We start from the raw sequence: 254310 nt of genomic DNA, 5'->3' as shown, positions 1-254310 counted from the left end.
CCTGGGTTCAAAACTCACTTTTGTATCTAGGTGGTCTGGATTAAGTAGGCTAAACTCCCTTGACCAATTTCCTCATCTGTCAAATGAGGGATTTCATCTAGACTTTTGAGATCCCTTCTTGCTCTAGATCCAGGAGCCCATATAAAATCACAGAATCACAGAAATTTAGAACCTAAGTGATCATCAAGTACAACTCTGAACTGAAAAAAGGCTCCCCTTTACCACTCTACAATGGCCAAGACTAGTGAGCATCCAGTCTCTACTTGAAGCCCATCAACAAGGAAAAACCCATTCTCTTGAGGAGCAGTCCATTACACTTTAGATAGCTCTCATTTTTAAGAAGTTTCTCATGACCTCCTGCTTAAATAATGTCCTTTGAACATTGATTCTTTGCTCCTGATTCCTACCCATAAGGCAGAACATAATAAATCTAATCTTTCTTCTACAAAATAATCCTTCAAATTAAACATGTTTAATCATATTGGATTACTTTCTGTTTAAGGGAGGGGAGAGAGAGGGAGAAAAATTTGGAACACAAGGCTTTGCAAAGATGAGTGTTTAAAACTATCTTTGTGTGTATTTTGAAAAAGAAAAAAGAAAAAGCTAAAAAAATTCTTCAAATCCTTTTTTAAAAAATTTTTCCAATTACGTGTAAAACAATTTTTAACTTTTTTTATTTTGAGTTCCACAATATTCTCCCTTCCTGAGATGTAATGTTCTGGTTAGCTTTCTGGAGGTCCTTCAAATGGGCTTTAGTTTCAGCAGAATAATCACCACAAGAATAGTCAGGGATAAAGTCCAAGTCTTTATTATCTCCTTCACCTGGGGCTGGGCTAGCTTTCTGCGGGAAAACCCTTTGGAACGGGTCTTGATTTCAGTGGAGGAGGCAGGAGAGCCACCAGGATGGTGGTCAAGTCTTCTCTCTTGTGGCTGTTTGTCCCCATTTTATATGCTCTATACAATTAAATAAATTTATCATACTGAGTATAAGCCAATTAATATATCACTAGGGAACCATTATTTGTTGTAAGATTAAATCAATCATACTGAACTAGAGAACTATTAAGTGCCATGTTAAACCATTGTCTTATCATTTCCACTGAGTTAACCCCTTGTTGTAAGAATCCTTGTTTCAAGTACGTTTCTCTAGAGTTCTGCCTATTACACTGAGACAAAAAATAATTTGATATAGGCTATATGTATGAAATCATGCAAAACATATCAAATTCTTTTGAATACAACAATGTTCCTTTGAGTTTCCAGACCAGACATCCCTAAGTACTTCAAAAATTCTCATTGAGCATGAATACAAGGTTCTCCTTCCATCATCCTGGCCACTCTATCTAAATGTTCTTCATCTAACTCTTATCTTTTCCACAATGTGGAGCTTCCTTTCCATAATAAGAAACTCTGAGCCTGAGCTCAGATTTTGTAGCTACTACCATTCATCCACTCATGATAGCTGGTACTCTTATTTATACCTCCACTCTCCATCACTACTCTATTCTTATTTTAGATACTCATAAGTTTCTTCTTAAGCAGCAGGCTGACCATTGCCCTCCTAAGCCACCCCTCTGGCAGTTGGTTCAACACACTTATCTCCTAAATGGAGTTTGATGGTCCATCTAAGTCTGTCTTCTGCCTTCATAATCAAGTTTAGGACCAAAAGATTGACTTGCATTTTGCAGAGTAAATGCTCAACAAGTTTGTTTCTTGCCCTCAGGGCTCAATTCCACCATAGCCAAGGCATCAACGGAAACTATACTGCTCCTGGAGTATTTCTTTTGACTGATAAATACAAACTTGTATAGCTGTGAAAATGGGACCACTTCCCTTGCACCATTAAAACATCTTAGAGAAGGGACAGCTAGATAGTGCAGTGGATAGAGTACCAGCCCTGAAGTCAGAAAGAAGAACCTGAGTTCAAATCTGGCCTCAGACATTTAATAATATCTAGCTTTGTTACCCTGGGTAAGTCACTTAACCTCAATTTCCTCAGCAATAAAAAATAAAAAATTTAAAAACAGCTTAAAGGAGACTTCTAGCAATACCCCAGACTCACCCAAAGAACATCTAGAATCCTAAAATTAGAGAGAATTTTTTAGATTAAAGTCATATTTCCTTTGAAGAGCCCAGTAGCAAAAGGGGGCAATTAATTAACAGGGATTTATTTACTTGAAGTTTTTGCTTGTTTGTTTATCAGTTTATGTCTTTAGATACTGAGTTCCCCAATCTCAACCAGATTGAAAGGACATCAACCACATAGGAATCCAATCCAGGGGACTTCTGGTAAATGTTTAACAAGTGGCTCTCCTCTGGAAAAAAAAATATACATAATATACATAAATATGTATATGTATGAATATATATACATACATACTTACACACACACACACACACACACACACACACACACACACACCACTTTTATGTTTAATCTGGGGAAGCTAGAAGGCACAATGATTAGAGCACTGGCCCTCATGTCAGAAGGACCTAAGTCCAAATCCAGCCCTAGACACACACTAGCTGTGTGACGCTGGGCAAGTCACTTAATCTCAAATGTTTCTTTAAAAAATATTGGCATTACGAACATTTTCTCCATTACTTTCTTAAATCTCAACAAAATAATAAATCAAGCTACAAGTTGTAGCTTGTAATGTTTTCCAATTTCTTAATGTAAAATGTTCATCCTGAAAATATAACAAGTGAGAGCCAGTAAGAAACTAGCTCCAGGATACCCCTGCCCAACTTTCATTTCTGATCAGTTTAGAAGCTTTTGACCTCCACTTTTGACCTGGACCCTTTCAGATACAATCCTTTAACGTTTAGGAAGCTCCATAGTACACAGAGTGCCAGGGAATCAGGAAGATCTGAGTCCAAATTTGAAGTATGAGATTTACTACCTAGGCAAGTCACTTATTTTCCTCATTTTCCTTGACTGTAAAATGGAAATTGTAGTAACACCTGCTTTCCAGACTTGTGGCAAGAATAAAATGTGATCATTGCAAAATGCTATAGTGTCTAGTACATAGTATGCAATATATAGATATTAGTTATTATTATTATTATTATTATTATTATTATTATTATTATTAGGCAGTCTGGTGGTTCCCCACCACTGAGTGCTCATCCTACTGGTTCCAGACAAGGTTCAGAAACCTGATTGGCTTTAGCCCTACAACTTAGAACTTTTGAACTCACTAGCTCTATGGTCATAGCTTCCCAAGTACCATGAGAAATACCCCACTACCCACAGCTAACAAGTATTTATTAAACTTATTCTATATGTCATTCCTTAAAAATCCCAGAGGCCCATTAGTCCCACTTGTGCAGGTAAAACCCCCAGAAGAGGGAGGAAAACAAGATTCCCCATTTTGATTAAATAGCTTGATAAAGGGATTAAAGGATGAGAACAAGAAAGAAATTACCAAAAAAAAAAAAAAAGTTAATTTGGAAAATAAAACCAATAGCAGAAAATAGAAGGTGAATTTTTTTTTACTGAGGCAGTTGAGGTTCATAACTTTCCCAGGATCACACATCCAGGGGGTGTTAAGTGTCTGAGACCAGATTTGAACTCAGGTACTCCTGGCTTCACGGCTGGTCCTTTATCCACTTCACCAACTAGCTAGCCCTTGAATTATTTTCTAAGAATCAATGAACACCCTAAGAAAGGGTTAACTAGCTATGTGATCCTGGGCAAGTCACTTAATCCCAATTGCCTCAGCAAAAAAAAAAAAATAATAATAATAATAATAAATAATAAATAATAATAATAATAATAATATTTCAGGATTCCCAAATATTCTGAAGTATTCCCCTGGAGGATAAAATATGGATCACAGAGTACACAAAACCCCATCAGGAAGGATTCCCTCATTTAACTAATTCAGAAACATAATCACAAAACTCCAGACCTGTAATATGATGAACAAAGATTGTCAGTCACCAGAAGAGATGGTTCACTTACCAAGAAAACACCAGATTGAATTGTCCATTTGATTAAGAAACTGAGACTTAAAGAATCAGAGCTAACCAAGTGACTTAAGTTAGAGCTAGAGGCCAGTTATCCTAACTCAGAATTCAATGATCTTTCTGCTATACTATGATTCACCTTGGCAGATTTTCTCCCACTGTTTATAACTGTTAAATAATTGGTATCTTTTTCTGAGAGTTCCAGAAAAGGCAACATGTGCCATGGGAGTGGGGAGGAAGATGTTGAACTTAGGCAGAAAACCTGAATTTCAATTCCCATTTCCACTCCTTAATAACTGTAAGGAGTGATTTTTGGCAAGTAACTCCATTTCCTAGACTCAGTTTCCTTGCCCATGCATGCAATAATGAAAATAGCTAACATTGGGGACAGTTAGATGGTGCACTGGCCCTGGAGTCAGGAGGTCTTGAGTTCAAATCCAGCCTTAGACACTTAATACTTCCTAGCTGTGTGATTCTGGCAAGTCACTTAAGCCTAATTGCCTTAGCCCTTTTTGTAGTGGCTAGAAACTGGAAAATGAATGGATGCCCATCAATTGGAGAATGGTTGGGTAAATTATGGTATATGAAGGTTATGGAATATTATTGTTCTGTAAGAAATGACCAGCAGGATGAATACAGAGAGGCTTAGAGAGACTTACATGAACTGATGCTGAGTGAAATGAGCAGAACTAGAAGATCATTATACACTTCAACAATGATACTGTATGAGGATGTATTCTGATGGAAGTGGATATCTTCAACATAGAGAAGAGCTAATCCAATTCCAAATGATCAATGATGGACAGAATCAGCTAAACCCAGAAAAGAAACACAGGGAAATGGGCGTAAACTGTTAGCATTTTTTGTTTTTCTCCCCAGGTTATTTTTACCTTCCGAATCCAATTCTTCCTTTGCAACAACAAAAAAAAAAAAAAAAAAAATTCGGTTCTGCACATATATATTGTACCTAGGATATACTATAACATATTTAATATGTATGGGAATGCCTGCCATCTAAAGGAGGGGGTGGAGGGAAGGAGGGGAAAAATTCAGAACAGAAGGGAGTACAAGGGATAATGTTGTAAAAAATTACCTATGCATATGTACTGTCAAAATGTTATAATTATAAAATTAATTTTAAAAAGCCTAATTGCCTTGCAAAAAAAAAAGAAAAGAAAAAAGAGAGAAAATAGCCAACATTTGAAAGGGAAGAGAGAGAGAGAGTGAGAGAAAGAGAGAGAGAGAGAGAGAGAGAGAGAGAGAGAGAGAGAGAGAGAGAGAGAGAGAGAGAGAATAGCCAACATTTATATAGCACCTACTATAGGCCAGGTACTATACTAAGTAAACACTTTACAAATATTATCTGATTTTACCCTCACAACAGTCCTGAAAGGAAGATGCTAACTCCAATTTACAGATGAGAAAAATGATGCAAACATAAGTTAAGCAACTTGCTCAGAATCACATAGCTAGTTTAGTGTCTGAAGCTACCCTAACAGGTAGACGGTGCAATGGGTAGAATCCTGGTCCTGGAATCAGGAAGACCTGAATTCAAATCTAGGCTCAGATACTTGCTAGCTGTGACACTCTGTACAAGCTGCTTAACATCTCTCTACCTTCGTTTCCCATCAGATAAAAAAAAAAAATATATATATATATATACATATACATATATATATATAAATATAGTAATAACCCTAACTTCCAGGTTGTTCTGAGAACAAACTGAGATAATATTTGTAAATTGCTTTGCAAAATTTAAAATGATGTGTAAATGCTGGGTATTATTATTGTGATCCATAAATGGACTTTGGGCTAGATGAGTTAAAATTCCTTCTAGCTCTAAATCCTGTGATTCATGGTTTCATCTTATTATTTGCATCAGCTAATGGAAGCCATCAAGATTCCTTCATCAACCCATTATGGGTTCTCAAACAATCTAAAAGGAAATAATCCCCATTTTTCTATTTTGGGAAAATATAATCATCATGAAATCCAAGACACTCAAGGCTATCACTATGGAAAGCAACTATGTAAGTCCTCCATAAACTCTCAGATTCAGATCCTTTGTCTCATCTTATTTCTCCTCTTAGTAGATAGTTAGATGCTGCCTTTTTCAGTAAGGAAGGGCCATAAAGTAGGGAAAGAGCAAATGCCAGAAGGTTGGGACCAAATCTTATGAAAATACTGTAGGGTTCTAGAATCTTGCACTAATGAGTCTAACCTCAGCACAGAATGGCAAAGGAGGCAGTGAATGAGCTAGAAAATAGTCTTTATATTTAGTTTAAAAAGTAGTTTGTCATCTACACGGAAATGTCCTACTATTGTCCAGAATACCTCCCCTATTTTGTTGCCCGATGCATGAAATTCTACTATGAGAGCTTTGTTCTTTTGAATTCACTTTTTTTAACATCAATTTTATTCTGAACAAGCATCAAGTAAAATGGGAATTTTCATATAAATAGTAGAACAGAAAAAGAGGATTGTACATGACACTTTAGATAGCTATTGCTTAGAGATATTTTTTAAAAGTTTCAACTTGTACCTTTCAGAGTTGTCCTGTTTGCTTTGATTTTAATTCAAAGAAAGGTTAAGTTCTCCGTGAAAATGCAAGTCTTCCAGAGAAAGCAGTTTTTAATAGAGGGGGAAGAAAAGAGAATAATTAGGTATCTCCCAAAGATAGAGATTCTTAGCCCTTTCTGCGTTATGAAATCCTTTGGCAGTTAATGAATCCCTCCAAAGAATAATGGTTTTAAATGCAAATGACTACAAAGGAAACAGAGTGATTACATGATCAATATTTTAGACAAGTTTACAGACTCCAGGTTTAGAACTTCTTTACTAGAAGAAAGATAAAGAAAAGGGAGTCTAAGAACATCAGAGATAATCTTTATTAACTTCCTAGTTTTGTCGTGAGCCAACTCTAGCACTAAGTACTCTTCCAACCAAGGAGTCCTGTTTTCTGGCCTGAAGCCATAGGATGTCTTCATACAACAGTTCTAGAAGAAAAAAAATGGTCCAGCCTACACAATGATGAAAATAAGCAATATCCCTTCTCTCCTAAGACTTTTCCCTTTTCTCCAACTCCAGAGTAAGGTTTTGGAGGGGAGGAATTTCAATTGAGGAAGAAATTTTGCTCCCATCCATTGTTGCAAAATTCTCTATGATCTTTCCATGGATTTTGATTTTGAAGCCAGGCTTAGAGAAAGACTCTCCGGCACAAGATAAGGAAGAGAGAGTTGGAAATTAATCTCTCTTAAGGTGATGGATGACATCAACATCACTAACTCTCATTATCAAGCACCACCTGGATGTTCATGATTTTTTCCAGTGCCCATAATAGTGAAAGGAAGGTAGAAAATAATAGCAGCCCTGCCTGCTAGGTAGAAATATCACTACTACCTTTAGCCTGAAGAATCACTTTTACCATCTGAGGTTCCTACAGGAAAAGACTCTTTTTAAACTTTTGCAAGGACTAGTAGGAAGTGAGAGGTTAATACAAAGCTGGAGAAAGGTAAACAGAAGTCAGTTATTAACTAGCATACTGGTTATTTGATTGTTGTTGTTGTTTTTAATAGCAATAACAGCACAGTAATAATTTCATTTGTGAACATTTGTAAACACATACACATACACACCAGCAGAGCCTTATTTAGGACTTTCTCAATAGGATCCTAGGATTCAGCCCAAGGATCATTTCAGAGTTGGTCAAGTACTTACAAATAACTCATCTAAGGACCCCTGATTGAAAGGGATTCAAAAGTGCTAAAGAATATTCCAAATATCCACAGAAGTTCATGGACTTCTACTCTGGGAAATTTATTTCTTAACCATAAATTAGCCATGATTGCCAAGAATTTCTTAAAACTTAATGCAAATGTGTGTGTGTGTGTGTGTGTGTGTGTGTGTGTGTGTGTGTGTGTGTGTGTGTAATAAAAAAAACTATGGAAACTCAGAAGTGTCATTCTGGCTTAAGATGGTCAGCCACATGACTAAGATGTAGCTTGTGATGTACTTGGACCCTATAACCACTTTCTGTCACTCTTCATCATTTTGGATTGCTGTCTCTGGCTACTTTTTCACAAGTTTGAATCATAGGATCACACATTAAGAGCTGGAAAAGACCTTAGAGTCCATTAAGCCAAATTCCCTTATTTTACATATTAGGAAACTGAGGTCCGGAGAACCTGAGTCACATGGACAGTAAGAATCCCTGGTGAGATTTGAACCCTGTTCTTGCTGGCTCCAACTTCAGTACTCTGTCCATTACACTACACTGTCTTTTGTACTTACTCTAATGGATTTTTTTTTCTGATGTATTTTTTTGGCATAGGAAATTCAGACGTTGGCCTTTGGATCCCCAGATTTACTCAAACAATGGGTCTGTTTCATATGCATGTGCAATTTGCCGGAGATGCTAGTGAATTGGATCCAGAATGTGTTAGCTCAGTGAAGATGGCTGGTGGGAGGAAGTGGGACCAAACAGAAGTGATGTTTTCATTATTTCATGGAAAGAGTCAAAGGAAATGGAGTGTTAGGTGTTAGTGAGCACTTTTTGTTGAAGTCCTCCCAGAATGTACTTGTAAACTCTGTATCCAAATCAATTCATAAATCAGTATTTATTAAGTACCTAATATCTGTAAAGCATAACAACAACTTATTGAACACTTTAAGGGTTGCAAATATTATTACATGAACATGAAATAAGTAAGAGAGGAAATGATACAGTGGGAAAAGTGTGGAACTTGAAACCATAGTATTTAATTCAAATCTTGCCTCAACCATTTATTATCTCTGGTACCTTGGGAAAGTATTTAACCTTTCTGACACTCAGTTTCCTCATCTGCAAAATTAGGAAGGTGGATTAGATAACTGCTAATCAGTCCTATGTTTGTGATTCTATGATAATATTAATTCTGAGTAATTCAGAAAAACATGAGAAGGTCTGTAATGAATTTTTTTAAGTATTTATTAAGTACTTTCCAAGTGCCAACCACTATGCTAAAAGCTAGGGATACAAACCAAAAAATGAGACAACCTCTGCTTTTAAGAAGCTCACTTTTCATAGGGGGAAACAACACCCATAGGAAGAGGCAGCTTCAGGACAGATAGAAAACTCCAGATCTTATTTTATAGCCCCAAGTCACTTGGTAATTATTTTCTCTATTGTCATTGCTATGTATAAAAACCATATCCACTTCTGACATTGAACTATTTAATAATGACAAGGATTTGAGGGGCAAGAATCCTCTTTTGTGAGCCTTTAGGAGCTGTAGTTGCTAAGGAAATGAGAGAGGAAGGCAGCAATTCCTGCATTGTTAGGATTCTTACAAGGTGCTAAGTCACTGGAATGGATAGAGACAATAATTATCTAATTTAGCATGGTTCAGTATGATTGATCTGACCCTACAAGGAGATGTTATGGGCCAGAACTTGAAACAAGGTACTGAGTGGAATTGAGGAGACAATGGTTAAATCTAATTTAGCATTGATTTAATCCTACAACAAATAATGGTTTCCTAGTGATATAATGATTGGTGTGCAGCATATAAGCAAGAAGCTCTCAGCGCCAGAGAGGACTTCCGGGGAGCTTCAGGAGATTCAGAGTCAAAATTCATTCCAACTTCTACCTTTATGCTGGCTGGAGACATTGAAAGGACTTCGGGAGATTCAGAGTCAAGATTCAGTCAAGGAGATTCACAAATTGGGCAGAATGAAGGAAGACAGAGAAGTGGTGGCAGGCTGTCCTGTGGAGAAAACTGAAACCAAGATCGGGAAGGCCTCCAGAAAACTAGCTGAGCCCCAAGTGACGAGATAAGATTTGGAAAGAGACAGTAAAGGATTTGGACTTTTAACTCTTGGCTGCATTTGGGATTTTTGAACTGAACTGAAACCAAGGCTGCCTCTAGAAGCTCCCCAAGAAACCTGCCCCCAAGAGAATGATTACAATTTAGAGAAAAAAACATTACACTGCACATGCATTCTTGAATGTGCATCTCTCTAAGGGTTCCTCTCCTGGATAATGGCTGCAAGGAAGGAGGGAAAAGTGAGGATGGATGGTAGATCAGGATCCTATTCATTCTGGGACCCTTGGCACAAGATCCTAAGCTATCTCCTTGAAGTCTGGGGGAAGGTGATGATCAAAGTGATTGCAATGGATTGTCACAAGCTTCCAGAGTTCTCTATCATTTTGGTGTTGTGAGGAGGACGAAGAGAGGAGGAGGAGGAAAAGAAAGAGGAGGAAGAGAAGGAGGATATTTAGTGTGCTTTGAGGTTTACACATAACATAACCTTGTATGTAATGCTATTACTTTCTCCATTTTAAATATGAGGAAACTGAGGTACCCAGTTGCCCATATTCTCAGAGGCCCACAAACTCTGATCTTCCTGACTCAGGTCCAATATTCCATTCACTACATCATGATAGACATGGGGGCCTGCCAGAAGTGACAGTAGCCCGTGGGTGGAGATGGAGGAGAACCAGAAAAACATTATGGCCACAAAAATGAAAAAAAAATACACTAAAAGGAAGGGAACTGTAATAACTATATGGGTCCTGAAGAACAAATAAAATAAATATACCCTCTTCCTTTCAGCAGAGTTGAGGAGAGGAGACAGTCTATATATGCATAATATAGTATAATTTAAATTACAGTTAATAAAAAGACTTTTGCCTAATTGCTTAGATTTGTTTTTGTTGTTTTGGTACAAGGAAAGGTTTATTGTTAGAGGGTATGAAGGTAGGGAAGCAGAATCTTTTTTTGGAGATGATCATTGTAAAACAAAAGGCATCAACGAAACTTATCTTAAAAGATTTTTTTGTCCCTTATTATATACAATCTGTATGTGAAGCCCTAGAAAATGGACAATATCCTTTAGAGAATGGCAAGCTATCTGTGAGGCAGATGGCTATGGTATAAAATGACAGTTTAAAAAAATATATTCACACGCACACACAAAAATCTATGATAGTTGTAGCATTCCTCCATGACAGTACTGAAATTAGTTATTGTAGCATATGGTACAAGAAGCTGGTTTGAACCTAATCTCTATCATCTTTCCAGTTTTTCTGGCAGTTCTTGCTGAAAAGGGGATCCTTCCCCTTGATAGTCTGTGTTCTTTTTCAAATAGAGAACAATTCTTTCTTTAGTCCAATTATTTAACTAATCACATGACCTGTTCTTGGTGAATACATACTATCTCTTACAAATCACTATTTTCTTTTTTAAAATAGTTAGTCTGGTCCTATTCTCTTGAGAATCAAACCTGTTACATTTTAACCCTCCACCATTCTCCATTCTCCTCTACCTGAGAGAGTTGGGAGTCTAAATTCTCTGCCGTTTCCTCAAAGTCCCATTATTAAGCTTCTTTATCTTAGAGACCCTAACAGCTAAATTCCACTTAATCTCTGACTATCAGATTAATTTTTACAAAGGAAAGGGGTCCTTATTTCAAAGATAAAACAAGACAAACATGCATTTTCCCCAGAACTTTGGGAGCATAATAGGGGTGGGGAGAAGGGAGAAGAGAGGGACAGAAGGAAAAAGGGAGAGTGTATGTAAGGTGAGGATGAGAAAATGAAGGTTGGTTCACAGTTTAGTTTGCTTCCTACCTAGCATTAATCTCACCAAATTCAAATCCAGAACTGGCAGTCAGCTTCTTCTGAGTTCATGCCCCATATGTGAGCATTGTTGCCAACATCAAGCCTGGATTCCAAGACTCCCAGAGGCCTATGGCTCAACCTCCTCAGCTAGATTGGAGATTCCATCCCCTACACTTAGAGCAGACAAGAAGAATGAAATAGCCAAAACCCAGGCCATTTCTGAGGGTAAATGTGGGAAGGGCCCTCTCTATGATTGAAAGTCTTTCACCTTTATATGAAATGCAGAAAAAAGCCACCTATTACTGAATCATGAAGGTTTTATAGATGCCGAGCATCCTGTTGGAGCAGTCTATGTAAAAAGGTTAATCTTGACTATGTAGAGGGTAGAATGTTCAAAAATGCTCCAATCCCTCGGACTCCATATTTTACCTTAATGATGCTGTTTGCTGATCTAGGTATTTGCCAAATTCAAGACCATTATAAGTTTCAAAATTATCCCAAAATCCTTCCCTTAATAATAGTCTAGAATTTTTCCAGAATTCAGTATCATTTTCCCCTTTTCTTGAAAACTTTGATACTTGCCAATTTCCAATCTTGCAACTCCAAAAATTTTCAAAGGCACTTATCCATGGTTAGATAGTCATATCTACCATTTCTTACACACACTTTGTGAAGATCTGATGACTTGAATTCACCAAAGACAATTACATACTCTTATCTCATTTATCTTTGCTTTAGTTTCTTATTATTCATATTTATTCTATGCTTTCCAAACTGAAAACAATTCTTTATAAAAGAGAAAAAGGGGGAAAGGTTGATAGATTCTTTTGAATGCATCCTCTAATTTCTATCTTCTATGTATTTTTTAATAATCTCAATTGTTGAATCCTCTCTCTAAAGATTTCCCTTTTTTCCTCCTTACCAGAAAAATTTCTTTGCATCTTTAGAATTTAATTCATAATGAGAAAAAGGTCCCTTTATAAAACAAAATATTTATATCAGCACTTTTGTGGTAACAAAGGCCTAAAAACAAAATCAATCAATGTCCATTGATTGCAGAATGATGAAATAAATTGTGATAAATGAATGTAATAGAATAATGCTGTACTACAAAAAAAAAAACAGCAAAGCCATGTGAACTGATTTTTAAATATTTATTTAAAACTAAATACAAAATAAGAAAAAACAAAATAGAAAAAAAAGACAGAAAAGGAAAATAAAACAAAACAAAATACTGTCATGTGCCCAGCAAAACATCAGGGAAGATTCAAAATTGTAATGTTCTGATCGTCTCTCAGTTGTAATCCTTCTCTGGGAGGAGGTTTCTTTTCTGTATAATCTTTTCCTCTGTGAGCAGGTTTCTTGGGAGGCTTCTGGAGCCTCCAGCCAGCCTCTTCTTCTTCCTGAATCCTGGCTCTGAATCTCCTCCAGCTCTTGTCCTTCCCCAGTCCAGACTGCTCTCCAGGCTCAATGTTGCCTGTTTTTATCCTCCCAGATAATGGGCATGGGATAATGCAAGGGCTTCTGGGAAGAAGTACTCCAACCAATGAACTTGCTCCTCTTAGAATTCCTAAGGTGTAAACTCCCTTTAAAGGCCCAAACCAAAGGTCTGAACCAGAGAACTGTCAAGTCAACCTGAATTCTCACCTTGTCACTGTCCAGACAACCTGAGTTCTCACCTGGTAATCCTAACACAAAATATGTAACAATGCATTTTCATTTCAAGAAAGCACACATAATAATAGAGACGACTATATATTCATGACTATCCATCTTTTCTTTTCTTCCTTGTAAGTTATTCTTTTGTTCTGTCGCACCGTTTTTACTTTATTCTTTTTTCCCCTTTCATCTCTCTACCTCTCCCAGATAGACTACAGGTTAGCACAGATATATGTGTATGTATGTGTGTGTATGTATATTCACACCCATACCCACACACATACATATGTCTATATACACACATGTATACATATATATACATATGTGTATACATATACACATATGTAGACATGCATCTAAAACAATATTAATATGGCTGACATAAATGTAGATTTCTTTCTTGATTGAATCTTTAATTTTGATTTTGTTTGAGATCAATGATTACTCGCCCTACTTTTTTTCTAATAAATTCTACTCCCAATCTTTGTTATAAAGTTCGTGTATATCTCTTATTTCCTATTCCTGCTAACTCTCATACTTTATTAATTATAATCCCTAACTTGCCTTGCTATTACTTAACTTTCTCCCACCCATGGATCCCTCCCTTAGCTTCTCCCCACTTTTCCCCTCATTCTTTACCCCATTTTCATCAATCTACACGCCTTGCCCTGGTGCCATAAATCTACATATTGTTCTATAACCACTTATTCTATTCCCTCCCCCATTATTTCTTTATAGATTTTGGAAGGTGATATACCCTGGGTGGTATATCTGTGTGTGTGCATGTATATATTGTTCCCTATTTAACCATTCACTGTTTGAGTAGGTTTCAGAATTATCAGCCTTCCTCCCCCTTCTAATGCCTCTATGTCAGTTTTTCCTCTGCACCTCATTCAAATAGCATAATTACTATTTTTACCTTCTCCCATACAGTTTTGCTTTTTTTAGAGTCAGATCATACTCAGCTCTGCCCCAGTCTTTCTTTTGAACTACCCAATTATTGTTGTCAATCTTAAAGATATGGGTAACATGTTTAAATATTTTAAAATATACAAATGTATGTATACATTTTAAGTGTAAAATACAATAAAAATACAAATAATTTGTCCTTGTTGAGAAAGTTTCTGTGATTGTGGCTGAGGCTGCTTCTTGAAATTAATCTTTGAATTTGGCTCTTATAGGTTAAATTTTCTTTTGAGTTCAGGTTTGGTTAAGACAAAGTCCTGAAAATCCACAATTTTGTTGACTGTTCATATTTTTTTCCCCCTGAGGCTGGGGTTAAGTGACTTGCCCAGGGTCACACAGCTAGGAAGTGTTAAGTGTCTGAGACCAGATTTGAACTTGGGTTCAGGGCTGGTGCTCTATCCACTGCGCCACCTAGCTACCCCCGACTGTCCATATTTTTTTTTTTAAATATCATGGTTAGTTTTGCTGGATATAATATTTCTGGCTGTAGACCTATTTCTTTTGATTGTTAATATGTATTATTCTAGGACGTGTGGTCTTTTATTGTAGTTGCAGATAAATCCTATAGCTAACTGTAGCTCTATCATATTTGAATTATTTTTGTATTGTTTTCCTTTTTTGATGTTGTTGTTGTTTCTTGTAGAATTTTCTCTTTAATCTGGGGGTTTTGAAATTTAGCAATACTATCCCCATGTGTTTTCCTTGTAGAGTCCTGAGGTGATAATCAGTGGATTTTTCTATTTTTTTTCTGTTTCTACTTTTACCCTCATGTTCTATCACTCCAGGACAATTTCCTTTCTTTTTTGTATTATTGTATCAAGGTTCTTTTTTTGGTCACAGCTTCAGGTAGTCCAATTATTCCTACATTTTCTCTTCTGTTCTCCAGAACAGAATTTTCAAGGAATTATTGTCTTCTTTAATATTGTATTTCCTTTTCTAGTTGGTTAATTTTTTTTCATAATTTTCTTGCTTTTCTTGAATTTTTTTTTTTAGCTTTTTGTCAACATCTCTCATTTGATTTTTAAAATATTTTTTGAGTTTATCTGTCAATTCTTTTTGGGAAATAATCATTTAAGGCTTTTTTTTTTTTACTTTGCTGTTCTCCTCTGAACATGAAATCTAAGCTTCCCTATTCCCGTAGTAAGTTTCTATGGTTAGATTCTTCCTCTTTTGCCTGTTCATTTTTTTAATGAGAACTATTAGTGTAAGCATCTCTAATCATGGAAGTGGAGAAGATGATACCTCAAGCTTCATTTCAGCTCTCCCCTCTGACATGGAACCCTAAACCAAAAGCTCTATTATCCTGCAAGTGCCCACAGCTAACACTGTCCCAGAATCCTTCTTTTATATGAACTTATATAATGCAAAGTGAAATAAATACAATTAGAAATAGAATAAATATGACTATAACAATGTAGATGAAAATAATAACAAAACAAAATCAAATGCTGTGAAATTATAATGACTACAGTTAGCTCCAAAGAAGATATGAATAGACGCCTTCCCCTCCTTCTTTACAGATGGTGGGGAAGGGAAGACCATGTGTGAAGTACTGCATATAACATCAGGCTTTTTGATACTGTTTAGTTTTACAAAACTTTTGTTTCTTTTTTTCATGCTTTACTATAAGAGATAGCTCTGTGAAGGGGATGGGGTAAAAATAGCATTGGGAAATGTTACTGATATATAAAATCAAGAAAAATTTACAAAAAGAATTTCACTTTTCAGATCTTCTCATCTACAGAGACTTCTCCTTATTTAATTTTAGGGCACATACTATTCTTTGTCTGTACTCTGGAGTCTTTGAAATCTACTCTTTAAAAATCAAGAGTGCATGTCATACCTCAAATCACTTTCTTTTTTCTTTTCTTTCAAAAATTCTAAACTGGAATGTTACTTCTTCTCAAGTTTTCATCATTTCCACTTCCTTTTCCATTACTCAGAATTTGGACCAGAATAGCAGTTCTTTTTGTCACATTTTCATTCAAAAAATGAAACTATCAACAAAACAAGTTAAGGATTTATTAACTACTTTGTTTTTTTGTTAAGACCTGCCTTCCCTTCACAACTTGGATTCTTTGGGGAGAGAATAACAGGATGCTTAACTGACCAAATGCCACTGAATAAACAGACAATTGTGGCTGAATGAAAAGACAAGAGCTATCCAATGAAACCTACTACATATGTAGAATTTAGGAATATTCTAGCTCATCCGAAACAAATTCCATAAGTTGATGATATCATTCCAAACAGAAATCCTAGAATTCACAGTACACAAGCATTCCTACAAAAGGGATAGATTTAGAGCTCTTTCCAGGGTCCAGTTAGGCCTACCACAACACAACGCCACAAGGTTTCTTGGCAGCAAACTAAGATGGGGAAAAGAAGAAACAGGAAAGGAAATTTGTTCTGTATTCTCCAGGTCATCACTGCCCTCTAGGTCTTCACTGGCTGCCAGTTGCTGACACATCCAACAAGAGCTACCCCAAGGGAAAATCAAGAACTGAATTACTAACTGCCACTCTGCCCACCAAGAGAGGAATAAGCAAAAAGAAAGTCTTCAGATGACTTTTACTTGGGTTTTTTTTTAAATCTTTTCATTCCTTTTTGCTCACTCAGGATACTTCTTGTTTGCTATCATTTCTATAGTCTGCTCTTTAACATTTCATAAGGAGTAGAGAGAAAATCATATCTTATGAACTCCAAACTCTATTCCATCTCTAAGGGCTAGATCTAAGATGCCTTTTCAGGGAACAAGTTAGGTTTTATTCAAGGAGATCCAACCCCAAAAAGCTGCCTCCTTAATAGAGTCAGGAGCTTTGTTACTGTTTTGAAGCTGAGGCTGAGTGAGGGAAGTGTATGTTGTTAGATTGCCTCCTCCATTACAAAAGACTAAAAGATAAGGAAACTTCCACTGGTAATTATGATATGCCAAGGATCACTAGTAGAAGCCCTCTAACACTACTATATCGTGCCTTCATGCCAAGTTTGGGATCCATTTTCCAAACTTCTCACTTATTTCTTCCTTTTCCCAAGGGGTCTATCCTACTTCCATGACAATGTCATTTCTATTTCTCCCTCAGTTGACCCTTACCCAAATGCTCTCCATCATCCTGGCTCCTTGTAGTCTGTGGGTTTCTCCACTTGAATGTATCTTCTTAAAATGTAGTTGTATTTCATGAGCCCTTTGATGTATTTTGTTCCTTTGAATGAAGTTTACACTTCTATACCCATGCAATCATGGGCTCTATCGCAGCTTGTCTCCATGCTAACTATGAGATTGTGGCTGATGGGATAAAATTTTAACATTTGTTATGAAAGAGGTATGTCTTAGATATGTCTTAGACAATGGCTGAAAATTCTGATCATTATAGCTAAAGTCTTCCAGTAGACTGACTGACTCCTCCACAGATCCCACTTTTCAGATATGAGGGAGGTACCAAGAACGGTCCGTGGCATTCAAATTTCAAGGGGTAAGGAAAACATAGAAACAAAATAGTGTTCTATTCTCTATCTTTTCATCAGTATACCAGGAGAATCACTCCCATATCAGGCAAGTCTTCAAAGGATCCCAAATAACACAGCCAAATCTTACCCAAAGAGTTACCTGAATCTGAATTATCCTCCATAAATAACCAAATCTATCAAAACATTCCATAAGAGTAGACAGTCTAATAACTATTGGAAGAAAGATCTCCCTGGTGCATATCACACACACACACATGCACACACACTATTCATGACATCCCAGCTGTGCTTTATTAAAGCTTTTCCTGAGCCATGGTGTTGGCTGACTTGGCACACCCCTGGCCATGGTGCTGACACCTTACATTCCAGCCAACCTAGGCTATTTATTCATATTCTACTGATCATATCCCATACCCCATTCTCAGTCCCTTTATTCACACAGATTCATCTCTCTAGAATGCTATCCTTTTATGCCTTCCTTCCCTAAACTACTTATATTTATTTTTCATTTATTCTGCATCTATTTGTACATGCATGTGTTGCCTTACTCAACAGAGTAAGAATTCCATAAAATGTTTTCCTTAGAATCTCCAGTGCCTACCATTGTGTCTGTCACTTAGTGGATGACTAATGAATGCTTATTGATTAGTTGATGTATTGCACATTGAAGTCTCTCCAAACCCCATTCATTTATTAAGTCCTAACTCAAAGGAGCCTCCTTTTAAAACATCATCTTGTATTATAGTCACTTGTGTGAGTTTTATCTCTTCAAATACTCTATCCATTGTTCTAATTAGCTGACCTTTAGAGCACAATGGGGCTGAAGAAAATGGCTTGCATATAAAGGAACGTGCATGTCAAATAATAATATGAAATAAGTTTAGATAGTTGAAGGAGGGTCAGGAGGCCCTTAGCTATTGCGATCTGGGTTTTTTCCCATTGTCCTTTCTGGTGAAGTTGTGATTATGTCTGAAAACTGTACCTTTGGAATGATGATGGTAATCTAGGAGCTTGCACAGCATTTGTTTCTTTAAAAATTTTGTGATTAAGTATCTGTACACTTGAAAGCTAAGAACTCTAGAAATGCTTGTAGAATGAATAAAAGGGCCTAGTTGAAATTTTCATAGAGCTATGCACTAATCTCACTTGTCATACACTTAATTTTACAATGGCAAGAGAAGTCTCCATTGGTTCTGATACAACCTACTTGGGATGAACCCATGGTGCTCATTGGATCAGGACTCCAGGATTACACCAAGTCAATGTTACCACAAATATACATGACATTTTGAGGAAGAACGCACATCACAGGCTCTCCTCCCTACTTTGTATCAGGATCAGAGTACCAATAAAGCACATGGACAATAATTGAATAAACACCCAAGGCCTTCACATCTAGGCTACTTTGTTGCTACAATCAAAGTCTCTGCCTCAGGCCCTCCTTTCCCTCTTATCATCAACAGAATTGGAAAGGATCAACCTCACCTCCCTCTCTATAGGGTTGAAGGATGGAGTGAGGAGATACAATCCTGAGGCCCATGTTCTAACTCCACCTCCAAAATTTTCTATTAGTATACAATTTAATCTAAGGTTTATGTTTCTCATCTGTAAAATGATGGAATAGGGGATAGAGCACTGGGCTGGGAAACAAGAAAAGTCATCTTTGTGAGTTTAAATCGAGTTTCAGAAACTTATTTAGCTGTGTGACCCTGTTTGCCTCAGTCTCCTCATCTGTAAAATAATCTGGAGAAGGAAAAGGCAAACCACTCCAGGATCTTTGCTAAGAAAACCACAAATGAAGTCACAGTAAATCAGAAATAACTGAAAAACAAATTTAACAAAAGAGGGGTAATGCCTCTAGTAACTACCACTCAGAGCTGTTGTCAAGATCAAATGAGATGATTTAAAGAAAACATTTTGCAAATCTCCACTCTGAGCTTCAGTTTTCTTAACTGTAAAATGAAGCAGTTGAACTACAAGATCTCCATGGTCCTTTCCTATTTTAAATCCTGTTACTTAATAAGGATTAATGTGGGACCATTGAGAGCTACTCCTTTTACTCTGGATATATTTTAATGTTTGCATGAAATGTAGGCTTCTTGCTTGTTTTTAATTTCTCCCTTCCTTTTCTTCCCCTGATCTCCATCCCCCTGGCCTATTTTCAAGGTAGTTAATGCAGCAACTTTGCAGCAGCACTAGGTGATCATAATCCATCTTCCTTCCCTTTTGTCTGGGACACAACCACTCAGAGGATTAGCTCCCTGGGCTGGACTCTTAAGATTAAGAATCTCTGTTATTGTAATTCACCTCTCTGCCAACTCCACTGAGAAATGAACTGCCAGGCTCTCTACCAAAGTGACAGGAAGAAAGAGACCCTGAGTCTCAGCATCCCAGTGGGCTTGAGTAAATCACAAATCTCGGGGTTTCAGGCTGTTTGTCACTGGACTGATAGCTTTGTACTCGGCCCCTCCCTGCACACTGGGTTTGTGTCTGACAGGAAGAATCAGAGATTCAGGGAGTACTCAGCAAGCAAAGCTAGAGAATTCTCCCCACCCCAGGCATTCCTCCTTGGAAAATATGACCAGCCTTGCCTGGCAAGTCGAACTGAACTTTGAGAAAAACAGAATGGCTTCATCCATTTGCTCTAAATACATTTTGCAATAATTCATAGATACATTGTAAAAGACTCATATTAAAATTCCCAACATAGAGTTTCTATGCTCCCTCCCAAAATGAGTTAAACTTGCCTTGCATGTGGACTGCAGGCTTCTAAATCCTTCTTTGGGTTTAGGGAAGGAAGGGAGATAAAGATAAGCATACATAGCGTGGGATGCCCTTGATTCAAATCAGATCTGGTTAAAATTAACATCAAAGGAAATTTTAAGCTACCAAATATGAAGGACAACCTATTGAACAATGACAAAGGCTCATTGATCTTGAGCTAGAAGAGACCTAGTTCATCTAGTCCATACTCTTCATATTAAAAATGTGAGCACTGAGATCTCAGGAGGATAAGGGACTTGACTAAGATCACACAGGTAGTGTCAGAAATGAGATAGGAACTCAGGTCTTCTGATTCTTTCTATTCAATTTTTATTCTCTCCTCTCTCTCTCTCTCTTTCTCTCTCTCTCTCTTTATATATATATATATATATATATATATATATATATATATATATATATGTATTTGTGTGTGTGGTAGTTATGGACAATCACATTAAGGCTTGTAAATTGCTTTACATAAATCATCCCATCTGACCTCTGCAACAGTTCTATAAAGTGGTTATTGGATGTATTATGTCCATTTTACATATGAGGAAAATGGGCCCTGTGAGATTAAGTGATATTCATATAGCTAATAGATACCAGATAGTTCATCAGAGATATTTTCTCTTACTGAACCTAAACTTGGTTCCATGATCACAGTACAGTCTTAATGCCAGTGGCTAGAAGGGCTCTATCTACAGATTTAGCTGCTCAAGCCCCATTGGTACCTCTGGGGCCTTAGACAAATAAGGGAGGTTCATCTTGCCCAGAATCAGCCCCAAATCATTTCATCAACCACCTTACCACTTTGTGGCACTAATTTCCCATATGTATTGTCTTTCTCAAAATATAAGCTCCTTGAAGACAAGACCATGGTTTTGTCCTTCTTTGCATCCCCAGAGCTTAGTAAAATGCCTGGCACATAGTAAGCAAATTCATTCACTCATTCAATCAGACCTACCTGGGCAGGACTCATTCTCTTCCCTATGAGATATTTCTAGTGGCCTTATTCTAAAAGCTGCCCTGAAGCAGGGACCCTGAAGTCCCAGGGCTAAGTCCTAGAAGCATCCCTTTGAGACCACTGCCATTCACCCTCTTCTTGCCAGAATGGCAGCTAGGAGTCAAAAAGAACTGAATTCAAATTCAACCCTAGACATTGGCCCTGGGTAAGCCACTTAACCTCTCATCCTCAGTTTCCTCATCTGTGAAATTAGAATAATAATAGAATCTACCTCACAGGATTGTTGGGAGAATAAAATCAGATGATATTGTAAAGTCTCTTAAAAATATTATGGCACTATATAAATGCCAGCTATGGTGATGATGACAATGAAGACAATGACAATGATGATAATGATGAATATTATGACCTGAAGCCCAGCTTGTTTAAGGCTTCTAGAGGATACTCTGGTTGTCCTTTCCCACACATTTCTCATTCCTGTTTTGGAGGTATCAGTCTTAACCTTGGAATAAGACCAATGGACTGCCCTAATACTCCTGTACCTCTGCATAAATCCTATTAAGGCATGTGTCCTTTCTTTCAGGGCCTTCTCCAAATTAAAAGGCCTGTTGCTTTTTAACATTGATTGGTTCCTTTGATTTCCCATAAATCATAGGATCACAGGGTCATAGCTTTCAAGCTGGGAGGAACCTCAGACGTCACCTAGTCCAATTCTGCTTCAGCTTTTCATCCTCGGTGAAGGTAGGAGACATATGTGTCACTTTACTCTAGAAACTTGGTTTCACATCCTACATATGAGCTGTGTGATGGTGAGCATTTCTGAGCATTGGTTTCCTTCATCTACTGCTGTTTCAGGGGAATGAATTTTGGTCTCAAACAGTGAATTTATCACATAGGAAACTCCCTGTGTAAGCAATTACTTCCCCTGATATAGCATACCATCTATAAGTTAAAATGTTTTTTTTAAATTGCCTTTGCTAGTGACTGCCTAAAGCAAGATTTGAACCCATATTTTCCGAGTCCAAGACCAGCTTTCTGATCCATTGCCCCATGATGCTCCTCCTCCTCATCTGTAAAATGGTCATACACTTGTGCTATTTACCTCCTAAAGAATTGCTTTAAAAATCAGGAGGTGTAATCTGGAAAGGTGTAAGATGGTGGCTATAGAATAGATCATAAGCTGTCAGATACAGTCTGCTGATTTCACCTAATGATTTCCTCTTTGTCACAAAGGGACTACTTATCGTGGAAGGGACATTACATCTAGAAATGACTGACACACACAAAAAATGCATCAAAAAAAAATTTTTATTAAGTGAAAATCTATGAAAAGGGAGAATCAGAGACATGGAGAGAAAGACAGACACAAGGACAGAGAAAGACACAGAGAGAGACAGAGACAGATAAAGACACAGAAAGACAGAGAGATTATCTGTAAAGTTCTTCGTGACAGGCAAAGTGTTATAAAAACACCAGCTATCATTATTATTTATGGACTAAAGGAGCATTTCAGACTTAGAAAAACAGCTATGACCTAACCCATCACTTCTCAGTGAATACAAACAAGGTCTATGGTAACTTCGCCCTCTCTCCTGCCATGTCCACTGATGAGGAAAGCAGACAAGCCTGACCTCCAATTTTATAAACATTTATCACAGATTCGGGGGCAATACCTACAGCTCAATCATCCTTTCTTCTCTCACTGTCTGCACAACCTTCCTGGCCCCCTCTTTTTAAACACCTCTACCAATAATACAGTCCCAAAAACCTGTTACTCCATTAGGGAAGGGATCTGGAACAGTTTGAGAAGCCACAATAGAGTCAGCATTTCTGCCTAAACCTATACCTGCTAATCTAGGTGGGGTCTCAGCTGGCACCCAAGGATTGGGCTGCTATCTGAAGCCCTCCCCTGCTTAGTGGTGGCATTGGTCAGCCTCTTCCAAGCCTTTTTTAACCAGAGTACAAATCTATGATCATCCAATAAGTATATATTAAGCCTTGATCGTCTCAGCATCATGCCAGGCACTTTGGGGTGAGTCAGAGATATCTAGGATGTGGCAACTTCTACAAGAATCTTGTAGAATAGCTAGGGAAAAAATTGATAGACACAAGGCACAATTAACAAACCAGATAGTACATAATTAATGAATTGTAGTCTACAGACAACCAAAAAACAGCATACAAAATGTGATCATTGTACTATGCTAAAAGATTAGCTATGCTATAGGGGTTCACATCAGGGAATGATGACTTTGGGGATTTATGGCAGAAAAGGTTTTAAAGAGAATCGTGGATTTAAAATTGAAAAGAATATTAGCAGTCATCTAATCTAACTTCTTTGATATAAAGCTTTCAGAAACTAAGACTCAGAGAATTTATATAACTGATGGCACAAAGTCTCAATCTCTGAATTTACATAGAAAAAAAAGGGACACCATCCCCTAAATCATAATCCGCCCTTTAAGTTATATTGCCTCCACCCAGATATTTACCCAGGGAAATCTCAATACAGATACAATGTAGAATGTATCTTGTTCTCCAGATGTTGTTAACATGCTATGCTCAATATGTCAGCAAATGTGAAAAGCTCAACAGTGGCCACCAGATTGGAAAAGATCAATTTATGTCCCAATTATAAAGAAGGGAAATGTCAAGGAATGTTCAAGTTCCAAACAGTTGTGCTCATTTCAAATTGCTGCAAATGGATGCCTAAGATTCTGCAAGCTAGGCTTCAGCAATATATGAACTAAGAATTACCAAAAGCACAAACTAGTGACCAAATTGCCGATATGTGCTGAATTATGGAGAAAGCAAAGGAATTCCAGAAAGAAAAAAAAAAAAACACCAACATCTATTTCTGCTTCATTGACAAGCCGTTGCTTGGGCCTATTGCAGCGATATGTGACAAGTTCTCACAGATGTGGGAGTACCACATCATCTTACTTGGTTCTTGAAAACCTTGTATGTGGGTCACAAAAGCAACAGTTAGAACTCAACATAGAATAAATAACTGGTTAAACATTGGAAAACAAGTATAACAAAACTGTATGTTGTCACCTCATTTATTTAATATATATGTAGAGTACATCATTCAAAATGCCAGGCTGGATGAATCAAAAGCTAAAATCAAGGTCACCAAGAAAAATATCAATAATCTGAGATATGCAGATGATAGCACTCTGATAACAAAAAGTGAAAAAGAATTAAGACTCATGATGACAGTGAAAAAGGAGAGTGTAAAATCTGGATTGAAATTTAACATAAAAAATAAAACCTAAGACCTTGGCAACTGGTCCCATCACTTCCTGACACATAGAGGAGGAAGAAATTGAAGCAGCATCAGATTTTATATTCTTGGGTTCAAAGATCACTTCAGACAATGACTATAGTCATAAAATTAAAAGTTGCTTACTCCTTGAAAGGAGACTTATGGAAAATCTGGACAGCATTCTAAAAGGCAGAGACATCACTTTGCCACCAAAGATACATATGGTCAAAGCTATGATTTTTTCCAGTAACAGCTTATGGCTGTGAGAATTGGACTATAAGGACTATAAGCCACAGAATCAATTGTGATACTAGAGAAGACTTTGAAAGTCCCTTGGATAGCAGAGATCATATCAGTAAATACTTGAAGAAATTAATTCAGACTATTCACTGGAAGGTTAAATACTGAAAATAAAGCTTAAATATTTCACACAATGAAAAAACAAGGAACATTGGAAAAGACTCTGATGTTGGGAAAGATTGAAGGCAAAAGAAAAGGGGGATGATAGAGGATAAGATGGATAGGTAATATTGTGGAAAGAATGAAAATGAACTTGTATAGGTTTGGATATAGTGGAGAATAGAAAAGCCTGGGGCGCATGGGGTTACAAAGAGTCAAACAGTATTAAATGACTGAACAACAACTTATTCTCCACATATGTGAATAAAGGAATGACCCATTTTTCTTAATGATTTATAACAATTCCCCCAGACTCAAAATGCTACCCTGTAAATTAGACTTTCTTTTACCATGAAACATGTTTGGAAAGGCTAGACAAACAACTGCCTGCTGAAGAAGCCATAGCTATCCAAATTACTCAATAATATTGGTTTATAAAAGTTCATGTCTTTTGCTCTTCCATATTGTGGCTTTAGTTCCTTGCCACTCTTCCAAATTCAAAGTCATCAAAAAGGGTTTTCCTTCCTTAAGAGGAATCCAGGAGATTCCAGGAATCTCCCCTTCTCTTAATAGACAGAAGTATTCTTGAAGTCTAAAACTTGAAGTTGCTAGAGAAGCTATCTTTAAGGTAGGTACTATCCAAAACATCTTCCCTCTCTGGCTAGAAGACCAGCTTCCAGTATAAGATTTGCCCCAGAACACTCCGTTTGGTAAGTGCTTAACAAATGTTTTTCACTCATTCATTCACTCTAATCAAGCTATAAGATTATAGTCAGAATCCAAAAAAATCTCAATGGACTAAATCAGGGGCCCAAATCAAATTAAAGGCAAATTAGGTTCAAATATTTAGAACTAGAAGGGATCTTAGTCAACTCTTTCATTTTACTGATGAAAAAACTGAGGTTCACAGAAATTAAGCCATTTGCTGAGGTCACATAAATAATACATGGCCAAGCCAAGATTACAACTCAGATCTCTCTCCAAATCTGATATATTGTATCAGCCTAATTAACAAAGATGGTCATTGATTCCCTTATCTGAGATAAATGTAAAGTTTCCATATGGACTCTAAAAATCAATTTCACAAATAGAAGATACTAATAATAATTCTCAATTTATATAGCATTTTAGGGTTTGTAAAACACTTTCCATATATTATCTTATTTAATCCTAACAACCTCAGAAGATAAGTGCCATTATCCCTATGTTACAGATGAGAAAACTGAAGCAGACGGAAGTTATGACTTGTTCAGCACAGCTAACATCTGAGGTAGGATTCAAACTCAAATGTTCCTGACTTCAAGTTCAGAGCTATGTACTTCACCCTCTACCTTCCAGATAAAAGATAATTTTCACACTGCTCTTTGGGCTTGGTTCCCAACAGGGATTTTGTCCTGCCCACTTGGGCTCCATTGCTCCCTTAAAAATTTTCCATGAAACTAATGAGGACTAAGTTTAGATCATCTTCGTGGCATAGAGTTAGAGTGAGAGCAGGAAAATCTCCATGATGGCAAACCCAGTATGATGGAGAAAATACAGTTAAACATAGTTCATATAAAAAAATTGAACATTTTTGTGGACTGGAAGGAAACTTAATAAGTTAAATTCATGAATTCACAGAGCAATTAAAAAAAGAAAACATTGAGATGCAGTGTTCAGAACCCAAGAGGCAAGAGTACTCCTGTGCTCTGTCCTGGTCAGACTATGTCTAGAATAGTATGTTAGCTCTGGTCATCATATTGTAGAAGTTATTTTAACAAGCTGGAACCAATCTTGAGGACAATGATCAGAATGATCAAGAGCATCAATTTCACTCCATGTAAAGCTCAGCTGAAAGAACTAGAAATATCTAGCCAAATATAGAAGAGAAGAATGATTCTTTTCAGACACTTAAAGCACGGTCATGTGAAAAGATTACTATTATATACTTGAGTCCAAAGATCAGAACTAGAAGAAATGAAGCAAAAATTACCAAGGGTTTACTATGTGCCAAGTATTATAGAAAAAGAAAACAGGAAGTTGACACTTTAAATGGGGAAAACAATTTATGTAAGAGAATTCTGCCATAGAACAGATGGAAAGGCCCAGACTTCTCAAGAATACAACCAAAGGACAGATGGAAAGTGTCTATTGTATGAAATGGATGGAAGCTACAGAAAGGCACGTTTAGGCTTAATATTAGGGAAAATATTCTAAATACAGGGTTCCAAAAGAATGTAATAGGCTGCCTTAGGAGGAGTATGATTTCTTGACTCAAAGTCTATTCGCAAAGGTTAGATGATCACTTATTGTGAAGTATCGTCTATAAAAGCAAGAGAGAAACTGTGAAGAAATAGACATTTGACTTCCTCTAACTGTTCCATAAGGCAAAAGGTAGTGAAGGAAACACAGCCTATAATGGCTGCCAAGCAACATGGCTTGGCACATCACCCACATCTGAACAACTCTGTGGCGGTATGAGGAATTGTTATCCCTTCTCAAAATTAGGAACACAGTGTTCAGTTGGCCAAAGAACATGTGTTTATTATCAGGCAAATGAACACTGATATCACTTAAATGACATTCAAAAAATATCTTTTAAATTGTAGCAGGCTACAATTTAGTTCAGTAACTGAATGTTATCCCACTTTCTAAATGAGCCTCTGAAAATCAACTTATATTCAACTATTTCAGATTTGTATTAAAGTCTTCTATTTAAAAGTTAACATTTTTCCTTAACTTTTCTCCTTATATTCTGCAATCCAATCAAACCAGCCTTCTTACTGTTTATCATATACATTGCTCAGTCAACAAACACTTATTAAATACCACTCCAGCTATTGCCCTCTTCCCCTCTCCAAAAATGTTTACCTTATATCTATTTCACATATTCTTATATATGATATATTGTCTTTCCCAACAGAACATAAGCTCCTTGAGAGCAAGCACTATTTCTTTTTGTCTTTGTATTCCCAGAATCTAGCATAGTATCTGGCACATGGCAAGTACTTATTAAATTCTTAATGGTTTATTGGTTGATGTTATTGGACAAATTTTTGGTCAAGTATGAGGTGGACTAGATCAGGGCTTCTTAAACTTTTTTTACTCAAAATCCCAGAGATTTAAATATATAAAATAGATATACAAATCAAACATTTACTGATGATAAATCACAAAGAAATGAATTTTAAAGCAATCTTTGTTATACATATAATATTACCATTATTAAAGAGGAAAGCAAATTTTCATACTAATGAGATGGATGTGCTTATTCATTTTGACATAAAGAATTAAATCTTGGAGCAGCTAAGTAGCACAGGGGCAGTAAGGTGACACAGTGGATAGAGCAACAGCCCTGAAGTCAGGGGACCTGAGTTCAAATATGACCTCAAAACACTTATTACTTCCTAGATGTGTGACCCTAGGCAAGTCACTTAACCCCAATTGCCTCAGCAAAAAAAAATAAAATAAAAAATAGGAAAAATGCAAATTGCCTTGAAGTCAGGAGGACCTGAGTTTAAATCAGACCTCAGACACTTATCACTTCCTGGTTGTGTGACCCTGGGCAAGTCACTTGACCCCAATTGCCTCAGCAAAAAGCAAAAAAAAAAAAAAAAAAAAAAAAGAAGAAGAAAAAGAACTAAATCTTGTAATAATAAATATTGGAAGGAATATGGAAAATTAGGACACTAATGCATTATTGGTGGAGTTGTGAAATGATCCAACCGTTCTGGAGAGCAATTTGGAACTATGTTTAAAAGTCTTTGAAACTGTGCATATCCTTTGATCCAGCATTGTCTCTACTGGATCTGTATCCCAAGGAAATCATAAAGGAGGGAAAAGGACCCACATGTGCAAAAATGTTCGTAGCAGCTCTTTTTGCGTAGCAAAGAATTAGAAAATGAGTAGATGCCATCAATTGGGGAATGACTGAATAAGTTGTGACATATGAAGATAATGGAATATTATTGTTCAATAAAAAAAAATGATGAACAAAGTGATTTTAGAAAGGCCTGAAAAGATTTACAAGAATTGATGCTGAGTGAAGTGAGCAGAATCAAGAGAATGTTATACACAACAACAGCAAGATTATGTGATGATCAACTGTGATGGACATGGCTCTTTTCAACAATGAGGTGATTTAAGACAATTCTAATAGACTTATAATGGAAAATGCCATCCACATCCAGAAATATATTTATTACCAAGATGCTGTTTATCTCTTTTTTCCCATATGAGTAAAAGAAGTTCAGAAAAGAGAGAGAGAGAGAGAGAGACAGAGAGAGAGACAGAGAGAGACAGAGACAGACAGACAGACAGACAGACATAGAGAAGAAAGGATCATTGAACTTTTGTTTTGTTTTGTTTTGTTTTGTTTTTTGCTGAGACAATTGGAATTAAGTGATTTGCCCAGGGTCACACAGGCAGGAAGTGTTAAGTGTCAGAATCCAGATTTGAACTGGGGTCCTCCTGACTTTGGGGCTGGTGCTCTATCCACTGTGCCACCTAGCTACCCCTGAAGTATTTTTTATGAATGAAAGAAAATGAAAGAAATATCAAAAAGAATCACAAACAGGACATCTTTTGTAATTACATATTGAATTTATTACATATTTTTACAAAAGAAAAGCAAGCTATACATCATAGATATTTGCAGTTTCATGTAAAGTCATCTTTTTCTGTTCTACTCTGTATATGGAAATGCTCATCTTGGTTGGAGTTTATTGAATTAAAAATAAATAAATATATGTATATGTACATATTTGCATATGTATGTATGCATAGATTTATACTTAAATATATTTAATTTAATAATAATTTATATTTACATGTAAATATATGTTAATTTATTAATAATTTAAACATATGTATCTATTTAAAAGCAATTCTTGAACTCCAGAAAAATGAAACTCAAGTCCCCTGAAAGTGTAGTGCCAGAGAAACTGAGGCAAGATAAAGATTAGAGAGTATTTAATATTTAATATTTGAAAGGGAGAGATTTACTGGGACCAAATAGATCCATGGTTTAGTCCCAGGGCTGAATGAGACTATCATCTCCAAGAATCTAGCAAACAATGTGAGCTCTCAATGACATATTTACTCGTGGCTCAGACATAGGAGGTAGACAGAGGCAGGGGTGGAGTCAAAGCACTGAAATCGGGGAAGGAATTATCAATCTGGTTCTGACAGGATGGGAAGAGACATGGGGGAAATCTGATAATTTGGGATTACAGAATGGGGAGAAGCACCCAACATTCTGATGATGCCTAAGATAGAAGGTCTTTCTCCTTATCTGGATCATTATGATTAGGAGAGAGAGGTGGGTGTTGCAAGATTGACCAGAACAATTAGGAACTGAGACAGAACAATTCAGGAAAACCGAGGTAGGACAATTTAGGGAAACTGAGTCAGGACAATTAAGGAGAGCTGTGATTCAACAAAACATTGACTATATGACTTTGGGCAATTCACAGCAATTATCTAATGCTCAAAGTTGCAAAGCAGGTATCCATCTTCATAGAGGGAGTTTCCTTACCCAGACTTCCTTATGCCAGGGAAGTCACAGGTCTGACTCCCCCAAGAGAGGCTAATTTGCATTGATCTTTTCTTCCAAGAGAAGCAGTAGATTGTGAGAGCAAACCTCAGAGCCAGGACCAGGTTTATATTCCTTAGGGGGTCCAGTCATCTCCATTCACCAAACTCTTGTTACTTCCAACAGCATCGCTCAGCACTAATATCTGCCAATTACACACTGTCCTTGTTTCTTTAGTCTTCCTCCACTTCTACTACCTCTTTTGGATAAGACCAAGGAATGGGATGCTCAGAAAGGGGGCAAAAAGACAGACAATGAAGCAAGGGAAGAAGAAAAGGTCTAGGGAAACAAGGAAAAGGGAGTGATGGGGGACGATGGGGGGAACCAAATTAAGGATATTTCTTAGAGTCACAGAAAGGCTGGTTTGGTTTGATGGAGATGGGGAAAAAAACAGAATTTAGAAGGATTAAAGGAGACAGAGGAGTAAAAAAGAGAAACAAAGAAAATAATGGGAGAGGCAGACACATACTGAAAAACTGAGAGATATTAACGGATGCAGACTCAAAGAGAGGCAGTGAGAGATGGAGACAAAGACATAAAGAGAAAAGCAGAGAGAAAAAAGAGAGAAAGCCAGTAACAAAGAAAAATAAAAATATACAAAAATAAACAGTGAGATACACAGAAGCAGGAAGTACCTCTCCCTATTCTCTCCCAAACTAATATAGTTCTCTCTAAATTCAGCCACTCTGCTCCTGAATGAGCCAGAAATTCCCACAAGAATAGGCTATGCATGGGGTGTGTAGACAGCTGACACAGGAGGCTTTTGATCATTTCCTGCCAAAGACTCATGGAAGCCACACAGACATAGTGAGAGGGACATATTTTCTCATTCTTTCTCTCCCTCCCCCTCCCTCCTTCCCTCTGTCTCTCTTTGTCTCTCTGTCTTTCTCTATCTCTCTGTTTCTCTCTGTCTCTCTCTCCTTCCTATCTGTCTCTGTCTCTCTGTCTCTGTTTCTTTCCCTCTGTCTCTCTCTCTTTCCCTCTTTCTCTCTCTCCCTCTCTCTCTCCTTCCTCCCTCTTTCTTTCCCTCCGTCTAGCTCTGTTTCTCTCTTTTTCTCCTTCCTTCTCTCTCTCTCTCTCCTCCTTCCTCCCTCTTTCTTTCCCTCCTTCTAGCTCTGTTTCTCTCTTTTTCTCCTTCCTTCTCTCTCTCCCTCCCTTTGTCTCTCTCTCTCTCTCTCCCCCTCCCTCTGTCTCTGTCTTTGTCTCTCTCTGTGTGTATTTTTCTCTCTCTCTTCCTCTCTCTCTGTCTGTTTCTCTGTCTGTCTCTATCACTCTCTGTGAGTGTCTCTTTGTGTCTCCCTCCTTTTCCCCCTCCAAATGCAAATGCAAATCCCTCCTCTCTGGAAGGAAGCATGAATAAACTAATAAAATGGTACTTCCAGAAATACAATCTCCACAACAACAGAGAGACCCCCTAGCCCACAAGCCCCTCTTGATTATCCTCCCTTGTCCATCCTTCTCCCCAAACATAGACCTTACAGTCTAGGTTTTCCAGGAAAGCTGGTGAGGTTAGCTCAGGAACCCTCCCCACATCCCCATTAGCTTAGGAAAACATTAGTCTGTGGTCAGGCAGCCGCCTGCCCATTTCATCACTACTGCATCTGGCCCAAATTACCATGATGAGGACTTATTTGTAAAACTGTTCACAACCCAGCAGCAAGCTGTTCTGTCCAAACCTTCCCATCACCAATGTCTATTGCTCATGAATTTTAATTCAGCCACCAGATGATACATGGGGATAAAATGAGCAAAGGATACAAGAGAGTTGGTGGTTTGTTTTTTTAAGAGTTAGGGAACTGGAGCTCAGAATGGTTAAGTGACTGTCCTAAAGTCACATAGTTATTCATGTTAATCTCATCCTCAGTGGCACATTACCATTTCCAATCTTCCCTTGCTCCTTTGGTAGCTCTACTGCAAGAAAGGCTACAAGCTGTTCTAATGATGAGACCGCAGTTTGGGAACATTCAGCATGCATCTCTCCCCAAAAAGAGACTTGATTTCATGGTAATGTGGAACAAACACTGTGAAATGAAGGGATTTGACCAGAAGGTTTCAAAGATTCCTTTCCAGCTCTGAACTGATAGTCTTGTGATGTTAATAACTCAAAGACAGAAGACCAGATCTCACTCTTTACTCCATCACTAAAGTACTGTTGTGATCTTGACCTTTCTGGGTCTCACTTTGCACATTTGTAAAATAAGAAGGTTGGATTTCCATGGAGTTATTTCACTTCTCAATCTATTTATCATCTAGCATTCTGTCTCTCAGGACAAGTTCACTGTGTTGCTCAAATGAGATCTAAGTCATTGTTATCTTTGAGAGTCACTTGACATAATGGAAAGGATGCTGGATACCAAGTTAATGATTCATGACTGAACCTAACTTTTGACAAATATCTCTGTGACTTTAGATGTAATTTAGACCTCCATTTTCTCATCTGCAAAATGAAGGGGTTGGGCCTCCCAAGGTCCTTTCAACTTTTAATTTTATTGCACTATAATACAAAGATCTCGGTTCAATTCCAGATCAGGAGGCTCACTAGTCAAAAACAAGTTAGACTATGTGGTCTCTGAGATACTTTCTAATTCTGAGATCCTGTGAGTCTGCTTGACCTCCAGCATATTCCAGAGGTCGAGCACTAGTTTAGAGAAGAGCACGTAGTATACATTAAGGCAGTTATTTATGTTTCTATTCTAGAACCAAAGCATAAGGGGAAAGTTCCTATTTATTACATGCCAAAAAGGGAGGCAGGCTCCAGACATTTTTGGCCCCTATGCCTTGAACATTCCTCCTCCTTCACTCCAACTGTGGACTTCCCCGGCTTCCTTTAAGTTCCAACTAGAATCTCATCTTTTACTGGAAGCCTTTTCCATCCCTCTTAATTTTAGTGCCTTCCTTCTGTTAATCATTTCCTGTTTATGCTACATATAATTTATTTTGTATTTATTTATTTACATGTTGCCTCTCCCATTGAAAGCAGGAACTGTCTTTGGCCTCTTTTTGTTGTATCTCCAGTGCTCAGAAAAGTGCCTGGCACATAATTGCTGTTTAGTTTTTTCAGTTGTATACAATCCTTCATGTCCCCATTTGAGGGGCTTGTGGCAAAGGTATTGGAGTGATTTGCCATTTGCTTCTCCAGCTCATTTTACAGATGAGAAAACCGAGGCCAACAGGATGAAGTAACTTGCTGGGGATCACAGAGCTGTCTGAGGCCAGATTTGAACTCATAAAGATGAGTCTTCCTAAATACAAATCCAGTGTTTTATCCACTACACTACCTAGCTGCCAACTTAGGTATTCAATAAATGTTTATTGATTGATAGTATGACCCAATATTGCAACAACAAATTACAAAAAGAAATGAAATGACCACTTTTAAATGTTGTAGACAGCATTCAATCAATCCACTGGTCAGTCTGTCATCCAGACATCATTGGCGATAGCCACTCTATATGCCCTGTGACAAGTCCCATAATCTGAAAGAAAAGAACTTGAGGAGATAACCTTCATTGCTTCTTCATTTCAGATTAAGAAGGAAATAAGTTTCTTGTGAGCACAAATTCTTGTGTCTTATCCTTGAATCCTAAATGTAATCCATTAATAATTTGATTAAAAAGAAAAGCAATATGGCATGGTGGCTAGAAGCAGCCTCAAGTGCTGCCTCTGACATACACTGGCTTTGTGACCTTGGACAAGTCACAGTTCAGTGTTCCAGAGAATTCTCAAAGAAGATGCTGAATTTCCTTATTGGAAATTTCTCATATCATTAAAATCACACCCCATTCTTTTGGGTAAAGATGCTTCTGAAAATAAAACTCACAGACGTGTTTGATGAGAGGTAGCTTTGCATACTGGATGGGACCATGGACTTCAATCAGAAAAATCAAGGTTCAAATTCTACCTCAAACACTTAATAGCTGTGTAATAGCTTTGCATCTGTAAAATTCCTGAATTGGCTTTAATGGTTTACTTCAGTTCTAAATCTCTGATCAGTGCTAGTCACTGACTATGAGATCTTGGCTAAGTCCCTTAATCTCTAAGTCTATTTTCTTATCTCTGAAATAGAGTTAATATTATTTCTAAGATCAACACCATAGAATTATCAGCAGGATCAAATGAGATTATATATCTGTAATGCTTTGTAACCATAATGTGATATAAATAAAAGTTATTTTATTAAGTCAACAAGCATTTATTAAATTCTGGGAGCCACAAATACATGCAAAAATAAACATACATGTTTATAATGGCTTCTATTTTTCTTGCCTTCCCAGTGGATGGGGAAGAAGAGATGAAGAGAATTTAGAATTGAAAATAAAATAAAATTGTACTTTTCAAAAATAGATGGAAAAAAGTTGAATTAAAAAATGAAATTTCATTTTTTAATAAATGTAAAAATAAAGTATCTCTGCCCTCAAGAAGTTTATATTCTAATGGAAGAAGATGACACAGAAAAGGAATGTGAAAAGAGAGAGGGTAGGCAAGCATCTTCCTGGGATCCACGTTCCCAAACAAACCATGACCATTTCTATCTCAACCAAGACCCAGGACCAAAGGACAGGGTGCAGACTGTGGGCATGTGGACATGATGAGTGGCTAAGTAGACCATTCTTGCCCCCTGTCTCAAGCAGAGTAAGCGCTACAGCCTGCTTAGTGCACTGATATTCAACATGAAGCTATGAGGGGAGTGACAGTAAGGCATCTGGGAGCCCATATGGTCACTGCCAAGATCAGTTATTTTTATCTTTATTTAGTTCCAACAAAATATGCATCATGACTCAGTACAACAAATAAGCAAACATACCTTCTGTAGACAGAATAAACAATGTGTTTCACAGATACATGCTTTGCTGTTTTTCAAATTTACTTGGATGCTGCTATGATTAACAAGAAAATCATAGTTATCATTATGGTGCGTTAAGGTTTGTGGAGCATTTTATAAATGTTATCTAGCTTGATCTTTGCAACTATCTTAGTAAGATTGGTGTTATTTTTAATGCTATTTTATAAATGGGAAAACTGAGGAACAAAGCAATAAGTAACTTGCCTAGGACCTGTCTGGGGCAAAATTCAAACTCAGGCTTTCCTGAGTCCAAATCTAGCACTCTATCTGCTATACTATCTGGCTGCTTATAGAAGTGAATTCATAGGAACTTAAACTGTCATCATCTTAAACTGTCTCTTCTCAATTGCTGGATTATGAACAATTATTCTTGCTTTCGTAAATCCAAAATATATTTCTATATTAAAAGAACATCTTTATACTCAAAAAGCTCAGGAACCAATGATGTCACTCTGTAGCTCTGCCATTTACCTTCCCTGAGATCTGAGACTTCAGTTTTTTCACCTATGAAATGAGCAGGTTAAGACTGGATAACTCTAAAATGACTTTCTATTTTCTTATTCTATAATTCTAGGAGAGATCAATGATATCATCACTGGGAGACTTCCCAGTGAGAATCCCTACAAGATTATAATCCAGGGGATAAATCCTAAAGAGTTTCTTAATTCACAAAAAGGTTAAGTCACTCATCCTGATCTTTGTCAGAAGTAAAGTTTGAACCCTTTCAGCTCTTTTATGTGTTTTGCAGGTATCATCATTTTTCCCATTTGTGTTTGTATCTCCGACACTTAACATTGTGCCTGGCATATAACAAATGGTTAATATTTGTTGACTTATTGAGTTGATTTAATGCTGTCTCTATAATTTTAGAATAGCCTCCCCTAAATGCAGAAAATAGAGGTTCTCAGTGTCTTTTCTTTGGGTCAAGGATTAATTTTTTTCTTTTAACTTTGTGTCCCCAGTGCCTATCATAATGTTATATATTTTGTTATCATTGTTGATCTAAACCTTCAATTTCATCAGTGTGTAGAGTGCCCTGTGAAGAAATTTTTTGTACCAATGCAGGTTGGCAACTGTTTTACAACCTATAATTTTAATTGTTTGTGTAATGAGAGGCTGTGACTTGCCTAAGGTTTTACAAGCCACCATGGATGGTCCTTCCATCCACCTATTCCAAGATACTTTATAGTAGTATTCTCAACAAATACTTCTCAGATTGGTTTGAGTTGGTTAACTCCAAACAATGATTAATTCTGAATCAGGAGAAGATAGAACAATCAAAATGAGGAGGGGAAAGGAAGAATACATCCTCTTAGTCAATCCCACAGACTTCGTGTATATGGAAAACTTCTGGGGAATTTGCTCCGTCTTTCATTCTGTAATTGATATAATTTAAGAATACATCTGGGGAAGCTTTTGTGCCTGTAATGAGTAAGGCTAAAGGGAACATATTTCAGGGTTGCCTTGGCAACCAGAATAGTGGGGAACTATGATGAAAAGCTGTTGTTTTTAAACTCTGAATGCTAAGGGGCCTCACGGAGCTAATTTACAGGTATGTAAATCCCAGATAACCACTGGCACTAAAGTGATACTATCATCAGGAAGCCAGTTGCAGGCTCAGTTGCAGTGAGAGGAAATACTCCTGATTAATCAATCTAGCTAATGGGTATTTAACCTTAAAAGAGAGATACTAAGATACTGGAATGGAGCTCTGACTTCATTGTTTTGGGAGCTCCCTCCAAAGAAAAAGATTATTCATCCCTGCCCCGAAAACCCATGTTATCTTTGTTCATGTTCTAAAAGTCCCATATCTTGAATGAACAAGAGGGGAAAAACACCAGAAGCCTTTCTATTTTGCCTTCTTCTGCTGTAACCAGGAACACTCTGGCTAGCTCCCCCTTTCCCTCATGACATGACCAGCCCATCTTCTCTTTCTAACATACCTTTCTTGAATGACTTTTTACTCCTGTTCATTTTTAAAGTTTCTCATTAGTTCCTACCATAGACTTTTCTATTACCCTTGATGTGATAATCATTTTTAATTCTCTGGAGACACTGATATTCTATGTTTCAGTGCCATAAAGTAACAGTAACAGAATTCTAACTGTAAAAATACAGATGTTTGTTTTCATGAGAAGCATAACATCATTTCAGAAGCATTGCAGTTTTCCAAAAGTAAAGGTAAAGCTGCCTCTTGGGCAGTTTCAAGTCCAATTTGTTGCATAATTATGTTACAGTTGGATAACATAAGATGGATAGAGATATAATGATTAATAGCCTTTATAGTTCCACATCTATGCCATAATCACAGTCAAGTGTTCTTTATTCACTTTTCCTTTAAATGGTTAGAGATCTCTTTAAGGAAGTCCTCTCATGTTATGTGGCTTGATACAACCAACACAATGCTATCCACAAAGAGAATATTCCCCTTCATTGATTTCTATTCCTCCTACAAGATGAAACCCCACATTTGAACTCACAGTGTTTTTACTGGCTATCTCCATGCATGGAATTCTATCCCTGCATGGAATTCTCTCCTCTCTTATTTCCATTTTCTGGCTTCCTTTAAGTCCCAGCTAAAGTTACGCCTTCTATGGAAAGACTATTGATTCCTTTTAATGTTCGTGCTCTGCTTTATCCTGTACAAAGTTTGCACATGGGGGTTTGCCTGTTAATGAGCTCCTTGAGAGAAGATCCTGTTTTTACCTCTCTTTGTATCCCCAGCACTAAGTACAGTGGCTGGTAGATAATAGACACTTAACAAATGCTTGTCGACTAATTGCCCTGGCTAATATCTGTCAATTTTTTTTTCAAAATGCCATTTCCCATCAGCTTCTCTTGCTTGGTTTCCTAATATGCCTCCCCCTTCCCATAAGCTTATCACTTGAAATTTCATTATTATGGAGATTGATTCAGTTTTGATCCTCAAAACCTCCTCAGCACCCTCAATTCTTTCTTCTCTCTAATTGGAAGGGTGGAGGGTAGAGCAATATATCCCTCTTCTTATAGAGAGAAGCATCATGCATCTAAGCTGAGTGGACCCTCTGGCACCTCCTCCCTGGGCAGCTTCCTTTTTCTACAGTCATCTTCTATTGGATTGTAAGCTCATTGGGGACAGCTAAGTAGTGGTACAATAAATTGAACACACGGTCTGGAATATATAAGCTCTGAGTTCAAATTCAGCCTCAGACAGTTGACACTGACTTACCCCAATTGCAGAGAGAGAAAAAGGAGTTCCTGGCTATTTTCCTTTTTTCCTTAAAAAAAAAAAATAGCAGTAAAGTAGTAATAGCAGCAGCAGGAGTAGCATTTGTAGTAGCAGTAGATGTAGCAACAGTAGCAGCAATAGTAAGTAATAGTAGAAGTAGCAACAGTAATAGTAAAGTAGCAGCAACAGTAGTAGTAAAGTGATAATATATATTGTATCTAGGTCATATTGTAACACATTTAATATGTATGGGATTGCCTTCATCTAGGGGAGGCAGTGGAGGGGGGGAATTTAGAAAAATGAATACAAGGGATAATGTAAAAAAAATTACTCATGCATATGTACTGTCAAAAAAATTATAATTATTGTAAAATGATAATAATAGCAGCAGCAGTAATGATAAAGTAGTAGTAGTAATGATGAGGAGTAATTTGTGGCTCTAAACTGAGATAGATCAGCTCTTCTGCTCCTGGTCTGATTTACCTCTCTCTCTCCTTCCCCAAAGTAACCCAAGGACAGGTCCCATAGTGAATGAATTCGCTACTCAATGCTTTATTGATAGTAAAGGGATAGACAGGCATTTGGCCTCCAGAAAGGCCAAACTGCCTGGCAAGGGGACGCCAGTCAGCGGGCACAAGGCAGGTATAAACCGAGTGCGAGGAAAACAATTTTAGAACTTCATTTTATACATAACCAAAGTCATAAAACAACGTTTGTACAGAGATGTTATCCAAAAGGTTCCGGAGATATTTGTAAATAAGACAGGAATTTCTCAATCATTTGTATCTCAAATTATCTCCTTTAATCTCTCCCAAGACAAGAATTTTCCTGTTAATTATTTTTATTTTGGGCTATCTCTTTTTTTTTTTGACCTTATCAGTAATGGAAGTAGAATTACTAGTAGTAGAAGCAGCAACAGCAGCAGTAGTAGCAGTAATAAGGAATAAAATATGGGAGGGAAAAGGGAAATAAGTCTGGAGATATTTAGGGAATGTAAAAAAATTCAACAAAAAAGGTTTGTTGGGTTTTTAAATATATATTAAATTCCACTCATTACTTTCAAAACTGCCTTGTCTATGTAGTCTTCTAAACTCTCTTCTGTTCTCCTCTGTGAAATTAAAAAAAAATATATATTCACTAGCCCTCTTTTTCTGGCATCATTATTTCTATTTCTTTCCCTTCCTGACCTATCTGCCAATGAAAAAGCCAAAAGGAAAAAAAATCTAACAAATATACAGTCAAGCAAAATGAATCCACACAATGGCCATGTCCAACAAAGTCTATCTCAACATCTCGGGTCCATTACTTCTTCGTTAAGAGATAGATAAGATACTTCATTGTTGGTTTTCTAAATACATGGCTAGTCATTTCATTGATCAGAGTTCTAAAGTCTTTCAAAGTTGTTTTTCTTTACCATGTAGCTGTCTTTGTATAAATGGCTTTCTTAAGTCTGCTTATTTTACTTTTCTTCAGTTCATACAACCCAGATTCTCTGAAATCATCTCTTTCATAATTTCTTTTAGAGTAAAATCATTCCATCACATTCATTTAGCATAATTTATTCAGCCATTGTGCAATTGATGAGCACTTTGGGTTCTACTTCTTTACTTTCTCTTAAAACCCCACTCCTGCCTATTTGCAAAGCCCAGGTAAGTACTAAATTTAAAATTCAGAGATTCAAATGTCAACCTTTGCAATTTACAAACTGCATGACCTTGGACAGAGAGCTAGAATTGTCCCAGAGTAGAATTCGACCCCTCAGGCCTTCAAACAAAATCAGGATGATTGCTTGAGTTGAAGTCAGATGAGACCATATAAAGTTGCTTAATTTTTTAATTGTGGATCTTAGTTTCCCCTTGTATAAAATAAAAGGATGGTGATGTGCCCTTTCCAGTCCTAAAGCCCACAACTCTCTTCACTCATCTGAATGACTTGGTTTTATTGCCTAATTTTGCAAGGACAGCTAAGGGCTTCTGGGACTGAAGACTCAGCATTTCAATGAATGAAGGATTAACCATAGACTTTAAGCAATTACACACACACACACACACACACACACACTCCTCTCCATCCTTGGCCTCTAAATTCACTTTTTCCTTCCAGATAAGGCATCTGTAGATCCTTCCTAGGACTTCTTACAACTAGGAGAACCAGACCAACCAAGAGGAAATTGTATTCTGACAGTTGACTACAGGTCAAAATCCCTTTGAGATTAAAAACTATTTTCTCCATTCCTGAATGGTCAGAATGTCCTTGTGTATTTCTTCCTTGTGATATTTTGTGCCTTTTAAGGATTAGTTTTTCCGGGTCTACTACTATTTCATTGATATACAAAACTCCCAAGTGGAAAAAAAAAAAACTCCCTCCCCAATCCAGTCACCACCTGCTCAACCATTTCTCTCAGGCAATGGATCTGCCCCACTATTAACTGCATAACGTCCTAGGAGGGCTCTCTCCCTGTAAGGCTTCATGCCACCCATTTCTAACTCACTTAAAATGATTTTGACTTAAAAACATTTTTTAACTTATTCCCTAAGCACATTTTGTGAAGCTTTTCCTGTGATCCTAATCAAAGATGACCTTCAATAAGGGTTACTCTCCCCAGCCCTTTGGGCCAATTATCAGCAGGATTGTGACAATCTGTTGTGCCATAGAAATATACAAGTGTCAAGAAGTATCTGAAAATCAGGAAGAGCAGTAGTGGGAGGTCTTTGGGATGTTGGAGTGGAAAGTTTAATTAGCCCTGCTAATTTCTATCACTTTAAAGGGAAGCAAGATATGCTTTTGTACTGAGCCAGCAGAATTGGGGGTGAGGGTGGGGGTGGAGGGAGATATGGATGGGGAAGTAAAAAGAGTAAAATAAAGTCAATTAATTTTACCTCATTAACTCCTCATGTTCAATTACAAACTTTTTTCAACTCAGAGCATCCAGCCTCCATGGTCTGGTACTGAAAGTAGTCCAGAGGGAGTGGGGAAAGAATTCATGTGGCAGGATAGGCTTCCCAGAAGGCTCCATTGAGATGTTAATTTCATCCCCATTCAATCCATTAAGCCTCAGGAAGTGCAAGACGAGACTGCAGGTGTCTGGTTGTGATGTCACAAGGTAGGATGACTAAGCCCAGACTACCTGAGAAGGAGGCCACAGGTGGGGAATCACCTGAAACTCTGCCCAGAAAGTAGAAATAATAAGGAATCAATCATTCACTCAGTCAAATCAGCTCATTCATTGAGCACTCACCATGTATCTAGCATCTGCTAGTATGGCAAAGATGCAAAATTGAGTAAGATGTCAGCTCCTTCTAACTCCAAGTCTGTGTCCTTTGCACTGTTACACTACTTTCCTGTTTAAAACTTGAAGAGCAATTGAAATATGGAGGAGAAGGAGAGAGGGTATGGGGGGAGGGACGAAAGACTGATCTGGACTTCTATTAATGCACATGATTAACTGCTCTATCACCTGTAGACTCCAAAAGGGACCTGAGAGATTAGATATTTCCCCAAGATCAAAAAGTCACCATATATCAAAGGTAAGAATTGAACTTCGAACCTACAAACTCAGAGGTCAACACTCCATTCAGTATGTATTGCTGCCTCTAATATGAGACAAATAACAATGGTACAAAGGGAAAGGTTCAGTGAGTGCTTTTGAGAACAAGTACTATGGTGTTTCAGAGAAAGGAGGGACCACTCTGTAGGATGTGCTCATCAGTCAAGCTTCTTGAGGAACTTAGAAACATTACAGTGATGATTCACTAAACACCTATCATGTGCAAAGCACTGCGCTAAAGTGGGGGGAGTGGAGGGAAGGAGAGGGAGTATAAAATTAAACAAAATGAGACCCTGCCCTGAAGGAACTTACAAATTAAGTACAGGATAAATACCTCAAATGATTGCTATTATACACTAATATTCAATGATAAATAGAGAGGTATTTTTTAAAAAGGACTTGAGGGGGAAAGGGATGGCTTAGGAAACAAAGTCCTGGAGGAGGTAAAATCTGGAATAAAAAATATTAACATGGGTTAAAGGATTATTTTAGTGAATAGCAGGGCTATCACCTCAGAAGCTCAGTTTCTTCATCTATTAAGTGGGAAAATTAGACTAGATAGCATCTAAAGAAACTTCCAGCTCTAAATCTTTATCTTAGACTTGAAAGTACCATAGGAAGCTAGGTGATTGTGAATAAAGGGAGTTGAAGGGTATTATTGGTGATAAAAGCAGAAAAGGAAAGGTTTGCAATAATCACTGCGGAGAATGACAAATGGAGTAAAGCAAGGAGGCTGCAACAATTAGGGCCCAACTGAAGTTAAAAATGATAAATTTATAGTAGGTGAAATCAGCTCCATTTCTTGATCTTCTCCAGGGACACTCAGCAGCCCTGGAGCAGGAGTAACTTGGAGGAAGGAAGCTTCACAGAAGAATTAAACTAGCCAATAAATGCTTAAGGCAATAGGTCTCTGATTACATCATGTTTTAACTCCTACCAGGGAAGGTTTAAGATAACAGGCTGGGGATAGAGACACTGGAACAGAAACAAAAAGGAAAGGAAAATTACAACCAGGCAGCCAATGATACTCCCCCATCAAGGCCAGGGAAGGGATGAAACAGAATCTCTTAATGATGCCAGAGAGAGCCATGGGTTTGGTACAATAGGTGGAAGGACCTTGTTTTTATGGGTTTGATTTTTTTTTCCTACCTTCCATGTCATCAGAAGAGAAATCAGAGATTAGCTTTGAGGAAACCTCCAAATTTAAACACGGACCCTGGAAACTTCCAATATGGTAGATTCTAGCAAAAGATAGCACTGAGGGAGGAGGGGAAGGATATCTGAAGCAGTGCAAAATTACTATATATAAGAATCTAGAGGCCTCCAAAGCCTGGAGAGTTTTTTAGACTTTCACATTTAGGAATGAGGATTCATAAATTAGAGAGAGAAGATCAGGAGCCAAGGAATTCCAGCAATGGGACCAATAAAAAAAATCATAAGAAATGAATAAGTAGGGAAACAAAGCCAGCAGTTGGGGGATGGGGAGCAGGGGATTTGTGTTTCCCACCCTCATGGTTGTCACTTACTGACTCATGTGAAAGTCATTCTCCCAACCTGTTCACTGAAGTTAACCCTTGAGTCACCATCATTTTCTTTGCCCTTTGCTTTGCCATTGTGTGCCATCAATATTCATATTTTATAATCCTCTCATAATTTGGCCACATAATTTCATTGACCTCGAAGAAAGAATGGTGTTAGGCAGAAAGAATGGTATTAGGTTGTTCTCTTAATGAGGGGTTGTGATCTCAAAAAGTGACCATCACTGGAGAAGGTCACAAGGGATGTGGTGCCCTCAGAAGAAATTCCATTAAGGAAAGAAAGTAGAAGGAAATTGGTTTGAAAAGTTCAAGAACCTCAAGGAAATTGTTGAAAATAGAGTGATGGTTCCAAAGTAGACTGGGTGAGGTGATGGATGAACTGAGGTATAGTGGGACTGGAAGAGGACTGGGCTGACTATAATAGAGGTGAAGGTTCAGGGAAAAAAAGAATCGGTTTTTTCTTTGCATTTAAAAGGGCAAGACTAAATGAATCAGCAGATTGCTGTGTCATGATCTTTCAATCAATGAAAAAAACATTTATTAAGTGCTTACTATAAACAAAACTGTGTTAATTGCTGGAGGTACAAATAGAAGATAAGTCCCCTTGTGAAGGGCTTATAAAATTAATCTATCCCAGAAATGAAAATAGAATTCAGATATTGGTGTTTGGTTTCTTGCCTGGTCATGGTCAGATTCTGGGTGTTCTTTGTTCCTCAAATGTCCTTGTTTATATCTTGAAGAATGGGTAGTACTTGGGTAAGTGATTTGAAGATAGGAAAGTATTATAGGCAGAGGGAAATTCATAAGATTATAATGAAGACAGAGAAGCGCAAAATGTGTTTTAGAAGTATTTTCATCTTTTGAAATTTTGAAAATTTTTATTAATCCCTGGTGATTATGCTATGTCCTGAATATGTCCTATGAATTGCTATGCCCTAAATAAAATTATTATGGCATCCCCCCCCCATTCCTTGCCATTAAGACTGGGAGAATTGAGTCAGCAAAACCTTAACATATCACTGAGTCATAAACTCCAGTTGCCTTATATCCTTGTTGGGATAATACCCCCTCTTTTTGAGTATTGCCCCTCACCTCACTGTCTCCTGCCCTCGACCTTCATATCTTGACCCTTATTCTGTCAAGATTAAGTTATGATCCTTTCCTGGAATTATGGCTTGTCTGCCCAGCCAGTGTCCTCATCTCTCTTATGTTTCTTGTTTAGCAAAAACCCTATAAAAGTCCCCTGATTTCAGTTCCTCAATATGGAATGATGTTTGAATATCAGTTCCTTTCGATCAGCAAGCTAAAACTCTCCACATTAAAAGATTAAAAACCAATCTCTGTCTTGCCTCAGTTTCTCTGGCATTACAATTAGAAGGAATAAGTTATTTAGAAAACTCCTAGGGGGAAACCCTTTAGACAACTAAGATCTTTCTCATTCACCCAACTAACAGCATTAATTCTTTAAAAAAAAAAAAACTGAGTTGGGGAATCTGTAAGGGAAAATAAATAAATTAATAATAATAATAACAATAATAATAATAGCAATAATAATATCTAGCACCTACTATGTGTTAGACACTTTACTAAGCCCTTTAAAATATTAAGGAGGGCAGTTACATTTCATGGAACCATGCTTACTGACATGGAGTAAACATGACTGTGGAAAGCCATTGGAAAAAGAATTTAAATCACAGAGACTTAAAAGTGCTTGCCCTGATCATTCTAGGCTGATTTGTGTGTTAGAGAACTGACTAAGTGATATTATAATAGGATCTTGAGGGTGAATTATAATCTATTAATGTATTATGGTAAAACTATGTAGGTTGGTATGTCATTATGCATAGTTGTTTCCATGTCTATAGGCCAACTTCCCTAAATATGGAGTAAAGTTACTTCCTAACTATTAGCAGCAATAAACTATCAAGAATTGATAGATCCATTTTCCAAGAGATGTGAAAGAATTGGAAACTGAGGCAATCAGCCTGGCTCCTTGCTAGCAGCTCAGCAAGAAGTTAAGAAAAATGAGGGAAAAGTCAAGTCAATAAGAATTTATCAATTGCCCACTGTATTCTAGTCACTGAAATAAGCATAGGGAATACTGAAAAAAAAAAGAAGAAGAAGAAGAAGAAGAAGAAGGTGTTTCATGCTTATCTGTAGGTCCTTCAAGTGTCTGTTTTCTGTTTTCCATTCCACATTTCAAACTGGCTTGGGCATGAAGTGGTGAAGTCACTCAATAAGCTGGAGGAGCTACCAAAGGACTTCATAAGCTGGCTTCTAAATATTGCCCCCCTCATTAAGGGAATCCCAGAAAAGCTTCTTGTCTCAAGCTTAACCATGTGTAATGACATCTGCTAAACCAGTACACTGGGAAAAATAGAAAAGCACCTCCATTACTTTTTTCACCCAAATGGAAAAAGCTAGTATTATTGTAAATGCACTGTATCCTTATTCTGATCCATTTTTATACTAGTAAACTGGTAAATCCATGCCATAATGACATGAAAATCCAGCAGTCTGCTTTTCTAATAAGCATTTCTTTCTCTGAGCACTGGGGGCTGGGAGGTGGGAGATGGGGGAGAGGTTACGTTTTATCTTGTTTTGCTTAGAGAACACGACTGCCTCTCTCCATTCTGGGACTCCAACAAGTATCCCAGCATTTTTCTGTGAAGAGATAAAGGGCAAGACTGAAGTTTTAGCAGCCCTTTGTGATGCCACAGTCACAAGGAGGTGTTCCAAATCCTAAGTCAGGTCCTTCCTCAGTACCTTTATGAAATGCAGTGGAGAAAGTGGGGAAGACTTATAGGTAATGATTTTCATGTTCTGATCGGTTGGTTTCAGGTTAAGTTTAGCCTGGGCTATGGATCATGTCATAGAATCTTAGCATGAGATGGGACCTCAGTGGTGACCCAGGACGATTGCCTTGACCCTCCACTTCAATCCCTCAATACAGGAATACCTTCTATAGTAACTTTTCAATTTATCAGCAGGCTGTGGTGGGAGAAGAGGTCAATATGGTCAAAGAATATAAACAATTTCCAGATGAAGAAATTAAAACTATTTCTACTCATATGAAAAGGTACTTCAAAGCACTATTGATCAGAGAAATGCAGATTAAGACAACTCTGAGATACCACTACATTCCTGTCAGATCGGCTAAGATGACAGGAAAAGATAATGAGGAATGTTGGAGGGGACATGGGAAAACTGGGTCACTGACACATTTTTGGTGGAGTTGTGAAAGAATCCAACCATTCTGGAGATCAATTTGGAACTATGCCCAAAGAGCTATCAAACTGTGCATACCCTTTGATCCATCAGTGTTTCTACTGGGCTTATATCCCAAAGAGATATTAAAGGAGGGAAAGGGACCTGTATGTGCCAAAATGTTTGTGGCAGCCCTCTTTGTAGTGGCCAGAAACTGGAAACTGAGTGAATGCCCATCAGTTGAGAATGGCTGAATAAATTATAGTATATGAATATAATGGAATATTATTGTTATATAAGAAACTATCAACAGGATGATTTCAGAGAGGCCTGGAGAGACTTACATGAAGTGATGCTGAGTGAAGTGAGGAGAACCAGGAGATCTTTATATATGGCAATAGCAAAATTATACAATGATCAATTCTGATGGATGTAACAAGATGATTCAAACCAATTCCAATTGTTCTGTCATGAAGAGAGCCATCGACATCCAGAGAGAAGATTGGAAACTGAGTGTAGATCACAATATAGCATTTTAATTCTTTTTGTTGTTGTTTTCTTGCATTGTGATTTCTTTCTCATTTTTTTCCTTTTTAATCTGATTTTTCTTGTGCAACATAATAATTGCGGAAATATGTATAGAAGAATTGCACATATTTAACATGTGTTTTATTACAAAAGAAGGGAAATTTTTAGAACACAAGATTTTGACTTGGAATAGTGAATGTTGAAAATTATCCAAGTATCTATTTTGGAAATAAAGTTTTAATTTAAAAATAAAAAAATAAAAAAATAAAAAAAACAAATGAGGTCAAAAGTCCCAAGTGCCCTTAGCTCTATCACTTACTAGTTGTGTGATCTCATAAAAGGTCATACCATTTCTTTAAACCTGGGGTTCTTTTATCTATAAAATGATGAGATTGGACTTGGTGATTTAAGTTCTAGCATCCTATAATTGCAAATGATTGCCTAGCCTTTTTTTAAAATTTAATACCCAATAATAGTGAGATATTACTTTCAAAAGCAGCCAAAGGTTGGATATTTCTAATTGTTAAAATAATAATAGTAATAAATAATATAAATATGTAAGAAAAATAATTGTTATATTGAACGAAAAAACTCCTCCAGTCTTGCTCAGAATAAATCTATTCTCTCAAGTCAAGTCAACCCTTTCAAAACTTGAAAACCATTATCACATCCTAAGTCCTTTTTTCCCCTAGGCTAAGCATTATCTGTAGCCCTCAATGGACCATAAAAAACAAATCATTTTGATGATTGTAAGGTCTCCGTGGAACTCTTCCATGAAGTTGCCATAAGTAATTATAACTAAAATCTAGATAGCATCAGTTCTTCCATCTTTTCTCAAAGGACACTACATCCTTAAGTAAATTCGCGCTGAAAACCATCCCTGGTGTTGAGTTCTTCCTATCCTGGAAGAACATCAGAATATCAGGAACTTGCTATTTCTCCTTTGAATCTGGCATAAGACTATCATTAGAAAAGAGTGACTTCCAGGCTCTTCTACCTGCTAATTGTATGAGTGTATCCCAGGATCCCAAATACCCTTTTTTCCAATTGTCAAATATTGAGGATTCAGATTAGCTTTTGATCAACCATAATTACCAGATTTTATTCTCTTTTCCTTATATCTATTCAGTCCAGCCCATCTAAGAATTTATGTTGATAGTTTCTGGTCTATAAATGTATTGCTTTGCACATACTCTTTTTTTTTTTGGGGGGGGGAAGGTTGGGGGGTAAGGCAATCAGTATTAAGTGATCTGCCCAGAGCACACAGCTAATGAGTGTCAAGTGTCTGAGGACAGATTAGAATTCCTATAGCAGTTGAAATCATAAATCCAATTCCCTTCCTTGTCCTGTGGGTCAGTAGAAAAATTAAGAGGTGAGAAATAGAATATGAGTTCAAGAATATCTGCCACTCAATTATGGGTTATTGGGTTGCAACAAGTCCAAGTTTACCAAACACAACTCATGTCCATTTTTCCTCATTTTGTTCTCTGAAGCTAGCAGTATAAATAGAACAACTCTTCTGCAGGACAGTCATTCAAAAACTCAAAAATAGTTGACATAGTACACCTAACATTTCCTTCTCTAGGTCAGACTTTCCAATTCTTTCCATTAATCCTCATGATTTTGAGGTTCATCAGACAAGAGCCAAGTGCAGAAAGTGCATCACTGGTACTGGTCACCATGGTACTGGTCACTATGTCTTCCTTAATATAGGCTATAGCCTAATATTAAATTTATACAATGTAATATAATTATTTTTCCTACATATTTATATTATTTATTACTATTACAATTTTAATAATTAGAGATATCCAAACTTTGGCTGCTTTTAAAAGTATATCTCATCATTGTTGGGTATTAAATTAATTTTTAAAAAAAGTGAGGAAATCGTTTGCAATTACAGGATGTTAGAACTTACATCATCAAATCTGACTCCATCATTTTGTAGATTTATAAATTTAAGATTAAATTAAATTATAATATAATACTGATTAACTTCTGTTGGGCTGGCAATCCACTAGATTTTCAAATAAACTGCTAACTATACCTTCCTCATTTTGTAATTGTGAAGATGAATTTTTGAACCCAAGTGTAATTCTTTACATTTAGTTACATTAAATTAGTTCTAATTACATCTGAGAAAGGTAGCATTGTATAATTCTTGCTGTAGTTATATATAAATGTCTCCTGGTTCTCCTCACTTCACTCGGCATCAGTTCATGTTAAGTCTCTTCAGGCTTCTCTGAAATCATCCTGCTGATAGTTATTATACAACAATAATAGATAATTCTCTCTTCAGAAGTTCCAGTGTCCCTGCCTGCCCCCCTATTTATGTCTGGAACTATATTAAAATCTATAACTATATATAAAATCTATACTGCCACTATTACTGGAAAGGTATATCATTCTCCTCCCCCTGGCTTTACTTCATATCTTCATGATTTACCAAACAAAATAACTCTCCAAAAATAACCTTCTGAAAATAGTGCCTCCTTCCCTCCCTTTTAGAATGTTAAGTTCTTTGTGAGGGTAAGAACTAACTTCCCTTTAGTTTTTGTATCTCAGAGCTTAGCCCAACACTTAGGACCTAGCAAGCACTCATCAAATGTTTTTTTCATTCAAGGATTCTTGATCCCAAATCCAGAGTCTTTTCTGAAGGGAGACCATTTTGTATCTGCACATAGAGGAAGAGCTTCTGGAGAAGGTATCTGAACTTTGTTCCCTAATAGCAGTGTCAGATCTCTGCTCCATCTATTCAACCAAAGCAATAGTGACCAAGCTACAGAAATCCTTCTGGGAAGACAAGAGCTAAAATTTTGGGAATACGCATTTCTTTATGTAAGCCTGCAAGAAGATAAGGATAGAACAGTGCCTGTAACACAGTAGGCACTTAAATGTTTATTGATTGATTGACTGGAGGAGGAAGTCTATCAGAGAGCTTCTGCCTTCCCTATCACAGTAGAGTGCTGATCCTGGAGGACCCCAAGCTACTGAAGATTAGGAGATGTAAAAAGTCCACACTCTTCTGAGAGTGCTCAGTGTATATGGTTGCTTCTATGGCAAAAGATTTCACAAAGAAGCCTTGGAAGGGCTGAAACAGCAAGCTGTTCTCCCTGGCAACACAGCTTGGGGAAAAAGAACCCTGTACTAGTTTCATATGCTAACAAGCTTTTTGGGCAAACCTCTGCCTCTCTGGGACTCAGCTGCTCTTTTGTAACATGTGGGTAAGATGCTTGTCATCCCTGTTTTCTGGGAATATCCTAAGGAAAAGTTTTTGTAAGCTGTGAAGTTTTATAGAAATTTGAGTCTTCATTATTTGGAGAAATCAGAGGGCAAAACAGGGAAGAATATATGTGTATCCTACTAAATGATGAAAATGCCCTGAGATGATTTGAGGGAATAAACAAAATCAAAAGTGTATTTTGTAGCACTCTTCCTGAATGGCTATTGTGTTGGTAGTAGATAGAAATTGAGGTAAAGACTTAGGAAATGCATTCAGTGTCAAGTCAACAAGCATTTATGAAGACCCTAGTATGTGTAAGTCATTGGGCTAAGTACTGGGGATACAAAGAAAAGCAAAAACAAACATTACAAACTCTGCCCCAAGCCCATCCACAGCTCTTACACTAGGGATATTCCCATCCCCATTAGATAGTCTTACAAAGATAGCCATCTCTTAAATATCCACACATGATAACATGGCTCATCTCAACATATTTTCCATACCAAGCTGGTCTCCCTTCTGGGTTTCCCCTTCCTGCCCATCAGCTGATGTGATTCCTAAGGCAAAAAATAAATTAGGAATCTCGTAAGCCAAATATACCCAAGAAGGTGGAGAATAAGTCCTTCTAAAAGCGGCTGACTTCAAGATTATAGATATGGTTTCTCTAAACTATTGTTCTCCACTGTTGACTAAAAGTTCAGGATTAGAGAGCCAATCTGATCTTATGGACAAGAGTCAGCTTTAAAGTCAGGTCTTCAGTCATGTCCAACTCTTCAAGATTCCATTTAGAGATTGTCTTAATAGATACATTTCCTTCTCCAGCTCATTTTACAGATGAGAAAACTGAGGACAATAGGGTAAAATGAAGGATGCCTAATTAGTAAGTGTCTGAGGCTGGATTATTAATATCAAACCCAGTATTCTATTCCACTGTGCTAACTAACTACCCCAAATATTGCCCAAAAATGTGTTTAAAGAAGACATAAGAAAATAAGGCATCCTTCATGGATGTAAATAATAAAATAAATGCTATTTACTACATATTTACGAATATTTATTACTCTGACTACATGGCAGATAATGTTAAATGTTTGCAATTATTATCTAAATTTGGTCCTTATAACAACTCTGGAAAGTAAGCACTATTATTATCCCCATTTCACAGATGAGGGAATAGATAGGGGTTAAGTAACTTACATAAAGGTATTAAAAATTTAAAAAAAAAAATAAGGCTGCAAAAAAAAGTATACTGGTCACTGGCATAGATCTGATTTGCCAAAAGAGAGATAGCTCATAGGCAAATACAGAAAGCCTTTTGCGAAGGGGAAATGTTTTAAAGGGGAATAAGGCTCAGAAGCATCCAATTTTCTGGGAAGACACAATTGGCTGGCATCCCCAGGTGTTTACTTGGATTTCAGGCCTCACAGCCACAAGAAGCTCATCCCTTCCACTTGTAGAATGATGTCTGCTTCTGCTTCTAAAAGAGCGATTCTTTAAGAGTCTTTTTTTCTCTTTACTGAAAGCAACTAGCCAGTCTCTCCTTTTTAAGTCATACCTTTGCACAGAGAGCTTGAAACCCTGCCAGGAAGGATGGGCTGGCTCCCAGGCTGAATCCCAGCTCAGTGGGTGGGGGTGATGTTCCCGCCCAGGCTCAAGTTGGAGCCCCTTAGCCAAATAAGGATAAACTGGTCATAAGCCAGTGGCTTGGTCAACAAGAGAGACTTCTGCTCCACAGCCCGTACTTGGCACAGTCCAGAGCCCTGGAGCCCAACCCAGCAGACTCAGGGAAAAAATGTCTACTTTCAAGCATACCTTCATGACATTAGCTGAGGAGTCTCCTCTTTGCCCACTTAGAGCTGAAGAAAAGGCAGGAAATCACCCCCCACTCAGGTTTGAGCACTTTGGAGTTTATTTTGCTGGGTTGCTGGCTAAGTCTACAAACTCCCAAATCCTCATCTCTTCATGGCTACCTCACCTTTGTATGATCAATCACAAAGTCCTGGGACCAAAACAATGCTTTCTTTCATTTTCTTAAAACTAGAACAAGTCTTAAATATAGGTCTGTGATGTCTGACCTTGGGAGTAGATGACCTTTTCTGCTTCAGTCCTTAATCCCTCCAGAACCACCACCCACAGAGGTGTAAAGCCCCAGAGGGTCAGAGGTACAACCCAGACTGAGGAAGCCTGGCATCTGCCTTCTTGGACTAGGGCCTTTCTCATTAGGAAAACTTCTTGGAAATGTGTGTTTACTAGTTATTCTGAGCCCCTCATTCTTCAGGGATGGTAGCATCTAAGCCTACCACGTGATGCCCACTGAGCTACAAGGCAGAGCTGTGGGGTAGCAGGGAACAGTCTGCTAATACTCCAAGCTCTGAGTAGGTCATGCTTAATGACCTCCATCTCTCAGCAGTTCTTCTTACCAGTAACATTCTTCATTTGTATTGAAACCACAGCAACTATACCAGAAATACACACACACGAAAGGGGGAGTAGTGTGCAGAGCACAGGAAACCAAATTCAAGGTTGTGATAACATGAAAAAAGGGGACAACTAAGTGATACAGCAGATCAGAGAGAAAAGTTCAAATCTGGCCTGAGACACTTTTACACAAGTTACTTAACCTCTCTCAGTCTATCTCTTCATTTGTGAAATGGGGTTAATAATAATTCTTCCCTTCCAGGGTTGTTGTGAAGATCAAATGAGATAACTGCAAATATTTACCAGAATATTTGCCACATAGAGTAGTAAATATTAGTAAATATGTAGTAAATAGCATTTAATAATATGTAATTTTATAATATGTAGTAAATATTAATAAAGCAGTAAATAAAAGTGATGATGATGATGATTATGATGATAGAAGATCTGTATTCAAATCCTGGCTTTCCCATTTACTGCCTTCTAATCTTAGGCAAATTATTTCCTCTCACTGAGTCTTGGTTTCTTCATGTGTCAAATGAGGGGGTTAGAGCAAATGACCTTAGAAGTCATTTTCTGATCCAAATCTCTGATCCAAATATCATTATATCAACTTCTGAAACAAAGTATACTTATTTATTCATTGATAAAATAAATTTTAAAAATATATAAGCTGTATCTGGCTCATATAGGTAGATATAAGATATCAGTTAAGGGCACTATCACCTAATTGGAGAGACAGAAGGATTCCACTAGGAAACAATTAAGAAACCACAGCAATAGCAGAAGGTGTAGAAAGTACAGAAAAAAAGTCAGAGATGGAAAAAATCATTCCAGGGAATGAGAGGAGAGCTCATGATGAGTCAGTTCTTTCAAAACAAAGTGCAGCTTGATCTGGATCCTGAGACACAGGTAGAAGCTGGAGAGGCAAGCTAAGCCGAGAAAGCATTCCAGTAGGATTCATCACAGACTTTTAGAGTGGAAAAACTTCTGTCATTTTCTACAGCTGAAAAAAGAAACCCTCTCCACCACAGCCACTGCAAGGGTCCGTTCTTCAGTGTCTGCAGAAAGACCTCCAATCAGGAGGAATCTACCACTATTCCACTTTGGAATTTTACTAAGTTTTCTCCTACTTATTTGCCTTTGCAACATCCTACTACCTGAGATCAAACTAACAAATATAAAACAAATCTAACTCTTCTCTATTTGACAACATGACTTTAAACATTTTCTCCTTGAGATGTTGTCTTCAGCATCTCATCTCCCCAATTCCTTCTACTTTTCCTCATGCAGCATGGACCTTTCCCATCTTGGTTGGGTAATAAATGCTTCTAAGGAAAGGAGATAGACAGCTGACGTTGGGGAACAATGAGAGATGAATAAAGGATCAAAGCAATCTTGCTCTCATAACCTTTATTCTGCTCACTTCAATACTAGAACCATGATCAACTATATTCTGGTCCTAGAAAGGGGACAGCTCTTTGGTCCTACTCAACATCTTTCATTCATTCTAACTAACCAAGACTTAATTAGCCACTCTGCCTCAGTTTCCCCAGCTGTAGTTTAAGGGACAATTGTCCTTCTTCACGGGGAGTTCTACGTCTCTCTTCTCAAAAATAAGTTGCCTGAGAAATTCATGAAGCTGAAAAATAACAGACCAGGAATCAGGACTAAGATTTTATTCCCAGATTTTTTCATGAAATAGCTTTGTGGGCTTACCCATGTCACATGACCCCTATTTCAGGTTACCATTTCCTCTTCTATAAAATGACAGGGTCAAATATGATGACTTCCATGGTTCTTTCCAATGTGAACATTCTATGAAATCTGAAGCTTAGATGTTTTATTTAAAACCTGCCTCTGGGTAAGCTGGCTTCCTAAAAGAACAGAATATACTCTAGGTCTGACTGGGGAAAAACAGCTATAAGGAGCAGACTCTGTTAGAATCCACCCTTCAGCCCTTTCCCAGTTTGTCCTTTGGAAGCCCTGCAGCTGCTCAGCTTGGGCTGAGGAATTGCCGCCCACTTTCTCTGTGGTCAAGGCCAGGCCAGCAGCCCTGGGAATCAGCAGATTCCCGAGATTCTGGGTCCCAGAAATGAAGACCCAGCAACTTGAAAGTTCGGCTCCTGCCAATAACATCCTGCCCAGGGCGAGGGAAACTTTAAATAAACTTGAAAATCTATCTCTGAGCTTCAGCATCATGAGGCTAGGAAGATGGGGGTCAATCTTTAAAGCTCAGAGATAAATTTTCCAAAAGCCAAGAAGAAAAAATATCCATATGGTTTTGTTTCATACTATATTTATGAAATTGTATATGTAATTTATCTATATATGTGTGTATATACACATGAAATTCTATATGTGAAATATGTGCAGACATACATATTTGTAAAGTGACATAAAAAATATACCGTATACATGAAATAAAATGCATGTGTATATATTTGCATGTATACATATGAAATTATATATTGATGCATTGTTATCCTAGGAAATTAAATGTATCCATGTATTTGTGTGTGCATATGGTATGTGCATGTATTCATATGCATGCTATACATGATATGTAAAATCACATGTATATATGTACATATACATGACATGTGTGTAAACAGCAAACATATTTATATGCATATGAAATGTGCATGTCTGTATAATAAATTAGATATTTGTATAAATGTTTATACATGTGTATGTTTATACATGAAGTTATACATTTGTATATACACATGAACTTATATTGTAAAGATGTCTGTGTATACATTTTTCTGAGCTTAAAACTCCATCATCACTTCAGTTAACTTTCCCTTACTGGGTCCAAAGCACTTACCACATTCAATCATTCATCACAGGAAGCTTGGCGTCATCAGGGTGAGCTACAACTCCACAGGCCGAGGTCATTTCTAGCAGTCTATTTTTTTTTTTTAAACAAAATACAGTATAACAAAGCAATCTGGATGGAAAGTTCGCATGTTCCTGACTTAGTGATGCAATCACAGATTCATTACCAGCTTCCTTGTGGCCAAAAGTTGGGGAGAGGAACTCAGGACTTCCAGGACCTCAGAAGTTGACATATTTCAAGAAAAAAAACAACTCCAACCTCTGGTCTCTACTGAGATAAGAATACTGGACCACTAAATTGGACAATCCTAGAATGTTGGTGCCAGAAGAAACCCTTAGGAAGCTGCTGGTCCAAGAGTTCTTAACTTAGCAGTCATGGACTTTTTCTTTTAATGCTGTTTCTGTGTCTGTTTCTCTGTGTCTCTCCCTTCCTCCTCTCTCTTTCTCCCTTTTTCCTCTTTTTCTCTCCTTCTTTCTATCCCTCTCTCCTCCTCCTCTTTCTCTGTTTTCTTGATGTGGGACAGTTTTTGAGAAGGATATATAATAATAATCCCAATTTGGCCTTGGGAGTGATGTAGTTAGAAATGATATATGTCTTCCCTTGGTTTATCCTGCTCCAGTTTACTCCATCTGATCAGGATCTTGAACCCACAAATATTGCTGTCAGATAACAGCCTGTTGATCGGTGATAGGATGATTTCTGAGACTAATGAGCAACAGTTAATGCAGGTGCAGAACAAAATTAGATGCCTGACACTTGACCTAGAGACTTTTCAGATCTAAAACCACACCTCCAGAAAGTTTTCTTCCCAGCCCCCACCATGAGCTCTGTCCTGAGAACTCCGGGTATTTCACCTGTGCTCAAAGTCAGAACTAGACCATTCTTCAACTTTAAGCCATAAAATTAGTATTATCAGTGACATGAACTACCTGGTTCCTCTAATTTTTCCTTAAAAATTTACCTTCCAGATCCTATTTCTTTGCTAACATTTTGGAATTTAGCACACTTTAATTGGAGTTGCAATTATAATAAACTTTGCCCCTAGACTTGGAAAAAGTTCCAAGCCTAATAAATTCTTTGGAGATACCTCGACACCAGTCTGGAACCCCATTTTGGGGTTCCCCTTGATCCCCAACAGGCTCTCTTTTCTTTCTCACATCAAGTCACTACTACTCCTTGATTAGTTCATGTTTTGGCAGAAACTCTGAGGGTTTTCCTCTCTGATTGGTTTGGGTTTTTTAAGACTTAATAAAAGAGGCCATTCTCTGCTTCAGTTATTACCTATTTTTAATCACTAAATGGGCACTACCTCAGTTAAACACACTAAATGGCAAAATTAAAATTCAAATGCAGATCTTTTGGCTAGAAATGCTGCCCTTTGCCCTCTTAGCACATAGTTAAAAAGTTCCTGCAAAATGAGGTCCAGGTATGGTCTGACAAGGGACTGAACCAAGTCAGTGGCAGTGGGCCTATACAAGAGATCAAAAGAAAGAGCAGGGTTATAACAAGAGACTGTTACAAGCAGTTAGGAGAAAGGTAAAGAGGAACTTTTAATTAAGGTGGTAGCTGCTTGAGTAGTGAGGACAAATGCTAAAGGTGAAGGTAGAAATGACAACTAATTGACTGTGTGGAAAGAGGCAGAGAGAAGAGTCAAGAAATGTGAAACAAGGGAGAGAACAAAGTCAATGATACCTCTAAGATTTTAGCAAGAGCATAGAATCTTAAAAGGAGCCCTTAATTAAAGTCCAGGCCACATAGCGCCTTACCTGTGTGCCTTTGGGTAAAAGATGTAACTTCTCAACAGCTTAAAGCACCATCTTCTGTATGAAGTCATTCTTGATTCCCTCAAAAATCAGTGCCATCCTCCCAAATAAGCTGGTATTTAACTGCTTAGAACATATTTGCATCTATTCATGTTATATTTAGGCTGTATATTTTTATATGTATGCTAGTTCTCTCACCCATTTGACTAAATCCTTTGTGCGGGAAATTTTTTTATTCTTTGTGCTTTGAGATTACCAATCAATCAATAAGTTCAGAGACTACTATGTGTCAGGCACTGTGCTAAATGTTGGGAGTCAAAATGCAAAAAAAAAAAAAAAAAAAATTAATCCCTACATATTAGAAGCTTATATTCCTGGGGATATAACACAGACCTATGGAAGTATGCACAGAATATTTTTTAAAAAAATAAATGTAACTAAAACAAGATAATCTCATGAGAAGAACATTAGCATTTGGAAGGATCGGGAAAATTTTCATATAGAAGGTAGGACATATAGAAAAAGGGATTCCATGTACAAATGATGAGGAAAACATTCTAGATATCAGAGACATCCCATACAAAGGCACAGGGGTGAGAGATGGTACTGTGTATTATGAGGAAGAGATTGACATCCAGTTTGATGACAGGCAGTTTTAAACTAATCAATAATCATGAAAAATGCTCTAAATCCCTAAGAATTGGAGAAATAAATGTGTTTAGATTTTGCTTCTCCTTCCCAGAACCTGTTTCACCATCTGCAAAACAGTATTGGATTAAATGATGAATGTCTTCAAAGTTCCTCTATGAAGGCTTTCTGGATCCACTTCATACCCATCAGATTGGCAAAGATAGCAAATGTTGGCAAAGTTTCCCTGAAAACAGGCACACTAGTGCCTGATCCAGCCATTCTGAAAAGTTACTTGGAACTATACTCAGAAAATAACCAAACTGTGCATCTGTGCATGTCCTTTGACATCCAGTTTGAGACAGCCAATGTGCACTTGGAGATGTGAGAATGGAGGTCAGAAGGGTGAGGGCTACGGAGATCTAAAAATCAACAGCAGGGAAGAAAACTGAATCCAAAGGAGCTGATGAGATCACCAATTGAAACAGCATAGAAAGAAAAGGGCCCAGGACAGAACCTGGGCTGATACCATAGTACGTGTGACTCGGATTCAGATTAAGGAAACTAAAGGAGCAGTCAGGACTTATAAGACAAGAATCAGGAGAGGGGGAAGTATCAAGAAAACCTAGAGAAAAAAGAATACCAAATAAAGTATGATGATTTATTGGTTTTGTGGGAAGGGAAGTGGATGAATTTTTATTTTGTTTTTTAAAATTTTTTACTTAAATAATAAAATAACCTAAAACAAAAAACAAAAAATACATTCAGTTTGTATGTAACAAAAAATACAAGATGGAGAGTCTAGAAAACTTGAGGATTGGAACTTTTAAGTGTAAACATTTAATCCTATAAGAAACAGGAAGCCACTAGGCTAAGTGAGCAGGAAAGTGATATGGCCACCTAGGGCTTAATCAAAATTACCTTGGCCGCAGTGTGTGGGATGGACTGGTGTGTTGAGAGGAAACTTGTTACAAGCAGTTAGGAGAAAGGTGAAAAGGAACTTTTAATTAAGGTGGTAATTGCTTGAGTAGTGAGGTCAGATGCTAAAGGGGAAGGTAGAAATGACAACTAATTGACTGTGTGGAATGAGGCAGAGTAAAAGCTAATGCCAGAGCTGGAAGACTCAAAGAATGATTACGCCCATGACAGAATAAAGAAAATTAGAAAAAGGTTTTTAAGAGTTTTCTTTTTTCTTTTTTTTTTTTAATTCTGGGAGAAGGTGGAAATAATGACTTTAGCTTTGCATCTATCATGTTTGAGATTTTAAGACATTTAGTTTGAAATATCTAGTAAGCAACTGCTGATTGAGGGCTGAAATTCAAAGGAGAAATATTGAAGCTATTCATGTGAGCCATATGTGAGTGTTGGCTACAGAGATGAGAGTTAAACCCATGCAAATGAAGAGGTTACTGAAAGAATGAAGAGAGCTCAGTTGGGGTATATCCACTGTGGTAAAGGTGCTGACATGGATGATGAGCCAGGAAAGGAGCCTGAGAAGGAACGATCAGATAATTAAGAGAACTAGGCGAGATCAGTGACATAAAAATCATCCAAGAAAGAATGTATAGAAGGGCTGGTCCACAGTATCAAATGCAGCAGAGAAATTGAGAAGGATGAAGACTAAGAAAACACTTATGAGATTTTGACAACTTTGAAGAGAGCAGTTTTAGTTAACTGAGAAGTCTAAAGTCAGTCTGTCATCAGTCAATAGGTATTCATCAAGAGCCAACTATATACTAGGCAATGGGCTATGCACTGGAATTAAAAAGAAAGGGGGGAAAAGAAGCCTTTTTTTTTGTTCCCTAAGGAGATCATATTCTAATGGCAGACACTGCAAAGAGTTGAGGCATAAGAAAGGCATATGAAGACCGCTTTTTCCCAGAAGTTTCTCTGAGAAAGGGAGGAGAGATAAAAGACAGCAGCGAGGGGATGATTGGGTCAAGTGAAGATTTTCTGGTTTGGTTTGGTTTGATTTTAAATGAAGGAGATTTAGATATTTGAAAGTAATAAGAAAAGAACCAGCAGGTAGGGGACAATTGATTTGGGAGAAAAACGATGATTAAGATTACAATCTATTGAAGACAAGATGAGAACAAGCACAAGTATAGACAAATTGATCTTAGCAAGGAGAAATGCTACCTTGATGTCAGAGATAGGGAAAAGGAGGAGAGAGGGATAATGTCAATGAGTTTTGAGATGAGAACAGAAGGACCTTACATTGAATGGCCTCTCTATTTTTAAGAGTTAAGTTTCTCAGCTCAAAGAGGAGAGCAAGGGGGGAGGTGTGGGAGGTTTGAAGGAGAAAACAAATGAGTAATGTCTGTTAAAAAAAAAAAAATGATATATGGAATCAATCAAGGAGAAATAAAACAGCTGCCTTGATACAGTGCAGAGCCAGTGTGATCTTTCCACTGGACTACTTCCCCATTTTACAGAATGCAACAATTTGATTCAGAAGCAAGGAGAAAGATGGGGGAAGGAGGAGGGAAAAAGCTAATAAAAGATACTGAAACTCAAATTACAGAAATTGACCTTTATTTATCATACTAATCAGTTTCTTTAACTTTTTTGGTTTTTTTGTTTTTTTTTTTATACAAAGTGACAATTTTTTTTTTTTTTTTAGTACAGAAAATTCTGGTCAGAACAGTACCTGTCTGTTTTAATCGTACCAAAGTCCAACTCTATCCTCAAACTCAGGGGAAGAAAAAACAAAACACCAAAAAAACAAACAAACAAACAAAAACCCTGCTACCCCTCAATATGATAGCTATCTCATTTAGGTTATGCATCAATACATAATCTACAGTTGTGGTTTCTTTTTTTTATTTTTATTTTTAAAAATATTTTTATATTTTTGTTTAACATAGTTTGAGCTAGAAAATGTGTACCTGTAAAACAAGGAACAAAATTCAGGCCTGATATAGTTCTTTCTTCTGAGGAATTGTGCAAGGAAAAAAAAAATCCCTTTTATTTTTTTTTTAAATGCAAATAAGCACAAAACTACAACCTGTAGTCTAGAACTAAAAAAAAAAAAAAAAAAAAAAAAAAAATTAAGACCTCTTGCTAGAAAAATGAAATGTTAGGAACAGTCCATAAAGCCTTCTCAAATTAAAATGGGATAAATCAAAGAGAGTACAGTACCTACAAAGATAATGAATGGTTGATGGAGAAGGGAGAGGCAATCTTCTTCCAGGACCCACTCAAGCTTTCGAAGTGCACAAGCAAATTCAAGATGTTGCTTTATCACAGAGCTGAGTACACAGCGTGACTGAATGTTGCAAACAATATGAAAAATCCCATGATTTTATTCTGATTCCAGACAGTGTGAACACTACCAAAGGCTTTTGATCTAAAGCCCAAAACTGTGACCATTTTCATATCAAAATTTTAAAACAAAACAAAACAAAACACAATTATGTGACTGCTACACACACTGAAGGACAAAGCAGAAGAATTATTCTGCAAAATTGCACCAGTAAAAGCTATTGATATTTACAGACTTTTAAAAATGACCAAACAGCATGCATTGGACCAAGTTTACTGCCTGGCCTTCCCCCTCCTCCCCTACCACCAGACCCCAAAACCAAATTGATTATTTTATTACTTTACAAATTAAGTACAGAATGATCAGATCATATTAAGGTCTTTAAATATAAAATCTATGCAGGTAGAGTAAGGGAGAGGAGGAAGGAAGAAGCAATTTCAACCAGAGGAATTAAAAATAACTCCAAAGTGCAGGAGAGGCCTTTCCCCTGGCAAATACATGTCCTAAAAGGGCACTGATTCTGCTATCCCAACTAGGCAAAAGAATCACTCTGAAAACTTAGGAGACATGATCCTAGAGTCCCAGAAGAATTTCCAAAGGTTTCTAAATCACCCCGGATTTCCCCCTTTCCCTGGCCCCATCCCCACTGATTCCAGCACAAACCCACAGTCCTCCTCCCCCCACCTCATATTGTCCTCTCCCTTCTATTCCACTGAGAACAGGCACAAAAAAGTCAGACTTAACAGGAGAAACACAAGAGTAAGTGATGAGGACAATGGCAGAGAGGAAGACAACAGGCCACAATACAAGGACATTCAAGTAAACATAAACAACCAAATACTTAGAAAAGGTTTGTAAACTTGTGGATCTAGAAGATTCTTTCTGCAGCATTGATAATCTGCGGCTAAAAAAAAAAATATATATATATATATATAGGCTGGTCTACCTTGTACCCTCATCATATTAGAAGTCAGTCAGTCAGTATCTCTCTCTCTCTCTCTCTAGGAAAATAAATGCACAAGTGAGAGAGAAATGAATTCCGCCAGCCAAGGCTTCAGTCTTATTCAGCCACTTAAGCAGGTGCTTTTGGTTATCCATGTTAGTGTCTCAATCCCCTTCATGAAGAACTGTGAATATATATACGTATATGCATATATATATATATATATAAAATATTTAATGTCTGGCCATCTATTTACATTGGAAGAATATGTTCTGCATTTCACAGCAAAATGTCTGTCTATAGTGGGCAAGCTGGTATCCACAGGACTTTATTTTGTTCTTCATCGACGGTCGTCAAGATCTGAGTGCAAATGTTAGCAAGGGCTCCACCCTGGACAATACCTGTAGAACATAAGAGATGTAGCAGAGAAAAGGTCAATTCTCAGTTATTGTAAAAATCAACTGTCTAGGTCGTGGATGGGAAGCTTCAGAAGCAAAATGAGAGCAGCCACAGCAGCTCAGTTGGGAGGTGAGAACATGGATTTTGAAGGAAAAAAAAAGACCCCAAAAGAGAAGGAAGGAATTAAAAGGTACTTATTATTTTAAGTACTTATTAAGTGTCAATCTTTGAGCACTGGAGTTACAAATAAAAATGCCAAACAGCCCCTGTTCTCAAGACCACATTCTAAGTAGGAGAGAACACACAGAAGTGATCAGCTTTAAGGAAAATGGAAATATTCAATAGCCCTTTGATTGAGTAATAAAATAAAAGTAAAGTCTCATGGTTCTCCATCATATTGGGAGGACTGTAAGTGGTTAACTCCCTGATCTCATATAAGGTAAAGAGCACTTAAGGTTTGGAGTACAGTGGGGGCTTTGGGTAATCTCCTGAGGTTGGGGATGGAGTCAACTCAGAGAATCCTAAATCCTGAGATATGTCAAAGTTCTTACAGAGCAAAGAGCAGGATGGGATAGGCTGATTCTTCCCAGAGTTTAATGCATATTAAATTGGGGAGGAGGGGGCAATAAGTAGGCCAAGAAGTAACTGTCTGTTTTATCTAATTATTTTTTGCTAATGAGGCACTAAAAACTCAATTGTTTCTATATGCCATGGAGGTGCTATCAGCTCTTCCACCCCTTGGTACAAAGCCCTGGTCATCTACACCTAGTTAAAAAGCTCTGCTTAACAGGCTCTTTTTTTTTTCCCCCCTTCATTTTTAGTTATTTCTGATCCCTGTTCCTGAGACTGTTAGGAAAGTGGAGCTGAGTTAGAAAAATAGATCAAATATTATTATAAACTTTATATTTATGTTATATCAAATATTTATATTTTAGTTAATAAAACAAAAATATATAAAATAAAACTACCATAGAATATACTTTGCTCCTTATTTAAAATGGTTTCACATGATAGGATGCTAAAATGAATATATCAAACCTAACTGAAATATAAAATACCTTTTGTTTCTTATTTTAAATGCTTTCATGAGAGGATCCTGAAAGGATTGATAAGCATAGGATTTAAAGTTTCTGTCAGGCTTTCAAAGACAGGTATTCTGTTGACCCAATAACCGGGGGAAAAAAAATATCAAGTTTTTTAACTTAAAAAAAAACTACTCCTCAGGAAAATACCATCTAAGAAAGCTAGATTTGCCCAACTTCACAATCAATGGAATCTTGACTTTTCAGACAACAGCTCTGGAGTGTTGTCGTGATTGTCAATTACTAATCAGAATCCTGGAGAAAGTGAAAAGAAATGTAAATCCAAGTGGCTATGTATGTTTTTTTCCTTTTTTGAAAATTTTTTTTTTTTTTTACTAATGTGTTTTGTTTTTCCAACTCAAACATTTACAGATTACTCCCACTTGGTGAGCAGTTTCCTGTAACAAAACAATTAAGTAGAACTAATAATACAGTGACTTCATCTTCAAGTGTGTCTAACATTATACATCTGTAATAGCTAATCTCTATAGCTAGGGCTTAAAATGGAGCAAATACTTTGTTGGAAGTGAGATGCTAAAGAAAGGAAGATAAAATTAATCTTTATCAAACAATCCCCACTCCTAACAGACACCGTCACTAGAACTTTTAGGGAGCTGATTAAAACTGATCCCTATTCCCAGACTACAATTCTTGTCTTCTCCTGGCAGTTTTGCTTTAAAATTTCAAAATGATTTGGAAGCCACAGGGTATATCACGGGCTTTTAACAAGGTGAATGAAAAATATCTGACTTAGATCTTCCTCAAAAATACACATGGGACAACAACCAACTTTTCTGTCCTCTGATACTGAAAGGATAAGTTATCTGTTATTACAGATTTTACAGCTATCTGTAAAAGTACACAGTCTATTCGTGAGCACTGAATACAACCATCATCACGTAGGGCATTTTCTCCATGTTTAATGGGTAAGTAGACATGTTAAAAATGAAGGCCATCTCAATCATCCCACCATCAGTACACTAGTATAACAGAACACTGGGGAAGAATAGGTAGACAGAAGCAAAGCAAGTCCTTTAAAAAAAATTTCATTTTTCTTCTGACCAAATTCTTTCCTTCTATTTTAAGGAATTTTTTAATGTTTTCAACCAACTTCACAGAAATCTCCCTTATTCTACTAAGTATCTCATGGTCATTAACAAAGCACAGTATGGCTTCAATGAGCAATAAATTACAAACTTTGAGAACTAGATCTAAGACAAAATCTGTATCACGGTGTCACCAGCTGTTTGACCTCAGGGAGGTGAGATCCAAGTGGCCCGAATTTACCCTATGTACCTATGAATTCACAGATACTGAGTGTTACCTGGAAAATTTCCATCTCCTTGGGAGATGGACACAGAAGCACAGTAAAAAAATTCGCCTTTTAAAAATCCAAACTCGAGTGCCCACAATAGAATGTAACTTCCTTGAAGGCAACGAAAGTTAGTTTTAGTTGTTTTGTTATTTGTAGCCCAGGTTCTTGCTTAATAAATGTTTAATGAAACTGAAAAGAATATGTACTGTGATAATATGTTTTGCTTGAGCATACATATTTGTTCCAAGGACTGTTTTTCTTTTCTTTTTTGGGGGAGGGGGGAAAGGGAAAAAATAAATGCTTGTTCATTGGAAAAAATCAGAAAGAAAAAAGTGATTTGGTGGGATTCTCCCCAACCTCTATCCACACACACACACAAAAGCAAGGGTGACAAACCCTTAATTTTCCAAAACTGTTGCTTGTATCCCACCCCAACCCCTCACTCCCACTTTTGAAAAAAAAAAAAGCCAGCTTACTGGTCCAGCCCATTCATGCCAAATGCTCACCTGTGAAATACTTGCTGTACTCCTGTTCTATCTTCTGAGCTGTCTCAAATTGTTCTTTGGAATATCTCTGTGTGACTTTGTCCCTCAGGAAGATGGGGTCTCTCTGTTCTCTGTTGGAACATTCGAAGAAGAATTAGGCTAAAAGACCTTACTTTCTCTATCACCACAGGAAGCATCCATGGGAAAGGATAACCATGGTGAAGGGGGCCCCCTGGTGTGCATCCTTGTAAAGGAGCAACCTGATCCTATTGGGAAGGAGGATCTGGGAAGAATGCACCAGAAAGCATCTTTACAATGAAAAAAATTTAAAATATGTACATAGCTAGAATGACACCAGTGCCTTTCCTGGAATCATGAGGGCAAGGAAGATAAGGCAGGGGAATGTTAGAGCGGAAAGGTTCCTAAGATATCATCAACAACTAATCCCATCAGATAAAAAGACTAAGGGGAAGAGAAGAGATGTAGCTAAAACAAAGCCCTGGGAAGTTACTAATCGAATTTAGAGCAGAACTCAGACCTCTTGCCCCTGGTCCAATGCTCCAATGTGCCAGTCTTGTCTCTTAACAAGAGAGGGAAACAATGGCTTCAGTATGTCTCAGCTCTGGAGGTCACTTACTTGATCTGTTTAGCATTCTTGTAGCGGATGAAGATGACAATAGGGTAGATGTGGATGCTATGGAGCCGCTCAATGGCGTGCGGACCAATGTCCAGGAGACAGTGACAGTCCTAAGGGAACAAGCAGCACACCATCAGAACACTGGGGAAGAATAGGTGGACAGAAGCAGAGCAAGTCCTTTAAATAAACATTTCATTTTTCTAAGGAGATCAATATGTAAGTAATCTTCTGACCAAATTCTTTCCTTCTCTTGTAAGGAATTCTTCTTAATTTTCATTATATTACGGCCATATTTCAGCCAGCTTCACAGAAATCTCTCTTATTCTACATAAGTACCTCAGAGTCATTAACAAAGCACAAATATGGCTTCAATGAGCAATAAATTACAAACTTTGAGAAACAGATCTAAGGCAAAGCCTGTATATCAAGGTGCCACCAGCCATCTGACCTTGAGGAGGCTAGATCCAAGTGGCCTGAATTTACCCTTTGTAACTATGAATTCACAGATCCTGAGTGTTACCTGGAAAATTCCTAACTCCTTGAGAGATGGACACAGAAGCACAGCAAAAACTCTTATTTCTGTCAAAGCAGGGAATGGTATAATCCATCTGCTATTTTAACAGAAGAAGAAACTGAGATCCAGGAATGCTACATGCTTTGGTGAGATAAGTTAAAAGGCTGACCTGAGACTAAAACTCAGATTCTTTGAACTGCCAATGCAGTACAAAATTCAGCAGCATGATATATATGCTACTAAGAAGAAAACAATAAATCCAACTAACTAGAAGCAAAGTATCATCAACTAGGGAATTCTGTGGCACATGAATGTCCTGCAATATTACTGTGCTGTAAGTAATGATGGCTGATTAAACAGAGGAATGTGGGAAAACCTAAATGAATTGATGCAAATTAAAATTAATATAATCAGGGAAACTCTGTGTGTGTGAATTGCCTCTCTCTTCTCTTTGGAATACCCACAGTAGAATTAGGTTCAGAAGCTTCATTTTCCTCTCCTACCATGGTTTTCCTTCTTTGCCCAAGGCCATAAAGTATTAACAAATATTGTCAATGACAGCATATACACACATACATAATGAGAACAATATAAATAGAAAGCACAAATGTAAAACAAATAAAACTAAATGCTGCAAAATTATATTTAAGATCAGCTCCATTTTTTTTAATGATGTAAAATGATTATTTATTTTTTTCAGCTTTTAAAACACAGAAGTTAATGAGGATAGTGGGCAGGCAACCTGGGAACCTGCTCTCCAATGCAACATTTCCAGAGGCCCTAATATAATATAATATAATATAATATAATATAATATAATATAATATAATATAATATAATATAATATAATATAATATAATATAATATAATATAATATAATATAATGTCTTATAGTGAGAAGATTATAGCAGATATTTGTGTTAAAATATGTATTGATGTATTGGTTAGTTTTTATGGATTGTTTTTTTCCCCTTTTTTAATCTTTATCATAAGTGATGGTAAATGTTGATTAACTGATAGGGAGAAGGGGAGGCTATTGAGAAACACAGGTGTTATAAACACCAAACTTAAAAATTTTAAGTAATAACTATTTGTTGACTGATGGTTGATGCAGATGAAATAAAACATGTATGGAACAAATACATCAAGCTAAAGGAAAATTCAGATCTAACATTGAAGTCTTATCAACTCTCAAGCTTGAATTGTGCCAAACAAACCACCCTATGGATAATTGTTTCAGAGATGATTCTTGATGGAAAGAGAAGAAATAACAGGTTTAGAATTCCAGGTAGAGTAAAAAGAAAGTCCAATTGGTGGCAGGAGAATAACAAACAAAACAAAAAATAAAAATATAGCTAACTGCTAAGGAAAGGAAGAGAATGAGAAATACTGCTGAGCATAAAGGGCTGACCACTCGACTCCTTAACATTTACAAACTAAAGCAGGGACATTCTATTAAGCATCAGTACCTTGTCCGTTATCTCCTTTATTGATGCTACAGTGGTCACATCAAAATGGCCGCTCCTCCTTTTATAATCAATGAACAGGCAATCTTTGACCCCTCGCTCAATGGCCTGTTGGGAGGCCTTCATTACCTCTGAAAGACACAACAAAAACATGAATGGCTCGCTTTCCTCAGAGTTGCCCTAAATTCCTTTCACTGCTATTTAGAATAATGATAATGTCTTGCTTTGGTAACCTGGCTCTGGGTCACAACTCTTTCTATACTTTAAGATGCCATCTTTTCACAAATCTTTCCTCAAAATCTTGTAGCAATCTTATAGATTCTCCTGAGAAAATTTAATTGTTGCTACTCATGCTAACTTGCTATCCCAAACAATGAGGTACAGTAGGAAAAAGAGAGGAACAAAATGAATAGTCTTATAGATATCTCTGTGGTTGTCAACATTGGCTAAATGAGGTGTTCTGTTCCCAAAAAAGGCCTCCTTACCCAGAGGACATCTACAAAACTTCCCAGGAGCCTCCTTCACCAACATGTCCTTCACAGCATCAAGTAAAGGCCCTAGGATCAAAACAGGCCTTGGAGAAGTGCAGTCCACCTTCTGTACCCGCTGATAAGCCAAGCTGACTGAATCTGAAAAGAAAAAAGCAAAAGGTGAGCAGATGGCTCAGAGAACAAGGAATGACTCTACCCTTAATTTTGACCAGAACTAATCTCTAGCTGAAAGACATGTTAAGTATCATCTATATCACAGCCTTAATTTTATAGCTAAATAAACTGAGGCCCAGAGAAATGGAGTGACTATTAGTTGTTGCAGGTAGTGGCAGGGAGTCCCTCAAGAAAATGTCAGAGGCAAGTTTCTAACCCGGGTCTCCTAATTCAAAATCCACTATTCTTTCTAATACCTCTCACAGAAGCAGAGAAAAGATTTGTAGAATGATGAGTAATTTAGCCTGGCAAGGGAAGACAATGCTGTGTGAAGTAGAAATTAAGTACCACTAGAAAGTCTGATTGGGACCAGACTAGAAAGCATATAGTCTCATACCTCCCTTGTAACTCTCAGGACTAGACATTTAAAAATTAAGTCAAGCAAACATTTTATTAGCTATAAGTATAAGCAAAGCTCAATTCCTACTTCTTGAATGGAATAGACTAGAAAAAAATTTTAAATCTCCCTCCATAATTAACCATTGCTAGTCACCAATGGATGTCAACACATATGGTTCTCTGAATTAATATATATCAAGGAAAGAGCAATAATTCATTTTACAGAAATTCTTTTGTGGAGAGTGGGATGAAGGTGTCACAATCCCAACTTTTCCTTTTATTACTTGCTTATAAAAATACTTTAATCATTCATACTTTCTATCCCTGTGCTCCTAAGTCTGACTATCATACTCCACATAAAATACAGAGGATGAGGAGTATAGCAGATAAAGAACCAAGAAAGTACTTGATACAGCTTAAAGTGAGGAAGGAAAGGGAAACTCAACCAAAGTTTGGGAAGGAAAGCAGGAAGTCACCTTTTTGAAGTGAGAATTAAGAACCAAGTCTGTGGAAGGGCCTTGGAATTTTTCACCAAAAGTGGTGTTGAATCAGTGTCTCTTGGGTCAAATGGGGATGACCCAGTACTGATCATCACCTAAACCACTCCCACAAATCTTCAACTCTATGACTTAGCCTAGAAAGGGACCAAAGTCACTTGCCTTCCAGGAAAGGAATGGAGTCCGTGCTGATGGTGTCCAGAGCCAGCAAATCTTTGCTATCCTTAGAGCCATTCCGTTTGTGCTTTTGTTTTCTTCGGAAGAAGGATCTCCGTGCGGCAGCTGACAAAGTCTTTGATGAATTATTTTCATCTTTGACTTCAGACATGCTGTGCCTCCTGGAGACTTCCTGGTCCATGCTACAGTAAGAAAGGGTATGACTAAATGTTTGTGTGGGCAGGAAATTCAAGGATCATCTAACCTAGTGTCATCCAAAGTGAGCACGAAATCCAGGACTTCCATCAACAACAGGTGTCTTAGAGACAGATGTGTGCACCTGAAGCTATCCTGTTCCATTATCGAAAGGTGCCATTTCTTTTAGGTGCCCTGGTATCAGGAGTCAAATACATGTCTTAGAAGTAAACTGTTTGATAGCAATTAAAGTTTCAAGATATGTGGTTATGTTTTTGGAAGGGCATTAATCCATAAGTATTATGGCCAGATACATGTCTAAACAAGTCATGCTATAATGATAATAAGGCTATTTAAACAATTTGTGATTCTTCGGTGTGAATACTAGCTGCATGTGGATTGCAACTTCTTTGTGCCCTAAGAGAGATCTTCACGAATTGATATAATGGAAAAAATAATTTCAAAATCACTTGGTGACTAATCCCCTGGGGAAAAGAGTAATTAATTTACACAGCTCTTGAAAGTTTACAAAGTACTTCATAGCTCATTTCAACATCACAAGAAAATCCTATGGGTGCAAGTACTTCACCAATTTTAGGAAACTGAGTCTTATAGAGGCAGTGAGGCAGAGAAATGGATAACTCCCATTGGACTTGTCAAGAAGATCTGAGATATCTGCCTCAGATATTTACAATATAGTCAAATCACTGAACCTCTCAGCCTCAGTTTCCTGCAAACCAGGAATATCATCCTGCGGTTGTTATGGGCATCAAATGAAATCACATAGGTATAGCTCTCTGCAAATCTTAAAACAGCATACAAATGGTCTTTATTAAAGAGATTCATTTAAAGAAAGTCATTTGACTTTTCCAAGAACTCACAATTAGAAGGACTTGGTCCCAAATTCTAAGTACTATAGTTTTATTAGTCTTCTACCACATTATGTAGAATTTTGGTGAGATTTGAAATCCCTGTAAGCTGCTGAGCACTCCTCAGCATATAAAAGGAACAGGGTCTATTCAGTCATGGACAGTCCAGGAATGGGGCAAAAGTAGTGAATTCATTATTAGTTATTAAAACCAAATTAGGTAATAGTTCACTAAATGAAAATCCAATAGAACCTAGCTAATGTTGATATATGCTTTTCAAAGTCAATATGCAGCCTCTAGTGATCCTTATATTTAGTTTAGGGGCCCCTTTTTTCTAAGCAAGTTTAATCCCATTGCTCCAGAGTCTTGTTTCCCTAGTCCAAGTTCTATTTTGCCTCCTGATGCTAATTCTCTGGAGGCCTAATTTTGTAAAAGAATGGACAAAGGTTGAGCTTGCTTTGGACACAGGCTAGTTATTTGACACTCATTTAAGCTCTCAGGGCTTAACTAAACTAAAAGGTACATATCCATACTAAGTAGAATATATCCTATGCAAATAAAATCACTGGTCCAGTTTAAAAAAAAAAACAACAAAACTGGTAAAGATCCTCATTATGTCAAACCTCCCAGAAGCATGAGATCCAAGAACTCTTTCATCTCTCACAATAACCACAAAGCCCATTTTCTTCCATCTCTATACCCCATTCTCCCTCTTCTCTGCCCCTGGGGGGCTATGGGTCCAAACACCTCTCACATGTATTTGCTGGGGATCTGGCCTCTTTCCAGTTTCTGGGCATTCTCATCTAGTTGCCAGGCCATCCAACAGCCAAAGCTTCCCTGGGGGAGGGTGTCGTCAATATAGAGAATATCGTCCTTCTTGAAGCTCAGCTCCTGGTCCATCTCTGCCAGTCGGTCATACAGAGCCCTGGCCCAGAAGGAGAGAAGGGTCAATATTTACTGTCCAAAACAGGCAACGAATGTTCTTTCATATCCAATCCCCCAAAACTATTTTATCTCACTCCTCCTTCCATCAAGTCCATAGAGGTACTTCAGAACAGTACTGTGCTTCCTAATGGGCCAGAGACCTCCTCCAAAGAAGGACCGGCTTTTCCTTATGAGGTAGGAGCTCCCCAAGGGTACAAACTGTCTCTGCTGACCAGGTCAAGGGCAGTCAAGCAGGGAATGTGCCTCCCCCCATCTGACGGCATCTCCCTGGGTTATAACTGTATGTTCTGTAGCCCTTGTTTCATGATGTTCCCCTGTATAGGAAATCATCCAAACTCAGTGTGAGGGGCTGATAAAGAAAGACTTGCAGCTCCCAAGGAGAATTAAAGCCATTATCTCCTAAGCCTCTTGGCCTTTAAGTCCAAATCTGGTGTTCAGCCTTTTCCCTTAAATACCTGAGAAGTTTTGTCTAAAAAGCCTAGAAATGAATTATCCATCCTTCTGCCAACCCCTAGGAACAAGACATGGGGAGATCCTGAGCCGAGACAGGCTGTACTCCAGCATCTAGCCAAAATTTTGACAACTCGGATTTTGTGAGAGAGATGGGGCAGGTCCAGCCCCTGAATACCTAATGTAGAAGCCATCGCCTGGAATGTCTTTGACCTTGCTGAAATCCTCCAGACGATACTGCACCTTCACACGGATATTTTCCCCAGGTTTCAGCATCTCCAGGTAGGCTTCCTCAGCTGTTTTATTCCTCATGTCCACAGAACCGTACTGCCGGGGGAAAAGAGAGGAAGACTGAGGATGAGAAGGGTCAGAGTGCTGAGGGATAGGAAGGCAAGGTCAAGGGAGAGTGAGAGAGATAGAGGCAGAGGAGAGATACAAAGGCAGAGAGAGAGGGAGAAAGAGGGGGAAAAGAAAGAGAGAGGGAGGAAGAGAAAGACAAAGAGAGAGAAGGAAGGAGAGGGAGAAAGAAGATAGAAAGAGGGAAAGAAAGAAGGAGGAAGGGAAGGAGAAAGAGGAAGAGAGAAAGAGAGAGGGAGAAAGAGAGAAAAGGAAGAAGGGAGGGAATGGAAGAGAGAGATAAGGGAGTATAAAGGGAAAAGAAATGAGAAAGGGAAAGAAGGGGAGAGAGATATAGAGGGGAGAGAGAGACAGAGATAGAGAATGTGCCCACCCTGTCCTTCCATTTTAACTTCCTGGAACTTCTCTTGTTTCTTACTTGGAGTAGCTTTGAATGGCACTCTCCATCCTCCCCCACCCACGACTTATTCCAGAGAAGCAGATTTCCTGAAGCAGAAAAGAATCTCATGGAGAGCAAGGATGTTCTCATCTGTGTCTCTGTACTCCCAGTTCCTAGCACAGTGCTTAGCACACAGCTGGTACTTAAACACTTATGAACTGCACAGAATCTGCCCCCTGTCTAGATCCCACATGGCCTCTCAGAACTGGTTGGGGCCTCCACCTTCTCATGTTTCTTGTGTTCACTTTTTTGTCATTAATGTTTTCCCCACCCTTACTTACCCACCCATGATTATCAGGCTATGGGCTCCTCAATACAGGAAGAATATTCTTCCCATAGATTGGGGATCCCTGAGGACAAGGACTATGGGTGACCTGATGAAGCAATCAATAAATTATTTTTTATGCCCCTTGTGCCAGGCATGATGCTAGGTCCCGGGGATAATGAGATAAAACTCAGACAGAGCCTGCCCCAAGGTAGCTACACTTTACTAGGGAACACTACATGGACAAAATAATCACAAAAGCACATACAATGCAATTTTGGGGAGCCCATGCTAACAGCATGGAGGCTACATCAGCCTCCCAGAGGAGGCGACATTTGAACTGACAATGACAGTGTTTTCCTCATGCTCCCTAAAAGCACCAAATGTTTCCCATAAGGGAGAAATTCTTCACTTTCTTAGCTCAAATCCTCACCTCAAGTATAAGGTCTCCTGGCACCAGCCCCTCAGGACCACTGGCAGGACTTCCATCCTCCACGTCTGCCACGAACACCCCATGCAGGTTCCCACCACATATCTGCACACCGAGTTCCACCTGGGACTTTTTAATAATGACAACTCGGGGTTCTGGGGGTCTCTTGTTGGGATCCAAGACCCTTTGGAAGAAGAACATAAGTTAGTTAGCCCTCCGTCACTCACACAGACCCTTAGTCGGAGAAGTGAATCCCAAGGCATGGCACAGGAGCAGCCGTTAGCTTCCTCTTCCAGAAAACTCTCACCTATCTGAAACAAGGGGCTGGAGCAGATTAGCTGTGCAGGTTCCTTCCAGCTCAAAGACTTAATTTAAGGCTGTGACGCCAGGACTTTGATTCTGAAAGCTACCTTGGCTGTAGCCATGAATTTAAAATATCGCTAAAAGAGAAATCAGTCAGGAGATAATCTAAAAAAAAAATTGGCCTTGAAGTATGTCTCATATTTTCTTTTTTATCACACATTTACATTCCTAATGATATTCTATTTAAGTAATAATTAAAAATCATCTTACTTCCTAACCACATCAAAAGAACTCAGTTCAGAGGGATGATGTAACAAAAAAAAAAAAAAAAAAAAAGGAGACCATCTCCACTTTTAAAATATTTGCCACACTCTTTTTTTTTTTTTTAGAGTAGCAAAGGAATGAACAGAAAATAGATGTTCATCCATGGGCAACTGCTTAACAAATTCTGCTCTATTAATACAATGGAATATAACAGCACCATAAAAACCAACAGAGAAGCTTGGGATGACTGGTATGCAGTGAAGGGAGTGAGCAGGGCCAGAAACACAAGGACCACACTAACACAAAGAGGACGACCTCAAAGACATCCGACCTCTGCTCAATGCGTTATCTAATCATGTTGCCAGTGAGCTGCAGGTGAAGTGGAGGGATGGTTCAGCAGAGGACAGGGGAGCGAGCAGGAAGTAAATTTTAAAAAAATAACAATAACATCAACAAAGTCTTTAATTTGAAAAATGAAATAAAGGTTTTAAAATAGAATTCAGACACCTGAGTTCTAGTCTAGTTCTCTCTTGGCAACAAACTAGTCACTTGACCTTTCAGAAACAAAGTTAGATGATCCCTAAGGGGTCCCTTCACGACAAATTTTCTTGGAGTGCAAGACAATCTAAAACGAGTGAAGATAACCTTCCCAGAGTTCACCTTGCCTTTCTTCTCACTTAGCCTTTTCCCCTCTATATCAGGATCCCGTCCCAACAAATTATGGTTAATGACTCCACCAGGTGTAACAGAATAGATATTACTGAGCAATAGTCTGGGCTCTCCATTGGGAGGCAGTGTTGTTACATCCTAGTTTTTCTGGCTCATGTAACCCACACTTGGACTAGCTCAACATTTCCATTTGGCTTGGAAATCAGTGAATTTGGGGGAAGGTCAACAAAGGGGTTCAAAGACCAAGACCAATAATCCAAAAAAACAAACAAACAAATAAAAAAAAAAAAAAAACCCAAAAAACCAGACAGACAAGTGAGAACTGACTGAGCTCTAAATCTGAGTGAAAAACTAAAACAGGGACCTAAATAATGGCCAGGCTTGCAGTTCATACCAGATTCATTTCACCTAAGTCTTGGTCTACACTGTGATGCTAGTTATCTGGGGTACACTGCTTCCTTTTTTATTTCTGTGTCAGCCAAAAATGGCCCGATTATCTAGAGCCTCCCGGAAGGCAGAGGGAGAGTCTGTGAAAATGGAATTTCACAGGAACCAACCTGATGGAATTCCGAGGGCTGGTGGTAGGTGTGGTCTGCTTGGATGTTGGCGTTATGGTCCCCTCATCCTGCTCACTCACAGTGTCGATGATGGAATGGCTGTCTGGCGTGGCAGACCCACTGCCCTGTGGGTTGGAATGAGAGCTCACAGGGTCCAGTCGAGAGCTACGGAGAGAAAAAAACAGCATGAGGGTGGAATACCTACCCACCATCCCTACCCAACATCCAAGTGCCACAGCCAAGAATTCTACCATCGGCCTGGTCACAAATCAACATTATGATACGGCAAACCCAACTCCTCCACCCCCCAAAACCAACATTGTCAGCCTTTTGCCTAAACAGAAGCAGAGTTTTCAGAAGAAGGGACATATCAGTGACATTGTATTCTGGCTGAGTCAGGCCAGATCTTGGGCACTGTTTTCGCTTCTGGGCACTACAGTTTAAGAAAGACAAGTTGGAATATGGTGGAGGACCTAGAAAATGTGTCACGTAAAGACTAGTGGATCTATTTAGCCTGGAGAAGAAAAGACTTAAGAACATGATATCTGTCTTTAAGCATTTTGGAGACTGTCACAAAGAAAAAGGATTAGACATGGTTGGCTTGGTCCCAAAGAGATAAAGTAGACACCACCCATGAATAGAAGTGTCGGAGAGGAAGATCTGGGGACATACAGAAATTTTTATTAATCATCACAGCTGCCCCAAGGTGGAATGGGCAACTTTGGAAAGTAGGGAGCTCCTCATCTTCTCAGGATTTCAAACAGAGGGTCACTTGGCTCTGTGTTTGTTATAAAGGTTAGTGTTGGATATAAATTGTACAGGATGATCTCTGAGGTCTCTTCCAGTCCTTAGTTTTTAATTTTTCTACCATGTGTTTTTTTTTCTTAAAAGAAAAAAAATTAAATTGTGACTGGGAATTAAGACAACAATTTTTTCTGCCCTTAATGCAAAATCTTGTACAAAGAATATCAATAGTTTGTAAGGCTGAACAAAGCTCTGGTTTACACCCTTCTTTCTTTCATCCTCTTTTAACTTGTACTCCTGCTCTCAAAGATATCAAGTTCCACATTCTACTGGGGCCATATTGAATCTATCCTAGGTACAGAATTTCACATAGAAAATTTATTCAATAAACTGTTCAATAACAAATCCATATATGATCACTACATATAGTCTGAAAATTCAAGCAGGATCCACAGCTGCATTCCCTAGAAACTGTGCTCCAAAAATGGGATCTTTGAGGCAACCATGTTCTCTCAAAGTTACAATGCAGGAGAAATCTTGGGGTAGCTAGGTGGCTCAGTGGTCAGAGCACCAGCCCTGAAGTCAGGAGGACTGAGTTCAAATCTGGTCCCAGACACTTAACACTTCCCAGCTGTGTGACCCTGGGCAAGTCACTTAACCTCAATTGCCTCAGAAAAAAAGAAAAAAATGAGGGAGAAACTCCTTGCTGTAAATGGAGTCAGGAAGACTAGCTTCAAATCTAATCTCTGATACTTGTTCCTGTTGTGATCCCACTTAACCTAAGCCTCAGTTTTCCACATTTATAAAATGAGAAAGTTAGATAAGGTGACCTCTGAGGTTCCTTCCACTATAAATCCGTAAAGCTGTGATTGTTTTCCTTCTCCTTCCAACCAAAAGATTTTAGCCCACGGGTAGAATCACTAAGTCAAGTGACAAGAGGCACACTGGATCCATTCAATGCCCAAGTGGCACCAAATCATAAGATCAAAAAGATTTAGAGCTAGAAAGAATCTAGAATCACAGGATCCAACCCTCTCAATTTATAGATAATGAAACTTGAGTCAAAAAGAAATTACTCAGTATCCAACAGTTATTAAGTATCTAAGGCAAGATTCTGATCTTAGAGTTTCCTACCTACAAGATTAATGTCTCTAAGTGGCCAAGGAAAAGAACACTGAGCTTGGAATTAGGAAGATCTGAGTTCAAATCCAGTCTCAGGAACTTATTAGCTCTATGATGGTGGACATAACCTCTTTTTGCCTCAGTTCTCTCAAAAGTAAAATAAGGTAATGATAGCCAGGATTGTTGTGATGTGAGATATCAGTACTCAGCACAGTGCCTGACATAGAGGAGGTACTTTATCAATGCTTGCTCCTCCCATTCTCTTCTATCACCTCATCATGCTATCTCCTTCTACTTTTTTCATGTCTTCCCACTGACACTTCCTTGGTCTCAGGCTCATTGCCTTACCTGGACCTGGAGTGATTGCCAAGCTGATACATGTGTGGGTTATACTGAGCCAGGATAGTAATGGTGTCACACTGCTGACCGATGATCAGCCGTGCCTGTTGCTCTGTCGCATTTCTCAAGTTGATGCCATTGAACTAGAAGAGAAAACAGATGGGTCACAAAAGAGGACAATCGACTCCTGGACAGCTCTTGGTGCAAGAAAGATTCTACAGACATCAGGCTTAAATTAGCCCCCTAAAATCTTCGATCACATTACTCTAGACTCCAAAGGGATTTTAAAACTTAGATCAGTAGAACACAACCTCTGGCACATCCTGCCAAGCCCAATGATGGATTAGACCTAAGCACAGAACCAGGGACAGCAAGGAGGCACTGAAGTCCAATGGAAAGCTACAAAAGACCTGCATTCAAATCTTGCCTCTTGTTTCCTATATGAAAAAGACACTTCACCCACCCATTTTCTTCAGCTGAGATTGGAATAGAAAGCCTCTAAGTTTGTTTCTAACTCATATCCTATGAATATAAGCCACAGGGAAGAATCCATCCAAGGACAGCCCTACATTGCCCCTTTGGAGGCTCTAGACATGCAAGGGCTTTGATCTTTACTGTGACAAAGGGTGCTTTCATTTCCAGGTCATTGGGAGAAAAGATAGCAAAAGGAAAAGATTCTCCTCAAGAAGAGACCATTTCTTACCTCCAGTAACTGATCTCCATACTCTAGGCCAGCTTGGTGAGCAATGCTTCCTCCGGTTACTTTCGAAACAAAGATCCCACCATTTTCACCACTCACTATGGAAATTCCCAGTGGCTCTGAACCCTTTTGCACTTTGACATGGCGAGGCTCCTCCATGTAAGGCCTTTTCAAAGGAAGAAACAACTCTAAGTAGGTTCACATGCAATGACACATTTTGGACAGAATGGTGCTTACTGACAGATCAAAGACAGATACAAGAGAGACATGCAATGGGCTACAAAGAAAAGATTAGACATCATGGCATCCTCTTTCAAAAAAGATCAAATAAATATTTACGAAATGGGCGACAACCATAGTAAATGGAAAATGTGATGACTATCTCTTTCATAACAGAGTGTACACATTCCTGAAACTTCATGCAAGAAAAAAAAATTGGTACCACCCCACAGAAACCAAGGTACATGGTCTTAAAGATGTGAATTAGCTGAGAACACAACAAAAAGTATGATCAACACAAGAGGAAAAGAAAAGAAAATGACAGTCCATATTATATATATAAGTCATTGCCTTATATAATATGTAATTTACAAACCATAATTTGGAAGCGTTTTTGATCCATACAGTTTATAAATGTTTGGGGAGCTAGGATGGAGGGAAGGAATATAAGACTCTAGAAAAACAGGATAATTTTCAGGACGAGATCAATCCAGGGGAGGCAATCCAGGGGAATTTATTTTTATATTTGCAACTATGCAAGGTGATGCAAATCAACCATAGGAATTAAGCCATTGCAAACCCAAGCCATTAAAAATAATTTAAAAAAAAAATACCAGAGCAGTTTTGCATGGTAGCATTGCAATGACCATGCAAACGCTCCTTGGGGAAATTATCCAAACGTGTCAAACAGGCACAAGGAGAAGTGCACAAGACTGCTGGAGAAGGACCTTATGTCAGTCAGGCCAACCTCAAACTCCTTAGGGAGGAGAATCTAGGCCTGGGAGCCACAGGAAGTCTCAGAAAAGATCTATTACGGTACAGATATCTGGAAGGGGCAGAAGATTTGGGAGAGAAGGAAAAGAAAAGCTCAGACATAGAACAACAGACACCGAGAAATGTAAAAGGAGGAAGAGGAAGAGCAGGTGAAACAGAGAACCAAGATGTTCTGTTTTCCACATCATGACATTTACTTTATGCTGTCTCCCATTTCTGTTCTAACCACCAAGCAACATTTCACCTTGAGACTGAGATCACCTGAGGTCTGAAACCATGATTTCTAACATCTAACTCTACAATACAGCTCTTACATACCATGCTCACTGACTTCAGGCACTCCTTTGATTGGTTCAGTTGGATGGCAAATCCCTCTCCTCCTTTCTCCTTCCCAAGGCTAAGTTTATCATTTATAGGTGACTTTTAGAGGTTAGTGCTATTCTTTTCCATTGGACTGTATGGCTCTTACATGTAGAGATTTGTTCCATTCTTTAAAATATATCCTCCAGTTCCCAGCCTATTGCCCAGGCAGACAGTAGTAATATGCCTACTGATTACTACTTATTGACTGATTACTCATCATAAAGTCTTTACATTAAGATTCTGCCCACAGTCTTCTCCATTCCATATTTATTAATCTCTAGTTTTAAAAGGCAATTCCTCAAAGAAACTTTTCCCAAATATTTCATCCTATATTAATCTCTCCTTATCTAAATTTCTTTATGATTGTTCTTTAGTGCTATCTTGAGGACTCTTTGTGACCCTATCTGGGTTTTTTGTTTGTTTGTTTGGTTGGTTGTTGTTGTTGTTTTTTTTTTTAGCAAAGATACTGAAGTAGTTTACCATTTCCTTCTCCAGCTCTTTTTACAGATGGGGAAACTGAGGCAAACAAGAATTTAAATAGCTTGTCCAGAGTCACCCAGCTAGGAAGTATCTGAGGCCATTGTTGAACTCATTAAAATGAGTCTTTCTAACACCAGCCTGGAACTATATCCATTGCATCTCCTTCTGAATTTCCATTGTACTTTAAATCAATATTACATATTTTAGCATATAATGAAAGAATCTTAGAAATTTTAAAGTTGGAGAAAATCTGATCTAGTTCCTCTTTATCCACCTCCTCGCCCATCCCTTATTTGTATACCCCGGAAAACTGAACTCAGATAAGGCAAGTAATATGCCCAAATTTTTTGCTATTTAGTGACAAAACTTAAGTCTCTAAACTCCCAGTCAGTCCAGAATTCTTTCAATTTTACCAAGCCTTTTGAATGGATCAATAAGCAATCAACATTTATTAAGAGCCTACTATGGAGCCAGGAACCAATGCTAAAAGTTGGAAACATAAAAAGAGACAAAAGAGTCTCTATTCCTTTGGGGCAGAGTTCACAATCGCATCTGATCATTTCTAACATCCTACTCCTGATCCAAAATTCTTTGGGTAAAAAAGGGAAAATAGAGAAGGTACCAGCACCGATAGGGATGGGTGGGTACAGACCAAAACATCTGAATTAGAATTAAAATGGCCTTAAAGTTAACCTGAGTTTTCTGAGAATAATTTAACAATCCACGGCAGCCAACAACAGTTCTGCTATGGGAGAGGCTGAGGCCAATAGATCTTTTAGGATCAAGAGCTCAGAGCTCCATCTGGTGCCTGCATTAAGGTCAACCTGAAAAGGATGACATTAATATGAAATAGGGTGGGACTGGAGGGAGGCAGAGCAGCCCACGTCAGAAAAAAAACAGGGCAAAGATGCAGATTAGTGGGGCTGGATTGATGGGGCTGCAGCAAGAGATAGGGAGACCCAGTTCCCACAAAAGATACTTTTTAACTGTCCAGTGGTAGGAAAGACCATAAAGGTCAGCAAGGAAGAGAATGAGTTAAACTCCAAGAGAGACTTCTAACCTCCAATCAGATTCCCATCCAAAAGGTTTGTGTTATAGTAGGAACTGAAATAACTCATTTGAAAGTCCCTACAAACTCTGATTCCTAATAGTCTAGAGTGGTTTTAGGATTGAGCATGGAAATCAGTGATGCAGAGAAGATCCAGCTAGTATCAGAGAGTTTAGAGAAGACAAAAACATATCACTATGGACCGTCCTTATGCTGGACATGCTTAGCATGTTTCTCCTCCCTATCCCTCTCATTTTTCACAAGAAGAATGCTGAACTTGGGAATCTCAGGATCTGGGTTCAAATCCCACATTTAATTTCTTTGGGCTTCAGGTTCCTCGTTTATAAAATGAACAGACTGGACCAAATGAATCTACACTCTCCTAGTTCTAAAACTGTGAAGCTTTAAATATGCAGTTTGTTGATTTTAAAATTCAGCAAGGTCCCTCTAGAATGCTCCCTAAACCTTTCTTCTAGCTCACCTCCCACAACATGTACAAACAGTACTTACATGCATAACGAGTGCTTAATTGATATTTGCTGAGTGACTGAGTGACCAGCCTTGAGTAGAATAATAGAAGACAAGACTGTTCCCAGGTTTTCTTGACAAGTAGATCATGTTCTTCCACTTCAAACCAAAAGAAACAGCAATAGCCACACTTACCTGTCCTTCCTTCGCTCCCCTATCGATGCTGGGCTGATAGCAATCCTAGGTAATGTGGAGAGTGAGCTCTGGGACTGGCTACTGGCGAAGGACGAGGTCTCCAGGTTCAGAGGTGACTGGGGAGGAGTGATCAGGCTAGGGCTGCTACATTCAGAGTGAGACAAGGAACCTGCAAAGAAAGAGAAAGACAGAACATTGTTCTCAGTGGAATTTGTAGCGGAGGGTTAATTCTCTCAGTCAAGACACACAGGCTTTAAAAAGCCTTCCCCATCTACATTGTATTCAGTGGTGTCTTTTTCTCAATGGGTTCCTAGTTACCATATAATATATACCATGAAGGGTAGTTTTTTCTCATATACTGGCTGTTATTATTATTTCAAACAATAGCCTCAGAGTATGTTGCCCCTGCAATTAGACAGTAAGCTCTTTGAGAATAAGAAAAGATTGTACACAGCAACAACAAGATTATACAATCATCAATTCTGATGGAAGTGACTCCTTTCAACAAGTGATTCAGGACAGTTCCAATGATCTTGTGTCAGAGAGAGCCATCTACACCCAGAAAGAAGACTGTGGAGACTGAGTGTAGCTGACAACATAGTATTTTCATTTTTTTATTGTTGTTTGCCTGCTTTTAGTTTTCCTTCTCATTTTTTTTCCCTTTTTGATCTGATTTTTCTTGTGCAGCATGATAATTGTGGAAATACATATAGGAGAATTGTACATGTTTAACATATATTGAATTACTTGCCATCTAAGGGAGGGGGTGGGAGAAAGGAAAGGAGAAAAAAATTTGGACAGAAGATTTTGCAAGGTGAATGTTGAAATCTATCTATGCAAATATTTTGAAAATAAAGTTTTAAAAAAGAGAGAGAATAAGAGCTGTGTCTCCTCTTTTCTGTATTTCCTCCCTATCCCAACCCAAGTCCCAACAGCTGTCCAACAATTAATTAATTAAGATAAAAAAAATTAGGAAACCCATCCAGAAGATGAAAAGCAGGAAATAACAAGAAGAGAGAAGAAAGGAGATCCTCATCTTACCTCTGTCAGAGCCCATGACAGATCGAGGGTATCTTGGTGTTAATGGGATTTTGATACGTTCTGTCCGAAACTGCAAGTTACTTGAAGATCCTGTTTTTTAAATCACAAAAAGGTTTCACAATTCAACTTAACAAGTATTTGTTGAGCAGCTGTCACATAAGGTGCTTGACTAAGGTACAAAGATAAATTTAAATTCCACAAGGAAACATACTCTTTCCCTGAAAGAAAAACAGCCCAAGATTTGTAGCTTACATAAAAATCACATTTGACTAGGTCTGATCCTGTTATCTTCTCAAAAATGATCAGATTATTAAAAAAATAAATAAATAAAAGCATGAGATGGACATCAAGAGTAATGAAAATTTAACCTACTGTTCTTGTACAAATTATCCTAGCACCAAAAGCTCTATGAGAAAGAACATTCAAGTCAAATCTCAAGCCTAAGGGAAAACAATTTTCCATATTATCAGGAAAACTAATTCTGACTTTTGGAAGGTCAGAGTAGTTCAAGTCTTAGCAAAGTAGTCTGTTAAGACAATGATACCTACCATCCATCACTTGTTACAAAGAACAAACCCCCCGATTCTTCCCATGTTCTCTCTTTGGGCTACAACTAACTTTTTTTTACTGTCACCCATTTCCCTAAAACCTAGAAGAATAGCCCTAAACACACTCTATTGTTCACTGTCCAACAATAAGTGACAATGCATTGAGTTGTTCTCTTTCTCTTACTAATCCTCAAATGTGTTTCGTCCTCTTCTCTAATCTTTCTTTGTTCAGCAGCAGGGTGGTCTCTATGAATAACACCATCTCAGCTTTTGGTTAGATTAATGGCCATATTTTCACCTTGAATCAGGTAAATTATAGTTGTCTCGTAATAAAAAAAAAAAGTTATAATATCCATATTTCTTTAGTTATTTACCTCTGTGTCAGGCTATGTCCCAAACAAGTGAACTCTCATTAGGCACACTTAATCCAGCAAATGCTTTATTCAGAAGCAGACATGCCTCTTGTCAACCTCCATCTTAAACAAATTTCTCCTGGGGTTTAAAGACCCCAGATATATCTAAAATCTTGGAAGAGAGACCCATGAGATATCACTCATACGAATACTCTACTGATCCTCAGACTGGCTTCATGAGTGCAGACAATTACAAAAGGAAATAAATCTGAATGTGTGTGATTTAAGTACATTCTGCTGCTACATTGGCACATGGCCCTGAAAAGAATCCCTCATCTCCTCAGCTCAGGAAAGACAAAAACACATCACTGAGGTCAGTTAGTTTTAATCCACAAAGATGGAAAAAAAAAAAAAAAAACCACAGAAAAGACAAAAATCCTACACTAAATTTAAACAAACTAATAAACAAATAAATAATAAATACAATCATAAATAAATAATGACCAATGAATAATGATAAATAATACATAATACATCCTATACTAAATACTAAATTTGGTACATTTATTTACAAGGATTCCTACAAAGGATTATAGAAGTTTATTTGCTTAAATCTTAAGGGACAAAAATTAAAAACTCTATTTGGAGACATGCTTACCGAGGCGGGCACTAGATGGTAATGAGTTGGACCCATGTGAGGTCCTTGTCCTTGAGGTCTCCGAGTAGTCGCTGGAGTGTTTGTGACTTAGGTCCAGGCTCAGGCGACCCTGGTGTTGTGCACTACGGGAGAAGCAAAGCAGTTAGGTACTTGAGGATGGCAGTCAAGGCTTGTTATTGTTCAGTCGTGACTGATTCTTTGTGACCCCATTTCGGGTTTTCTTGGCAAAGATAACAAAGCCACTTCCTTCTCCAACTAATTTTACAGATGAAGAAACGGAGGAAACAGGATGAAGTGATTTGCCCAGTTGAGGCTGGACTTGAACACAAGAAGATGAGTCTTCCTGACTCCAGACCTGACATTCTAACCAATGTCCCACTGAGCTGCCCCTCTGGCTACACATAATGGTTATGGGCCCCTAACAGTCTTCCCTAAGACAGCAAAAAAGTTCCTGTTATATGGTTCAAAGGAAAGGAATATTGGACTTATAACTCACTTTTGCACCAATAACTTGTGACATTCCCAACCACAAAACCCCTTCCCTGAGCTTGAGTTTCCTCATCAGACAAATCAGAATGATAATATTGCCCACTTATCTAAGGACCAGAATGCCAGGACAGGTAAAAATGCTTGCATAAATATTAAAGTCTGTTTAAATCTAATGTTATTACTATATAATACTGACTTTGAGATTATCTAGTGAAGAACTATATTTGACCCAATCAGTCCAGATTTTCCCCAGAGTGATCTATTTTCCCTGATTGTTAGGCTTTGTTCCTCAACCTTCCAAACACAGAGATGTCCAAAACTGTCCCTACTGACTGTTCTCCTTTCTGATCTTTTTAGTCTGCCTAGTCCACTCTGCTGGAATAGCAGCTGCCAATAAGAAATAATAACAGCAGCAGATGGCATGCTATAGTGCTTTCAGGTGCACAAAGCACAGTATTTAAATACTGTCTCCTCTGAGCTTCAAAACAACGCTGAAAGGTAGGAGCCTCAAGCATTGTTATTCCCATTTTAAATATAGTGAAATGGCGCAGAATTGTCAATTGACTTAAGAAATTCACAAAGCTAACAAGTCAAGAGGCAGGATCCAAAGCCAGCTTGCTTCCCATCCAAGGCCAGCTTTCCACCTTACTTGGAAATGGTAGCAAAGCAAAGCAACTCTTCTCGCCTAAGCACCTCTTGAATGGAGGAAATAGAGTACATTTGTGACTACAGGAAAAAGCAGATAACTAGGAAGCAAAAGGCTTGCACTCACATGTTTGCCCATGGAATACTAGTCAATAGCCAGTAAACATTTATTAAGCACCTACTACAAGCCAAGAGCTGTGCTCAGTGTGGAAACAAGTCTCAACATCTCTGATCCTTAAATCTGCATCTATCAAGGGCCCTTTCCGTGATTTCTTAAATGCATACCTGGGATGCAAGTGCTGATGGTGCATCTGACTGGCAGCAGACTGGCAGCTATTGGGGTGAACTCTATGGCTCCAAGCTGTGTAGATAGGGTTCCTCATGATGGCAGTCACTGCAGGGCATGGAGCTAAATTCCGTGGGACAGTACCTGAAAAATGGGCCAGAAGAAAAACTATCACACCACAGTTTCCCTCTTCATTTACATTCACTTGGACTCTAGGTAGTGATGATAGCAGTAATAATAACAGCAATAGCTGACATTTGTATAATGTTTAAAAATAATTTAGAGACATTATCTAATGGTTATTCATATTAATGTAACTCCTGAGTAAAGGGGCAAGCTCCAGCAGTGAGCCTCTCCAGCATCTCTCCATCTTTTACTCTACTAAAAGAAAACTTCCAAAACAAAATTCAGACTCTCAGGGGATCATCAGGCTTGAGACTCTATTTTAAATTCATCACGATTCTGACAGTCTGGGAGCAGAACGTTTCCTCTTTCTTCTTTTAGAACCAAGATATATCATTGCTTAAAATTTTAAAATCTTTCAAAGCTGTTTTCCTCTATATCATTGTTGCCATTATATAAATTGCATAAATATAAATTCATCTTGTTCTGATTATTTCTCTTGGATCATCTCATAAAGGTCTTCTAAGTGTTCTTTCAGAAGACTTCTTCTTAGGATACAATGATATTCCACTATATTCAGATAATTTGTTTAGTCATTCCCCAATCGAAAGATACTTTGTTAGTTTCCAATTCTGGGTTCCCACAAAAAGAGTTAGTATAATCACTTTTCTACAAAATTTTATATAATTCAATTCTCTTGGGATAGAGGCCTAGACGTGGTATTGACATGGTATAGCTGGGTTAAAGGATATGTACTACTTAGGAACTTTCTGGGCGTAATTCCAAATTGTTTTCCATAATGGCCAGACTAAAAAGCTTCATCAACAGTGCACTAATGAACCTGTTTTCCCAATAATTGTCATTGCCAGTCTGACAGATTTGAGGTAGGACTTCAGAGTTACTTTAATTTTCATTATTAATTATCAGGGATTTAGGGCATCTTTTCATGATTTGTTAATAACTTAGTTGTCATTCTTTTTCAAGACAGGTTAAGATCCTAAGGTGCAATTTCCACAATACAATAAAATGTCCCTTTTCCTTGTTGGCCTTAATAGGCAAAAGAAGCCATGCAGAGGATACCTAATTAAGAGTGTGATTATCTCAAATAACACAAGGAATCAGCGACTTTCAATTTGAATGGGATTTAAGAGGGCATCTTCTCCAACTTATCCCACCAGCTAAGTTTACACAAGGTTGGAAGCTCTGGATATTAGGACTGACCTAAAACCACATAGAATTATATTAGCCAAAGGGAGAAAGGGGGACCACTTATATCAAAATCTGTGACTAAAGTATCAAGTGCTCACTATATAACTTGTGCCTGATAAGAAAGCCATGTTGCCTCCAGCCCTTGGACCTAGTGACGCCAGGGCTTCTGGAAATTTTTTTTCATGTTAATATTATTTTTTTCAATTAAATAATTTTTTTTAAAATTGCCTCTCAATATTCTTTGAAGAAGAGAATGGCTCTTATAAATTCAATACAGTTTGATTTATCAGTAAAATCTGCTGCAAAGATCCCCTCCCCATTTCCTGCTCCTCTTATAATTTTAGCCACATTTCTTTGTGCAAAAACTTTTAAATTTTATGTAATAAAAATTGTCCATTTTACTTCCTGTGAATCTCTCTATCTCTGTTTACCCTAGCTATGGATCTGACAGGTAATGTTTTCAGTTTTTGTTTATGATGATTCTTTTATGTTTAAAGTGCATGTGCACTTATATACTGTAAAATTTTGATCTACACCCAGGTTACTGCCAGGCTTCTGTCTACTTTTACTACAATTTTTCTAAACAGTGAGTTCTTGCCCCCAAAGCTGGGATCTTTTAGTTTATCCGACACTAAACCCTGGTACTTTTCTGCTTCTGTATTTCAGATGAAGTAAATATGAAGAAACAAGAGAGAACTATCTTTCCGGACATTTCTCAAAGAGGCTGCTGACTACAAAAGGATAACTTCCTCTTTTCATCCATGCCTGGAACACAGTATCCTTTCTTACCAAACTCCAGGGTACTATAAGCCCTCACCTGCAGATACTCCACCAGAGTAAATAGGGACAAAGCCATCACTGTGCCTGGAGGAACGTTTCGGAGAGTAGGGGATCCACTCCTGGAGCTCTGGAGTGAAATGTTCATCAGTAGCTGGAGTGTATTTCTGTGCCTGGAAACCAGAGAGAAGAGATTTCCAATGGAGCCAGGAAACAGTGAAGTGGAGTTGTACAAAAGTAGTCCTTTTCCCTTTACAGACACAATTCTTTCTACCTTGAAGTCTGATTTAAGTCATGATTATTTATAAGCATTTCCTATCTGAATGGGTTACTCAAGTTTTACTCCTAGGATGTCAAAGACCTGGTGTCTTTGTGTGGTTTTAGAACTGGAGATTAATTTCAGAAAATAAGATTCTAAGCCAGGGAACAATTAATGAAAAAAATGTACTAAAATGACTCAATTTTATTCTTGCTTGACTGGTCCTCTCTGGGTCTGAAGGTCTATGAAAAAGTATTTTTTAATACAAGATTATTAGCCCCCCCCCATGGGCCCCATGCCAACTTCTCAAACTGGAAGAAGTAACAACTGACTCTTCAAAAACTAAAGAAAATGGAATAGGAAAGAGACTTTTTAAAAATCCACTGACTGCATGTGAGAGAAAAGGAAAAAAGGAAGAGGGAAAGAGAAGAGAGGAAGGTCAAAGGGAGGAGGAGAAGGAGAAGGGAGAGTAGAAGGGAAGAGGAAAAAGAGAGTGGAAAAGGAGAGGAGAGAGAGGAAGGAAGAGAAAGATCATCCTCCATACAACTACCAAAGAGATATTCCTAAATACATGTTATTCCTCTACCAGAGACATCAAGTGCTTCCTTAGGGTCAGATATAAATTCCTCAGTTAAGTCTATAACAATATGGTTTCAGTCTACCTTTCTAAGCTTATTATATTTTGTTCTCCTTCCTGAACACTATCTGCTTTCCAGCTAAATTCCATCTTCAAAGAAGCTAGCCCCACCATATCTGGAATATATCAAATCAGATCTTCTACAGGAAAATAATCTCGATTCCTCTCATTCACCTCTCCACAATGGCTTCTTTTCTCTCCAGAAATCTATTCTTGTATATTTTGTACTTGGTTTTCTATATAAAATGTCCTCCCTCAATAGCATGTAAGCTCCCAAAGGACAGGGGCAGTTTCATTTTTTTTCTTTGTATCCTCAGTGTCTGGCACATTCTAAGTGGTTAATAAGTTCTTCTTAAATTGATAGGGAAGGAGTAGAAGGAAAGCAAGAAAAAGAAAGGGGAAGAAGAATGATGCAAATACATGCAGGTCAGTCACTAGCATAGTCAAGAACCATTAGCTAACTACTATGTGCCTGGCACTGTGTTAAGTCTAAATGAGAACATGATATGATTAGTTGCAGATTTTTCATCTGGCTAACAAGACAATTTTGGCTCAAAAAAATGTTCTTTTTCTTACCTCTCCAGTCTCTAAACCTTGGCCCTCGTCTCTGCTCTTTTTGGCACACTGGTATACAGCAGCATATTATTACCTTTTTTATATATGTACATTTAAACTTCCCAACAAGACTATAAACTGCTTGAGAACAAGAATTATGTCTCTTTTCTATTTGGCCCATCTTAGGATCTAGCCCCAATTTCTAATTATGTGTCATATACAATTAATCACTTCCTTCCATTAAAACACAGGATGTCCCAAAAGGCATAAAAAGGCTTTAAAATGGCACTAAGGCTTTTTTGGACTGCAATTATGATTTTCGTGGCTCCTCTTTGAAATTTAAGATCTAGAGGCAGGTAATCTGCCATTCATCTTGGTCTTTACTCTTAGTGCCTCATACAACTCAGTTATATACATCAATGGCTACAGAACTACAATACTCACTAAAATTTTCTGAGCCATCAGAACAATTGTCCATTAAATAGTTGTATCTTTGTTGAGAGCTTCAGTCATTATGCCCTCATAATACTTTTCCTGGCACTAATCAAACTAAATGACTGACCACATACACTCAAGCCACTTGCCAGCTCTTTTGGAAGGATGACACCAGGGCAAAGGACCATTTTTCTAAGGTTATTTCTTAATATGTCAACACTACACTGAGTCCCTTCTATTTACAAGGGAACTGGAGGCACATCTGAATGGCAGTCAGGGATGATCTCAACCATGGGGTGGGTTGGTTGATGGCCACACCTGAAGATCATGTCCCTCCTCTGTCCCCCATCCTCCAATTAGAATCCCACCATTGGATTCCACATCATTTAAAGGGTCTGCTTGTTCATTGGTGCCCACCCTCCAAATGAAGTCAAACAATTATTAACAACCCAGAATCCCCAGCACAGCCCCACTGAGTATACCAGGACTCCTTCCCTGACACCATCCACTTAACGGTCAGACCTTACCTGAAGTGACTGGTTGGGAATGGTTACTGGGGTGAGTTTATGCCGAAGAATCGGCGCTGATTTGGGCCGGGGTCGCTTCAGATCCGAATCGTCCCCTCTCTGGAAATTGCCATCTTCTTCACAGGCCTTCCTCCCTGGCAAGAGGGCACAGTCCCCCTCCTCTTCCCGGTAGTAGTGCCCAGGAGGAATCCGCCCCCTGCCCTTGTGAGGTGGGGAGTCTTGTTTGAGCCCCAGAGGGGCTGGTGCAGAGGGATGGCTGGCTGGTGGGCTGGTGGAAGGAGAGCTGGGGACCAGCGTGGTCTCTGAACCAGAGCTATCCTGTGGTCTGTGTTTGAACTTAATGGAGTCACTCCTCTTGGGAGGGGTGGGAGGAGTTGGGGGCCCTTCTGCCTTGGAGGGCTGGGGAGAGTGAGCAGGGGCAGGGCCAGGGGAGAGGTAATCTACTTTTGGAGGGGTCTGGGGGCGCTTGAAGGTGTCTGGGTCAAAGATTGACTTCCTCTGCTTTGGTTTCTTATAGACGGAGAATTTCTCTGTCTCTGCTGAAGAGGCATTGACCATTACTTTGGGCCAGGTCCCACCACTGTGTTTCATCCCTGCCCCTGCCTCTTCCAATGTGGAGCCCACCAAGACACAGTCCCCGATGACAGTGTCAAAGGGAGGCAGCATCCTCCGACTGCCCAAGTTCACCAGTCCATAGCCACGCTCCCCATAGGGGTCGGAGCTGAAGGAGCTAAGGCTGTGCTCCGAGGCGCTGTGGCAACTCCGATGAGGGTCAACAACTTGTAAGGGCCCTCGGGGAAAGGGTTTGTGTTCACAGAAGGAGCCCCCTCCACTCCCGGGGGTGCTCGGATCCTTCTTGTCCTCTAAGTTCTCCAAATGGAAAATGTCCGTTTGCGTGGAACTGTTGTGCTGTGTTAGGTTCCGCTTATTCTGAGCCTGGACCTCGGATCCATGGAGCCTGCAGTTCAACACTTTGTCCGAGTCCTTGAGATTCTCAAAAATATTCTGACCACTCCATGAAGAGCTCTGAGGGAACACCTAAGAGGCCCCAAAAGTACGGGAGAATGAGAACATTCAGATCACAAGATGGAAGGACCAAGGACTCGAACTATTTAGGCAAAAAAACCTGCTGCAATGACCATCTCTGGAATTGCTATAGCACATGGAGACTTAAAAAGCACTTTACCAACATTATCACAGGAATTGGACTTTCTTAACTCTTAAAGGCAAATTAGCAATCACTGATTTGCATAATTTATGAGATAGCAACAGGAAAAAAAAATCCTTTCCTAATTAAAAAAAAACAATTTTTATCATAGAATATTACTGTGCTGCAAGAAATGGCAAATGTGATGCCCACAGAGAAGCATGAGAGAATATACAAGAGCAAAATGAAATCAGAGGAACCAAGAAAACAAAGATACACAACCAACTGCAACAATGTAAACATAAAGAACTACAAAGCAATCAAACCTGAAGGCTATGAAATTACAATGCCCAAGCCCAGACTTGCTATGCTGCTTCAAAGAGTGCTATAAGAAGACAAAGCTGGACAGAATAACAGGATTTTTTTCCCCAATATTCTTTTTTAACTTTTTTTCCCCTTTTCCTTTTATTCCTTCTGAGGATTATAGATCTGAGTAATTATTACAAGGGATGAGAGAGAAGTAGGACATGGAGACAGTTTAAAAAAAAAAAAATTGGTCATTTGAAAAAAATAAAAAACATAGGATTTAGAAAGTCCTAACCAATACATCAGTCATATCAGATAGTATATGCAATTATTTACATCTATAGTCCCCCATGTCTGCAAGGAAGGGAGGGTAGTGCATTTTCTCTTCAATTCAATTTACCAAGAGTTATTAAATATCAAGGTAATGGGCTAGGCATTTGGAAAACAAAGATATAAAATGGCATAGTCCCTACTCCTAAACAGCTTACAGATTGGGGAGGGGGAGGTAGGGAGGAGAGGAAGAGTACAAAAGAGATATAGGCAAATATACCAGGCAGAGTAAAGTAGAGCAAAAATGGAGATCAAGACAAGGTTTCACTTTATTGTGAGGAGATCAATGAAGGCCCCACAGAGGAAGTGATTCCTAAGAGGAACCAGAATGATGGAGGTGAGGGGAGGCAGGATTGGGGGAGACAGTAAGGAAGACAGGATATGCATTCCAGGCAAATGGTACAACCTGTGCAAATGCATGCATGAAGACTCAGGAGATAACAAAGAAAGTTGGCTAAAATGTATGATGCTAGAAAGAAAGGCTGAATGCAGACTGGCAAGATAAGGAGTAATAGGGAGTAGCTAAAGGGTTTTGAGAAGGAGGACTGATGTCATCAGATCTCTGCATTAGAAAGATAACTGGGAAAGGATTAAAATATTCCAAATAAGAAGTAACAAGGTTCCAAACTAGGAAGGTAACAATAGAGATACCCAAGAAATGTTTGTTGAATGGAGAATATTGAAATGTTTTACATGATTGCACATATATAACCTGTATCAAATAGCTTACCATCTTAGAAAGAGAGGAGGTAAGAAAAAGGAGAAATTTAGAACTTAACATTTTTTAAAATGAAGGTTAAAAAGTGTCTTTATATGTAATTGAAAACATATTCCTTATATGCCTTATATATAAGGCAATCCTCATAACAAAGAATAAAAAAGAACATTGTGACAGTGAATGAATAAGCAAGAGAAGAAACATTAAAGAGATTTTTAAAGGTAGCAGTGCTAGCAGATATATGCAAAGTTCAATTCCTGTTTTGATCTCAAAGTAGCCTTTTGTCTCTGCCCCTACACCCAGAAGAGAAGCCTGCATTTATAGGATTTTTACCTTCATTAGTGAGAGGGTCAGGGAATCCCGGCAGTTCCGGAGTAGGGATTCACATTCAGTCAGAGATTTGTTATCTAGTGCAATGCCATTAATCTGAGGGAGAAGGAGAAATGAGACAGGACTGGCCACAAAAAAATCCTTTGAAACCCCCAACACTAAACTGGAGAAAGAACAGAGCTAATGAGTTACTTAGTTAAACCAGCTGATGTGAAGGCATCCTCTATTATGTTTTAGGCTGAAAGTTGCCCATGGGTACTCTCTTGGTCCAGCACCATGGACAGTGCCCAAGGGACATTAAGACATAGAAACCAAGAACTGTATCCATGCTGGGGGTGACTCAGATCTAAATCTCATGTCCTAGTGGCTTATTCTCACAGGGATAAGAGGCTTAAATCCTTATTTCTTTAAATATGAGGGTTAAGTGAAGAACAGTTTGCATGAGTTCCCCATGATTGGATTGCTTTTCATGTCCTAGATGTAATAATATTGTCCCATTTCTGGTAGACACTCCTTCAGTCTTTCTGTATTTGACTTACAGCAATAATCCTGTCTCCCACTGTAAGGGATCCTTCTTTAGCAGCAGGACTTCCAGGAACCACAGCAGCAGCAAACACACCATTCTCTAGACTGATGCCACTCTCTGGAATACAAAGAACAAAACTAGAATACACAAATTTCCCTCAAGTTTATAGCTTATTTCCAATCCCTGCCTTTTCCTTGTTTGATTTTTTAAACGGTAAAAGGGATATTCAAAAGAGAAAATAAGCAGGATTCAAGAACACACTTGCTAAATCTCAGTTTAGTCAAGTTAAATACAATAACATCAAGGCCTGAGGTGTTCCAGTTAAGTGAAAATTTCAGGTAACTCAAGTTCCTAACTTTAGGCAGTGGTCTTTTTTGAATTATTTTAAGATTATAAAATACAATGGCTAGTAGGGACAAGGAGAGGGACAGAGACTAAGCCTGTTGTTCAACTGATACTGCAAAGTCCTAGATGGGAAAACTCCCTCCACTTATACAGATTGCCACCTTCACTGTGACTCAGTCTTAAGAGTACCTAAGACATTGAGAAAGTTGAGTCACTTGCTCAAGGTTAATAAAACCCCTAAAACCTTGTCTCCCCAACTCCTAGACTAGCTCTCTATCCACTCAAGTCTCTCAGCCAACATCCTGAATTGAAAAACTTTGACCAAAGGATATGAACAGACAATTCTCAGAGGAAGAAATTGAAACTATATCCACTCACATGAAAGAGTGTTCCAAATCACTACTGATCAGAGAAATGCAAATTAAGACCACTCTGAGATACCACTACACACCTGTCAGATTGGCTAAGATGACAGGAACAAATAATGACAAATGTTGGAGGGGATGTGGGGAAATTGGGACACTAATACATTGCTGGTGGAGTTGTGAAAGAATCCAGCCATTCTGGAGAGCAATCTGGAATTATGCCCAAAAAGTTATCAAACTGTGCATACCCTTTGACCCAGCAGCGCTACTACTGGGATTATATCCCAAAGAAATACTAAAGAGCGGAAAGAAACATATATGTGCCAAAATGTTTGTGGCAGCTCTTTTTGTTGTAGCTAGAAACTGGAAGATGAATGGATGTCCATCAGTTGGAGAATGGTTGGGTAAATTGTGGTATATGAAGGTTATGGAATATTATTGCTCTGTAAGAAATGACCAGCAGGAGGAATACAGAGAGGGTTGGAGAGACTTAAATCAACTGATGCTGAGTGAAATGAGCAGAACCAGAAGATCACTGTACACTTCAACAACAATACTGTATGGGGATGTATTCTGATGGAAGTGGAAATCTTCAACATAAAGAAGATCCAACTCACTTCCAGTTGATCAATGATGGACAGAGGTAGATACACCCAGAGAAGAAACACTGGGAGGGGAATGTAAATTGTTAGCACTAATATCTGTCTGCCCAGGTTGCATGTACCTTCGGATTCTAATGTTTATTGTGCAACAAGAAAATGATATTCGCACACATGTATTGTACCTAGACTATATTGTAACACATGTAAAATGTATGGTATTGCCTGTCGTCGGGGGGAGGGAATAAGGGAGGGGGGGTAATTTGGAAAAATGAATACAAGGGATAATATTATAAAATATATATATATATATATAATAAAAAAAATTTAAAAAAAAAAAAAAAAAGAAAAACTTTGACCATCCTATGTCCTATCCCCTTCACTTGACCCTCCCCACACCCCCACTTTGTTCTGTCTGTGCCTGTTCACTTTTTCCCCCTTGATCTCCAGGTCTTTGATCACAACCCTAAGCCCTCATTCCTTCATTTTATCTCTTCTATTGCAGTTTTACTTTTCTCACTCCACTGCCTTAAGCTTAAGGTAATTCAACCCACGTCTCTATCCTTAAACATTTCACTTTTTGGTACCACAATCATTAATGTCACTGCTTCTACACTGTAAATCCCCAATCCTATGTAACCTTACCATATCCATCTAGCTTTTCTGTTCCTACTCCAAGTGCTAAGGGCAGCTGAATGAAGGAAATCATGCAAATGTGCTGACTAGGTCTACTACAAATTAATGCTAACTTCAATTCGGTGTTCATGAATGAATAGCTCTCCTTTTAGCTCAATTCTGTCCTAAGTCTCTCTCAATCAATTAACAAGCTTAAACTAAATGTTTACTGTGTGCCAGGTACTGAGTAAGGCTCTGGGAATACTAAGCTTCATTCCCTTTTCAGCTGTGCTTCTGCCCAATGCAGGTACCTTCACCCTGCTGCACACCTCTAATCCTACTTTTCAACACCCTTATATATCATCTTTCCCCATTAGGACATAAGCTCTTTAATGACAGATTGTCTTTTTTGTTATTTGTATCTCCAGCACTTAGCACTCCAGCACATGCCATATAATAAAGCATTCAAGAAATAATTGCTCTCTACCTTGCTCTTGAATTAAATTGCCAGATGTTTCAGTTTACTCAAGTCTAAACCCCCAAAGCCTGCCTACAAAAAAGTAAAGGGGTTACTAGACAACCCCCCCCAAAAAAATTAAAAATACTATTCCTTAATTGGAAGCATGAGAAATAATGTACCAACTGTGTTTACTGGTTTATAAATGAATGTTAGAAATTCACGAGGTGAAACAACTCTCCTAAGTACATTACCTTCAACAAGTCACTTAAAAATAAAATGACAGATTGGTTCTTAAGCTTTTTTTGAATTAGCAGTATGAGCAAGTCAATGGACCTTTTCTCAGAAAAATGTTTTATATGCAAAAAAGAAAATACATCAAATTATAAAGGAGACCAATTATACTGAAAACAATTAAAATATGTTAATTAAAAAGCTGAAAACAAACAGGATCACAGATCCCAGGTTAAGATGAACCCCTGGACTAAACAGTCTCTTATGCCATGTTCTAGTTCTGACAGCCAATGGTTCTATGCTCTCAGTAAATCAACTGGGTCACCCTCTCATGTCTCCAACAAAACATATCAATCCCAGTATGCTGAAAAGGTATCTCCTGAAGCCCCTGGTCTGTTACCTTTGTGTCCAGCCAGGTTAATGTGGAGTGGTGTTATCACTTTCCCTCCCAGGGATTTCCTTCTCCGGACCACCATGTTAATGACCCCTCCACCACTGAGAACAGCCTTCACCACCTGCTTCTTATCCTTGTTGGTAAGGTCCACATCATTGATTCTCAGCAGCCAATCATTCACCCTGGCAAGGGGCAACATCAAGTCATCACCAACTGAGACCTGTGAAGCAAATTTCCTCCCCCACCCCCATTGGAAGGACTTATTTTAAGATTTCCCTCACTCCTCCCACTCTGATTCAGGCAGATTTTAATCTCTATGAAAGAGGTACCCATCTCCAAAATAGTTTAATGTGAACAATGCCGTCCTGTTCCCTATTGGACAAGAATCAGCCAGACACTTGGCCCACATGTTGTCTGCTAGAAAAATGAACTGGAAAAGCAGAAAGAAGGCAGAAGCAACATTTGATAGGAAGGTAATGGAGACCACATATCTCCGTAAGGAAAAAAAAAAAGTTTTGCACCTTTGCTAAGAAAGGAGAAGAGAACAGAAAGAGGAAGAAATAGACTTTTAGAAATCACCGAGGTTCTGAGATTTATTTTTGCACAGCTTCACTGGCTCAGTACAGATTCAAATTGAAGAAAGGAATCTTGAGTTTGGCCCTAACCTTCTCCCCATGCCCTGTTTTCCCCCAATTCATCATTCTTACTTTCCCTGAAAAAACCACAAAACAACCCCTCTCTATTACCTTAATCGACCATCTGCAATGCTTCCCTTGTCTACTTTAGTGACAAAAATGCCACAGTCCCCAGGGAGATAGGGTTCATTCACACCTTCTGCCACATCAAATCCAAGTGCCTTCAAATCCATGTCCTCCTATGGGAAACAGCAAAAAAGCACAATAAATGGAGCAGCCAAGAGAAACCAGTTTAAGAAAGTATTAAGTTTGTACCAACACAAACTCAAACACATATCAGCCACTCCTCCTTCCTCTCTGGCCCTGCCCGACTTTGCAAAGTCATCCCAAGTACCTGCCACTCAACAAGGCTCCTTTAGTCTTTCTAGACCATTACCTGGAAGAAAGGAAGGGAGCACCAGACAGTAGAAAGAGCTGTGGATTCGAAATCACTTCTGATTGCAAAGTAAGTTCTGCTACTTATTATTTGTCTGAACTTGAAAGTCATTTAACAGCGCTAGATAGGTATCAACTGCCTCTCTTTAAAAATGCACTATATAATCTTAGGTCTCTTCCAGCTTTAAATCTATGAGTGTATCACTCTAATTCATTTGCCCACATGGTATAAGAAACATATGAAACATAAGAAAGCAAGCTATTTGTACAAAAAGTTATCTAAAAGAACTCATTTATTTATTCAAGGACCATGACTTGAATAGAGAAGGCAGGATCTAGTAGACTATCAAATCTTACTTGGCTGGACAACTTTTGATGGCTTGACCAAGTTTTTAATCTTTTTTTTTTTTAAACTTGGGAAAAGTTCTGTCTCTCTTTTATATTCCATTCACATGTTCTTATATTATAATCATTTCATTTATTAATTAGTTCCATAATGTCATCTTTTGTAATAGCTTCAACAATATATGTCCTCAGTAGTGAAAGACTCAAGAAGATAGCAGAGACTTTTGTTACAAACCAAAATAAAGAAGCATTTACAATATGGTAGATGGAGAACCAGCCTCAAAACCAAGAAAACCAGAATTCAAACAATGTAAAAACAAAAGGTATCAATAAAATTGTATTTTTTAAAAGTATCCTTTGATATATGGGATAGCTCTTTGGGAAAGGGGAGGACAGAAATATAGGAGAGAATCAATGACATACACTGGTTATCCAACTTTGGGCAAGTCACTGAACCACTTAGTGCCTTAAGCTAGAGTGGGCATCAAATTAAAATGTAATAACAGAATTGTTTAACAAAATAAGTAAAAATACAATATAATTTATTTATATGTTATATGTTTCATATATGTTACATATAACATATATATAGCTACATATAATGATTGTTAATTTATGGTTTTCTAAGATGCAGGTAGCAGGGTTACTTATTTTAAGTACTTTCTACAACCACAAGTGGCAGAGAAGGGGCTCACCTATATTGGGAGAAGGAATTTTCTCAAGTGGGAGTTCCCTAGTGAAATCACAGGTACAATCCATTATCTTTATCTCTAATAATAAAGAAAACCAGAATTTACTTCCCTATCAAGGGAAGATAACAATTATAAGAAGGAAAACAGAATGTCTAATCTACATGAATGCCAAAGGCTTAGATACAGCTCTTTAAGAGGATGCTTCTAGATCTCCTAAAGGGAACAAGCATTTTTATATTGCACTTACTATGTGTGACTCATTTTACAAACATTATCTCACTTGATCCTCCCAACAACCCCAGAAGGTAGGTGCTGTCATTATTTCCATTACACTGTTGAAGAAACTGAAGTCGACATTGGCTACCTGACCAGGATCTCACAACAAGTTCAAATGCCTGAGGCTGGATTTGAATGCAAGCTTTCCAGCCCTCAGCAAAGCACTTTATGCACTACCCAGGGCTTCTTAGGCTTAAGGTCACAACCCTTTTCACCTGGGAAAGTTTTAAGTGTATGTGGGTATATAAATAAGTATACAAATCAAATACGTCCTAATGATAAGTCATAATTTTTCAACCTTCTATGAAGATGTGAACCACAATTTAAGAATGAGAAGCTTTGAACTATATCATCTATGTGCCTCTTTCTGGAAAGAAAGAAAATTAAAGGCAACTTACTCTGTCCTTTTCAAATTCTACTACTTCAGTTTCCCACTCCATAGAATCTGTGTCAATGGCTGAATCATGGGAACTATGAGCCATCAGCTGCCGGAAACGGGCCTCCTTTTCCAGCTGGTTTTCCATCTTTTCCCTATGGCAAGAGAGTTTTAGAGTTGAATTTCTTGAAATCAGTGTAATTTTCTTGCCTCCTATACTGCCAAAGCATGGCAAGATTTTTCCATGGCATCTCAAAAGCCTAAAATCATGCATTAAAACTAAAGGACAAAAAGGAATCCCCCGTATACAGCCAAATATTGATATCAGCATTTTTTAATGGTAACAAAGAACTGGAAACAAGACACCCATCAAGGGGGAAATGGATAAACAAATTACAGTCCTTGAATGTAATGGATTTATTACTGTGCTCCAAGAAAAGACAGATCTGACTATAGAGAAGCATGAGAAGACTTACCAAGTGATAGAGTAAAGGAAGCAGAACTAATAAAACAATACACACGACTACAACAAGGTAAATGAGAAAACTATTTCAAAATTATAAAGATTAAGTACAAGAAAAAAATGTGAGAAGACATGTGCCTCTCCCTCTTTGCAGAAGTAGAATGTTCCCAATTATGGAATACTGTACATAGTTTCATATATTTTAGTTATATTAGTTTTCCTGGGGGGTTTTTTCTCCTCTTCCTCTTTTTCTTTAAAAAATATTCTTCATTATAAGGAATAGGTATCTGGTAGAGAGAAGGAAGAGGGATATTGGGGCTTGTAAAAACAAAAGGTATCAATAAATTGTATTTTTAAAAATATTCTTGTTGGGACAGCTGTGGATAGAGCACCAGCCCTGAAGTCAGGAGGACCTGAGTTCAAATTTGCTCTCAAACACTTAACACTTCCTAACTAGGTGACTTTGGGCAAATCATTTAACTCCAATTGCCTCAGCAAAAAAAAAAAAAAAAAAAAAGAACTGGGGCACTTTTTATTATTTCATTTTGACCTTTCCAACAATCCTGTGATACAGGCAGTTTTATTAACCAGTTTTATAGTTAAGAAAACAAGACCAAGAGATTAAGTGGCTTAATTTAACTCAGTTGGACTTTTCAAGCCCCAAGACAGTACTCTAAGCTGCATCTCAAATTGACCCCTGATATCAAAAGCAGAAAGAGTGGAAATCCAGCGTTTCTACATGCCCCATGGTTTAGGGAAAAAGGCAAAGTGAAAGAGACAATCATGCCAGGCTTGATTAAATACAGTAAGCACCAGGCTTTAATAAGGCCTTGGGGCCTGAGGGATATGTGAAAGCACATCCACATACTTCAGCTCCTTAAGCTCTCTGCCAGCATCATTCTTCTGTTTCCTCATATCATCCAAGTTGCGCAAGGCTTCGGCAAGGTCACTCACTGCCCTGTCCCTCTCACGCCGTAGGTTGTCACACAAAGTCCTGGGGAAAAAAGAGTAGAGAATTGAATGAAAGAATTTGAACTCCTGGGACAAAAATCTCCTTCCCCATCCCATTCACTGCTGGTTACAATTGCATTTCAAAAGTCTATCACAAAAAGAACATGAGTGCATGTGGATCAAACCAATATAATAGAATTATATACTTCTGAACAAGATCTTGGTATATTCTAACAAAGTAACTAAATTAATATCTACTTTCTCTTCCTCCTTTTAAGGTTAAAAAAAAAAAAAAGACAATACAAAATACTTTTAACAAATACAAGTAGTCAAATTAAACAAAAATTCCTAGGTTGGCCATGTCTAAAAGCATCTCTCATTCTGCATCAAGAGTCCATCACCATCATCAGTCTAAATGGATACAAGGTTAGACATATAGATAAGATACATCATAAACAAATTTTGAGGAGCAAAGGAAATTACCTTTCAAGTCTATGGATAGGGGAAGAGGTTCGTGACCAAACACAGGATAAAGAGAATCACAGAAGATAAAAAAAGACAATTTTGATTACATAAAACAAAGTTTTTGAAAAATCTTTGCAAAAACAAAAGAAATATAGTTTAAAGTACAAAGGAAATCTAACTGGGGGGGGGGGAACATTTGTAGGTAGTTTCTCTGATAAAAGTCTCATTTCTAAGCTCTATATAGAACTAATTTCAATTTAAAGAAAAAGAGACATTCCCCATTTCATAAATGGTAAAAAGATATTCACTGGCAGTTTTCAAGTTAAAAAAAAACAAAACTAAGTTATCAATAGCCACATGAAAAAATATTCCATGTCACTAACTAGAAACGAAAATTTAAGTAATTCTAAGGATGAATCTTACCCATCATTACATGGGATTTAAATCCAGGTTTTTCAACAAAATTCAACACTCCATCTATTAGATCACACTGCCATTCACCTCCAAAATTATTACCCTCCCCAAATTATTTGTCTGCAGAAGGCCTTTGTAATGATGCATCTATGGTCTAGGAATGGTGAGAGAGTTATCAAAGATACTTTCTCATTAACTCAAAGACTTTGTAGTAAGAGTATATATTTCTTTGTAAGTTGGAGATGGGTTAAGACAGGATCACATAGTGGAAAGAAGAGAGAATCATGGACTTAAAAACATGTGAAACTGCTAAATGAAGCTAAGGGATAAGAGGAGAGAACTCCCTGCCAGGAACCACCAGTGTCTCTATACTTTGGGCAGGGCAAAGCCCAGAAAAGAAAAAACACAAATACACTATGTTGTCATCTACATTAGCCAGCAATCATTAAAAGTTATCATCAGCTTGTTAGTCAGCAACACAAATACAGACCCAGTCCTTCATTCTGGCTAAAAGATGAAAAGATGATAACACAAAGAAGATTCTTGTAACTCTCCAGCTATAAGTTGCCCCTTTCAAGGAGTAATATTTATATATTTATATACAAGTAGCTTGTGAATAAAATATTTTCTGCATATCATATTGTTAAACAATTAACAACTACCTTGTGAAGAAGGAAGCATAAACTTATTTTCCTAATTTTCAAGATGTAGAATAATGATAATAATTAATTGGCATCTATTTTAGCATTGTAATATGTGTAATTATTTCATATGAGTTATTTCATTCAAACCTCTTAAGAATCTTTCAAGGTACCAGCCAGACAGAAAAGTGATGGACTCAAGATACAAAATGAGATAGTCAATGTGGAAATTTGTTTTGCTTAATTATACATATTTATTACAAGGTTTTTTTTTTCTTTTCCTTTCTTTTTCAACTGGGGAAAGCAAAAGGGGAAAAGGTAAATGAGAGAATAAAAAGAAAACTATTTTTGTTAATAAAAAAGTTCCAAAAAAATGTTAAATTCTATAAGTACATTCCATTCTCCCATTTTACAGAAAAGAAACATGAAGTGGGAAAGAGTTTTGATGTTAGTTGTACAACTAACATATACTTGAAACAAGATTCAAACCCCAGGTCCTTCCTTATTGCAAGTCCAGCAAGCATCCTACCCCTATTCCATATTGCCTCATAGAAAAATCAGAGAAGGAACTTCTCCCGAGGATTATCGGGCACAGATATAACAAATACAAAATAGAGTGCTTAAGACTTTTCCAAGTGTATTAACATTTGTTATCTTGTTAGATGCTCATAACATTCCTAGGAAATAGATGGGCAAGTTGGTACAGCTATTACTGTTTCCATTTTGCAGATGAAGGTGAGGACTGTCTGAAGTTGCAGAGCAGCTAAGTAACATTACTGGAACTACAATCCTAAGTGATAAGTTATGTGTTCACATCTGGCTTACTCCAGCAGACTAAGAATCCAAACACTTGAGTTCCTATCCAACAACTTACTGTATGACCTGAATGCCCTTCTTGTCTCAAGATCACAGGTTCCTCCAGGTCAAAGGACTGAGTTACTTAGCCTATAGCAGAGTTGTCAAACTCATGGTTCAATCAGGCTCCAAGCCCTAAAACTCCCAAGTGAACCAAGTGAAAATGCAATTGGAAAATGTAAATGAAAATACAAAACAACATAGATTATGTTAGAAAAACACTCAGTAAATAGGATTTGATGCATTCAGTAGGGCAGCTACCTGAGTACCTTATACAAATTTTTACTTATTGATTAAAATGCATATGAGATGAGTTGTATGGGAAATTTTAGGGAGCTGTCAAATGCCCAAGAGAGAGCCCTTCACCACCTGAACCCCAGAGCGTCAAGTTACCGTATGCTCTCCCTCTCTGCCACAATCTTGTCCCGCTCCTGGAAGGCCCAATCGCGCCTACATTTTGCCACTTCTGCCTCTTGGATGGCTTCCTTGAGCTCCTGGGACATGGCCTCGTACTGTTTCCGGAGCATTTCAATTTCTTTGTTGGCTCTCTCAATGTCCAGGGTTGCCGAATCCTGTATCTATGAGGTCAGACAGAGTGAACAGTTTTATGGACACACCTCAACATGCTAGGTTTAAGTTCTCCTTTCTTGCATCTTATGCATGCAACTAAGGCTCTTAAATATCCTCAAAGGACAGAACACCAGGGGCTATGACCAATCCAAACCACATCCCACCCTGACCCAGCCTGCCCCTTTCAATCCATTTATCATAGTTCAAACTATGACAGAATGACATCTGAGAATGCTTCTACTCCCAACCTAAGCAGAACTCCAGATGTTTATAAGGATACTACTTAAGCCTTAAAGTCTGTTAGCTCCCCAAATATTCTATCTTGTATCTAATTCTACCACAGAATCACAAAACTGGAAGAGAACTCCTAAGCCAATTCCTGTTCCCATTCTAACATACAAGTCAGATAGGTGGGCAATCTCCATGCATTCTAAGAAGAAAAGGGAACCCATTTCCTTCCCGAGGCATTCCACATGACTCTTCAACCCCGACAATGATAAATTAGGTTTTTTCCTAATATTGAAATTTCTACCCCTAGCCCTAGTTCTGGTTTCTAGAGCCAAAGAATATAAATTCATTCTTTTCCACCCTTTTAAAGTCCCCCAACTCCTGCTCTTGAAATATATGAACAAAGAAAGTACATCTTCACTGAACCTTCTCTTCTATAATCTAATTTCTTCACTTCCTTCAGCCAGCCCTTATATAACATGGACTCAAGATTATTCAGCAGCAGCAACAACAACACTTATTAGGTGCTTACTATGTGCCAAGATACTATGCATTCTCTTCTGAGTTTTGTCCAGATTAATCAATGTCCTTTTAAAATTGTAGTCCCCAGAACTAAACATAACATTCTAGGTGTAGACTGAAAAGAGCAGAGTACAACGGGAATATTACTGCCTTATTCCTGGAAACAAAGCCTCTTTTAATTCTGAATAAAATTACAACAGGATACAGCTGAATTATATACTAAAACTGTTCCATCTTTTTGACACAGACTGCTATCTAATCTATGCCTTCTACATACTGAGCTTGAAAAGTTGATTTTTTTGAAATACTTTACATTTGTCAGTAATGAATTTTATCCAATTGAAATTGGCCCAGTGTTCTAGCTTGTTAAGATCTTTTTCATTCCTGCCTCTAATATTCAAGTTATTAGCTAGCTCCCTCATCTGTGGTTAACTTTATTAGCATTTTACCAGGTATACGGCACTGGCCACATACATAAATAGCCAGCCCACAAGGGAGGGGGAAACCAATATAGTAAAGTGGAATGTGTTTCAGCACATAATATCCTTAACCAGGGATCTGGTTAAAGCTTGCCAAAGGACACATGGGGGGAAATGCCCAATCCAAATAAGTTCACTAACCTCTGGAAACTGGAATATCTGACATTATCTCCATCACTTCCATAAACCGGGAGGCATGTCAAAAGTACTCATCTCCCATATTATCTGGCTTATCTTAGAAGATAGCCTGGAGTTCTCTAAAAGGGGGATGAAAACCAGACCCCAAGAATGAAGATCATACCCTATAACCAGGAACACTATAGGCACTGAACCTCCTCAAAGAGTCAAACAACAGGGTAAAATGACATCTATTTCTGCTTCCAACTCCTCCCCATTGCCCAGTTACCCAGAGAACGGAGGGCACTTCTGAAAGACCTGCAGGAGATTTTCCCAAACAATAAATATTTATTCAAACATCTGACTGACAGAAAAAGCAATTTCCTCTAGAAGTGAAATGGGTTAGCATACTTTTTCTCCCCTCCTTATTCCCTGATGCTCTTTCTGGTAACTGAGAATCAGAAATTGGAAATATGAATTAAATTCATTCTCCAAGGGCAAGATTCAACATATACAGAGTTTCCTCTTTCACCCCAAATCTCCTTTTTCTCCCAGGAGCAGCAAAGCAGACACCAAAAGACAAGTCTTGACAGCCCACACAGAATTCCACCAAAGGCCCAGGGACAGAGACCCTGGCCCTGAAGCACAAAAAGCACATGGCATAACGTGGAACGAGACCACATTCAACAGAGGCAGAGCCTTGGAGCTTTAAGGAAAATGTGGGGAACAAAGGAGGAGGCTTCCTACCTTAACAACCTCAGCAGCCTCGGGTGCTAATCCAACCCAAGGGGGAGCTTCTGAAGCTCAGCTTTTCACTGGAGAATACCTTATCTTCCTTCTCGTACTTTTTCCCCCTCTCTCTTTCTCTCCTCCCTGACACACTCAAACACAGAATAAGATAGCACAAATTACACTAGCGTCAGCCCAGTGGCTGTAGACTAAGCCCTTTCTAATAACATGGTGACTGCCATTTTGGGGGAGAGGGATAGAAAGAAGTGAAATTAATTGGTCCCACCCCCAAAAGGCCTATATATTTTTAAAAGATGCCCCAATTACTATAACTGACTTTATTGGGAAGAGGAGAAACTGGGGAACTGGAAAAGGAATTGTGGAATTTCAAAGCTAGGAAGAACCTCAATTCAATCTCTTCCATCTACAACTGAGAAAACAGATTTAGAAGTAAAACATCCAAAGTACCATTAATTAGTCAGTGGCAAAGTGAACACCAGGACCCTGATCTCTTACTCCCAATCCAGGTGTACTTTGTATAGTAGCACAGTCTAGTCATAATTGGATCAGATTTTAAAAATACTGTTTAATGCTCTAGTTGGTCTCTCCATCTTATCTCTCCCTTCTGCAAACTACCCTCTACTCAGCTATCAAAATGGTTTTCCTAAAGTTCAGAACTGACTGTGTCACTCTTACACTTAAAACTCTAGTGACTCTCTATTATCTCCAAGATCAAATATAAAGTCTTCTATTGGTTTTAAAAGTCCTTCCTAACCCAGCCCCTTCCTACCTTTCCCATCACTTCCCACCTTCCTCTTCAGCCACTCAATGACCCACTTACTGAACTCACACTCTATCCCCTGTGTCTCCCATGCCATAATCTTCATTCCCATCTATACTTACTGACTTCCTTGACCTCCACTCAAAGGCTATTTTCTGCAGGAGGCTTTTGTCAGCCCCTCTTACTGCTAGCATCTTCCCCTCTGAGATGCCTTCCATTTATGCTGAGTGTGCACATAATGTCCTCATTCACATAAGTATAACAGTCTCCATGTTGTCCCTTGGGGATCCTGTGATTCTGGCTTCCTACCCTCCAGCAATGAACACAATATCCATCCTACAGTAAGCACTTTATAAATGTTTGTTTGACTGTTCTAGTCTAGAAAAGCCAATTATTAATGGTTAACAATTGCCCACTGATTATCCATCTATCCCCTTTGCCTCCATCACTGGACTACTGTGGGTGGTCCCTGTGACACAGGGGTGGAGAGCTGAGCAGGCTTTCACAGGAACCTCTCCCCCACCAACTCAACGCCAAATTCCCCAGCATGTTTCTGGCTCCCAGTAGGAGCTCCAAAAGGGGAGGTGGGGATTGGGGAGGAACCCCCCACCGGGAGGTGGTCAGTACCTGGCGAGCTTGGTAATATTCCCTGAGTAGATGGTCTCTCTGGATGATAGCTTCTGTCCTCTCTTTCCTGGCCACATCTCTTTCTTCCTTCACTGCCTCTATATCTTTGCAAGCTTGATCAAGCTCTTTCTGGGCTTCCGCCTTGTCCTTCACCTCGAAGCAGTATTTTTCCAGTAACTCATTCCTCTCACAGACTGCCCGATCTCTTTCCACCAGAGCTGAGTTCAGCTCCTAAAACAAGAGCCCATCATTGGCACACATATCACATGGAAGAGAGAGAACAAAAAGCAAAGTTGTCACCCTCCCTCTAGCCAAGGACACATGAAAGGTAGTTTCTATGGGGGGAGTTCCCATTCTACCAACAGGGCCTTCACAAGCCCCAGGGCTTGGCTCAGGTACCGAGGCAGAAAGCAGGATTTGGGTTAGCTGGTGCAGTGGAACAAAGGTGAGGTCCAGCCTTCGGCATCGACTCAGGGTCCAGGTACCAGACAAAGGCCAAAGAGGAGACCCAGGGCAAGTGCTAAAATGTCCTATTTTGTGGACAGGGGTGGGAAAAATCATCTTTATTGGTCCTTGGAGTCATACAACTCTCTTTTTCAGAGCTGATACTTAAGGGCATGTGTGCCCTTAAGAAGGTATGTGCTAACACTGTTCTGGAATTAATTTTGCAGCTAAGTGTGTGTGTGTGTTTGTGTGGGGGTGGAGGGCCAGACACCTGAGGTGGTTATTTCCAATAAGTTCAGGCAGATGCTGGCATGGTGCCATTCCATGCCCTCAGAAAGGCATCATTTAGCAGCCTTACTCTCCTAGTAAGTGCAGTGAGCCAGCACAAGACCCAGTCAGCTAATAAATGGGTCAGACCCATACTGTGACCTTCATCTGTGGAGAACTCCATAACCCATGGCTGGAAGTCATCACCTTGACCCTAATACCCAATTTCAGAGAAAGAAGATATTTCCTAAGCTCCAGATATGGAAGCAGGATGCCTAGGATTGGGGAGAATTCCACATAAAATTCTCAGCTGGCTGGAAAACTATGCAATTCAGATGGGCCAAGCCCTGCCAGGTGCTTGTCCAGGAGAAGGAATAAAGGGGGAATAGGGTAAAAATGAAGTGTAAACAAGGGGACAGAAAGAGAAAAGTAGATTGTTCTTTGCCTTCTCACAGACCAGCATTTGCAGCTTGGAGGACTGAGGTAGATGGGAGAATATGTTTTATTTTCATCAGAAATAAAAGATTCTTACACAAAAGCTCTTACGATGTCAGTCCCCAGAGAACCCCATCCCCTTGGGATGAGGGGAGAGAAAGAAGAAGGGAGGACACAACTTCCAGCCTAACAGGTGAGGTGTCCATTTAGAGCCATTCAGTACGCTTTCTCAGCAAAGTGCCAACCAAGTGTTTGTCTAGGGAAGGAAGATGAAAAGAATCCTTCCCCAAGGCCATGAAACCCTTCTACATGGTTCGAGACAACGGGCAGGCAGGCAGCCTTGGGACCAAGGCTGGAGAGAATCACATTCATCCGCTGCCTAGTAGACCAGCCCCCTGATGATGGGAAAGACAAGCTTCCAAGAGGCATAAATTAAGGTTAGGAAAAGGAGCTGCTGATTGCTCCAAAAGCCTCCGAGGGCATTTTGGGAAGTCCAGCTGTGACTTTGGCAAAACTCTCTTAATAGAGATGAAACTGAGAAGGAAAGGGAAAAGAGAGGGGGAGAGGAAAAGATCTTATTCCTTCCCAAAGTGGTGGGTTTGGGGAGGGAGAAAAATTAGATTCAAGAAAGAATTGTTTCTCACCCTGACAAGACTAAGGGAGCTATTAACCTGGAATCCAAGATGCCACAGCTAAGCACAAAAATAGTTTAATTGTGAGAAAGGTCAAATTGCATAAACTTATAATCTCAGTGCCCCTTGTGCCCTAAGAACAAGGTCAAAGATGACCAAAGGCAGAGATCGAGCTGTGCAAAGCTTCCAGAAATCACACTGAGATACCACCTGCTCTGCACATGTCATCCAAAGCTGGGAGGATCTGCCCTCACCTTAAATGCTAATGTAGAGTTATTCCTTAATGGGCAAATCCAAAATTATTCCTCAATGGGCACCTTTTGGAGACTATAAAGGAAATCTAACTATTGGAACATCCCCATTGGGTCACATATGTGTCATGGGATGGACACTTGGTTTAATGTTGATTTCACCTCATGGGATTCACAACATGAAAGCCTGAATTCCGTACCACTCAGCCTCCCTACCCACTCTCCACCACCAGATACACATACACACACAAGCAGAAAAATAGAGACACATGGGTACAGAACAGTTCAGACAAGGAAAAAAATAAATAAACAAACACCAGCCACTCACTGGAGAATGCCAGAAGACCACAGAAAGGGCAAGCATTTAAGGCAATGTGGCACGCAACAGATCTATGCATGGCAGGTCAAAGGCACTTCTGCACATCGTGGTGGACAGACAAACTCATGAAATAGTGGGAGACTAATAGTAATCTCTAAGGGCAAAGATGTACCTGCCCTATAACCATTCTTCCATCCCCTTTCCTCCTATTTGGATGGTACAGTCTGTGTTAGAAAAAGCCAAACCCTATTTCTAGAAATGGAGAAAGAATCCATGTCCAGAGACCTGATGCTGGAGATGGCAATTTCCTTGGGCAATTATGGTGTACCCTTTTGTTACCCTGACCCTCAAGGGTCTATACTTCAGGGGCAAGAGTTTAACTTCAGAGTTTAGTGGTTCTTGGCCTCCTCCTTTGCCAGGGGGGGTTAGTAGAACTTAGAAGGAGGTTGAGGTTGGATAAGCAGAATATTAGTCTCCAGAGATATCTCCCAGTAGGGGCTATGGTATCAGTTTCAACTGTGACTTAGCTATTAAAGGAAAATTTAGTCCAAAAGGCTTATTCTTTAAGGACATGTGTATTCTTGGAGTATGGACTTTAATATTAGCTGAATTCATCCTTGTATAAACTCTTCGTAACCATCCCCTGACCTCCCCAAATATACTCTATATTGTGAGGCTCTTGAGGATGAAAATAATAATGGCATCTGACACATAATGGAGCATTCAAGTGTACGGAAAATTGTATCATCTCTTTTTTACATTTCCAAAAATCTGGTCAGATAAATGCTCCAAAGATTACCATGCCCTTTTTAAATATGAGAAAATTGATATACAAAAGTGAAGGAGCTTGCTTGTGGTTATATAATTAACTACATCTAAGGAAGAATTTGGACCAGGTTTTCTTCACTTCCAGTCCAACCCTCTTTCCACTGTTGTGTCTTTGAGCCTCTGAACTCATTCTTTTCTCCTATTTCCTAACCTCTTTCCTCCCCCAAATCCCACTTCTTCCACAGCAAAAGTAAAATCCAACCTCAGTCACTTAGTAGTTGTGTAATCCCAGCCAAGTCATTTAAACTCTGGATGCCCTCAGTTTCTTCCATCTATAATATGGGTATAATGGTAGCATCTATGTCCCCGGGTTATTGTGAAGACCTAATGAGATATTTATATATTGCTTTGCAAACTTTAAGTGTTATTTAAAGTGTTATTTATATATACTCTTGCTATCATCATTATCACTTGATAGAACTGAACAAACTAGATAGAACCGTGATGAGCATCTGCTGAAGCAGCTCAAAAAATTTAAACGCTGAGTTACTTTCACTAAAAAAGCCTGGAAGATTACTTCCCAAGCACATCTCCACTTGGTTTGGCCTTTTGTACCAGCTTCCCCCCTCCTCTTCTAGCAGGCAGCCCACACCATACCCTTGGGGGGAGCTCCCGTCTACCTGTCTCAGGGCCTCCATCTCTTCACTGGCCACCCTTTTCTCAGAAGTGGTGTTCTTCAGTTTGGACTCTGCCAGCTCCAGTTCTGTCTGAAGTTTGTCCAGCTCCTTGATGACCTGGTCCCTTTCACTCATGATGAGCTGATACTCATTAAAGACAGAGTCCCGCTCCTCCTTGTACTTCTCCGCATCCTTCAGGGCTTTCAGCTGCATGGCTCTCAAGCGGGTCACCTCCGACTGTAGGCGCTCCATTTCCCGCTGAAGCTCCTTGTTCTGGAGCGTTGCCTTGTTCAAATCCTGCTGCATGGACTCAAAGCTATAGAAAAAAAAGAAGCAAGGCAATGAATGGGGTTAAGCCCAGGGAGAAAGGACCCTTATCCCCCTTGCTTTTATTTTTTAATGCCACTGAATAACCAAGCATGTAGTAACAAGTGAAATCCCCCTATTTCCCAATCAGAAAGCCACAGAGTATCAATTCCCTGGCAACAGAAAGTTTTCTGTATCCTTTGTCAACTTTAGGAGCCAGCTGAAAGCTACACCATCTCTTCTACACTAGAGCTGAGCTTCAGAGCTTTTCTTTTCCTACCCACCCATCCAGATGACAGAATTTTGGAGCAGGAAGGGAATTCAGTGTCATCTAATCCACATCTTCCAAACAAGAGAAATGAAGCCTGTAAAGTGACTTGAGCAGGTTCACACCAATACTCAACTTCCCCTGAGCTCCTAGACAGCTCCATCTGTTCCTCCCCCAGACAGATCAGCCCAGAAGTCACTAAAAGTGATGAAGACTTGAATATTTAAACAACATCCTCAGTTCTACAAAGCATTTTTATCACAACTGTTCGGGATGGCAGAGAGCACGAGAATCATTACTCTCATTTGACAGAGGGAAGAGTGGCTCAGAAAAGTTATGTTTATTGTTCAAGGTCATGCAATAAGTAAGTGACCAATCTGGGTCTTGAACCCAAACTTTTTAAACTCCAAGTTCAGGGCTCTTTCCTTTAATTCATACTCTCTTACCACCCTGAAATATCTAAATACATATCTGGCAGGTGCTAAACCAGTGACATAGACACAGAGTCATAATATAGTAACCCTTCAATCGCAAGGTTAGCACTTTGGTTTTAAAATAGAAACTTCTAGAGAAAAAGGGCCAGTGGGGACATGACTCAACATAGTACCTTGGGAGAAATTAATAGATATTTGTAAAAATAATAATGTGGTGAATACATAATTAACTTTTTAGAGAAAGTTATTCTTAAAACAAGGAATTCACTCATTTTCGTTATCATGACGGATAAGTAGCTTTATTGAAGAGGCCATATCTGTATAGGAAACTCCCAGTGTGGAACTCCCTCTCTCTACCAATGAAAATTAATGTTTTGGGGCAGCTAGGTGGCGCAGTGGATAGAGCACCAGCCCTGAATTCAGGAGGACCCGAGTTCAAATCTGGTCTCAGACACGTAACACTTCCTAGCTGTGTGACCCTGGGCAAGTCACTTAACTCCAGCCTCCAAAAAAAAAAAAAAAAAAAAAAAAGAAAATTAATGTTTTTCTGCCAACTGAAATCTTAGCAAATTGCCTGAGGGCAATAGAAAGTTAAGTGACTTGTCCAGAATCCCACTGCTAGCAAATGTCTACATCTGAACTCAGTTCTCTCTGACTCCAGGTCCAGAACTCTATCCACCAATCTACCTTGAAACCTCTTTTTTTTTTTTGCACACCTCTTCCCCTAATCTCATAATCCGTGAAACAAACATTTGAGATGATCATGCTGGTTCATTAGAGATTGCTCCTATGTCCCCATATAACAAACTCATAACAACCATTATAAATTTCTCAAAGGCCGTGTTACTACTTCTTAATCACAGTATGAATAGGATTCTCCCTGGATGCATTTTTCCCCCTCAGCTTCATTTAAAGGGCTACAAAAGGAATGTGTCCACATGGTACTTGGCTGTGGATTTGTCATTCCTTCAACAGAACCTGAGCAGGCAGTACGGTACTGTGGATAGAACAGTAAGTCCAGTAGCCCTGTGTTCAAATCCTGCCTCAGACTCTTACTAGTTGTACGAAACTGAACATGACACAACCTCTAAGGGCCTCAGTTTATTCAATTGTAAAAAAAAGGGCACTGGACTCAATGACCTTTGAGATGTCTTTCTGATCTATGAGATCAAGAAAGATCTCAAACTGATCTGGGCACTTCCCAATTGCTTCCATTGGCTTTCAGGTCAACCAGAAAGAGTTCTTGGTAGGAATAAGAACTGTTGTAGTTCCCACTCCTCTACCCATCAGCTATGTCATGCTGAGAAAGACTCTTCAAGTCTCTAAGTTTTATTCTCCCAGTTTATGAAAATGGAAACAAAGCCCCTTCCCTGCCCTTCTTCTTAAAGATGGCATGAGGATGAAATGGGATCACATTCCTACTGACTTCAGGGGGATATGGGGTGGGAGCCAGGATCAGCCTTGCAAATCAATAATCCCATGCTGTCACCCAGCCGAATCATCTCGACTGTACTCTTCCAGAGATTGTACTCTCTGGCCCCCTTTTCCCTAGATCCCTTCTCCCCAGCCCTCCCCTGGCTCCTACCGCCTTAGGGATAAGGAGTATTGTTGCTGGAAGTGGATGGATGTGTCTCTCTGTTTCACCAGTGTGTCTGTCTGTTTCTGCAGGCGCCTGTTCTCCTCTTCCATCTGCTCCAGCCGGCTCAGGTCAGTGTTGTGGTTAGCGACCTTTTCGTTGTACCGCTTTCTCAATCCATCATAGTCCTTCTTTAGTCCCTCCAGCTTCCCCATGGCTGTGTCATACAGCGTGTTTAGGATCTCTGATGAACCGTTCTCCTTCAAAACCTAAAAATATAAGTGACTTGTTTATCAAGGGCTCTGGGGTGAAAAGGGAAAGGCTTACTATCTCTCTCCCATGTAAAACACAGAAGTAGTTGCAAGATGGAGATTCACCTGCCCTCAAAAAGGCTTACAGTCTTTTTCAACAGAAACCTCAATCTGATATTACATGAAGAAGGAAATTTGTGCATATGGTAGGTAGAAAAACAAAGGATTTGAGATCAGATCTCTAGTCACCAGCGTTCAGCTAATTTAGAGGACCTTGAGCTCTCTATACATTTTTACATCTCATGAAATTATCACAATGATTATGGTGACTCATTGAGATCTCCTTGAAGAATACTTTAACCTCACTAAACTAAAAAGCACGAATTTTTTAAAAGTATAAATTATTGAATTTTTAAGCCCTATTATTACTTCAAGTAGACAAGATATGAAATGATTAAAGTATCCAGAATTATCAAAGAATAAGGTTGGGAAGCAGCATGGTACAGCAGCAGAAATTCAAGTGAACACCTAGATTCAAATTGTACCTTCCTGGTTTTTTGCATGTATTGGGATGTATTGCCTCCTCCATCATCTCGAGAGTTCCCTTCCTTCAAGTTAAAAATCAGGCACCACCTTGTATTCCAAGCCTTTTCCTGATTCCCCCAAAGGCTGATGCCTTTCCTCCCCAGCTACCTAACCTACCAAACAACTATATTTCACTATTTTCCATTTACTTGCATTCATTTAGACTAACAAATACACTTTTCTCTCCTATTAGAATAGAAGCTTCTTATGAATAGGGATAATTTCATTTTTTTTTTTGCATTTGTATCTCCAAGATTGACATAGTTTTTGGCACACAGGACATATTTAATAAAGGCTTGCTGTTTGATTTCTAGTTCCATATATACATACACACACATATGTATGTGTATATACATATCTATATTATGTGGGTATATATATAATTATGTATATGTGTAAGTTTATGTATTTTTATATTACATATATATTTTTATACACACACACACCTCTGAATAGCTGATATCCTCACAGAACAATCTAATGAAGAAAGTATAATTATTATCCTCATTACAAGATGGACACTGAAGCAGACAGGTTAAGTGGGTCACACAACTAGGAAACATCTTAGGCAAAATTTGAACTCAAGCCTTCCTGCTTCCAAGTCCAGTCCTCTAATCATTATACTTGCCTCAACTTATCTCAGAATTTTTGGAGGCTCAAATAAATATATGTAAAATACTATGCAAACCCGAAAGCCCTGTATAAATATCTAAATTATCATACACGGGTGAATTCCCCAAATAATTAAAGCTTACAACTCTTAAGTCCCAAAGCACTTTAACAAATTTGGACAGAATCTACCTAAAATGTATCACAGAACTGCCTGCCTTCTCAGGCAAGAATGGAGAATATGATTTTAATCGTTTCTGAAGGAATCTACTATAAACAACAGAATTACTGAAGGGCTGAGTATTCCAGCCCCTTAATTCCTCATTGCTCTCGTGCTATGGGACTTTTCTCCTCACGATAAATGACACGACCCTCTGCTGCTGAGGCTTTTGAGTCCGATCTGATTTTTATAGGGTTCTGCTCCTCCACCACTATCAGGCTGCCAGCTGTTAATTCTCAATCCTGTCAGTGCACCTACTCCATCAGATCCTCTCCTTACTCCTAATCTGCCTAGGACTGGAAAAACAGATAACTAAGCTAATTCTACGTATAAACCAAGAATTACTTGGGCTGTTAGCCATGCCATAAACTGCTCTATGATTCAAATGCTTGGATTTAATGCAATACTTTAATGCAATGTAATACTTCAACTATGCAAGAGACTTTTGCCTTCCCCTTAAAAGCGGCTAGGTAGAGTCACGGTGCTCAAAGCTGGGGATCTATAGTCAGAAGTTCAAATTCAGTCTCAGACACTAACCGGCTATATTCAAATATCAGCTCAGCAGATACATGAGGGATCTTAGAGATCTCATTTGTGAAACTAAATGGTTAGAGCTTTAAAGTTACTTCCTGGCCATTTTCACGGCATACCCCCTCCATTCCAGCCTCTTCCAATTCCCTCTCCTTGTCCCACCAGAATTCAGATCCTGACCCCCAACCTGGGTTCTTATTGACCTTTCACCTTATTGTCCTTGGTCTGAGGTCCATCCTACGACTGACTCACCAAGCAATGCTCCTCTGCCACGGCCTCTCTTCCAACTCTTGCTCCCCTACATGTTGTCTTTCCCTATTAGAACACAAGCTCTTTAAAGGCAAAGACTGTCTTGCTTTTATGTATATCCTCAATGCCTGACACAAAGCAAGATGTTTCATTTCATTCCATCTCTAAAGCTATGAAAATTCACAGAGGAAGAAATTTTTTATAGTTTATTAAATGAGAATTCCTTATACCATGTTTGAATTAATCCTGCAAATCCCAAGTCCTTACAGTTTTAATCAAAGATGTTTTATTATACCAGAGAGAAAAGCAGCTATTGTCATTCTGGTAGTGCCCACGAGGTGGCAGTTGTGGGAAGGACCATGTGAGAATCCTCTAGTATTCAATGGTAATTGTTTTCATTTTTTTAAGAAATGATTATTTTAAAAAACTTATCCAGCAATTATAACATAATAGAATTGACACTGCAAAGACCACAGAGCTGCCAACTTCTTCATTTTCTGATAAGGAAATTGAAGCCATGACACACTGGAACTGCCATACCCTATAAAAACAGAAAATGTGGAGTCCAAGTCCCTAAGCTTTAAGTCTGGTTATGTTTACTTACTTGTGGGCAAGTCTCTTCACATCCTTGAATCTCAAGGCCTTCTCTGAAAAAATGAGAATGTTGGACTAAATCCAAGTTTCCATTTATCTCTATATGTATGTGATCCTAAGTGATTTGCCCAATTTTTCAAGGGTATTAAATAGCAGAAACAAGATTCAAACCCAAATCCTCTTTGAGACCAAGAGTTCTTTCCATTTCACAAGTTAAAAAAAAAAAAAAAAGGAAAGCTTTATATAGATAACTTCAGCCCCCAGAGTTCAGTTCTCCAAAGCAAATGACACATTCTCAGAGTAGAAAAGTAGACCCCTGAGGCCAGGGACTGAATTGTCCTCAAGGAATCTTAATGCCAAAAGAGACTGTGATTTTATTTTCCCTTAATATGGAAAGAAACATACAACATCCACCAACAACACTCACTTGTTGATAAACCTGGATGCTACCCTGAGGTGTTGAGACCAGGTCAGAATGAAACAAATAGTCCAGAAGTTTTTGTGACAAAGAACAGTTAGACTGAAAAGGAACAATTGAATAAACTCCCAGAAGTGCCCTCTGGTTCAATGTGATTACCTAGTCTTGCTTTATCAGCAAACACGCCAAGAAATAAATGTATAATAAGCTACTGGGGTTAATTTAAGGCAGCATCTAAAAAGGAATTTTAATTTGGCCTGCTTCCATGGTCCAAAGGGAATAGTCATCCTAAGAGATGAGTACCACAGCTCTCAGAAGAAATGAGATTCTCCCAGTACTTAGTTGCCACAAACTCTGCAACCTCTCAGAGGCAAGGTGAAAGCCAAGAACAGGTATTTTGCCCCAAGCTAAGAAAAGGACTCAGCCTATTCAGCTTTCCCTTTCGCCTAAATGGGATGAAAAAGAAATGAGAGAAAGTTTGCCCTTCTTTTTCCCAACTCCCAGGGAATTCAATTCAACAAGCATCAATTAGACACCTACTATTTGTCAAGTGTTCAAGATGCAAAAACAAGAACAAAACAGTTCTCACCCTTAAAAAACTTAAATTCTGGTAGAATGGTTCCCAGGGAAATAAACAGAAACATCAGTTCTGAAATCAGAAGAACTGGTTTCAAGTCCCACCTTTGACATTTAACATCCGTGTGACCCCGAACTTCACATCTCTGCCTTGATCTGTGAAATCAAGGAACTGGACCAAAGAGCACTGGAAGATCCCTTTCTGCTCAAGATCTATGATCTAAGGAATTTTCTTCATTTTTAGGCAACTCAAGGACAGGGTAAAACTAAGGATAATGACATTGTTTAGAGATTTGTCAGTGTTCTCACTCTAATGTCCAAGTCCCTAGAGGAATTCTCCTGTGTGTATCACTGGGAATCCAAGGCTAGTCCCAGCTCTCACAAGAATGACACAAGCAAAATCCCTAAGAAGGAGACGGAAATAACCCTTGACATCCCCATAAGATGGAACAGCTTAACTGAAAATCTGGGAAGCCGGAGGGACCACCGGTTTGGCTTTTCAGACATGAAACCAAATCCCTTCAGCCGTCACACCCAGAGCATCGACATTTCCTCTAAACCATAAATCATCCAGCCAGCAGGAGAGATGGGTAAATCCCTCTCGCAAACACACAAGGCAAACAGCCCCCTTTAGTCAGCCAGGGCCTCTTGGAGTTTACAAGCCGTGAGAGGATCCAGGCAACAAAACCAGCCTTGTGGAACCAGGCTGACCTTTCCCCTGTGGGCTTTGTTGGGGAACCGGCCTGGCCAAGGTCCTTGGAGAAGGGAGCCCTAACACCTAGCACAGTTAGGGAAGTAGGGCCAGACACCTGCTCCACTACAAAGCAGGAACCTTGCTATACCTCCTTTCCCCCTCCCCAGGGACCAGGTTGGAGAAGAGAAAACCGTCTGGTGAGAAAGCAGTTTGTTCTGTACAGTTCACAAATGTCTATTCTTCCACTCCAGCTAAGCTCTCCTTTTCTTGTAAATTTTAAGGGCATTAATCACCACATGGCTTTGTTCTATCTGAATAGACTCTGGGAACCTAAATAGCCAAAGTTTATTCAAACACCAACCTTTCTTCTCCTCCCCACCCCCATCACCTTTAAGTGTCTCTTATTAGAAGAATAGGGACAAGGAACTGGGTAGGGCAGTCAGGTGGTAGAAGAGGCCTCAGCTTTCTGTGAAGGAAGCAGGAGAAAGGTGGTAAACTGGGCAGGTAAACTTTGCTGCTTGTAAAACAACCCGAATTTGCCAACCACTTCCCCACCCCCACCCCCCAAAAGTTCTCTCAATCTCCACTGAGAGGTTGCAAAGATCTACCTTTCGAAGGGCAGTTTTTAAAGGAGATTTAATGTAAACATAATGGCAAAGCTTCGGAGAATCTATCTATCTCATTTGAAGAAGAAAAAGAGATGGAGGGTGATTTAAATGAAGAAAAAGTCATGTTACAGGCTCAGAGCAGAATAAGGAAAATATTACTTAGAAAAATGATCAAGGTAGACATGGTTGGGAAGAATGAGTAAGGTAGGATGTGAGGAAACAAAGAATGGGAAAAGGTTAGACACCACAAATAAGCTTAGGAGAAGGGGTGGATGAAAAGAATTCCTTTTCCTTTCTGGGCCTCAGTTTCTTCATCTATAAAATGAGAGCACTAAATCTTAAAGGTATCTTTCAATTGCAAATCAAGTGAAAGGGGTATCAACATTTTAACTAACAGTGCTAAGTTAAGGAAACTTCAAGAAATATTCTAGAAGAAAAATTAGATTGACTCAGAAGTCCAGGGGATTTACTCTTTCATTGTCAATCTGGATGAAAATCCTATATCCACAAGGTATTCTGCAAGGTCTATACAATCATTCCCTTAGAATACAGCAGTCTATATTTTCTGATGAGCTTTTTCATATTCATTCAATCCAAAGAAATAGACTGGAAAAGTGAAAAGAATATTGGCTCCGGGAGTCCACAGATGAAGGACGAACAACAATCTGGAATGAAACCCCACCTTTGTTACTTTCTGTGTAACAGACAATAAGGCATGGTATATCCCTTAGCTCTCCTGGGCTTTTACCTCATCTGTAAAATGAAGTGGAGGCAGCTAGGGAGCACCATAGGGGCTTAGAATCAGGAAGACTCATCTTCATGAGTTCAAATCCAGCCTCAGACACTTAACTAGTAGTGGAAAAATTATTTAATCCTGTGGGTCTGTTTCCTCATCTGTAAAATGAGCTGGAGGAATGGAGTAAGGAAGGAAGAAAGTGAGGGAGGGAGGGAGGAAGGAAGGAAGAAAGAAAGTGAGGGAGGGAGGGAGGGAAGGAAAGGAAGAAAGGGAAGAAAGGGAAGAAAGGGAAGGAAGGGAAGGAAGGGAAAGAGTGAGGGAGGAAGGAAGTGAATGAGGGAAGGAGGGAGGAAGGAGGGAATTGAGATTTTCCCCCCATCAAGTTGGCTTAAATCAGGACCCACCGGCACCATGAAGGCTAACTCACTGTATGAATTTGCTCATGAGAATGTCTGCAAAGAGAAACAAGTTGGGCTGCTAGTCCCTGCCCCTTTGCACCTCCAAGGAATTGATCCCATTTCAAGCATGATATCTTCATCAATACATAGTGTCTCCTCCACATCATGGTGAAATCTGAACAGTATGGCAGCCCCATTTTAACAAACAGAGAAAGTAAGGTAGAGGGAGTTTCCCTGCACAGACTAAGACACAGAATTCAGAGATCATCAAGATTAGGGATTCTTAACTGGGCCAAGTGAATTATTACGTGTGGATGTATTTGACAGAAATGATTATCAATTACCAACAATTTGGGGAAATCCAGAGTTCTAAAGTCCTGATTTTTAAAGGTTCAGTCTCTCGAAAGACATTTCTGATAATGAGACTGACCTAACCTTCTGGTTCAAGACGCCACTCTAATGGAATGGCCATTGTGTTCGGTTCAGGCTTGGGTGGGGCATGCATTCTTTGAATAGATTGCCCAAGCCTGGGGGTGGTCTGGAAATAGAGATAAGTCTCCCAGTCCAAGGGTGACATGATGTCACTCCCAGCCTCTCATTGAACACCTACTCTTCAAAGGGTAAATAAAGTGTGAGCTCACCACCATGAAGGTCTTTGAGCTAAGAGAGATGGCCATAACATACTGCCATTATTATAAAAATAATTAAATTACCCAAAAACTTATGTCTCTCAACCTTTTTAATCTTCACAGATTCAGGAGGGGAAGGGATCTGTGAATTTACTTAGCAAAAGAATTATCTCTTTGCTTCAATGTGACTGGTTGCCATCATAACCTAAAAAAGCGTTTAAAAATACTGATCTGAGAAGACTTCCCTAGACAGCTACAGGAATCTAAGATACAAAGAGGTTAAGACAGAGCCCCTCTTTTGTCAGGAGGCACTTGTCCCACTGAAGATCACTGGGGGAACCTGTGACAGGGCTAGCAGGGGAGCTTTGGACTCTCAGGCCGCCTCCACTATTTCATGTGACCAGGCTTCAAAACCAGACTCCAAGGATTTCACATTTGCTACTCTTCCCTTTAAATCACCATGACCCCCGCTACTGAGATCTAAGTCAGAACCAGCCACAGAGTTGACCCTCAAGGATAATCCTACTGTACAGAGCATATGCTTTGAATTTTCTCAAAGCATTTTGACAGCTCACCATTTGATCCACGGAATGGCAGAGCAGGGGCCCCCAAAATGTGTCCACCCAGCTAGTACATCCCAGGCCCTCCGTAAGCTCCCCCCGGCCACCCACAGGGCTACCTGCTGCTGCTGGGCCCGAAGGTCAGTGATCTCCTTCTGGTCTTCCTCTCGAAGCCGCTTCATGTCTTCACAGGACTGCTGCAGGTGGTTCCGCTCCCGGAGCAGCTGTCCATTCTCCCGCCTCAAAGTGTCCACATCCTCTTTCAGTTGAGCCTGATCGCTCAGGAGTCGGTTGTGGAGAGTGCTGAAAAATAGCCCTCCCGCTGAGCCACAGTCCACCTTGTCCCCTCCCAGACCCGATCCCCTTAAAAAGTCCCATGACAATCCCTGCCTGGATGGGACCAAGGACAGACTAAGTACTGATGAAATAATATACAATATACTATATACATAGGGTGCTACTGCTCAAAGAGGAAGGGGAAACCCTTCTCCAAAAAGGGACAGCAGCTGAGGCAACTAGGTGGCGCAGTGGATGGAGCACCAGCCTTGAATTCAGGAGGACCCGAGTTCAAATGTGGTCTCAGACACTTAACACTTTCTCCTAGCTGTGTGACTCTGGGCAAGTCACTTAACCCCAGCCTCAGGGGAAAAAAAAAGAAAAAGAGGGACAGCAGCAATGGGCTAAGGTACATCTGAGTGCTCAGATAAATACCCCAACAGTATAGTACAGTGGAGAAAGTTTTAAGTGTCATGGGAGCTGACTTCAAATCTTTATTCTGCTGGTTGTTACCATTTGATCTTAGGCAAATCTTAGACCTCAACTCTGTCATTTGACAAATAAGAATTGTTCTAGGTGGTTCACTCCAGCTTTAGAATTAGAACCACTGAATTAATTCAAACTTGAATTAAAGTATGTCTCTATTATTTTATTTGACTATCCAAACAAGGTTAGGAGAAATCTAAGCAGTATGAGTCCCCATTTGAGAAATAAAGAAGCCCAGAAAAATATGCAGAAATAGCTAGTGGATAAGCCAGGATCAGAACTGAATCTTGGACTTCTGGTTTCAAAAGTACATGAAAAAAAAGATGGGAGGTTTTAGCAGTGAGTGTACGTGTTCTTTCATTCAGGGATATCACCAAAAGATCTATACTTCAAAAAGATCAAAGAAAGTAGAAAGAGACCCATAAGTACAAAAATATTTACAGCAGCTCTTTTTATGGGAGCAAGGGATTGGAAACTAAGGAGGTAGTCATCAGTTGGGCAATAGCCAAACAGATTATGGGATATGAATGTAATGGAATATTGTGCACTTTAAGAAATAAATGGATTGGTTTCAGACACCTGGGAAGGCTTGAACTGAAGTAACAACAATATTGTACAGAAAGTCAACTTTCAAAGATAACTTTTCAATGTAGGGATGAAGTGTGATTGCTAAAAACAGATAAAACATGTTACACAGCTCTGGAAAGAGATGCTTGCAAAGTTAGGAATAAGATGCAAATTCCAATAGATTTATGATGGAAAATACTGTCCATATCCAGAGAGAAAACTATAGAAACTGAAAGTGAATCAAAGGATGATATTTTCACGTTTTTGTTGTTGTTGTTGCTTGTTTGCTAGCTTTTTATTTTTCTTTCTCTTGTTTTTTTTCCTTTTGATCTAATTTTTCTTGCACAGCATAACAAATATAGAAATACATTTAGAAGAACTTACATGTTTAACCTATATTAGATTGCTTGCTGTCTTGGGGAGAGGGTTGGGAGAGGAGAAAGGGAGAAAAATTTGGAACACAAGGTTTTGTAAAGGTGAATGTTGAAAACTACTTTTGCATGTATTTGGAAAAAGCAAAATACTGTTGAAAAATAAAAAATAAATAAAAAGAATATGATGCAAATTTGGGGACATGGTCAATGTGGGAATTTGTTTCACTTTTGTATAGGGGTTAATGTTTTTATTTTTATTTTTTCTTTGAGGGGGACTGAGAAGGAGAAAAAAATTAATGCTTGTTGAATTTTTAATTCTTTTTTTTTTTTTTAATTTTAAAAGGTAAAAACAAAAGGAGGCCACAAAGTACTGATGTAACTGGACAACACTTACTGGTAAAAGTCAGCCTCTTTGGCGACCTCCTCACATCTCTTCAGGGTCTTGGTATGCTGGTTCTGGAGGGACTGCAGATCTGACATAGCCCTCATGCACTGAATCTTGAGTCTCTCATAGTCAGGGTTCAGCTTGTGGTATGGCCTGGCAAAAAGGAAAAAAATAAACCAAATTAACAAAACCACAACAAAGCAACAAGCACACAACCTCCCTTGCACCAAAAATGAGAAATAGAACTGATCATCTGAGGTCCAATCTTTTCCATGACCTCCTTCCCCTAACTTCTCCATCTAGACCAACCTTCTCATATTACATATATGAAAACCAAAAAACTGAAAGCCTAGAGAGATGAAACCAAAGCCAAGAGCTGAAATTTAAACTGAAATCCCAAAATTCTCCTAATTAGGGAAAAATCTCCACTTTGGGATAATTCAAGCACTTTGTCCCAAAAGTCTTATTGAAATTTTAAATTTTAATACATTATATAAACTATTAAATAAGTATTGATAATTTTGATAGCATAAAACTACACTAAAAGTTTTTCTATATCCTACATATATTCAAAAATGTATGTTGTTTTCCCCTTTAGAAAGTGAGCTCCTTGAGGGCAAGAATAATTTTTATTTTCATATTCCCTGTCCTATCATAGAGCAGATACTTACAAACATGTACTTAGCTTTTTACTTGCTACCTACTTCATTAGAATGCAAGCTCCTTGAGGGCAGGCACTATTTTTTCCTTTCTTTGTATTAGGAGCACATAGAATATGATGAATAAATGCCAGCTCATCGACTGATCTACTTGCTGTATATATGCTTTGCACAGAAATAAACTACTCATTTAAGATTTTAAAAGCCTCTATGCTTTACACAGCAGCCAATTCGGTATAAGTAACCTATTGGTACCGTAAAATTTAAGTTTCTAGAGGGGAGGGAGGGTTTCAGACTTATTTTGGGGTCTCTAGCACCTAGCACACTGCAGACATTTCAAAGGCACTTGATGAATGAATAAAAGAATGAAATAACAAGAGCAAAGCCGGCAGAAGAATTCACCTGCAATCATCGAAAGTAGAACCAGGAGATGAGAGGGCCAGGCGCTTCCTCAGCTCATCCCTCTCTCGGGTGATCAGCCTCAACTGAATCAGGAGAGTCTCCACTTTCTCGTTTGCCTGCCTGCTCTCCGTGCTGGGAGGTGGAGGAGAAGATGCCTTTCCAGTCGTACCTGGAGAAAAAGCAGACGAGAGTCTCAGCTACAGAGTGAAGGGAGCCCTTGAAAGCAACAGAGTCTTACATACATTATCTCATGTAAGCTTCACAAGAAGCCTACGAGGTAAGCACTGGGGCTATTTATTATCCTGGTTTTCAAAAAGGGCTGAGCCTGAGAGAGGGGAGATTTTGTCCAGAGGCGCGCAGCCTCAGGAGGAATTTGAACTCGCCTTTCTGTCTCCAAATCCAGCTTACAATCCTCTCTGACATGTGGTTCACCAGCCTAGACTGCCCTCCTTTTCCATTACCCAATCATGTTTTTGTCACTGGCAAAGGAGGGCCCTCGTCCCTTTCCTCTAGCCAGGGTACTCAGATCCCCAGAGTCAGAGGAGACCTTAGAGTCCACCTAGTTCTTCTTAAGTGACCAAAGGGCCTTTTTATGGTCCTGTGAACAAGTGGTCATTCAGACCTCCTCATTTATATATGTCTATGGTCCCATAAAGCTTACTCTCCAAATTATCCTGTCTATAGCTTTAGACAAAGATGTCTGTACTGTATTTCATAAAAATTTTCAATGTACCATATGTAAACATACAATATATATAAAACATATATATAACTACGCTCCATAACTAGGATATATAACTTTTTAACATCACTCTATATGAAACACATACTTATATAATAAAACACAAGCATACAGGGTGGTTTTGTCTCCCCATTGGCCTGGGACTCCTTGAGAGAAGGACTTCCTCCTTTTTTTGTGTTCTCAATGCTTAGCACAATTCCTGGCACAGAATGGATGCTTAATGTTCCTCTTTTGTGTTTGAAGAGGACAAATGACATCATGGGGTGGTGTCTTGACTTGCATGTGAGTTGGATTTAAGGGAGATAGAGCAGCACAAAGGGGCACAGAGTCCTCAGGCTCACTCTTTTCCAGAGGTCATCACAGCCCAGTGGCAAGACAAAAAAAGCAGGATCGCCAGCAATGGCCCAGGATGCAGTAGAAACTCTTAAGGATCCACAGCCCTGGAACCACATGGGCACTGGAACAATTGTCCTCATCAGACTGTTCCACCAGGGAAAGTTTTCACATGTTTGGGGTACACAGGCCTCTGAGGTCAGCTGGTTACCCTCAACTTGGTTTAACCCATCTGCTGGGACACTTTTACCAGGGTATGGCGCTGTACACGCTACAGCTTCTGAGAGTTGGGGAGAGGTAGGGAGTCCTCATACCAGAGATATGTCCTCCTGAAGACCCTGTACACCTCAGGTGCTTAATAAATGCTTATCAGCTTATTTAACAGCCACAAAATTATATTGACTAAATGCTCTCCTAAGATCCAGTCAAATAATACCAAATAAACATTTTGAACCGATGGCCCATAGGCATCTGAAACTCAACATACCTAAAGCAAAACTTGTCTTTTAAGGGCAAGATCATTCTTTCAGTGATACCCAAATTATCATCACCTAATTCACCCTTACCAATTGCCCAATCTTGCCACTCCAAAACACTTCTTCCCATCCATTTTCTACTCTCACAAAGCTTCCATCCTGCTTAGGGATCTCATCACCTTTCTCTTGGATGATTGTCTTCTAGATATGGCTCCCTCAAATTTCTCCTACCTCAAATCCATCCTCTACTGCCAAAGTCTGATCACATCTCTCTTTCTCCATGAACGATTAAAGTCACTTCTTTTCTTTTCTTTTTTTTTTTCCCTTTTTTTTTTTTTTAGGCTGGGGTTAAGTGACTTGCCCAGGGTCACACAGCTAGGAAGTGTTAAGTGTCTGAGACCAGATTTGAACTCGGGGCCTCCTGAATTCAGGGCTGGTGCTCTATCCACTGCCCCACCAATAACTTCAATGATCAAACACAAATTCTTCCATCTGGCAATTCATCTAGTCTTTTAAGCACTCAATGACTGTCTTGTTCTCTGTTTCTTGAATCCTGAGTTCCTTAAGATTTCTATCCCCAACTGTGACGGAAAGCTTTCTTAGATCAGGGATCAAATAGTTCATATTGCTTTGTGCAGTGAGCAATCAACACACACTTGTGTCAGGCACTATACTAGGCACTGGGAATACTTATAAAAATAGAAATGAAGCCAATTCTACTGGGACAGATGACATGAACACAAATAAGAACATACAAAAGTGATGGAAATACAAAGTCATTACTCAAGGTTAAATAGGAATCTTTAAAGGGACCAGGAAAAGCTTCCAGTAGAAGGTAGCACTTGGATTATGTCTAGAATTGAGGGTTTCTATCACACCAAGATGAGGAGAGAATATCTTCTAGGCACGAGAGAGGAAAAAGAAATACAAGACATAGAGACAGAAGGTGGTATGATGATGTATGAGGAACAGAGAGAAGCCCAGTTTTATATCAACCAGTACAGAACTAGGCAAATACTAAGCACAGTCAGAAGGTGCAATGGATAAAGTTACAGGCTCAGGATCAAGAAGACATCCTGAGACCAAATCCAGTCAGACACTAGCTGTGTGACCCTGAGCAAGACACTTCACCCTGTTTGCCTCCGTTTCCTCATCTGTAAAATGGGCTAAAGAAGGAAAGGGTCAAAATCCCAAATGATGTGATGGAGGGATGGACATAACTAAAAGGACTGAACAAAACTGATCATCTAGGTATTAAATGGAAAAGCCAAGAATTGAACACTGGACCTCTGGCTCCATATGCATGACTCTTTGCCACCATCCCCTTATCCTCCTGGAAAAAAGCAGTACATGACTGAAAAATGATTCAACTACAGCAATAAACCCATTCAGCAGCATGATGCAGTGAAGAGGGAGGGGATCAGAGCCAGTATCCCTGAAACCATCCTACGTCATATTTACACATTGTTGTAAACCTTGCAAGACATTTTCCTCCCAACAACCCCATAAAAGGAGATAGTATCATTACTATTATTCCCACTTTACGGCTAAAGAAACTGAAGTTTGGAGACTGGTCAAATGACTTGCTCATGACTCTCCTAAGTAGTAGAGCTGAGATTGAAGCCCCGCTCTCCTGGATCCCAGTCCTTCCCTCCTCCCCATGAGAGCATAATTGAGCTAAAAAGAAGCTTGGCCATCACCCAGACCAACCCCCTCACTTTACAAATGAAGAAGCCGTGCCCAAAGAGAGGAGTCATTTACCACTGAAGGCTGTGAGGCAAGTGCATTCCCTTTGGCTCTTCCAACAATTTAATCTGTTTCAGCATGCTGCAGCTCAAAGCTTCAGTTCTATTCCCCAAATCACCCAACCTTCCTTACAGTAACTTGCCTACTCTTCTCGAACTAGATTTTGTCAGAAGCCGTTGTGGCTGCCAGAGTCCCACGGAATCTCACCTTACTCAGAAGCCGCAGGGTACCTACCTATCAAGGGCTAGGTCACAGCCAAAAACTACCTTCGCCCTGGCTACTAAATTCAGCTTCAATCTTCCCCCAAATCCCTTCAATTTTCCTAAAATTAAATGAAACCTGCTCCAGCAGAAGAACAGGTGCTGAACACATGAGGATATAGCAAACAGGAGAGTCCTGGTTTCTGATCCAACACTCCATGTTCAGCCTTCCCCATTATTGTTCTTTTGTTCATACCCTGCCAGAAAGTGATCCCAGCTACCAATTTCTCCTGCCAATCCTTCTGATCTTCTCCTAATCTCTGTGTCACAATGATAGCTTGGCTCCACGAGATCAAGTTCAACAAAGGGCATCTTTTTACTTCTAGGAGACGAAAAATACCTTCCTAACCAAAAAATAGGTTGTAGGCTATTGACATAATCTAACCCTATCATTATAAGGATGAGAAGACAGAGCATTGCAATAAAGAACCCAAAGCTATTAAGAAAAGATGTGACCAAAAACAAAAACAAAAAAAAACAAAAAAAGGCTGATGGGAGCATTTATTTCACCTTTCAGTAGATAAAGGCTCTCAACCAACCAGATAAAGGTTCCCATTCCCTACCTGAATGAGGCCTTTGTCCACTATCTTGGGATCTCTTAAATAAACAAATCTACAAGGAAGGGCTAACAAGCCCCAAAAATCAACCATGAGGGAATAATCTGCCTAGAATAATCAAGGAGAATGGGGAGGGATGCACAGAACCAATGTTCCACTCATCAGCCCTTGGACCTCCAGAAACAAAATACCCTACCCTGGCCTCTCCACCTGTGCTGTCTCCTCCTTAACCCATCTTTCTAGCCTCAATGGCTAGCATTATTCTCTCCCTCTCTCTCTGCAATCTAGCCAAACGAGATTTCTCTGGGTTCCTCACACATGACATTCCATCACCCACCTCCTTCTCTTCAGTGGCTGTCCCACATGCTTGGAATGCAAACTCTTCTTATCAGGATTTTCCTCTTCAATAGGCCCAGCCTTCATTAAGGCAGAAGCCAAGGACAATCATCTTATCATTTCTTACCTGGCTGAACTCTTCCAGATGAGCCCTGTAGAATCTCATGATCCTGAAAGCTCATATCAAGACTGAAACTCTTAACTCATACCTGTCAATACCCCTTCCCTGAAAGCCACTCCCTCCTCTGACTAGCGCAGATGGAGAATCAGCTCCTCCCAAATCCTCCTTTTAGGGAGGATACCCAGAGCAGCCAGCTTATCAGTCTTACTCTTTCCCCCTACCTAGTCAGCCTCCTAGCCAACTACTTCCTTTTTTGTATGATGATCTACCCCTTAGATCATAAGGTCCTTGAGGGTAAGCACTGACTTTTTTTGCCTTGCTGGATTTTGTATGATTTTCCCTCTTTAGAGCATAAGCTCCTTGAGGGTAAGCACTGCCTTTTGCCTTGCTGGGGATCTCAGCTGTTATTCAATTGTTTTGTGTCTGGCTTTTCATGACCCTATTCGGAATTTTTTGGGCAAAAATTATGGGGTGTTTTGCCATTTCCTTCTCAAGCTGATTCTGTAGATTAGGATACTGAGTCAAATAGGCTTAAGTGACTTGCCCAGCATCACACAGCTAGTAATTAAAGCTCTGAAGTCAAATTTTAACTCAGGTCTTCCTGACTCAGGCCTGATGTTCTACTCACAATACCACCTAGCTGCCCTTTTCTATCTCCTGTACTTTGTATAATTTCAAGCATATAGTAGTAGTAAGAAACTATTGACCGTATGATCTCATGCTTAAAGCTTTTTCCGTATTTCCTCTAATCTATTATTGTTCCTCTCAAACTACCTTCTTTTAACTACTTTGTACATATTTATATTTATTTATTTTAAACTTATGCTGTATATATACGTATTCATATTTGCTGTCTCCTCCATCAGAATAGGAATGTAATAAATACTTGCTACCTTGAAGATGGGGACTATCTAGTCTTAATTATCCCCAACATAGTACAGGCATATAGTAAGTACTTAATAAATGCATTTTTATTTATTGCTTCAAAATCATCAAATCATCATAGAATCATGAAACTGAGTCAAACTTTTCACAGATCTTCAGTCAGTACAGGGGGATGCCTACCTCAATTCCTCAAAGTATTAAAGGATGTTACCTGATCCAATTAACACAAACTAGACTGGACATTATTCAACCTTTTCTACTAACGAAAGTTCAGCATTACAAATATTATATTGGGTTATAATTAATATGATAGTGCCCTCAGTTAACTCAGTTAACACCTCAGTGCCAGTCATTATTCCTGAATGGATCTTTTAAATGTATTAAAACAAAAAACAAAACCAAAAAAAAAAAAAAAAAACAAAAAAACCCTCTGTTCCTAAAACAATTAGTCCGAGACTTCTATGCTTCTCTAGATTTTTAAGAAGGAAAGAATTTTTTTTGGTTTTGTGGAGAGGGTGAGGAAGAGTAGTTGGGTTTGTACATATTTTATTTTGTCTTTCTGCAATCCCCCCTTTTATGGTCAACTGTAAATTTCCTTTACCATCATGTTGTCTACTGCTCACAGATCTCCCTTACAGCTGCACTTTTATCTACTGTCTACTATAATCCATCAAGAACAGAAGGTTGCCAAGGGAAACCAGTTAATCCAACTTGCTAAAATAAAAAAGAACTTTAATACTTAAATTAGAAGGCTCTAACTTCATCTTCTTACTTCCTCTTCCCTTTATATTGCTCCTATTGGTGAGTAGAACATAAGCTCCTTGACAGCAGGGTCTGATTTAATTTTTCATATTTCTTATTCTCTGTACATAAAACACAATCTTGCACATAAGTACTTTTATAAAATCATCCTGGACTGGATTAAAGTTATATATCATGATGGGATGATGAGACATCACTCTATTGTCACCATTAGTGACCCCGGCTTGATTTGCTTTACTTATGGTAACAGCAAATACCATTTAGATGGTTAGGTATATCTTGAGACCACAGTGACAACTCAGAGTGGGAGTAAGAGATTGGAAATCTTTCCTGATGAGTAAAATAGACATTCTTAGAGATGTTAGCGATAATAAAGATATCAATGATCAAGGTGGCAGCTAACATGTATACAAATAACATTTTAACATTTAAAAAGAATTTTACATATAACATCTCATTTAATCCTCACAACTTTAGTAATCATCTCTATTTACAATTCTTACCCTCCCCTTTTACAGATAAGAAAACTGAGCCTCCTACATAGACTCAGAAGGCATTAATTTATAACTGTCCAAAAGACACAGGGCACAGTGAATAAAGAGCTGATGGCCTCCAAGTTAGGAAGGTCATATCTCAATCACTTAGCCTTCCAGTGCCCTGGAACACTCTGTAAAACTCTTAAATTTCAGAAAAAGTGCCAATCTGTATTGGCAAAGGGATTTCCTTCCTGGGAGCTCCTCATACCAATGAAATTACAACTGAGATTAGAAAACATTACAGACTGGTTGGTAATAATGATGCAAACATAAGCTCGCAGATTTATTTTTTTTTTAAATCATTTTTTGGTCATTAATTTTATCTTCCCAGATTCCTTTTCTGCCTGTTTTCTTCTTGGAATTAACTCCCCTGGGAGGAAGAGGAAGGAACACTTTATCCACATATCTGAGAGTGACAATAGTCGACATCAGGTGAGCATGGCTGAAGGTATTCACCCTGGAAACCAGTTCTTCTCCTTTTCATCCCCAGGAGACAACTCCTTGGCGAGGATTAGCTGCAATAAAAGCAAGCCCAATTGTTCCAAGAAGGATACAACCTTTGGGGAAGAGCTAGAACAAGGGCCAAGGAGCAAGATGATCTCTGGGCAGCAGCAACAGCAGCAGCCTGAGGTTGTCCAAAGGCATCAAGGTACATGGCTAGTTTCCTTTCTAAATCTGCTTTCCAAAGGAGAAAATACTGTGCTTAGCACAGTGCTTGGTGCACAGCAGGTACCATGTCCACGTTTATTCGTTCCTTCCCCCTCCCCCTACTCTCAATCTGCCCAGAGAAACTTCATTAAGAAAGTCTTGACAATTGAACACAACACTTAGGAGAGAATGTGGACCTAGTGCTAATGATGACTGCAAGTCTGGAAGGAGGAACTTTGTAGACTGAGCATCTATTTTCATTATAATAAATAGAAGGAGTTAAATGAGCCCCATTCTAAACTGAAGACACAAGTGGGTACCCAACAGTAATAGACAAGTGCCTAGAATACTCAATTTGACATCCCGTCCCAATTGTGTGTGAAATTCTGTACCAAGTTGTTTAAAACTGTTGATAAAGAAAGCTCTCTTTCTTCTCCCCCTGCTCAGATAGATTTCCTTTCACAAAGATGTAGTGAGTTCACTGTTATTTTTAAGGACCCATGATTTCACTGGCACAGGGATTTTCTCATGGAGGAAACTCTCTGTACCTCCAAAGCAGGTCAGTAGCTTTTGGGTGACTTTGCCCAGAGCCATACAGACATAACCTGCCCCCTAAATGCTTCTCATTTTCATCCCCTCCGTCTAAAGATTCAGCTACACAGGTCTACTCCCAAAGTGCTCAGAGCAATGTGATCTCCCATTTCTGGGACTTTGTACTGGCTCTTTCCTGGGACTGGATGCTCTGCCCCCTTTAAAACTGAGCTCAAATCCCATGTTCTGGAAGAAGCTTCTCCCAGTTCCCCTGCTGCTAATGGAGCTCCCTCCCTTTCAGACCACTGTCAACCGCTCTGTATAGATCTTACATATGCCTCATTATTTCCACAGTACTGTCCCATGAGTAAACTCCCTGAGGGCTGGGTCTTTGCCTTTATTAACTCCGTCCTCATAATAATTTAATAAATACTTGTTGCTTGACTGATAAAGTTTGCTGCCCAATTGGTGATAGGAGGGGATGGATACACAGTATGATGTACGATCTCAAGCCATGGTCAAAGTGGAAAGTGCTTTTGTTGTTCTGTTGTGTCTAACCCTGCTTTACCCCATTTGGGGTTTTCTTGGCAAAGATATTGGAATGGTTTGCCATTTTCTTCTCCAGCCCATTTTACAGATCAGGAAACTAGTAAAGTGACTTGTCCAGTCAGTCAGAGGGCAGAAACTATATATGTCCTCAATGTCTAAAGAGGTACCATGATGCTTTGAAAATACAGGAACCTGGTGGTCTTAGGGAAAGAAAAATTTGGATTGAAGTCCCACCTCTGAAATAAACTGTCTATACTTCTTGATACTGGGAGAATGACATTCTTAAATAGATCTGAAACAGTGACAGTTGGAAAGAAATTTAGAAGTTATGTAGTGTAGTCTTACCCTTCTGTTTTACACATGAAAAAAATGGTGGCCCAGAAAAGTTCTTGGATTTGTTGAAGGCCATCCAGGTAGGAAGTGGTCATGCTTGGTCAGTCTCTCTGTCTACTTGCTAAATGTTGACACTGTGGACATTCCCACTCTCCAAATAGTGAAAATCTAATTTATTTCTTTCGATTTGTTCCTGGTTCTTGGGAAAGGGTTGGGTATGAAAGAAAAGTATTTCTGGGCAGCTCTTGCCATGGAGGATTCAGGTGGTATCAGAGCATCAAGCCTCGAGTCAGGAAGATTTTTCTACCTCAGTTCAAATCTGACCTCAGATAGCTGCTAGCTGTGTGATCCTGGGCAAGTCACTTCACTCTGCCTCAATTTCCTCATCTGCAAAATGAGCTGGAAAAAGAAATGGCAAACTGCTGTGCCAGGAAAATCCCAAAATGGCTTAGAAAGATGCAGATATGATTGAAGGACTGCTCAACAAAAGGACTTTCCACATTGACTATTACTGAGATTATATGTTTTATTTTGCATAAAGAGGGATAAAGACATGTCACAAATAAGTACGACACAATTCAAAATCTGTTAAAATGCTTGGTAAGTGCCTAATACTTATAAGGTAATGTGCTGATAGAAGGTGCTTCCTAAGTACTTAATACCTGTAAGATAATAGCTGATAGGTGATACTGGCAAAGGAAGGATCCAGGCAAAACCCTAAAAACAAGAGTGAGGAAAGAAAGGTTTCATGGAAAAGATGATGCTTGATCTGGGCATGGAAGGAAAAGGGGATTTCCACCAAGTCATACCATTGCAGAGGGAGTCGGGGAAAGCCTCTAAGGCTATCCAAAGGCAAGACAGGAGAAGACAAAGTCAGAAATCATTACTAATACAGTTAGCAGGGAAATGCAGAGGGCATGAAAGCATATAGATGCAAGGGCAACAGTGATAGTCAAATGATGAGAAATTATATAACAGCAGATCTAAAATGCTTGTTTACATTCTATTTTATAGGCAATAGGAATAGGGAAGGATTTGGAAAAAGGCAGGAACACAGTAAAATTTGTTAGGAAGATTATTTGAACATGCATGTGAAAACTGAAGGCAGGAAAATAATCCTAAAACGTAGGTAAAGAGTAATGAAACCTAACTTAACCATATCCATTTGTTTGTATAACCAAAGTCTCACTAGATCCAAGAACTCACCTAATATCTCTTTATCTTAATCGACCTACACCCTGATATTCTCAACAAAAGGTAACCTAATGAGAAAGAAAATATTAATTTTAGTTGCTGAGACATCTCTCGTGCTTCAATTTAAAAACTCCCTTTTGGTTTAGTTATAAAGAGCTTGCTATAAGAATTATGAAAAACTCTATTTCTAAAAAAACTGAGAAAATCTCTATAAATGGAGGTAGAGCAAAAGAAATGGGACCAGGAGAACAATTTTAAAATTAACAACAAAACTGCAAAAAACAAACAGGTTTGAAAGATTTAAGAACTCTGATCAACAAAATGATCAGTTATGATTCCAGAAGACTGGGGATAAAATACACACAAACACACACACACATACACATTTCCCCCACCCCCAACATGGGATGGAAATGGAAGAGAGAAAAAATATTTTCATTAATTGAAAAAAAAAAATTTTTTTAAAGACAGAAGGAACTAAATTCTACCTTGGCCTACCCATGGCCACAGTTCATTCAGCCAAAATGAACTACAAGCTGTCCTCTAAATTCTTTATGACCTGTCCTACATTTACACAAGCTGTCCCCATGCCTGAAAGGCATTCTACTCCCTTCTTCATCTATGCCTTAGAATCCTTTTCTGCCCTTAAGTTTCATCTTAAGGGAAAATGACCCATGTGTGCAAAAATGTTGGCAGCAGCTCTTTTTGTGGCAGCAAAGAATTAGAAAATGAATAAATGCCCATTAATTGGAGAATGGCTGAAAAAAGTGTCATATGAAGGAAATGGAATATTACTGTTCTATAAAAAATGAAGAACAAGCTGATTTCAGAAAGACTTAAACAGATTTATACCAAGTGATGCTGAGTAAAACAAACCGAACCAGTAATCCACTGTATACAATGACAGCCATAATGTGCAATGATCAACAATGAAAGACTTGGTTCTTCTCAGCAGTTCAATGATTTAAAGCAATCCCAATAGACTTTGGGCAAAAAAACGCCATCTGCACCCAGAAAAAGAACTAAGGAAACAATGTAATCACCACACACTATGTTTAATCACTCCCATGGTTTTTCCCTTTTGCTCTGATTTTTCTCTCCCAATATGAATCATAAAGCAATGTATATTAAAAATAAACAAATTTATTAGAGAAAAAAAAAAAAAAAGAATGTGCGATTATCAACAATGAAAGACGTGGTTCTTCTCAGGGGATCAGTGATCCAAAGCAATTCCAACAGACTTTGGATAAAAAATGCCATCTGAATCCAGAAAAAAAAAAAAAAAAAAACTACAGAGATTGAATATAAATCAACACATACTTTAAAGAAATAAAAAGATTCTTCTTAGGTATCACTGCTTCCAGGAAGTCTTCCAGGATCCCTCAACTTATAAGTGTTCTGTCTTTTCTCAATTTCCCTTGTACTATTACATATTTGCTAACATGTCACATCCCCACTAGTCGAATATAAGCTTCATGACAGCATGAACTATTTGCTGTTTTTTATTTTCGACACCAGCACAATCATCTAGCACAGAGGAAGGAAGGCCTTCAAAAATGCTTTTCTAGTTTTATTCTTTGTTATAAAGAGCATATAATTTCTATTTAATTAAATATTATAAAAATAAATAATATTAAGATTATTATGAATAATATATAAAGAATGGGAAAGGGAGAAGGGAAAGAAATACAGGGAAATGTAGGTGATGTTTAAAAAAAACAAGATATTTGATTTTGGGGGTTCCTGAGGCAATTGGGGTTAAGTGACTTGCCCAGGATCACACAGCCAGGAAGTGTTAAGTATCTGAGACAAGATTTGAACTCAGGTTCTCCTGACTTCAGGGCTGGTGCTCTATACACTGTGCTACCTAATTACCCCAAGATATTTGTTTTTAAAAAATTATTTTTTAAAAGAAGCAAGAAAAAAGTATTTAATTGAATTTAGTGTTAAAGCATAGTTACTCAATAGAAATTAGAAGAGGATAGAGTTTGGCTGTTCAGTAAAAAAGGAATGTAGGTACATACACAAATATATGAATGAACACACACACACACACACATATCATTTAAAACAATCATTTTGCTGAAATGCCCTATTTAGCAATAGGTACATTAAGTAATCCTATTGTTCCCCAAAGGCATAAAAATAGTTACATATAAAATTTTTAAAAACCAGAGATCTACAACCAAGACCAGTCTCTGAATGAATACAGGATAATAGGAGAGGCTTAATGTGTGTGTGTGTGTGTGTTGTGCATGAGCTCACACACCCTCTTCCAAGCCTCTCAGCATCAAAATCTGGTCACGTAGCAGAGAAAGCTCATGCTGCTCCTCGAACCAAAAGTGAGCTCTGCTTCCCATCTGCCCGTGACAGCAGAAAAGGAGCCTTGAGGGATGAGTCTTGGCTCTCCTTCATGTTCCTGATGTAAGTGGAAAAGTCAGTGACAGACTGAAAAGGAAGGGGCACTAGAAAAGCCCCCTACTCCGAAAAACTCATTACCAGCTGAGATCTGACACTTTAAAACTAATGATTATTTTCTTTTGGTTTCAACATCACCCTCTGCCCTTTTAAAATTTAAATGTTCTTTGGTTAGGGGGGAAGTATTAAGTCCCTAGCCCTTTAGTAAGAATGAGCTCACTTTTTCTACGCCTCTGAGGAGAGACCAGGGTAATATTCTGAGCCCTGGGTCCTGCTGGGAAGCAGTGAACAGGAATTAAGAGCCATCTTTGAATCCTTATAGAATCCTTCTTTGTTCAAGATGCAGCTGAGTACCACCTTTTCCAAGAAGCTTGCCCTGGTTCCCTACCCCCACAGTACCTTCCAATTAGCTACGTTGTGTTTATTTGTATTGATTCTCTTTGAGTTTATTCTGTACATACTTATTGTAATTCTGTATATACTTGTTTCCTCCCCAGGTACTACTCCCCAAAAGGGAAAAAAAACAGCATTCAAACCCAATTCTCTTGAATCCAAATCTAGAATTCTTTCTATCATACCATATGGTGCTATCTGTGTTTAAATGCTAGCCCTGACCTTCACAGGGTTTTGAACAAATCATTTAATCTCTACTATTCAGTTTGCTTGCCTAAAAAGTAAGCCAGATGACCTCTGGGATCCCTTATAACACAGAATCTATGACCTTATATTCATTGTCCCATTCACAATTTTGCCACTGACCAACCCTATTCCTGTGTCCTCTTTCTATACAATTCCTGTACAAATAAACCCAAGAAAAACAATGAATGTAGAGAGCCTATGTACAACTCACAGCCCCCAAGTCTAGAGAGGTCCAAGGCACAACATAAGAAAAGATTTCTCTTTTATCCACAGATCTTCAAAGAAGCACCCATCAACACTAACCATCACTGTTCTTACAGTATATCAGAAAAAGTGGAAAGATTGGCTTTACCTCCAAAGACAATCTGAAATCACCCCTTTTCCCCCCAAACACAAGCATTCCAACCTGGAATATTAGATTCTTGAGCATGGCCTGGTGGGCCAGTTCTAATACCAAATCCAGGTTTTAGAAAGGGGGTCCTTACCTGAGAGCAGCCACCAAAATAACTTGCACCTCAACAATGCAACCCCTCTTTAATGACTTTGATTTCCTCATCTACAAATGAGGAGGTTGAACTCCTTTCCAATTTTAAATGTCTCATACTATTACTGTTCTAGATTTTAGAGGTAAAGGCCTTAAATCTGATTTCATTTCTTTTATTTTGCTGCAATTGTTGAGCTTAAAAAAAGAAAAAGATTCAAAGGGAGATGTTGGATATTTTCAAGAATTCTTATTTTTAAGATTGCACCTCTCTATTTAATTCACTCATGGGCCCTATCCCATTCTAATGGACATGGACAAGATCCATCTCCAAACTGGGATGACTTGCCTCTGCCTGATGGTTCCAGCTTTTGGGAAGCTCACTATATTCATGCCAAGCTCATCACAGTGCAGAACTCCAGAGCCCAAGACATCCTTCAGCCTCAGTTTTCCCCAGTAGCATTATTATAGGTTTTTAGGTACATGTCACCATATCCACTTCTTGAAGATTTTAAAGGATTGTCCTTAAGAAGGGGAGATTAGTCTTGTTCAGCTTGATCCCAGAGGGAAAAATGAGGAGTAATAAGAAGTTGCAAAGAAGCAAATTTCAGCTTGATGTTAAGAAATAACTTCCTAATAATTGGAGCTGTCCAAAAATGGAATGAGCCATTTCTGAATATACTTAATTTCCTTCTCGTTGAAGATGTTCAAGCAAAAGAATGATGACAGTCTGCTTATGTTGGAAAAGGGTTTGCTTCCCAGACTAGACAGCCATTCAAGATACATGCAACTCTGAAATTCTGTGTTTCCAAGAAAAGGACTTTGGTTTGTGCAGACAGGCTTACAGAGAAGAATTACAGGCTCTACAAGGCACTGATATGGAAAAGCATCCATTGTCCCCAACAATCACCTTCCATTTTAAGATTATAGCCAGGTTTCTCCTCCTCCTCTAAGAAGATTCCCTAATTGCTTATTAGAGCAAACTCCATTGAATGAGAAAACGCTGGTAGAATCTGAACAGTCCAGGTCAATTCTGAACTACACCCTGGGTAATGGCATCAGTCCCTGTGGTTCCATACAAACACACCAGGCACCTCAACCAACAGGGAGGCTGGCAGAGTCAGACCTTTGAGCTCTGGCTCCCCTGGCACTTCCTGAAGGGCTGACACACTGGCAGAGTGCTACTCACCCACACTGCTGAGAGAACTGCTGCTTTCTGAGTCCGAGGGCATGATGGACAAGACACTGTAAGTGGATCCTGGGAATGAAAGGGGAGACAAATTATTAGAACCCTAATTTGTCCCTCCTCCGACTGACTTTTTGCCTCCCTTATCAGTTGACCAGAGTACAACCAATCAAATTAGGCAGCCACTGCTTCCACCTGCTTCCCATCTCCTTAATCTTTAACCCCTCACAATCTGGCTTCTGCTCCCACTATTCCTCTAGAACTGCTCTTTCTCCAAGGTCACCAAATAAATCTCCTAATCATCATCACCAAATCTTGACTCTTCCCCTTCTTGACTCTCCAGTATTTAACAGTCTCCTCCTTCTGCCCTTTTCTGCCTTACCAGACAAAGAATTAACTTGATTATTCCTAACCCTTTGTCCACTTCTAGCTACCTCTTGGATCTATTTCCTTTTTTTCATCCCTTGGATATTGAAGAATCTATCCTGGCTCCTCTTCTCTCCCTATACTTTCTCCCGTGGAGATCTTATCCAGTCCCAAAGCTTCAAGGGTAAATTCTAAGTCATCTAGCTTCTTCCTTCCATCGAGCTACCAATCTATGGGAAAGCTCTGCCTGAATGTAAAACAGGCAGGAGGGAGTATGATGGAAGACAATGAAAGTAACAGATCCAGGTTCCACGACCAGCTCTGTCCATAATTGGGTTGTACCACCTCAAACAGAGCAGAGGTTCCAAATCTTTTTTTATGCCATGGATTCCTTTGGGCAGTGTCAGACTCCTCAGAATAATGCATGTAAATTAAAATGTAAAATAAAGTACAAAGGATTACAACCAATCATATAAATATGGCTATCCAAATATTAATAAAACAAGCTGATAGATCTCAGGAAAAGAAGCTCTTTTTTAGTGCCTGTTTTCTCACCTGTACAGAGGGAGCTAAAAAGTGCAGTGGATGGAACGCCTAATAAAATGCCAGTACACTGCTTTCTACCACTTTTAGCAACTAAGCAGCACAATGGAGGGAACACTAGGCCTAGAATTAGGAGGACTTGAATTCCAATCCTGCCCCAGACATTTCCCAGCTGTATGATCCTGGGCAAGTCACTATACCAACTGTACATCTATTTCCTGATCTACAAAATGGAGATAATAACCTTCCCTCACAAGATTATTGGAAGAATCAAATGAGATAATACTTATAGCACATAGTGGGCATTTAATAAGTGTTTGTTTCACCCTAAAATGAGTATATTGTCCTAGATGATCTCTTAAGGTCCTTTCCCATCCACAAACACTATAAATGCACATTCAAAATGAAATTTACCCCACCTCCTGAAGAAATCAAACTACCTTCTTCTGAAAGTATAAGAATCATATGATCTAGGTCAACACATAAAAACTAAGGTACTTTAATTCACTTCTCTGTCCTTTTACACCACAGATTATATTTACATATAAACTAATCCAATCCACACAAAAGGGTTCCTACCATTATGAGATTTTTTTTTTTCCCCTTTAAGGTAAGACTGTGCCCGCCATTCCATGAAACATTCAGATTATGCAGGTTCAAATAATTCTGAGTTCACTGTTTCCTAAATTTTAACCCTAAAAGAGTTAAAGCACTGTGGTAATAACAGGAAACATTCTGATATAGCACAGTAGCATTCATGTTTTCAAAGCCCAAGCCTCATCTAAGGTGATAAGTTCCAGGTGTATTATTTTACAGATGACAAAATTGAAAGACAGTTGGGACAGCCAACATGTTAGCATTGAGATCTGAACCTAGGGCTTTCTGACTGCAAAAATATGGCAGGCTACAAATTAGATGGAGGCAGTTCATTAACTGGCTTATTTCCAAAATCAGAAAAATGGAAAGAAATATCACACAAAAACACACTCTCTAGTGAACAAAATTTTGTTTATACAAATTGGAATGGATGATAGAAACCTGGCTGTGAACTTCGCTTGGCAAATAACGTGGTCCTTTTTCTCATTATTCACACACACAAAGCACCCGTCTTTCAGTTTCAAGCTTTCCAAAGCGCTTCTTCCCCCCCTTTCTACACCAAGTTTTAGTTCATTAAACTTGGGAAGTACCTCCCTTTCACCTTCTACCTTCTACCGCCCTTCCTCACTCCTCTCTGGAGATAACTGAATCAATTTGCAACCGATGTCTTTTTTCCCTTCTCAGACTTTCACAGGGTCAAGGAACAGAGTGACCATTCCTTGTCCTTCTGAATTTCTGTGAGCCAGTCAAAGCCAGTCTTCTGGCTGGGGTCCCATTGACTAAGGGGAGAGAAGGGAATAGAGAATGATGAAAACTGGAAAGGATCCAGTTTTTCTGCAATGTTCCCAGTGCCTTAGATGTCAAGAGAACAACAGCCTAGGGAGGCCATGAATGTGTTCTATCTGTCATGCTGTCTCTCTGTGGTCAGGTCTGTCAGGAAGAGAAAGAGTCACTCCTTCTCCTAAGTCACATGGCTTCCCAAAACCATGGAGGAGGAGGGGAATAAGAAAAAAGGGAGAGGGGGGGAAATGTAAATGCCTCAGGTTGCCTTCAGATTTTCTCCATCTCAGATGTTTTCCAATACACTTCCAAAACCAATAGGAACCCCACATGAACGTGTTAACACAGAATATAAGCTCCCATTGTGGAAGAACAAGCACATTGATTCACTGGTGTTGGGGCTGTGACCTAACCATTCTAGTAAGCAATTTGGAACTGTGTCCCAAAATTCAATCAACTAAACATAACCTTGACCCAGCAATACCACGACTAGATAGATCAAGAATCAAGGACAAAGGGAAACATCCCATATGTATAAAAATATAGCCACTTTTTTTTTTTTTTTTTTTTTTTTTTTTGCTAAAGAACTGAAGCAAAGTAGCTTGCCATCAATTAAATGCATACATTCTAATGTTTTACAGAATTAAAAGATTATATTTCAGGCTAAAATGGACTTTAGAGGGCACTCTTTCCAAGTTCCTAAATAAACCTGAAAATGCTGACAAAACAGCAATAATAATGGATTATATTTCTATAGTTTAGTTAGGGTAACTATAAATAAGTTATGCTATCACATAACATTTTTTACATGATCCTCCCATCATCTCAGGAGGAATTACTATCCTTATATTACAGATGAAAAAAGAAATTAAGTAATAGTCAGCCATTATCACAGAAGACTCAGTGAGTTCTGTAAGCCCAACTCTAGCATTCTTTCCAGCGGAGTATACTTTATCACCCCAAATTTCCCCACAGCACTGGGACATGGAAAGGCAGGACATGCCTGTGATAAGTTTCCAGTAAAGAAAAGTCCATAAAAAATAAAGGGGACAAGAAAATGAGAAACTCTCCAGGCTTGAACTAAGGTAAAGGATTCCTCCAAGACCAATACGGCAGAAGGCTTAGAATCATGAAACATTAGAGACCACAAAACTGTCAAAGTCTTAGTTTCACACCTTTATCTTGCAAATAAAGAAACTGAAACCTAAAGAGTCAAGTGAACATGCATTCATTTTAGAAGATAGAACAATTGGCCCAAAATTATGCAGTAATAAATGTTTATTGATTGACTGATCAACTGATCCTGGGTGCCCCAACTTTCAGTCCAATACTGTGTATTCTATGACCCCTTGTAAACTAGCAGAGTGAACTCTGGAGTTAATGAATCTTGGCTCTGCATCCAATTAAACTGCAATGGAGACGTGTGATACTGAACAATGCACTTAAACGCTCTTGGACTTAGTCTTTTCATGTAAAATGGGAAAACTATACTATGTCAAAGGTTCATAACCTGGGATCTCTAAAGCTTAGGGTTGTTTTTTTAATATTTTGATAATTATATTTCAATATGATAGGTTTCCTTTGTAATCTTATATATTATCTTGTGCATTTAAAAATATGATTCTGAGAAAAGGGATCAAAGATTCCACCAGCCACTGCCAAAGGGAACATGGCCTATCCACACAAAGAGCTCCTGAATTAAATGGTCTCTAAGGTCGCTTATGTCTATCCCTGCCATCTGTACAATTCTTGTCACATCATAGATCTTTAATAAAGGATTGTTGTTCAATTTAGCCTTTGCTCCTACTACCTACATAAAATAAGAATTTATCTATTTATTAGGAAGCCAGTATGGCATTGGCACAGGATTTGATCTCAGGACTTCTTTATATTCCTAAAAATTACTAAAAGTTTTGATCCAGTAGTGTCTACTGGGTATGTATCCCAAAAAGATCTTAAAAAAGGAAAAAGAGCCCATATGTGCAAAATGTTTTTAGCAGCCCTTTTTGTAGTGGCAAGGAACTAGAAACTAAGTGAATGCCTGTCAGTGGGAAAAGCTGAATAAGTTATGGTATATGAATGTTATGAAATACTATTATTCTATAAGAAATGATGAGCAGGCTGATTTCAGAAAGGCCTGGAGAGACTTACATGAACTGATGTGAAGTCTATAGCACCAAAAGAACATTGAATACAGCAATAAGATTATGTGATGATCAATTCTGAAAGACACGGCTCTTTTCAACAACTAGATGATTCCAGCCAATTCCAATTCACTTGTGATAGAGAGAGCCATCTGTGTCCAGAAATAAAGCTGTGAAGACTAAATATGGATCAAATAATAACCATTTTCACTGTTGTTATTGTTTGTTTGCTTGTTTTTTCTTTCTCAGTTTTCCCCCTTTTCATCAGATTTTTCTTGTGCAGCATGATATATGTGGAAATATATTTAGAAGAATCGCATATGCTTAACACATTAGATTACTTACTGTCTAGGGAAAGGGGGAGGGTAAGGAGAGAGGGAGAAAAATTTGAAACACAAGGTTTTGTAAGAGGGGACTTTAAAAACTATCTTTGCATGTATTTTAAAAAATAAAAAAGCTATTATTATTAAAAAAAAAAAAACTAAGATTCCCCAAAAGCTTTGTTTATGTGGGATCTCAATCTTAGATAAATAGATATATATACACAAAAAAACCTCTTGGTATTGTTGTTCAGTCATTTCAGTCGTGTCCAACTCTCTATAACCCCATTTGGGATTTTCTTGGCAAAGATATTAAGAGTAATTTGCCATTTCCTTCTCCAGCTCATTTTACAGATGAGAGGCAAATAGGGTTAAGTTACTTACCAAAAGTCATACAGCTAGTGTCTGAGGCCAAATTTGAACTCATGAACATTAGTCTTTCTGATTCCAAGTCCAGTGCTCTATCTACTGAGCAACCTAGTTGCCCTTATCATTTTCTTTTTTACCAAATTAAAAAATAAAATTGCTAATTTTAAAAAACTTATTAATCCATTTTAAAATAGTAATAATATATAAGAACATTTTTATAAAAAATGATTCTCTAAAACAAGAAAAAGTTATTGAAAAATAACACTATTTTTACAAGTTTTTTGCAAATTTCCTTAATGTCTAGTTTAATAGAAAACAGCCCAATTCTGTTACCTGTTGCAGTATTTAGTCTGTTGGGATTATGTTGTTTTGGTTCAAATAGATGAAGAAAATCGGGGCTCACACAGAGAAATAGTTGGAAAAAAGGAAATTTTTTTCTTAAAAGGAAAATAACATTTTAATATCATTATGAAAATAGCTTTAACCTCATATAAAAGTATAAGAGTATAAAAAAAGGCCTCAGGAGTCCAAGAATCATACACTGGAGAAACTGGTATAATGGTATAAACTGATATAATGAATGGAGGCTCAGCTTCCATCATTAAGACCTTTCAGTGTTCAAGTTTTACCTCTGAAACATGCCAGCTGCTTGACAGTAGTCACTTAACCTCACCATGCTCCAGGCAATTCTTGAAGATTATTATTATTGCAGAAAAGTTGCCAATCTCTTTGATAGAGTTTTCTTGCACTGATGCAGTTTTTTTCACGTTGACAGAGAGTTTTTTCACCTGGGAATTCTCCATGCTAATAAAATTAGACGTCCAGTCTCTATTCCCTTTATTAATCACAATAGAATCTACATACGTTTGGAAAATAGTATTACATATGTTGAGACACTAGTTCATCTGCAGGCAATAAGGTGGTATAGTAGATAAAGCACTGGGCTTGGAATCAGGAAGACTTGTCTTTATAAATTCAAATTTGGCCTCAGACATTGACTGGTCGTGTGATCCTGGGAAAGTTGCTTAACCCTGGTTGCCTCAGTTTCCTCATCTGTAAAATGAGATGGATAAGAAAATGGCAAACCACTCCAGTATCTTTGCCAAGAAAACCCCAAATGAGCTCAGAGTCTGATATGACTGAACAACAATAACATTTGATATAAGGAAAAAATCATAACATGAATTCCTGAACATCCTGAAATAATAGCACTGTTCTCCACAAGGTCCACCCTCTGTGTGTTATGAAAACATTATAAATTAAGCACTAAAAAGTGTCAGGAGACCTAGCTCTGATACCAAGTTGCTTGTGTGATGTTGGGTAAATCATTTCATTTCCACTGACCCTTATTTTCCTCATCTTTGAAAGGAAGCAGCTATACTCAATGTCCAAGGATTCGCCTTCCATCTCTGAAGTGATCTCTAAATTAAAGTATGAAATAATGATGATTTGAACAGCCAGAGCAATGTTAAGATTTAAATTGAATATCAGTGAAAGTATACTCCAAATGTGATGCAGAGTGGGTAGGCAGCACTGTAATTTGAGCTAAACAAAATAAAAGGAATTGTAACAAAATTACAGGAATCTGTAAAATGAAAATCAGTGAAAAGGGACTTTTATTAGAGGCTAACCTTTTTTTGCTTAAGTAATTTACATGACAATGCATGTATTTATTCAATAAAAAATTCATATGGTTAAAAAAAAAAAAAAAAAAAAAAAAGATTTTTACTGAAGCCAGATAATAAAATATACTATTCCAACTTTGGGGAATCATTCATCTCTCTCCAACTTAACCTAGGTTGCATAGAAACTTTTTTTATCCATTTTGATAATTATGTTTCAACATAATTGGCTTCTTTTGTAACTCTTTATATCTTATTTTTATGCATTTAAAAACAGTACTCTAAGAAGCAATCAATAAGCTTCCAAAGAGTTCCATGACATTCAAAAAATGAAAACTTCAGCAATGAATGTAGAATCCTTCCACTAGACCCAACTCAACTTAACTCTATATTTTCACCACTGCATTTCTCCAGAATCTGTTTTGATCTCTCCAAACTGAGCCTTTAGATATCTCCTCCCTGCCCTCATCTCCATTTATAGGTACATGCAATAAATTCCTTGTGTATTCTGGGTTTGGAAAGTGATCCTTCCAGCCATGACAAAGAAGGTAGAAATCTTTAAACCCATTTTCCAGAAAGAAAATGAATGATTCAAGGAGAATATTAGACTTGGCAGAGAGGTGTTTAAGTCAGGATTTGGAACCCTTTCCACTACATTTTTGCTGAGTCCCAGAAAAAAAAAACCTGTCACATTGAAAGAAGTTAATTTTCTATCCAAATAACAAGTTTCACTTGATCCAATGGGATTAGAAGGGACATTATTCCATATTCCAAAAGGACATAATACCCATCGGGTAACTAATAGAGAATCAAACTAGGAACTCCTCAAAGCCCACATCAGCCATTATTGTGTACCCTCCTTCAAGTGAGTGGATATCTTGTGAATTTCTGAATCTGAAAGAAGAAAGATTAGAATCAAGGGGGAAATGATTTTCTAGGGCTTAAAGTCCTAGCTCTGCAAATGCCTCACCCTTAAATCTTCCATAAGCCTCTCTATCTCCCGGAGGCTCAGTTTCCTCACCAGTAAATTGAGTGGATAGGATTAGGAAATTTCTACAGTTGCTTCCCAGCCCATTCTGTGACTGACAGGCTTTGGAAGGGCAAATACAGGAGCAACAAATGAGCTCAGGGAAAAGCCCAGCCGAATCCAACCATACCTCGGTTACACCCTAAATTTACATTTTCAGAATCTTTTATTTAAAAAAAAAAAAAAATCACCTGGGGCTATAAAAATCTAGAACTAAATGAAAAATCCTTGAGGATTAAACGTTGAGACAACAGCTTTAAGGAAAAGAGGCTCACAGCAATCTCCAAAACATGGAAGGTAATCAGGTTCACATTCAAGTCACAACCATTCATTCCCTGAAAAGCTATATGAATACTGAAGTGTTACAAATCAAATTCATTTGAAATAAAGTAGGGCTGGGTAAACTAGAATTCTTTTACTTGTAGTGCTAATAATCGCTCACTAGGGTGCTCTTCACAATTTTAGGCTTTTCTTAATATGAGGTTTTCTTAAAATGTATGTATACCTTGTATTAAATTCACAAAAATATCCATCACTCAGCACAGTAGCTGGAACACAGTAAACACTTAGTAAATGTTCATTGATTGATGTTTCCCATAAAAGTCAAAGTCATAGAAAGAGACGGGAAAAACAAATTTCTTGTAATAGATATGCACAGTAAAGCAAAACAAATTCCCTCACTGGCTACATACCAAAAAAAAAAAAAAAAAAAAATCAATGTCTTCCTCTATACTCTAATGCTGTTCCCTGTCAGAAGGCAGACAGTATATTTTATCATTAAACCTTTGGATCACGGATGGTTAGATCATAGTTGTTGTTGTTGGTTTTTCCCCAAAGTTGTTTATCTTTGCAGTGCTGTTTTATTATATAAATTGATCTCCTGATTCTGTTCATTTAATTCTTCATGCTTTTAATAGACTTTCTACAACTCTAAAGCTGTCTATTTCCTCAATTCTTAGAGCACAATAGAATTCCATCATCCCTAAACACAACTTATGCAGCCAAATGATGAACATCCCTTTAGTTTCAGTTTTTTGTTACCACAAAAAAAAAGTTTTCCCCATCTAGGGACCTTTTCTCCTTCTCTCATTTGGAACATAGCTAGTCAAGGTACTGCAGGAGCTTGTGGAAGACTTCAGTTCCATTTGATGCTTTTTAAAATGGTCCAAATCAACGAATATTAGTAACTAGCTCAATCAACTAACTATCACCAGGAGATTGAGAAAGCTAGCCATTTCACTGTCATTCTTAGCCCTTCCTTAGCTTTATCTCCATTACAGGGAAGGGCTTCCTCAGCCCAGTGCCTGGCACACAGTAGGTGCTTAATAAATGCTTGATGACTCATAAACACACACTTATAAGTGTGTGTTTATGAGTCATCAAGCATCTCAAAGGATAAGGACTATTTCCTTTTGCTTTTGTTTGCACCAGGCACTAAAGTTATAGATCATCTTGTTAACTGACCTATAAGTAGAAAGGCACTGTGTTAGGCTCCCAGACACAAAACAGTCCATGCCCTAAAGGAGGTAGTATTCTCCTGAGGGGATATACAGCATATACTAAGATAATCTATATAGAGATAGGGACTGGCCCAGGGATTTTATTGGTATAGAGAACTCCCAGATGAAGAAACTGTCCCAGTTTGTCTACAACTTTTAGAGTTTCTTGGGAATGTGGAGTCACAGAGCCAGTATGTGTCTGAAGAGGGACTTGAATCAGGGTCTCCCTGACTTAGGGTCGGATCACAATCACAATGTAGCCTCACATTTTGTATGATACTGGATACTATTTTGTACAGTACCAGGTGGCACAGTGACCAGAATATTATCCTGTGCCCATCAGTTGGGGAATGGTTGAATAAGTTATGGTCTCTGAATGTTATGGAATATTATTGCTTTGTAAGAAATGACCAGCAGGATGATTTCAGAAAGGCCTGGAGAGACTTACATGAACTGATGTTGAGTGAAATGAGCAGAACCAGGAGATCATTGTACACAACAGCAAGATTTTACTGTGATGTTCTTTTTAACCATGAGATGTCAGGCCACTTCCAATGGACTTATAATGCAGAGAGCCATCTGCTTCCAGAGAGAGGACTATGGGAACTGAGTGTGGATCACAACATAGTATTTTCACTTCTTTTGTTGTTGGCTTGCTTTGTTTTCTTTCTCATTGTTTTTCTTTTTGATCTGATTTTTCTTGTGCAGCATGATTGCAGAAGTGTGTATAGAACTGTAAATATTTAATATATATTGGATTACTTGCCATCTAAGGGAGGAGGTAGGAGTATAATGCCGCAGTAACTGAGGCAAGATAGAGATTAGAGTTTTTTAATAATTTATTTAAAAGGGAAAGATTTACTGGGACCAAATGGATCCATGGTTTGGTCCCAAGGCTGAATGAGACTACAGGCTCCAAGAATCCAGCATCCAGCAGCCAATGTGAGTTCTCAGTGACATATTTATACACAGTAGCTAAACAAAGGTGGAGTTCAAACTCTGGTGAGCAGGAATCTCCAGGTAGGAACCATAAATCTGGTTCCAACAGGTTGGGTGGCAGGACCATAAATTCTAACAAACTGGGAGTTAAGAAAGTGTCTGGCAAGAGACAGAATGTCTGGATTCCCCCTTTCTGAGTTTACATATTGACAATTTATAACCTCTGAGTTATACCAATCTTAATGAACCAGAGGACAGGTTTGCAACTAAGGGGATTGAGGCAGAACAATTAGAGAAACTGAGTGAAGACAATTAGGGAAACTGAGTCAGGACAATAAAAGAACTATGGCACAACAGGAGGAAGAGGGAGAAAAAAATTGGAACATGAGGTTTTGCGAAGGGGGAATGTTAAAAACTATCTGCTGATATTTTGAAAATAAAAAGCTATTATTTTTTAAATAAATAATAAAAAGAACATCAACTTAGAATCAGGAACACATCTTTCTGAATTCAAATTTGGTCTCAGATACTTACAAGCTGTGTGACTCTGGGTAAATCACTTCACCCTGTTTGCCCCAATTTTCTCATCTGTAAAATGAGCCGGAGAAGGAAATAGCAAACTTCTCTGTCAAGAAAACCCCAAAGGAGATCCTGCAGAGTTAGACATGACTGAAACAACTAAATTTAAGGAGAAAAGAGAAAGCACCTACAGTTATCTGGAGAGACTTCCCCTAGGTGATGTACCATGGGCTGAACCTGGAAGAATGATAAGGATTCTAAAAGGCAGGGCTTAGAAGGGAGTGAATACATTCCAGGCCTGAGGGACAACCAGCAGGGGACCAAACATCAAATTCAGGGAACAAAAAGGAGCTTCATTTTTAGGGAGTACAAAGTGGATAAAAGGAAATAATGTACAATGCATTTTTATTTTTTAAAATGAAGCTACTTAAGCAAGATAAATAAAATTAGGATAGATAGATTAAAAAAAAAAAAATAGGGTCAGAAAATGTCAGGGACAACAGGCTTATCTTATATAACACTGCCCCAACCATAATCTTTTGAATTAATGCCATTAATACATTTTCAAACCCCTCTACCCAAATTTTTGAGATGTAAATTGGCTTGCACAATCCTGCCAACCTAGGCCATACTGTTTATTACACACACATGCAAACACTTCCTTAGGAACCAACCTGGCTATCCCATTTTCCTGAAACAGAAATATTAGATGGGGTGTACCTATTAATTTTTTTCCTTTGAAACATCCCCAACTGATTTCAAAAGAAGCACACCCTCTCCAAAACCCAACAAAAAACAAAAGGTCAATTAATAATATCATGGCATTAAAATAAAGAGTTTGGATAAACTCCTCAAACTGTATGGTAAAAAGGTGAAAGTCTATGTGACTCCTTAATAACAATAAAAACATCAGATTGTGTAGCAAATACAGAAACTCATCCTTGAGTTCAGGAGTGCAAGGCCAAAAGTCATCTAGGTATTTGACAGAAGTCAACATGACTCCCAGAGAACTTAAGAGCTAGATTTAGAAATGGAACAGTCTGCTAGAACCAATATGGTTCCCTTCTGTTCCGGATGAAGGAACTAAAGCTAAAAAGAGTGACCTGCAAGAATTTTAATGGAATTTATGAAAAAAAAAAAAAAAATCAAATGAAGTGGTCTAGCTGTACCAGACCTAAAACTATATTATAAAGTAGCAGTCATCAAAACCATTTGGTACTGGCCAAGAAACAGAGTAGTTGATCAGTGGAATAGGTTAGTTAGGTTTGCCACAGCAGCCCTTTTTTTAGTGGCAAGGAACTGGAAACTGAGTGGATGCCCATCAGTAGGAGAATGGCTGAATAAGTTATGGTATATGAATATAATGGAATATTATTGTTCTGTAAGAAATGATGAACAGACCGATTTCATAAAGGTCTGGAGAGACTTTCATATTAAGTGAAGTGAGTAGAACCAAGAGAATATTGTACACAGCAATAACAAGATTATGTGATGATCAATTCTGACAGATGTGGCTCTTTTCAACAATGAAGTGATTCAGGTCAATTCAAATAGACTTGTGATGGAGAGAGCCATCTGCATCCAGAGAGAGGACTATGGGGTTTGAATGTGGATCACCATATAGCATTTTCACTTTTTTTGTTGTTGGCTTGCATTTTGTTTTCTTCCTCATTTCTTTTTCCTTTCTGATTTGATTTTTTTCTGGTGCAGCACAATAAATGTGGAAATATGAATATAAGAATATATTGGATTACTTGCTGTCTAGAGGAGGGGGGTGGAAGAAAGAGAAGAAATTTGGAATAAGATTTTGCAAGGGTGAACACTGAAAACTATTTTTGTATATATTTTGAAAATAAAAAGCTATTATTTAAAAAAAAAAAAAAATCAGAGTGACCTGTCAAGAGTCACACAGAGAAGAATACTATAATATACTTAGCTTCACCTACATTACAAATACTTTTTCAGAGAAAGGCATTAAATTCTGGGACCTTAAACAGCCACATCTCATCCATGCAGGCAATCACTTCATTCTGGTATTTATAGTTATACTTAATAACAACTCACATTTATAAAACACTTCATAAGTTTATTATTCCCTCAGGATAGCCCCTGTGAAATAAATCTTGAAGCGAATATTATCGGCCCAATTTTAAAGATGAAAACTCTAAAGATATATATGTGGGGGATGAAATACCTCCCTAAAGCCTCCAAGCAAATAACTAAACTAGGGAGATTTAAACCATCACCATAAAAGCAGGAAAGGAAGGAGGGAAGGAAGGGAGGGAATGGGAAAGAGGAAAAAGGAGAGGAGATAGAAGAAAAAGAGAGGGAATGGGGAAAAAGGAAAGGAGATAAATGAAAAAGAGACAAGAGGTAAGAGAGGAAGGGAGGGAGGAATTTTTAAGCACCTACTATGTGTCAAGCACTATTTTAAGCATTTTACAAATATTTCCTACTATGTGTCAAGCACGATTCTAAGTGCTTTACAAACATCTCATTTGATCCTCACAACAACCCTGGAAGATAAATGTTGTTATTAATATTATTTCTGCTTTATAGGGGAAGAACTTGACAAACAAAAATTAAATGTCACACTTCTAGTAAGTATCTGAGCACTACTAATATCTGAGACCATATTCAAAGTCCAATCTTCCTGACTCTAGGAATGCGCTCTGATTCTTGTCTTCTCTAACTCTTATTCAAGGCTCATCTGAAGCCATTCCTGATCTCCATGCTCTCTATTGGTTAGTGTACTAACTCCACTGCAAAAATTATGTTGATTATACTTTGCGTATTTTTTTGTATTAACTTACCTGTGTACATGACTAAATGACTAAAACTTTGCTAAGAGCAGAGACTTCTTGATTTTTTTATCTTTATATAAATGTGGTGCCCGCTATATAAGAGGCACCTAATACATGCTTATATAATTGAACTGATATATGAACTTTTTAAGACATTCAAGAAAATCCCTATCCAAAAGATTAGGAGGAGGGAGGAAGGTATGATAGCTGAATTCAATTATTTAAAGGACTGATACAGAAGAGAAAATGAATCAAAGACACCATCCCTTGGGCAGCCTAATGAAGCCCATAGATTCATTTCATAAAGTCTTGTTGCCCACATTTATAACTGATGAAAATGATCGATTGCAGTTGAAGGTTACTGAAAAATAAAGATTTAATAATTAAATAATTAAGATTTAATTAATTAATTTTCAATGGGTTGGATATTAATGAAATTAATAAGTTCTATTTCCATCCAAGTTCATGAATCTCCCAAATCTATCCACAGATCCACTGGAAATCCATGGACTCAGGTCAAGAACCCCTAGATCAGATTACTCTTTGCTCCAAGTGGCAGAATCAGGAACAATGTGGGGAAGACACAGAGAGGCAAAATTTAGACTAGGAGGCAGGGGAATGGGCTGCCTCAGCTCTTGGAATCACTTGACAGGCAAGTGATCACAGTGTTCCTTTTGTAACAGGTTAGATAAGCTGGCCACTAAGTCCCTCCCCATTATGAAATTCTATGATTTCCATCATCTAGCTGTGTTGGATGGCAAGCCTGGTGCCTAGAAAACAAAAGGCCTAAAGCTAGGATCAGCACCATGCAGAGGCAACTTGCCAAGCCTTCACTGACAGTAATGAAGATCACACGAATAACAGATGTCACTGTGTCTCGCAAAGAGTAGGTGTTCCAAAATGTTTGTTGATTCAGAATGTGAATAATTTCACTCATTACAGAAGGGAGGGAAGGAATCATGGAGAATTTTTCAAAATGCAAATATGGCTCAGAGGGGTCACTTCAGCTAACACAATAATTAACATTTTGGCAAGGATTAGCTAACATCCATTTTAGGACAAGAAGGAAACATAGGATGGAGCTGTGCACATGTGTGGATGAGGAAGGAGAAAAGGAGCCCCAACAAAGAGAGTTTTGTGTTTTGTTTTCCTGCTTTACAATTCTGTCCAAAAATTTGGGTCATTCACAATTACTTCATATACCTTTGCCTCATGTATCACACAAGCTGCCAACCCCCTCAACTAACAAACCATGGGAAAGCAGAGGCACATCAGAGAGCTGGAATAAAGCAGCACCAACCTGGCTGGGAAAGATGAGAAAAAGCAGCCATCTCCCCAGTTCCCTGGATGACAGTTATTTCAGGGGATTAATGATTCTAGGAAAAATGAAGTACAATAAAAGACTCCCCCTGACAGCAAAACAGCCCAACTGATTCCATAACTGGGGCTTTAGCTAAGTCACTACCCCTCTGGAATTCAGTATATGGCACCTATAAAATGGGTGTACTGCTCCCAAGCAAGCAAGTACTTAGTGCATACTATGTATTAAGTAATGAGCTAGACACTGCGATACAAAATGAAACATTCCCTGCCCTTGGATAGATGGAGATGGAAGAATGACTATCAATCTGTCTAAACAGAATAAAAATGTATACAAAGTAAATGAACATTAATGGCGTAGGAGGAAAGCACTAGTAAGTAGCTAGTCAGGAAGGTCCTCTGCAGAAGGTGGCACATGAAGGGAAAAGGCTAAGGGAAAGGGACATTTTTAGAGACATACATAAAGGAGGCTGGATATTCTGGACTCAAGTGAAAAGGAAAGAGAATGGACTATTAGGAGAGAGAATAAAAAGATCAGTTTGGCTTTTCTACAAATATTGCTTAACGTGCTATGAAGTAGTTCTGTATCTATTAATACAGGCAGCAGAGTAGTATCTAAGGAGTAGACTGGAAAGTAGAGTGCTACTTCACTTACTCACTGGCTACAAAATGTAGGTGGTGACGACTCTTTCATCATCTGCCAAAAGAGGAAATTCCACCTCCCAGGGCCAAGGGGAGGGCTCAACAAGACAGCAACACTGTAAGTCTTTTGAATAACTCAGTGGAAAAGGTAACCTGTACTCCCACCTTATTGAGAGAATCAGAGAATCCTACAACCTAAGAATTCATCTCATCTGATAAGGAAGGCAATGGGAAGTGGACTTATTCCACAAGGAGGTGAGGTTCAAATCCCACTTGCCAATTGTATTATCCCAGGCAACTCACTAAACCTCTTAGAGTCTTTCCTCAGCCAAAAAAAAAAAAAAAAGTTTCCAAGAAAATGGGTTAAGTATATAACCTTAAAAGATTAAAGATAGAGGGAAAGCTTTGCCTCCTGTGCATCAAAATATTCATGGTGGCCTTTTTTTAAGTTGTTAAAAAGTAAAAATAATGCAGGTCGATTGATTAGAGAATGATTCACTGAATAAATCATGGCACATCAATGAAATGACTATTACTAGATTATTGGAAATGAAAACTATAAAGAATCCAAGGATGCTGGGGAAATCTATGAAGTGAGAGATGTGACAGTATCAACATACGCAATGATTACCATAATGTCAATGGAAAGAGCCACAAAACAACTGGGAATGAGCACTGTAATTACAAAGATCAACCATGGCCCTGAAGAAAGTAGAAAATCTCCTCCCTATTTTGGGGGGGAGGAGGATGACTAAAGGTAGGAAAGGTTACATGTATTGGCAGAGTTGGTTGCTGCATGCTGGTTTTTCCAAACTAATTTTTGTTCTTCTACTTTTCTGTTTGTTATAGAAGGACAAGACAATCGACACAGGCAAAAATGTTATAATTTTACTTTGAAACAAAAATATTTATTTTACTTTCTATTTTCTTTGCCTTATGAGGGGGAAAAAGACACTGCATTTTTTTGACCAAGTTGTATTTTAAGTATTTTTAAGTTTCAGTTTTTCTGCTATTAAAAAGAATAACCCTCTGGATAGAAGCATATATTTGAAATAAAGGTGACAGAAAAACAAAAAACAGGAATAATTTTATTTTACAAAGGAAAAAAAAGTATTCTCTTTGTACAACCTTCCAACTCAGAACAGGGATCTCCCTGCCTGACCCCTCTGAAAGATGGTCCTCTAGCTAGCCTGAAACCTTCCTGTGCCAAAGAGCTTACCAAAAAAAAAAAAAAAAAAAAAAAAGGAAAAAAAACATTTCATTTTTGGAAACTCTTTAATCTCCCTTTGAGCTTGCTGCTCTTCCTGCACCAGAGTTTTCCCCAGTAACCTGGGGGCTAGTTAGTCCCTTGTCCATCCATGAAGAGAAGTTTTCACAGACTGACTTATGTTCTCCAATGTCATATGGTCCAGGACTTTTTCTTCAGAGCCACTGAGGGTACTCCTTTTCTTTTTTTTTCCTTTTGTTTTTTTTTTTTTGTTGTTTTTTTTTTTTGTTACTTCCTTTTGAACACAAGATCCACTTTTCCCATAAGTTAGTGTTCTAGTTCAGCCTTGGAAATCAAGGCTAACTCAAGCTGAAATTGAGCTCTCCTTGGTAGGATCCCTTAATTCCCAAATGTCTTCTTCCTCTATTCAGTAAATAGCCTCTGACCTCAGTAGAAGTTAACTATACCAATATAAAATAGAAAGACTGCCCCTTTGCATTTAAAAAAAGCTTCCTGGGACTCCTGATGAACTGAGAGATGGGAGAAGAGGCAGATGGACAAGATAGCAGCAAAAGCTATTCATAAAAACAAGAAAAATACTGTATATTATGTAGTATTTCAAAGAACAACAGACAAGAAGACTTGGGTTTGAATTCTGATTTGTATTCATTATTAGCTACTTCACCCTAAGCAAGAGCGTCCAAGAAATTATAACTAGATAAGATGCCAACATACTGAACAATTTACTTTCCAGAACTTGCAGATCTAAGAAACATTACACTACATAAGTGGAGGTAATCAGATGCCTCTAACCACAAGGACAGGGATTCCTTTTACAAGAAATGTTGTTTGTCCTTCGTTCTCAAAAAGGCCCATGACATCAGGGAGGGGATGTCATGACATGCAAGTGAGTTGGATTTAAGTGAGGGAGGACTGGGCAAGGTCACCTGCTTTACTTTCCCCTCTAGAGCCATCTGGGTCCAGGAGCTAGATAGAGATCAGGGAACTGGAAATGGCTCTGGATGCAATGGGAGACCTAGACCTTTTTAAGCTTAAGTCTTTAACAGATCTGTTTGAGGCAACACCCAATGATTAAGGCTAGGTAGCAACTGAGGCAAAGAATCTCCTCTTTAGCCTAGCGCCGCCGCTGCTGCCCCCCCCCAGTAAATAAATAAATAAATCTGGGAGGGGAAGATGCTCAGAGTTTTTGGTCTAAACAGAAATAATTGCTATTTATATTTTATCTGAAACTGAATGGAAGGACAGAGAAGGCAGCAAGACACAGCAGAGTTTTGAACCTGGAGTTAGAAAGATCCCAATCTGACGCAAGCAATGTAGGAATGGGCAAGATATATAACTTCAAAGCTTCAGGCATCTCATCAATATCAATTTAAATCACAGAGATCAACTGTGACTTCTATTAATATAGGAAATAATAGATCAATAAATATAAAGTCAGGTACTGTGCTAAATACAAATTTAAAAAAGCAGAAAAAGAATTCCTGCTCTCTCACAGTTTATGGGAGAGAAAATGCAGAATTCACAATCTAATAGAGGCAAAAACAAGCTAACAAGTACACACACACATATCAAGCTATCTACAGGATAAATAGGAAATAATTAGCAGAGGGAAGGCATTAGAATCAAGAGAGGCTAGGGAAAGCTTCTACTAATAGATGGGATTTTTATTAGGGGAGCAATATTTTTTATTAAATGTTTTGTTAAAGAAAGCAAAAGGGGGAAAGTAGGCCAGGAATGATGGTATTTTATTTTTCTTTTAGACTTCCTATCTCACCTAGGTTGAAGTATTCAAAGATGGGTAGAGACTTGATCCCATTACTGGCACAGCAGAGAAGCTTTAATCAGTTGCCCAAACGTAATCTAGTTCACTCTTTCTTAGGTCTAGTGCTTCCCTTCCACCCCCATCTCAGGGGTTCATCATATTAAGGCTAGGTTTTATGTAGACACCCCATCAGCTAACCCTATATAGACAATCCAGTACACTCCCCAACCAGCTTGAACATTCCCAGCAGCAGAGATTACAAGTGTGCTCTCCTACTCCTGGCCACCTCAAACATATATTAAGAATGCAACATGGGGCCCAAAGTCTAACAAGATTAACAGCTGAACATCCTTCCCTCCTTTACTTTCTCATCATCATTTCAGACACTTATGGAAAGGGAGACCCTGAAAATACTTGCAACAAAAATCCAATTGAGTTAAAAAGCAATAAGTTCAAAAATGGTTTTACAGGACTTCAGCTCATCAGCTTGGGAAACTGTCCAAGATTACAAAATTCTGAATGCATGGGGAGGGGATGGCAAAATGTGATCCATATCTTTCCCAAGACACATCACAAAAATAAATAAATAAATAAACACAACCTGGATTTAATCATTTGCAAACATCAATTTCCCAATAATCTCAATTTCATGAAGGCTACAGAGTTCATCAGAGGAACAGTTAACTGAACCAAAGAAAGGCTCATGATGACTCTTAGGTTCAGTTTGTCAATGGTTAACTAGGAAAATGAAAATCCAAAAAGTAACTATTTTAGTAAAAGAACCCAAAGGGTGTAGAGATGAGCTCATCCTAAAGAAAATTAAGCCATCAAGTAACTTTACATAATTTTTAATTGTTCTTTAGCATTATAGAAGCTAATATGGATCCAACTTGTCTATACTATTGGACAACATCCTCAACAAAAAATTGACAAGTCTTTGGGACTCAGTTTCCTATACTCCAACACCCTTCAACCAGTAAATGGTTGTAGTCAAAGCTTGTCAGTAATAAATAGGTATTAAAAAAAAAAAGATTTCCACATACCAACACGCTTAACCTCGCAAAAAAGCATCACCTTCGGCATCAGTGTATGTGCAAAACAGAAAAGACCTTGTCACCTTTAAGGACACTTACAAAAGCAAAATCAGATAACCAGATTCAGCCAGTTCATAGACACCCAATAGCACACCAAGGCTTAACAGAAATTTGCTGGCATTTGCTTGCCCCAGGGTGCAGAGCAATAAAACCTAAGCAGGCAGCCAAAAGGTGTCTTCCACCTTCACAGGTTTTACCCTTTTCATCAACCCTTAAGAAGCCATCAAAAACTGAGGAAAGGTCACCCAAAAAAAAGTTCAATGCCTTCAATTGCTAAGTCTTTTCAATTCTCAAATTATGTCCAGTTCTATCTACTTATATGGTCACTGCTCTGAGATAAAAGGATTATGAAATTCAAACTAAAAGTGGCATAAGAAACCATCTGGTCCAAGAAAATCCAAGCTCTGAGGGAAGACATTATTACATTTTATCTTTATTCCCAGATTAGTCAAGTGACTGGTACATACATATTATGTAATTAATAAGTCATGGTTGATCAACTGACTAATAGCCCAATCCCATCATAAGACAAATAGAAAAAGTGGAGTTCTGAGATGTTACGTGATTTGTCTAAGGTCAGGAAAGTTGTGACAGAGTCAAGCTTTAAATGCAAATTTTGATCCCAAATTTAGTACTCATCTGTTGGGCCATGGTCTCCCTCATGGTTCCTGCCCAATCACCCTTCACCAAGAATATCACAAGAGCTTCCAAACTAGTTTACCTGATTCTAATCTTTCTCCCCTCCAATCTACTTCCTATACTTCCAAATTAACTTTTTTTTTTACTTTTAAATTTTATTAACTTTCAACATTTACTTTTATAATATTTTGATTTCCATTCCTTTTTTCTCTTCATCCTCCTCCTTTCCCCATTCCTACAATACATCTGTGACTATTTCATTTCTTTGCTAAAAAGAAAATAAGCAAGTCTTTAGTAGCACTTTTCTGCCTTTTGGATAAAATACAAACTCATCATTTGAAGTCCTTTACAATCTGGCTCCAGCTTTGGGAGGCAAAAGAGGAGAGGAATAACAGAAATAAGAATAACATACTATGAGGTTTACAGTGTTCTTTACAAATATCTCAACTCTCTCTTCATAACCCTGGAATTTAGATGATATTATCCCCATTTTATAGATAAAGAAACTGGCAGAAAATAGTTAAGTAATTTACCCAGGATCACACAGAAACTGCAGATATATATTTAGGATTGGAAATATAAGGGGGAACTTCCTTACAATTTGTTGCCATTCTCAGCTTTGGAGGCTTCATTGAATGTACACTCATATGCAAAAAAAAAAAAAAAAAAAAAAAAAAAAATCATGCACCAAACTTCCTCCACTTTAATTTTGGCTTTTTCAAGTTGAGAATTTAGCTTCAGTGCTGTAGCCGACCTTAATGCCATGATCTTGATCTGTTCTCATTGAAGATATTTGACAATATGGCAGAAAGTATCATGCTAAAAAAAAGCATGGTGCCCAAACACACATGGTGGTCCCATTGGTGACTGGGAAAGCGTGAGAGCATGCTCCATTATCCAGAACCTGGGCAAGCATGCCATCATGATACTGATGTACAATACAGATGAACTTTAATGGGCAACCAAATTTTGACTAATTTTCCACAAGCCCTCACGATTAACAATGTCAAAGGGGAGCTTAACAACAATAGCAACCATCACAATTCTTTGTGACCCCATTTGGGATTTTCTTGGTAAAGATACTAGAATGGTTTGCCATTTCCTTTTAAAGCTCTTTTTACAGATAAGGGAACTGGCCAAAGTCTCCCACAGCTAGTAAGTGTCTGAGGTCAGATTTGAACTCATGAAGGTGAGTCTTCCTGACTCCAAGTGCAGTGTGCTATCCTCTGAGCCACTAGGTGCCAACAATTAGAACCACCCCAAAGTAGGGATAATGGGTTCCCTCACCTCAAAATATGTTGGTAAAGCAAAGAGGGGGTTAACCATTCACCAGATCTGATGCGGACTGAATTCAACTGGCATGTATATGTTGCTTTAATAAACAAAGCCCTTTATGCACAATATCTCATTTGGTCTCACAAATGGCCTCTAGGATTCCCTCCAATTCTCCAATTCTGTGATCATATGAGGAAATACTGTAATATGGCAGGAGGCTCATCTCTAACATTTACTTACTTACTTCCTACCTGAAAGACCTTGAGAAAATTATTCTATCTTGTTGGGACTTCCCACCAAGATGACTATAGGAGGAGACAAGCCCATCCACCTCCTTTACCAGCAAACTGAGAAGTTTGGCACAAGATCAAAAAAAAGACGAAGAAATCCAAAAATAAACTACAAACAAGAAATAACAGACATTTTACCCCAGATCTGCACAAGTCCAGGGAAGCAATCCTTTGAAGTGACTGGTAGAAATATAATTATCCCCATTCTACGGATGAGCAGAGTCACAAAAGTTATCAGCACAGACAGGACTTGAAGTCTATCTACCATACCTGGAATGCACTCCCTCCTCCTTGCATTTTTAAATACTTCTCCTTTTTCAAGACTCACCTTAAGTCACAATCCTCTTCAAGAAAGAAGGACAAACAACCTTAAACATCACCTTCTGCATCAGGAATCCTTCACCAAAGGTCATTGAACTTTTAAAAAACATTCTGATCATTGTATTTCAATATAATTGGTTTTATTATTCTATAGTATGCATCTAAAAATAATATTCTAAGGAGTCCATAGGCATCCCCACACTACCAAAACGGATTAAGACACAACATCTTTTCAGGGAAGCTTTACAAATTGTTAGTGCCTTTCCTCCCAAACTGCCCTGTATTTATATATTTTGCATTAATTCATACTTATCCATTCATCCATTAGTTATAACATTACACAAAACTCTTAACCTCTAGGCTGTAGTAGACCTAAGTCATATTTAAGGTTCCCCCTCATTCTTAATTTACCATTTCAGTATTTCCCATAATTCACTCTTTTATACCAAAGCAGTAGTCTTTGATTTTTCCTTCATGTCCTTTAAATAACTCATACAAAAAGGGCCCTAAAGAAACAGAAATAAAAAAGAATTATATATTCTCCATTTACCCTGTTATTTGGAATTTAAGAAACACAGAACAAGGAATGAAGTTCAATAGGTAAGGATGACTTGGTACTAAAACAGATAATTTCATCTGGGAAAACACTGCTACAATAAAACACTAATCCCCACCACATTCCCCCTAACTTATGGAATTGCCATCTAGGAAGATTTTATACTTTGACTGGAACGCCTCGGATTTCAAGAAATCATTTTAGAAGCAAGCTGGGAAAGGCCTCACTCCACAATTCCAAAGAGAGAGAGGGAAAGGTGGGGCAGCTAGGTGGCACAGTGGATAGAGCACCAGCCCTGAGTTCAGGAGCACCCGAGTTCAAATCTGGTCTCAGACATTTAATACGTCCTAGCTGTGTGACCCTGGGCAAGTCATTTAACCCCAGCCTCAAAAAAAAAAAAGAAAGAAAGAAAAAGAGAGGGAAAGTATCTAATCAAAGTTGACCCCAAAGGAAAAAAAAGAAAATATGTCTTTCCTTTTTTTCAGAGATAGAAAACTAGAGGTGCAAGCAGAACATCCTCAAAATTGGCAGATTGTACCAAGTAACAAAAATGTATTTGTTTTGTAGAACAAAGTCCCCCCCACCCCTTCTTTAATTCTTATTTATAAGGGACAGATTTGGTTTGTACAGAATTATTTGCATGTGAATTATTCCATGAGAATGTGAGCTCCCTGAGGGCAAGTAATGCTAAGTACACCATCAGGCATATAGTAAACATCTGACAATTACCAAGTAATTGTCAACAAATAAAGGCTCTCTTTGAAAGGGGATGGGGAGAGTATAAATTTGGAAATGAAAGTGATATATAAAAAAAAAAGATACAAATTTTTAAAACTGTAAATATAGCATCGAGTTAGTTCTTCATCTTAAATAAAAAACATTTGCATGTACATATAATCTTTTAAAAGATAGAACTGAGATAGAATGAAAATAAGTAAAATGAGGAAAACAAAATATATGACTACAATCACATAAACAAAAGAAAAAAACAAAGTCCAGCATTATATAAACAAAGCTCCCCCCATCCTTGAAGAGATAAGAGAGTTGAGGTGCAAAGTGTTCCATGAGCTACATCAGAAGTGGTCTCAGTCAAGTGGCTTTGCTTAAATGCTTTTTTTTCCTTGTTGCAAAAGAAGACTCACTGGATTATTATTTTGTTTTTGAAAAGAAGAAATTACACCCATAAATGACTGTGATGTAAAAACAGAAATCATCACAAAATAATTTGGGAGCACTTCAAACCAGTGTATTAACCAGTCTTGTGCATTATCACACAGAAGACAAAGAAAGTTTCAGAAGGGAGTGTTCTGTCATGTAGCCACAGAAATATTATCATCTATGATTAAGGCCAGTTCCAGAGATCTTGTGATGAAGAGAACTACCTACACCCAGAGAGGACTATGGGGACTGTGGATCACAACATAGCATTTATACTCTTCTTGTTGTTTGCTTGCATTTTGTTGTCTTTCTCACTTTTTTTTTCCTTTTGATCTGATTTTTCTTGTGCAGCATGATAACTATATAAATATGTATACATATATTGGATTTAACATATATTGGATTACTTGCCATCTAGGGAAGGGGTTAGGGGGAAGAAGGGGAAAATTTGGAACATAAGGTTTTGCAAGAATCAATGTTAAAAAGTTATCCATGAATATATTTTGAAAATAAAAAAACGGGGCAGCTAGATGGCGCAGTGGATAGAGCACCAGCCTTGAATTCAGGAGGACCCGAGTTCAAACCTGGTCTCAGACACTTAACATTTCCTAGCTGTGTGACCCTGGGAAGGGGAAAAAAAAAAAAGAAAAGAAAAGAAAAAGCAAGCTTTAATTTAAAAAGAAAAGAAAAAGGAAAAAACATAATTCCCACCCTTTTTTCCATACATCTTTTTGTGGATATAATCATGATGCATTCAGTAGCACATAGTCTCCAAGCTATTTGCCATCTCAAAAGAATATTGAAAACCCTCCAATTCCTCTTTACTGAAACCAATGAGGAAGGCTTCAAGGCATGACTTTCTGATAGTCTGTCATGTAACCGTGGTTCCCAGTCATCCAAAGCTTGTATTTGCATTCATTTCTAGATTAAAAACAATTCCACAGGCTGATGTAGAGAAAGTAGGTCCTCATTTCCATTTTCCCTTAGCAACAAAAAGATACCCATTATAAGGCAAAAAAAAAGAGAGAAGAAACTGGTCACATGCATAGCTTCCACAAATCCTTTCCAGTCAACCACAAGAAGTGTGATTAGGCTATCAGGGAAGCATCTTATCAGGCACAAAGAAAGTGAGTTATCTTTCAAAAACAAGCACCCACAAAAGAAAGCTCCCCCTAACCACAAAGGAAGCAAAACAGAGATTTCATTGCTCTCTATATCTTTAAAAATAATCTAACTCCCTTCAATTTACAGCCACAAAGCATACCAAACCAGGCTTGGAAAGGGGGGAAGGGGAATCACTGAGCTGTCAGTGTTGTGGTCTTTTCTGAACAAGCACAGAAAACACTTAGTGAATAAGTCCTTAAGAAATGTCTTCTTTTGTCTAATCTGTCTGTATGTTATATGTGTGTGTGTGTGTGTGTAAGCCTGTATTTATTTGTATATGTGTCTGCCCATTGAATCTTGTAGATAGCACGTATTCTACAAATGTTTAAAAAGCCTCTTGCCTGGATCCCCCTGCTTCTGATCTCCTCCCACCCCAATAAATCATCTGTGCCCATTATCAATATAAACTAAAGGCATGCATTTGATCATGCTACAGTTGCTCAAAAACCTTCAGTGGCTCCCTTCTATCTCTAGACAAAGCACAAACTTTTTACTCTGACATTTTAGGCCTCCTTCCAATCAGTTAAGCACCAATCTCCATTTCTAATTTTTTTTTGTTTTGTTTTTTTGAAAAAACCTTACTCTCCTACAGTCCCTCAAACTGACAACTAGCTATTCAACTCTCCTTTCTCTGGGCTTGGACAAACCTAGGCTATCCCTTGCCTCTGGAATTCACTCCTTCCTCATCTACCCATCTCAGAATTCTTACCTTCCTTCAGTGTTTGGTTCAGATGTTGGCCCCTCCCCTGGTACACAGTGGAAAGGTAATGGCTCCGGAGCCAAAAAACCTGGGTTCAAACCCTGGGTCTTATGTTGTGGAACCTGCAAAGTCATAGAATCTTTCTGGGCTTCAGTTTCCCCATCTGTATAAAGAGGGGTTTGAACTAGATAGCCTTTAAGATCTTCTTCAGGACTAGATCTAAGATCCCAGAATCCTTCAACCTCAGCTGTTGGTAATTCCCACCACAATCCAAGTTAACACTGTGTACAAGGCATTCTGGACCTTCCCAATAGAATATAACCTCTCTGGAGGCAAGAATTAATTCTGCCTAGCTTTCTCCAGCATATCTAGCAAATTATATTGTTTATTCTCTAACTATTTTGCAAAATTGCCATTTTCTTAATTAGAATATGTAAAGTCAACACAAAGACATATGGAAAAAAGGAGTGAGATAATTTTTCATGGATAAAAGACAGAATTTCATCTTTAGATATACTACCCCAGTGTCCCCTTAAGTCAAAGGTTCTTCACCTCTCTTATAAATGAGCTCCTAGCTCAGTATCTTGAGAAACTTGTGGATCCTTTCTAAAATAAAACACATTAGATTACAACAGTAACTTATATTGAAATACTATCAAAACATTAAAGAGCGCAAGTTCAGGAATTAAGGAATTAAGAACCTATGGAGCAGATGCTAAATCGGTATCTGTAGATCATTTAAGTGGTACGGAGCCCAATACCATGTGCAAATGGACCATTATCAAAAGTTCTTTTGGCAACAAAACAAAAAACAAACAAAAAAATGCAGCCAACAAGAACCAGAGCTAGTCAGATAAGACATAGATAAGACACAGGAATCACAGGGGCAGAAATAAGACCAAAGGAGCCCGAATACAACATCTCCAGAAAATATCTATTTGTCAAAGTTCATTCCATGTCATCACATTTCAGATAAACAGGGAGGGGACTTTGGGGAGCAGGCAAGCAGATTCTTGAAGCAGGACACGTATTCACAAGTTTTCCTCTGAAAAGGCCTGTAGCCAATAAGCAAGCTATTTTAATCCCCCAAATTAAGATTTCCAACAGGGCCCCAGGTTGGAAAGCAGATGTTCAGTTATGCTTTTAGATACAGTTACACCGCTAGCCCAGCAGAACTCATATATATGTGGAGATATATATATATATATATATATATATATATATATATATATATATATATATATAAAATCTTATGCACATATATAAAATTTCCTAGAGCCCATCAAGTCTTTTTGTCCTTTCAGCTACAGTAGAAATGTCAAGGGAGATTTTGTGCAAATACTTTTATGGTTTTGTTTTTGACTCGGGGCAACCCTTGTAAGTCCCATCCTTTTTTTCTTTACTTTCAGACTATGGAGTCTGGATCAAAAAAGAAGGGAGACAAGGGAACCAAAAATAACAAACTGAAAATAAAGGAAATAAGACGTGTTCACATGAAGGAAGAAATGGGCTAGAAGGTCAGCCAATGAGAGATTCTCTTTGCCGAATCTATTTGAAAATAGACTTTTACATTCTGGGTTCTTTTCATTTTCACCCTGTCCCTTCAAATTTGAATTCTCTACTGGAGAAGTTCTCTTCAAAAGGATGCCTGGGGCAGCACAATTTTACAAGGTGAGGGATATAGTAGCATAATGAATATAGCATACACACTGGGTCAGATCATCTTTGTTCCTTCTACTGATATATTGCTTCTGGCTCTCCAACGATGGGCAGGAAAGAAAATGTTGACAAAGAGAATCAGATGAACCTTATACACGAGGATTAGCAGTGGCTTTCATAAGGATGAAGGAGGAGAATGGAGGTGGAGAGAGACTTTGGAAAAAGATGCAGAAATGACAAGAAAATAAACAGTCTTAAAATAAACTGCCTGGAGTTTAAGAGAGGGTGGTTTAGGAATCTGGTGAAAGATTGCATTTGTATAGCATTTTTAAAGTTTGCAAAGTACTTTAAAATTATCTGATTTAATTCTCAACAACAACTTTGAAAGATAGAGGCAATTTTCTGCAAATGAGGAAACTGAGCTAGGGAATGATGATGGATTTGTCCAGGGTCACATAAGCAGGCAAAGTCTAAAGATGCTTTTGAGCTTAGTTAGGTCTCTCTCCCATATCACTTTCTCCTACCCTGAGAAGTTTTTTAAGGCAGTTTATCTTCCTATCACTTTTCTGTCTCTTCTTTCAAAGTTTCTCTTCCTCTACCCTCATCAAACCACAGCTAATTCAGTGTTCCATTCAACCAGCCAAACAATCTACCAAAGTCCTTCCCCCAACAGAGAGTGCAACGGGGAAGAACTAACCAAGTTCCCAATGGAGGAATCTAGAAAGGGAAGCAGACATCAGTCAGTGCAATCTCCACTTTCTGTGTACTCAATCAAATCCTTAAGGATGGCATTGTGGGAAGCAGGAAAAGAGTTCAAACTTCAACCCTGAAAACACAAGAATGGCCTGTTTCCCCCAACATGAGGGAACTTTCTGGATCAGCAAACCTGAAAGGTGACCCGGGGGCAGTGAGTTCTACCTAGATTTACAACCTCCCTCACCTGGGAACAGGAGTCTGCTCCAGCCTGAGGTCCTCACAGGCAAACCCGGAAGTTTTCTGGGAATGGATGGGTTCGCTTCGGCTTTTCCCAGTGCTATAAAAATGGGCATTTTCATGAAAAGATCGAGCTTTCAAAAAACAAACAGTTAGCCTTCAGGAAAAAAGTAAAAGTAATTCTCTTGGCTTAGGCCCCTACCTACGAGTAAATGCCGGGTTTATTCAGTATTAGCTTCCCAAGGTACACCCCTACCCCTCCCCACAGTCAGTCAGGTTAGGCTGCCAGGCCCAAGACAAGGCAGAACGGGTGCTGGCCCGCTGCCCACCAGGTCCCACAGTCCCGAGAAGCTCGGGCCCCCTGCTGACGGTGCACTTTGGCCAGCAACGTACACAACAAAAGCTTGTTGTTCCCCATCAGCGCCCGCCCCGCACAGTGGCTCAACCAGTTGGCCCGGTAGCCCGGCTCCGTCCCTGCAGTGACAAAGGCTCCCCAAGGCCTCCGCAGGTGGTGTAGAGTTACAGAACCCCAGCGGGTCATCCGCCAGACCAATGGCAAGCGGAGCACGGGGGGGACACAGGCAGACCACAGCTAAATAAATGGGTCCGACCACCGGCAACACTTCCCCGCTCGTTCCTATTTGGTTTCCACTACTCCCCAAGTCACAGGGAGGATTCAGACTGCATCAGTTACACGACTGATTTTTTTTTTTTTAATTTCTTAAAAAAATTGGCAAACAATGAAAAGAAAAAGTGCTCAGAAGAATTCTAGTCCCTACTGGAACTAGATTTCACAGCTTGGAACAAGAGATATCCAGTCCAAAAAAAAAAAAAAAATCAATAAACAACATTACATCTCCATACATTGTATATCTATTTCTATGTATACATATAGTTTCTTTTTTTCTTTTCTTTTTTTGAAATTATAAACCCCTTGAGGGCAAGGGATGGTTCACCTTGTCTTTGAGTCGTCAGGGCCTGGAAAAGCGCCTGGAAAACAACAGGGGCTTAATAATTGTCCATTGAATTCTGACTTCCAATAGAACACGATGATTCCAATTTTGAACCGATCCGTAAAGTGAGAAAACATCGCAAGACTGAGACCCCACTTACCTCCAGAAAAACAAATAAACAAACAAACAAACCCGCAGTAAGACCCCCGGATCTTTCTCCCCTTTTTACTACAACTTAAGCCATGGGGCAGCCACAGAGGTCTTATTTTTCCTTTTTATGAGGAAGCATTCTGACGTTTCAAAGAAGTTATAAAAACATTTCTCTAGCATGAAAAGTGCAGCAAAGCAAACAGCTATGCAATGAAGACTACCTCACCCGACATACAAGACTGGAAGCTCCATGAGGGTAGGACTCCGTCTACGTCAGCTCTCCTCCATAATGGCAACAAGAAATCAACTCTGAAATTCGAAGTCCGCAGTAACTCCGGCCCCTCGGGCCCCTCCCTCCCTTTCTCTGATTGGAGAGGGTGGAAGGTAGCCAAGGAGAGCCCCTCCCAGATCCTCAACCGGACCCAAAGCAGGCATTACATCATTTCCCACCGAGCCCCAGAACTTCAGGTGCTTTTTCCATCCATTCCTTTCTCGGTTTTTTACGTGTTGTACCCCTAACCTCATACTAGAGCTCCTAGAAGGCAGGGGCGTTCTCTGCACCTCCAGTGCGAGATGGGATGCTTGGCACATAATAGGAACTTAATAAATGCTTATTAACGACTCTGGATGAATAAATAACCTATTGTCGCACAATGGCATTGTAGAGCGGAAGGATGTCCTCTCCCTGGCCAAATCATACCCGTCCTTCAAGTCTCAGCTTGAAACATCTCTAAAAGCCTTTCCCAACTACTTTTGCTCTCAGTGCTCTTTGGTGTCTCTGATCTGTACCACACAATTTAGTACTTAATTATAGACTATCTTTTGTCATTCATTGTTCCCCCAACATGTATATTGAATTTCCCCAAAAAGATTATAAACTCTTTTAAGCCGAGAACCATTCCTTATTCAACTCTATTTTTATAATGATCAGACACAGAACAGCATCCAATAACATCTCATGGTTGACAGCAAGGATTAAGTCCAGCAGAGTGCCATCTTCCAAGTCAATCCCTTCCCAATTCAAAAGTATAAACCCAAAATTCAGAAATAGGCAGCATAATCCATGTATTAACAAATAACATGTTATTACATATTAGTTATGTAATAATACATAAACACTCATTTTGGACTCTAGAACCTCCCTCACTCCTGATTCCTGGAATATCTATCCTTCCCTGAGGCCTTCAAGGAGGCAGAAGAGAAGCTTCTCTCATTGATTTGTTCTTCCTTTGCCCCCATTTTAGGGGAGCTATCTAAGTCTGCCAACCTTCATTCCTTTCCCAGTAGTCCTTCTGACTTCTTGGATTTCAGGACCATGTCCCTTTCCCGGCAGCTTCCAATCTTCCCACTACCTTATTAACTCCTTTTTGTGTAAAGTTTTCCTCAATTAGAATGTAAGCTCCATGAGGGCAGGAACTATTTTTCCTTAATGCTTAGCATTAAATAATAGGCATTAAATAAATGCTTGTAGCATTCCCAGCCTCCCTCCCAACCAAAAACAAACCAAAAAATCAGTCCTGGATGCTTCCAAAATGAACTACAACATACTCCTTCATTCTTAACAACAGACAGCAGTGCTCTTCGGACCTAAATTGTGGAGACTTTCAAGTGAATTGACATTCAGTCTGTCAGCTCTCAGTACTTCCAATCACACTAGACTTATGCTAATGAAAAATTATACCCTGAATCCTCCTGTAAAGTGAATAATCACTCTCTAATTTTTCCTTTGTTGTAAATCAATGTTGACTGTACACAGGAAGCTTCCAATAAATAAAATTTATTTCAAGGGGAAAAAAACCAACTTTAGAACTAAGTCATAACCACAAGGATCAGGAAAAATCAGGCATCTGGTCAAAAAAAAAAAAATAGTAAAATAAAAATGTCACCATCCCCTTAGCCAAATCATGTCTTGCCTCAGGATATCAACAACTGTGTATTTTATCACTAGAATGTTCATTCATTCACATTACAGAGTTATATTAAGCATTTAAGAGGTCAAATGAGAAGCAAGGAATTAAAAAAATTAATTAAGCACCTATTATGTGTTGGAAAATAGTCTCTGTCCTCAAGGAGCTTAGAATTTGATGGAGGACAAATATATACAAAACAAACTGAAGATAGGAAATAATTAACAAAGAGAAAATAATTGGAACTAAGAGGAGCTGGGAAAGGTTCCAAGTAGGTAGGATTTTAAGTTGGAATTTAAAGAAAGCCAGGGTGACCAGCAGTCAGAGAAGAGTAGGGAGGGAAGAGGAGAAAGCCAGAAAAAATGGATACAGACCTGGTTTGAGTCAGAAAAAAACCCTTTACCACATATTTGATCCTAGGCAAGTGATTTAACTAGGGAACTCTTTAGGTCTATAGATGGCCAAGAAATACTGGTAGATAGCCCTACCCACAATGAAATTATAAGTCTGGGAAATGAAGGGTACTATGTGTTGAAAGAGATAAATAGGACAGGGCTTTTGCCCACAAAAAGCATATAATCTAGCAGGCATATTAAAACAAGCATACAATGAAAGACTATACAAATGTGAACATAATTTCATAAGACTCCCCTTCTTGCACTCATCATTTCAACCAATCAAGACTACTAGTTTTTCTTTAGAATATTTCATTTCCATTCTCTGCTTTTGCACAAGACATTGTCCTTCACACAGGGAATGCCCTTGTCTTTCCCTCTGGACCTGCTAAAATCCCTGGCTTCCATAAAGTTCTGCTTGGGGTTCATTTCCTATTAAAACCTAAAAAGAGACTTATCCTAATCCGGTCTAGTAGCTAGCACCTTCCCCTTTTTTGAAATCACTTTTAATCAGCACCTACAACATAAATGAAAATAACAACCTGGAAAAAGAAAAGGAAAAAAAAAATCCAAACCTGAATGTTGAGTAATTATAATGACCAAACTTGTCCCAGAAGAGAAGAAAATGTACCTCCTTCCCTACTTTACAGAGGTATGGAACGATGGGTGTGTCACTCTAAAGATACCAGCAGCCTCAGTAGATGCCTTGATTAGATCAGTTTTGCTCAACTGCTTTTTTTTTTTTTTTTTTTTTTTTTTTTTTTTGGAGGGGGGGAATACAGGAAAGGAGGAGGAAGGGAGGAGGAAGGGACTACTCTCTGGAAAAAGGTAATTCTGAAATGAAGGTGATAGAAAAATAAAATATATGAATGAAAAAGAAGAAATTATATTGTTTTGTGTGTGTGTATATATATATATTTAAATATCTATATTAAATATAGGATCAAAAATTTAGACTTAAAAGGAACTGAGATCAGCCTCTTCATTTGACAGACAAGAAACTGAGGCTTAGAAGTTAAATGCATTGCCCAAGATTATACAGTGTAGCTGAGATATGAAATCAAGTCTACCTGGAAGTCTGGATGCCTCCCAAATTCTCTATTGCTATTGAGGACACCACCTTCTACCAGGTCACCCACGCTCAAAACCCAAGAGCCCTCTTCCATTCCTCACTCTCCCCACCCCACATCTAATCATTTGCCAATTCCAGTCCTTTTATCGATTTAACACCTCCCATACCTGTCTCCTTCTGTCCCCTAATTCTGGCACCACCCTGGAGCAGACCCTCTTTACCTCGAGCCTGGATTATTGCAAGAGCCAATGGTGGATTTTCATGACTGAAGTCTCTCCACACTCCAATCTATTCTCAAAATGTCAAATGATCTTCCCAAAGTGCAGGTCTGATGACTTCATCCCTCTATTCAAGAAACTCCAGTGGCTCCCTATTACCAGGGTCAAACATAAAATCTGGCTTTCAAAGTCCATCACAGCTTGACTCCTGACTTCTCTGGTCTCCTTACACCGTATGCTCTGGAATCCAAGAACACCAGGCTCCTGCCGACTCCATCTCCATAATCTAAGCACTTTTGGAAGACCTCCCCATCTCCTTCCCTAAGGTATTTCTTGAATACCTTCAACTCTCAGACAAAGTCCGACCTTCTTCGATCAAAAGAGCTCATGTTTGCAAAGAACTTAGCACAGTACTTAGAAGGCACTTAATTAATGCTTATTCCCTTTCCCTTTCCCTCCCCCTCTCCTGAAGCTGCCTTTCCCAGTGTTTTCTCAACCCAGAGATAATTTTCAATTTATCCCCAGTCCTTATCTGGTTCGTTGTATGCATGTTGGTCTCCTACAATAGAATACTAGCTCCAGGAGAACAGACTAGTGATCTGCCTTTCAGCACAGCCCTAGAGCTAAGCCCAGTGCCAGTAGCACTTAATAAATGCTGGCTAACTCCAAGTCCCGCCCTCGGCACAGGGCTGAGTAGCCTGGGGTTTTAAGTTTCCTCCAGTAAAAATGAATCTCCTCAAAGGCATGACTTATTCTGGCTTTTGACTTGGTAGCCCCAGCTGGTCACATAATGTTTTTACACACAGGAGACAATCGACAGACACTACTAAAGATCAGAGGTGATGGAAGTGGGTAGAGATCAAGGCAGGATGGTAAAGTTGATGGGACAGTAAATGCTCAGATGGCAGGTTGTCAGCTATGTCATTCTTCTAGGAGGGATGAATTCTCCCCCATTACATTGTCTTGGCCTAGCACCTAACACGGTGACTGGTATGTAGTAAGTGTTTAATATCAACTGACTTTTTATTGACTGAATCTATACTAAGTCACCTGCACTCTCATCCTCTAGAAGACAGTTGGCCAGGCTAAAGATTCAAGTTGTTGTTGTTGTTGTTTTTTAATATTTGATTCTTGTTTGACTTATTATATTTTGATTTATTTTGAATTATTACATCTGATTCTTTTTTATATTTGTGAAAGTTTTTCATACTTGCAAAAATCTTTCAGACCAACTGCATCTATCATTAAAGTGTGGTACTAATATTGCGGCAGGCTCCCAATTTTAGGGATGGGCACACAAACACAGAGCTTACCCAATTGCCCAGTGGGGAGACTTCCAGACTCTTTCCATGAAAGCATCCTATTGACCAATACAAGGAGGGAACTCAAAGCCTTGGTCCCACCAGTTTTAAGAGCCTCATCTGGGGAAATGAGGAAAAACTATGGTGATGACTTTATTCAGGACCATGTATGTGACAACCAACTAATCAAATTACATCCACCATTGGTTCAGAGACTTGCTATGTCTCTCTAACTAGGCTATGACCCATAGGAAACTCTGTCACTGGAATGACTTTACACATGCCCCATTTCCAGAGGCAATCTACAAATGAGACAAACAAGTCCTGGTCAGATCCTACCCTTATTCTCCCCACCTTCTATCCCAAAAAAGCATGCACTAGGCTCATACCAGAAGGAACAATACTCTTAAGAGTTAGGTATTATAGAACATAAGCAGTCCCCTTTTCATTTAAATTAACATTTTAAATTTACAATTCAGTGGACACTAAATCCAATCTGAACTTTCAGAAATGATGGTTATTTTTTTCCCTTAACATGGTTCCTCCTCCCCAGTCCATCAACACCCAATTTAATTCTGTCTACCCAAATCTCATCTGTAAAAGAAATTAAGCAAATTGCCAACCTCTCTAACACCTGCATCTTTCAATCACCCCTTTCTTTTTAGTCTTTTTTGTTTCTACTCAATTACCCACAAACAAGCCAAGTAGGTCTTCTACATTCTTTTAAAAAATAAACTAACAAGAAAACTAAACAAAAAGAAAATAAATTTTTGCTAGATCTCATCATCCCTCTTGGCTCTGTCAGGATCATCAGAAAAACTGGATTTGATTACTTATGCTCCTACATTTCTCCTATCTCCTTCTAATTTATAAAGGCCTGGTAGACAAGGATGTCATCTAGCCTCTGGCAGAGAAGGGATGCAAGTATATATCAGATAAGAAAAAGACAAGGTCTCAAAAGGGCACTCCAAAGGGGCTCAAATGACATAAAGCATTTAATGCTTTTGCAAACTTTTTTCAAAATAAATTTTGATGCAGAGTGAAGTAATCCAAGTTAGGAGAATAATTTATACCATATCATCAACACTATAAAGAAATGCTGAAAAAATGAAAATATTTTAAAGCTCTGATCAATACAATGATAAAACACAACTCCAGGGCAATGAATGTGTCACCCACCTCTTAACAGAGATGGAATTAAAATATCAAATGACACATGACTTTCTTAATATAGTTAACCTGGAAATGTGTGCCTTTTTCTTTTAATTAAACAACAAGGTAAATTTAATTGAGGTAAGGGTGAAGTAATTGAGAGAGAAAATAAATGACTTAACTGGTAAAATAATATTTTTTTGTTTTACTAGCTCCCACCTCTTTCCCATTGTTTTCCTCCCTGCTTCCTCCTCCCATCCATGAAAATAAAGTACTAAGAAAGAAAGAAAAAAGGTGTTACAAAACTAAACAAGCAGAGAGAGAATGTGGAACACAAGGTTTTACGAAATGAATGCTGGACACTATCTTTGCATATATTTGAAAAAATAAAATACTCTTAAAAATAAAATAAAAAAAGAATAGGTGGATCAAAAAGCAAATTGTAGAAACAATAAGTAATTTCAGAACTTTCAACTTCTATTTTTATGCTACTGTCCTCACATTATTGCAATCATTATATATTATTTGCTTAGCCCTGCTTCAATTAGCAGAGGTTGATATAGCCTCTATAAGTCTTCCCATGCTCATGTGCATTCATCATATTTATATTTCTTATGGCAAAATAATATTTCATTACATTCACATATCACAATTTGTTTAGCTAATCTATGGAAATCTACTTTGTTTTAATTCTTTGTTATCACAAAAAGTGCTCCTATAAATAGTTTTATATAGGACCTTTCTTTTTGGCATTGACTTCCTTTGAGGTATACGCTTAGCAGTACAATTTCTGGTTCATAAGGCTTAGATATTTAAGTCCTTTTCTTCTGGTAATTCTAAATTGCTTTCCAGAACAGAATTGCATCAATTCACAACTCTACCAACGATACATGGGATCTGTCTTCCCACTATTTCTGACTTTTGTCGCTGCCAATATGCTGGGTATGAGACAAAACTACAGGGTTGTTTTGATTTTCATTTCTCTTATTAGAGATTGAAAATTGTTTCAGGTAGTCAGTTAATAGTTTCTTTCAAGAAATATTTATTCCATATTTTGACCACTTCTCTTTGAGGAACAGGGTTTGTTGTTGTTGTTGTTGTTGTTTGTTTGTTTGTTATTTATTTCCTTTTTTTGTAAGTTTTTATTTTTATTTTATTTTATTTTTAATACACATTGCTTTATGAATCATGTTGGGAGAGAAAAATCAGAATAAAAGGGAAAAACCAAAGGAGAGTTTAAAAAACAGAAAAAAAGAAGTGAACATAGATTATCTACCTGACAGTCAGCAATGAACTGAGGAGTGGTCTATTCACTATTGTGTCAGGAATTTGATCTGTGGGACTATCCCATGGTCAGAAGCTCTCTGACTGAGGAATGGTCAGAATCAGACAGATTTGAGCATGGGAGTTTCCTGAGGCAGACTCCAAAGCCAGAAGATTTAGGACTATTGACTTATTGTTAGAACAGAAGCCCCCTGCCCCCCCCAAAAAAAACAGGGGCCCTCAAATGCTATATTAACCAATAACATATGTTGACTTACATTCAGTCTCCTCAGATTTTTTCCTGGATACAGATGGCATTTTCTGTCCAAAGTCTATTGGGATTGCTTTGGATCACTGAACTACTGAGAACAAGCAAGTCTTTCACAGTTGATCATCACACATTCTTGTGTACAATGTATTCCTGGTTCTGCTTGTTTCACTGAGTATCAGTTCATGTAAATCTTTCCAGGCCTTTCTATAATCAGCTTGTTCATCATTTTTTATAGAACAATAAAATTCCATTACCTCCATGTACCACAGCTTGTCCAACCATTCCCCAACTAATGGGCGTCTACTCCTTTTCCAGTTGTTATCATGAAAAGAGCTGCTACAAATATTTCTGCATGTGTGGTTCCTTTTCCCTCCTTTATGACTTCCTTGGGGTACAGACCCAGTAAGCGCACTTCTGGGCCAAAGCATATGCCCAGTTTGATAGCAATTTGGACATAGTTCCAGATTGCGCTCCAGAACGGTTGGATCATTTCGCAACTCTACCAACAATGTATTAGTGGGGAATAGGTTTTGATTTTATGTAATTCTGTTAGTTGCTTAGAAATCTTGGCTATCAAGATTTTCAAAGATATGTGAAAACAGCCCTGAATTTGGAGGTCAAGTTCTAAGCCTGGGTGAGTCCTGGCTATGGCATTTATTATATGACCCTGACCAGTTCCCTTCTCCTATAGGAGCCTATTTCTCATCTGTAAAATAAGAATAACATTTATATGACCATCCCTTAAAGAACTATTGTGAGGAAAATGCTTTGGACACCTTAAAGCATTATGCAATTGCAAGCTATTATTAGTTACCAACCATCCATTATCATCACCATCATCACCATCATCATCAATGCTCCACTCACATCTCACTCCAAAGCTTTGTAACGAGATGCACAAAGCTGACCTTGGGTTCTCCAGGGCTGATTACAGACTGCAAGATCTGGGGGATATTACCTGGAAAAAGAAGCCTCCATGGGCTGCTTTTTTCTTGCCTAAAGCTAAGTTAAAAGAGGTTTGCCAAGTGGGGTCATGTACTTATGAATTTTTTCAGGCATGGCAACTCTCAAAAAACCACCAAGCTACCCACAGTATAATGGCAGGTGTGAAAGCAGGAAACTTGGCTTTAAATTCCCACCCTGGTTCCTGTGTGATCCTGGAAAAATCTTCAGTTTCTTCATCTGTAAAATATGGGAGTTGGAATTAATGACCTTTAAGTTCTTTCCAGATCCACATCACTGACCCTATGATCCACTTAGTGACAGAGAACTGCCATCTCAATCAGCAGCCAGAGCATCCACAGTGATAAAATCCCAGGTCTCCAAAGCAGCAAGCATTAATAACAATTAATGACTTCTATTTATAAGGCCATAATGGTTCACATTGGCAGAGTAGTGTCCAAAAGCTTAAAAAGTGCCTTCATTACCTTCCTCTGCTCCTACTTCTTCATATGCAACAGTCCATGTTGATGGGACTACTACATATTTATGTTAATCTCATCTTCTAACCCCCACCCCCAATTGATTTTCTATCCCATTTCTCACTTTGACCTTCTCCAAACTTCAACCCATCCCCTTCTCCTCATTCTCTCAGCTGAGATTTGCTGTTGCTCAATCATTTCAAATGTGTCCTACTATGTGACTGCATCGACACAACCTAGCTCAAGCCCAACCTTTCTCTCTAGATTATCATGTTTCTCCCTCCCCATAGACATCCACCAGAGGTCTGCCAAAATGAGTTTCCTTAAATGCATCTTTGACCACGCCACATCCCCACTCAATGAGCTCCACCTTCTGTCTATTGTCCCTAGAGTCACAAATACATTTCTCTGGCATTTAAAACCCTTTATACCACGTCCCAACCGGTCTTTCCAGACTCATTCTACATTCTACAGTCCAGCTGGACTGGCTTTCTTGCTGATCCTTCACTGGCTACCTAGTGAGTGCAAGGAAGCCCCTCCTTACCTCTACCACTTCCTTCTAAGCTCAGCGTAAGCTTCCTTTTCTAGGGGGATAACAGGTTTGTAGATCTGGTAGGACCTCAGATACATCCATTCCTATTCCTCAATCTTAAATATGAGAAAGCACAGACCAAAGGTTGACTTGTCTACATGAAATGCCCCTTTTCAAATAGCCCTTCCTGTACTATTCACACCTTTTCCCCAACATTTCCTTCTTTCTATTTTGTATTTGGTTATCTATTTATATACGTACACCTGGTCTCAGGCAGCTAGGCTAAAGCTAATTTGGGGGTTTTCATCTCTCAGTCTAGCACAACACTTGGAGCATAGCTCACGCTTAAAAAATAAATGCTTGCTGACTCAATTTGTATTTCTAGTACTAGCGCATAGGAAGTGCTTAATAAGCACTTTATAAATGAACGAAGAGTACTGACATGTGGCAGAGAGACTCGACTGGTCCAGCTTGTTCCCAGAGGGCAGTACTAAGAATAATGGGGAGAGGACCTCTTATGTGGCATTTCAGTCCCACCTACCTTCTTATTTTTGTACAATGTTTGTAATATCCGCCCCCTCACCCCTCCATTCTCCTCTCAAATTCTTAAGAACATCAAATTTGATTCAAGCCTTTCTAGTTCATACTAGATTATAAGCTCCTCCAGGGTAAAAAGCCTGCCCGTTTCTTATTTGTATCCCCAGGGCTTACATAATGCCTGGCATATAGAAGAACTTAATAAATGTATACTGAATTGAATTAGTATCTTTTCCCTCTATAAACTCCTCTGTTTATGTGCTATATCCCTATATCCACTACTCCTCTATTTACTCATGGCACTAAAACATAGGCTTTTTGAGGGAAGAAATTTCATTTTTCTCTTGCCTGTTGTATTGCAGTTTCAATAATTGTTATTTAAAAATATAATAAATGTTTATTAGTCTAGCTCAGATTTCCTGTTCATAAATATTTGTTCGTTCTCTCTCTCTCTCTTTCTCTCTCTTTCTCTCTCTCTCTCTCTCTCTCTCTCTCTCTCTCTCTCTCTCTCTCTCTCTCTCTCTCTCTCACACACACACACACACACACACACACACACACACACACACACACACACATTCTCCCCCACTGTCTGTGCAGGGGTGGGGACAGAGGGGTTGTCAAACAACTATTCTGAGTACTCCTGGGAAAGGGCCAAATGGATCATGAAGTCAGTACCCTGCAGACTGTCAATTCTCATCACTCCCCGTACTTGTCTGTGCTTCCCAAGGAAAGCTTAAGCACAGTCTCTTCCCTTGATAAACTGGGGTAGCCTCAAAGGTCCACATAGGCTATTCTTGATATTCTGGAGGTTCTTGGGAGTTGGGAAGTGTAGTAGTTAACATGCTGAACTTCAAGTCATTAAGATCTGAGTTCAAATCTTGCCTTGGAAATTTTTTAGTTGTGTGGCCCCTATTGACCTTAATAGCATATACTACTAAAATGGAGGTAATAATAGCACCTACCTCATCAGGTTATTAAGAGAATCAAATGCAGAAATATATATAAAGTGTTCTGCAAGCCTTAAAAGTGATATATGGATGTTAGTTATTATCGTTGTTGTTATTTTTAGGTCAGGGACCTCAGGAAGTTTTCAATTTGCCAACATTTAGTAAGAAAGAGTCTCCCTTCAAGTGAGGTTTCCAAAGCAGCAAATGGAGGATTATCTATAACTCTAACGGGCATCAAGACTAATCCCACCTCAAGACCTTAGTTCACATTCTCTTTGATCAAACCTCTTCACAAAGTGAGTTTCCTGAAACACAGGGCTATCTCTGTCACTTCCGTACTCAATAAAGTTTGAGGCCGACAAAGTTCTTTTTTCAATACTTTGATATCTATATTTCAATTTAATTAGTCTCCTTTGTGATTTTCTATAATGTTCTTAAAAACATTATTTTTTTAATAAAAGCTTTTATTTTCAAAACATATACATAGTTTTCAACATTCACCCTTGCAAATTATGATCCAAATTTTCCCTTTCTTCCCTCCATTAGATTACAAGTAATCCAATATATGTTAAACATGTGCAATTCTTCTAGACATATTTCCACAATTATCATACTACACAAGAGAAAAACAGATCAAAAAAGAAAAAAAGGAAAAGAAAACTACAATGCAAGCAAACAACAGCAAAAAGAGTAAAAATAGTATGAAAAACATTATTCTGAGAAGCGGTGGGTCCCTAGCTTCACAAGGCTGCCACACACATAGGTTTTCTAACTCTGTACCCAATGTTTTTCCTATGATACCTTGCAGGAAGGCAACCTCCTAAGACAAGCTGAATCCCACACATCATGCTTTCTGTGTCCTAGAAGACAAGAGAGAAGTCTGCAGCTCCTTGAGGATGCCCAGAGCCAAACAGATGCCCGCACATCCTGGGAGAGCAACACCTAACAGAGAGTTACCATGGAAGCATTCTTGACGTAAAAACCTGACAGCGTTCCCTACCCTTTATCAAGCAGCACTCTGGCTCCTCAACCCAAACACTGCCAACTCTGGGTTATTTTCAATGATACGGTTCAGCAGCCTTCTGAAGCAATGCCAAAGAACAAAAATAGTTTTGAAAAGGAGAGCAAAAGAAAGACAACAAAGAAAATTCAGAGGCTAGGCTTTGCATGCCCTTTCCTGAAGTGCTAGGGCTTAAAGCACTCCGGGGAACAGAACCAGAAAAAGAAGGCACTCCCTGCAAGAGACCTAACCGAACTTCTGAGTCAGTCTGCATTTCCTCCACAAGTGACTTCTCCCCAAAGGCTGGTTCTAAATCCTGCCTAGGATTTAGTACAGGAGCATCTGAATGGGACATTCCCACAGGATCCCAGAAGCATCCTCAGGGATCAGCTATGAAGATTTTCCTGATCTCTGCCCTGGTAACTACCCCTGTACTCCCAAAATTTAACTTGTACTTAGCTTGCATATACTTATTTATGCAAATATTACCTGCCCTATTAAAATTGAAGTTCCCTGAGACCAGAGACTAATTTATTTTTGTCTATATATGCAGCACCTGGTATACAGTGAGAAGGCATTTGATAAATTAATAGCTTTTAATAAATGCTTTTTGGCTGGTCCAGTTCATAGCAAATATCAATCAAGTTTCACATCTAAATCTCCAGATTCCAAGATCAGGTATCAGGCAATGAAGCAAAAGCCTTATTACAGGATATTCCCAAATTCAAAAAAGAGAAATAAATGAAGAATATCAACCACTCTTTTCAAACTCAGTTACTCATTTGCCTAGCTTATATGTGAGGTGGGCAAGACAATCTAAGGTGAAAATGAATTAATGGAATTAATGAAAGGTTCTACCAGTAAGGCTGGAGACAGTGATACCTCTCCATTCATTTGTTTACTTTGTTTTTAGTCAAAAAGAGCAAAAACTGAGAGACTACTTTCTATAAAGGACAAGGAAAGGGACCCACATTAAGTGTTCTCCCATATATTGTCCTCAGTGTCCAGAATTTCACTCAAGCTATGTGGGATAGCCAGGTGGATAAAATGCCAAGGAACCCTGGAAGTAACCTTCTTCCATAGAGGAAAACTCCTCTTCAGGAAATCAGCTTTCCAACATAAGAGCTGTTCTAACAGTGACCTGCTTTCTGGTCCCACTTTAGCCACTAATTAATTCACTGAGTAAATTCAGGCAGGTCATTTCAGTCTCTCAGGGCCTCAGCTTCTTCATCTAGCAAATGAAGAGAATCATCCCCACTCTCCCAATTTTACTGGTTTGCCAAGGATCAAATGGACCTGAAAACATATGACAGAACATATATACCGATAAACACAAGTTAAATATTATTATTAAACTACTTCCCTTCCTAGAAAATAAAACAAACAAAAAAGCACAGAGTATCTATCTCAATGATCTGATTGGCAATTAGCATAAAAGAAATTTTAAATAATTTTTTTTTCCCTCCAGAGAAATAGCTTTCTAATTTACCTTAGAACTCAAGAAAGGCTTCTTTACACTGGTAGGGGGGAATAGATGTGGAACAATGTGTAAATTGTCAGATAAAGTTGATGTGTTTTGTTGAACAGATTTCTTAATCTGATTCTTTGTTACAAGGGATGGCTTGCTCCATAAAGGAGAAGGCATGTATTTGGGGATGAATGCAGTTTGAGAACAAAGATGTAAATAATTACTTTTCAAAGAAAAAATTCAAAGAAGAATTATTAACACCCCATGGGGATGCTGACAAGGCAAATTTACATGTTCTGAAAAAAAAATGCAGGAAGATTACTTGTGCAAATATCAAAATGAAAGAACCTCCCTGGTTTCCTTCATATTCCATTCTTCTACAAGAAACCCTTTTCTGTCCCCTTTGATCTTAGTGCCTTCTTTTTGTACATAATTGTTTGTGTGTTCTCTTCCCCACTGGACTGAGAGCTCTTTGAGAATGATTGTCTTTTGTCTTTCTCTGTATGCATAGTGTCTAGCACAATGTCTTGTACATGTGCTTAATAAATGCCTGTTGTCTGACAAATCTGTTTTCATCTGGTCATCATCTTCCCATTATAGGGCTTTTAAAGTTCATAGCCGTCCTATATCAGGGGTTCTTACATTGAAGTACTTGGAAAGATGTCAGAAGATCTGTTAAATTGCATGGGGAAAAAAATTTTATATATGTTCATTAACCTCTAACTAAAATTTTGCATTTCCTTCCATTATGAATGTAGGCAACAACACAGATTAGCAACAATCACAAAGATATTTTCATATCACATAACAGATGTTGCCAATATCTCAAAATATCATTCATATTTATCACTACTTTGAAATTACTTTAATAAACCCACTCTTAGATTTGTTTTCTTGTCAATTGCCTCTATTCAATATAAATGGTTCCTTTATATTCCTAGATATTTTGTTTTATGCATTTTCTGAGAAAAGGTTTCTAAAGGCTTCAACAAGCTGTCAGAGAAGTCCATGACATACACACACAAAAGTTTAAGAACTCCTAGTCTATATTAATAATTCCTTCCCCATTCATAAATACTTTAATGTCTGCAAAACACTTTCAAAGTCATCATCTCCCTTGATTTTCAGAGTCCCCATTTTACAGATAAGTAATAATTTCAAAGAAGTGAAGTGACTTATTGAAGATTATAGGGGGAGTTTGAAGCAAAATCAGCAGTCAAGTTTCTTCAAGGCTCTTCTAAGATAAGGAGAAGAGGAAGGGAGAAGGGAGAAGGGTTAGGGAGAAGGAGGAGAAGGAAAGAGAAGAATCATTTATTATATACCTACTAAGTGTCAGGAACTCTGCTACAAATCTTACTTCATGTGATCCAAAAAAATGTCTAGGCTCAGGGAGGTGGAAATTATGCTTACACAAAGAAGTATTCAGTTCTGGACTCCATATTTTAAGACAGATACCTATTAAATTGGAGAGAATCCACAAGTGGACAATGATGATAACAAATCTTGAGTTCATGACTACGGGTAGTTCAGTTAAAGAAATAAGGGATGTTTGGCCTAGCGAAAAGAAAGCCAGAAAAAGAAGATGGAGTCATGACTTGCCAGTTACTTTCAAATATCTGGAAGGGATTAGACTTACTCTGTTTAAATTTAGAGGTCAGAGCAAAAAGCAACAAGATAGAAGTCACAAACAGACTGAGGCTTGAGATAAGAAAAACTTGCTTACAATGAATGCTGTCCCCAAATGATAGCTACTGGTTTATTTGGCAGAGGGCTCCTTTTTATTTAAGGATGTCAAGCAAAGGTTGAATGATGATCACTTGGCTATTAATGGTAGTAGGAGGAGATTCTTAGGCATTTATTGATTGAACTAGTTGGCTGATGAGTCCCTTCAAATACAAATTCTGTATGATTCTATGTATCATACACATAAAAAACCACTACGGATATACACATAGACATACACATAAAATAAATATGGGTGCTTAATAGATGTTTATTGCTTGACAAAAGTAGAGACAAAGAACTCTGAAAAGAGAAGAGAATAAACATTAAGCACCTAGTAGGTTCCAGGCACCCAATTTTTTATAAATATCTCATTTGATCCTCTCAACACTGAGAGGGAGGTGCAGTTTTATCCCCATTTTACAACTGAGGAAAATGAGCCAAAGTTTAAATGATTTGCCCAGGATCATATTGCCAATAAACAGTCTGAAACTAGATTTGAATTCAGGTCCTTCCTGCTGTCTAGAAAGCTCTCTCTAGAAAGACTTGGGAACCCTGACCTATACAATGAACAAACACAATTCTAGAGGGACTCAATCACACATGCCATCCAGCACCTGACAGACAGGTATTGGGTTCAGAGTACCGGATGAGACTTTTTTTTTTCTTTTTGGACATGGCCAATTTGAGAATTTGTTTTGCTGACTATACATATTTTTAATAAAGAATTTTTTTCTTGCTTTCTCATTGAGAGGAGACAGGAGAAAGGGAGTGAAGGAAGATAGTTATTTAAAATAAGAAAAGAAATAAGTGTTGAAATAGGTGATCTTCATCTGCTCTGATATAAACTTCTATAAAACTTTAAAAAACATTGTTTCCCTATCAAGTCACTGTTTCCTTTAACCAAAGGCTGTTCCTCTTTGCACGGGGAATATAAAAGGGTCCTCAACAGTGAAAACTACAACGATCTCACTATTTGTATGTGTGTGAACAACCTGCCTGAACTGAACCACCTCGGCTCAGACAGAGTAGCACATTGTACAGCGTCATCTCAGTAGAAAAGGACAAGAAGAGCTGAGTTATCAGTGGTTCGTTCTAATAAAGATGACAGCGTCCCTGCTGCCCGTATGAATGTGCGGGAGGGGAACAGTAGGCAGTTTACTACTCAAGATGTGATTTCTCTTTGAGCCTACTAGGACATGAAGTGCTACAACTACAGAATCATTTCTGCCCCATTAAATACCAATGATTTTGAACTTGAGACACAATTGCAATCTCATAAACAAGCATCTTTTTTTTTTTTAAATAAATAAATCAAGAATGTGCAAAAATTTTGCTCCAGCCTAAGAAATCCACATTGGCCCCAAACAAAATTAATGATCCAGTCACCGCTCCTCCCACCATCTCCACCTCCCGCTACTGTTTCCTGTACCCCTAGGCTCAGGGACCAGCATAAGCCTAGACACACAGACTCAGAGTTCTGGTCAGCCCCCCCCAGCTGTGCGTCAGGCAGGCTCGGGGAAGGGCCAACCACAAAGGGAACGATTGAAAGCAGAGGCCCAGCCTGTTCAGTCTCTCCTTGGGGCTGCTGCCTGATTCTCATTAGGTCTAAGCTTATTTTTCTGGACTTGTAATATAAGTGTTTCAAAAACATCTCAGCAGGGACAAAACGACCCTATAAACTCCTGATCTTCACAGAACGTACTGTTTCCCCGGCTCCCCAACATAAACTCCAGCTAGACTGATGCATCTTGTTGTCCTCCGTGCACTAACCATTATGCTTTTCCACTTCCACACCAACTCTCTCCTTCCAAGCCCACCAGATCGTTCAGAGGACTCAGGTTCAAACTCTCCCTCTGCTTCCATTTCCTCACCTATAAAAGGAGAAGTCAGACTAAATCATCCCTGAGCCCCTTCCGGCTTCTATGAGCCCAAATGCTCCAAAGTCAGTCAGTCAGTCAGTCAAAAGTCAGTCAGCTAGTCAATAGCATTTGTTAAACACCTACTCTATGCCAGGCATTGTGCTGAGTGCGAGATACAGAAAAAGGGGCAAAAGACAGGGAATTTATAATCTAATAGTGGAGACATCAAGCAAACAAATATGTACAAATAAGCCCTGGAGAGAATAAATTATAAATAATTAACATAGGGAATCTCTTTTAATTCTAGTGCCTGAGCTCTTTTTGTAGTGGCTAGAAACTGGAAAATGAATGGATGTCCATCAATTGGAGAATAGTTGGGTAAATTGTGGTATATGAAGGTTATGGAATATTACTGCTCTGTAAGAAATGACCAACAGGAGGAATACAGAGAGGCTTGGAGAGACTTAAATCAACTGTTGCTGAGTGAAATGAGCAGAACCAGAAGATCACTGTACACTTCAACAACAATACTGTATGAGGATGTATTCTGATGGAAGTGGATATCTTCAACATAAAGAAGATCCAACTCACTTCCAGTTGACCAATGATGGACAGAAACAACTACACCCAGAGAAGGAACACTGGGAAGTGAATGTAAATTGTTAGCACTACTGTCTTTCTATCCAGGTTACTTATACCTTCGGAATCCAATTCTTAACGTGCAACAAGAAAATTGATTTTACACACACATATTGTATCTAGGATATACTGTAACACATGTAATATGTATGGGATTGCCTGTCATCTAGGGGAGGTAGTAGAGGGAGGGAGGGGAAAATTTGGAAAAGTGAATCCAAGGGATAATGTTGTAAAAAAAAATTACCCATACATATGTGCTGTCAAAAAAATTATAATTATAAAATTAATAAATTATATTTTAAAAAATAAATAAAAATTCAAACAGGAAAAAAAAAATTCTAGTGCCTGTTGTTCTCTATTTTCTGTACATATTTGCTTGTGCTCCCCCCCATTAGATTGTGAATTCCTTGAGAAAGGGAAAATCCTTTGCCACTTTCTGTATCCCCAGCATTTAGCATAGTGCCTGGCACTCAGTAGGTGCTTAATAATAGGAAAAGCCTCCTATAGAAAATAGGATAGAGATATTTTCACCTCTGAATTTAACTGCGCATAAAACTTATTTAAGTACTGACCAAATGCTACCTTATAGCTAGTTAGCCTTTTCTGTGAGGAATCCCTGTCTCCATCCCTAGAACATAATCAACTATCAATAACAATATAACACTTTCTATAAGCTCTTAAAAGAGAAGAAATGAAACTTTCTCTTCACAAGAAGTCACACAATAAATCTGTTGATTGATTAATAAATTAAGTATCATTAGAGACTTGAAGGAATTATTTCTTTTGGAAAGTCACCAAATGTTCAATAAAACTGAGAACACAGAAGGGCTTCCTAATCAATAAAAATTCTTGGGAAACCTGGGGAAGTAGTTTAGCAAAACACAGATTTATACCAGACTTATACAATACAGCCTATCAACCTACAAATGGATGAGTGAACTACATAGAAAATGTAATCTAATCAAAAGAACAGAAAAGCAGACAAGGGTTCCCCCTTTCACAACTATGGCTAGAGGAAAGCATTCTTAGCCAATGGCAAAGAAAAATTCCAAGAGACAAAAACATATGGAATTTAAAAACTTTTCGCAGAAATATAATCAATGCTTCTTAAGTAAGAGGAGATAAGGATGCAAAGTGAGGAAGGGGAGTCTTTGATGAAAGCCTGATGTATGTATGTATGTATATATATATATATATATATAGTATAAGGAACTAATAAAACCTATGACCAAAAGCCATTTATCTATCAACAAATGTCAAAGGACATGAAAAGTTAAAAAACAAAAAAAAAAAAAAAAAAAAACACAGGCTATCAACAGCCATGTAATATGTGGTGACACATGACTATAATTTCCTACTACAGGGAAGGCTAAGTCTGATGGAACTCAAGTTCAAGACTTAGCTACACTTGAGTAAAAGCTAATCAGTCTCCAGACTAAAGCCAGAGAGTAAACTAGCCCACATTAGAAAAAGCTCAGGTCAAATCCTCTATATCAATCAGTAATTGAATCAGGTATAGTCATAGAAGCCATTGCACTTCCAACCTAGAACAGATAGGGAGGTCCAGTCATGTGTGTCTGTATTTAAGATGTGTGTGTGTTTATACACAGACACACACACACACACACACACACAGCACACATACATACATACATACATATATATATACACATATATACTCTTATATAGTTATATATAGTATATGTATGTATATGTTGTATATAAAAAATGCTATCATTAATTATAAGACAAATGTAAATTTAAACTTCTGGGGTATCATCCTGATACCTCTCAAATTAGCAAAGATGATAAACGTTAGAGGGATAACAGGAGGTCCAGAACTATTAATTAATATAACATTGTCAGAGATGTGACATGTAATCCAAACTATTAAGAAAACAACCAGGAATTTTAAAAGTGACAAAAATGCCAATCTGATCTAACTGTGCCAATAGTGGGCATATATCCCAAGGAAGCCAAAGACAGAAACAAAGAACGACCTTCCTTATATATCAAAATATTCTCTTCTCTCTAGGTTTTTTGGCACACTTCTGGTTTTCCTCCTATCTCTCGGGCTGTTCCTTCTTCCTTTTTTGCTGGCTACTCCTCCAGATCATGCCTTTTAACCATAAGTCTCCCTCAGGAGTTTGTCCTGGGCCCTCTTTTCCTTCTATATTATGTCACTTAGTGATTGATCACTTCCCAGGGATTTAATTACCATCTCTATGCTGACGGTTCTCAAATCTAACTTTTCTATCTCAGTCTCTGCTGATTTCTAATCTTCCTGTCTATCAGATGTCTTGAATATGTCCAAAAGACAAATTAAATACAACATGTCCAAAAGAGAACTATCTTTGCTCTTAACCTCGCCATCTCTTCCAGGACACCATCTTGCAGAGTCACCCAGGCTCACAATTTAGGAGTCATTCTATATTCCTCATCTCTCTCACCTCCCATTTCCAAGCTGCTGTCAAGATTTCACCTCTGCAAACATCTCCCCTACATCCCCTGCTTTCCCCTTCTGACACTGCTACCGCCCTAATTCGAGGCCCTCATCACCTCATACCTCCACTACTGCAACAGCTTATTGATGGGCTTGTCTGCCTCAAGTGTCTCCTCAGTTCAATTCAACCTCCATTCAGCTACTAAAATGATTTTCCTAAAACAAAGGTCCAATAATCAAATAAGTATAATATAAAAGAGAAAAAAAGTATATATCAACTGAAAGAAGGTACTTAAAGAAAAGCTAGGAAGAAAAGAATATTTTCCGTTTGAAAAGAGCATTGCTATTTTGCAGAGTAATGGGAACCAAGACAAGACTGGATAAATGGAATCCAGGAATGATCCATAACAAAGTCATTTTTGTCCAATGACTTCATCCTTTCCCACAAATTCACCCTTATTCTGCCCCCAGAAAGAAACAAATCAAGGTGGAGGAGCTCTCCTGGACCTAAGACAAAGTTACCTGCTGGGGTCATCCCCTGGTGTTCATCTATTACTAGCACATTTATGTTCACCATTTAAAGAGACAAAACAATGGAAAGAACCCTAGACTGAGAGTTAAACTCCAGGTGCAACCATGGACAAATCCCTTAACTTCTGAGGCTGTTTCCTCATCTATAAAATAGGAACAATCCTACTTTTACTACGTGTTTCACAGTGTTGCCATCAGCTCTGTCAAGTGCCTCCTTTAAAATAGCCCATAAATCACAACATAGAATTTTCACTCTTTTTTGCTGTTGTTTGCTTTTATTTTGTTTTCTTTGCTTTTATTTTGTTTTCTTTCTCATTTTTTTTCTTTTTGATCTGATTTTTCTTGTGTAGCAAGATAATTGTATAAATATATATATATATAAATATATATATATATATATATATATATATATATATATATATATATATATATTGGATTTAACCTCTATTTTTAACATGTTTAACATATGGGGGCAGCTAAGTGGCGCAGTAGATAGAGCACCAGGCCTGAAATCAGGACAACAGGGGTTCAAATCTAGTCGCAGACACTTAACACTTTCTAGCTGTGTGACCCTGGCCAAGTCATTTAACTCCAATTGCCTCAGCAAAAAAAAAAAACAAACAAACAAACAAACAAAAAAAAAAAGCAACATATATTGGATTACTTGCCATCTATGGGAGAGGAGGAAATTGGAACACAAAATTTTGCAAGGGAAAAATTATCCATGCATGTGTATTAAAAATAAATAGCTTTAATAAAAATAAGTAAATAAATAAAATAGCCCATAAATGCACTCTGGTATGACGACTCATTTCTAACTGGACTGAATAAATCTACAAAGGGCCCCTGATCTCTAATCTACCACCAGACTGTATTTGTTGCATTCCCTGCTTTTTATTTTTAAAGAAAATCAATTGAGTCAAGGTTGCCATGTCATTGCCCAAGATAGATCACAATCATTATCCCAACTGGTTTTCCTTATCATTATTGTAAAAGTCTTTCCCCCCCAACATTTTTAACAAATAAACAAGAGACACGAGAGATGGGAAGAAGAAGGAAGAAAGGGAAAAAGAAAGAAGAGAAAGAAGAGAGATGAGGGAAAAAGAAGGGAGGGAGAGAAACAGAGAAAGGGGGAAAAGGAAAGAAGGGGGAAGGAAGGAGAGAGAAAGGGAAAGGGAGAGAGAACAGGAAGGAATGAAGGAAAATTGAGGGAAGAAGGAAAGAAAAAGGAGAGGGGGAGGAATGAGGAAATAGGAGGAAGGGAAGGAGATAAGGAGGGAGAAAGAGAGAGAAAGAGGGGGTAAAGGAGAGAAAGAAAGGGAGAGGAGGAGAGAAAAGAAGTAGGAGAGGGAGACACATGATAGAGACAGACACATGAAGAGACAACCAAAGAGACAGACTGAGTCTTTGAAACTCAATCTACCTCTACTTTGTGCTGTGTCTAAGCAACCACTGGTCAGAACAGTTAAACCTGGGTGGCTTTAGCTTTGTCACAAGAAAAAAAAGGCATCCCCTAACCACTTAGTTGCCATCCATGCCATGATGCCCCACACAATATTTAATTCAAAGTATGAACCGATCTCCTTGCGTGATCATAACTTCTGGGTATGTTCAATGTGTTGAACTGAGCCAGGGGAAAGGGATCTATGAGAAAGCATCTCACTCATCCTATTCCTCATCCCAGAATCTAGTCTTGCAAAAGATTGAGTCAGGCTAGGATGAACAACTGAAGGACCTTGAAACTAAGTGTCAGGTGCTAACTTCATCTGACAGAGCCTTTACTAAACATTCTTTAACATTCTAAGTCACTGAAGGAATTAAACAGGAAATAAAATTATATTCAGCATATGAGAAGAAAGAAATATGGCCTTAAGTTAAGGAATACTTAATATCGAGGGTACAGACCTCTCAGGAGCAGAAAGATGGGCTGGCCTGATACCTTCCACCCTTTGGTAACTGTTTTTTATTAGTCAAGCACACTCATCTGACTTATTCCTTAGTAATTTTTAAAGAGCACCTTCCATCCTGAAAGGAAATCTAGAGCTTATAAGCTAAGGCAGAAGCCAAAGGAGAAATTGTCCTGGAAATAAAGGCTCCACCTTCCTCCTTTCCTTGCATAAGTAGGGCACTATGGGTTTGTCTAACTCAGTATATGTGATATCAGCTTTGGTTGATGTGTTAATAGGTTTTAATTAATTCTTTTCTTTTTTGTTCTTTGCTATAAGGGGTGGTTCTTTGGGAAAGGAAGATGATATTTCCAATGAAATCAATTTTAAAAAGGATGTTTAAAAGAAGAGAAATAGCCACACTACTAATTTCTTTACCTCAACTTATTTCTGTTACCTCAGCTCCAGATCTGTTCCAGTTTTGAGACAAAAGACTAGCATTTTCTGATTGAAATAACAGAATCTCAGAACAAGAAGGGAGCTTAGAAATCCATTGGAATCTCTTTGATTATAACCAAGAAAGAAAGGCACCTAGTCTTTGAATGGTAATAGAAACCTCATTACTTCATGTTTCCAAAACTCACTGAATTATTACAAAGTTTATCTTTTCGTCAAATGAAAAATTTGCTTCTCTGTGTCTTCTACGCAATGATCCCAATTCTTCCCTATGGAACTACAAAGAATATGCCCACCCTCTCTCCCAAACAAAGAATCTTTCAAACAAGTGACGGAAGCAATCTCATTTCCTCCCAACCCCTTGGTCTTCTCTTTGCCCCCAGTTACTTCATCTCACAATCCAGTCTCTGGCTCTCTCACCATGCTTATTCCTTAACTCAGTCTAATTTGATAATCTTCAAAAAGGCGACCCAGATGTGGATACATCATTTCAGACATAGTTTGACCAATACAAGAAACAGTAGAATGAGTGGCTCCTCAAATCTGGACACTACAAACTTTTCCATGTCTAACTGTCCCTTTCTTGGACTTCAGGTAGTAGGGGCTGCTAGCTTCAGACTTACTAGCAGTGTTATCCTGAGCAAATCATTTATCCTGTGTCTGCTTTACTTTTCTCAACTCTAAGATGGAGATAATAACAGCTCATACCTCCTTAAGACTGTTATGAGGATCAAATGAGATAATATATATAACATCATAATGCTTGGTACATAGGAGATGCTTAATAAATTCTTCCTTCTTTCTTTAGCATACTGACTGTAACTAAGTACAAATCCCACTTTTACACTTGTGTGTCTATGGACAAGCACATACCCTCTTCAATTATAAAACATAAATTACAATTATAATTATGAAATCAATTATAAATCATAAAATGAAGGGGTACCACTTAAAGGCCTCTAAGGTACCATCTAATTTTAACTCTTTATGAGAGTTACTTTAGCTAAGACCCCAAGGAAACAAGTCAAGCTACGGATCTCTCTAATGCCCCATCCACAACTGTCTGCAGCCCAGTAACTAAGTCAAATAGCTAGGGAAGCTGCCACTTGAGTAATCCCCTAAACTCTCTGTACCCTGCAGATTTCACCTTTATGTTAGCTATCTTTTGCCTGTCCTGACAAAGTTTCTTCCAGACAGGATCAAGCCCAGTATTCCTTTCCCTGTTTTAGATTCAGGGAGACCAAAATTCTGAGAAGTTTAGATAATTTTCCCAAGGTCAAGGGCAGAGCTGATGACAGAACCAAAGCAAAAACCCAAGATTCCCAATTGCTATGCCATTGGAAAGGCAATGTGCTGCCTCCACATGAATCCTGGAATCCAGCCCCAGTAGATTTGACCTTACTAGACTCAGTCCTTGCCAGGCAAGTGACTGATAACTTTCCACCTGCTTTCATCAGGATCGTGCTGAAAGAATTGAAGAGGTTAGGGTATGTCCATGAGAGATGAGCAAGTCTTCCCCATCCCCCATTCCCAACTTCCCACAACTCTCAGCTAAGTATTAATTTACCCCATACTGGCTCTGTGCAGATTATTTTCCTGGATGACGTGAAGAGGACTTTGGCTTGCTAAGGGTCACACCATTCATTCAGTACAATCAGTCTGCCCTAATAGTAAGCGGGGGAGGGATCAGTGTGGATAAATGCAATCCAGACGTCATTCAGAGACCTCATGTTGGCCATTCATTTTCCACTTCTGCCTAAATCTTTCTTGTTAAACCAGACCATAAAGCTGAAAGAAAAAAGCAGCTGAATAGAGGTCTGTCCTCTTCCCCTTTACTTCCTCAGACTTCAGGCACTATTTTGTTATTAATGCTATCACTGCATTTTATTATACATTAGTTACTGGTATGTGATAATCTACCACTAAAATGAAAGATTCAAAAGGGCAGAGACCCTGTCATCTAAACTCTTTCTCTCCCCAGGAGAACCTAATACAAGAAAAGGCATTTAACAAATACTTGGAGAATTAAATTCTCCCAAACATTCATTGTCCAAAAGCAGGGAAAATGTCTGGATAGAAGCAGGGGAGGGGGAGAGGTGGGTGGTAAGAAACAAACAGAAAGACAGAAGGTCCTGGATAACAAGGAAACTGAAAAAAAAGAAAGAAAAAGAAAAAATAGCAACTCAGAAATTAAATTAATAGTCCTATGCCAAAAATGTTTAGCATAATTACATGCAAAAATAGATGACTTTATGATGTATAAGTATGTATATACACACATGTCAAGATTATTCCATCTTAGCATGTTTCAGGGAAACCTGGAAAGACATGTATGAACTGATGTAAAATGAAGTGAGTAGAGCCAGGATTGTAAAAACAATTTTGGAAGACTTAAAAACTCTGATCAATGCAACCACTGACCATGCTTTTGATGATGATTAATCACCTTCTAGCCCCCCCCCCCAAAAAAAGGTATGGGGGAGGATCACTGAATCATTTTTTAAATACATGAGTACAAACAAGAGAAAGACAGTAAGGAAATACTTACAAGTAAGACAGCTTTGAAAGTGACATATTGAATTTCTTATACACTTAAAAAGAAAAGCAAGCTATACTTAATCAGCATTGCAATTTCATGTACAATTCTCTTTTTATATTCTACTTTGCATATGAAAATGCTCATTTATATTTTGTGTTTTTAAGTTCAGAATTTGTATTAAATATTTTTCTCTGTAGTTAATCATTCTAGTAAAGTCTAGAGGTCTCAGCATTGAAGCTTCTCTGCAATTGAAGAGCATCTTTCCAATCTTCCTTCCCAGCACTCCCAAAAACTGACACTTCTCCCGGGCTGGACAGGTCTATCCAGTGTCACTCACTCAACAAGCATTTCTCAAGGGTTTGCTTTGGGCCACGCACAGTGGGGCACAATGGAAAAAGCATCAGATTTGGAGGCAAAGGATTTGCAATCAAATCCTACCTCAAATAACCTCATTCTCCTGAGCCTATTTTTCCTCACTTGGAAGATGGTCCCTTCTAGTCCAGAAGACAGTCTCTTGAGGTCCCTTCCAAGATCTAAATTTATAATTATAAATATAGAAAACTAGATAAACCCTGAGCTTCAATTAAGCTTTTGTGGACTGAATCCCTACAATATATCATAAATACATCCCCTCTCATTTTCACTGTCCCTGCTCTATTATAGGCTCTCATTAGCGTTCTCTTGGTCTACTTCAATAATCTCCTCCAGTCTTTTTTACCTCTACTTTCTTCCTTCTAATAATTCATTATTAATATCACTGCCAAATTAATCTTCTTTATGAATTCATGCTACATCACTCAAAAGCCTCCAAAGGATCTTTTCCCTATCACACAAAATTAAAGGCATTCAAAGCTCTTCACAATCTGGTGCATCTATAGCTTCCTAGACTTATTTCACACTATTCCATCACACTTGGATGACATACTCTAGTCTAATTGGATTTATTGCCATTCCTAGTCCATCCCTCCAATATACCTTCATCTACATTGTTTTTTACCTAATTGCTTCTTACATCCCATTTCTGTCTATTAAATCTTATCTGTCCTTTTACAACTTCAGTACCACATCCTCAATGAAAGTTTCCCTGATCCTATAGGATCTTATTGTTCATTTCTAACTTGCTTATCCCAATAAATAACCTTCACATAGCATTTGGATTGTTATCTTATTTAAGAATAATTTTGAATTATGGTCCATGTCATAACTACCTGTCCAGTTGTTGAGATATTTCAGTCTGACCCTTTGCTACTCTATTTGAGGTTTTCTTAACAAAGATACTGGAATGGTTTGCCACTTTCCTTTCGAGCTCACTTTACAGATGACCAAACTGAGACAAATAGGTTTAATGACTTGCCCAGAATCACACAACTAATAAGTATCTGAGGCCAGGTTTGAAATCAAGAAGAGTTTTTCTGATTCCAAGCCCAGTACTCTTATCTGCTTGGCCACTTGGCTGACCTGGCTTCTACTCGTTATTGAATTGATGAGGACAGGGAATACTGTGGTGCTCCTCTTTGAAGCTTACCTAGTACCTAGGACAGTGCAGTAAAAGGCTCTTCTCAAATGTCTGAAGGTGAAGTACTTAACAATGAAGGACAATCTGCTAACCAGCCCAGATCTAATAGCCTCTGAAGACACACAAAGAAGAAAAAATATGGCCAGGAGAATAATTTTATTTCACCAATCTGATCCTGTGGGAAAAAGCATTGATTTTGAATTTAAAGGACCTGAGTGGGAATTCTTAGCTCTATCACTCACTTACCTGTGTGCCTTTAGTCAGGCCACAAATCCTTTACTTCATCTGTAACATGAAGGAAGCTCTAAATCCATGATCCTAATAGCCAATTATCCATGAATGGCCAGGAGTATCCATGAAATATTCAATATTCTTCCTCAGGCTTTTCCAAAAGGAAATGCTTTCTGTGGTTTTATTTATAATGTATATCCCCTCTCTTCCAAAATACTATGTATATCACTTAATTTTTTTTTTAAATCTTGTCATTTGGGGGAAAAAATGGAAAGCTTCAGCACATCACCTTCAATACCTGGAGTTACACATCACTCTAATTTGTATAGATCACAATCATCTAGTTTGGCTCTCTCAATTTACAAATAAGGAAATTGAAACAGACTTGTTCAAGGTCACACAGGAAATGAATAGATGAGTCAGGATTAAGATTTTGGTCTCCTGAATGCCCGACCAGCATGTTTTTCCAGTGCTCCACACTCACTCTGTAATGTTACAAAACATGGTCTGGGAATCACTGTTCTAGAGCAGGGATCCTTAGTCTGGGGTACATGGATAGATTTCAAGGGGTCTATGAACTCCAATGAAACAAAAAAATTACCTTTTTTTCCCCATTAACCTTTGTTTTCCTTTTTAATCCTATGAATTTCATTTTATGCATTTAAAAATATTGTTCTAAGACAGACTTCCAAATGCTAAGGAGATCCTTACACAAAAAATGGGAAGAACTCTTTCAAAGAATAAATATTCCATCTCTGGATCAGCTTCTGTCCCCTAAAGGCATCCTTAACCAAGACACAGAAAACAAACAAAACATTTATCTATGGAAAACAACATATGTATTTCAGGTTTCCCATGGAACCCTTGCCTAGTGACTGTGAAGACAGCCCTGGATCCTCCTATGCCAGAGGAACATGAACTCTGTCCAGTTCAAGACTGGAAAGGCTTTGAACTCAATTTAATTACACACAGTCTGCTATCAGAAGACCATCCTCTGAATACAAAGAGACTTGGAAAGGCTTACATGAACTGATGCTAAGTAAAATGAGCAGAACGAAAAGATAATTACATACTTCAACAACAATACTATATGATGGTCAATTCTGATGGACGTAGCCCTCTCCAACAGTGAGAGGATCCAAATCAAGTCCAAGTGATCAATAATGAACAGAACCAGTTACACTCAGCAAAAGAACACTGGGAAATGAGGGTGGACCACAACATAGCATTATCGTTTGCTTACATTTTTGTTTTTCTTCTCAGGTTATTTTTACCTTCTTTTTAAATTTTATTTTTCTTATGCAGCAAGATAACTGTATAAATATCTATACATATATTGTATTTAATATATACTTTAACATATTTAACATGTATGGGACTACTGCCATTCTAGGGGAGGGGGTGGGGGGAAGGAGGGGAAAAGTTGGAACAGAAGTTTTTGCAAGGGTCAGTGTTGAAAAATTACCCATGCATATGCTTTGTCAATAAAAAGTTATTTAAAAAAAAGAGAGAGAGAGAGAGACCATCCTCACCAAGTTTTGGGAAGTTTATTAGCAAAATGTTATCTTCTAAAGAATGGATTATTTGTCCATACCAACTCTTAAAACTCATAAAAATGAAGCATTTTTTAAAAATTATTTTAAATTAGGCACAATTTGTGATTGCTATTAAGACTAATAATAAAAATAACATGCTTACAAACCACTTTAGGGTATACAATGGCGAACATTTATAGGGCATCTAATAGACCATCCCAAGTCTATTAGAATTGTCTTGGATCAAGGTGTTGCTGAGAAGAGCTAAGTCTACCACAGTTAATCATCACACAATCTTACTGTTGCTGTGTACAATGTTTTCTCCGTGCTGCTTGCTTAACTCAGCGTCAGTTCCCTTCAAATGAGAGGATTTGTAGATGAGATGACCTCAAATGGTCTGCTAACTTTCCAAATCTAAGAACTTCTGACTTGTCCAAGGTCACAGAGCCCAGCATCAGACCCCAGTCTTGAACCTAGGGGTTCCAAACCCAATACTTTTTTCACTACATCCTATCATTGAGCTTTAAAAAAACAAGATTACAGTCTTAACTAAAGGTCAGTATAGCCTGCTGGAAAGAGTGGTGAATCTGGAGTCAGTAGAGACCTGGTTTTCAAGCCTTCCTCTGACACTTATTAGATGCCCCCCACTTTCTCAACTGGAAAATGGGGGAAGGGAAAGAATACCGTACCTACCTACCTTCAACAACAATCAGTCCAAACCTGTGATTTCACTCAGTGTGGAAAGGTGATGCAGGTAAGCAACTATCTGTAAATATAGCATGAAAGAGTTTGTCTAGCTTACCAAGAAGTCAGCCGACTTATCCAGAGTCACACAGTTACTAGATTTTAGAGTCAGTTGGTGAACCAAGACATCTAGGTGACATAAAACAGATAAAGCATTGGGCCTGGATTCAGGAAAACCTGAGTTCAAATCTGACCTCAGATACTCACTAGCTATGTGATCTAGATAATTCATTTAATCTTTCTGTCTCAGTTCTCCCATAAAACAGGCATAATAATGACATCTACCTCCAAGGGTTGTTGTGAGTATAAAATAGTATTTATAAATCACTTAGCACAGTGCCTGGAAAATAATCAGTGCTATATAAATGTCAACTATTAGTAGCTAGCTGCGTGGCTGTGTAGACATTTAATTTGTTTCTCTCAGTTTCTTCAACTGTAAAATAATAATACCTACCTCCATGAGTTGTGGGCAAGATCAAATGAGATTAGTATTTATCAAAAAAAAAAAAAAAAAAAAAAAAAAAAAGCTTAATTCAGTGCCCAATATATAATAAATGCTTGCTTCCTTTTTTCCTAACTCCACGGCTGGTCCTCTCTTCCATGCCCCATCCACCCACTCAGAATAGAACCCCATATATAAGCATCAGCTAGTTTGATCATTAACGTCAAAGTCTTTAAAAACATGAATCTATCCTCTGAAAAAAAGTAGGTAAGTTTAAAAAATAATTTCCTCCTAAGTTTAACTTTGATCAATCCAATGAGTCAAGCCAATTCCTCACCCACCACCAGACCCACAAATTGGTCTGCTGAAATTGCCACATAATTAGGACAAATTATGGTACTTCTTGCATCCTCAAAAGACCTCCACTCATCTCCCAATTTTTTCTTAACCAGACCTCAGATATCATGAATATAGAGAACTCCCAGAAAGAGAACTTATTCCAACAATGCAGATCAACAACTGGAATGAAATTAACTGTAATTATCATTCTAGAGAGCAGCCAGAGGAACTGAACAGTAAAAACAATGTGCTCAGGGCTAGAATCAGAATCGAACATGAGAGCTTCCTGATTTCAAGACCAACCTCCCATCTCCTTCATCATCCACCACATTGCTTCTCAAGCTCATTTGCAAAAGCACTTTATAAAACACGAACATAATATTTAGAGTAAGGCAAAAAAAAAAAAAAAAAAAAACCAAGGGCATTATAATAGACACGTGACAGGGCGTTACAATGTAGCTTTAAGGGGACCGATAGAGCCAGGGAGAACCGTCAGGGCCCCATACCTAGAACAAACTCCCTAAATAACTAAGGCATTAGGAGCCACAGTTTCTTCCCGATGAGGAGCCCAAGGTGCACACCTCACCAGCTTGTTATGGAGAGCACCTAATAAAAATGATTGTCTTAATAAGCAAGGCTTTTAATGGCCAAATGAACAGGTCTGGATCTGTTTCCCCACAACCACTGAGGGCATATTTCTCAGGCCTTTCTCTCGACTCTCCTAAAAAGAGGGTCTGGCTCTTTAAAAAGGTAGCATCCATTCCTCCCCTGCCATTCTCCAAGAGCTAAAGAGTAACAGGTGCTATTTAACTCAAAGGAAGCAGGCAGGGATTTTTTTTTTTTTAATCACTTTTTTGATCCCTCTGGGCAAGTGCCTCCTCCCAATAGCTTCCCCTTATTTAAAAAAATGTTTTAACATCCAACCATCTCCCAAAACAAGCCTCTAGCCAGGTGGACCCCTGCTCAGATATTCCTAGATGTCCCTCACCCAAGTACACTCGACAAAGGAACCAGCAGCAGCAGAAGAGAAGCAAAGAAATGCTTGGACTCCGCATCCATCCTCTCCCCTAAGAAGCACATCCAGGGTCAGGGCTAGACCCCAGCACCACTTTTCCCACTCAGCCCCTTGCCTGGAAGATGGCCTGAGCCCATGAATTCATTGTGAGTCTGCATTCTACATTTCTTGAGCTTCATTGCATCCTCATCTCATTCCATCCTTTCCCAGAGTCCCCAACAGGCCTCTCTCATCATCACCCACTCAGCTAGAGTGGGGTGATTCCTCCTTGGGGCTTAATCTCTGGGGCAGGATCTTGGGAGGCCAGGAGAGAGCTGGGGAGAGAAATAACAGTGAGGAGCATATGTTGCTGGGCTTCCAGCCGGGGCCTAGGAATACTTAGTTGCTTCTACTATCCAAATGAAAAGTACAGAAACAGTCTCCCATGGGAACTCCCTAAAGAGCTTTAAAAATAGGCTAAACCAGCATCCACTGTGAGTAGTGAAAGCAGGAAGCAGGACCAGATGGCCTCCTGAGGTTTCCCCCAGTTCAGAAGGATTCTAAATGGGGATTCTAGGAGGTCAGTGGCAGCCCCACTACATAGAAGCTTCCCAAGGAAAACGCAGGAGGGTTTTAACTCTTCATACACAAGACCAAAGGTTCAGGTGTCTCATCAACCCCAGGCAAGGCCTCATATAGACTGAGGGGGAGTGGGAGGGAGGGCATCTGCCCACTATAGGCTGTCAGGCCTCCAGAATCAAACTTGGAAAGGGACAGGAGGTTGGTTCTGGTTACAAAGGAGGTGTTCCCTCTCTTGACCCGCCCTTACCTGCACCCTCCGAGGGCTGAGGGGCCCCTGCCACTCCGTTCAGGTAAAGGATGGGGAGCAGGTGAGGCTGGGTCTTCTCCAGCGCCACCCGCAGGTCCTGGAAGTGGTCTCGCTCCTTGGAGAGCAGGAGCTTAAGCAGCAGCTCCGCCTTGGCCCCGGGGCCCCCGGCCCCCCCGGCAGCGGCCGTCTCCTCTTCCAGCTGCCTGCGATCCCCGGCACTCAGGGCTCCGGCCGCCTCCAGTAACCCCAGGACGGCTTCCACTTCAGTCATGGCCTGAGCCAGGCTCTGCTGACAATGAGCAAGCAGCTCCCGGTGCTTGGGCTCCATGGCTCGGAGGAGCTTCCCCCGTGGGCTTCCCCACGCGCCCCCCCTCCCTCGGCGGCCTCCTTCGGCCAGGAGAGCGTTATAGGAGGGGGGCTTCAAGAGCTCCCCTTATCCGGAGACTGATGCACCCGGAGTCGGCAAAAAAAAGCCCGCTTGCCCGGGGCTGGGCGAAGGACCGCTTGGCGGCGACGGTGGCAGCGGCTGCTGCTGCTGCTGCTGCTGCTCGGGGCGCCCCCCCGGCTGACGGGCGAGCGGGCAGGCGGGCGGGCGGGCGGCTTAGCTGCAGCCCTAGTGTGGCGGGAGCCGGGGCTCCCAGAGGGCCATAGACTGGAGTCGGGGGCCGCGGACAGGGGCGCAGGGCTCAGCGGCGGCCGCCTCCCGGGCTCAAAAGCGCAGCCATGTTGGCTGCTGCAGCGGGGCTGGAGGAGGAGGTGGTGGAGGAAGAGGAGGAGGAGGAGGAGGAGAAGGAGAAGGAGGAGGTGCGGGCGGCGGCCGTGGCCGGGGCGCGCCCCGAGGCCGGGCTCCAGCCGGGCATGCCCCCCACCCACCCACCCAGCTCCCCTCCGCCTTCTCCGACCGTGCCCGCCAAGAAACACAAAAGCCAAAACCAAAACCCCAGTCTGGGATGAAGAACCCCAAGAGTGCGCGGCGAGGTCCGCGAGCCCCTCGACAGCCGCTCAGCCCCGGGCCCGGCTGCAGCAGCCTCGGCGCTGCCCCCGGGGCATGATTCCCCAGGCCCGACCTCCCCGAGCCTCGCGGCGCTCACTGAGGCCCCGCGGCCACCGCGGGCCCGGCTCCGGCCCCGGCTCCGGCCCCGGCCCCGGCCGCCGCCGCCGCCTCCCGCTCCGCCATGGCCGGCCTGGTCCCCGTCGCCGCCTCCCGCTAGGTCCGTCCCTCCCCTCTCCTCTCCTCGCTCTCCTCCACTCCTCTCCTCCTTTGCGCTCTCCTCCCGCCGACCGTCACTCACTCCACGCCTGGAGCGCCGGGGCGGCCGACTCCCGAGAGGGGGAGGGGGAGCAGCCGAAGGAGGAGGGGGACGGGGGAGAAAGGAGGGGTCCCCCGCTCCCCGCCTCCGGCCCGCCCCCAAAGGCGGAGCGCCGCACTCGCTGTCCCGCCGGGATTCAGCCCGGGATTAGGGCTGTGGGGGAGGGCGGGCGGGCTGAAGGAGTCCGGGAGCTTTAGACCACCCCTTCTTCGTTACTTCTCACCCCCCATCCTAAAGCCCAGCCCTCCCATCCCTGAGATCCAAAACTCACCCTTCCCACCCTTTCACCCAGGATTCCTACACTCCCATCCCCACCTAATCAAACTTTTCCCAAACTGGGCTTGGGAAGGGGCAGGGAAGAAGCATTTATATAACCCCTACTACGTGCCAGACTCGCCGCTAAGCGTTTTTTAACCCAGAAATTCCTCAACTGACAAACCCTTCTTTAAAAAAAAAAAAAAAAAAAAAAAAGCCGAGGAAGAGCGTTTCTGTTTCTCAGCGCAAGACCCCTTGTATCTGAAATCCAGAAGTAGGTCTGGTCAGCCCAGCCTAAATTCTTCCCTCAGCTTCAACTCTAAGCAGCAAGTCTTCCTCTGATCCCCATTCCTTCCGCCCCGTCGAGATCTTGCCCCTCCAGTAAGATTGGAAAGGGAGAAACTGACTTCTGAATACTGTTGAATGGGGAAGAGCTGGGACCCAGGCTGGCCTACAGTCTCAAGGTATATTGGATCCTGATGCAGTGGGACCGGGAAGGGATTTTGAGGAAAACCATAGACTTCAAAACGGCAAGGAACCTTAAATGTTCTCTTTCTCCACCCCCCTCATTTTATGAGAGGCGACAAGGTATACCTAAAGTTGCACAGGTAGTAAGAACTAGTCGCAGGTTTCAAATCCAGAGCCTTTCATTTCAAATCCAATGCCTTAACACTTCCAAGGGGATGAGTCTCCTCCATTTCTACAACATACGCTTGTTTCCCCCAGCGACGTGATAATTTTATAGGGAAAAATTGGGGAGAAGTTCCAATGATCTCGTGATAAAGAGAGCAGCCTACACCCAGAGAGGACTATGGGAACTGAGTGTGGATCACAACACATTTTCACTCTTTTTGTTGTTCTTTTCTTGCTTTTTGTTTTCTATCTTATTTTTTTTCCTTTTTGATCTGATTTTTCTTGTGCAGCACGATAATTGTGTAAATATGTATACATATATTAGATTTAATATATATTTTAACATGTTTAACATATATTGGATTACTTGCCCTTTAGGGGAGGAGAGGCAGGGAAGGGAGAGAAAAATTTGGAACACAAGGCTTTTCGAGAGTCGTTGTTGAAAAATTATCCACATATATGTTTTGAAAATAAAAAGCTTTAATTAAAAATAAAATAAAATAAAAAAAGAAACTGGGCAGAGAATTTATGTAACTAAATCGGAAGGCTTGACTCTATTGTGGGAAAGGTAGAATGGAAAAGGGCTGTTTTGCATAGTGGCTCCAATGCATCTGGATCTTTTTTTCAAGCTGATGCCTTTCCCTGTCCTCCTCCCCACCCTACCCCACCCCTATGTCTCATTTCTGGCCTTTGATGGATGGCACATCTGTTTTTCCCTTGCCTAGGAATTAGGGTGCCCCTTCTGGTAACTGCCCCCCTCCAAATGGCCCTGCAGCACAATTCTGCATTCAGACAATAGCCTAGATTTAATTTGGGCTAGAATCTACCTTCCCCTCTTTTTTGACCCAGGGTTAATACACTGTGATTGTTGGGGAACTTTAGGGGTGGGGAGATGGGGTAGGGGTGGGGGAGATGTGGGATTTGGAGGACTTTAGCTTTATAAACAGAATCAACAAGTGAGCTAGATTTCACAGGTGTCATTGTGACAGAAGGTAGCAGAAGAAAGGCAGCATGCTCTCTATCAAAAACTGACATTCATTCCCTTGGCAGACAGAACCCACCTGCAAACGTGGAAAAAGCTCTCTTCAGCATGTGTCTGTTTTCTTCCCACTCCCCCCCCCCATCATCCTCCCCCCTACTGTGTGTTCTGGCATTCCCTACTTTAATCAAACCTGACTAGCCTTGTGGGATGCATGAAGGAGGGGGGAGCATGTGGGAAGGAGGTGGAGAGAATAAGAGTATAGTTAAAAGAAACTGGAATCATAGCTTTGTTAGGATCTATGTGTCATTGCCCAAGTAGTTCACCCCTCAGGGCCTCAATTTTCTGATCTATAAAATGGGGTAAGGGAGGGGGGTAGGCTACAGTGTCTCTGGAGTTTCTGTATAAACTTAAAGAAAAAAAAATCATTATGCAAAGATAAACTAAGGGGTGGCTAGCTAGTCACTTTTTTGAAGGATTTACCACAGATAAGGAAGCTGTGTGTACACTTGCTTTAATTTTTAAAGCCCCACATAATATAACCTCAACCTCCTATACATTTTTCTCTCTCCCACACTTTTTGACTCAGCCAAATTAACCTTCTAAATGTTCCTCACACAGAGCACTTTATCCCCAGCCTCCAAGCAAAATTTGTACTGGCTATCCCACATGCCTGAAATACATTTCCTCCTCACCTCCACCTCATAGAATGCACTTTTCACTTAATAAATATTTATTAAGCATCTCCTCTGTTCCAGGCACTGTGCAAAGTTCTGGGGATCCAAAAAGAGGTAAAAGATGGCCCATGTCCTTAAGGAGCACCACTTTCAGTTTGAAACCTTTCTTTATTTCCTCGACTACTAATGCCCTTCCTTCTCAAACTTCCTATGTTTATTTGCATTTATTCTCTTTATATTAATTCTACATACAAAATAACTTGTCTCTTCTATTAGAATGTTAGCTCCTTAAGAGCAAATATTATTTCATTGGTATCTTTGTGGCCTCAGTTACTGATATATAAGAGATATAATAAATACTGATTGAGTGACTGATTGGTTACCCACAACTGGGGCACAAGTCCAGCGCCCAGGGCTTTATAAAGAGAACTTAGACTCCAATTCCAGCTTTGCCAAGGTCCAGGTGACCTTGGACAAATCAGTTAACCCGTGTAGGCTTCAATTTCTCCATTTTTTTAAATAAAAAAAATTGGACTCTAAAGCTCTTCCCACTATATCACATTGCTACTCCATGCACAAATAAAATATCCAGGCTTTTTAAAACTATATATTTATTTTGAATATTAAATAAGTTTTAAAATTATAAGCAATTTATTGAATCACACTATGCATAATCAATATACAGTAGAAATCTTACAACTTAAAAAGATACACAATTTAAAGACAATTTGATCTGAAATTTCACTAACTATATTTCCACAAACCTCATATACCTGTATAGAATTATAATATGAAAACCCTCATACCAATGATTTTATTACATAATTCCTCATTTACAAAAATAATTCGACATTATATATACATCAGTATTATTATCAAGTTACACCTAGGCCTGTACAAATCTGAACAACTTGTTAAACAAAATCAAATTATAAAATATCCAGTCTTGAAATAGCATTAAAATCTTTGAGAGCAAAGATGCATATATGTATCCTGAACAGAGGGAAGCAGATGAAGTGCCAGAAGAGTCAAGAAAATCTTAGTTCAAATGCAATTCATTGACTAGCTGTGTATCTCCAAACAACTCACTTCCAGTCCCAGGGCCCCCTAAGACTTCTCAAAAATAAAGGATTGTAATCTGAGCTGCTTTGGTGTAAGGAGTTCTCACACTGACAGTGAAACCACAGACCACTGACTTATGGCATCCTACCCAGCAGCTCCCCCCCTAAACCTTGCAAAAAGCAGACAACCAGATGTTTGTTGACTTGAGGAATGATGATTTTTAAAAAAGAAAATAGAATATGGGTAAACTGACACACATAACATAAACTGACCCATCTAAAGATGTACAGTAAGTCTATAGCCAATTTGAACTCAGGTGAGAGGATCATCTAGGGAAGGAAATGGCCTTTTTTTTTTTTTGCCAAGAAAACCCCAAATGGGTTCCAGGTCAGAGGGGAGAGTTGAAATGAAGCTTGAAGCACCATTCCCTTCCCTCCCACTTCAAAATTAAAGGTACTTACACTAATACCTCTTATTAAAAAAAAAAAAAAAAGAAAGAAAGAAAGAAAGAAAGAAAGAAAGAAAGAAAGAAAGAAAGAAAGAAAGAAAGAAAGAAAGAAAGAAAGAAAGAAAGAAAGAAAGAAAGAAAGGAAGAAAGAAAGAAAGAAAGAAAGAAAGAAAGAAAGAAAGAAAGAAAGAAAGAAAGAAAGAAAGAAAGAAAGAAAGAAAGAAAGAAAGAAAGAAAGAAAGAAAGAAAGAAAGAAAGAAAGAAAGAAAAGGAAGAAAGAAAGAAAAAAGAAAAAAAAAAAGACCTAGCAAAGAAGAAAGAACTACTATATGGGAATAGGGAAGAGTAGGATTCATCTTCATAGAAGAACACTGAGGTTAAAAAAAAACTTCTTCCCCACAGAGTAATGTGCCTGTCCAGAAACAATTTCTAAAACTCAAAAAAGAATTTAAAAATCAAAGGAGAGCCATTGAGGAAAAACTAAAAAAATAAATAAATAAATAACCCTAAATGGCGTCATGAAGAGTATCACAGAAGATCATAGATTTAACTTTGGAAGCATGCTGGATAGATGGCTCTTGAGTCCAGCCAGCTGACTTTAAACATGAAGAAATTAGAGATTAGGCGATTTATTCAAAGTCACATAGCTAGTTAAGTGTAAGAGACAAGATTTGTTTTTCCCAATAGTATTTCATTTTTCTAAATACGTGTAATGATAGTTTTCAACATTCATTGCTGTAACACCTTGTGGTCCAAATTTTTCTCCTTCCTTCCTTTACCTCCCCCTTCCCCAAGGCAGCAAAAAACCTGAAATAGATTAAATATGTGCAGTCCTTTTAAACATATTTCCATATTTGTTATATTGTGCAAGAAAAATCAGATCCCCCAAAAAAATCTTGTGCAAGAGAAAGAAAACTGACAAACAAACAAACAAACAAAAGATGAAAATACTATGCTTCCATCTCCATAGTTCTCTCTCTGGAAGCAGATCACCTTTTCCATCTCAAATCTATTGGAATTACCTTGAATCACTGCATTGTTAAGAAGAGCTAAGTCTATCACAGTTGATCCTCACACAATGTTGCTGTTACTGTGTAAAATGTTCCTGGTTCTATTGACTTCACTCAGCATCAGTTCATGTAAATCTGGGTTGTTCTGAAATCAGCAAGAGGCAAGACTTTTAACCCAGCTCTCCCTGACTAACTGACCCTGACTCCCTGAACAAGCCCAGCACTCTATCTACATAGTAGAGTACTTAAAGCTTCATGCAATTAAAAAAAAAAAAATTAAATCACCACTTTACTGGTGCTTGGGGGTAACAGTGACAGCAACTAGAAAGATTGTGACAGTGTAGATCGCCAAAATAGGTCACTGCATCACAAATGTGGCTGTGGAAGGGACTCCGGAGGTAATCTACTCTTTCATTTCTCAGATGAGACATTGTGACCCACTGAAGTTAAGTGGCCTCCCCAAATGGGTCTTAAGTGGCAGAGTGAGACTTTGAACTTAATCCTCTGATTTCAGAGCTTTCCACTGTGCAAGTCACAATAGAGGAACTCTCCAACAGCATCAGAGAAATGAACTCTTCCTGCCTACCATTTGAGCAGTGGTACTCTTCACTGATGGTCCCTGAATGCCTCCAGGTCATCATAGCACTTATTCCACCTAGTGATGACTTCAGGGAGTGGGCACTAAGTATTCTGTATAAGATAAATATTGGGGTATATACATCAATTAAACCCTGTGACCCTCTTCAGCTAAATGCCCAGACTGTCTTGTTCAGTTTATCCTCAGTTAAAGCATAACTAGGCAAATGATGTAAATAACAATCTGTTCCAAAAATTTTCACATGGCTGCCCCTTGCCCTAGCCCATCTGTGCCCGGGCCCCAGGCAACTTCAAAAAGAGGGCTCTGGGTCTGGTTCACAGTCAGACATCCTGGCTCAATTTGCTTTTCTCAAGCTGACTGTGACAGAACTGTACTTCACAGAAGCAAGAAGTGCACATTTTCAGGCATGAGGCGGGAAACACAGTTGGGAAACACCCTTAGAGATAGAATCCATCCTTGAACCCAGATTTCCCTTTTTTATTCCATACTTTAAAAAAAAAAGTTCAGCTAGCATTTATATCACACTTTAAAGTGGCAAGTATATATACATTATCTCAGATGACCCTCCCAACAATGCCAAGAAATAGATGATAGTATTGTTCCCATTTTATAAGTGAGGAAACTGAGCCTTTTCCAGGGCCAAACCACTGGGATTTAAAGTCCAGTATTCCTGTCTAAATCTAGTGCTCCAACCACCTAGCTGCTGTCTCTGAAGAATTAAAGATGAGAATCCCTGAAAGGCAGTGTGGAAAGGTATTTGATGGACAAGAAGAGGAAAGGATTTGAAAGAGAATCAACATGGAGGGCACCATCAATTCAGTTCAATCCAAAAAGCATAAAATAACAACAAACATTTATACAACAAACATTTATATAGCACTTGGACACATAATAGGAGCAACTAAGTAGCACCATAGTGCAGAGGATGTTTGGCATTCCAGAGTTTAAATCTGGCCTCAGACACTTACTAGCTGTTTGCCTGCATTTCTTCATCTGTAAAATCAGCTGGCACACCACTCCAGTATCTTTGCCAAGAAACCCCCAAATAGGGTCAAGGAAAGTTGGGCAGGACTATGCTAAGGATTTTACAATGATTGCTTCCCCTGGGAATTGGGGGATATTAGAATGCCCATTTTACAGATGAGGAAACTGAGGCACAGATAAGTTAAGTGACTTGCCTAGGATCACACAACAAATAAGAATCTGAGGCCAGAATTGAATTCAGATCTTCCTGATTCTAGATCAGATGTTCTACCCATTGCACCACCTAACTGCTCCCAATATATACTTAGCTATTAAGGTACCATGTTAAGCATACATCAGAAAATGTATAACCAGAAAAAAAAAGAAAATAAAAGGTGAGTTGGACATGTGTCAAAAATTAAGAATGGCCATTGGATGGTCCCCCTGCTCCTCTGATATTGGCATAATGTCAAATCTAGAGGTTATTAACTAAAAGTCTATATCTGTGGTTCATAAACTTGGATGGGAAAAAATTATATCTTTAATTTCATCATTTTCTTAGAAATTTAGCATTCACTTCCATTATAAATGCAGGCAACAGCTCACAGCAGTGTTAGCAGTACCTGTGACTTTGTCACCAATGGAAATAACACATTTTTATATCACATGAAAGTTGTTTTTATTCATTCATTTATCTTTTAACATTCATTTTAAAAACATTTTGAGTTCCAAATTCTCTCCCTTCTACCTAACCCTTCTCCACTCAACGAAAAGGCAAGGAATATTATATCAATTATGTATCACATTATAGTTGTTGCAAATATCTAGCAATAAATTCAATTAAAGTATTGATTAAGCACTTATTGCGATAAGTGAAGGAATATCTTCCTAGATAGGATTTTTTTTTCTTGTGATTAGGTAAAAGAGGTGATTCTTTGCCTCAATTCTTACCTAGTCTTAGTCATGGAATGGGGAATTGCCTCAGTCAAACTGAGATCCATTAAAAATCTTAGATTAAAAAGATCTAAGTCTCCTACTATATCCAGGACCATCTCTAGTCATCCTAATCTATTTTTGGCCACTGGACCCAGATGGCTCTGGAGGGGAACGTGAGACTGATGACTTTGTTTCTCACTTAAATCCAACTCACTTGCATGTCATGGCATCACATCCCTGATGTCATGGTCCTCTCCAGAAGGAAGGAAAAGAACAACAACAATTTTACTAAGTGTGGGGAATATAAAACACAGGAAATATAGTTTATGCGCTACCGAAAATTACTATTATTATTAGAATGTATGTATTACTATATCACAATCTTTTTTCTTCTTTTTTTCTCTTTTCTTTCTTCCTTCTTTTTGAGTTTCCTTTCTTTCTTCCTCTCTTTTAACTATTTTGATAACTGAATTCCCTTTATCAAAACTGGATTTTAAAAAATAATCCTATATATTGCACATGAATTATATAGGCAGCTAGGTGGCATTGTGGGTAGAGCACTGGACCTGAAATTCGATCAGAAAAACTTGAGTTCATGATGCCAAGTGAAATGAGCAGAACTAGCATAATATTATACACTTCAACAACAATACTACATGAGGCTATGTTCTGATGGAAGTGGATATCTTCAACCATGAGAAGATCCAGTTCAGTTCCAATTGATCAATGATGGACAGAATCAGCTACACCCAGAGAAAGAACACTGGGAAATGAATGTGGGCTACTTGCATTTTTGTTTTTCTTCCCAGGTTATTTTAACTTTTTTGAATCCGATTTTTCTTGTGCAACAAGAGAACTGTATGGATCTGTACACATATATTGTATTTAAGATATACTTTAACATGTTTAACATGTATGAGACTGTCTGCCATCTAAGGGAAGGGGTAGAGGAAAAGAAGGGAAACATTGGAACAGAAGTGAGTGCAAGAGATAATGTTGAAAAATTACCCATACATATGTTCTGCCAATAAAAAGCTATAATAAAAAAATTAAATTAAATTTTAAAAAATTTAAAAATCCATAATGCTATAAATCCAAAAAAAAAAAAAAAAAAAAAAAAGGAAAGAAAAATTTGAGTTCAAATTCAGTATTAGACATTTGAAACTGTGTGACTCTGGGCAAATCATTTAACTGCCTCAGTTTCCTAATATGTAAAATGAGGACAATAATAGCACCTACTCCCCAAGGTTGTTATGAGGATTTGTAAAGAGCTTTGCAACCTTAAAGTATTATATAAATGCTAATTATTATGAATCTTGCCTTATGCATTTAAAAACATCATTCTTAGAATAGATCCATAGGCCTCATCAAACTGTTAAAAGTTTCCATAACATAAAAAAAAAATAAAGGACTTAATCTAGAGAAAGCCTGTTGGCTGGACTCCTTACTGTAGATTTATGGGACAAGAAAGAGTCATTGTATGAAGGAACGAACAGGTTTCATTTCTCATCTTTGAAGGGGATGTCCAAATCAATGAGATTATCAACTGAACAACCCCAAAATACTTAAACACAGAACAATATTACGTGTTTAAAAGCACACAGTTGGTTATTTAACTAGGACCAAAAACCCTTATTAGCCAATGTACTGAAACTCCATATAGACAGGTAGTGTAGGCTTCTGGGGACTCATGGCCTAGGACTGGTTCCAAAAAATAATTTGATATCCTGCAGTTCCTCTGAAGAAACTGATCTGTCTGAGGTTTCTGCCTCATGTACCTAATTCCCATGCATGTAGAGGAAGGAATCTGCATAGTGCTTGAAGTATGTTTGTCTCTGGGTTTGTATGTGTGTGTGTGTGTTACAAGTAGATGTGTGACTGAAAGTGCATAAAAATATGTGCCTATGAATGTTTCAATACATGTGTAAATGGAGAAAAATAGGATTTAGAAATGAAAGTAACCTTAAAGCTTTACTGAAAAATATGAGAGGCTACTTTCAAAGTCAGGAAATTCTGGTTCAGATTTTGCCTCTGACACAAATTGGCTGTGTAACCTTGGATAAGTCATTTAATTTCTCAATTCAAGAGAAAGAAGGAAAGAAAGAAATTAAGAATTAAGAAATTAAAATTAGGATACTGTGGGGCAGCAAGGTGACATAGTAAATAGAGCACTGGGCCAGGGATCAGGAAGAATCATCTTCATGGGTTCAAATCACCTCAGACACTTACTAGCTGTGGGACCCTGATGAAGTCCCTTAACCTTGTTTGCCTCAGTTTCCTCATCTCTTAAATCAACTGGAGAAGGAAATGGTAAACCACTCCAGTATTTTTGCCCAAAAAACTCCAAATGGTGTCACAAAGAGTCAGACACAACTGAACAAAAATCCCTTCAAGAAGTCCCTTTTATTGAAGAGAACGTTATCATTCTCATGCTACTTGAATATGGACTCACATATCTAGAAAGTACCTCCTCTAGTTCCACATCTCCCCATTCCTACCTGTGGAAACTGAAACTCAGAAAATGATTGGCCTGAATTTACATAGTTTGACAGTATCAAAGTTGGCATTTGAACTTCAGTACTCTGCTACCAGGATCAGAGCTATTTCTACCATGCCAGGGGGCTTCCAAGTTTATCAGCACATTTCTTCAAAGTCAGCTCTAAAAGGGTTTTGAGAAGAGAAGAGAAGAAGAGAGATCCACTTGGATAAATGACAAAAACAGATTTTTTTTTTTTGCCTCATTTTTGTCAGCCTTGGGAAACTGATTTGGTAATCTAGCATCAAAGGACAATTTTTTTGCAAAGGTCTTACTTAGGAGGAGGTCCTTAGAAGAACTTCCCTCCCTGAAATACTCTTCCCACTCCTTCCTGTGTGACTTCTGAAATTATTTAAATAGGAAACAGTGTGAGATCAAGCTTAAAATGTAAAGTCCCTTGGGAAAAGGAGCAAGGAAACTATGACGTGTAAGTGGAAATATGAGAGCTATAAATCATTAGAACCAAAGAGATCTTAGAAATCTAGTCTAGCACCTCCATCTTACAGAAGTTAAGTAACATAAGACCATAAATTTCATGAGTTCAAAAACATGTTTTTTATCTTTATAAAGTTCTGTAAGATGATTGGCCTTGGAGTGAGGAAAATGAGTTTAAATCCTATGATCAGTTATTATGATTTGGCACTCAGTTTCATCATCTATAAAATGTAGAGGCTGGATTCAATAATTCCATCCATAAACCTATTATAAATGTGTGACATTATCGTTATTAAAACTTATTTAACATTCTCTTACCTAGTACCTTTTACAGCTCTCTATATATTTGACAAATTGAATTGGAACTTAAAGTGAAAATTCATATTTAAAAAGAGATATATTAAAAAGGTGATGATTTATTATTGACCAGAGAAATGAAAATTAAGACAACCCTGAGATGCCACTACTACCTTTCAGATTAGCTAAAATGACAGGAAAAGATAATGACGAATGTTGGAGGGGATGTGGGAAAACTGGGACACTGATGCATTGTTGGTAGAACTGTGAAGGGATCCAGCCATTCTCGAGAATAATTTGGAACTGTGCTTAGAAAGTTATCAAACTGTGCATACCCTTTGATCCAGCAGTGTTACTACTAGGATTATATCCCAAAGAGATCTTAAAAGAGGGAAAGGGACCCACAGGTGCAAAAATGTTTGTGGCAGCCCTTTTTGTAATGGCAAGAAACTGGAAACTGAGTGAATGCCCATCAGTTGGGGAATGGCTGAATAAATTGTGTTGTATGAATATTATTGTTTTGTAAGAAATGACCAGCAGGATGAATACAGAGAGGCCTTGAGAGACTTACATGAACTGATGCTGAGTGAAATGAGCAGAGCTAGGAGACCATCTTACACAGCAACAAGAAGACTATACAAAGATCAATTCTGATGGACCTGGCTCTCTTCAGCAATGAGATGATTCAAACCAGTTCCAATTGTTCAATTCTACATGTAGAGAGAGAGATCTGTGGGAAATGAGTGTGGACCAAAACATAGCATTCCCACTCTTTTTGTTGTTGCTTGCTTGCATTTTTTTTTCTTCTTCTTCTTCTTCTTCTTCTTCTTCTTCTTCTTCTTCTTCTTCTTCTTCTTCTTCTTCTTCTTCTTCTTCTTCTTCTTCTTCTTCTTCTTTTTCTTCTTCTTCCTCTTCCTCCTTTTTCTCCTCCTCCTCCTCCTTCTTCTTCTTCAATTTGATTTTTCTTGTGCAGCACAATAATTGTATAAATGTATGCATATATTAAATGTAACATATTTCTACTATGTTTAACATATATGAACTATTTACAATTTAAGGGAGGGAGAAAGGAGGGAAAATTAGAACATAAGATTTTGTAATAGCTGTTAAAAATTGTCTGTGTATATTCTTTGAAAAATAAAAAATAAAGTTTTAATAAATTTTTTAAAAAGATGATGATTTATATAACAAAAGTCGTTATCAAAAAGGTTCCTGAAAATTGTGAGATTTTCCCATTCCCTCTTTCCTCTTCCCCCCAGACCAATGAATACAGATTTCAATGTATTAATATAGTTTACACATAACTTTTTAAAATGCATTTAGACTCAGAAAATTCAACCCTACAGTAGTGAACTTCCAGTTTAATCTTGGCCAATGGCAGTTTCCCTCCTATCTCTGATCCTTAGATCCTTTCACTTCATATATCAAGAGTTCTAGGATTCATCAGTGGGGCCAATTATCTCATAAACTAAAATGCTAGATTACAACCTCTGAACAACATATTGTCTTTCTGAATTTCTGTGACCCAAACCAACATTTATCCCCTTCTTCTCTACCTTTTTTGGTCTTCAGATGACACAAATATAGTTATGTCACTGGGCTCCCACTGAAAACTTGGTAGGATCTGCTAGAGTTGGCACTCTACCAGCATAACCATTGAGGATTCCATATTCATTTTCATGACACAAAACAAACAAACAAAAACCAGAGGACTTAAGTTGAAAAACTCAGTCGGTGAAGAGTTTTTGTTTGTTTGTTTTTGTTTTTAGGACTAAGTGTATCTTTAACCAGGCTGGAAATACAGGGACCACTTATAGGCTGAGTTTACTTAGATAAACACAGGAGCTGGGTTCACCCCACCTTAGGCAACCCTTCTTCCCCTTCTTCTGTGTTGAACTAAATATGGATCCTGATTAGTTTAACCCATGCAGCTCAGAACTTCAGATATCAAGAGATCCCCTTAGATTCCTGATTGTAAAGTGTATAAGTGTATTGCAGCCATATTTTTCCCCTAGCCTTTTTTGTTTGATTGTTTTTTGTTGAAGGGCAGTAGACAGACAATTTGGGAAGCTTTTAAATAATGGCTTAGGAAAAAGCCAAAAACAAATCACTTCGGATCAATTGATTAATTTCTCTAAGAATCCAGTCGACTGGGCTAAATGCAGGCTACATTCTGATATTGTGAAATCCCAGAATGACTTGGAAGTGGAAGAGGTCTTAATGATCATTTGCTGATATATATAATATGGGAACATAAGACTCCTCAAGCTCTGGGATCACATAGGCCAGTCCCATTCTTAGGAATAGTGCTAAAAGAGTTGTGCTGCTTTTAGCTCACTGCCTACCCACCACCCCTAGAGGAAAAAATAATCTGTAAGCATAGTTTATGCATAGCTTCTTGTTAAAGGAAAGGTCGATTCTCAGAGAGCCTCCACAGCTGTGGTCATAGCATCTGAAGGAGTTGCAAGGCAGCCTTTGCTGACACAGATGTTGTGGACTAGGAATGAGATAAATTGGAGGCAGAGGGAAGAGGAGGGAGGTCAGACAATGCAAGGGCCTCTCAGTCAGAGATGTCAGAGAACAGCAACTGTCTCTCAGTCTCCTTGTATTATCCTCTCACAAGAGGAGATCCATTTTGGGTTGGATCTCCAGCAGCGAGTGTCAGGTGCTCCCATGTATTCCAACAGCTTATGTCTAAGTTTCTATAAATGTAAATAATGAGATCTTAAGCTTTCATCAAGCACTCAAGGTAACAAATCATATTGAATATAGGAGAGCCTTTATTAAATCTCAAAGAAAATTCAGAAAAAGAAAGGCCTAACAGCACATAAAGAAATGTAGAAAACACATGAAAAATTCACCATAGTCCATATCTGGAACTATAAGAGGAAAAAGAATCCAGTGGAAGTTTCAGGAATCAACAACAGACTAATAGATGAAACATTTTAGGGTTTAGGGAGGCCTTCAGAGAGTTTCTCAAATTATACCATTTAGACAGTCAGCCTCCTACTCCTGTGTTTCATGCATATCCTTGCCAAGTTAAAATTTCTCAAGTATCCCTTTCACCATATCATTCCCATTTTCAAGATAATATAATAACTGCCCTCAATGAGCCTAAAATATACTTTTTGCTTTCTTGTTTGTACTTTCATTCATACCATTTCCCCCTATGAAATGTTCCTCTGTTCTCCACTTCTTAGGCCAAATATCTTCCCCCTTTAAGGATCACCTCCTGAGCTACCTAGCCCACATTGATCTCAGACCACTAAACTCTTTCAGCACCTAATATAACAGCTGCTATTGTTAGTAATCTTTCCATAGGGATCCCAACTAGAACATAAGCTCATTGAAAGCCCTGATGATGTGCTACAAACTTTCTGTATTTCCCTGTTTTTATTTAAAAGCTCCCAGCATCCTTCACTGGTTCTGAGACTTCAGAGATCTATAGTCATTTCCCCAGCACTTCTCTTGGAGACCTTGTCTTTGACCACAGGACACTTGTACTCAGTACAACTTCTCCAATCTTTAACATTCTATTGAAGATCTCCAGCCTCCTTATCTATTTACTGATATTTTACCTAAAATTCTTTGAGCTTTCCAGCTTCAGTATTTGAAATCAAAAATCCCTAATTAGCTGGGAATGCTATAACCACCTCCTGGTACCCATTCCTAGCTTATTCATTATCATCCACTCTTCCCCTATTCAGCCTTTGTACATTCCAAATCAGGAGAGAGTACTTTCCCAGGATTGATTTACAAAAGAAGAAAAAAACCACAAATTCAGAAAAATATATATGCTCTAGGGCTCAAAACTTCATTTTTTAATCAATAAGGATACTCCATGACTGACAATCAAATTTTCTATTGAAGACATCAAAATTTCTATTGGAAATATCTATTCATGCTTCCTTGTGAGCTACATCTGGACAAGCCCATGTGACACAAATAATCAGCACAGGCAATATTCAAACACCTATGGGAGCCTATCTGCAGAAATATAGCCATAACATGTTTGCTTATTATTGCAATTTTTAAGACTTGATGGTGAGTTTTTGTTAGTTTATTGTTTGGTGTTGTCCTCCTGAGATTCTGCAGAGATTTGCCTCAGGAGCAGCCCTTTATTTTTTAAAGATCATAACAGTGTGCTCAAAACCTTGACTTCATAAATAATAGGTTAAAATCATTAAAAGTATATGTAAGATTGTACACAATTACAAGATCAGCTTCGATGGACTTAGCTCCTCTCAACAATGTGGTTATTCAAGGCAATTCCAATAAGACTTGAGATGGAAAATGTCAATCTAGAGAGAGAATGATGGTGAGTGAATGTGGATCAAAGTATAGCATTTTCACCTTTTTGATTGTTTGCTTTTTTTCTTTCTTTCTTGTGTTTTTTTTTTCTTTTGGTCTGATTTTTCTTTCATAACATAACAAAAATGGAAATGCTTTTTAAAAGAATTGCATATATTTATCCTATATAGATTGTTTACAGTCTTGGAGAGTGGGAGAAATAAGGGAAAGAGAGAGAGAAATTTAGAATATAACATTTTACAAAAATGTATGTTGAAAACTATTTAACATGTATTTGGAAAAAATAAAATGCTGTTGAAAGTCACTTAAAAAGTATATGTAAGAGATGAAAAATAGGGACATTAATGCATTATTAGTAGAGTAATGAACTGATCCAAACATTCTGAAGGGCAATTTGGAATTATGCCCAAAAGATTACAAAATTGTGTATATCCGTTGCTCTAGCAATACTATTAATAGGTCTCTATCCCAAAGGGATCAAAGAACAAAGAAAAAGACTTTTATGTACAAAAATATTACAGCAGTTGTTTTTGTGGTGGCAAGAAATTGGAAATCCAGGGAATGCCCATCAATCAGGAAATGATTGAACAAATTATCATACATAATTGTGATGAAATAAGATTTCATTATAAGAAATAATGTGCAGGATGCTTTCAGAAAAGCCTGGGAAGACTTATGTGAACTAATGCAAAGTGAAGTGAGCAGAACCAGAAGAGCATTATTATACAGTAAAACCAATATTATATAATGCTCACCTGTGAATGATTTAGCTATTGTCAGCTGTAGAACAATTGAAGATAATTCTGAGGGACTTATGAAAAAATGTAATTATGTCCAGAGAAAGAACTGATGGAATCTGAAGACAGGTTGAAGCATACTTAAAAAAAACAAACAAACAAACAAACAAACAAACAAACAAAACTATTATTCTTGGGTTTTGTTTTTGTCTTGTTTTTGGCTGTGTTTTCTTTTGCAACATTGGCTAATATAGAAATATGTTTCATGATTGCACTTGTAAGCTTATATTGAATTACTTGCTTTCTCAATGAGCAGGACAGAATTTGAAACTCAATTTTTTTTTAATTAAAATTTTTTGTTTACAAGTAATTGAGAAAAAATAAAATAAAAATTAGATGTTAAAAAAAAGAAAACATATGTAGATGAAATATTCTCAGTCTAACTCTCAATCTAAACCTTTCTCATCTGCTTTGAGATCACTAGAATGCAGCTAGAATAAGGCGAGGGCTGTAGCTACATGTTACCTGACACTAAAAGCCTCAGCCCCAGAAACTGCCTGGGTATTTTATTTAATTTAATTTATATTTTATACTTTATGATAATATATAATATGATATGTAATATATGTAATTATGTTATATAATAAATAGTAATTTAATTAATATTCAATAGAATATTAACTTATTAAGGGCAATTCTAATGGTTTCATTTTGGACTTTGTAACTCTAGTGTCTTGCACTCTCTTCCACACAAGAAATGCCTAATAAATGTATGTTGATTTGGCTAAACAGACTTTAGCATTCTAAAGTTTCTGATTCCCCCAGAGTTCTTTGATCTTTCTCATATTCCCACTGCAGCTAAAACAATAGCAATCCTCCCTGCTTAGTGTTATCTTTACTATTCACTACAATCCACAAAGATACAGTTACATTTATCCTTTTATCTATCCTTTTTTTTTGTTTCTTTTACATGTCATTTTGAAATCTGTAACTTCCCATTGGATGGGATATTTTGTTTTTTCCTTCTGCCTTTTCCTGACTTCTCTTGGCACCAGATAAAAGCAGGAAGAACAAAAAGAATTGCCTTGGGCATTTAACATAAACACAGTAGCCTGAGGTTGTTAGAATATTGCACTATTTGGGGGATATTTGAAAAAAAAAAAAGCTGAGATGTGCTTTCCAGGAAGACAATGGAAGATACCAAAGGAAAACATAAGAGCAATATGGCAGATACTAACTAGGATATTTAAGCCTCTTCTGAGATACTTGAAGTTTCCTGTGGCAGACCTGTTTCCCTAGGCAGTGGTTAGGTATTGAGAGCAATCAGAAGTTGCCAGCTTTCACTTGCCTTACCAGCTAGAAAGCTGTGAGACAGGGCTGATGATACTCATCTACAAATAGATTTTGGGTGTGTCTGTTCCTGTTGTGAAAGTAGGGAAACAGAATATAGATCATAGGATACAGGAAAATGAGATTAGTTTAGTAAACTCAACGTGTATTTATTTATTAAGCACTTACCAAGTATCAGGTACTATGCTAAGTATTAAAGGAAATGAAAAAACAATACCTGTCCCTAAGAACCTTGCAATCTAATGGAAAACAGCAAAATATCCCAGTTCAGGATTTTCTTTTTTCTTTTTTTCTTTCTTTTTTTTTTTAAATAGTTTTTATTTACCAGATATATGCATGGGTAATTTTATAACACTGATGATTGCCAAACCTTTTGTTCTAATTTTTCCCCTCCTTTCCACCCCCCCCCCCATGGCAGGTTGACCAATACATGTTCAATATGTTAAAGTATAAGTTAAATACAATATATGTATACATGTCCAAACAGTTGTTTTGCTGTACAAAAAGAATCAGACTTTGAAATAGTGTACAATTAGCCTGTGAAGGAAATACAAAATGCAGGCGGATAAAATTAGAGGGATTGGGAATTCTATGTTCATAGTCATCTCCCAGAGTTCTTTCACTGGGTGTAGCTGGTTCAGTTCATTACTGCTCTATTGGAACTGATTTGGTTCATCTCATTGTTGAAAATGGCCACATCCATCAAAATTGATCATCGTATAGTATTGTTGTTGAAGTATACAACGATCTCCTGGTCCTGCTCAGTTCAGGATTTTCAAAGCCAACATTATTCAGTTTCTTTTTCACCTTAGTAAAGAATCCTGGACAGTTGAGGTTAGAGTCCAGAAGTCGCCCTGTTTTTCAGTATTTTTAACCATATATTTCGTTCATTCAGATTCTTCTTCAAGGAAAAAAATTCTATATATGAGGAAAGGAGATTAGGGTCTCGATGGGACAGAAATGCATGTAAGCAAGTGTGTTATTATTTATCATTGGAAATGCATTCATATCCCTTAAACTAGACTAGGATGAACCTGAGCTAGGATACTAGCAGGAAAAGATGGGAAGCAGAGGGAGACAGGCAAGTCTCAACTGTGCACCTACAGAGGCACTAAAATGACACTCAAGAAAAAGAAGATAGGTCTTGCAAGCACCTACACAGACTTTAGAACAGCTTGAGCTCAGAGTACCATCTGTTGGCTTATATGGATTACACCCTGGTTGTTCCATTCCTGCCTGGGATGGAAGCATTCCCCCAACTCTTTTACCAATCTAAGTGGACCAATGTGTTTCCTATGAATATACATCAGGCTCTTTATACCATTCCTTCTTTTTTCCTTTCTAATTTTTTTTTATTGATACATCATTTTCCCCCATTGTAATTGCTTGTATCATAAGAGTTTCATCTTTGAGAGTTTTCCATCCCTCTTGGACCAATGACATCATGGCATTTTAGGCCATGGGAAGGATCCTACCAATCTTTTTCTGAACGCTTTCAATTTTTTCTCACTACATTTAAGGGACACATTGAACTATATTTTTATTTTTCTTCTATCACTTTTCCTAAGATGAAACAATCACTTTTCCAAGGTCAAAAGATCATAGATTTAGAGCTTATCCCAGTTTCTCATCATTTATTCTCTAACAATTAGTTTTGCCTCAATGACATGGGAAGAATACTAGAAGGCTAATAATTTCCAGAGAACAAAATTAGTCAATGAAAATTCATTAAATGCCTATCATGCTAAACTCTATTCAAGAAGACAATATCCAAGGACAGAAATAAAACTTTGGCCTCAGATGTCTGCATAGAGAATTAGTAGTAGGCTATTTGTGATGGTTATATTCTTATGGAAGATTATAATAGAATAGATAAAATTAGTAATGAAGCAAAATTGTATATATATTAAGAAAAAATAAAATGTGTGTGATGAAATTCAAGGAGCAAAGGGTAAAAACATCAAATAGTGCATGTTAGCAAGGATTTATTGAGATAGAAAAAATAATAATATTTTCATAGTTATGCTATTTGAGTGGTCTAGATTCCTGATGGTTCAAAGGTTAGTGGCTATAAGAGTGTTAATAAGAATCCCCTTTAAATTGGCCACAAGTTTTAGGAGTGAAAGAATTCACTCATTCCCAAATATTAGTTGCAAAATGAAAGTTTATTGTTAGATAGAAATCAGTTTACCAAGAGACTGACTTCTATAGTGGCAGATCTATGGGAAAATGGAGTTTTGCACTGAGCATGCAGTTTTCAGTGGACAGAAAGTCCTGGCAGCTGAGTGAGCTACCAAGGTCCATCTGCAAAGACTTTAGTTGATGGAAGCTATTATATTGGGTGTCTTGGTAGGGACTGGGACAACTGGAGTAGATTAGAACCAGTGGGGGCTGGGCAGCCCAAGCAAGTCAGAATGGGGACTAGAACAAGGGATGTTTTTTGACCAGGATTTGCAACTGAATCAAAAACTCTGGCATCCTGGAAAGATAACTTGTCTGGGGAGGATATGCCTCAGCCAAGAGGGGCTGGGAATCTGAAAAGAATCACAGATCAATAGGAAATACAGTTTCTTAAGGGGACCACAACCCACTTCAATAGGAGTATACAACAGAATAATTGAAAGGGTGGGCAAGTTTAGAAAAGAAATCCTAAATCTAGCATGGAAAAATAATAAAATGCAACTATTCCTGTCTTACTGCTAAAAGCAAAGCAATGGCTTATTCTTTAATTTCTAGCTCTCATATGTGCTTCATATCTTTCTCTTAGACCTTACCATTATTATGTCTTATACATGGTCTAAAAATTCAAATCATATTCTCAGACACCATCTTCTAATCAAGTTATTTTTGAAATTTACCTTCAATTGAGCAACATTAATTTAAAAAATATAACTTTTCCTTTTAGTCCTTCCATTTCTTGCCTATTCCATGGGAATCCTCAAAAAGTATGAAGTGGTTTACAACTTTGACAATTCTGATTATATCCCAAAAATTTTATTTAGACTATAAACTTACACCAAATAATGCAATAAGCTTAAAATGGATATATGACTGGACAGTGAAGGTTTCACCATAAAGAAGGAGGAGGAGGAGGAAGTGGAGGAAGAGAATGAGAAGAAGAAAGGAAGAAGAAGAGAGCTAGAATCAAGTACTTTTCAAATCTATGGCAAGAAGCAGAATTTTTAACCCAACAAGGAAGAAGGAAGATTTAAAAAACTGACACATGCAATTTCACACATACACATACATTAACTTTTACATAAGCAAATGAACTAGAAAAAGAAGAGAAGTTAAAGAAAGATTAGGAAAAAAAAATTTACCCCAAATATCTCTGATAAAGTTTTGGTATTAAAAGATATTAAGGAAACTGACAAATCCAGGGAGTCTCTGTCTTATTCTAGAATTTTACCTCAGGAAGACAAAATATTTTTCTATTGTTTATGGCAAATCAACAAATGTCATCTCACTGCTGCTCAGTAGTCAGAAATCAAATATCAATCATCTCTCCTTCTTTGACCAATATGGGATGATATCTGTCCTCACAGCTTCTATGACCCTTCATCATAATTCCTTTTAACTGGAGAAGCTGCTTTATCTTCAAGAATTGTATCTCTATTATATACTTCTTAACTATCTGTGTTTTTTTTTTCTTTCATTCTTTTTCTCTTCTAACTTTATTGCACAAATTAGGTCTCTGTCTCTTCAAATTGTTTTCCTTTTTTAGGCACTTTTTAAAAAGTGATGTTTCATCTTTTAAATATTTCTTTCAAGGAATATTTTCTTCTTGATAACCTGGAATATAGAAAAGTTTTTTAGTTCTATCAAATGAGATAACATTTGAAAAGCACTTAACAGAGTGCTGTGCATGTAGTAGATGTTTATAAATCCTTATTCCCCTCCTCCCCTCATAGTGTGGTGTTTTTCCCTTATCATTATATAAACTTCTAGAGAGCAAAAACTGTCTTCTTTTTGCATCTGTATCATTGTGCTTGGCAAATAGTGATTTGATTAATATCTATATTCTTACATTCATAACTTCATTCATAATTCATTTTCACATGCATATTTATTCATTCTTTCACATATTCATTCATTCTAACCCCTTTAGTATTCTTTGGGCTCCTGAGTAATGCTATTAGATATAGTAGGCCTTCTTGAACACCCCATTTTTCTGGCAATTTCTCTACCTTTTCAAAACATAATATACCATGACTCTGGAGTCAATGGGGAATCACTGGAATTTATTGTGCCTTTACAGCAGTGACATCAAATTCAAATAGAAACAGGGCCACTAAACCATACACAAGAATCCCAAGAGGCCACATATTGATTTAGAAAGCCACACTTCTTTACATATTTTTATTTATTCATTTATTTTTACTTTTTTCATTCATTTATTCATTCACTTGTTTTTAATATATCATCACATTAAAATCAGATAGGAATTGTATTTAAATCTGGTTTGTACCTCACTTAAGAATGTTGTGGGCTTTATGTGATCCTTCACTGTGTTTGAAACCTCTGCTCTAGAAAATTGATATGATTAGGACTATGCTTCAGGAATATCCCTTTGGCTGCTAGAGTAATGGTAGATTGGAAGTGAGAGAGACTGGTAAGCATTCAATCAGTATTTGTTAAAAGTGCTGAGTGAGTAAAGAAAGGGTCAAAGATGGTAATGGGAAGGAAAGAAGGGAAGGAAGAAATGGGAAAGAGATGTTCTCTCCAAGTGCCTCAGCAGTCATTGTAAATGTATTATCAAAACAGACAAAATTGCAAACCTTAAAGTGCTATGTAAATGTGAGCTATTAATAATATTTATTTTGTTTTTTTTTTTATCATAGTTTTTTATTGACAGAACATATGCATAGGAAATTTTTACAACATTGTCCCTTGCACTCACTTCTGTTTCAACTTTTCCTGTTCCTCCCTCCCCTAGACGGCAGGCAGTCTCATACATGTTAAACATGTTAAAGTATATCTTAGATACAATATATGTGTGCAAAGCTGTACAATTCTTTTGTTGCACAAGAAAAATTGGATTCAGAAGGTAAAAATAACTTGGGAAGAAAAACAAAAATGCAAGTAGTCCACATTCATTTCCCAGTGTTCCTTCTCTGGGTGTAGTTGGTTCTGTCCATCATTGATCAATTGGAACTGAATTGGATCTTCTCTATGTCGAAGATATCCACTTCCATCAGAATACATCCTCATACAGTATTGTTGTTGAAGTGTATAATGATCTCCTGGTTCTGCTCATTTCACTCAGCATCAGTTGATGTAAGTCTCTCCAAGCCTCTCTGTATTCATCCTGTTGGTCATTTTTTACAGAACAATAATATTCCATAACATTCATATACCACAATTTACTCAATCATTCTCCAATTGATGGGCATCCAGTCATTTTCCAGTTTCTAGCCACCACAAAAAGGACTGCCACAAACATTTTGGCACATACAGGTCCCTTTCCCTTCTTTAATATCTCTTTGGGATATAAGCCTAGGAAAAACACTGCTGGATCAAAGGGTATGTACAGTTTGATAACTTTTTGGGCATAGTTCCAGATTGCTCTCCAGAATGGGTGGATCCATTCACAACTCCACCAACAATGCATCAGTGTCCCAGTTTTCCCACATCCCCTCCAACATTCATCATTATTTGTTCCTGTCATCTTAGCCAATCTGACAGGTGTGTAGTGGTATCTCAGAGTTGTCTTAATTTGCATTTCTCTGATCAATAGTGGTTTGGAACACTCTTTCATATGAGTGGATATAGTTTCAATTTCATCATCTGAGAATTGTCTGTTCATATCCTTTGACCATTTATCAATTGCAGAATGGCTTGATTTCTTTTAGATTAGAGTCAATTCTCTGTATATTTTGGAAATGAGGCCTTTATCAGAACCTTTAACTGTAAAAATGTTTCCCCAGTTTGTTGCTTCCCTTCTAATTTTATTTACATTAGTTTTGTTTGTACAAGGGCTTTTTAATTTAATGTAAACAAAATTTTCTATTTTGTGATCAATAATGATCTCTAGTTCTTCTTTGGACACAAATTCCTTCCTCCTCCACAAGTCTGAGAGATAAACTATCCTCTGTTCCTCTAATTTATTTATGATCTTGTTCTTTATGCCTAAATCATGAGCCCATTTTGATCTTATCCTGGTATATGGTGTTAGGTGTGGGTCCATGCCTAATTTCTGCTATATTAATTTCCAGTTTTCCCAACACTTTTTGTCAAATAGTGAATTCTTATCCCCAAAATTAGGATATGATCTCATGCGTAAAGCTTTTTCCTAATTTCCTCCAATCTACTATTCTTCCTCTCAAACTACCTTCTTTTAACTACTTTGTACATATTTATATTTATTTTAAATTTATGCTGTATGTATACATATTCCTTCTTGCTGTCTCCTCCATTAGAATAGGAATGTAATAAATACTTGCTAACTTTTCTTGAAAATGGGGACTATTGGGGGCAGCTAGGTGACGCAGTGGATAGAGCACCAGCCCTGAATTCAGGAGGACCCAAGTTCAAATCTGGTCTCAGACACTTAACACTTCCTAGCTGTGTGACTCTGGGCAAGTTATTTAACCCCAGCCTCAGGGGAAAAAAGAAAAAAAAAAAAAAAAAAAAAAAAGAAAGAAAATGGGGACTATCTAGTCTTATTTATCCCCAAAGTACAGGCATGTAGTACTTAATAAGTACATTTTTATTTATTACTTCAAAATCACCAAATCATCATAGAGTTATGAAACTGAGTTAAACTCTTTACAGATCTTCAAGTTAGAAGGAAAATCATTTAACTAGTCTAGGCTCCAATCTTTAGATATATTGAGATAAATCAGTTGTCCAAAGTCAAATAAGAAAAAGGTTCTCCCAAAGCACCCATCGCTTTCCAAAATCACCATCTTGGTAAAGGGTAAGAAAACACATTTTGTTGAAAGACACCATAGGGTGCAATCCAAACACAAAACTGGATCACAAGCCAAGGACTCTAAGAAAGAGCCTCCCATATAAAGGCTGGGGAATAGTTAAGAACCTTTGGGGTAGAGTAGAGATAAATACTGAGGAGGCTAGTGAAGTCCTATAAGAGGAAGAAGGCCTAACCCCAAACGGCAGCACAAAAGCTCACCTTGCAACTCTGGGCAAAACACTTCACAAGAGCTAATCTCTGATTAATATTTAAATCCCTTTACATACATTATGCTATTTAGAACTCAAAACAACCATATAAGATAGGTATCAGAATTATTATTATACCATCTACAGATGAATAAACTGAGACATGGATAAGGATAAGTAATCATATGGTTTCCTAGGGGGTTGGATTAGATGGCTCTTAAGGCTATCTCCAATTCTAAATCTACAGTCCTATGACTCATTGTTAACCTTGCAATGATAGACAAAATCTAGGCAGGTCTTGAGAAAGTTAGGTAGCTCCAGGTCCTATATACCACCTATAAGAGGCCACAGGAAAGAATACTATAGAATGTGCCCATAGAAATCATTTGTAATCTGCTTCATATGGAGGGAACTTCCACAGTGATGAAATCACAGATCTACCTGGAAAAAACAATATATGTCTAGTTCTTTGCCAAAAAGGGAAAGTTTTGAGGACCTAGCCACAAATTATACACCAGTCATCTGAAGGCCAGCCAGGATGAACTCATAGATTAGTCTCTGAGAAGATGAATTTGAAATTATTTGAAATTTGAAATTACCCATGCATATGTTTTGTATATAAAAAGCTGAAAGAAAGAAAAAAAGAAAGGAAGGAAGGAAAGGAGAGAGGGAGGGAGGGAAGAAAGGAAGAAGAAATGAAGAAGGAAAGAAAGGGAGGAAGGGAGAGAGGAAGAAAGGAAAGAAAGAAGAGAACAAAGGAAAGGAGGAAGGGAAGAGAAAGGGAAGGAGGAAGGGAAGGAGGAAAGCATGGAGAAAGGAGGGAGGGAGGGAGGGAGGAAGGGAGAGAGGGAGAGGATAGAAGGGAAAAAAGGAAGAAAGAAAGAAAGAAGAAAGGGTGGAGCCAAGATTGCTGAGAGTAGATGGGTCTTTGATCTCTCTTTTTGTCATTTTTCAGATCAACACCAGATTGAGCTTCTAAACTGGTTTTTGGAGTGACAGAATCCACAAATATTTGGAGGGTAACAAATTTCCAGTGGAAGATATTTTGGAAGAATTTCAGAAAAGGTCTGTTTCAATGGAGGGAGAGAGGAGGCTGCCAGAGAGCAGGCACAGGGCGTTATGGCATCCACATGTTGGAGAATCTACCTGAAGACTCAGACAAAATACATGTCCTGGTTACATGCCAGTGGATCATCAGATTAGTTGTGAGACCTCCAAAGCAAATACAAAAGACCAAAAGTGAGCCTCTGAACCCCAAGAAAAATAGAGACCCACCTAGCACCATAGGAAAGTCAGCTGCCCAGGCCAGCATAAAACGTCTGTCTTCTATAAAGGAACTTAGCACAATTTCCCCTTTCCTCTGAAAGCAGACCTCAATCTTTAAAAAATGAGCAAAAAAGCAAAAAGGACTCTGACCATAGATAGCTCTTATGGAGACAGAGAACAGATCTCAAACCCTGAGGACACTCCAGGCAAATCCTTTCCAGATGAAGTTCCAATGGGTGATGAGTTAGTTCCTATATCACAAGGCTCTCTAGGAAGAATTTAAAAGGATCTTTAAAAAGAGTTAGAAGAAAAATGGGGAAAGAAAATGAGAACTTTGCAAGAGAGTTTGGAAAAGGAAAAGAAATTATCTGAAGAAAAAGCCTTAAAAAATAGATGTAGTGAAATGGAAAAATCATATAACTCCTTCCAAAATAGATTTGAAAAGGTAACCAACTCATTGAAAGAAAGAAGTAAGGAAAAAAGAAAAAGAAATCTATGTGTATTAAATATTTATATTTATAGCAGCTCTTTTTTTTATTAAAGGTTTTTATTTTTCAAAACATATGTATAGATAATTCTGCAAAATCTTGTGTTCCAGTTTCCTTCCACACCTTCTCCCACACTCCTCCCCTAGATGGCAAGATGTAAAGCATGGTAGAAATATATTTTAAACAGGATGATTTCAGAGAAGCCTGGAGAGATTTATATGAACTGATGATAAATAAAATGAGCAGAAGCAGGAATCATTATACATGGCAACAAGAAGACTATATGATGATCAATTCTGATGGATATGGCTCTCTTCAACAATGAGATGATTCAAACCAGTTCCAATTGTTCAGTGATGAAGACAGCCATATACCCAGAGAGAGGACTGTGGGAACAGAGTATATACCACAACATAGCGTTTTCATGCTTTCACGCTTGATGTTTCCTTGCATTTTGTTTTCCTTCTCAGATTTATTTTCTTTCTAGATCCAATTTTTCTTGTGCAGCAAGATAACTGTATAAGTATATATACATATATTGGATTTGACATATATGTTAACATGTTTAACCTGTATTGAACTACCTGCCATTTAGGGAAGGTGGGGGGAAGGAGGGGAAAATTTGGTACAGAAAGTTTGGCAAGAGTCAATGTTGAAAAATTACCCATGCATATGTTTTGTAAATAAAAGCTTTAATAAATAATCTTCTAATCTTCTTAATACTTTTGTTTGTACAAAACCTTTTAAAATTCATATAATAAAAATGATCTATTATATGATTAATATTAATCTCTAGTTCTTCTTTGATCACAAATTTCTTCCTCCTCCATGATTTGAGAGGTAAACTATCCTATGTTCTTTTAATTTATTTATGATATCATTCTTTATGTCTAGATCATGAACCCATTTTGACCTTATCTTGTTATACAGTGTTAGGTGTGGGTCAATGCCTAGTTTCTGCCATACGAGTTTCCAATTTTTCCCGTCAAATAGTAATTCTTATCTCAGAAGCTGGGGTCTTTGGGTTTGTCAAACACTAGATTACTATAGTTATTGATTATTTTGTCCTGTTAACCCAAACTATTTCACTGATCTACTACTTTTTCTTAGCCAGTACCAAATGGTTTTGATGGCCACTGCTTTATAATACAGTTTTAGATTTGGCATAGTTAAGCCACCTTCCTTTGCATATTTTTTCATTAATTCCCTTGAAATTCTTGACCTTTTGTTCTTCCAGATTAATTTTGTTGTTATTTTTTGGGGGTCTGTAAAATAATTTCTTGGGAGTTTGATTGGTATAGTGCTAAATAATTAGATTAATTTAAGCAGTCTTGTCATTTTCATTATATTTGCTCAATCTATCCAAGAGCATTTGATATTTTTCCGACTGTTTAGATCTAACTTTATTTGTGTGCAAAGTGTTTTGTAGTTGTGTTGATATAGTTTCTGACTTTCCTTTTGGCAGATAGGTTCCCAAATATTTTATATTATCGACAGTCATATTAAATGGAATTTCTCTTTGTATCTCTTACTGTTTGACTTTATTGGTGATATATAAAAATGCTGATGTTTATGTGGATTTATTTTGTATCTTGCAACTTTAGCAGTTTTTTTTTTTGTGGTGTCAAAGAAGTGAAGATTGAGAGATTGCTCATCAATTGGGGAATGACTGAACAAGTATATGATTGTGATGGAAAACTGTAAGAAATAATCAGCAGGACACCTTCCAAAAATTCCCAGAAAGACACATGAACTGATGAAAATTGAAGTGAGAAGAAGAACTTTATAGATAGTAACAGCTATACTGTCTAATGATTAACTATGAATGACTTAGTTATTCTTAGCAATACAATGATCCAAGACAATTCCAAAACACTTATGATGAAAATTGATATCTGACTCCAGAGAAAGAACTGATTTATTCTGAATTCACATCAAAGCACATTAAAAAAAAAACACTATTTTTCTTGTTTTGGTTTTGGTTTTGGGTTGTTTTTTTTTGGTCTGTTTTCTTTCACAATATGACTAATATGGAAATGTTTTGCATGACAGCACATGTACAACCCATATCAAATTGCTTGCCTTTTCAATGAGGGAGCAGAGGAGAAGTAGGGAAGTAGAAAATTTGGAACTCAAAATTTTTAAAATGAATGTTAAAAATTTTTACATATAATTTTAAAATGCCATATTAAAAATAATGATGTAAGAATCCAACCTTCTACAGAGGAATAATAACATTTTAACTTGGAAGATCCCTAAGAAAGGATAACAATATCTAAGTCAGTATAGACATGTGTAAATTATATGCAAATAATGTGTATGTCCCTCAAAAGCATTTCCTGAAGTTAAAGGTGACCTGAAACTGTCTTAAAATCAGCTGTCATGATAGGATTGGATAGGACAATTGGGGTCTGCTAGAATTCTAGATTTTTGCATCTTCAAGTTTTAGGGTCCATCAGAACATTCCTTCTCAAACTCAGGATCCTCCAAGTCACATAGATTTGTGCTACCTTCTCATACAGGAATTGACAAGACCCTTTATACTATTCAAACTGGGACAGGGAGTAGGCTAAAGCTACACAGGCATATTTTGGGAACAAACTTATTCAACCAAGTTAAAAGGAGAACCTACAAAAATCCAAAAGTAAGTTTTTCCTCCAAAGATTAGAACTCAGACCTAATTTTCAAGTTGATAGAGTTTTCATCCACAAACATAAGGATTGCTGTTGGTTGCTACTTCTCAAAGAACAATCTCTAGGTTTCATCAGACTGCACTGGTCAGTCAACAGCAAGAATTGAATTTCTGTTAAGGACCTAGCAGTGTACTAGGACATAATGGAAGAAACACAGTTTATGTCCTTGGGAATCTTACAATTTAGTTTCAGAAACAGAAGAGGTATAGACAGAGAGAGGGAGAAAGAGAGAGAGAGAGAGAGAGAGAGAGAGAGAGAGAGAGAGAGAGAGAGAGAGAGAGAGAGAGACAGAGAGAGACAGAGAGAGACAGAGAGAGACAGAGAGAGAGACAGAGAGAGAGACAGAGAGAAACCAGTGACGTTTTTCTAAGTTAAAAGTTAATTCTCAAATGTAATGAATTGTATTGATTTTAGACCACATTTCCCCAGATCAGGCTTCAACAAAACTCATTATTTTGTTAATGTTCATCATATACTGATTTTTTTCCTTTCAAGGAAAAAAAATCAATTCAAAGTTATGACCTATATTCAAAAAAAGCCCTAGACAGACAAAGGTTTGGAGATGGGGCAGGAAGGAGTTAATAGAACTATCTGCAGCAAATCTTGCTGGTACATTTTTGCTAAGTACTTTCTTTGCTTAATTACTTGCTTTGTTGACACTTCCAATGTTCTCTACAGACCTCACATGCAACCTTTCAGGGAAATCTTTTGAAATTTGGACACCAAACCACCTCCTTTGTTCCAATTTTAAGGGAGCACAGCTATGTTTAACTGAGCACTTTGAAATAGACTGAGAAAGAAGTGGAGTCAATCTTCAGTATATAGAGGGAGGAATTAAATAGGTATAAGAAAGTAGTACTAAAAGGGGAAAGGCTTGAATCATCTAAATTTTGTTTATTCCATCATTTAGTCTCTTTTCACTTAAAAAAAGTTTCCTCTGAGTGGATGCCCATCAATTGGAGAATGGCTGAATAAATTGTGGTATATGAATATTATGGAATATTATTGTTCTGTAAGAAATGACCAGCAGGATGATTTCAGAGAGACCTGGAGAGACTTACATGAACTGATGCTGAGTGAAATGAGCAGAACCAGGAGATCATTATATACTTCAACAACAATACTATATGATGATCAATTCTGATGGGTGTGGCCATTTTCAACAATGAGATGAACCAAATCATTTCCAATTGAGCAGTAATGAACTGAACCAGCTACACTCAGCGAAAGAACTCTGGGAGATGACTATGAACCACTACATAGAATTCCCAATACCCTCTATTTTTGTCCACCTGCATTTTTTATTTCCTTCACAGGCTAATTGTACACTATTTCAAAGACTGATTCTTTTTGTACAGCAAAACAACTGTTTGGACATGTATACATATATTGTATTTGACTTATACTTTAACATATTTAACATGTATTGGTCAACCTGCCATCTGGGGCAGGGGGAAGAGGGGAAAAATTGGAGCAAAAGGTTTGGCAATTATCAATGCTGTAAAATTACCCATGCATATGTCTGGTAAATAAAAAGCTATAATAAAAACTATAATAAAAAAAGTTTCCTTACTTGTTTTTCTTTTTAAAAACATTTTATTGATATCTTTTTTTTTACATAACATTTAATCTGACTCTTTCCATGTAACAGAGAAAAACAGTTAAGCAAAACCAAATAACAGGGTATTGCCTGACATCATATTCAAGATTCTACACTAATAGTCCCCTATCTCTACAAAGGAATAAAAGAAGTTCCTTTCCTTGTCTCTTCTCTAGAGTCAAGATTTCTTTGTTTTGGGCTTTCCTATTTCTTTTGACAATTCACTTTCAGAAAGATATGCACACTCTAGGAATACATATTATGCAAAAACATAAAGGAGCACAAATATAAAAAATATGTGTAGCCAGGGAATATAGCTAAATTATATACTTGGTCAAGGACTGCATATGGTAGGATGTGTGCATAGCAGCATAGTTCATCCTTTCAATGTTACATTGCCTCCAATTTCCTCTGTTGATATTTTCATGTTCCCTTTTGCTTTTCCTCATATTAGGTAGTTTTCTTCTATTTTCTTTTTTATATGTCTGCTAAAGTGCTACTGCTCTCTGCTGCCATCTGTTGGATGTTAGCTCTTTCATGATGCAGACCCCAGCCAGCCACACTAAGCCAGCTGCATAGAGAAATCTTTAGGCATTTTATGAATTCTTTTTCTTTCAGTTTAAATTCTTAAATTCCCACTAATTCCTAGCTTGAAATTTAGTTGCTTTCCTAGGTCACCTTGAATCATATTTAGTCTTCCCTTAGCAAAATTGTAAAGACACTGGTAAATTTAAGGTTAGGAAATGTCTCTGGTTTCCACATATACATTAGAAGCAAAATTTAAAAATTCTTTTCCAATGGCTCTCTTCTATAATGAGATGATTCAAATCAGTTTCAATTGTTCAGTGATGAAGAGAGCCATCTACACCCAAGGAGAGGACTGAGGGAACTGAGTGTGGACCACAACACAGCATTTCACTCTGTTATTGTTTGCTTGCATTTTGTTTGCCATCTCAGGTTTTTGTTTTTTTTTCCCCTAGATTCAATTTTTCTTGTGCAGCAAGATAAAATGGATTTAACATATAATCTAACACATTTTACATGTATTGGACAACCTGCCAAACAGGAAAGGGGGTAAGGGAAAAGAGGGAAACATTTGGAACAGAAAGTTTTGCAAGGGTCAGTGTTGAAAAATTACTCATGCATATATTTTGTGAATAAAAAGCTTTAATAAAAAATAAACAAATACAAAAAAAAAATTCTTGTCCAAACTTGTGAATCTGTTAACCTTTGTTTTACTTTCTCCTCCTCACCCTAGCAATTAACATTCTTCTACGTATACTACAAATATAAAAACAAATCCATTCCAAAGCATTCAGATCAAATATTAAAATGTTTTCATTATATATAATTTTGGACTATCTACATTTTCATCGTCTCCAGAACTGTGAATACTTAAGTTTTGAGGAACTATAAGATTATGTGGTTAAGTCCTTTAAGAGTGAATTAGAAGAAATGAGCAAGGGCACATGTGGGAAAGAAGTGGGAGGAGGAGTCCCGATACCATCTCATTCATTTACCCCCAACTGTAGGCTGTGTAATTAGTCTTGGACCTGATTAGAAAAAGCCTGGTTAAGAAATAGAAGTCTGGGCACAGAGTAGGGACACCATGACCCCAGAGTCATTACGAGTAGTGGAGATGACATCTACTGTCTTGCAATTCATAAGGGTATCTGTTACTTACTTTTATAAGATTTTTATTTCCATTTTTCCCTTCTTGACTCCCTCCTCTTCCCCCTCTCCAAGATGGGAAGCAATCTGATATATAAATCACATTAAACATAGTTCCACATTAGTCAAGTTGTGAAAGAAGAATCAGAACAAAAGAGAAAAACCAGGAGAAAGAAAAAACAACAAAAAAAGTGAAAATAGTATATTTTCATAAGCATTCAGACTCTACAATTCTTTCTCTGGGTGTGGATAGCATTTTTTATCATGAGTCTTTTGGAATTGTCTTAGATTATCATACTCTGAGAAGAAGTAAGTCTATCAAAGTTGATCATAGCACAATGTTGGCTAAAAACCATTCTGAAAAAAACCTTTATACAAGACTTTCCCATTGCACATGAAGCATGCAGACAGGAGAAGAAAAAAGCTGACAAAATTGGACAAAAGCAAAGCCTTATTTTCTCAGAGGAGAACAATTCAGTTCTGACTACTATATAATTAAGAAAAAAAAAAGTAGTGAGGTTATGTTCCCACAGTTTAAAAACATTTCAGTTACAAGACTGGAGTTCCACAAACACCAGCAATTCCGATGTTTAACCATGAACTCCTAGAGTTAGCTTGACTCATAGGTGGAGTAGGTAGACCTTGACACAGTGTGATAGTTTTTAAATGGGGAGAGAAGGTTTTCCTAGTGTTCCTGAAACCTTCCCATTCCAACCCTGGCAGCTGATTAATTTTTGCCTTGGTTTTATTCATTTACTAAGTGGGAATATTTACCTCACAGAAGGGTTAATGAAGATTAAGTAAAATAAATTAATAAATAATTTGATAAGTAGGCTATGATGAAAACTAAGGGGCATGTATTACCGGTAACTCCTAGGGTCACTTTTGGGTTCCTGGGTGACTTGTTTTCTAAGCACATCATAGACTAGACTACATATTGCTCCTCCCTTTCTTTCTATCTTCTGTCCACTGAAGTTGGAGCTGAAGTCTCCCAGCTCCCAATGATAGAATATTAGCCATTCATTCATTCCTTCATTCAATAAACATGTATTAAAGTACTTAACAGAAGAGGAAGGAATCTTAGAGATTACTTAATTGAAGCCATCCCCATTTTAGAGAAGCAAAATTGGAGCTCAGAGGAGTGATTTACCCAAGTTTACACAGCAAATTAATGGCAGGACCAGGATTAGAATGGTTTCTCTGATTTTATAGTTGAGAAAATTGAGGCAAACAAGGTTAAGTGGCCTGCCCAGGGTCACACAGCTAGTTAGAGTCTGAGATCACATTTGACCTCAGGTGCTCCTGATTCCAGGGCTAGCACTCTATCCACTGAACCATTTAGCTGCCCTTCCTGAAGATTAGAAACTATTTTTATTTTTACTGTTGAATATCCAGAGTCTTTCACAGTGTCTGGCATATGGTAGATGCCAGATCTATAAGTAACTGTTTTGATATCCTGGGAAGTCACTCAAAAGGCCCTCAACTAAACCTAGAATTTCATGATATGAAAATAATGCAAAAAAATTAAGGCAAATTCAGTTAAGTGTAAAAAGGAATTTATTTCTATGACAGTTTACAGATGAGTGTTATTAACAATGAGCTGTGCTGAGGGCTTCCTCTTATTTATAAAGTGCTTTTTAATTAGGTGAATGTAAGCAGCTGAATGAATACAGGTGTTCTATTTTTTTAACCTTTTAAATATCAGAGATGTTTTTTCTGTAGAGATATGGCGGATAATTTCCAATATTTGAAGGGCTGCCCTGTGGCAGAGCGACCAGCCTTGGTTTGGAAGGGCAGAACATGGAGCAGTGGGAAAGGAGCTAGATTTGGAGTCAGAGAACTTGTCTTTGGATCCTTGTCACTGAAAGGCTTTAAGGGGAGGATGAATAACCACTTGTGAACAGGGATTCAGTCTATGGTAATGGTTAGGACCCCTTCCAGTCTTGAGCTTCTATAATTTACTATCAACAGAAATGGCTGTAAAATACATTGGAACTGAAAAAGCACAATACACACAAAGATGGTGCAAGAGAAGATTTTTGAGACAATGTAAAACTCAGATGTATTCTCATCACATGATGCTTCCCCCTACCCCCCAGTCCCCTTTTCTCCTGTTCAAAGTCACCACCTCATTCTCTAAGAAGCACCATCAAGATTCCTCTATCTGATTCTGGCTACTTGTCTCCAGTTAGGTAAGGCAACCATTGTTGTGTTTCTGACTTTCTGTGAAATATGAGCTCCTTTTGCAGTTGAACTACATGCAGGGCCATATGGCCCATGAATTCTCTGGGGTCTTGCCCCCCATCCCTTATCGGGTTCTGGTTCTGGATGCCAAAGAATCCATCCCTTTGGATTTAGATGGAGCATCTATGAATTGTTTGTGTATTTCTAGGAAAGCATTCACTCACCCCCTCTTCTGGATCCAATTAATCTGTATCTGTCTCTGGGCAAAAGGAAGGAACCAAGAAACTGAGTGCTAGGGATGGTAAGGATAACTAGGTAGCACAAAGATAGAGTGTTAGACCTGGAGTCAGGAAGATCTGAGTGCAGATGTAGACTTTGACACAGCAGCTGTGTGACCCTGGGCAGGTCCCTTAACTCTGTTTCTTCATCTGTGAAATGAGTTCGAGAGGGAAATAGCAAACTGCTTCACTAATTTTGAGGAGAAAATCCCAAATGGGCTCAGGAAGGGTCAGAAAGTACAAAGGGATGGTAGGTGCCTCTGGACATCCGCAGTGCCTTTTATTTCTATTTTCCAAGTATAAAGTTAAAAAAAAAAGCAATCAGAACAAAATGATAAATGAGAAGCAGTATGATGTAGATTAAAGTTAGCATCAAGGGGCCAGAGTTAAAATTTTACCTTAGAACCTCTTGCTATGTAATCATGTTAAGCCACTTCATCTTGAAGAACCTCAGTTTCCTTACCTGTAAAATGTAGATAATAACTCTTATAGAACCAATCTCACAGATTTATGAAGTAGAAAGTGCTTTGCAAACTCTAAGCCAAAAATGTTATTAAAGTACTCTGTTACCTTCAAACACTATAGTGATAATCCTAAAGCACTATACAAATGATTTTTATCTCAGAGAAAAGTCATTAAATTTCATGTAAATATCTTCCTATTTTATGTGGGAAAATGATGCTATTTCAGTCCCTGACATTAATCACTGGGGATTATTATTATCACAATCTTTAAAAAAATGCAGCAATCCACCCCTGGCTCATGCTTGGTCATATTGATTCTTTCCTCTTGCCCTTTGCTAGCTTAGTTTCAATACTATTACAATTGTATCCAGAGCCAGTCACTCGCCATCTTTATGGCCTTCTTTGTTTTTCTCTTTTCACCAAAGCAAAAGATTAAAAAGAAAGTTCTTTCTTTTTTCCCTCAATATTATTTTTTATTTTTTCAATTACATGTAAAGAAAGTTTTCAACATTCATTTTTGTAAGATTCTGAATTCCAATTTTTTTCAGCCTCCCTCCCTTACCTCTCCCTTCCCCAAGACAGTAAGCAATCTAATGTAGGTTATACAAATACAATCATTTTAAACATATTTCCATATTAGTCCTGTTGTAAAAGAAAAATCAGAACAAAGGGGAAAAACATGACAAAGAAAAAGCAAACAAACAAAAAAAGAGATGAAAATGTGTTTTGATCTGCATTCAGTCTCTCTCTCTCTGGATATAAATGGCATTTTCCATACCAAGTCTATTGGAATTGTCTTGGATCACTGCATTACTGAGAAGAGCCAACGCTATCATAGCTAATCCTGATCCTCACATAATCTTGCTGTTGCTATGTACAATGTTGTCCTGGTTCTGCTCACTTCAGTCGGCATCAGTTCATGGAAGTCTTTCCAAGCTTTTCTATAAATAAGCCTGCTCATAATGTCTAATAGAACAAAAATATTCTGTTACATTCATATGCCAAAACATATTCAGCCATTCTCCAGCTTATGGCATCCACTCAATTTCCAATTTTACCATCACAAAAACAGCTACTACAAACACAAAATACTCCTTTCCACCCCAGTCAATCCATTTGTTGCTACCATGTGCAAAAGGGAACTACACACACAATAGATGGGAGAAAAAATTACCAAATAGCTCAAACTGCATCAAAAATTTTTGGGGAAAAAAAAAACTATGATTGTTTTTCCCCTTCAATGTTGTTACTGCTAAAATGGAGATGGGAGCATCTCTGAGCTATGATCTGATAAAGAGTTAAAGAGTTCACCCATTCTCATCAATAGCTTCTCCTAATCTGAGCAACTGAGGCCAGAGTGCTGGCTCTCTTTTGCTGTTCACCAGTAGATCAATACAGCCCCATTCGGGATCCCAGCTTTCTGAAAAAAAAACGGTCCTTCAACAATGAAGAAGAAAGGGCACTGGCTTTGGAGTGTCTGTGTTTGGGGCAAATTGGAGGAGTGATAGCAGCAGTAGGGATAGCAGATAATTTGATAGGAAATGAAGTTGTGCTGGGGAAAAGGGGGCTGTTTAGTCCTCATATATGAAGGTGTTCGGAGATAGACTGATAGAAACTAGATTGATGGATAGATAGATGAGTGAGTGTGACAGAGAGAATGAAAGACAGAGACAGAGAGACTCAGAGAAAGAGAGAAACAAAGAGAAACAGAGACAGAGATGGAGAGACAGTGAGGCAGAAAGACAAAGAGACAGAGACAGAGACAGAAATGGAGACAGACACACACAGACACAGAGACAGAGAGAGACAAAAAAGAAATAGAGACAGAGAGAGATAGAGATGGAGACAGACACACAGATTCGGAAAGAGACACAGAAAGACAGAGACAGGGATAGACACACAGAGAGACAGAGACAGATGGAGAGAGAGAGAGACAGAGACAGACACATACAGAGACACAGAGAGAGAGACAGAGACAGAGGGGGGAGAGATCCAGCAAGTATTTACAACTATATCCAGCACTGTGCTAATTCCCTTTATCCTGTTGCTGGCATTTATTATTTTTTAAACAGAGGCTGGAATAGGGAAGTCCTCAGTCAATTTCTTAGTTATTCAGCGATCCGCATGGAGGACGAACAATGGCTGTGAGGCACTTGCTCTGTTTAAATCTCTCCTTCCGCCTCCCTTTCTCCCCAGAGCCATCCCTGGCACCTCAGCACGAAGCCTGTGGTCCGGGCAGGTCACTCGCTGCAGCTGACTGCCATGTCCTTGATAGACAAGGTGAGGGAGGAAAGGGAGGAAGAGAAATGCTTCAATGCAGAGAAAAAGCAGGAGCTCCTACGGGCTTTGCGGCCTACTCTGATTTATGCCTCCTTCTCCCCGGCCTCATTGTATTTATTCCAGCATTTTATTCGGTGATCTCCAGAGCACAACATTTCATTTGCAGGAGAAGTTTAAGGAGAGCAGGGAAAACAATCCCCTGAATCTCTCTTAAAGCCTCAGACCAGGCCCAAGACAGCACAACACACACTAACACTTGCCTTGACAGGCACCAGCAGCTGCCTAAGTGGCGGGATATTAGGGAGGCTGGGAAGGCTCCCCAGGCGGAAGAAAACTTCCCCAACACCCCTCGCTTCTTTCCTTGGAAAAGCTGGGGATGCTCGGGAAAGAAAATGATACGTGATGGCAGGATGATCTTTGCTCTTTGCACTGATTTTTTTTTTTTATTAAAAAAAAAAAACAAAAAACCTGGGAAGGTATTGGGTGAGAGTGGAGGGGGTATATAAAGCAATGATTGTGTTTTAAAACACCAAATGACATCAATGGACTTTAATTTGAAAGGAAAGGGAGGAAAGGAAGACAGGAAGGAAGGAGGGAGGAAGAGAAGGAAAGAAGAAAGGAAGGAGGGAGGAAAAGAAGGAAAGAAGCAAAGAAAAGGAAGAAGGGAAGGAGAGAGGAAGAGAAAAAAGGAGGAAGGAATGGGAGTGTTTAAAAAGAAACAAATGTCCTCAGTTCATTTTAATGTGAAGGGGGAGGGAGGGAAGGAAGTCAGGCAGAAAGGAAGGAGGGAAGAAGAGGAAAAGGAAAAGGAGGAAGGAGGGGGATGGTATATAAAGTAGTGACTTTAACAAAACAAATGTCATCAATTGACTTTAATTTGAAAGAGAAGGAGAGAAGGAAGGAAGGAAGGAAGGAAGGAAGGAAGGAAGGAAGGAAGGAAGGAAGGAAGGAAGGAAGGAAGGAAGGAAGGAAGGAAGGAAGGAAGGAAGGAAGGAAGGAAGGAAGGAAGGAAGGAAGGAAGGAAGGAAGGAAAAGAGAAAAAGGAGGGAAGGAAGGAAAGGAGAGAGGAAGAAAGGAAGGAGAGAGGGAGAGAGAGAAAAGGGAAGAAGGAAGGAATGGGAGTGGTATATAATAGCGATTACTGTGTTTTAAAAGAAGCAAATGTCCTCAGTTCATTTTAATGTGAAGGGGGAGGGAGGGAAGGAAGGCAGGCAGAAAGGAAAGAGAGAGGAAGAAAAGGAGGAAGGAGTGAAGATGGTATATAAAGTAATGGCTGTGTTTTTTAAAAATGTCATCAACTGACTTTAATTTGAAGAGCTGAGGAAGGGAAGCAAAGAAGAAGAGAGATGAAGGAATCAGGGAAAGGAGGGAGGAAGAAAGAGGGAGAAAAGGGAAGAAGGAAGGAAGTTCTCTTTTCACTGACTTGATTATTAAGAAACCATAAAATCTGAGCTGGAAGAAGCTTTCTTCTACCTCAGCCCCTCACAAGCAAGTTATGGTATATAGGTGTGATGGAAAGGGCACTGGTTCTGAAGCCAGAAGCCCCGGATTCAGATCCTATCTCTGACACACTCTGTGTGATCTTGACAAATCACTTTCCTAAGGGGCAGCTAGGTGGTGCAGTGGATAGAGCACCAGCCTTGAATTCAGGAGAACCCAAGTTCAAATTTGGTCTCAGACACTTAACACTTCCTAGCTGTGTGACCCTGGGCAAGTCACTTAACCCCAGCCTCAGGAAAAGAAAAAATAAATAAATTTTAAAAAAAATCATGACAAATCACTTTCCTTATCATTAAAATAAGAAACCTTTGAGGTCTTTTCACTGTCCAATGGCAGAAAATTCACTGGTTCTCTGCCATTTGAGAGCATTCAGTAAAGCCAAGTAAAATGGAGCATCAGAGAAACCGCTATTGCCATTGAAGAAGGCTACATGGAGGAGGAGGAGCGCACAAACTTGGAGCTTTCCGTTTGAGCACTGGTTCATTTCCATTCTGTCCTACCCCCCAGTGTTCTCCTGTGGCCCACTGGATGTCCAGGTCCTTCCTCCTCCCCCCTGCAATGTCCCACCTTTGCTCTGACTTCTCCCCTCCCTCCAGACAATCATCACTCCTGGCCCATTCTTGTCTCTTTTGTGTTTCCTATAGCCTTGGTCTCTCTGTAATCCATCATAATTACTTCTCAGCACAGTGCCCAGAACTGTCTAGGTGTCCTTGGTGGTGGATAGAATGCCCAGGGAGCTGGCAATTTTCTTGAGCAGCATTTCTCTCTCCCTTGGAAGCTGGGTAACTTCAATGACACTTTCAAAGCTATGAAAACATCTTTGTAAACTCCCATAAAGATCCTTTTACTTAAAATTCTATATTCCAGTTTTCATTCCTGCTTGATGCTATAACAAATCTGATTTTATCTTGTTAAAATTCTGATTGTGCTTTGTATATTTTAATATGTTGTTATTTCAATACGTTGACTTTACATAATCTAGATTTCCCCTTTTCACCCCCTTACTCTGCCCTCACCCCAAAAACTCTCTTCTACAATAAAGAATGCTTTTTTTTAAGATTAGAAAAGAGAAAAAACCCAGTAAGACCAATCAATATGTAGAAAAAACCATTTGTAAATATATGCAATATTCTATACCTGCGGATTTCTCACCTCTTCAAAGAAAACAGGGGAAATATCTCCCCATATCTTTTCTGGGGCCATAGTTATTTGCATTTTGGCAACATTTACTTTCAGTGGTTTTGTGTGTGGTCCTTTACATTACCATGCTGTAGTCATTGGGTTTGTGCTCTGCTTTCTCCACTCTGCATCCATTCATGTAAGCCTTCTTTGTATTCATCATATTCAGTGTCTCTCACAGCACAGTAATGTTCCATTCCATTCCAATACTCCAATTTATTTAAACCATTCCCCAGTCTAGGGAAATCTACTTTCTAGTTCTTTGCTACTGCAAAAAGCACTGCTATCCATATTTTGGTAAATATGAAGCCTGACTTTTTATCCAGGAACTCCTTGTGGGAAATGCCTCCGAATAGAATTTTGGATCAAAAGGACATTTTGATCACTTCATTTGCATAATTCCGGTTGCTTTTCCAAATGGCAGTAGGAATTCATAGCTCAACCTATCTGCCTATCTTCTCATCACCCCTCCCTCATCCATTATTCCCATTTTTGTCAACATTGTAAATCTATTGCGAATGAGGTGAAATCAAGATTGTTTCAATTTCCATTTTCTTAATGTTTTGTGAACGTTCTTTCACAAGTGACAGCTGTCATATTTTTAGTTGATCGATTACACTCACCAAGTAATCGCAACCTGTCATTGGAGGAAACATAGACTAATGGGTGAAGCTGGATTTGGAAGGAGGAAAGTCTGGGTTTGAATCCTGCCCCAGACTCAAACTGCATGACTCTGAGGAAGTCTTTTTATATCTCTAAACCTTTGTTTCCTCATCTGCAAAATGGGGATAATACTAATATCTCCCTCATAGGATTGTTGTATAAGATAATGAATGTAAAAATTTGCAAATTTTAAAGCTGTTATATAAATGTCAGTTATTATTATTATCCCCTTCTCCAGCTCCACATCCTTTTTTGGGGAGAAGGGAAAGAAGGGAAACAAAGTCCAGGTCACATGGCTAGTAAATATCTGAGGTCAAATTTGAATTCAGGTCCTTTTAACTCCAGAATTGGTGCTCTATCTATTCACCACCCAGCTGCCTGTTCATATCCTTCTATATTACAGACTTTCTGAGCATGGAGCCTCAGTACCAAACATTGGATTGCAAGTTTACAGGAAATCTGGTGGGAGAACTCTAGAGTGATAGTTATTTGTGCTTGGTTCTTGAAAAAGATCATGACATTAGGGAGGGGATGCCATGACATGCAAGTGAATTGGATTTGAGTGAGGGAGGGCTGGGCAAAGTCACCAAACTCACTTTCCCCCCCTGAGCTATCTGGGTGCATTGGATCAAGATGACTGGAGATGACTCTGGATATGGTGGAAGACCTTGGTCTTTTTAAGTTAAGGAGTATCTTTAACTGATAATATTGGTAGAAGGGGAGAGGCACTGAGAAGCTATTCAGTCATTTCTAACTTCAGCAAACAGGGTTAAGGGACTTGCCCAAGGTCACACAGCTTATGTTAGCTGAAGCCCAGAACTAATATCCAATATGCCATCTATCTGCCTCTTGAAAGAAGGACTATCGTTTTTCTTTCTCTGTATCCCCAGCACTTAGCCCAGTGCTGGAATATAGTAAGAATCTAATAAATGCTTATTGGCTGATTATAAATGTCAGTTTGATAGAAAGGCTAACTGAAGACCTACCTATTCCCCTGTTTTCATGTAACTCCCTCACTTAGAACAGGATAGTAACAAGGGGCTCACTAAATTAAGTCAACACAAATAGGACCTGAAAGTCCACTATGAGAGTGGACATGCAAGATATAACCTTACCTGGATGCTTTCTCACCTGCTCTTGAAGTTCCTTAAAGAGCTGATATATATTGGAGGCTACAAATTTTATTTGGGCTGTGGCAATTCTTTGTACCACACCTACTGAATAGGCTGAATCAGATATTATATTTATATCTTCTGGATAATAAGTAAGAGCTTGAACGATTGCATACAATTCATTCTGCTGAGTGGACTGAAAAGGAGTTCTGACCACTCTCTTTATAGTTAAGTCACAATGTTACCTCCTGCTTTTATGACTTTTATACATGCTTTTATGACTACTAATGTGAAAAGTCAGGACACACACACACACACACACACACACATACACATATATATATATATTTAATATATACACATATATGTATGTATATAAGTTCAACATATATAAGTTAAATTTATAGTTCAACTGTGTGATTAATGTCAATTGACTTCATTTATACAGGGATCATGTCAACCAACATAAGCTCATGAGTCAATTTTGTTTTTAGCTGCCCATCTTTTTTGCTGCTACAAGTATAACTATAAGAAATAACTACCATCTTACACTTCTCAGATTGGCTAAGATGACAGGAAAAGATAATGACAAATGTTGGAGGGGATGTGGGAAAACTGGGATACTAATGCATTATTGGTGGAGTTGTGAACTGATCCAACCTCTCTGGAGAGCAATCTGGAACTATGCCCAAAAGGCTACAAAACTGTGCATCCCTTTGATCCAGCAGTGCCATACTGGGTCTGTATCCCAAGGAAATCTTAAAGGAGGGGAAAGGACTCACATGTGCAGAAATATTTGTAGCAGCTCTTTTTGTGGTAGCAAAGAATTGGAAAATGAGTGGATGCCCATCAATTGAGGAATGGCTGAACAAATTATGGTACATGAAGGTAATGGAATATTTTTGTTCTATAAAAAATGATGAACAAGCTAATTTTAGAAAGGCCTGGAGAGACTTATATGAACTAATACTGAGTGAAACAAGCAGAACCAGGAATGCATTATACATAGTAACAGCAAGATTGTGTGCTGAAAGAATTGGTTCTTCTCAGTTTCAGTGATCCAAGCAGTCCCAATAGATTTTGGACAGAAAGTTCCATCTGCATCCAGAAAAAGAACTATGGAGATTGAATGGATGCAAATCAACACATGCTATGTATACTTTTTTTAAATCTCTCCCATGTTTTTTCCCTTTTGCTCTGATTTTTCTCTCCCAACATGATTCACAAAGTAATGTGTATTACAAATAAAGTTACGAAAAGAAAAAAAATAATTTTTGCTGCTTCTGGAATATTAAGAGGTCAGTCTCTGGCCAAGAAACATACTATTAGGTCCTCTAAACCTGGGCCACAAAATGATTGGCAGAAATACAACTAATAGCCTATAATCATAGTAGGATGAGAGGAAGAGGGACAATGAAAGAATTAATTGAAAATGTGAATGGCTCAGTTCTATAGAGTCTCTGTTAAAGCTTATGTCCCGTTGTTTATGGTCCAGAGCATTTGGATTACAATCCAGAGCATTATAAATGATGGGAATTTTCTTTTTTCTTTTCTTTTTTTAGTATTATTAAAGCTTTTTATTTACAAAGCATATGCATGGGTAATTTTTCCAACATTGACCCTTGCCTAAACTTTTGTTCCAAATTTTCACCTCCTTCCCCCTCTCTCCTCCCCTAGCTGGCAGGTAGTCCAATACATGTTGAATATGTTGAAAGGCATGTTAGATCCAATATATGTTTACATATTTATACGGTTATCTTGTTGCACAAAGAAAATCAGATCAAGAAGGAAGGAAATGAAAAACTGAGAAAGAAAACACAATTCAACCAAATAACAACAGAAAGAGTGAGAATGCTATGTTGTGGTCCACACTCAGTTCCCACAGTCCTCTTGCTGGGTGTAGATGGCTCTCTTTATCCTGAACAATTGGAACAGGCCTAAATCATCTCATTGTTGAAGAGAGCCATGTCCATTAGAATTGTTCATTGCATAATTTTATTGCTGTGTTCAATGATCTCCTGGTTCTGCTCATTTCACTCAGCATCAGTTGATGTAAGTCTCTCCAGGCCTCTCTGTATTCCTCCTGCTGGTCATTTCTTACAGAGCAATAATATTCCACAACCTTCATATACCACAATTTACTCATCCATTCCCCAACTGATGGGCATCCACTCAGTTTCCAGTTTCTCACCAATACAAAGAGCGCTGTCACAGACAGTTTTGCACATGTAGGTCCCTTTCTCTCCTTTAAGATCTCTTTGGGATATAAGCCCAGTAGTAACACTGCTGGATCAAAGGGTATGCACAGTTTGACAGCCCTTTGGGCATAGTTCCAAATTGCTCTCCAGAATGGCTGGATCCCTTCACAAGTCCACCAACAATGTATCAACGGATGACGGGCATTTTCAGAGCATCCCAAGTTACATGATCTTAGGGTTGTCGGGCATTCTATTACCCTCTGTAATGCAGCAGTGTATTTGCTGAAGTGGGTCACTTCCCGTGGACCTGGATACACACTTGGGATGCTTACTAAGCAGCATTTCTAGGAGGCATGGAGACTCCTCATTGGTCTCCAGTGACTGGAGTAGGCATTTGCAGCAAAAATGATCAGCAGCTGATAAAGGATGGATTCTTGTGTTATGGGTACCACCCATTTCACAGAAAGTGTCTCAATCTGGAAGAGCAGAGGTTTCCATGAGCTCTGCTACAAAAGGAAAAACAAATCCTTACAGAGGCAATTTCTTTTCCCATACTCCGCCTCCTTAGAGTGGATCTGAGCAGAGGGCAGCACAAAGTCAGATCAAAAAGAAGGGAAAGGTTTTGAAAGCTAGGGATTAAGGGATGGGGGGAATGAAGTAGAACAGTGCTGGGAAAATGAAACTCAGGGGTGGGTGCAGAAATGAGATGACATGACTTCACATGTATAATTGATATCACATTTCTTGCCTTTGTCAATGGAGAGGGGAAGAGCAGGTGGGAGGAAGAGACTTTGGAACTCAAAGTTTAAAAATGTTAAAATAGATGATGCAATTTTCAAAAGACAGAAATAAGATGACAAACACCAAACATCTCTCTGCCAAAGTGCTTTGAGCTCCCTAAATAATAATAAAGTGACCATAGTGTTTATAGCACTTTAAGGAATATGAAGGCATTTACAAATATTTTCTTATTTTATCTTCATAATAAACCTTCCCCTTTTTACATAAGAAACTGAGGCAGCTAAAGATTAAGCAATTTGCCCATGATCATATAGTTAGTAAACAGACTGAATTTCAACTCAGGTCTTTCTGAGTCGAGACCCAGCAATCTATCTGCTGAACCAAATCAAAAGGAATATCAAGACATATTGGGATCTTCTTCAACTGATCTGTAGCTAGAGCCGGAGACCATCACTCCCAATTCCCTATGGCCCAATCCCAGGCAAGAGAGTCTGCACAAGCTCAGTAACTGCACAAGCTCAGTAAGGACAGCTTTGGGCTCTAGTGGCTTTAATTCCTTATCTTCAGGAGCTCCGGGACCCAAACACTCTGAGCATCCAGGGAAAGGGGCCTTTTGCAGTGCTGGATTTTTAGAAATAAGCCAGGAGCTGTGAGGTCACAGCTGAGCAGAGCTCGGAGCTGACAGTGATCTAAGACAGAGCCTTGACTGTCTCCCTTCCTTTTGGAATAATGAACAAAGGACCTCACAGAGGCCCGTGGACCATGACCCAGCTCAGAGCAGAGAGCAGGCTGGGAAGAGGTTCTGAAAGGTGACTGAGGCTAATTCTCCTAGTTAATTTTTGAGATTCTCCCATGATGTTAACTTCAAGACTCCTTCAAGAGAGTAACCTCAAAGGGATGTTCACTAGAACTTACCGAACCTCAGAGGGACAAACAGATGGGGATTGCGTGTGAGAGAGAACTCTTAAAATAAAACAGTGAAATGAATGTTAGATCACCTAGCCCAAACACATCATTTTATGGGTAAACTGAGGCTCATAAAAGTAAAATGCATCTTGGACATCCAGATTTTTGGGACCCCCAACTTGTGGAGCTGATCTTGATTCTCCACCCTCCCTGTTTTCTTATTTTTTCTTCTCCCTCCCACATGCAGGAAGTTCAGCCATAGAGGCTTCAGGGGCCTCTCTTCCTATTTATCTTGCTCCTTTCCAAAACCCCAGCCCACCTGGAAATGATTTCCTAGACAGGGTTTCTAAGGGGTCTCCATGGTGATGCTTTATACTGTGGTCTCCATGGCAACACGTTAGGTCTCCACGGAGACCCAAGTGATTTTTATTTTTTTTAGAGACCCTTAAATAAATAAATCACCCTCTGATATGTCCCACAGGCACTCGGCTTCTCTGGTCTGTATTCAGGAGGCTGGACTGATGCCCCTGGCCCTGCTCTCCCTTTGGGAAGAGAAAGACTGCATGATAATTTTAGTCTTGTCACCTCACTGCAGTGGTACTGAGACTTTGCTTTGGGCCACGTCAGAGTCGGGTCTTTCTTACTGTCCCAACTCCCATCCAGGAATCCTCTTCTGCCAATGCAGCTCAGCAGCTGTTTTGAAATCTTAGCCTTAGTTGCTTGGAAGTCTGATGGCTTTGTGAATCGCCCAATGTCATATTGTTGTTTGTCCTTCGTTCTCCAAGAGGACCATGACATCAGGGAGGGGATTCCATGACATGCAAGTGAATTGGATTTAAGGGAGGGGGGGTTGGGCAGAGGCACCTGCCCCACTGTCCCCTCCAGAACCATCTGAGTGCAAGACATACACCAGGACGACTGTAGATGGCCCTGGAGGATGGGAGACCTTGGCCTTTTTAAGCTAAGATCTTCAATAGTCTCATAGTGAGTGTGAGGAATACTGTGCAATGATTTGAACTCAAGTCTTCTTGGGTTCCTGACTCCAAGGAGGGTCCTCTAACCACCAAACCACTTTTCTTTTTATGAACGGGGGAAAGCGCAATTGGATATTGGGCAACAAAGAGAAAGTGGAAGAAATCCGGTGCGCTATAGTTCTGGATTCGAACCTCCCCGAAGACCTGGGTTCAAGCTGTCCTGCCTCTAACTTGGACAAACTCCCCCCATCCATGTGGGTCTCAAGCTTCTCTGTAAAATGTGACAGACAGGTCTCTGAGCTCCAACCTAATGTGCTTGTAGGTCATTGCCCTAATCCATGTGCAGACTTACAAGGATGAGGAGCTTGGGATGCCACATAATCCAACCCTCTCATTTATAGACAGGAAAACTGCAGCTCCAAAGGATGCCGTCTCTCCCACAAGGCTGCACAATGACTTAGGGATGGAGCTCGGACACGAAGCCAGATTTATAAATCCTAGGAAAGTGTTGCTCTTCCACTACTTTATTAAACACCAGAAAAGCTCTGTGAGGCCACGGGCACATGGATTGGCTATGAAAGCCCATATGGGAATATAGAGCCTTGGATGTCCTTTTTTAAATAGCATCCTCCGGGGGGCAAAATGGGCTTAGAGTGTCTGTCACCAGCCATTAACACCTAAAAGTCAAGGAACTTATCAAATCTGTTCTCTTTAGTGTCATGGTACTGAGAGGTGCACTGGATTAAAAACCATTCTCCTGGGACCCTGAGCACTGAGGACGCCTCTGCAGGGAGCTAGGCTGTAGTTTTAATTTTCTGCCTGTGGATTTTTAAAAACTAACCTTCCATTAAAAAGCTGCTCTCGCTAAAAAGCTTCATTCAGGAAGGAATATCAAATTTAATAATAATAAAAATAATGTCAGGCACTGTTAAGTATGTTAAAAATATCTCATTTGATCATCCCAACAGGCCTGGGAAGTAGGCCCTATTATCATTTCCATTTTACAGGAAACTGAGGCAGACAGATTAAAAGGTCACAAAGCTGGTCAATGTCTGAGCAGGACTAAACTGACTCCAGGCCTAGTACTCTATCCACTGTACCACCAGTTTGCCAAATTAGGAAGATAAGTCTGCAAAATCTCCAAACCCAACAAAAGCATTCTTAATCATTATAATTCTTAAAAAAAGAAAAGAAAAAAAAGACAAAGAAATCTGTAGATTTTCCAGGCCACTGGCTCCTTTCATTGGTGCAGATAATTCAGGAAATTTCAGAGACTGGTACCAGTAAGGGCATATTTTATCATCTAAATATCGTCAGTAATCTCTAGAACCATTTGCTAACCATGGTTAACTAAGGAGTCTACTTAGCCCTCCCCTCTGCACACACACAAACATACATCCAGAAGACATACAAAAGCACAGTTGGGCCCCACTAAAGATCCCCCCCCCCCAAGGGGAACGAGCAAGGTAAACAGCCTTCAGCTTGCCATTCAAGGCCCTCTGAAATCTTGCCTGACCATCATTAGTGGGCTTGGAATTCTACACCTCATGCTCCTTGTATATAAATAGGACACACCTATGAAAAGTCAGATGATATAGCAAATAAATATCTAAGATTCCCTGCCAGACTGAAGAGTTCACGTGCGGGAACCCCGTCTCCCACCTCCTGTATCTCTCTGAGTCAGGGCTGGACTCTTATCAAATGCTCTTGTAAATACTTCACTGTGTTTTATGGGATTTACTCTCTATCAGGCAACTCCAATAAAAGTTTGCTATGATACAGAATTTATCTTAAATAATAGAATTTGCGGGCACACACGGTGATGTTCCTTATTTCAGAATCTCGGTATTACTGTACTTTACACCCCTTGCCTCCTGTTGTAAAAGCCAGAGCAATATGGTTCCTATCAAGGAATGGGATGTGGCCAAGGCAGGACCTTATTTTTGCTTAGCTATGCATATTTGTTACAAAGATTGGGTTTCCTCTGTGGAGGTTGGAGGAGAAAAATCTATTTTTGTTAATTGGGGGGGAAAAAAGCTGTATAAAGGGCCATAATTGTTTTCCCCTCTGATTTTTAGTAGTATTAAAGAGCAAAATGGGAGGCACTCATAAATAACAATAATCTTTATGAAATGCCAAGTTCAATCAGAAATAAATCAATGGCAAGATGGAAACAAACCCTAAAATAGAAGCCTAGCACCATAATTTTAACTCTGACAATTTATATTCAAAGATCCTACACAATCCTTCCCCATTTCCAACCCCCTAGAGCTTAATAAAGCAGTAGAGCATAATTGAAAACAAATAACTACTTTTAATTCACTCGTACACAAAGATAGTGAAAGGGCAAAGGACTGAATAAAGAATTATTTCTTAAGGATAAATATACTTTAATGGATGAGATGGAATTTGAATGCATTTTTTCCCTTCAAATAATTCCAGAAATTTTAAACTTACCATTTGTCCTCCAGTTTGGAATATATGAAATATAATACACATATTTAATTTTGACCTAAGCTGCACAAAAGCAAATGTTCCAGTCAATTTCCACCATCGTCACATCTGGGAGAAAAAAAAAACAACCACCAAAAAACCTTTTCTGTCCAAAAAAAACAACGTATACTTAAAAGCTCTCCAGTAGCACATTGTAATGTGATCCACCTAATTTTGATTTTAGACTAGGTAATCGTAAAGTGTTGAGGATTTTTTTTTTTTGGGGGGGTTGTTTTTTGTTTGTTTTTATTTCTGACCAGTAGTTCAGGACAATTTTTGATACATTCAGATGATCTGCCTGCAATTTCTGGACCTGCATCTGTTAGTCTCAGAATTTTTGAACCTCACTTGACAGATGAGCAAAATTGAAAATTGGAGACATTAAGTGATTTTTCCTAAAGCCACACAACAAAGGGCCGTGTGGACCATGACATTTACCCGTTTTCAAACCAGGACTTTCTATTATTAAATCAGGGTGGGGCTTTGGGGCAAGAAGAGGGAGGAAGGCAGGGCTAGCAGCACTTTGGTAGTCAAGGCCCCTCAAGTTCCCGAATCCCCTGTCTTCTGAATGGACTGATTAGGAGCTACATGCCATTGTCCACACCTTCTAGTTTTGTGATTTCCTGAATTGAGAGTTCCGTATCATCATTGGTTTCCAGCACTGTCTAGACTGTATTCATTTATTACAGTGTAACTCTGAGCCCCGAGTACAAAATCTAAAATACCTGCCCTGTTTACACTGCAGTCACTTTACTGTTCACAATGAAACACGTCCCAGGAAATATCTGTTTCTACAGCCCAAACAGGAAAAGCAGGGACTGATTTTTCAGTGTTTATCATGTCCACCTTTTGCCACATCTATGACTGCCTGCAATACCCTGGCCTCAAAGGTGTCCCACCCCGGAGGGATAACAAGGATGGTTCTCTCTGAGGGTGGCACTTTTCCCCGCCATCAATAATTTTCATATCCCGTCACATTACTGGGAGCTCTGCATGTAATGCGGAATCTAGAAGCATTTCCTGCCCCTGTGGCTGACCCGGAGCATAGCCAGCAGGATCCGGAGCCTTACGGACTCACATGGAGCAACAGAACACTCCCCCCGCCCCTTTTAAGTTATAAGCCGCTGAGGTTCAACTGTGGCCATCTGTTACTTCCCCGAGAGCGGGGTTGCTCAATAAGCGCAGGAGACTCCCAACCTCAACTGGCTGATCTTGGAGTCAGATGAACACTTGGTTAACGTTGTCTTAATTCACTAGGACAGCCGAGCTGAAAGATAAAAGCGTGCACACCGGACTGCCTCCTTTCTGTTGCTCAGAAAGCTCACTGGCAGCTTTCACCCTGTTTTGTGATATAAATTTTAATGTGATCATTACATTGACAAGAAGTCATTTCAACTCGTGCCAAGAATTTACGTTGGAAAGAACTAGCTGGGAATGTTCAATTTTAAAATAACTGACGAGAGTTCCAAGATGCCGGTGCGCTCGCTTACTCCCTGTGACTGCACGCAGCCTCCACGAGCAGCAGTTCCCTCCCTTGGAAAACAAGGCCGGACCAGAGGATCTCGAACATCCCTTTCTTCCACCTCTTAAATCTAATTGTCCAATTGCTACTAAGCCACCTTGCCACCTCCCACAACTCCCCCACACAAAAGACTCAAGTCTGGGAGCGCTTCCTAGATTTTCCCTCTACCCTTCTATCCATTCGCCCTCTGAGTCTTGAACTCCTCACTTAACGTCTAAATGAGCGAACAGGACAGTCCAAACCAGCTCCTTCCAGACGGTCTCGGCCCCTTCTCCCTCACCTGGGGGAGGACTCCCTGCTCACCCAGCCTTGGACGGTGCCTTCGAGGATGGGGCCGAGACCCAGTCACGGGGAAGGCCCCGAGCCTTGGGGCACATTTCTGGGGCGAGGGATACAGCCCTTCAGGGATGAACAAAGGAGGGGCCCTGCGTGGAAGGTTCTAGGGAGGAGGGGCTGGGCTGCCGCTGTCTCCATTTTTCATTTCTTCTCCTTGGCTCTTTGCCAGTCTTAATGAGCAAATTCTGTACAAAGAACACATTGTCTCCTGGAGTAAAATCCAGTCTCCTCTCTTGATGGCAGGCTACTTACCCTTCTTTCATATATTGCACAAAACCCCCTCAAAAGCCTTGAAAACCCACTAGCAATTATGCCGTTATTGTGCAGCGATCTAAGCAGATGATTAAGAACGGGTTTCCTGGGGTACCCTGCTGCTTCGCTGGTACAAAGGCCTGATGTGTACTTCTTGTAACAGTACATTTACCCAGGCCCCCAGCCCTCCACGAGGGGCCGGACGCTGCCAAGTGTGGCGGGTCAGCACCGCGTCCCTCCCCTCTCGGGGCGGCCCCCTGACCTCTCAGAGACAAGATCGGTTCTCTCACAAAGCATCCCAGGATTCAGAGCCAGGAGACCTTACACATCCAGCCTGAGGAACGATGGGATTCCCTCACAATCGGGAGCTGAAGTCAGAGCCCGGCTCCAAAGCTCCTGGCTTCCATTCTGTAGACCTGCGGGCCTATGCCCACCCACCCGCTGCTGCTTTTGGGGCTCACATTGGTCAGTGCTGCAGCCCC

The 254310-nt window shown here is 38.6% G+C and overlaps 1 protein-coding gene across 7 annotated transcripts; it reads right to left on the bottom strand.

Moving 5' to 3' along the window:
* Positions 1–60896: 60896 nt before the first annotated feature.
* Positions 60897–202212, bottom strand: DLG5 (discs large MAGUK scaffold protein 5). 7 transcript variants are annotated; one of them, XM_074296739.1, is made up of 33 exons: positions 201370–202212; positions 139805–139873; positions 125069–125237; positions 124017–124160; positions 122039–122222; positions 114271–114530; positions 111681–111993; positions 107885–108115; positions 104225–104409; positions 101374–101499; positions 100065–100197; positions 98030–98157; positions 97290–97465; positions 94288–94391; positions 93752–93844; positions 90918–91955; positions 88545–88677; positions 86395–86539; positions 84976–85097; positions 83417–83506; positions 82376–82544; positions 78832–78994; positions 78138–78271; positions 75924–76088; positions 74134–74314; positions 72818–72966; positions 71999–72169; positions 70187–70383; positions 68970–69113; positions 68488–68615; positions 66505–66614; positions 65889–65998; positions 60897–62987 (listed from the first exon to the last, which is right to left on the bottom strand). In XM_074296739.1, exons 1-33 carry the CDS (start codon positions 201695–201697, stop codon positions 62884–62886), a joined length of 6096 nt encoding a protein of 2031 aa, XP_074152840.1. In that variant the 5' UTR covers positions 201698–202212; the 3' UTR covers positions 60897–62883. The 7 variants fall into 7 exon arrangements, with proteins under 7 accessions (XP_074152840.1, XP_074152846.1, XP_074152844.1 ...); XM_074296745.1 differs by lacking the exon at positions 201370–202212 and adding an exon at positions 172770–173200; XM_074296743.1 differs by lacking the exon at positions 201370–202212 and adding an exon at positions 169401–169422.
* Positions 202213–254310: the final 52098 nt, after the last annotated feature.

Source organism: Sminthopsis crassicaudata, chromosome 2 (assembly GCF_048593235.1).
Source record: "Sminthopsis crassicaudata isolate SCR6 chromosome 2, ASM4859323v1, whole genome shotgun sequence".
Taxonomy (NCBI): Eukaryota; Metazoa; Chordata; class Mammalia; order Dasyuromorphia; family Dasyuridae; genus Sminthopsis; species Sminthopsis crassicaudata.
Note: the sequence above shows the minus strand (reverse complement) of the source record. Positions and strands in the feature narration are given on the sequence as shown.

Bases quoted from the DNA above. Each gene is read 5' to 3' on its own strand.
- DLG5 (XM_074296739.1), bottom strand. From the start codon at position 201,697: ATGGAGCCCAAGCACCGGGAGCTGCTTGCTCATTGTCAGCAGAGCCTG. The intron at 82,545-83,416 runs GTAAGATGAGGA...CTTTCTTTGCAG, and splicing joins TGTCATGGGCTCTGACAGAG to GTTCCTTGTCTCACTCTGAA. The intron at 78,995-82,375 runs GTAAGTGTGGCT...TCCTTTGAAAAG, and splicing joins GGGGAGCGAAGGAAGGACAG to GCCTTACATGGAGGAGCCTC.